Source organism: Rhinoderma darwinii, chromosome 1 (assembly GCF_050947455.1).
Source record: "Rhinoderma darwinii isolate aRhiDar2 chromosome 1, aRhiDar2.hap1, whole genome shotgun sequence".
Taxonomy (NCBI): Eukaryota; Metazoa; Chordata; class Amphibia; order Anura; family Rhinodermatidae; genus Rhinoderma; species Rhinoderma darwinii.
The window spans coordinates 568,369,948-568,658,305 of NC_134687.1; the positions used below are offsets into that span (position 1 = coordinate 568,369,948).

The window sequence follows — 288,358 nt, forward strand, 5'->3', positions numbered from 1 at the left end:
ACCGATAACTCCCGGCTTCTTCCTCCAGTCTGACCTCCCGGGATGACAATTCAGTCCAAGTGACAGCTGCAGCCAATCACAAGCCAAGCACAGGCTGCAGCGGTCACATGGACTGCTGCGTCATCCAGGGAGGTGGGGCCAGATGTCAAGAGAGGCGCGTCACCAAGGACGCGTCACCAAGGACGCGTCACCAAGGCAACGGCCGGGAAGTTCTCTGTAAGTACGAACCTCTTTTTTTTTTAACAGGTTACTCGATATGGTGATCGGAATTCACTGTCGAGGGTGCTGAAAGAGTTACTGCCGATCAGTTAACTCTTTCAGCACCCTGGACAGTGACTGACGTCGACTAGCCTCATCTCTATGATGGCGGCTGCGCGAAAATCACGCAGACGTGCATCATATACTGATGACACATGGAGCTGTCAAGTGCCTTTTGCTCACGCAAAACGCTGCGTTTTTTTGCGTGCGCAAAACGCACACGCTCGTGTAAATGAGGCCTAATAGTCACATGAACCCCGTCTGATGAATCGGTAACCTAGGTCTGATCACATGACAGAGGGGGATCACCAAAAACCTTGTGCATCCTCAGCCCGTCCATCCAGCCCTTTCCTGGTTATATCTGCGTCTGGGAAAGCTGGGTGACCACCATTACCCCTCCTACTGGAGTGTTTGGGGATGTGACTAATGAACCTCTCACACTCCAGTGGGAGGGGTAATGGTGGTCACCCAGCTTTCCCAGACCCCTGAACGGTAAATCTCTCTAGTTGTGCTGAGACTGTTTGGGAATGTGACTAATGAACCTCTCAGTCTCAGCACAACTAGAGAGATTTATCGTTCAGGGGTCTGGGAAAACTGGGTGACCACCATTACTCCTACTGGAGTGTGTTTGGGGATGTGACTAATGAACCTCTCACACTCCAGTGGGAGGGGTAATGGTGGTCACCCAGCTTTCCCAGACCCCTGAACGGTAAATCTCTCTAGTTGTGCTGAGACTGTTTGGGAATGTGACTAATGAACCTCTCAGTCTCAGCACAACTAGAGAGATTTATCGTTCAGGGGTCTGGGAAAACTGGGTGACCACCATTACTCCTACTGGATTGTGTTTGGGGATGTGACTAATGAACCTCTCACACTCCAGTGGGAGGGGTAATGGTGGTCACCCAGCTTTCCCAGACCCCTGAACGGTAAATCTCTCTAGTTGTGCTGAGACTGTTTGGGAATGTGACTAATGAACCTCTCAGTCTCAGCACAACTAGAGAGATTTATCATTCAGGGGTCTGGGAAAGCTGGGTGACCACCATTACCCCTCCTACTGGAGTGTGTTTGGGGATGTGACTAATGAACCTCTCACACTCCAGTAGGAGGGGCAATGGTGGTCACCCAGCTTTCCCAGACCCCTGAACGTAAAATCTCTCTAGTTGTGCTGAGACTGAGAGGCTCATTAGTCACATTCCCAAACAGTCTCAGCACAACTAGAGATTTATCGTTCAGGGCTTTCCCAGTACAGTTGCATCATGTGTCCTTCATACAAGGGGGGAGGGCGTTAGGGGGGGGGGCGTTACGGGGGGGGGCCATGGGGGGGCCGTCGGGTGGGGGGCCCGTCGGGGGTCACGAGAGCGGGGGTCTGTGAGATAGAGAGTGGGACATGCAGAGACACAGACCTTACCTGCAGTGCAGCTGGTCCTCAGTATGGCGCCTGCTTTCTCCCTGCAAACAGCTGCTCTGCTCTGTGTGACTCTGACCTGCGTCTGCGCAGTACAGAGTCAGAGAGCAAAGTCAATGGAACGGCTCCCGTTCATTGACTCCTATGCACTGTAGCTGCCGTATTCCATGTTAATCGACACATACAGAGATTAAAAACAAAATGGCAGCCCCCATAGTGAAGTAAAAGTTAGAAAAAAGAAAAACACAAACACACAAATAAATAAATGTATTTTAATAACATACTAAAAGCAATATTATATAAAAAAAAAAATTTCCGCGACACCCGTCCTTTAACGTTAATACAGGCTTCCTTAAACATGGTCACTCTCGGCATTGTGCCTCTGCACATAACCGACCATTTGAGACAATTAACATCACTCCCATTGAACATATTCAATCTGATGTTCCCAATAGATTCAACAAACTAAGGCCTCATGCACACGACCGTGCTCGTAATTACGACTCGTAATTACGAGCATGCGCGGGCACGGCCGGCCACGGGCAGCCGGACGCTTTTGCGAGCCGTGCTCCCATTATAAAGTATAGGAGCACGGCCCGTAAAATGAAAAAATAGAACATGTTCTATTTTTTTAACGGCACGGTCACCTTCCCATGAGAAAACGAAAAGGTACCCGTGACTAACAGAAGTCTATGGGCCCGTTATTGCGGGTCGTAATTACGACCCGCAATAACGGGTGTTTTTACGGTCGTGTGCATGAGGCCTTAAACAAAGGGAGAATTACTGGATCTTTAAGCTGCAAACATTAAATCCAGGAGGTCTCAATGAGATTTCAGAATCATCATTGGACTGATGTTTATTTATACACTCTCTATCCATTTTTGCGTACGGGTGATCCACTCTATTTGACAGTAATATAAAAGCTTTCAATTTTCATAAACACTGTTTAACTATAAGTATATCTGTAAACTTCTCATTGAAGAAAATAGATAAGCTTTGAAACTTTGATTACACTAATACATGAAAACTTTAATGTAAATACAGTCCTATTACACTTTATTTGATCATTTGAGTCAGTTAATTTGTCTGAACTACAATATGTACTGTCAAACAATACCATCGTACAATATGTGATGCTATAAATAGATTCATACACATACAACTTCTAACTAACATTTTTTTTTATGGCTTACCGATCCGCAGCTTTCTGTGCCAGTGTGGATGTCTTTTTGACTCCTCTCGGCTTCCATAGCCACTGTGGTTGCCTAGACTACAGAGACGCTTATCAGCGTCCTCCAAATAGCCCGGCAACCAGCAGCACCTCGCCTCTCCTTTGGAAACATCCATTCGTATGTTTCCATTATATAGTAAGTTATTTAATATTATTCATATTCAATTTTACATTTTTATTACATTTTCTTCATTAACTAAACATGCTTTATAGATATAGTGTATTCCTTTTTATTGATCTCTCAGCTGGTCATTTTTCTAACCATTGTACAATTGATGTTTGTTATTATAACCCAGATTTCTTTTATATAATATTTTATAAGGTATTGTAATGACTGTCATCCCTTCTTTTAGCTTTCACGAAAACTAACTTGTTTTAAATTTTTCATCGTAAATGCTGTTTATGACGTCACGGTCACACTTTGACCTTTTCTCCTCTTGGCGGCTTTTTCTCCCTTTGAACCCAAATACCCGACGATATATAAGAAGCTGTATTGTATGTAATGTTTAACGGCCTGAGGAAGACGCTGGTACAGCGTTGAAACGCGTAGCCACCATTGTTTACAATAAATAGATATTTTTCTTATCATTTCCTATACCATTGCCAGTATTTTCCAACAGCCACGTAGCAGCGCCTTACAAGATCCTCCCTTTTTCACTTTTCTTCAATTATCTTACCAAGCGGTGACCATATGGTTAACCGATTTGGATCTTGGCAGCAGCACTTGTGGATTATCTTAAAGATCATCTTTCCAATACTATATTCAAGTATTACCTGGGTGAGCATGGTATATAACTACCGGCAGCTTACTTAACCCAATTGACCTCACTATGTGGCGCCGTGCTTTTTGTTCTTCATTGTTCCTTTAAGACAAGTTTTCATGTTATTAAAGTTAGTTGGTTCCCATACGAAGCTTGCAGAGAAAGCACAGGGAGTGAGATGGGAGGTTGGCAAATATGCATGTGGGAATGCCTCCCCCATCTTACAGGAATATTCTTACCAAGAGAGATAAGGCACCTATGAACCTAATGTGTGAAAAATTATAATGATGTATCTGGTGTTGTATGTCTGTAATTGGCTGAATAAGAAATAAGTTTATCCCATGTATAAAAACCATGATGCGCAAGTTAGCAGGAGACAGAGGCTGAAAGATGACTTAATCTGATTTTGCTTTGTCTCCTCGTTAACGAGAATAAAAGGCCGCAATACTTCAATTTGTTCCGGTGACTCCTTGAATCTCATTGATAGATACATAAATTCCTCTAACAATATTGCTTAGGCTCTATTCCCACGGCAGGGCCCCCCTTGTAGGTAGGGCCACACAGCCTACCTATAGGTAGTGCCACACAGCCCCCCTGTAGGTAGTGCCACACAGCTCCCTTTGTAGGTGGTGCCACACAGCCTCCTTGTAGGTAGTGCCACACAGCCTCCCTGTAGGTAGTGCCACGCAGCCCCCTGTAGGTAATACCACATAGCCCCCTGTAGGTAATACCTCACAGCCCCCTGTAGGTAGTGCCACACAGCCCACCTTGTAGGTAGTGCCACACAGCGCACCTTGCAGGTAGTGCCACACAGCCACCCTGTAGGTAGTACCACACATCCGCCTTGTAGGTAGTGCCACACAACCCCTTTTTAGGTAGTGCCACACAGACCCCCCATGTGGGTAGTGCCCATATATGGAGAGTGAAGTCAGGGTCTTCTCTTGGAGCAGAAACACTGGCCACAGCATCGGGAATTCCGTTTCAGGAGTAGGCGACCGCGCCAGGAGAAATCCCTGACGTGACTGTCCATATATAGACCGTGAAATTAGGGACTTCTCCTCGAGTGGAATCCACGGCAACAGCTTCGGCAGTGCTGTAGCCGGTGATTGGGGATTACACTCCTAGAGGGAGCAAAAAAATACCCTCCTCCTCCTCCTCACATGTAATTCGCACTGTGACTAGAAGAGAGCGAATGAGCGGCAGAAAGCACATCCGAGTGAAAGCTGTGCTTTACACGGCCCCATAGACTTCTATGGGAGCCGTACGGCCGGGAGAATGGCCGAAAATAGGGCATGCTCCATTTTTTGGACGGCCATCAAAAAATCGGCCATGTGAATAGCTCCACTTGGGGGTCTATTGTTCCTACTGCCGTTCAAAAAACGGCCGTCACACGGCCGGGAATTCCTGTCGTGTGAATAGGGCCTTACTCTACCAGCTATGCACAACACTTCTATTGTGCTCCCTTTTAAAGTGTACCTGTCATCAATTTTTGAGGGTGTAATTAGTATTAGTTAATGATATATCCTGTTCTGGACAATCAAGTAAATTATATATTTAACTTTTTTTTACGTCTCTTTTTCAGTAAGTGAGGAGTGAGCGTTCTGACCAATCAGATTCATCTGATGTACATGACATGATAAACGAATGAGCTGTTTAAAAAGAGGCCTAAAGAGGGGTAAAACCCCCTTATGAAAATTCATTAGCAGCCATTTTCTTAAGATACATACAGTTAGGTCCAGAATTATTTGGACAGTGACACAATCTTCATGATTTGGGCTCTTCATGCCACCACATTGGATTTGAAATGAAACACTTGAGATGCAATTGAAGTGTAGACTTTCAGGTTTAATTGAAGGGGTTGAACAAAAATATCCTGTGAAACATTTAGAAATTGCAACCATTTTTCTACACAGCCTCCTCATTTCAGGGGCTCAAACGTAATTGGAAAAATTAACATTATCATAAATAAAATGTTTTTTTTTAATACTTTGTAGCGAATCCTTTGCAGGCAATGACTGCCTGAAGTCTGGAACCCATTGACATCACCAAACGCTGGGTTTCCTCCTTTGTGATGCTTTGCCAGGCTTTTACTGCAGCTGTCTTCAGTTGTTGCTTGTTTGTGGGTCTTTCTGCCTTAAGTTTTGTCTTAAGCAAGTGAAATTCATGCTCGATCGTGTTGAGATCTGGTGATTGACATGGCCATTGCAGAATATTCCTCTCCTTTGCCTTAAAATTAACCTTGCTGTATTTGGTTGAATCTGAGCAGAAAGTATATCCCTGAACACTTCAGAATTCATCTTGCTGCTTCTGTCTTCAGTCACATCATCAATAAACACTAGTGTCCCAGTGCCTTTGGCAGCCATGCATGCCCATGCCATCATACTGACTCCACCATATTTTACAGAGGATCTGGTGTGCTTTGGATCATGAGCCGTTCCAAGCCTTCTCCCTACTTTCTTCCTCCCATCATTCTGGTACAGGTTGATCTTAGTTTCATCTGTCCAAAGAATGCGGTTCCAGAACTTGGCTGGCTTCTTTAGATGTTGTTTGGCAAAGTCTAATCCGGCCTTTCTATTTTTGAGTTTGACTAATGGTTTGCACCTTGTGGTGAACCCTCTGTATTTGCTCTCATGAAGTCTTCTCTTTATGGTAGACTTAGATACTGATTCACCAACTTCCAGGAGAGTGTTCTTCACTTGGGTAGATGTTGTGAAGGGGGTTTTCTTCACCATGGAAAGGATTCTGCGATCATCCACCACTGTTGTCTTCCATGGACGTCCAGGACTTTTGGAGTTCACAAGATCTTTTTTTTCAAGCATGTACCTGCTTAATTGATGATGGATTAATGAGGGAATAGCCCATGCAGCCCATTAAATAGCTTTTGAGATAATTGGGCAATTACCCAATTTGGTCCCTTGAAAAAGAGGCAGCTACATATTAAAGAGCTGTAATTCCTAAACCCTTCCTTAAATTAGGATGTGAAGCCCTAAAATTAAAGCTGAGAGTCTGCGCTTTAAGCCGATATTGATTATATAACTAAATATTCAATATGTTTTGGTAAACGGCTAAAATGGCAAAACTTGTGTCACTGTCCAAATAATTCTGGACCTAACTGTAGATAAAATTCAGGACACCTGTAGTGTAAGTTACTGGAAGGAAATTACAGTCATGTACTGTAGGAGATATTTATCATATGGTTCTATCATACCTCCCAACTTTCAAGTAATGCAAAGAGGGACAACCGATGCAGCGCGCTACGTGTGCTGTGGCAAGTTTTTACCCTTTCAATCCTCGTTTCGAATCCTGCCGAATTCTTGCCAAATCACAGCCGGTTCAGCCCACACAGTATCATGCTCCCATAGTGCTTTCCACACAGTAGAACTCCAAATACCTGCCCCCATACAGTATAATGCTCACATAAATGCACCCATACAGTATAAAGCCAACACAGATGCCCCCATACAGTATAATCCCCACAGATGCCCCCATACAGTATAATGCCCAAACAAATTCCCCCATACAGCATAATGCCCCATAACTGGCCCATACAGCATAATGCCCATGCAGATGCCCCCATGTAGTATAATGCCCAAATTCCCTCATACAGCATTATGCCCCATAGCTGCCCCATACAGCATAATGCCCACACAGATGCCCCCATATGGTACGATGCACCCATAGCTGCCCGATACAGTATAATGCCCCATAGCTGCCCTCATACACTATAATGCCCCCATAGCTGCCCTCATACAGTATAATGCCCCCATACAGTATAATGCGCCCATAGCTGCCCCCATACAGTATAGTGCCTTATTAGCTGCCACCATACACTATAAAGCCCCCACAGCTGCCTATACAGTATAATGTCCCCATAGCTGCCTCCATACAGTATAATTCCATTTTAGCTGCCACCATACAGTATATTGCCCCTTTAGTTGCCCTCATACAGTATAATGCCCCATAGCTGCCCCCATACAGTATAAAGTTGCTCCTAGTGCCAGTGCCCACTATAAAGTTCCACTGCCCACTTAGTGCCACAGTGCCCATGTAGATAGTGCCAAACCCCCTTAAAAGATAGTGTCACCCGTCTATAAATAGCTACAGGGGGATGGAAGCGCTATCGGGACTCCCTCTAGGGGCGGAATCCCCAGCCAGAGTATCGGCCACGCTGTAACCGGGGATTCCACTCCGGGAGGAGCCCCTGACATCATTGTCCATATATGGACAGTGGTACTTTCTTGATCCCGCAGCACTCCGTGTTTCAAGGGTGCGTGAGTAGGCTTCCACGCCAACGTATAAAAAATGGGAACACAGCATTCCAAGGTATTATGAAATAAGTGATATTTTATTTCACATATAGTAATCCATTACCTAACAGCAACCGAGGTCGCAAGGTCGCAAGCGCCGCATATCCATATCCCCGGACGTAATCCGTGTCTGAAGAAGGTCGAATGTATAGACCGAAACGTTAAACCTATTTTTGGATTACTACTTTTCGCTATTTGTGAAATAAAATATCACTTATTGCATAATACCGCAGTGCTGAGTTCCCATTTTTTATATGGACAGTGATGTCAGTGGCTCCTCCTGATCGTCGGCAATGCTCTGGCAAATGATTCTGCTCCAGGAATCCCCTACCATGTCGTTTTAGCTCAACATTTAAAATTTTCACAAGGAATACAGGAGAAAAGACACTCCAAAATTTGTCACGCAATTTCTCCCGAGTAAGGCAATACCACATATGTGGTTGAAAACGGCTATTTGGATACACAACAAGACTCTAAACGGAAGGAACGCAATTTGGTTTTTGGAGCGGAGATTTTACAAGATTAGTTTTCTGACACCATGTTGCATTGAGCTTAGGTACCAGTACGGTGGAAAGCCCGGAAAAATTACCCCATTTTGGAAACTACATCCCTCAAGGAATTCATCTAGAAGTGTAGTGAGAATTTTGACCCCACAAGTGTTTTGCAAAAATTAGTACACAATAGATGTTGCAGATTGAATTTTTTTCTTCCACAGATATGCCATTTCAGTGCCCAATGTGTTGTGCCCAGCTTGTACCAATTAAAACACACCCCATAAATTGTTAAGTGGGTTCTCCAGAGTAAAGGAATACCCCATATGTGGTCATAATTCGCTGTTTTGGGCACACTGCCAGGCTCAGAAGGTCCACCATCTGGCTTTTGGAGCGCAGATTTTGCTTGGTAGTAGTTTGTTTGGGGGTTTACTGGTATATCAGATTATAATGTGGGGCATATGTAATCTGTTCAGAGTACATCAGGATACATGCAAGCTGGGCGGAGTACATCAGAGCATAATAGTTTGTGGTGTAGTATGCAGGATCTGTCAGCTCTCCAGTGTGGCATAGTATAGAGGAGCTGTCAGCTGTCCTGAGTGGTGTAGTATAGAGCAGGGGTGGGCAAACTTTTTGACTCGCGGGCCACAATGGGTTCTAAAATTTGACAGAGGGGCCGGGCCAGGAGCATTTGGAGGGAGTGTTTGGGCCGGATATACTAAAGCATTAAATGTAGTGTGTGCAAACCTCATAGCACAGTAAGAACACTACAACCCAATTTATTAACTGTCTTTCAAATGTGAAAAATAGCCCTTATCAGTTAATAAATTTGTCTCAAGGAATATGCAAGATATGGCATTTACATACTATTTCGCAGATACTGGGAGGAGGAAATGTAAATAGATTAAAATAACATACGCACTGTGATTTATCAAGAAAAAAGTTCTGTTGACTCTGTAAATTAGCTGCCAACCTCTGAGCAGTAGCCGCCCGTTCTTGTGTTGACTGCTTGCTAGCATAGTTTGCATGCTTCGTGGCAAAGTGACGGCTGATATTGTACTCTTTGAAAACCGAAGGGCTTAATGGTGACGTGAAACGAAGTGAAAATTAAAGTGAAATAAAGAGAAATACGCGCCACATTAACCCCTTAATGACCGGGCCATTTTGCACGTTAATGACCAAGGATTATTTTTTGTTTTTTCATGGTCGCATTCCAAGAGTCGTAACTTTTTTTTTATTACGTCGACATAGCCGTATAAGGGCTTGTTTTTTGCGGGACGAGTTGTATTTTGTAATTGCATATATTGATTAACTTTTATTAACTTTATTTTAGGAGAGAATTGAAAATAAGCAGCTATTCCAGCATTAATTTTCACGTTATAAATTTATGCCCTTTACTATGCAGCATAAATAACATGTTACCTTTATTCTACGGGTCGGCACGATTACGAGGATACCAAATATGTAAAGGTTTTATATGTTTTCCTATGTTTGCACAATAAAAACCCTTTTAGAAAAAAATTACTTGTTTTTGCATCGCCGCGTTCCAAGAGCCGTCATTTTTTTATTTTTCCGTCGATGTGACCGTATGTGGGCTTGATTTTTGCGGGCCAATGCGTAGTTTTCATTAGTACTATTTTGGGGTACATAGGACTTATAGATTAACTTTTATTTTATTTTTTATGGGGGGAATGGGAGAAAAGAGAGAATTTTGCCGTTGTTTTTTGCGGGTTTTTTGGACGCCGTACATCCGGCGGTTTCATTAATGTGTTCATTTTATTGGTCAAGTTGTTATGATCGCGGGGATACCATATATGTGTATGTGTGATTTTGTTTTGACACTTTTACTGAATAAAACCACTTTTTGGGCAAAAAAAGTAGTTTTATTTGATTTTGACTGTAATTATTTTATTTTTTTTCAACAAACTTTATTTAACTGATTGACATTTTTTTTTTAAGTCCCACCAGGGGACTTCACTATGCGATGTGCCGATCGCATATATAATGCTTTGGTATACTTAGTATACCAAAGCATTATTGCCTGTCAGTGTAAAACTGACAGGCAACCTGTTAGGTCATGCCTCCGGCATCGCCAAACAGGCAGTTGCGGAAGACAGACCTGGGGGTCTTTGTTAGACCCCCGGCTGTCATGGAAACCCGACGGCGACCCGCGATTTGTTTGCGGGGGCGCCGATCGGGTGACAGAGGGAGCTCCCTCCCTCTGTCAAACACATTAGATGCCGCTGTCACTATTGACAGCGGCATTTAATGGGTTAAACTGCCGGAATCGGAGCGCGCTTCGATTCCGGCAGTTGCAGCAGGAGCCAGGCTGTGTATAACAGCCGTGCTCCTGCCGCTGATCGCGTGGGTACACTGGCAGTACCCGCGCCATCACAGGACGGATATATCCGTCCTCCTGCGCGAACTAGCAGCTGCTGAGGACGGATATATCCGTCCTTCGGCGTTAAGGAGTTAACAACGGTCAATGTGTTTTGAGTGCGCCATCTATTGGGAAAACGTGGGCATTGCAGGGAAAGGGGAAAAAAAAGGAGGTTTTTACTATGATTTGGACAAGTTCGGCGGGCCGGATTAAAAAGCCTAACGGGCCGTATGTGGCCCGCGGGCCGTAGTTTGCCCATGTCTGGTATAGAGGATCAGTCAGCTCTCATGTGTGGTTTAGTATATATGACCTGTCAGCGCTCCTGTGTGGTGTGATATAGAGGATCTGTCAGCTCTCTCTTGTGTAGTATAGAGGAGCTGCCAGCTCATCTGCGTGGTGTAGTATAGGGGATCTGTCAACTCTCTAGTGTGGTGTAGTATAGAAGACCTGTCCGCACCACACTGTGGTGTAGTATCGAGGATGCCCAATGCGCCACGAACAGGTTTGATGCGGTTTCTTGAAGAAAGCAGCAATGTTTTTCTAGTTCTGTACAACCCCTTTATGATCCCACATGGCTTTTTTTTCTCCATGTCGGCAATCTGGAACGTATAGTTTGAGGTCTTGATTTTTTTATGGAACGTTGTACTTTCCGTATCTACTATTTTGGGGTATGTATACGTTAGGATTTGTTACAAAAATGTAAACGCCAGAATCTCTGTTTTTTGGTCACCCCATCTCCTACAAAAACATTTTTTTTTTAAAAAACTGATCAAAAATTTGCATGTACCTCAAAATGGTACCATTAAAAACTACAACTCATCCCGCAAAAATTCAGCGCGCTGAATTGACGAGAAAAATAAAAAACGAATTTTATTCTTAACAATTAGTTTTTTTTGTTTTAGTACAACATAAAAAAAAAATATCAATTCGGTATCGCTGTAATCGGACTAACTCGCAGAATAAAGTTAACATGTCATTTTTATTGCATGGTGAATGCCGTATAAACTAAACCAAAAAACAATGGAGGAATCTCTTTTTTTTCTATTCCACCCCACAAATGATTTTTTTCCAGTTTCCTAGTACATAATATGGTACAATTAATGGTGCCATGAAAAATTACAACTCGTCCTGCAAAAATCAAGCCCTCATACAGCTTTATCAACGTAAAAACTTAAAAAGTTATGGCTTTTGAAAGTTGGATAGGAAAGAATGAAAATGAAAATCAAAAAAATGGTTGCGGCGATAAGAGGTTAAATCCATTGTCATTTCAATAAAGTCCCGCCCCGTCGTTACGTAGGATCAATTGGTGACCTGCGCGTCGAGGACTCGGGTGTACTGGAGAAAGAAAGCTGACCGCCCTTACATCAGTTAAAGAGACTCTGTCACCACATTATAAGTGCCCTATCTCCTATATAAGGAGATGGGCGCTGTAATGTAGGTGACAGTAATGCTTTTTATTTAAAAAAACGATCTTTTTTCACAACGTCAGGAGCGATTTTGGATTATGCTATGGAGCTTTCTTAATGCCCAAGTGGGCGTACTTTTACTTTCGACCAAGTGGGCGTTGTACAGAGGTGTGCATGACGCTGACCAATCGGCACTCCATTTACACTGCACTAGCGATATAGTTATATCACTATGTGCAGCTACATACACAAGCCCTAACATTACTACAGTGTCCTGATAATGAATACACATGACCATCCAGCCTGGACGTCATGTGTACTCAGAATCCTGACACTTCTGAATCTTTTTTTGTGAGATTCCGGCAAGTGAAACCAAATCTCGTTTAGCTCCGTGATCTCGTGAGATTTGGTTTCACTTGCCGGAATCTCACAAAAAAAGAGTCAGAAGTGTCAGGATTCTGAGTACACATGACGTCCAGGCTGCATTTCATGTGTATTCATTATCAGGACACTGTAGTAATGTTACAGATTGTGTATGAGGCTGCACATAACGATATAGCTATATCGCTAGTGCAGTGTAAATGAATGGAGAGGAGTGCATGATGCCGATTGGTCAGCGTCATGCACTCCTCTGTACAACACCCACTTGGTCGAAAGTAAAAGCACGCCCACTTGGGCATTAAAAAAGCTCATTAGCATAAACCAAAATCGCTCCTAACGTTGTGAAAAAAGATCTTTTTTTAAATAAAAAGCATTACTGTCACCTACATTACAGCGCCGATCTCCTTATGTAGGAGACAGGGCACTTATAATGTGGTGACAGAGTCTCTTTAAGTGTGTCTTGTGCATGGTATTCATTTTTGTTTTTATTATTGTTATTTTTTTGTAATAATTTTCATCTTTTAAAAGTGCAGAGAAATTAAAAATATAGGGGGGCACTAACATTTTCTAGCCTGCCCAATTTATTTAACAAAGTAAAGAAGAAGTATTTATAACTAAACTCCCCGATGTTGACCTTTCCTTCAATATGTTGCCGCTATTGGGCTTCACACGGTCTAAATTTCATGCATGGGGTAAACTGCCTTTATCAGTATCTGGCCGTATAAACTGGTTAAAATGATATTGTTGCCTACATTTTTATATGCCCTTTAGCACAGTCCGGTTGTCGTACCTAAATCCTTTTTTAAACAGCTCAACTCCTTGTTATCACCGTTTATATGGGGAAATTCTAGACATAAACTCAGGTTGTCCACGCTCCAAAGGCCTAAGGCACAGGCAGGGACGGCTCTGCCAGATTTCTTTTTATATTATTTAGCAGGTCAACTGAAAACTTTAAGCTCCTGGATGCCTGAATTAAGATCTTCCCAACTCAGAGCACCATTTGGCTCATGTACTTGGGAGTCAATGTTTGCTCGGCTCCCTTGAAGTAAACTCCCTCCCTGCCCATATTAAACCCCTGCCCTTACACAAGCTGGCTCATGTGGTTTCGAGACAAGCGAAAAAGCAATTGGGTTACAGTGATATTGTGGCTGAAATGCCTTTATGGAACAATGCTTCTTACTTTCCTTTAATGCCGCCAAGGTTATCTCCAGCCATTGGAACTATAGGGGACCTATAAGAGGATAATGTCCCTACTTTCATTCACTCAGTTGCAGACTAAATATGACATACCACGCACCCATTTTCATAGGTATCTACAGATTCGTCATATTGTACAAACCCAATTCCATCACTTGAGAAGTAACCTAACAATCTCTTCCTTTCCACTGATAGGGATTCTTAACTCCCAGGGTCCACGAGGCCTGATATCCGCTCTATATACCCATTTGTTATCCGTCACGGTGAATTCCACACCACTTGCTATAGAGAATAGATGGAAACGGTGGATTCCTACTATTCAGACAGATGAGTGGGATGATATTTTGGAGTCTCATCTTCAGGTTTCCCCATCCGCAAACAATAAAATGATCCAGTTATATATAATACACCAGGCATATTTGACCCCGGTTAGGATATTCAAAATGGGACGATTGCCTTCTTCAGACTGTCTGAGATGCCATGTTCCGGAGGCAGATTTTTGGCATATGATATTGTCATGCACTGTCATTAGGGACTTTTGGAACGATATACTATCCCTGTTATCATCCTTATTACATGTAGGCATTCCTTTATGTCCTAAGATATGTTTGTTTGGTATATTGGATGGGGAGACATGGAATCACCATACTAGAATTTCTTTGAGAGAAACTCTGTTTCTAGCACGGAAAACCATAGCACAGCATTGGATGAATGATCGACTTCCATCAATTGGTCATTGGAAGGGATTGGTAAATTCAGTCATACCTTTCGAGAAAGTTGTATTTCTGAATCGTGGTTGTAGTACTACGTTTTCTAAGGTCTGGGATATTTGGAATAACTCCCCTCTGACAGTCAACCCCTCCGTTGGTTCACCAGATAATGTGAGATAGGAATATAGGTGGCCCAAATTTTAGTATGTATCTCCAAGAACTTGCTGTGCTGGATTTATCAGATGCTCATGGGTGACATGGGTCCTAGGCTGTTTTGTGTTCTTTTATATCTGTTCTGGTTTTTGTCTCTTTATTACCATTGTCATACATATGTCCAAGCAAACCCGTCTACTCGCTATTGTTTATGACATATCATCATATTGGAATGCTCTATGTATACTTATTACTTGATTTGCTGTATGTACATTTTCTTGATCCAATGTGCCATGTTTTGTAATTAGAGATGTATGATTGATTTTATACTTGTTATTGTAACAGCTCTTAATAAAACGAGTTTAAAGTTCGTATAGATGCTGTAAATATATTAGAATACATATAAGGTGGTAAGCTTTTAAACAAGAACTGTGTGGTTTACATACAGAAGTTCAATTTCTTCATAGCCTATATTTATCACAGCTTTTGTTTGTTGCTGGTTGAAAGCTGCCCACGTTGTTTACTGTAGAATAGTGCTCTGTCTGTCTGCATTTGCGGTTACACACATTCCAAGACATAGAACAGATTGCTTCGTAGGGACTCAAACAAACAGATGCGTTGTCCTCAACAAATGAATCCAAGCCAAAGCATATTTAATGGACAGCACTACCCACTTCTCTCACTGAATGCTTTTAGCAGCCCTTGTGAATAATTGACTTCTATGTAAAGAACAACACAATGTAATTTATTTGATGATCCTCCACATGACATTTATCTCTTGGAAGGAACCCACCGCCCCCCTCATCTGCCATTATTTTTATAGCTACAATTTATAGAAAAGGAATGTCTCTATGGCGCGAGTCACTGGTAAACTACAATTTTATCTAGGATACACAGGTCAGAAAACACTATTCAGCGTCCACATAATCCCTTCATCTCCTCTCATTTTGTTGTATAGTTAGGGAAGGATAAGGGTATGTTCACACGCAGTGTTTTCAGGCGTAATTCGGGCGTTTTATGCCTCGAATTACGCCTGAAAAAACGCCCCTAATACGCCTACAAACATCTGCCCATTGCTTTCAATGGGAATTACGATGTTCTGTTCCCACGAGCATTTATTTTACGCGTCGCTGTCAAAATACGGCACGTAAAATGATGGCTCGTCAAAAAGTGCAGGACACTTCTTGGGACGTTTTTGGAGGCATTTTTCATTGACTCCATTGAAAAACAGCTCCAAAAACAGACGTAAAAAACAAAGCGAAAAACGTGAGTTGTTAAAAAAAGCCTGAAAACAGCTCTGTATTTTCAGACGTTTTTGGTCACTGTGTGTGAACTTACCCTGAGAGAGAATCACAAGTTTAGGAACACAGGGGTTTTGGTCTTTTTACACGGGCCGATGATTGGGCAAACGAGTTGAGGGGACAGGGTTTAACAATCTGCATGTCCTACTTGCAGACAGGGCAGAAGCTCTTGGTGCAGCAAGTGCTCTTAAGCTGCTCACACACTTTTGTTTGGCTGACAGCTATTCCTCCCAACTCCCGCAAACAACGTGCATGTACAGTATATTAAAAAATGAAGGGGGAATAAGCCGTTCACCTGGCAGAAGTTTATCCCCTGCGGGAAGAAAGGATCTTGCATGTTGACATGCAACATTCCCAATCCTTCTTTTCCCTGATATCTGCCATCATAGGAAAGTCAGGACACCACTATACACATTAGTCATCCAGTCCCGCTTAAATCAGCTGGTTCGGACAACTATAAGGGTATGTTCACACGGCCCATTTTCGGACGTTTTTCGGGCCGTAAACGAACGAAAAACGGCCGACAAATCGGAATCAGAACGCCTCCAAATATCTGCCCATTGATTGCAATGGTAAAAGCGGCGTTCTATTCCGACGGGCCGTTTTTTCGCACGGCCGTTTTGAAAAACGGCCACGTAAAAAAACGCCCGCGAAAAAGAAGTCAGCTCACTTCTTGGTACGTTTTTGGAGCCATTTTTCATAGACTATTGAAAACCGCTCCAAAAACGGCTGTAAAAAACTCTGCGAAAAACATGAGTTGATCAAAAAACGTCTGAAAATCAGGAGCGGTTTTCCCTTCAAAACAGCTCCGTATTTTCAGATGTTTTTGACTCAGCGTGTGAACATACCCTAATCGGATGTGTATGGGAACCTAACAGCCAGACACAGGATTGTGAGGAAAAGGAAGGAGGGTTAAATGGCTGATCACCTGGAACACAGAATCATTATTTAAATATTTCTCATTATTAATTGTAATATAAATCAAATAGGAGAAAAGTAGATTAATGGAGGAATTGATATTTTTTTTATTGTTTTGTGCATTTTCTTTGTTTAGTGTTTCCTTAATAGAGGAGGATCCCCTGTTCAGTATTATCATCTGTTAGTCAGAGCGAAGAGCAGCTACAAAGAGCGTGACCCACTTTGGAGGACCCAGCGTGTCTGTGCAGTACACAGTTCGCTCATTAATTTCAATGAGCACTGTGTAAAGCTGCTTTTCTTCTTTTGTGGAGCTATAGGAAAATTGAACACTTGCTGCCAGGTTTGGCTTTCAGCAGTGGTATTCTTTCTGATCAACTACTCATCGAGAAAACTTAAGAACCCATTTAAAGAGGCTCTGTCACCAGATTATATGTGCCCTATCTTGTACATAATGTGATCGGCGCTGTAATGTAGACAGTGGTTTATATTTTGAAAAACTATAATTTGTGAGCAAGTTATGAGCAATTTTAGATTTATGCTAATTAGTTTCTTAATAGACAACTGGGCGTGTTTTTACTTTTTACCAACTGGGTGTTGTACAGAGAAGTGTCTGACACTGACCAATCAGTGACCAATCAGCATCATCCACTTCTCATTGTTCCAGCCCAGCTTCTTTCACTGCACAATCACACTGTGCACAATCACTGGCTTCGCGAAGACACTGTAATAAATTGAAAAACGCAAAAATATAAAAAAAAACACAGTTTGTAAGAGCATTAGTTTATTTTCTAATTTTCATGTGTTACTTGAGAAACAATTTACTTATATACAAAAATTGGAATGTTGAATAAATGCTGATCATTAAAACATTACACAGCTGTTGACAAGAAGATTCCATGAAAAATAAAACAGCACAGCATACCTAACCATGAAAGCTGAATTTCATTGCTTTATTGCTAAGTTTTGCAAGTCCATACAAGGCCTAAAATGTATGTACATAATCTTTAAAACACAATGCCAAAAAAAAAAAAAGAATAGGCTATTTACACAATAAATAGTGGGCGATCTGCAATTGGATTGAATCGACCTCAAATGACGAGACAATGAGGCGGCATAATGTGCATCTCATGTAAGTATAGTATATTTCAGTGTGTGCATCTCTGCATAGTTGAGATTCATATAAACCAGGCAAACGCCTGAACAGCACAATATATTTTTTACAAGGTTGCAGTATTTATCAGTATACAGGGACACCCCAAGCTGTGTATTGTTGGACACCTGACTCCTTTACAATGGAGTTAATTTAAAAACACAGGTGGGAATCAAAAGGGTTAAAAAATTCATCAAAACCGTTGCATTGTTTTGTGTAAGGTGCGTGAATCCTTCTAGTACCTGGAAAATAATGTATGCTAATTCATATGATAAAGCAGTATACAGCAGTTTTGAAATGTTATCCTCCAGATGACCAAAATCAAGAGGTTAATAAATATCAAAGATAGGCTTTAGGGATCCCACCAGACATAAAATGTGTTGCCCACCTCTCTAGTATATCTCAATGGAATATAAAATATCACTAATATAGCAAACACTGCATTCCAGACATAGTAATTCAAATGCTGCTGCAACAGTGAACCGTATTGTTAGTTCAGGAACATATCTAAAATTTATTGCCACGAGGCATTTCATCCATTTGTATGCATAGGTTATTTGGATTCACAACCATAACCTTAAATTGCTATGAATTGTGCTCTCACACAAATAATTAAAAGGCTAAAAGAAAATGTCCTAAAAAATAATTTTGATGTCAATTCATGTAATAAAAATTTGAAAAAAAAACACAACAAGTTGCCGGGAGATTGTTTTCTCTTCTCCACATGAAATGTTGTTTGCCAAGAAAAAAGAAAAAAAAAATTTCCCGTCTGCTTAAAAAGATGAAATCCTGAAGATCTCTGTTACCGTTTGCTCATATTTATACACTATATCATATATATAGATTTCATATTGTAACAAAATACAGCAAATGTCTGCGGTTATATTCCAAAATAGTTACTTCCCATGTAAAGATAACAGAATGTTAAGTTAAGGAATATAAAGAGCTGTTAAAGGGTTTCTTACAGAACATTACATTCTATATTACCACTGCAGAAATAATGCAGATGACTAGTCTTTAAAAACCAAATGCAGCATAATGTTGACTATTCTGTATGAAGAATACAGGGCCTCACACAGAAATACTAGGGCAGACAAAAACTGAGCTCTGGAAAACCTCAGAGTTGTGGGGAGCCATAATAGGGCACCCATAGACTCAGGGGTAAATCCTGGGACCAATGCAAAATATTTATCGGGGTCCTCAACTATGATGCATTATTTATAGTACTGGTCAGTTAAATAGGGCATATGGACGTTTTGGGAGCCCCCCTTAGGCTGGGTTCACACGACCTATTTTCAGACAAACGAGGCGTATTATGCCTCGTTTTACGTCTGAAAATAGGGCTACAATACGTCGGCAAACATCTGCCCATTCATTTGTATGTACTGTGCAGACGACCTGTAATTTACGCGTCGTCGTTTGACAGCTGTCAAAAGACGACGCGTAAATTTACAGCCTCGTCAAAGGAAGTGCAGGACACTTCTTGGGACGTTTTTGGAGCCGTTTTCTCATAGACTATTGAAAACAGCTCCAAAAACGGCCGAAAAAACGGTGCAAAAACGGTGCGAAAAACGCCGCTGCTCAAAAAACATATGAAAATCAGGTGCCGTTTTCTCTTGAAAACAGCTCCGTATTTTCAGACGTTTTTGGCTCAGCGTGTGAACATACCCTTATACCCCCATAGGCAGCCCCAGCCCATGCATAGGGACGTACTGTACCACTGTATGACTAATTTTATATAAAGTTTTACTGGCAGATGGAAAGATAAATTGTAGCTTGTTCCATCAGATGCAGAAGCTGCAGATGTAGAAGCATTGCCGTGATCTGATTCATCAGCATAGACAGCTCCTCCACTTTTGGACGCCACTAGTTTGTTCTTCTACGAGTCCCACATAGTAAAACTCATGCTTTGTTAGTATCCAACTGGAGCACATCAGTCAATGCTACGGGTAGATCTGCTATAGAGTAAAAAATAAATGAAATGCTTGTGTTTAAATGTGCAGACATTGGACAGCGACCCCCAGGGCGGTGGTATTGGCCCATAAATATATGTATTTGCAAGTAATTAAAACAAGCGTCTTAATATAGATCTCATCAAAGACTTAGCCCTAAAATAAACAGATATTAGTAATCTATGGCACTTTATCTCTGGTCTTTAATAGCTAAAGAAGTCAAGAAGCGCTGCAGTCCCTACCCATTTAAATCAGACCCATAAATGAAAAAAAAAATGTATATATATATGTATGAACAATGTTCCTTTGTGAAGAAAATCATAAGTAATTGGAAATCTTTACACTACTAAGGAACAAAGGCAGCTTGTGGTAAATCACTTAACAGTATATCGTTAGAAACCCTTTAATGACTCTAGCACATGTAATTCACAGTTCAGTGTTCCCTGTAGAAAGAGCCCTTTTAGTCTCTGACTTTACAAACCGATGCCAGGTCCACGGGACCCTTCAGGACTGTAGCTACTGCCAAGAATACTTCATGATTCTGCTGCATTTCCATGCACTTGCTTTGGTTACCTAGCACCAAACACTACGACATTTAGCAAGGCAAAAGGCCATTCTGTCCCATGTAGAAAGTGAGGAGATGCAGGTGTTGTGTCACCATTTCTACCAAAGCTGTGCCCTATAGTTCATCATTTGAACCAGGTTTCCATCCCCAAAAACTGTATAGACTTGTTAGTTCTAATCTTACTAATGAAACTGGCTCACAGCCTATTTGGGACAGCCTGGGGTACTCATAAAAAAAAATTAAGGTGATTTGAAAGAGGAGAGAGAAAACTTTGGAAATCTATGTCTAAATTAACTTCAGGCACTATGAATAGATGCTGCGAGTCCAGGCTAATTCCACCACTTTTTCTAGTACGACCCAGACCAAGCCCAGCATCTTTAATATTGCATGTGAACAGATGTCAACAAAAATTCTAAAAATATGTAAACACACTTCCTCATAAATTTATCATTACAAGTAAAAAAAAAAAAAAAAAAATGTAAAACATTTTAAACATAAAAAAATAAAATAACAGAAACGCATAAAAAAAACATTAAACAGCTACTGTCACTGATATCGAGGCTATTAAAAAAGCATGCTGTCCGTGCTTTCGGCATTGAGGCCCCATAATCAAAAAAAGAGCACTTATTTCCTGCATATTCAATGAAATCAGATAGGACAGGTGGCTCCATTACCTGGCTACCCACATGAACATTCACAATTTGCTAAACCATTTACACATAGCAAAGCCAACGTCAATATCAACCGGCCCAACTCTACACAAGTGGTTTTTGATTCAGAAAAGGATATTAAAAAACAAAAAAGTGTGATACCAGGTGTGAAGAGAGAAAAGCTTACACATATGGAAGAGACCGCTCTGCCACTCACCTGCTCATCACTACAGTTTTTTTTCTATGGTACAGAGTTTAGTAAAACACGTTATCCAAAAATAAACCTACATTCTGTACAAAGACAACACAGGTTTGTTCTTGTAAGCGAAACTTAGCAAACATCCAAACACCCAGACGGCGGGCATCTGTACCTGGCTGTTTTATCCACAGTGGTTTACAACCCACATATTCGACAATTCATCTCTGTATAAATTGTTTCTCTTTTTATCAAAATCCAAGTGCATGTTCAGATTAGTTTTTTTTATTCTCTATGTTGCTTTTACTTATATACATAGAAAAATAGTTTTGATACTAATAAGTCTCTTGACACATTGCTGGCTTTCCGTTCATTTTTGTTTTTCTTTACACAGCTCCATCCCGTAAAACAATCAGCTCAACTGCACTCTGAAACTTCTTGAGCAGCAACACCGCTTGTCCATGGTCAATGTTCAGGAAATTGTATCTATTTGCCTGAGGAAAGAAAGATAAGTTAGTTATATATAGCCGTGAACCAACACAAATCGATTTCTCAGTATTGTGGGCTTAAATGTGCAACCATTAAACCATAAAAAGGAAAAAAAGACATGTAAAGAGCATAGACTTGAATAAATGATTATAGGTCTTTACTGCAACAAGTGCGTATTTTCCTTTAAAGGGACGGTCACCAGTTTATCAATTCCCTATCTCCTAACTAATCTAATAGGCGCTGTGATGCTGATAACTACAGTGTGATTGGTTTTAAAAAAAAGATTATTTGCAAAGTTATGAGCATTTTTCTAAATATGGTAATGTGGCTCTAATAGCCAAATAGGAAGTGACTCTTTATTTTCACTCGGTGCGGTGTAATGTTTTCTGTATGACGCTGTCCAATCAGCTTACAGCTTCCCTCCCTTCCCTGCCCAGCAACACAGTGTGATCATATAGTACACTGCTTCCATTCCCGACTGTGTTTTCAACTGGTGATATCTCCGATCCTGGTGTCATATGAAAGATTAGAATCTCCTCTTTCATATGCCATCAGAATTGCTATTCTAGGTGGCCCACAGCCCGAGATATGGCTGTTTGAAGTGATCCCCCTTCTCTCCAGCTTTAGGCCTCATGCACACGACCGTATTTTTTCCCACCCGTAAATACTGGCGTAAATACGGTGTCACACGTATTCGACCCGTTTTGCACCAGTATTTACGAACCCGTGCCCGTAAATATGGGTCCGGTGTCACCCGTATTCCACCCGTATTTACGGGCACGTTTTTGGCGGCAAAATAGCACTGCACTAATCGGCAGCCCCTTCTCTCTATCAGTGCAGGATAGAGAGAAGGGACAGCCCTTTCTGTAATCAAAGTTAAAGAAATTCATACTTACCCGGCCGTTGTCTTGGTGACGCATCCCTCTATTCACATCCAGCCCGACATCCCTGGATGACGCGGCAGTCCATGTGACCGCTGCAGCCTGTGATTGACCTGTGATTGGCTGCAGCGGTCACGTGGCCTGAAACGTCATCCAGGACGTCGGGCCGGATGTCGAGAGGGACGCGTCACCAAGGCAACGGGCGGGAGACCGGACTGGAGGAAGCAGGAAGTTCTCGGTAAGTATGAACGTCTTTTATTTTTATTTTTTACAGGTTTATTCTGATCGGTAGTCACTGTCCAGGGTGCTGAAAGAGTTACTGCCGATCAGTTAACTCTTTCAGCTCCCTGGACAGTGACTATTTACTGACGTCGCTTAGCAACGCTGCCGTAATGACGGGTGCACACATGTAGTCACCCGTCATTACGAGAGCTCCATAGACTTCTATGGACTGTCCGTGCCGTTATTACGGCCTGAAATAGGACATGTTCCATCTTTTTCAACGGCACGGGCACCTTCCCGTGAGAAAACGGGAAGGCACCCGTCGCCAATAGAAGTCTATGAGCCCGTTATTACGGGTCGAAATTACGACCCCTAATAACGGGAGTTTTTACGGTCGTGTGCATGAGGTCTTAGTTTCACATTGTGTGAAGCAGCTTCATGCTGATAGGACAGCGTCAGAGGCTGTGAGGTAGCTCCACCTCAGGAGAATCACTGCTATTACCTGCCACTTGTCTAATAAAGGCTCATTTACCTATTTAGAAACATGCTCCTAACTTTGCAAATATTAAACGTTTTGTTTTTTTAAATAAATCACACTGTAGTTATCAGCGGCAAACTGCCTATTAGATTAGTTAGGAGATAGGGAATTGATAAACTGGTGACAGAGTCTCTTTAAAGAGGCTCTGTCACCACATTATAAGTGCCGTATCTCCTACATAAGGAGATCAGCGCTATTATGTAGGTGACAGCAGTGCTTTTTATTTAATAAAACTATCTGTTTTCAACACTTTATTAGCGATTTTAGATTTATGCTAATGAGTGGCTTAATGCCCAAGTGGGCATATTTTTACTTTAGACCAAGTGGGCGTTGTACAGAGGAGTGTATGACGCTGACCCATCAGCGTCATGCACTCCTCTCCATTTAGGCAGCGCATAGGGATCCTTTTAGATCGCTATGTGCTGTCTTATACGAACACATTAACAATACTGAAGTGTTTAGACAGTGAATAGACATTCCACGGGATGTCTATTCACAATCTCTGGACTTCGTTACTCTGTCTGTGGTAGTTACAGCAGAGGAAGCATAATCTCGCGAGATTACGCGGTAAATGACAGGTTACAGCGAGATTACGCTTTGCTCTGCTGTAACTACCACAGAGTAATGAAGTGCAGAGATTGTGAATAGACATCCCGTGGAATGTCTATTCACTGTCTAAACACTTCAGTATCGTTAATGTGTTCGTATAAGACAGCACATAGTGATCTAAAAGGATCCCTATGTGCTGAGTAAATGAATGGAGAGGAGTGCATGATGCCGATTGGTCAGCGTCATACACTCCCCTGTACAACGCCCACTTGGGCATTAAGCAACTCATTAGCATAAATCTAAAATCGCTAATAAAGTGGTGAAAACAGATTGTTTTATTAAATAAAAAGCACTGCTGTCACCTACATTATAGCGCCGATCTCCTTATGTAGGAGATACGGCACTTATAATGTGGTGACGGAGCCTCTTTAAGGCTTCGTTCTCATCTGCGCTAGGGCTCCGTTCCGACTGAGCTTTCCATCAGAGCAGAGCCCTGACAGACACAAACGGAAACCATAGGTTTCCATCACCATTGATTTCAACAGTGATTGATCCGGTGCCAATGGTTTCCGTTTGTCTCCGTTGTGCAAGGGCTCCATCGTTTTGACGGAATCAATAGCGTAGTCGACTACGCTATTGATTCTGTCAAAACGACGGAAGCCTTGCACAACGGAGACAAACGGAAACCATTGGCACCGGATCCGTCACCGTTGAAATCAATGGTGATGGAAACGGAAACCTATGGTTTCCTTTTGTGTCGGTCAGGGCTCCGTTCTGACAGAAAGCTCAGATGAAACGTCGGAACGGAACATTAGCGCAGATGTGAACAAAGCCTGAGGAACTCTCTTCGTCAGAAACTCATTGTCTTAGGTGTTGACATACATAATGGAGAGATATACTGAATACTAGAATCTAAACGAGTGTGTGAAGACGTCATCAGTACCTAGAAAGCAACCATGAACCCTGGGCAATATCCTTAAGAGGAAGGGGGTTGAAGTAGTAGTCCTGGCTTGTTTTTTTCTAAATGTGAGGTGCAGTTTATAACCATTTCCTTGCTCATAGGTTGAAGTTACAGACTTCATGTAGAAGAGATACTGTGCATATCTCCCCATGATAACACTTGCTTCCATTGCTCTGACCACTCAGTGTTATCATTGGAATACTGCTTATCCTAGCAAACAGAATCATGCTATTATTTTTCTAGTGAATAAAAATTAAACAGGAGGCCGGTATGAAGCCCTATTCTGCAATTTCAAAGTTGCCAAAGCAAAAGGAAAGTAAAGTTCTGCTGTCATCTGTGTTGTGGCTTCCATTTCTAACAGAAGCCACGATCCAGTGCCTGGGACTGTTGTACAATGAATACCGGTGGCGCCCAATGGACCTCACTGACCTGTAATGGGGTCTGTTGGATTTCGTCATGGTGCTCATAATTTTAACAGGAAAAAAAAGTGCTACGTGCAGCGCTATTTTTCCCATCAGATCTAAAGGAAATTGTGACGGAACCTCCAACGCAGATGTGAAAATAGCCAAATTAGAGTCATGGGGACAGAGACCCATAAGTCCATCTCACAGTAGCCTTCCAACTTCAACCTATCATTAGTCTTAACATGGCATAGCAAAGGGCTGGGCAATTATTACCTAAATGTAACCTCGATGATTAATGAACGATTGTTTAGACCACACCCCTTTTTGCTTGCCACACCCCCTATCTGCATGCTACGCCACTGAATTATTATTTATCCCCTAAGCTTGCTGTATACTACTGTATATAACGCACCCCGACACTGCCCCACACAGTATATTATCGCAATAGTACTCCCCACACAGTATAATGCCCCATAGCTGCCCCCACATATTATAACGCCCCTATAACTGCCTCCACACAGTAGAATGCCCTATAGCTGCCCCCACAGTAAAATGCCCCATAGCTGCTCCCACAGAGTATAATGCCCCCCATAGCTGCCACCACACAGTATAATGCCCCCATAACTGTCCTCCACACGAGATATGGCTGTTTGAAGTGATCCCCCTTCTCTCCAGCTTTAGTTTCACACTGTGTGAAGAAGCTTCATGCTGATAGGACAGTGTCAGAAGCTGTCAGGTAGCTCCACCTGAGGAGAATCACTGCTATTACCTGCCACTTGTCTAATAAAGGCTCATTTACATATTTAGAAAAATGCTCATAACACAGGAGTATAATGCCCCCCATAGCTGCCACCACACAGTATAATGCCCCCATAACTGTCCTCCACCCAGTATAATGCCCCTTATTACTGCCCTCCACACAGTATAATGCCCCCCATAACTGCCCTCAACATGGTATAATGCCCTATAACTGCCCTCCCACAGTAGAAAGCCCCCATAGCTGCTTTTACATAGTATAATGCCCCATAACGGACTTCCATGTAGTATAATGCCCCCATAACTGCCCCATAGCTGCACCACACACAGTATAAAGTCCCCCATAGCAGCCCCCACGCTGTGTAATGCCCTAATAGCTGCCCCCAATCGTGCCTGCTAAAAAAATAATACATACTCACCTAACCTGTTCCAACAACGAGTGGAGGAGATCCCTCTGGTCTGTGCGGCATGGCGCAGACAGGCGCGATGAAGTCACTTCCTCGCGTCTGGCGATAAATACTGAATGGTAGAGCAGGGACCTTATGGTTCCCTGTTCTACCATTGGATTCAACTGTATCTGCATCCTGAAGGCGCAGATAGTTTAAACCGGGTAAAAATAATTGATAAAACTGAAATTCGTAAGATGACGTCAATTAATAGCGCTGAATTTAGATTTCGCTTATTTCTCGATTAATTGCCCAGCCCTAGCATAGCATATTTTATTATTTTCGATAGTTAAAAAATATAAAAAAATACACATTAAATATACATTAACAGATATTTGTGGTCTCTGTTTTTGGAATCGATCAGACCTCCACGGAATAGCTAACGATGGCATAGCCAGCAATATGCCATCGCTTACTATGTTTGGAAACCCCCTTTTAATAGCTTTCTATAAAAAATGTTGCCCCGTTGTCTCCTGTTGTGCCCGTCCATTAATAAATGGCATGTAAACATTGCAACAGTAAGGCCTCATGCACACAACCGTAGCCATGTGCACGGCCGTGATTTTCAGGTCGGCCGGGGGCGGTGTGTCACCCACAAGCCGCCCACAAATCCCGGGCAGTGCATATGGCCGCGGCCATTATTTGCTATGAGCAGAACACGGCCGTAATAAGACATGCCAGTTCTTTCTGCGGTCCGGGCTCCTGGGCCATGCACGAACCGTGGAAACCACGGTCGTGTGCATGGCCCCATAGGAATGAAAGGGGCCGCAATTCTCCCATGGATTTTAGGGGGAATTGCGGCCGCAAAAGAAGTGACTTCACTACAAGTCTGTACATGTACAGTGCTAAAGCCATTAGCAGTATTATGGTATGGTTGGGTCACTCCAAACATATCATACACAGCCATATTGACTATATGCGCCCAGGAGATTTATGGAAGGACAGAGCAGAAGTCAATGGAACAAAATACTGGATAGCTGTTTTCAGAACTCCTACAGTATAGTCTATAATGGAGAAAGCCATACTTGGCTGTCCCCTGCTTCGTCTACACTTTGTGGCCGTTTCTGGTAAAACCCAACTGACACTTTTTTTTCTAATCCTAGTCAACTTTTTAACTGTAGCAGGGGTATATAAATGCGCATGGGTGAATTAAATGGCAAACTATTAGAATTACTCCTCCATATGCCATTATAATCTACTTACAGCCAGCATAGTTTTGTATGTTCCTAGAATAAATTATATGTATGTATTGAAAGATGGGGCACAAGTGAAGGGTTTGTACTTGCCTGGAACTTGCCACTAGCCAGAAGATAAGATGCATGAAACAAGGGGAGAGTATGAATGTTAATGGATTGATGGCAAATGTGATAAGGAGGTAACTAATGTCAGGGGAAAAGTATGGCAAGCGATCAACACATTTGGCATTGACTCATCTTTACCTGTATAATTTTGTCTCCGGGCTGCAACAATTTGGATGCTGGTCCTTCAGGCTGTACTCTTGTCACAAATATGCCCTGGACAAATGAAGATGGTTATTTCCCAAATCTTGATTTAACAGATTAATCTTGCAATGAATGTTGGATTAAAGAAAACTTTGCTATATTTACTCTCCCCCATTCGGTCACAAATATTAAAGTAGGATAAGGGACCATGCACATGGGCATATCAGGGCTCAGTATAACCTCAAAGTTGTACAGAGACGTAACACAGCACCCATAGCAGTCTATGGGGACCTACTGTACCTCAGTATGCCTCCAACTTCATACTTGGCATGCTCCATTAGACACAGTTTGATGGACATATTCTACCTTAGCAGTATTGCTTCTATAAGAAAATATTTCCATAAAATGGTGTCATATGGATACGCAATGTTGTAGTACACAAAGTGCCTATAGTTCCATAGTAGAGAGCCAAAGTGAATCTGTAGGCCACAGCACAGACTTCGCCCACACAGAAGTGCCAAATTCTTTGCCTATCAGTACAGATAAATAGTTCATTACTATTTCATGCCTAGACAAAGACAGTGCTACTGATAGTAATGTGAGGTGGGACAAGGCAGAGAAATACTCACATCATCACCAGGTCTGAAGGGGTTACCTCTACCACCAACACCGCCTGATATACTAAAGCCAAGCTCAGGATCCTTCACCAGCCGTACTCTGACCTTCAATTGGAAAAGATAACAAGGTCAGGATACCAAGGCTCGACTGCACAGACACCCGCTCAGCTGCCCTAAATGCCGTGCACATAGATCGGCACGGCCTTGTGGCAGATGGAGGGGTGCCCCCTTCCCTCCCTGTGCACTTTTGGCAACTCACAGATCGGGCCCCCTTCCTTCAAATATGTTATTGATGCCATCAATAACATATGTTAAGGAAGTGGGGCCTGATCTGTGAGTTGCCGAAAGTGCACATTGTGAGAAGGGGGCCCCCTCCGTCAGCTGCGCGGCCACGCCGATATATTACTTAGAAAACGTACTAGGAGGGGAGGGGCTTGGCAAGGCTTGCTCTGTCTGGTGGTCTTCGTCACCTAGTAACCAGCGTCACTGTCAGATGCAGATGCACTAAGTGACAAAGCCCACCTGATAGAGCGCGCCGCACCTAGCAAGCAGCATCGCTATCTTCGGACCAGTTATTGATCCAGGATAGCAGCACTGCTGAAATTAAGCCTAATACTGGTTGGCTGTACCTCTCAGCCAATCAGTGTTCTGGTTCTTCTTGCTTCGCCACCTGAGCCTGCCGGTGCTTTTACGGTGTGGTGTGTGCGTGCTGAGCATCGTGAAGGGGACTGACTGAAAATAAAAAGGACTAGGAGATAGTGGTTGCTACCCGCTCTGTGTAAAATATTTGGAGTGGAGTGGTGCTCAGTGGACAGTTAAAGGGGTTTGCCTTTCTTTAACATTTATGGCATATCCACAGGATATGCCTTAAGTGTCCGATAGATGCGGGTCCCACCTCTGGGACCTGCACCTATGTCTAGAACGAGGCCCCCTAAACCCTGTTCTCGGCTCCCGCTGCTTTCTGGCCACTTCCTGATTAGATGGTCGGGAGTTACGAAAACAGCAAAGCTTGCTGAGCTACACTGTTTTCGTAACTCCCATAGAAGTGAATGGCATCCTGTGGATATGCCATAAATATCCAAGATGGGCAAACCCCTTTAAAGATTTTACTCACTGTGTGGTCAGTCACCACACTGTGGTGGCCTCCTCAAGCACTGTATGGGGTGCCATCCCCACTTCACCACCGCAAATACGATTTTATTATTGGCTTACTACTTTGGTTATAGTATTTTGTTGTATAGAGTAAGTTTACTTATACTAGTGTATTGGCTATTAGAATTGCAAGTATTTTGATCTGGGCATGCCCCAGAATTTTTTCCTTTTGGACTGACGTGATAGCACTGGTATCTGATATACAGCTGATGCCGGTACCCTTTGAACCATTGGTATGCTTATTTGGAATTGTATCCGAAGAGCACTGGACTCCTCATACTAGAATATTTTTGAGGGAAGTGTTGTTCCTTGCACGAAAGGCAATAGCGCTTAGATGGATGGATCCGAGACCGCCTTCCATTCCACAATGGAAAGCTTTGGTGAACTCCATGCTACCATATGCAAAAATTGTATACAAGAATAGAGGGTGTGAAAATAAGTTTATTAAGGTTTGGGGACCCTGGTGCGACTCTCCACAAACATTATATGAACAACAAAGGTTTATTGACATCAGAAACATAATGTTGACGCATGATACTGTTTAACTTGTTTCAGATCTCAGTGAATGTATGCATTACAGTTACTGTAGGAGTTACTGCGATCTGTAACCCAAGCAGTATGATGTGCATTTTCTTGTACTTATGTATTTGAACTGTGCATGGTTTGTATATTGTTCAATAAAACGAGTTTAAAAAAAAAAAGAATTGCAAGTATTTATTTAAAAAAATAAAAATAAATCTTAACTTTTCTGTCATCACGTCCTCGGTTAAGCACTATTGCAAGTGAAGTATCGCAAGTTAGGTGAAGTATCGCAAGTTAGTGCTGCTTGATAAATGACGATAAGTGCAAGATAAGGTCATTATAAGTGTTAGTTACAGGTGTGCTTTGTGTTATACTCCACTGTTAAATACGGAAATTATTTTCATTATTTATGTTTGTTATTTGTGTTCTAAACTAGTAATAAAATGTGCAATATAGATTTGTATAGTCTTATATGCGTGACGGCGTAGTTAGGTTATGAGGGGTCCAGGCACATTCTTTGCACAGGTGCCCTCTGCAGTCTGTGTCCTCCTCTGGTACTGTGTTATGTTCTCACTCTACTGATAAAAACTAATTAAACGCTCAGGGATCACAAAGAGACAGGTATTTTGTCAAAAAGTGTTTATGTCTATAGGAATCGCATTTAAAAGAGTATACATGTGCACCAATGCAAAACGAGTGTTCTGATCTTCAATCAAGACCTTCTAACATTTTAAAATGCACTCTCCATGTATTCCATATTTTAATCTGATATACTTTTTTTTTTTCATTCCCCTTGTATTAGCTTATTTTCCAGGTCAGTTATTGTGGGTACCTTAGAGGAAATCCACCGTTGCATTAATGGGATTCTAGCAATTAATAACACTCCCAGAATTGCCATTAAGTCACACGGTAATGATTTAAAGGCTATGTAAACCGTAGATAGGGATTTTTATTTAATAAACAGGTCAATCAGTGTGATTAAGTAACTTTATAATTAGTTATTAAAAATTAGTTTTACTTTTTGAGATACAGACGCTCTGCATTCTCTATACACAGCAGCTGTATTGTTCGCTAAATCCTGCTCCAGTCAGGTCCGCAGGAACCACCTGTTATCTATCACATCTAAGTTATGAACTTCGATGTGATCGATTAAAGGTGGATCCTGCGTGTCAGAGACACGCGTGACCCGCTGACACTGAACCCGTCAGGTCCGCAGGACTGACTGATTCAGGTCATAGTGAATGATACAGCGGTTCTGTATGCAGAATACAGAGCAACTGTATCTCAAAGTAAAACTAATTTTTAATAAAAACTTATTATAAAATTACGCCAATCACAATGATTGACTTGTTTAATAAAAAAATACAAAAATACCTTTCAAAAGTGTACATAGCCTTAAATCTGTGCTAGAATAGTCACTTATTTTTACTTTTACTAATAGAACAATTTAAAGACATCTAATAATATCATGAGATAACACGTGACTTCAAACTCTTGTGAAGAAGGTTCACTAACGGTCTTACAAGTCTTGACTTGATATTTAGGAATGAAGCTTACCATAGCTGGCTGGGGATGGTGAGGATGTAGCTGGCTGTAGTTGCTCTGTGACCGCGATGGCTGGCTCATCTGGCCATTGCTCAATAGCATCTGTAAGTCAGTTTTACAAAAGATCAAATATATAAACTTTTAAAAAATAATCTACTTTTCAGGCTCTTCCCTTTAGAAGCAAAGTCAATTAATAAAATGTTATTGAAAAAGCATGGTTGGTTTTATAGAAAACTAGTACTGGGCAACAAGCAAAGTAGGATCTTCCACCACTTGCCATTGTAAAACCATTTTTCTTGCAATTTCAGCCCACATAACACTGCCATATAGTGCCAAGAGAATACGGTCAAATGCAGCCTATATAATAAGAGGTAATAATAATAAGCAGTAATAATAATACTCCATTAAAGAGCCAACATAATACTATCATGTACAGTGCATTCAGAAAGTCTTCAGACCCTTTGACTTTTTTCACATTTTATGTTGAGGCCTTGTGCTGAAATTAAAAAACAAATTAAAAAACAAAAGCAAGTTTTCCCCATCATTCTGCACTCAATAATGACAAATTTTAGACATTTTTGCAAATTTATTAAAATTAATAACTCAAATATCGTATTGACATAAGTATTTAGAACCTCTGCTATGACACTTTAAATTTAGCTCTGGGGACCTCCCATTTCTCTAGCTCATCTTTGAAAAGTTTCTAAACCTTTATTGGAGTCTACTTGTGGTAAATTCATTTGATTAGACATGATTTTGAACGACACACACCCCTGTCTATATAAGGTCTCACAGCTGACAATGTATATCAGAGCGAAAACCAAGCCATGAGGAGGAAAGATCTGCCTGCAGAGCTCAGAGACCAGATTGTGTAGAAGCACAGATCTGGAAAAGGGCACAAAAAAAGTTTGGAACAACCAGGACTCTTCCGAGAGCTGGCCACCCCACTAAAACGAAGTGATCAGGAGAGAAGGCCTGTGGTAAGAGTGGTGACCAATAAGCCAATGGTCAATCTGGCTGAGCTCCAAAGATCCGGTGTGTAGATGGGAGAAACTTCGAGAAGGTCAACCATCACTGCAGCACTCCACCAATGGGAGCTTTATGGCAGCCTCTCCACAGTAAGAGACACATGAAAGTCCGCCTGGAGTTTGCAAAAAAGCACTAAAAGGACAAAACAAGATTCTGTGGTCTGACGACACAAAGATTAAACTTTTTGGCCTCAATTCTGAGGGTCATGTGTGCAGGAAACCAGGCACTGCTCATCACCTGCCCAATACCATCCCTACAGTGAAGCACGGTGGTGGCAGCATCATGCTGTGGGGGTATTTTACAGTGGCTGGGACAAGGAGACTGGTCAGGGTTGAAGGAAAGATGAATGGAGCAAAGTACAAAGATATTTTTTATTGAAAACCTGATCTAGAGTGCTCTGGACCTCAGGCTGGGCCGAAGGTTCACCTTCCAACAAGGCAATAACACTAAGCACACAGCCAAGACAACATAGGAGTGGCTTAGGGACAACTCTGTGAATGTCCTTGAGTGGCCCAGTCAGAACCCTGACTTGAACCAAATCGAACATCTCTAGAGAGACCTGAAAATGGCTGTCCACCGGTCCCCATCCAACCTGACAGAGCTTAAGAGGATCTGCAGAGAAGTGGCAGAAAATCCCCAAATCCAGGTGTGCAAACCTTGTGGCATTCTACCCAAGAAGAGTGGAGACTGTTATCGCTGCCAAAGGTACTTCAATAAAGTACTGAGTAAAGGGTCTGAATATTTAGGTCAATGCAATATTTTAACTTTTGCTTTTCAATAAATTAGCAAAGATTACTAACATTCTGTTTTCAATTTGTTATTATGGGGAATCGAGTGCAGAATTAAGGGGAAAAATGTTTTTTTTTTACATTTTAGCACAAGGTCTCAACATAACAAAATGTGAAGAAATTGAAAGTGTCTCAAGACTTTCCGAATGCATTGTAGATCCCATATAAATACCACCATGCATCAGGACTATAGAAAATGTAAGAAAATCCACACTGGAAAGTTCCAAGTTATAAAATCAGACCTACCTTCTTTCCACTATCAGAAGCGCTATCCTTGTGGACCAGTGTTGCGTAGTTTTGCTCCCCAAGTCCAAACACATCATCTTGGGCAGGTTCACCAGTGCTCCCAGCAGTCGGGTGCTATCAGTAAGTGGTAGAGCAAACATTTAATAACGCTGCACACAAACTATGTACAATAATTTATTCATTTTCCGGCTTGTGGCACAAGATTCAGTAAGCATAACAATACAGAAAATACAGTCATTGAATATTTAAGCCCGATTAGCAGGAAGACATTAATTATTAATCTAGAAATTAATGTTATTAAATTCATTCCATTAAGTGGAATCAGTACACCTCAGCATTATAATGATCTGATTTATTATGGCACAACAGGTATAATGGACACGATCAGGATGTAACCCAGGTCTAGTAGGTGTCATTAAAAGTCTACTTTTTAATATTGTATTCTTTCATTTTGTAGATATCTTAGGCCCTGTTCACATCATTTGTTTACGTGTGTTTACGGGAAAGTTGCCCTTATCAAAATCGCTCAGATCCTTACGCTACTCATTTTTCCTGCTTCCAATACTTCATCTTCAAGAACGAACTGTTCACTTTCTGCCTTATATATCCCACCCTTTGACAGGCGCCATTATAACCAGATAGTCAATGTTATTCCCATCACCTGTCAGTGGTTTTGATGTCATGGCTGAACAGTGTATTATCCTGCATTTATTACTATATTGTTTGGTTTAAATATGCAATAATAATTTGCACTGATTCTAGTCAATGTCTAATACCACAGTGGTCTACAAGTCTGCTAGAACCCCACCATGAATGATCCTACAAGTAGTTATTGGACTTTGGTCACATAACATACATGCTTTCCTCATGTTAGCAGCTAATGTACATTGTGCAAAAGTGATGAACTCTTTGAACTCATGCATGCACATATACATTCAATACAGGAACGTTGGCTTTTCACCATCTAAAAATTTAAATACTGATTTGAAAATGCAGAACACAATCTGAGACGTAATATAAAGTCGTATGGACAGGTATATAGGAAACAGCTTGAACTAGGTGTTAACAGAGGAATAACTGTAATTGGGGAAGATTATAAGAGTTTACATGTTACACCATGGAGTACTGTGAACAGCAAGAAATTTACAAAAAACTAATTATGCTAGTGCATAAAAAAAGTCCCTTTATACCAAAAATAGGAGCCATCATTTTCAACATTCCACCATTAAAATCTGATAAAACTGTGAAACTTCTTTGATTCACTTCTCTTCCATGATTGTGTTTTATTATATTTTCTACTTCATTCAAAAAATAAATTCAGAATTCCGCTGGGCAGTGCATCGTGGGAGCTCAGAGGACTGCGAGACAGACAGAACTAAGCAGTTAGGTCACATGTCCGACAGCGGAGTAAATAAGTCGCTGTCTGTTTCTAAGGGCAACCAAAATAATTTTGAAAGCAATTATGTATATGAATGGAGACAACTTGAAAATTAAAGTAGAAATCTGATTGGTTGCCATTTAACACTTCTCCACTTTTTCTTTGCATCATTTCTGATACATCTCCCCCATTCTCTATGCTACTGATATCACTTAGGCCTCATGCACACAAACTTATTTTTTTCCTCCCGTAAATATGGGTCCTTTGTCACACGTATTCGACTCGTATTCCACCAGTATTTACGGACACGTGCCCGTAAATACGAGTCCGGTGTCACCAGTATTCCACCCGTATTTACTGACCCGTTTTCTCTGCACTAATCGGCAGCCCCTTTTCTCTATCAGTGGTGGAAAGAGAGATGGGGCAGCCCTTTCAGGCAGAGTTTCCGCAGCGATTGAAAGTAAAAGAAGTTCATACGTACCGTTGTCTTGGTGACGCGTCCCTCTTTTGACATCCAGTCCAAGCTCCCTGGATGACGCGGCAGTCCATGTGACCGCTGCAGCCTGTGTTTGGCCTGTGATTGGCTGCAGCGGTCACATGGGATGAAACGTCATCCCGGGAGGCCGAACTGGAGGAAGAAGCACGTAAGTTAACCTTTAATACTATTAACTCCAGCGGTAGTCACTGTCCCGGGTGCTGAAAGAGCTACTGCCGATCAGTTAACTCTTTCAGCACCCTGGACAGTGACTGTCCCCTGATGTCGCCTAGCAATGCTCCCGTAATTACGGGTGCACACACGTAGCGACCCAGTAATTTACGGGAGCCCCAAAGATTTCTATGGGCCTGCCTGTACCGTAATTACGGCCTGAAATAGGATATGTTCCATATTTTTCAACGGCACGGGCACCTTCCCGTAAGCATACGGGGAGGTACCCGTGGCCAATAGAAGTCTATGTGCCCAGTAATTACGGCTCGTAATTACGGACGTTTTTACGTTCGTGTGCATGAGGCCTTAGGCCCCATGCACACGACCGTAAAAAACCTCCGTTTTTGCGGACCGAAATTGCGGTCCATAAAAACTGACCCATTCACTTCCATTGAACGCGGACACCTTTCCGTATCGCTACGGATGAGTGTCCGTGTCGTAAAACTGTGCCGGGAATTATGGAGCATGTCCGTTCTTGGTTCGCAATTGCGGCACGGACTCCCCGATAGAAGTCTATGGGGGAAGCCAAAATTGCGGATGGCTATGGAGGTGCGTCCGCAAATACAGAAGTGTTGCTAAGCAACACAAAGGGGATTTCCCATCAACCAGGCCTCTTTTTTTGCGGATCCATATATACGGATGTAATACGGATGTACTACGAACCGTATTTGCGGATACCATTCAGCAGAAATGGGTACGTTGCTGATGATTTGCTGATGACTATAAAGCAATACGGACCCGTATTTGCGGTCAGTATTTGCGGATACGGTCGTGTGCATGAGGCCTAAAGGCCCCGTGCACACGACTGTGCCCGCAATCACGGCCCGCCGTCTGCCATCCATATTTTCGGGCCGTGCTCCCATACAAAGTATGGGAGCACGGCCCGCAAAATGCAAAAAAACGGACATGTTCCATAATTTTCGGAACATTTCTATGGCACGGACACCCACCCGTAGCGCTACGGAAAGGTGTCCTCGTTCAATAAAAGTGAATGGGTCCATTTTTTGCGGACCGCAAGTGCGGTCCGCAAAAATGGAGGTTTTTTACGGTCGTGTGCATGGGGCCTTACAGAGGATAAAATCTTAGCTTCCTATACTTGCAAGTTGGCGCTTTCCTTTTGAAGTCTATGAGAATTTCAGAAATGAAAGAGCAGCCCGATCACCTCTCTATTCAGTCTCCACCTACAGTAGATGTGGCTGGCAGCTGCCTTAGCTTGAAGAACAGGGGTAAGGGGACCCCATATCTCCCAATAAGTGGGCTCCCTACCTATATAGACATTTATGGCATATCCTGTGAATATGCCATAAATGTTAAAGTAGCCATACCCTTTCAAGCTTGAGATCACACTAGACATCCTATTAAACTTCTACAACAATACATATGTTCTGACTTTGTACCCCAGGGGTGACAGACAAGCAACATCACAAAGGATTCACATAAATAGCAAAAGTGATGAGGAGTTCACACATAAAGGGCATGTAAAAGTGTAGGAAGCATAAACAAGTGAAACCCCAAATCATGGTCTATTATGGGACTTTGTATTGCTAAAAAGTAAACTGGAAGCAAGAAGAACAAAATTACCCTTTAATGCGACAGTAATGTCTGTTTTATACATTTGCATAATGCAGTAATCGAGGGTCCCTTCTGAGCGCTTCATGAGTTAGACCTATATACATTTTCTTTACATTTACTGAATATTTCTCTTTTTTCCACTAGCAATGTATCATTTAATCAATAGTGACCGCTTCTATGTCCCGTTATGTAAAGCTGGCCATAGACATTAGATTGTTGTTGACTGATCATGGGATTTTTTTGGGATCCAATGGTAATCTGGTGTCTCTGGGCATTGTCAAACACCACTGGGTATCTATTCTTGAGTGCTTGCTCCCTCGTGTCTTTACACACATTAACATGCAAAGAAAGATGCATGTGTAACAAATATCTCCCACCATTTGAATCTCAAATTGTGGGCCCTGCAGAGGAGCGCCCACAAAAACCAGTCCAAAAAGGACTTTTTACGCAAATCTGCATGAGGCCCACTCTTCTGCGGTCCAGGAGGTGGGATAGTTCCACGAAAAAAGGGACAGTTGGCCGGCAACATGCTTGCTAGGAGATCCTATGACTTAGGCCTTATTTACACAAGCGTTGCGCACCTCGGACTTTCACGGCCGAGGTGCATCCGTGCTCGGCGCTGCGGGACGCGATGTCTCGCATCCCCCATAGAAGAGTCTATGGAGGGATGCGTGATGTGTGAAAAGATAAGACATGTCCTATTTTCCCACAGACCCTTCAACGACTGTGTGAACGGCCACATTGAATTACATAGGTCCGTGTGACGGCCGCTGTTTCAACAGCCGTCCCACGGACGTTTAACACGCTCGTGTAAACAAGGCCTTAGGCTGACAGCAGCATTTCTTGGTAGCCCTTTGCATCAGAGGACACCCACTAAAAACTGCTTGATGCAAATATGATTTCTGTGCTCAGAATCCAAAAACTTTATTAATATGTCAGTTCATTATTACACTTTAGTAGAAGGTTTTATCGCGTTTTACACAAATTTAACACAATCAAACCCATTTTCATTGGATGACCCTAAAGATTTATGCACATACGGCAATTTTCAATAATCATATAAAAAACTACATAATCCAGAATGCTGGCATTGTATGATTATTATTATTATCATCATCCTAAAACAGCTACTATAAGTACTCACACGAAATATGTGAACACCAGAACCTCTTCTGTCAGCTACACTCATGGAAACACTGCCATGGCTGCCATGCAGATCTCTAGAGCTGCCATACAGAGAACTGCTAGCTGCAGTGTAAGTGGAATTAAAGGACCGTGACAGCATGCTCTGAATAAAGAGGGACAGATGTAACAACACAGATTAGTAAAGCATGCATATACAACTCAATGGGTTATTCAGACAACCACTCACCACATGGACACACATTTCATGCACTTACTGTACAAACAGAGTCATGCAGCTTTGTGAGATGTACCTTGAACCCAGGAGGTGAACATGGAAACAGTTGTCTACCCATAACCAGTACTGAGCGAGTTCCGAAACATCCAGTACATGTTCACACAACAAACAACATAGAGGTACACTGTAGATATCTTCCGTGAGAAATTGGCACTAGGAGCCAAATTCAAGTTAAGATTTGATCATTTATCCCAGTTTTACCCTAAAATCGAAGTAACTACCCTGTACTGATCATGAGGAACAGATTGTATTGTAGTCTGGAGCTGCAATCAGAATTCTGCTGGTCTCAGATGCCACTGTAATGACTATTAGTATATATAGGGAAAAACCTGTCAATCATGCTGAGCTGGATAGGGGGAAGCAGGAGGAAAGCCAGCCAGTGGGCACTTCTCGGGGTCATATGACAAGAAAAACAAGCCTGCTTTCCTCCAAAAATAGTGCCACACCTGTCCAATTTGTGCGTAGGAATTGCAGCTTAGACAAATTCACTTCAATTGAGCTAAGCGGCAATACCAGATACAACCCATGAACAAGCGTGGCGCTGTTTCTGGAAGAATGCTTTTCTAATCCTGGCCATGAGCCAGTGTTAAAACTAGTTTCTCTCTAAAACTACGAGTAAAATATAGTTTAATAGAATCGTGGCACCTATCACTAAATCATGTTGCCTGCTGTTAGGTTCCCTTTAAGGACAAACATTCCAGTATAGGTTCAATCTTCTCATCGTGGCTGTGTCTACGGTAGGATTTACTCAAAGCTTCCTTTGTGCTGCAAAGACATTCTCAGGTGCTCAGCTATTATGTATTCAGACTTAAATGAACACATTCACTGTAAGACTGACACAATGGGCAGTGCACAAGTTTCTACGCCTAAGGGTACGTTCACACGGCTTATTTTCGGCCGTTTTTCAGGCTGTAAATGGCACAAAAATGGCCAAGAAATCGGAAGCAGAACGCCACCAAACATCTGCCCATTGATTTCAATGGGAAAAACTGCGTTCTGTCCTTACGGGGCGTTTTTTTTTACGCGGCCATTTTGAAAAACAGCCGTGTTAAAAAACGCCTGCGAAAAAAGTGCATGTGACTTCTTGAGCCGTGTTTGGATCTGTTTTTCATTGACAATAGAAAAACAGCTCCAAAAACAGCCGTAAAAAACGCTGCGAACAATGCTAATTAAAAAATGGCTGAAAATCAGGAGCTGTTTTCGCTTGAAAACAGCTCTGTATTTTCAGACATTTTTTGCTAAGCGTGAACATACCCTTAGGCTTCGTTCACATCTGCGCTGATTGACACAAACGGAAACCAAAGGTTTCTCAGTTGGGGAGGGGTTCCGTCGTTTTGACGGAATCATTCACGTAGTCTACTACACTATTCCGTCAAAATGACGGAACCCTTGCACAACTGATACAAACGGAAACCATTGGCACCGGTTCCGTCACCATTGAAATCAATGGTGAAGGAAACGGAAAACTTTGGGTTTCTGTTTGTGTCAGTGAGGGTCCCATTCCAAAGGAAAGCTCCAACGGAACGCGACCCCAGTGCAACTGTGAGCGAAGCCTTATTCTCATCAACACCGCACATATCGTGATGATGAATTTGCTGTAGACATGAGACAGCCTTTCCTGTCCTACAACAGGGTTTACCAGTCAAAGCTCTCCGACAATTTCCAGAGCAGCAAAGTAGTAGTATTTCTATTTAAATAAGTCGCACTGCATGTGACTATAAAGCCAGGTTCACTTTTTTCCCGGCACTTCGCAAGCGTTGGAAAAAAATTATTTGTGGCTTAGTAGATATGACGTTCAGCTGGAAAGCCATACTTTTCAATGCAATTGCAGCAGGAAACTGCCTGGTGCGGGGCCTGAGGGAAAGGAGCATGACTCACAGATTCAAAGAACACTAAAAAGTACTTGTGTCATGATGACCCCTGTCTTAGGCATTACACAGTGAATATGTTTAGTCTGGAGTAAATAAATCATTGATCACGGTTGGAATAATCATACTATTTAATAAATTGAGTTTTTAGTACAGGTCTACTCATTTCTAGTGCTGAAATGTTACGGTAGTGCATTGGAGTCTTGAAAGCGGTCACTAGGGGGCAGAAGTGGATGATGTAAATGCTACAAAACCTTCCTGCAGCTAGAGATAAAGAAATGAGAACGTCATGCTCCAATGAAAGCCATTTGATTATATAAAAGTTGAGAATCGTTCATTCTAACATTCATACACAAGAAACACATTAAAAACCTTGTAATAGATCATTGAGCAGACATGCAAATGTACCAAAACAATAGTCATTTCCCCTGCAGTTATAACTCGATATATAGGCGTGCCAGAGCTCAGTATGGGCTATGAGGATGTAGAGCAGGCTTATAATCAACTGAACAACAAGAGCCAGCATGCCGTATAAGCTCAATAAATAAAACCTTATAATGCTAAATGACTTAACATGATTTAAAATGAGAGAATAGCAGAATAGCTTGGATAATAAAAAAAATATCCAACATAATCCGCTGCAATTAATAACATTTCCAAACCCTCTGAGAAAAATCCAAAGACATAAAGAAAATTACATTTTTGCTGCCACTCATCCCAGTTTTGTACTTTCACACAGCATTAACCTCAGATTATTCACTAGAGGACGGTTGGCTTGCCTCTGGCAACAAACCGTTTTTTGGCACGAGAACACTCATGAAAAATAATAGACCTGGGAATGAAAGTCGACAATTACTAGTACAGGACTATACAAAGCCAAGAAAGGACTGCACTGGGAAACGGTCAGCAACCAGCATCCATTACGGATGGATTCACGCATGCAGGTTTTGGTGAAGTTTTTGATGCAGCTTTGAATCAAGCACAGGTGTAGATCCAACAGAAAAGAGAAGTAGAAGTCTATCTTGTGTATTTCTTGCCTCGTGTTTCTACTACTATGCTTGGTTAACAAAAAAATAGAAGAAGAACAGATTAAATTACTATCAGAATATTCAAGTGTATGCCAGAGAAAAATATCACAACGATTTGTACTACAATAGCCTTGTAAAGACATTACGCAAGGAGTCCTATATAAAGTGAAGTAGAAGTTTTCATGGGTTTGCCAATGCAAAATATACTGGATAATCATAAAGAGAACAATTTCAAAAGTTGTGTTTGTACTGCTGCCAACTGTGTCATAACTCATTCTGGAAGTCGTCCCTTGAGAGGAGCTTTCTTTTTGATGACCTACTTAAAACAGTGCCCGTGGAAGCTACTGTACCCACTGGACAGCCCCCTCAAATTCTCATTTGTCAAAGCGTTTAAAGGCATACGAGTCCCTCTCAGTTAAATGGTCGAGAGGTTCACAAAGTTAGAATTCCTAGAGGCATGTACTGATCAGCATACAGCTGACACCTTCAACTGGCCACCAGAACTTCTATGCCCACAGGAACCGGGCATATAATCCTAGTACAACAAAGACTGTCCCATCACAGAAACAACTCAAACAACAAAATATCTTTGTGTACCATGCTTTTCCATTGTGACAACAAACCAACTTTTTTTTTTTCAATACTAGAAAATCTTTCACGGCTCTAAATTTATCGCTGTCCAAATATAATACATTGTACATGGCATGAAGCAAAATCATGCTTACCTTTTCAAGTTTTTTTGCTTCTATGTGCCGTAAGACCTGATCCCGCCAATCATGAGGAACTTTACCCCTGCCTTGTGGGTCCAATAAAGAATGTTCAGAATTAACTCTAGCACTTGGTTTTTTGGAGGGACTAGTCCGAGAGTAGCTAAAATCACTGACAGACATTGTTCTCTCGGGAATATCGTTAACAGAAGGACGTGCACTTTGTGGTCTTGGTACATTAGGGCCATCAATGCTGTATGTCCTAGCTGACATGGGTCTCTGTGGACCTGCCATCATTTGCGAAGGTCTTCCCATTGAATGTAATTCTCTGTATGTCATATAGTCCCCATCTGGTACAACAACCCTCCTGACAGGTCCTGGATCACCCATAGTCATAGACACATTAGAGGACACACTGCCTTGTCGTTGAAGTGTGTTACGACTAGATCCTTGAAGGACTCGTTCATTTGGTGACATGGCCAATGCTTCCACTTGCCTTGGTCCAATCCTTTGAGGCACACTGTACATGTTGCTTGACCTCACATTATTATGATTAGAGAAATTCATGTTGGCAGGGTGTTTGGCATAACTGGGGCTATCGATGCTATCTGAAATATGGTAATGTGGAGGCGGTACACTTCCTTGGTCCATAGGAGTGCTCTGTTTTTGAGGCCAAAGACTGTCCTTGGCTGGAGCACTGCTGTTACTGTACTGAACATTATACTGAGGCACAGTAGGCATCTGAGATGCTGCAGGGGCTCTCATGGTGTATGCCCCCTCAGGGTTGTGGTTTGAATCAAATTTGAAAACGTTTTTTTTTCCAGATGATACCAGATCCGAAGAGGAAGACGAAGTACTGAAGACCTGCAATGGCTGATCATAAAGAAGAGTGGCTGACTTGCTCCTAACAATATTTTGTCCATCAGCACCTGCTGCTGCAGATTTAATAACATATGAGGGCTGTGGAGAGCCACTGTCACCGAGGATGTCATAGATCCTCAGACCACCAGTCTCAATGTTGGTTACACTATGAGATTTCATCACAGAGATCATTGAATCGTCGAGCTGAGGAGACAAATCGTCGGTGCTTTTTGAAACACACATCTCAAATGAAGGCACTGAATCCTCTGATGCACTCCTCAATGGGCCACTCGTATCAGGAGACATCTGTTCATCTTGGGAATGTCCATTAACTTTGTTCATTGGACACAAATCAGGGTATGTTATTCTGTTCTCCAAAACTTCAGCCTTCTGTTTCTCATTGTTGTTTAAAAATCCCTTCCCTGATACGACCTCTTGTGAGATAAATGACCTCTCCAGATTATCGGAGTACGTGCCATCTTCAGTTGTCAGATTATTGTTTATGTTGATCTGGTTAAAATTTTGTGCCATTTCACTGGTGCACTTTATTCTTTTCTCTTGAACTAAATCCTCTTCGCTGTTTGGTGATAGAATTTCAGTCATCTCTCTTTCATCAACAGGGTTTAATTTGCTCCCATTATGTAAAATATTGTATAAATTTTCATCTTCTTGCCTGGAAATAGAAAATAGGAATGAAAGGCAAAGAAGAAACCCAACAATTGTAAACATGTGAAATGGAACCAGAGCAGCAACGAACATAAGTCACCATGTACACAGTCTACACATCGGAGAATATACAAGGTTTGAGATGAACAGAGGGTTACATTACCCTTTGCAAGTTGTCATACTGACCTGGTCATGGACGGACAAATGCATGCATTACTACTGTAGCTTCAGGCCGTGAGGGAACATCTTTACCCTTGTACTAGGTATAAGTATTTTTTAAATTTCTCGAAGAGGACCCGTTCGCTCTTTATGTACAAGTGAATAATTGAAAACTGGTTGTTACTATTCCACTTATCAATGACGTCCCGACACACTGACATTGTTCCATCAGTGTGGACAGTGTCAGACTTATAAAGACACACCATTTACAAGGGGAATGGTAAGGCTATGTTGTCGATTCATTTTTACATTTCCCCACTTATACATTTCTCCACAGGATAGGTGATAATTGTCTGCTACGGTCTCAAGAACAGGGGTCTCAAACGTCCTGTTCCTCCTCACTGCTGGACCTCAGTAAGGAGGACATTGAATGGAGCGGCGGTCGAGCATGCCCGCTGCTGCTCTATTTAAAGTCTATGGGAATGACGGCAACAGTGGAGTACAGCGCTCGGCTGTTTTCGTAAGTCTCATAGACATTGAATGGAGCGGTGGTAGGGGGTGCATGCTCAAATGCAGCTCTATTCAAGCTCCTCCTCACTGCAGGGGGTGGGGTGTTTGGGATCCTGATTCTCACAATCAGTGGGGCCCCCAGTCATTAGACTAAGATCAACTGTCCTGTGGATAGGTCATAATTGGCAATTCTGGGACAGCCCCTTTAAGTTTAGATATCTTGGTTGAGGTAACTTTCTGCCGTCAGTGATAGCCCATGGTATGAAAAGGCTTGAAAACACAACTAATGGATACAGAGGAGACGCTATGTCTTTTAAAGTGGTGAAGGCAACCGGTCGACATTAACAAACAGGATTTACATTTTCCTGTTTATATTATACAGTAATACGTTATGTGTTTGTAATAGGAAGAGAAATTTGCAGACAATATAAGCAGAAAACACTAACCTTAATTTCAAGCTTATGGCAAGGCTGGACTCTTTTTCAGGTGAGCACAGGGAAGTATCATGACTGCTCTCAGTGTTTAGGGAGACGGAGTCGGACATACGGGATGGTGAAGAACAATTGCTGTTATTCTGATTACTGTTGTGGGTCACTTCATCTGACAAAGAGTCTGCATCTTTATTATCATCTGAAATACAATACATCAAAACAATTACTCTCAGGCACATTTCCAAGACCAGCGCCGGAAGATTAGTGCACTCCATCCAAATTCAGTGCATAAAGCAGAAAGATTAAGATGTAACAGAGCCAAGAAATACATTGTAATTATTTATGTTAATGATAAGAGCTAAATCTACGTTAGAAATTATCAACAATATGATGAGGGCCCTGAAGTTCATATATCCCTAGGGAAGCTAAAATAGAGATTCATATACAATATAAACACGGGGAGAACATACATCTTTATGCAGTGTTGTACTTGGTTGTATTTGAAACCAGGACCCCAGTGTTGCAAGAGAACAGCACTAACCACTGAGCTACCATGTTGTCAGACACATTATTACACAAGATCAGTAGTTTTCGGAAGTGCGTAGCATTTGGTCATATGACGATAAGGTGGTAGAGGAGCTGGAGAAACCTATATTAAGACATTCTTCTGTGGCAGGTTCTTAGATAGACCAAGGGAGACTTATTCTATTGAACTATACACATGTGGTAGGTGTATCGCATTATGGTCCTGTTTTGTACAATGGCCCAATCAATGTTGGTGAAGATCGACCTTTCCTTTAATGCTAAAGAATTCAGAGGACATCGTAACTATGAGTCGAATTTTCACCTTTCTTGTTGTTACTTAGGGCTACGACTTTAGGTTGATTCATGGATGTTTCTATAAGCGGCGGCCGCATTTCTGCCATCTTCATTTCTTCATCATAAGAGAGGTCTTCTGACTCCTGCAGCACAGAAATTTTGCCACATGTTAAAGGGACAATCATCAAAAGTGAGCGCATGCTATATTTAAAGTTATTTTCTCACTAAAGCAAGTGACAGAATATCGCTAGGATATACCGTTGATAATTCGGTTGGGGTCTGTATGCTGGGACAATCATTGCAAGAATCTCAAAGCCTTTATTTTATTTTTTTACAGGTAAGGGGCATCAAAGGTGTCTAGCAGGCATTTTTGATGCCCCTCCTCTCTCGAAATAAAAGGAGCTTTCGGTCATACAAAGTGTGCATGTTAATGGGGGTGATCGTTGTCCGCTTTCTTGATATGTCTGTTTTAGTGAATACTTGCATTCCCTATAAAAGTAACAATTCTGGAGTATTTTTTCTTAGAACTCTGCATTGTGCAAGGTTATTCCTCTTGGAATTTTTTTTAATAAAGGCATAGGCATAAATTGACAACGGGGTGTTACCATTCCCCTTCTCAATGGGGTATGTCCTTACCATGTCATGTTACCTTTAAGCCTTTGTAGCCTGTAAGCCGGGACGTTAGGGACCTGGGCACGGTTCTCACTAGGGGTGTGTTCACCTCACATATGAACGTTATCACCATATGCACTGGGACAGCTCCTGGGGAATACACTGAATGTATACATAGGGCCCCATTGCCCTGACGTAAACCAAGAGAGTGTCCTTGTGGCATACATCGGTATACCTTTTTTTTTTACTCTGTGTCGATTAGCGCAGTCTACTATGCTATTTCATAGAGACATCCAGTAAATAAAGGTATACCAAGCAGTATACATTTAGATAATGTATGTCACAGTATGACTGTACAGCGGCATATGTCAGAGCCTTCCGTCAGAATTATACTTCAGGAAATACTCCAGATATATACCTCCGAGGAAAGGCTCTAACGTGATGTGAATGGAGCCAAAAGCCAGGCAATACAGAATAACATTAAATAATTAATGTACGGCTCTATAATAATTAGCTGATCTGGGGCAGTAAAAGGGTTAATATCAGTATACCTGCGGCCTAGGGCAGTTAAGGGAATAATGTCAGAATCCCTGGTAATGGGTGAGATCAGGGAGTCTGTGCGGGAACAGACTTTCCCTGAGTGGGGATAGTTTCTAAGCTGCGTGGCCGTTTAGCTTAGGGGGTACAGTAGTTCTTACACAGTCTGCCACTGTTAAATCAGTGTTGCAAGTCAGACTACTGGTAACACCCAGTTGTCAATTTATTCATACATTTACAGGAGGAACAACAGAGGAATGACAACGCAGTTCTAAGAAAAGGTGCTCCAGAATGGTTATTTCTTGGGGGTATAACATTTCCTAAGAAATAATAATTCAGGTAAGATACATAGTGGTCCTACCCACACAAAAGTACCACATTTTGTTTTTGAAGGTATCACAACATCGCCAGCATTGTAATGAGCGCGCTTTGACATACATTAAGCTGTCCATAGTCGGTTAACCACTGGAATTTACCATTTAACATCTTAGAAGACCGTTTTTAAAAATCAATTAAAACAATTATTTCCTCCTTTGATGAGAACTTGTTATAATATGACAACATAGCCATCAGGCATGCTGTGCGCGCATATATACAGGATGAAAGGCAGGATCAGAGACCATTACAATGAGCTTGTGTTAAGTAATGAAATATTTCATTATTTTCCAGTAATATAGGTAAAGTAGGCGACTCATAGCTGAGCGATCATCCTGTGAACAACACAGGGAGAACTTTCAAACTACTAGTTACAATAAGTAGATGTTTTCAGGAGAACCGACACTAAATCACTGATGAATACAACGTTATTCTTGATGAATGACTCAATGTGCTTGATCTACAGAAAAAAATTACTTATTGCTCTCAAATCACAGTTGCGGCCTTAGGTTAGTTATCGGAGAGAACAATAATTTCCAGGCAGGTCTTTTCTATACAACACACTAAGTACTATATGGTCATATATATGGTGAAATAATGGTGTAAGAGACATTATCTCTATTCCTAATGTATTGAGCATTCATTGTTATGCATTTGTTAGACCTGCATACTCATTACGACAGTAGGGCACATGACAATAGACATACCTCAAGTGTCTCGTCATGGTTGACAACAGTTTTTGAATTCCAGAGGTTTTTAGGAAGATTACTTGGTTGTGAGTTTCCTATGGTGTTCTGAGGTTCTGGCTCATAAGGTTTCTGAATACAATTCCCCACAATATTATTTTCCTTTTCTTCTTTATCACTTTTAGCTGAGACAGGTTCCGTAACCTAGGCACGACCAAAATTAAAATAAAACCATTTCCATTAGGACTATTAAAATTATTGGAAGAGCAATCAGTCCTTATGTTGTGGTCAGTTAGGATCTAAGAACATGGCCATATTACCAATTCTGGTTATGGTGCCACAAACAATAAGCCACTGCTGTGGGCCATTCTGTACCTCGGTGTGCCTGTGAATTTATACATAATCTATAAGAAAAAAATAAATCATAGCATGCTCCAAAACATGCAATATTACAAAGATATTTCCACCTAGAAGCATTACTTTTAGGGGAATATATGGTGCCTTGTGTAGGCTACATAAGGTGGCACACGGAGATCTCATGAGTCCATAATACAGACTTGTAGGGACTGCCATAAAGGCACTGCCGTGTGCATAGATCCTTACACATTGGGGCAGATTTATTAATGCGGTCTAAGTTTTGGACAGCGTAAACTTAGACAAGAAAGTCAGAAAATGTACCAAAGTGGTGCACGATGTCTGACAAATTTGGCACATCTAGCTAGATTTGCTAAAAACTTCTCTCTTCCTTATACCACTTATTAGTTGGCTTAGTGTATGCCAGTTTTTTGTGCCAACATTTTGGTGCATTTTTGCGCACTGCGTCACATTTTAAGCCACACCCATTTCCGCAAGATCACACCCCTTTCCCACCAGACCACGCCCCTTGTTGAGCATATCTAAAACCTTTAACAAACGTGGCGCACATCATGTATGACAGAATTCTGGCTCAATTGGAATAGTAAATCTCCCCCAATAATTATTCATCCGCCTGAAAAGGCAACACATCCATTAGCAGTATTTACTCCTGAATATCAATTCATTTATCATAAGGTCAGCTAGTTTTGAAGCATAAACATGAAGTGGGAACATGCCAGGTACTGGCAGGACTGTGCCAACTGTGCTCCTGAGACAAACTGACAAAAAGTCCATCTTTTGACATCAACCCATGTTTCAAGGTAGATTACTAATTGACTCTAAATAAACATTTTTAATCAATTATTCTAAGAACCCCAGGACAATCCAACAGGTAATTGACATAATAATAAACCATGGCACACGTGGTAGGGTCAACGCATTATTAATGCTAAAGAGGTGGTATACTTTGTTTTCTTCTAAGTGAACTGAAGTGAAGACATGTACCGCTCTATCATAGAGATTTATCAAAAACTGGTGCAAAGGGAAAAGTAGGGGAATTGCCCATTACAAACAACCAGATAGTTTTTGTTATTTTTAATTTGGAAAGGGCCTCTAAATAAATAGTTCTATAAAGATCTTCCCCAGCTTTCATAATGTGCTCAACCTTTATTCCGGTGTCCTTCATGTGCTGCTGTTGGGCTTCATTTTGCTTCATTTCTTTATTGGCTTCCTCAGCCTTCTCTTCATCTTTTAACCGGTGCACAATGGTCTGTACGGTCTTCACCATGTTTTTCAACTCATCAGGGTATGGTGTAGGATATCTCTTCAAATTACCTTCCTGAATTGAAAAAACAAACATGCAATTGAGAAGTTCCGTTTGCTATCACAATTAAGCCAACAAATTCTTCCATCTTTAACATAGGCTACACAAAGTCGGCCACAGTAAAGGCCCTATTACACTGGCCCATTTCGGCTGGTGCAACGAGTGACCATCAACGAGACAACTCGTTACTCCGATCGCTCGTCCCCATACATTATCATCATTTCGGCAGCACACCTCCCAACAAATCCACCGTCCAACAGCACCAGTGTACGACAACAGATGAGGGTGCACGCCCCAGGGACCCGATTCATGTCCCTTCTGGATAGAAAAATAGAAAGCACTCCAAAACGTAGTGAAGAAAAGGGAGCTTTATTAGCCCTGGTGCTACATTTCGACTCAAAACACTAGAGCCTTTCTCAAGCCTGGCTTAAGAAAGGCTCTAGTGTTTTGAGACTAAACGTACTATCACGGTTCTCACCGGTTCGTTTGTGGATCCTGTGTGTCGTCCGGAAGATGGTGCTAGTAACCCAGGGCAACGCTTGGCACAGCAGGTTTAGAGGCAGTCGGATGTATAGGCCAGAAGTCAGGACAGGCAGCAGACGTCGTTACGGGTATCGATAGCAATAGGTCAAGGCAGGCGGCAGGCAATGTTAGTCAAGTTCAGGCAGAAGTCAAAAACGGGAAATTCAGACAAAGGCAAAAGGCAAGAAAACAGGGAACCAGGGTACAGGGAAGCTCACGGGGAACTTGGTTGAACAAGCAAGGATTGAGAGGAAGGAGGATCCTTAAATAGGAAGTCTAGGAATTTTGGCACACGTTGGCCCTTTAAGAAGAAAAGATTCAGCGCACCCGCTAGTGGCTTCAGCCACACATAGTGGATGACGCCCGTGGAGGGAGGTGAGAGATGCAGTTACCGGACGACGCCCAGAGCCTGCAGAGCATCTGGATCGGGTAAGTGGAGCTCGGGATGAGCATGAGGAAATGGGAGGGTGCAGGAACCAGAGCAGAGACCGTGGAAGAGGCGGGGAACGGCGCGGCAGCCGTTACACGTAGCACCAGGGCTAATAAAGCTCCCCTTTCTTTATTAAGTTTTGGAGTGCTGCCTATTTTGAATTCCTGTTTACACAGGGAGATGTGCTGCCGACAACGATAATACTTTAGCTTTTTTAAAACGATATGATCAGCAGATGAACGTTTGCTCATTCATCTGCTGATCGCTGCCCTGTTTACACAGGGCAATTTTAGGCAGCGAGCGTTCTATGAACGCTTGTCTGCCCAATAATTGGCCAGTGTCAAAGGGCCTTAAGACAACTTGCACACATGACCATATTTTTGCGGCTGCAATTTATCCGCATTTTTGTGGATAAATTGCAGACCCATTATTTTCTGTGGCCCCATGCACACGTGCCGTGATTTACACAGATGGGGACCGAAAATCCGGATTGCAAAAACTCAGGACAACTCATTTTACAGTCCGGACTTCCGGTTTCACCAATACTGGTGAAATATTGTGGATCAGTGATTCCGGATGACACAACGATGCACAACAAAGGTTATTTGTAGTCTGACGGACCCATTGTTTTGCGGACATCAAAACCAATACGGTTGTGTTCATGAGGCCTTACTGGTAAAATCTTGGTAAATCCGCAAAAAGTGACATTTTTTGTCATGGTTGCAAATTTTTTTCCTTATATGGATACAATGAAGATGTGTCAGAGTCCCTTAATGTTAGAGATGGTGTTTTCCATTTTCCACTATGCCTCTCTGATAATTATTTTAGCACACCCAGGATAGGTCAACATTGTAAAAATGATCGAACTCATCCACCCTGCAAGAATTATTTAATAGTGACCACAGACTTTAAATCCAGATGTAATTCTACCCGGACAATAGTGTCCTTTATCTTATGCAATCTAAAGTGCTGTACTCAAGATGTGACCATGATGTTAAGAATATCCAGATGGCACCATGTATGTCAAGGTTTCGACACACCTGAGTTTTTAACTTTTGCTTATGAGAGTAGAATATTTGGTGTAAATATTAGATGTTACCACTTGCTTTAAGAGTAAACATCATAGAGGTCAAGTGTGAGGTAGCTGTGCAAAATCGATGTCCGTACCCGTATCTTATTTGTATTAAATGCAATTAGATGGACACAATATGGCTGCTTCAACAAGTTCAAGTAAGTGAATACTGACCCGGGCTGGAACTTCCCGCTCATCCTTGTCATCATCGCACTCAAAGGCAACCTGTGCACGCTGCTTCCTCTGCTCCTCCCACAACGACGGGTTAAAGCTCTCATTATCAGAAGAGAAGATGACTGTGCAACAAACACAAAATAAGTCGCCATTACAACACTGCTCAACTCATGCTTCCTCCAAGACCGTTAAGCTGCCAGCTTTAGAAGAATAATGTTGTCATTGTTTAATATCGATAATGGATGACATTATACCTCAATAGAAAATGAAGGATGAGATTTCATTAAAATAAAACCAAACTGCTAATATATGCTCCCCATAGCTAGCGGCCCGGGGAAGTGGCATGACTTTTTTAAGGGATTCTCAGACATTTTGAAAAGTATTAAACCAGCAATTTCAAACATTCTCATCTTATATTCCGCTGTAATTTGGCTCCCAAGCTACATCTCTACAAACATGCGCACTTGGATCAGCCATGGGTACGGATTTATTTCAATATGACAAGTTGGCAAGCCAATACCAGACATCTATGGCGGTGCTCATCTTCCAGTGAAACATTTCAACCCCTGACAGCAAACATTTTGGGACAGTCTGGCTTCCCCATACATATTAGATTTCTGGCCATTCCCACCTAAATCAGCAGGTTCAGCTCCCATTTATTTTTAATGTGTATGGCATATATAGTGACCCTTTACCCTACCAAAAATATACATTTGCATGTGAAGTTTAAAACCATAAGTACAGTCACAAAGGGCACATTATATCAATGTAATAACAGTACATTCCCTACATTCTTGTTAAGGAGGAAATACAAAAATAATGACCAGACTTAAATATACAGAATTGCAGTGTTAGTGGAAAGTGTGCACCTGTTATGTGAAGAAGACAAAATACAGATTATAAAAGAGGGGGCTGCTCTCAATTGCCTTTTGTCCATCTGGTAGCGAATGATTAATCTGCAAGGTAAACATCTAACATTCCTTTGTGTGGTGGCAGGGAGATCAAATGCAGCAGATTGTTATCACAGAACAAAGCACAATTCTACGCCTGCTTGAGCATGAACTATACCCAGTAGCCTGCGAGAACAACAAGTCCAGCCACGGAACAATAGCCACAAAAGTCCAACTCTCGTAATGAATCTGTACATTAACAATCATTGACATCTAAGCAGGTTCAATAATGTACTGATGCCAGTTTTCTGGCATAAACACATTGTAAAGTATGGTGTCAGGGCCAATCTTATTAGAAAAAAGTAGGCAAGGCTTCAGAGCTGTGCTGAGATCGACTCATTTCTTAAATGTTTTCAGACACCAGATCCGATCTGTCATTGCATGCACCCTGTTGGATACGGTGCTCCCCCATTAGAGTAAAGTGAAACTTCAGTTTAGTGCCATATTAAAAGGGGTTGTCTATTTTATACAAAACATTTTTAAATATTTTTTATTAGGGAGATCTTGAGTTCCCCTGTTTAAGATGCTTTAGGTAGCCTTGTGCTTTCAATAGCGGTCAACCAAATGATCGTTCGGCCAACAGCTATTCCTAACAAAGAGAGTAAGCCACTACCAGACAACTCTGGCGGCCAGGATATCTCCCTTAAGTAGCAAAGGATCAGACGTTGCAGTTCAACAGGTGAGCGTTGAAAGGCCCCCAAACACATTGGAGGGTTCTGGCAACATTTCTAGTACTACAAGGAGCTTCTCTCACTCTGGGGGGACCCGGTATGGTCCAGTATTACACAGACAGTACATTGACTGCAATGTGAATTATGTAATGCTTCATTTCCCCAATGGTGGCGCTGCAGGGAAATTGAACACTTGCTGCTGGGTTACCCATTAGTTTATATTTGATCGCTGGGGATCTCGAAAGCGGGTCACCCTGACATTAGCTTTTCATCAGTCGACCTCACAAAAAAGAATTGTCCAAAGTAAATTACCAATTTTAGAAGGAATTCTGTAAATATCAACACACTAACATAAAGGTATTAACAGTATAACGCCTAAAATGATAATTATGGGATTGTTGATGATTGTAAATGGAGTGATTGAGTTAATGACCTAATATAAAGAAAAAACAAAATACTCCTTACTGTCATCAGTCCTTGGTTGTTGTGGGAACATATAGTTAGTTAAGACTGTCTTCTGTGTGTCCGGGTCAGTCTCCTTCTGCAGTGGGATAAGTGGCTTGGACTGAAAATGAACACACTTGGTGAATGCAAGACAGCAAGACTGAGGAGGTCAAAAGAGACAATGGTAAAGGACCATGTCCTATTTTCTCTCAAAGGGCTTATATAGTGGATTAATTTAGAACATTAATTGCATGATGAGGACAAAATTTATAGACATTTGACCTTCTATTCATTAAAATATTTTTCTAAAACCAAAATACAGATGCAGATAATTCAGCTTGTATGGCTTTTTCAGCTTTATACAGTACATCTGTAGCAGACATCTTGATCGCCCCAATGCTCATTAGGAATCATATAGGCTGTGACCTGGATGTGTATGGTCAGCTTTACATTTCATATAGGATTAACTCTACCTTTTATGGGATTTTATGGACGGTTACTGTAAGGTAGCAATATATCTATGATATGTAATAACATATACATTTATTTAACTATCACGTGTGATTATTATCGATCGTTGTAGAGTCCTATCGTTGGAAAATTGCTCATGCCAAATGAATCTGCATCCCATCAATAGAAGACTAGACTAGGCCACAGATCAAAATAGAGATCGATCAGCGATTTGTTATTTTAATTTATGGTGTTTTCCAGAACGACAACCTTCACAGACCGACCGTCTGAAATCACTAATGAATGGCCAACTAAGAAGCCATACAAAACCACACTTGCCATTTTTTTTAAAGGGCTATTCCAGCCGTTACTATTCCATTTACCGAAACGGCTTCTGGTCAAACCTATATTTTGCTCAGTGTGTATATATTCTATGGGGAGAGGGGTGTGAACCGCTACCATACAAGGCTGGGCTGCGGGTTATTTCCCCTGAGAACAAAAGGATCGTGCGTGCTGAAATCAAACTACTTGATCCTGTTATCCCGCAACATCGACCGTCGGGGGAGAGTCGGGAGACCCTCAAACACATTAGATGGTTGGCTGGTCCTGGACTAGTCTGAAATATGTACTAATTTGGAAGGTGTGAAGGAAATAATAAATCTTTCATTGCATTGTTAAAGTGATTCTTATAGTTTTGAATGAATGCACTTAGAGAAAAGGTTTCAGCATGATGATAGAACACAATGTATCGAGGACAAACACGATTCAGTTTTCGTGTGCATAAGTGCATAACCTCCTACTGTCTCTGCACACAATGCATTCCAAGTAAACGACTTCTACAGACACACACACACACAGCTCTCCCTCCCTCGGAGAGTCCTGTCATTTAGATGTGACGCTCTATATTTCATAAGACACTGGGGACACAGAGAAAGCATAGTGGGAAAAGGTCGCTTCCAGGGAAAGTGTAACCCCCACCTGATTATCTGACAGCCACATTGCTGTGAGTTGCTGCAGTCTTGTGAAGCTAAAGGGCAAATTCTTCAGTCTGTGGATAAAAAAAAACCAAATAAAGTTGACAAAGGGAATTATTTTTGAGTATTTGTAATAAAAGTTACAACAACATAATACGTTTTGCAGTTAACAGATCAGGGTTCAAGCAATTACTGGACTTCCAATGCATTTGTATGTATGTTTTTGGCTGACTATGGCAGATGTATGAATTCACCAGCAATGATCCTAGACTAGTATGGGAAATGATAAAACGGTGACCACAGAGATGCTGTGAAAGCATGGTTGAAAAAGGCTGGGTTATAGCCGAAACGACGCATGTTGGAATAACTACACCTGTTTTTTCACTATCTTCTGTATGGACTGTGTGCCGTTACCATTTTTGACTTTGCTTGTTGATATTGTATGGGTGAGTCAGACCAAGCTTATCAGGCGACGTGCATCAGAATGTCTTCACAAAGTTCTGCTGAAGCTTCATGCACAGGACCGTGCCTGTAATTACGACCCATAACTACGGGCCATGCTTCCATTAAAAAAGTATAGGAGCACGGTCCGTAAAATAAAAAAAATAGGATGTGTCCTATTTTTTTTCGGCAGGTTTCTATGGCACGGACACCCTCCCGTAGACATACGGGAAGGTGTCCATCGGACATAGGAATGAATGGGCCCGTAATTATGGGCGATTTTACGGTCATGTGCATGGGACCTAATACTTGCTTTACTGTGGGGTTGTTTCGATGAGACATCTTTATATGTTTTCAGCTACTTACATACATCGTACAGCATGTAAGATAGGAATGAGGATGGAGCAGGGAAACTAAACTTGAGGGAACAGGGCAACTGACTGCGGTATGATAAATATGTAAGGTACTATATGTCTGTAACCCTGGCGTGTATATAACTGCACGTGTGTGATATATTTGTGTTATAGGATGTGCCACAGATTCTGCAGAAATTACAATGCTCAGCAGTAAAGTTCATGTACGTCAACCACAATCCCAGTTGAGTAATATATTATGAGACTCACTGAACAACATAGATTCTGCATTTACTATACTAATAAAGTGCATCACTCACTTGTTGTCACTCAGGTTAATGACCTTTAGTTTCTGCATATCTCCCATTTCCGCTGGGAGAGATTCCAATTTGTTAGAATGTAGGAACATCACAGTGGCGTTTCTCCAGTTTCCAATCTATTCAAGTGGCAAAAAAATACTTGATATATAAAACCACTGCAAATGTAAGTATTAAGTGACAGAATTTAACAGTCTCATTTCCAAGTTACTCCAGTAAATGATTGTATGGTTAGTACGCATGTCGGACATCTGTACTTATTTGCAGCCTGTTGCCAGCAGCACTCTTACGGACTCTGACTTTGCCGTTTGGTTGAGTTAATCAGACCGTCTGGTATAAATCTCACGATGAAACGGTTTTCATTGTAATCTTAGTAAGGTGAATTTAAAATGGACTGATCAGCTTTCCAGTCTATTTTAGTAAATGCCTGCATTCCCCATAAAATAATAATTCTGTAGAATTTTTTTCTTAGAAATGCTTTGTGCCGTTGCTCTGATTATTCCTCCTGGAAAGCTATGAAGAAATTTACACCTGGGCGTAACCATTCTCCTTTGGCAATAGGATGGTGTGTCCCTTCAGAATGTGACCCAGTAAGCGCTGATTGGACAGTATCACATGGTGTAGGGACACATCCCATTGACAAGGGTAAAGGGAACACCCAGTTACCAATTTATTAATTTCCAGAAGGAATAACAGAGGAGGGTTCTAAGAAAAGATGCTCCAGAAAAGTTATTTTATGGGGAACGCAAGTATTTACTAAAAAAGACATGTCAGGGGAACTGACCGTTCCTCTTTAACAAATCTCTTTTGTGAATAATGCATTTAATTTAGAAGGATGGACACAAGTAAAAATAAGGTCATGATGTAGCCCCTTTATAACCCTCAGAGGTTTACACAAGTATCTGTGTGAGGAGAACCACGGACTGATAGAAATAAAGATGTTAAACAGTTCAGTATGCACTTGAAATAAGGTCTGGTTCTGCTTAGCAAGGTCAGGAATTAGAGGTTGGCAGCCAGAACACAATTGAAGGCTTTTAAATATACAGTCTTATTGGCACAAGATGTACCATCACTTACATTCACATGCCCAGACTCCCCTACATAGGAAACTGTACAAACCATGTCAAGAAGGATAAAAGTAAGCAGTAAGCGCCCACCGGATTTACATCTCAGCGCAGTATTTAGGCACAGATTGCTTAAGGCCTTAGACTAAAGGGGTTGTCCAGGATCAGAAAAATGGGTCTGCTTTTTTCCAGAAACAGCGTCACGCTGATCTATGGGCTATGACTGGTATTGCAACCCAGCCCATATTGACTTGAATGGTAATGAGCTGCAATACCAGACACTGCCCATGGACAAGATTGCAGCAGTTTCCAAAAAACAAAAGCAGACACACTTTTCAATCCTGTAAAACCCCCATGCACGCAACGTGTGAACTGACCCTTAAAGTCTGGCTTTCATAGGTGCGAAACGCGTGTTGTGGCAGTAAAATATGGCTCATGGTGGGTGAAGTATGTGGTATCATAAGGTCTTTTTTGGTGTGATGCTATATAATACTATTGATGCGATTGCGGTTTGACCATGGTCCTAGGATGTGTAATTTTGGCATACATGTGGTGATGCATATATAAATTTGATCGATATCTATTGATCTTTATTTATTGATATCTGTATGCATAGTACCACCATTGTTGCCCTGCCTTATGATTAAACACTGTCATTTCATGTACTGTTTGTACATTTTGTTTTTATGGGTGTAATTTTTAAATAGTCTTGATCAACTGTGGTGTTTGTCTCTAATAAAAGATTTTTGTATTTCTCTATCAAATGATTGATGTGGTCTTACTGTAGCATTCAAGGGAAGTTTTTTGGTGTTCGTGCTTTTGCGGCCGCAATTCCCCCGAAAATCCATGGGAGAATTACGGCCCCATTAATTTCTTTGGGCCCATGCACACGACCGTAGTTTCCATGGTCCGTGCATGGCCCAGGAGCCTGGACCGCAGAAAGAACAGACATGTCTTATTAAGGCTCATAGAAAATAATGGACGCGGCCACGTGCACGGCCCACGATTTGCTGGTGACACTCTGCGGCCGGCCGACCCAAAAATCAAGGCCGTGCACATGGCTACGGTCGTGGGCATGAGGCCTTAGATTGGAGCTCACACAGGGTGGATACGTTGCATGAAAGCATGCAGCGTATCCACCCTGTGTGCTGCAGGGTATTCCGGGCAAACTGCTATTTGTTGCAGGATTTACCTCCCCATTGAATTCAATGGGGAAAAACCGCAACAAATAAACAGCATTTACTCAAATTCAAATGACATGCTGTGGAATAAAATGCTGCACCGTAAGTTCTGAGCGTTTTTTCCACTCAGTATTTATGCAGCGTGTGGATGAGATTTGTTTTATCTCATCCACTTTGCTGCTACTGTATTTGCTGCGGATTTTCCGCTACTTATTCCATTGCGGAAAAAACGCAGTATTTACGCAACCTGTGAACTGACCCTTAACCCCTTAGTGTCTAAGCCTGTTTTGGCCTTCAGGACCAGCCCCATTTTTGCAAATCTGACATGTGTCACTTTATGTGGTAATAACTCCAGAATGCTTTTACCTATCCAAGCGATTCTGGGATTGTTTTCTCGTGACATGTTGTACTTTATGATACTGAAAAAATTTTGTCATTAAATTCAATATTTATTTGTAAGAAACGCCAAGATTTAGAGAAAATTAGCAAAAATTAGCATTTTTCTAAATTTTAATGTATTTACTTGTAAAACAGATAGTAATACCACACAAAATACATACTAGTTTATATTTCCCATATGTCTACTTTATGTTTGCGTCGTTTTTTGAACATTCTTTTATTTTTCTAGGACGTTACAAGGCTTAGAACTTTAGCAGCAATTTCTCATATTTTCAAGAAAATTTCAAAAGGCTATTTTTTCAGGGACCAGTTCAGTTCTGAAATGGCTTTGAGGGCCTTATATATTAGAAAGTCCCCATAAATCACCCCATTTTGAAAACTGCACCCATCAAAGTATTCAAAACAGCATTCACAAAGTATTTTAGCCCTTTAGGCGTTTCACAGGAATTAAAGCAATGTAGAGGTGAAATTTACAAATTTCATTTTTTTTCTTCAAAAATTCATTTGTAATACATTTTTTCTGTACCACAGAAGGTTTTACCCAAGAAATGCAACTCAATATTTATTGCCCAGATTCTGCAGTTTTTAGAAATACCCCACATGTGGCCCTAGCGCAGTCATGGACTGAAACACAGGCCTCAGAAGCAAAGGAGCACCTAGTGGATTTTGGGCCTCCTTTTTTTAGAATATATTTTAGGTACCATGTCAGGTGTGAGGAGGCCTTGTGCTGCCAAAACAGTGGAAACACCCCAAAAGTGACCCCATTTTGGAAACTATACCCCTCAAGGAATTTATCTATGGGTATAGTTAGCATTTTGAACCCACAGTTTTTTTGCTAAATTTATTTGAATTAGTATGTGAAGGTGAAAATCTACTTTTTTTGTGAAAAAATTAGGAAATTTTAAATTTTTACAAGGAATAAAGTAGAAAAAACACCCCAACATATGTAAAGCAATGTCTTCCGATTATAGCAATACCCCATATGTGGTAATAAATTGCTGTTTGGACCCACAGCAGGCCTCAGAAGAGAAGGAGCACCATTTGGATTTTGGATTTCTGATTTTGCTGGAATAGTTTTCAGTGCCGTGTCGCGTTTGCAATGCACTGGAGGGATGAAAACCGTGGAAACCCCCCCAATAGTGACCCCATTTTGGAAACTATACCCCTCAAGGAATTTATCTATGGGTATAGTTAGCATTTTGAACCCACAGTTTTTTTGCTAAATTTATTTGAATTAGTATGTGAAGATGAAAATCTACTTTTTTTCTGAAAAAAGGTAGCCATTTTTAATTTTTACAAGGAATAAAGGAGAAAAAGCGCCCCAACATTTGTAAAACAATTTCTCCTGATTACGTAAATACCCCATATGTGGTAATAAACTACTGTTTGGACCCACAGCAAGGCTCAGAACGGAAGGAGCGCTATTTGGCTTTTGGAGCTCAAATTTAGCTGGAATGTTTTTGGGTGTCATGTCGAATTTGCAAAGCCCCTGAGAGAGCGAAACAGTGGAAGCCCCCCAAAAGTAACCCCATTTGGGAAACTACACCACTTAAGGAATCTATCTAGGGGTATAGTGAGCATTTAGGCCCCACACGTCTTTTGCAGAATTTATTAGAATTAGGCCGTGAAATTAATATCAACATTATTTCCACTAAATTGTTGAATTTTTTCAATTTCACAAAGGATAAACGAGAAAAAGCACCCCAACATTTGTAAAGCAATTTCTCCCGAGTACGGCAATACCCCACGTGGTCATAAATGTTTTTTCATTAGAAAGTAATTAAGCCTTTACGAACTGATTCATGTTTTGCTTTTTCGTTTTTCCTCCCCGCTTTCCAAGAGCCACTACTTTTTTATTTTTCTGTCAATAGAGCGGTGTGGGGGCTTATTTTTTGCGGGACGAGCTGTCGTTTTTATTGGTACCATTTTTTGGTACGATGCCATATCGGTGGACATAAACGGCTGTTTGGGCACGCTGTAGGGCTCAGAAGGGAGGGACGCCATTTGGATTTTGGAGCGTATATTTTGCTTGGTAGTAGCTCTGGCGTTTTGCTGGTATTTCAGTTTATAATGTTGGGGCACATGTAGGCTGGGCAGAGTACATCAGGGGCATAATAAGAGGGTATAATAATGGTTGTAAATAAATAATAACCCACAGATATGTGTCCGGTGTCGCACTGATAAATGGCGCCCGATCTTATCCACTTTTGGAACACTCTGCACATTTTGCATCGCCATAATCTGGGAGCCTGAACTTTTTTTATTTTTTCACCACCGGAGCCGTGTGAGGGCTTATTTGTTGCGGGACAATCTGTAATTTTCATTGGTACCATTTTGGGGTACATGCGATTTTGTTGATCACTTTTTATTCAATTTTTCGGCAAGCCAGGTGACCAAAAACCATCAATTCTGACAATGATTTTTATTTATTTTTGACGGCGTTTACCCTGGGCTATAAATGACCATTATACTTTATTCTGCGGGTCGGTACGATTACGGTGATACCATATGTATATACGTTTTTTTATGTTTTGCAGCGTTTGAGCAATAAAATAACTTATTTAGAAAATAATGTATTTTCTGTGTCACCATATTCTGAGAGCCATAACTTTTTTATTTTTCAGTCAAAAAAGCTGTGTAAGGGCTTGTTTTTTGCGGGACGGGTTGTAGTTTGTATCGGTACTATTTTGGCGTACATGCGACTTTTTGATCACTTTTTATTACATATTTTGTGAGGGGTGGTGACCAAAAAATAGTGATTTTGGCATTGTTTTTCGTTTATTTTTTTTGCGGCGTTCACCGTGCGGGAAAAATAATATTATAGTTTTATAGTTGGGGTCGTTACGAACGCGGTGATACCCAATATGTGTACTTTTTTTTTACGTGTTCATTTTTTTTCCTATAATGAAAGACTTATTATAGGAAAAAAAGCATTTCATGTTTATGTCACTTATAACTTTTATTTTTACACTTTTTTAAAACATTTTTATTCTTTTTTTTACTTTTTTCACTTGTCCCACTAGGGGACACTTAGACTTGCAGCTCTGATCGCTGCTGGAATACATTACACTACACACGTAGTGTAATGCATTTCAACTGTCATTGTGACGTGGCAGTCACACTGACAGGAAGCCTACGACGACCACCCTCGGGGTGGTCCTCATAGGCTTCTGTACATGGCAACCCGGAAGCCATTGTCTGGCGTCCGGTTGCCATGGGTACCATCGCCAGCCCCCGTGATTTCACATGGGGGCTGCCGATCGGCGCTAAAGACCTTAATTGTGGCGTTCAAAATCGAGCGCCGCAATTAAGGGGTTAACTGCCGATATCAGCGGCGACAGGCCGCTGATCGGCAACGGGGAGAGCAGGGCTGACACACTGCACAGTTAACCGCCGCTGCGGTGTAGCGCCGCGCGGCGGTTAACTGTCAAAGCACTGACGTAACTGTACGTCAAGGTGCGCGAACTTACTGCTCACCATGACGTACAGTTACGTCATGGTGCGTTAAGGGGTTAAAGTATGGCTTTCATAGGTTTGTCAGCTCTTTAAAAATAAAGCAGAACACAGGTGCACGGCTCGTTACAGTATAGTTATCGGAGCTCTGTCCTCGAACGAGTCATGAACTTGTGTTTCCATCACATGACCAGGACAGATTTACAGATTTAAATGACAGCAAGAAGAGATCTTGATAGCAGTGAGGAAAACCGTTCTACCCCTTTAAGATAGAAAGAGAGGGGAATGAAATGAAAACAGGAAATTAAAACAAATTAAGTCCAAGTTAGCCATAGATTTATTCTGATTCTGTAGTACTAAGAGAAAAAGGGGCTACTGAACTTTCCGCACAGAGATTTTCTAAGGCCCAGTTCACAGAGTATTTTGGCGCTTTTTTTTGATGCGGAAACCTTACCAAAAAATGCCCGAAAACGCAAGCGGACAAAAACGCTCGCAGGAAAAAAAAAGCGACATGCTCTTTCTTCAGGCGTTTCCGTTTCTAAACTTCCCATTGACATCAATAGGAGGAATAGAAAGTGCTTTTCAAAAACGCAGCGAAAAAAGCTGCAAAAAACGCTGCAAAGAGGGCAGGCAGGTCAAAATGTGCCTCAAAATTCCTAGAAGAAATTTTGAGACACATTTTTCTGGATGCAAAAAAACTCTATGTGAACATACCCTTACACTCTGGGAAATCATGTGCTGTATGTGATGGACACCAAAACGATGGTCGTAGTCATCAGAGAATCAATGAGACATCAGAAGTGGCACAGATAAGACCAGAAGGAAGTCTTCGGACTCGCCAAATGTTCACCAAAATCCTCCTCACCGTTCACCCGCCCTCCTTAAAACAGTGCAGACGAACATATTATACCCATTCCATACTGTATATTGGGCCAGCGCACACCCAGTGGAGTCTATAAATTCTTTCTCGTAGGACTTGCCCACAACAGATAAAACCGAGAGGGCACATTATGCCAATACCCATCTCCTTTGAATAAAGCCATGAGATAAACCACAGTTCTGCTACAGCCAATCATGTTAGGTAGAATTACATCTCTCCTTTTCACTGCAGTACATAGATGAACTGACGGGTCATGTTGTTAGTCAATTAACAATCATTGAGAATTATGGAAGCAGTGATGGTAGACTAGGATGCCTGACAGACAGAAGTGATTCATCTGGGAGAAACGCGAAGAAGAGCTGCAAGCTAAAAACCTTTAGAAAGTCAGTATTTACTCGCTTACACTTCTACTGAAATTGATTCTAAAGCAATTCACACATTGCATGATGAATTAAACAGTCATTGCACCTCTGGGGGAAGTTGTGTTAAGAAGTTATGATCAGCAGCAAACGTCCGTATCTGAGAAAATTGCCCGATAGAGGAAGGTAAAGCTTCAATCTCATTGAAACTGCAATCCAGCTCTTCAAGGGAAACCAGCCTGGAGGGAGAAGATGTCGCCATTTAAATAACAAAGTATCCAAGTTTTAGAGCGCTTATATATAAAACTACACAGTACTGTTCAATTATATATTTAATAGTGTTAGAAGACCAGAAGCTCGCTGATAAAAATCATGAAATCATCGGGGGAGACGAGCTTTGTTCAGCTCTCCAATTCTCTAGAAGGAATAAAGTATTGTGATTAAAGAGACACTGAACCCAGAAATGAATGAAGGGGGTAAAAACCCAATCTGCATGATCCTTTTGTAGAAAACTGGGTCTTGTAAACAGAGATCTATTTACTCTTGGCCCTCGTTATCTTTCGCTTGGCAATTTTCGCAGTCTATCAAATCTGTATGAATGTTCCTGACTCTCCCAGGACGGCAATTGTCAAAGTATTGGGCATGTTGGATTTCAACGTGCCGTATCCTTTGTTTCTGGCAGTGGCGCATTGCCTTCTCTACCCATTGAAATAAATATGTACACTCGGCTATGCATGTTTATGGTGGAATCGGGTGAAATAGCTGTTCGCTTATTTCTTGGGTATTTCTTATTTGTCCAGGTCTTGTTACCAAATTCAAGGCAGTTTGGAACAGGAACATCTTAGGCTAAAGGGACATTGAACCTGCCAGCTGTCCTGACATGTCTGTAATACATTAAATTCCCCATTAAGTAACATTGCTGGAACATCTTTTCTTAGATCTCTGCATCGTGGCGTGCCTCTGTTATTACTCCTGTTGACAATTGGGTAATACCATTCTCCTTGTCAAAGTGGTGTGTCCATACACACGAACACTTTCCAATCAGTGCTGACAATGTTAGGCCTCGTTTACACGAGCGTGATATACGTGCGTGTGACGCGTGTGCTTTTCACGCGTGTCGTACGCACCTATATTAGTCTATGGGGGCATGCAGACAGTCCGTGAGTTTTGCACAGCGTGAGTCCGCTGAAAAAAAACTCACGACATGTCCTATCTTTGTGCGCTGTTCGCGCATCATGCACCCATTGAAGTCAATGGGTGCGTGAAAACCACGCATGCCGCAAAGAAGCACTTCCGTGCGAACTGCGTGATTCGCGCAACAGCTGTCAAACTCTGAATGCAAACAGAAAACCACCACGTACTTTTCTGTTTACAAACATCCAAACGGAATGTCATAATGATGGCGGCTGCGCGAAAATCATGCAGCCACGCATCATACGCTGATGACACACGGAGCGGTTATGTGCCTTTTGCGCACGCAAAACGCAGCGTTTTTTGCGAACGCACACGCTCGTGTAAATCAGGCCTTAGACTGTGCAGGTTCACACCCTATTGAAAGGGGAACGATTACACCCAGTTGTCAATTAATTCATATATTTCCAGTAGCTACAACAGAGGAATGGCAGAATGCAAATAGCACAAAGGTGCTCCACTATCATTATTTCATGTGCAATATAAATATCAACTATAACAGACATATCTCAAAGAGCTGGTAGGTCCTCTTTAAATTGCGTGGTCTCCATTGCAAAGTAAATATTGGAGCATCTTTATTTGGCATCTTTAAAACTGTATTGTCACTTATGCTTTGTTCACACTTGATGCCATGGCCTCCGTTTTTAAAAGATCCATGACAAATCTGTTTGGATCGGTTTTGTTTTTAATCCTAAAGGAACCCATTGACTAAAATTTTTAATAGTGCAGCAGACTAAACTATTCCACCTGTAAAAAGCAATGGAAACCTAATGGAACGGAAGTGTGAACAGAGCTTTATTTGTCCATGTCTTGGTACCAAATTCAAGGCAGTTTGGAACAGGAATATTAAACCACATCTTCCCTTGAAATACACTTTCCAATCTCCAGATGTGTTGTACATGTGTTACATAGCTCAAACCAGTGTGAAGCCAGGCTCAGTGATGGAGGTAACCAGCCCTACGCCCATAGACACAAAGGTGAATTGTAAAATAGAAACTGGAGTAATTTGGGAACATAAGTAATTTTGAGCAAATTATTCAATTTTAACGGTGCCATCATACATCATGCCATTTGCAAACATCCCAGGGAAGCTGTCCTGCCAAATCATTTATCAGCCATGGCTATAGAGGAGACCTCAGGGGCATTAAATAAGGAGTTATTAGGGTACACGCTACACTTACCCCCCAATAGTGTCTGGTAAATACATGAGCTGGTTTTCATCTATTTTCATAGTCGTCAATTTCTTCAGTGCACCTGGAATAAAAAGACCAGATTCATGTAAAGTAAACTTATACTTGCATCTTTTTATAATTCCAAATAACATAATTTTTTTTTATGTTTTCCAATTTGAAATAAAAATAAACCTCCAATCCCAAAACATTTTTTTCTGCTCCATTATAGTAATGAATTGTTTTTGTTTTGTTCATTTTTTTTACAAGTATGACTTCCTTGTGACGCACTTTTTGCTATATTAAACCGGTATTGCTTCTACAGGAGAATACCAAACAACTGCACATGGAGCGCTTACGTGTCCGTAATAAATAATTGCGGACTGAATGAACAAATGTCCATCTTTTTCAGTCCGTCTGTACCAGTCGTAAAGCTCGCCCTTAAGACTAAAAAATACTGCAAACAGGCCACAGCACGTCCCAGGTACTATTTTGCATTTGTTTCTGGATCTGTTTTTAGCAAATGTTATTAATAATTATCTATGTGCTAAGAGATTTCATACTGGTTTCTTGATATTTGTGACATGCACAAGGATCGTCCGTACAATCAGAAAATAAAAGACAGATGACAAATTAAATTTTCTGGCGGTCCTTCCAGTCCTTGTATATGTTGTCCATGCTGAAGGATTCCATTAGCAATAGTGATTTGACTGCTGACGGCACTCTTCACCGACTTAGCGGTGCGCCAGACCGATAACACATAAAGGCGTGTGCATTAACCATTGATAAGCGTGTGGCACACACCGCTGCTGATCGATCACAAATATTACCCTTAAAGGCGCAGTGTTTTTTTATCTAGTCACATTGCATCTGCTTTCTAGATACCAACCAATAGATTCTGGTAACTGTTGTATGGCGTTGCTTGACAGCAGCAGGTCTTGTAAATTTTCACACCCAGAAATTCCATCTTCCACCATTTCTATGTTGTTTTTTGACAGATCTAAATATGTTAGTTGCTTCAGACTTCCAAGAAACTGCAGGAAAGAAAGGAAAGTCTGTATAAGCCAGCGTATGACCAGGGTTCATAAATATATCACATGCAAACCATCTCCACATTCTTAACAAAGATATGCTGTTTGGTTTACTGGGAACAAAAGTAGATCTTCTAAAGGTTTTACATTTCTGAAATGTTCCTTCATCTTGGTTCAGAGGAATGTAGAAGACATTGTAATGGGGCTCAAGAAACCTAGAAACGATATTCTGCTGAGGTTACATGTGTATACATCACATATTCTAGGTTATATACATACCCCTGGAATAAAGGTTAGTCTATTGCCATCCATCCAGAATTCCTTCAAACCACTTAATTGTTCAAGTACTTCAGGCTAGAAGAAAAGCAAATCAAATACAAATCAAATATACATATATATTACATGGTTATAGGTAAACTCAAAAACATATACACACAAATCGGAAGTGCACTCAAGTTCATAATTGTTAAATAAAGGGGGACAGATATTTGACGAATGCCGGAGAGTCATGTGACGCCATTTATTCTCTCTCTTACTGGAAAATCAGCCAGTGACGACATACTGTAAGTCTGAAATCTACGCCTTCAGATTTTCAATACATAGAGGAGTCATAAACGACAGCGAAGCCTCTAATGGGTCGAGCTAAGCGAATAGAGTGGACCCTCAATAAGGAGAAGTCCTGGTATAGACCTTTAAAATCAATGGTCATTCACATAAAACTTCGACAGTACCCCATAATATAAAAAAAAAAATGGTGGTCTAAAATGGACCTCTCCTTTAAAATAAACTGCAGAAAGCAAAAGGGTAAAACTAAAAAGTGCATTCATCTCGACGGCAGTAAGAAACGTTTGCATTTGTTGATAAAACTTTGACGCCAGTGCTTGACAGCGTTGAGTCAATGTGGATCAGATTGGCCACACAAACAGGATTACACTGTGACGTCTGCCACTTGAAACTCACTCCAAGGACACGTTTATATACTGCAGCATGTTACTATAGTGGGAGAGCAACCGGAAAGATAAAACATCACACATCCTCAGAATCCATTTTCCACCCTATCCAGTTTTAAATTTTTTAGACATTAATATTGCTGTTAGTTTATGCGGCAAAAGAATCAGTCAAAAATCTCAGCAATAGACTGGATAGAATGAACACTCTGTGGTCTTTCTGTAGTGATCAACTTATTTCATAGCGTTTTAAAAGACAGCACAACAGATAAACACTGTCACGTTGAACATGCGGTCTGATCTGCGGTTCATCTCCCCCTACTCTATTATAGAGTAGGGGGAGATAAACAGATTAATTTATAGTTTTGTGAAAAAGGTTCAGGATATCTGGTCATTTATTGAGTTACATCCCCGAGTCCATCCTCCCCTGCATACAGAAATATAACAGGCAATCATTGAGATGGACCACCCTCTGGACTCCTAAACCCAGAATGTATGAATCAGCAGAAATGTTACAAGACAATGTTAGTAGGTTGAGGCTTTACTTACTATTGCAACCAATAATGCGCTCTCTGTTTTCTTATGAAACACTAAAACTGAAGTACAGTACAAGATACTATATGGGTTTAAGGTCTTTTCATGACTATGTTTTTCTCATATATATATTCGCTATTGATTTGGGGTTTAATCCATATGGATATACAGCTTTAATCTGGATTGCATGTCTTGAATTGATCATCTCGGTCTAGTCCATACTGCGCCCTTCGTTACCCTAGTGGAACATTATGAAGAGTATTGGAATTGATCAGGGGGAATAAAGTATTCTAATATTTTAAGTAGTCTATGTTAAGCTTTTGGGAGATACATTTGTTTGGCGATATTTTATGATGATTGAGAATATATTTATTATGGAATACTATATTGTATATTTTGTACATGGATTTATGTATATTTATATGTATGTCTTGTCTAAAAGGTCACCAATATTTGTCCATATTTTATTGTATAGATACGGTTAATGGTTCAGAAAGATCTGGGCAGACTGAAAAGTCTGATATAGAATAACATGGTATTACCTCTAAATTATTCTTGTATCAGATTAGTCTATGTGACTAATGGGAAGTGTGTTCTTACGTATTCATCATGTGTCTTATCTGAATAAAATGCCTTTTGACAGAATATCAGCGGCGGACATGGTTACTGGATGTTTCTTGGACCTCATTGGGTCTCTCACGGGCACCTATCAACAATTAACAGAGTGCCGACTACAGCCTGTAGTTAGCAACTAGACTGATCGTATAAAATAAACTATTCTAGTCAAACAGCTTGGACTACACAGACAGATAGATAATAATCTTAAATAATAAGAAAATGAAATCATAAGCCAGCAGAGTGAGCAGGGACTTTTACATTGCTTACCACTTCTGTGAATTCATTACTTCCGAGATCCAGTCTCTCAAGCTGTGTAAGTCTATTCATAGTTCTGAAAGAGGAAGGCGTCAAAGAAACAAGTTATATATTTTTTAAGGCAAAGCAGTACATAAATTATAATGAAATTTCATATCCTCATGACACAAAGTACCGTAACTCATTAGAGCCAGCAGTGGTCACCTCTGGCACCTGCCTGAAGAATAACAACGGGAATCTTCATTTTTCACCTGAATTTCCCTTATAGGTCATAATTATACTGGAAATCAAGCATGTTGGGTATTGTAGTTAAAACATGTTTTTCAAAACCCTAGAAACTTTGCTTAAAAATGTACCAAGCACTGGAAAACAGTGCATTACAGTCTAGTAAATGGTAGCGAAGGACTGGATGGGATTTATCAACGCTTCTACACCAGTTTTCCATCGAAGAAAACTTGCAAATGGCCTAAATGTCGGAAAAATTACAACTTTTGGTCTATTTCTGCCACTTGAATAAAAATAAAAAAGTGGGCAGATCTTAGTAGAAGGGAGTGTGGCCACCCGAGGCCCGCTGTATTTACTATAATTTATGTCCAAAATTCTACACTGTTTTCCTTCAGTGGTGCAAGGATAGCCGATGATGCGACTAAGTTATTAAGAGGCGTTGACCTCTTAACTTTGTAGCATCTTACCCCTGCTTGTTTTCTCATTAAGGTTAGCGTATGAAACGCCAGTCTTAATAGATCTACCCGTGTGTTTTGTTGCAATAAAGGGGCAAAAGGAGGAGTTGGAGGACTTTTACACCTGTTCTTGGAAACTAGGACCCAACTCAATCACGAGATTTTAAGGATTTTGGGAAAGGGAACCTACCAATCTACTATGGAATTCCCTGTTTATTTTCAGCTTCAAGGGGTTTTCTGGTTTTATCTGAATAATGTTGTGTAAGTTTCAAATATACTTTGTTTTTCAGTTTCTCACCCCTTTGAATATTTATTTTTGCTGCCAGTGAATAGGAACATACTTTTTTAGATCCAGGGATTGAAAATCCGTACAGACCTTGTCCTGCTCAAAGCTGAGAGGTGGATACAATTTTGTCCAGACTAAACATACAGTAGCAAACTTTCAATTGTGAGAAGTAATAGGTCTGCACAGGTTTTCAGCCTCTGGATGTAAACAATATTTTTTTTTATCCACTAACAGAAAGCAGAGATCTTAAAAATGGTGAGAAACTGAAACAAAGTATATTAGAATGTTTCAGAACTTTTTCATATCGGACAAACCTTTTTTGTTAGAAAAAAAGCTGATCGCAGCGTATTCCGGCTGCTGGGGCCCTTAACGATCAGCTAGAATCTGGCAGCAAGTCTTCAATTCCTGTACAGCGCCACCACAGGAAAAATGAAGCATTACACAGTTCCCACTGAAATCAAGGAGCACGGCTGAACGGTGTATTGCACGTGCCTAGTCCATCAGAGAGATTTATACTTCCTTTACTCTCTGGCTCATAGATAAGGGTCTTGAATGGTGGACTCCCTCTATTAATGTAGAATTCCCTAATATAGATGACCCCTTTAAGCTTTATTTACATAAAACAAGAACATTAATTTAATGGGGTTGTCCAGGATTAGATAAACATGGCGGATTTCTTCCAGAAACAGCGCCACACCTGTCCATGGGTTGTGATTAGTATTGCAGCTCAGGTTCACTGAAGTGAATAAGGATGAGCCGCAATACAACACACAACCTGTGGACAGGTGTGGCACTGTTTTTAAAAGAAAGCAGTCATGTTTTTCTAATTCCGGAAACCTCTTTAAAGCGTAGGTTCGTCTTTAAAGACACAAAGTTGCATATTAGCAAACTGTATACATATCAGTTCCCTAATACATATCTATTATCTGGATCTATTCATTTATGAACTGGAATATTTCTCATCATAGAGCAGGGAAACCCACAGATTTTCATTTCAGCCTGCGTTTGCTGTGCGATAGAAAGCATACAGGCTGCCATAAAGGGAGCTGTTTTTTTCCAACAAGCAATTTCTTTGTTTTGATAGACAAACCTCCATGTCTCTCAAATGGAGTTCATTAACCAAAACAAAAACAACAAAAAAAAAGTTTGTTAAAAACACAAAACAAAAAAACAAAAAAGAAAACCACTTGTGTCAACCCAGACTAAAGGAAGCGATTCGGATTTGTTTTATGTACACACACACACATACATATAAAACTATGTTCAGTTTGTGAATTGCGACCTAGATCATCACCCTATTACAGATCACATTCACAGCAGCAGAGATAAAACGAGGAAAAATTCCTGCTGACAAGTTCTCAGCTTTTTTTATTTTTTTCTCTTCTTTCTGGTCAACCGCTGAATTCTTTATTTTTTAAAACATCATGAACAGACCCAGAATTGTTGTGTGGCTGGTCCAATAATAATCACTGGCTAGTACTGAATGAACCGAACCGGAAAACATACAAAGTGCGTTATTTTGTGGAACGCAAGTTCAATAAACATCCTTATCCCAGCACTGTCCGTATAATAAAGGGTGTGCCCTAATGAGACGGACTCAGTCAGGCAACTACTGCAGACAAGACCCCTCTCGCTGCAGCTACCTGGCACTGCACCAATAATTAGTGTATGTATGTCATAGTACCAAATAACATGACCTAATGAAATTTAGCCAGAAAACCAAGCTCTGCTATATTAGAAGCCTGGTGGTCTGGTGTATATGAGAGGTCTGGTGTGTATATATATATATATATATATATATATATATATATATATATATATATATATACACACACACATACATACACACACACACTATATAGATGTGATATATTTGTCGAAAATATTTTTTTAATCTATTGTTGTTTCAGGCAAGCTACAAATCAAACTTTGCTGCCTGGTAACCCTGTTATATGGTGGCACATAAGAAAAAACCAGTAAGCTTCAGCCACATCTCAAGATATCAGTATTGCAGAAACAATACTGCTTCCATGGCTACATCCCGCAAACACTGGCACGTAGCCCTAGGCTAATATTGATCATGCTTTGGTTTTATTTTGCCACATACTATTTTACAAACGCTCCAAAAGCACAAATCAAATCATTCTTAAAAAAGTGATTAAGATTTTCCTGGAAAACAGATCCTTGCCCACTAAATACCAGAGGTATTTTGAGACTTAAAGGAATTGTCTCATCAAAGAGATCAACTGATCATTGTTGGTCCAGCTTCCCTGAGAACCCAGCAACGAATTGGTTTTGCCACGGAGGATTCAGCCAGCTATGCATTTGCCCAGTAGAGGTTGCCAGAGGTAATACATTGTGACCAAGTTCACCAGAGTGAGAGATGCTGCTTTTCATTGGTTCACTGTTCTGGCTCATAAAGGGAGCACCTGAGTGAGGCGTTCTCTATGATTTTTAGATGCTCTAATAGAAAATATTGATCGGGTTGTCCGAAATGACATAGGTCCATTTTTTTTTTTTGTGGTGGTTCGCATTCACTATTAGGGCTTATTCAGACGAACGTGATATACGTCCGTGCAACGCGCGTGATTTTCACACGCCTCGCACGGACCTTTATTAGTCTATGGGGCCGTGCAGACAGTCTGTGATTTTTACGCAGTGTGAGTCCGCTGCGTAAAACTCACGACATGTCCTATATTTGTGCGTTTTTCGCGCATCACGCACCCATTGAAGTCAATAGGTGCGTGAAAATCACGCGCACCACACGGAAGCACTTCTGTGGGACGCGCGTGATTCGCGCAACAGCAGTCAAAAGTATGAATTAAAACAGAAAAGCACCACGTGCTTTTCTGTTTACAAACATACAGAGTGTCATAATGATGGCGGCTGCGCGAAAAGCACGCAGCCGCGCACCATATGATCATTACACACAGAGCTGTTAAGTGCCTTTTGCGCACGCAAAACGCTGCGTTTTTTGCATGCGCAAAACGCACACGCTCGTGTGAATCCGGCCTTAGGGTATGTTCACACGCTTAACAAAAAACGTCTGAAAATACGGAGCTGATTTAAGAGAAAACAGCTTATGATCTTCAGGCGTTTTTGAAGCTGAAAATGAAATTTGGAGCTTCTTTTGAGGCAATTTTTGAGGCGTTTTTCATAGTGTTAAATGGAAAATCAGCGCCAAAAAATGCCTCAAGAAGTGACATGCTACTACTTTTTACGGAGCGTCTTTTTACACTCCGTTTTTTGAAACAGAGACGTAAAAAGACGCCCCGTATGAACTAAATGCTGCTTTTTCCATTGATTTCAATGGGCAGATGTTTGTAGGCGTTCAGCTTCCATTTTTTCAGGCGTTTTTCGAGGCGTGAACGCCCCAAAATACGCCTGAAAACACTGCGTGTGAACATACCCTTAGGAGAGCTTACTAAGGACAGATTTATACGCCTCCTATAAAATTTACATGGTGAATAGGATTTAAAGAAATACTTACTTTGGTAACATTTTCAACTGGTTCTCCCGAAGCTCCAAAATTTGAAGTTTAATTAGCCTATGGAAATAATTTACATAGATAATTAAAATAAGAACGATTGGAAAAAAAAAAAAAAAAAAAGGGCAATAGCCAGTAATAACCCAATAAAGATTGAGAGTATATTTAACAGAAGCGTTGGTAATTTTACTGAATATATCTCTCAACGGTATCTAGATTCAACCAAATCTCACCATTTATGTTAGAGGCTAGAAGACCAGGACACCATTTTACATTTAAGGTTTGCTATAATATGGGCAACCAACCAGCCGTAAGACACCTATTTACCCTAAAACCACTGGAATAGCAGAAAACACAGGAATAACCAGGCCACCAGTTAGATCTGGTCAATATAAAGTTGCATTAATGAGCTCTACTGACATGATGCTTTATACTCTGGCCATGCATGATAAGCCTTAATGAAGTTTTTTTTTTTTTATACGGTAGAGATTTTTTACATCGCTTAAAGCAGAACTAAGGGCTCATGCACACTACCGTAGTGGTGTGCACGGGCTGTGATTTGTGGCTCAGGCGGCCGTGGAGTGTCACCCACGGCCGCCTGCAAATCACGGGCCGTGCACTTTGCCGTGTGCATTCATTTCAACGAGCCTGGACCACAAAATGTGTCCGTAATAAGACATGTCCTATCTGTTTGCGGTCCAGGCTCCCGGGCAATGCACGGAATGTGGAAACCACGGTCGTGTGCATGGGCCCATTGAAATGAATGGGACCGCAATTCCCCCGCAGATTTGCGGGTGAATTGCAGCCGCAAAAATACGTTCGTGTGCATGGGGCCTAAAATTAACACCTGCAAATTCTCGTGCGACTGTGTTAACCCCACTACTCCAACCAGCCAACCCCAAAGCTTAGAAATTGGGATTTCATTGGTCCTCACAACTGAAAGCTAAAAATAGTTAGTTAGAAGGGTGAACAAAAAATAATAAATTGTTCACTTCTTAGGGGGCATGAACCCCATTCTGAAAAACGAGGTGGCCAAAAAACTTGAAACTGGATGTGACCACTCATCTGGTGGAAGAGGGGACAGGGGACAGGGGACCACTGTTGCGCCAGTAAGTAGGGCTTCTATGCAATATATGTCTCAAATGGAAATGGAAAAAAAAAAAACATCAGGGAAAATGACGACCACCTGCTCTCTAGTATAGGATCCTGTCAAATAAACTCTGAATAAAAAACTATTTCTGTTCCACGGCTCTAAAATCCGTTTTAATATGGTAATAGGTATTATAAAATCCTTAAATATAGTAGACTAGATTGAACTCTAATACTATAAAGACCTCATCACCAAAAGCTGTGTCCTGGTGTGGACTTTCCATGGCCTGTATGAGAACAAGTTTTCCCTGCCTGCATTACATCATTTTTAAACACAGCAAGCATGTAGGTCTGAGTCAACTGGTTCCTCTCCCCCCCCCCCCCCCCCATTCACACAACTGAACAAGAACAATGAGTTTTAGGTAATTAATTTAGGCTTATACAACCATTTTACAAACCCCACAAGAATTGTACAATGCAAAAGTCAGACAAATGGTAATCTTTAAATGCATCTATAATCAATGCGTGGCAAGAAAATAAAAATTCAGAGACCATAGATCTCACCCTTTAAATTATAAAGCCAGAGCAACTTCTAAGGGGATTTCCCACATGGGTTAACAAGAAGAAAACATGGCACCGAGTTTATTTGCTGACTTAGGAGTTCAACAGTGCAAAGACATGGTATTTTCAGTGTGAACTTGGCTGGAGACTTCAGTAAATGCTGGCTACAAACTACAAAGAGCAACAAGTAGAAATGTCGTACTCGTGTCTTGAAGAAATCAAAATATTGGGTAGAAGAAGAGTGAGGAGTCATCGGAAGTACAAAACAAGAGACAACAAACACAAAACAATCTAATAGTTTAGTAAAGCCAATTACCGTACATATATCTGTACATAGTTCATTGCAATATAAACCACTGCAAGATACACAAGACCTGAACAGTTATAGTGTAAACTGGTCAAGCTGCCTGGAGTATGGTACAGATATATACAAAAACACATGCATAAAGGGGTTAGCCCATGAATAATTTTCATAACAAAACTCCTGAAACGCTGTTAATAGTCGTTTTAAAGTAATGCGATGTGTTTTTAGAACAAAAACAAATACTTTTTCATCATTTTTTTACTTCAATGTGTCCCCCTGGGGGATGGACTTTTTCCCCTCTGGCAGTTGACCATCTTACTTCCCCTGCAGAAAGAGTCTTCCCCGCTATATTGCCATGCTACTGCAGAGGCTCTGCTCCTTCCCTGACAAGCAAGGCAGAAAACTATTTCTATTGGCTGTCCTGCAGTAAACAGAAGATGTAGAGTACTGGCGATGGGGAGAGTGACTGAGTATGCCGATTCACCATCACTTAGCTCAGTAGGCGGACGTGCACATTGCTATACACTTTGACCATCAGATAATGACATTTCTATGTAAGCAAATGTCATAGCTCTTCACTGGATAATTTTTAACAGCATGTAAATGGCAAAGATAGTTCATTTTTTATAAGCTATACAATGAATATGATATTTAATGGTGGACAACTTATTTTAGGGTTCGAGGATATGAACTTACACACAGATATTGGAAAAAGATACATCATTTTTAAGGATCGTTAATTTTGTAAAGTTTACAGACAATATCCCTGCTTTAGGGTTTATATATAGATAAAGTTAGTTGAATTGAGGACTGTAGTTGTTGAAAGGGATATATCTCCTTCAGTAATTCAGTCCCAAAAGTGGCTAACAATAGAGACTGTGTGTATACAGTGTGTCCTAGAAGGTGTATACATAAATATAGTTCTATGAATACATATTGTAGCTCTTCTGCACAGTATATGAATGGAACAGTCTGGGCAGCTGTGGCCTCCAAGATTTTTTTGTGGAGACTAAAATACTGCAGTAAATATACTTTTGAGTATAAGCACATACGGTGCTCATTTTCATCTTCATCTATAAAGCCAAGAGAATGACTTGGGTACAGTTTTAAAGTTGTAAGGAACCATCTGTTCTACACAAATACGCTAAAATCAGGAATCAACAAATATATATGAAGAACCTTGTGGAAACATAAGGAAAATGCATACAAATGTGCAACAAACATGAAATAAATAACATCCTAACATGTTACTTATTTATTATTGGGAGCAACACATGTTCGGATGGAGCAGAGTCGAGTTTGTGTTCTCTGTGGATTTACATAGGATTGCAGACAAACCTATTGCAGTATCTTAAAGGGGTTGTTCAGGTTTTTTTTTTTTTTTTTTATATATTTGTAGAATAGGAAATCATACATGAATTAGAAATTCTGCTCACATACATTTCTTATAGTGCGTGAGGCCCCTGTCACAGTAGAAGGGATAGCCCACAGATTAGTCGTGTGTAATGCATCCACAGGCTAACTGAATATGACCAGACATGGCGTCCGTCATGTGACCACACACACACACACACACACACACACACACGTTGCCCTAACACGTGTATGTGAATAGGACGAACGGTGGAATAATGAGAATTTATTCCCTGTGCCTGTATTCACGGTCCCTAGAGGATTTATAAAATAACTCCTGTCTCTAGGTGATGTTGTCTTGCTGTCCATAAAGTTACATTAAAAACACACACACACACACACACACACACACACACACGCACGAAGGACTGGGCCCCATAGCAAACATTTGACTGGGGGACCCCCCCTCCCCTGGGTATCACACAACCCCCCCTTGTAGATAGTGCCTCCCTATAGATTCCACCACTCAGCTCCCCCTATAGATAGCACCATACATCCCTCTGTAGAAAGCGCCATACACATCCCCCTGTAGATAACGCCATACAGCCCCCCTGAAGATAATGCCATACAGCCCCCCCTGTAAATAACGCCATACAGACCCCCCGCCCCCCAAATAAACGGCCTATAGTTTGTCCTACAAAAGAGATGTATCCCCTAGCCACAGGATAGGGGATACATGTGTGATCGCTGGCAGCAATAAGGAGAACGGGGAACCGAAAGTCCCCCAATGTTCTCCATGACTAACCTCTGACTTCCGGGGTCTGCGCAGTTCAATAAAAATGAAAAGAGCGCTGGTTACGAGTCATTTCAATGGAGCTGCAGACAGAACCCGGAAGTACGAGGTTTGTCATGGAGAACTTCGGGGGATTTTCGGTCCCCCCGTGTCCTTATCGCTGGGCATCCCTCATGTATCCCCTATCCCGTGGATAGGGGATGCATGTCTTTTGTAGGAACAACCCCTTCAGTGGCGTCGCGCTGTAGCAGCCATAGTGGTGCTAGCAGAGCCTCCGGCCATGGGGGGGGGGGCCGTGCCGGCGGGTGGCACGGGCCCCCTCATGCTGCGGGCCCCGTAGCAGCCGCTACGGCTGCTATAGCGGTAGTTACGCCACTGCTCACAGACATGATGATGAGACGCTGCTGTATGTAGAAATACTTCATAACTTCTGCTCCTCAATAACCTACTATTTACCTGTTACATACCTGGACAGTGTTACCTGAATTCCAGGGGTCACATGACTGTCCATTCAGTTATCCTATGGGTGCTTTTTTGGCGGATGTCCAGGCTGTATCACAGCGCACATCCACTTATTCAATTTTGTTTTTCACTGTGTGTTTTGTCACAAGGATTTTTGGGATGCGGCACCCTTTTGGGACCCTCCCGAGGTCTAGAGGGAAAACGTGTGGCCTTCTGGTTCAGTTTTTCCCTGCAACCCGGCCTACCTTCTTCGGAGGGGAGCTGCAACCTTGATGCCGGCTCCTAGGTGGACACTGGGGTGGCAGCTCAGGTAGAAGTCTTGGAGTGTGTTTGGGTCTCGCTCTTCTTCGGTAAGGGGGGGGGGGGGGATCATCGATCCTTTGGGCCTACGGTTCAGAGGGTTGGGGAATGGTTATGCAGGGCCTCGCTCCTTTAGGAGTAGGGCTGCGATAGACTGCATCCTTGTGCACTTTTTGTGTGGCACTCCCGCACTTTTTATGCGCTTGGGTGATTGTAAGCCCGAGTCGTGCTTTCTATTATAATAAAAAGAGATATATGGGTGCTTTCAAATGGACAAATCTGTGGGCTATACCATTTTTTATGTTTAGACAGAGACATCTGAACTGATATAAGAAAGGTATGTGAGCAGAATTTTAAATATAAAATATGTATATTAGAAATCTGTATGATTTCCTATTCTATAAATAAATATAAACATTAAAAAAAAAGTGGACAACTCCTTTAAAGACTACCTCTAGTAATACACGTAAATGTAATAAGATATTGAGATCTCGCAGCTAAAAGCGAAATGGGCACACTAGCAATCTCATAGGTTCGAGCTCATGGACCCTCAGCAATGCTATCTTCAGATATGTGTCTATTACTTATCAAAAGATAGGTTGGGACACATTGGTGGTAACTATCGGTTACACAGTTATTGGACATTCTGCAGTACTTGTGGTTTAAAGGCTATGTACCCCATTGAAATATTTTTATAAAAAAACAAAAAAAAACAACGGTCTATCAGTGTGTTTGTTGCAACTTTCAAATGCTTTTCAATAAAAATTATTTTTACTTTTTGAGATACAGCTGCTTATTATCCTGTATACAGAGCAGCTGTATCTCACACTGAGTCCTAAATCCGTTAGGGCACCGGCACTGATCTTGGACACGCAGGATCCACCCATTATCAATCACATCTAAGTTATGAACTTCTATACGATCGGTAACAGCTCGATACTGCGTGTCAGAGACATGCAGGACCCGCCATCACTGAACCTGTCAGTGCCGCTGACCTGACAGATACAGATTTCAGCGCTAGATACAGCTGCTCTGTATACAGAATACAAAGCAACTGTATCTCAAATAGTAAAAATCATTTTTAATAAAAAGTATTTAGAAAGTTGCACCAAGTTCGACACCTGGTAAACGCGGCTAGGGCATGTGTTCCTGCACTGTGGAGACAGTCCTGTCCTCCGACGGTGGGCATGTGGTTCGGCAAGATCCAGGAAATCATGAGAATGGAGGACCTCACGGCATCAATGAAGGGGACTCATGCCTCCTTCCTAAAAACATGGCGTGAATGGATCCGATTCCAAACAACCGAGGAATATAAAATCATCATGGTCTCGTGAATTTCTGTCTAGATCCGGTATGTCAGGTCAGCTCCCCCCCCCCCCCCTTTCTGGTTTTCTCCCTCCCTATTTTTCTCTTCTTTCTTTCCTTACAAATTTGCCTCTCCTTCTCTCTGTCTCCGTTTCTCTCTTTAATGCTCTTATGCACACTTAGGACATACCATGCACGGCTGCGGGTTCAGGGTGCATATCGGAGTTTCCTTAAATAAGTGTTTTCAGCGACATGGTACTCTCAGGTGACCTCACGTGTTGATGTGAGGCTGATAACTGACCTGTGATCTGTTGCATGTTTTTCACTGCCATTTTTGCACTATGTTGTGTATATTATTTGTATGATTTGTGATATAAAATGACAAATAAAAGAAAAGAATTTAAAAAAAATAAATAAAAAAAAGAAAGTTGCACCAAACACACGAATGGACATTTTTATAAAAATAAAAAAATAAAATAAAAAAGTGTACAGACTTTAAGCAACTGCCACTCTTCTATTTTGCCTTATATGTAATATGGCTGTTCGACATCCTATATCACATTAATATTTTTGTAGTAGATGATAATTATTCAGTTATACTTATATTTATAAATCGTCCCCCCCCAAAAAAAAATATAATATAAAAAATAAAATAAAAAAGATAAAACCAGAGGGTTAAATCAAGTCATTCAAACAATGCAATCTGATAGCGCTACTAAACATGTTCAGTTCTGCTATATTCGTTTATGGTTGCAAATTTTAAAAGAAAAATTTCAAAAACGTCTAACATTGTTATGGCTATTTCACCCTACTACATTTTGTTCAACTGACGTGATCATAGTAGTACCGCTATATGTGAATCACAGGCTACTGAACAAGACATTATCATTATTGCTCTCTAGATCCGGCCTTAATAGCACTTGCATTTCAGAGACATCTGTGGTATAGGATTCTGTTTTTGACCAATAAAAATTCTAAAATGAAAAATTGCATCCCATTAAATCAGGACAGCTGCAAATAAAACATATGATATTCCCAACTCACCTGCCAAAATTAGCCGGCAAGAAATCAAGAAAAGCATCATTTAGGTATAACTGAGTCAAGTTTAACAGCTGTGAAAACCCATCTGGGAGCCTACGGAGAGAGAAAAAAATATTAACAAAAAATTAGAGATAAATCAGTGTCAACTAAAATATTGGTATATAGGAAATATTTTGATGTTAATAAAATGTAAGCGGTATGTAATTTGGAGGAAGAGATCTCGAAACAATCACGACAAAATTATTAATGGAATATATAAAATGGTCACATCAAGCAGCTCAGGATAATTAACACCGTAAATTACTTCTGAGTCCATCAAGAGCAATTTATTTAAAGTGTTTTATAAAGATTTGACTTAATAAATGCAATGTAACACAAGGGGATTACAGGCAGGCTACACAAAGGAGCACCAGAGTTAGTCACTGTGTAAGTAACGGTAACCCAATTTTTTACAAATGATTACACTTTAGATGCTGGGATTGTTATTTCTCTTTAATAAGTTAAGCATCGATCCAAGTACGGCAGAAACAACCACTGGGGTTGCTGTCTCACATAACCAGGTTGCAACAGATCCCACCAAGATCACTTGTGACAACTGGTCTTAAGCGGATACTTTATTGCCCACAGCCACCAAGAAGTGACATCACTGTGCACATGATGATATCACGAATATCACCTCCCTGTGAAATATAGGTGCCATGTTCAAGGACAAACCACTGGACTACCAGAAATGACAGGGTCACTGGACAGGGCCACTAAATAAGTATTTTTTTTTGTTAGAAAAAGAGTGCTGACTTTTAGAGTTACTGAATGTAGCACTGCCTACTAGGTTAGTAGGAGAGTGACTCTACAACTGGTAACCATGTATCAGGCTGAATGTATCAACCACCACCAGGTATCACATGATATTGGTATTAAACTAAATGGTATTTCTAACAACTCCAGGAACCCGCCAGAGACTGCTCCACTGACCACCAGGTAGGAATATGCTACTGTAGTAGTGAACAACAGGAAATAGACTCCCAGTGACCACCATGTACTGACATGTTTATTATACCCCCAACACTCGGGATCCAGACACAGACAGACCGCTGCAATGCAGCCTGTGCCACTGCCTGATATGTATGGTTGCTATCTTTCTATTTATGTAGCGGCCTTATTACTACAGATCAACCCACTGGCAGGAGGGCCCCATTCCAAGCTTTGCTATGATATAAGGCTTTGTGAATTACTGTAACCACTATGGCCATCTGTTGCCTTTCACCCAGGCCTGTGTAATCAGAGTTTTAGAACAACTCCATCTTTCTGGTGGTCATGTTGATCTAAAATTTTGAAAAGAAAGAAGTGTGTTCAAATCCAACCCATTATATGACAAACCTAGTCAGACATTGCATAATTGGACACATCTGTTCCAGTAGTCCGATGGTATAATCCGACAAGAACAGAACCGGTGATACGAGGAGTCACTAGCCAACTAATTTTCATACAATTAACGAACTTGTGAAAGGTACTGATTCTCCTGGTGGAGATCCAGCTTGTAGAGAGTCTTTAACCCCTTCGAGACGAAGACATTTTTTGATTTTTGTTTTTCACTCCCTGCATTCCAAGAGCCATAAGTTTTTAACTTTTCTGTCAATAGAGTGGTGTGAGGGCTTATTTTTGGCGGGAGGCGTTGGTTTCTTTTGATACCATTTATGGTTCCATATAATGTACTGGGAAACAAGAAAAATTCTTTGCGGGCTGAAGTTGGAAAAAACTGAGATTTTTTGGGTTTCGTTTTTACGGCTTTCACCCTGCGGTAAAAATGACAACTTATCTTTATTCTGTGGCTCAATTAGATTACGGTGATACCAAATTTATATCGTTTTTTTAATATATTTTACTACTTTTATTGATAATAAATGCATTGTTAAAAAAAAAAAAAAATAGATTTGTGTCGCCACAATCTAAGAGCCATAATTTATTTATTTTTTTCACCGATGGAGCGGTGTGAGGGACAAGCTGTAGTTTTTATCGGTACCATTTTTTGGTGCGTAGAACTTTTTGATCACTTTTTTTATTTATTTTTTAGCTAAGTGGACCAAAAAACAGCAATTTTGGTGGTTTACATTTTTTATAGCATTCACTGTGCACGTTAAATAACGCTATATTGTATAATAGGTCAGACTTTTACGGACTTTTTTTTTTTTAACTTTTAATATTTTTTTTCACTACTAAACTTTTCACACACTTTATTAGCCCCCCCTAGGGGACTTGAACCAGCGATCATTAGACTTCATCAGATCACAGCGTGATCTCTCTGTGAATGACAGCACAGCGTGATCTCGCTGTGCTGTGTAAGTCCCACACAAACTTTACCGAAGTGTCGGGAGTGTGAATAGACATAGAGTCCTGGCTGGAGGTGATGTCTATTCACTCTCAAGACACTTCAGTAAAGTTAATGTGGGTGTATGTGACAGCACAGCGTGATCTCGCAAGATCACGCTATGCTGAGTACAAATGGACATGAATGGAGAGAAGTGTATGACGCCAATTAGTCAGCGTCATACACTTCTCTTTACCAAGCCCACTTGGTCAAAAGTTTAAAAACGCCCAGTTGGGCATTAAGAAACTAATTAACATATATCTAAAATTGCTCATAACTTGCTCAAAAATTATCGTTTTTCAAAATAAAAAACTCTGTTGTTATCTACATTACAGCCCCATTCAGATTATGTATGAGATAGGACACTTATAATCTGGTGACAGAGCCTCTTTAAGCCTTGCCACTGATACCAGAACCGTGCTGTTAGAAGAAAAGCTGTAGCAGACACAGGGCGGACAGACAATATTGCACGAGAAACTTATGTGCTAATCTGCCCTGTTTCACTACATGCCTCTGAAGAAACATTCTATACAAACTAAGGCCTCATTTACACGAGCGTGTGCGTTTTGCGCGCGCAAAAAATGCAGCGTTTTGCGTGCGCAAAAGGCACTTGACAGCTCCGTGTGTCATCCGTGTATGATGCGCGGCTGCGTGATTTTCGCGCAGCCGCCATCATAGAGATGAGGCTAGTCGACGTCAGTCACTGTCCATGGTGCTGAAAGAGTTAACTGATCGGCAGTAACTCTTTCAGCACCCTCGACAGTACATTCCGATCACCATATCGAGTAACCTGTTTAAAAAAAAAAAAAAAGAGGTTCGTACTTACCGAGAACTTCCCGGCCGTTGCCTTGGTGACGCGTCCTTGGTGACGCGTCCTTGGTGACGCGCCTCTCTTGACATCTGGCCCCACCTCCCTGAATGACGCGGCAGTCCATGTGACCGCTGCAGCCTGTGCTTGGCTTGTGATTGGCTGCAGCGGTCACTTGGACTGAATTGTCATCCCGGGAGGTCAGACTGGAGGAAGAAGCCGGGAGTTATCGGTAAGTCAGAACTTTTTTTTTTTTTTACACGTTCACGTATATTGGAATCGGAAAGTCACTGTCCAGGGTGCTGAACCAGTTTAACTCTTTCAGCACCCTGCACAGTGACTGTCTCCTGCCGGGTTCGTTCAAAACGAGTTCGGCCGAACCCGGTAAAGTTCGGTTCGCTCATGTCTAAGACACTCCGTTCGGATGTTTGTAAACAGAAAAGCACGCGGTGCTTTTCTGTTTACATTCAGTTTGACAGCTCTTGCGCGAATCACGCAGTTCGCACGGAAGTGCTTCCGTGCGACCTTTGTGGTTTTCACGCACCCATTGACTTCAATGGGTGCGTGATGCGCAAAAAACGCAGAATTATAGAACATGTCGTGAGTTTTTTTCAGCGCACTCACGCTGAGCAAAACTCACGGACCGTCTGCATGCCCCCATAGACTTGTATAGGTCCGTGCGACCCGCGTGAAAAGCACGCGAGTCTCACGGACGTATATCACGTTCGTGTAAATGAGGCCTAAGGACGTGGAAACGCGTTAGGCGTTCAATTTTGTTTAGTGTGAGTGCATACTCTTATTTTCGGGTGTACAATATTCATCAGGTGTGAATGCACAATACTACTATAGGTGTTACGCTGCTATCGAGGAGTGTGAATGCACACTACCTGTATGTAGTGGTGCTCATTTCAGCGATAATGCACACTGAGTCGTAGGTCTTGCTAATTAGTGTGAATGCACACTTTGTATACCATATCAATCTAGTGTGAATGCACACTTTTGTCTAAATGTACAGTCCTTTGTAAGTGTGAATGCACACTACTGCTCTAGGTGCCGCGCTGCTATCTATGGATGCTAATGCATAAGAAATTTGTGTGCGGTGTCTCATTTCAGTGTGAATGCACACTGTGTTAGGTATCAGATCTTTACTCAGTGTGAACGCACACTTTGCTATTTAGTCCAGGTAGGGACAGATGTTATAGGTTTCAACTAGATATCTGGAGTAGTTCCATAACAATTTAACCTAAGTGTATTGGCATCCCTATCTAGTCTTACCTACCTGGTTAGCCTGGTACCTATAGGAAATATTGGCTTGATTAGCCCATTTTAAAGATATAATAAAAATAAAATATTTTTTAAGCGTTCTTGTCCGGGCGATATTATCTCCTTTTTATTAGGAACCATGTCCGGTTTTAATACGTCTTTTGGTGCCAAAACAGTGGAAACCCCCCAAAAGAGACCCTATTTTGCAAATTACACCCCTCAAGGAACTTCTATAATGGACATTTAGACCCCACAGATTTTTTGCTGCTTTTTGTGGAATTAGGCTGTGCAATTTAAAACCAAATTTTTCCGATAAAGGGTACAAATTTTTAATTTTGACAAGGAATAAAGGAGAAAAAGCACCCCAAAATTAGTAAAGCTGTTTCTCCCGAATACAGCAATATCCCATATGTGCTCATAAACTGCTGGTTGGACACACGGCAGGGTTTAGAAAGCCAGGAGTGCTATTTGGCATGTAGATTTTGCTGGATTGGTTTCTGGGCGCCATATCGCATTTGCAGAGCTTCTGAGGTACCAGTACAGGGAAAACCCCTTAAAAGTGACCCCATTTTGGAAACTACATCCCTTCAAGAATTCATTGTAATTTTCATGGGGTGAATGCGACTTTTTGATCAGTTTTTATTCTATATTTTAAGAGGCGTGGTAACTAAAAAGCAGGAATTCTACTATTGTTTTATATGAATTTTTTTTTACTGTGTTCACCGTGCGCTATAAATGACATTCACTTTATTCTGCGGGGCGATACGATTACGGTGATACCATATGTTTATAGTTTTTTTTATATGTCTTATGGCGTTTGCACAATAAACTATTTTTTATAACAAATCATTTACTTATTGTGTTGCCATATTCTAAGAGCCAGAATTTTTTGCTTGTTTTTTGCGTAACGAACTGTAGTTTCGATCAGTACCATTAGTACACGCGACTTTTTGATCTTTTTTTATTCCATTTTTTGGGAGATGAAATGACCAAAAAAATTATGATTCTGGTACGGTTTATTATTATTTTCTTTTAAGGCATTCACCGCGCGGGATAAATTAAATACTTTTGTCGTTCAGACCGTTCGGCGATACCAATTATGTATAGTTTGTTTATTTTTTTTTAATAATAAAGGACTGATAAGGGAAAAGGGGGGATTTTTACTTTTAAACTTTTATTTTTATTTTGTCCCACTAGGGGACTTGAAGGCAGGAGGCCCTGATCGCATGTAGTGCAGTGTATTAGAATTGCATAGTGGAGTGTATTAGAGCTGTCAGCTACTCGCTAACAGCAAGCATAGTGGGTCCTGACTCACTAGGCTTTCGTCGATGGCATAGCCGAGGGCCATTGTTAGGCCTCTGGTTTCCATAGCAGCCATCGCCGACCGCTATCATGTAGCAGGCCGTCGATGGTGGTTTAACCCCTAAGAAGCCGCAATCGCTATTGAACGTGGCTTCTAAGGGGTTAATTGGCGGGGACCACCACGATCGGTCCCTGCACACTGAGCTGTGATAGCCTGCTGTCGGAAACAGCAGCTATCACAGCTCATGAACGCAGGACATACTATTATGTCATGGAGTGCGAACGATGAACTTATGACATAATAGTATCTCCAGGAGCGGGAAGTGGTTAATAAATTCTGCTCCTCAATAATCTATTTTTCACCTGTTAGATACCTGGACAGTATTACCTGAATGCCAGTGGTCACATGATGTGGGTCACATGACTGTCCATTCAGTTATCCTATGGGTGCTTTTTTATGGACAAATCTGCGCGCTATATAGTTTTATTTTATTTTTAGACAGAGAGAGAACTGCACTGGTATAAGAAAGGTATGTGAGCAGAAATTTTACATACATGTATATTAGAATTCTGTATGATTTCCCATTCTATAAATAAATGAATATAAAAAATAAAAAGTGGACAACCCCTTTAATGTCCAACCCTTTAAAAAGAGCCCAGAAACATGACTCAAAGATGGGTGTCTCTGGAGTCATGTTTTGAAGCCCTTTAAAGGGTCAGACACTGACCAGGCACAGTTTTTTTTCCTTCTCCTATTTGCAGACAATTAATTGAAAAGCAAAACTGAGCCTAACTTTCAAATAAGAGAAATTTTTTTTTATCTGTCAGCTTAATATGCAGTGAGGGCAGCATATTACAGCTTCAGGTCCGTAACTCCTAGTAGCCAAAACGGCGCAACAAATTTTGGTCCGGTGTATTCTATCAGCTCTTCTAATAGCCAAAAAATAATAATAAATTGTGCCGTTTTGGCAATTAGGAGTACGGACTTGCTCTAATATGCTGCCCTTACATAGTGAAGCACATTCAGCTGATAGATCCGCTTTAACGGTTTATATACCAGGATCATACCCAGCCTTTCACTATAATCCTCTTCTAGACTGTAGACTATACTAGTGTATATTTGCTAATGTGACACGAATAGTGATTTAGGGCACATTACAAACTAAAGACAATTAGCACGGCCTATTTGTATAATAGAGAGGTTTGATATACTGTTGAATTCCTGCCGTTTCTCAAGAACGAGTCAATGAGGTCACGCATTCTGCTTCGAGTTCTTGATTGGATGGCAAAAAACGCACAACTGCAAACTGTTCAATAATCCATTTGCCATTAAAGAAAGAAAGCCCTTGAAGAATGCAGAGAAGCGGAGACTGAGAAAAGGGCACAAGGGGTTTGAGTCTTGATTTCCGAGCTCTCGTCGCTAAGCAGTTTTTAGTAAAAATAATCATTTATTCCCCTGGGTTGCATGTAACATGTCACAAACCTCTTAATTATCTCCTCCTACATTTACCAATTTGAAACCTTCACAGTCTCAGCAAATAATACATTTTCTGCCATCATCTTCATGGATGAAGGAATCAGCCAGAAGCATTTGCAAAATGTATATACAACTGGATTAATACCACAACTAATTATTACGTACTAGTTTAACCAATTATTAATATTTTTCCAGCCGAAGAAAATAGCAATAAAGGCAACTAGATCTAATTCTCAAAGAAATTTAGGTGAACAATTAAGAACTTCAGGATACCTACTTGGAAATTGGATTGACACTTGCTTCGACGATTGTCAAAACTTTACAATTCTTAATATTTTCTGGAAACTCCTGTATACCTATGAATAACAAAAGGGTTCTTTAAGCACTTACATAAACATTCAAGTTAATTCAGAACGTCAAAGGAATAATCAGTAAGAACGGATCATATATGACCAATTGAAAAACATAATATCGAGAGGATATGTCAGAAATGTCAGATAGATGCGGGTCCCACCTCTGGGACCCGCACCTATCTCTAGAACGAGGCCCCCTAAACCCCGTTCTACTGCTATGTGTTGTAGCTAAAAAGTGTGATTTCCGACTACGAATTATAGAAACAGCATAACTCGCTGACTTACGCTGTTTCCGTAAGTCCCATATAGTTGAATGGTAGGAACGTAAACAGCGTAGCTCGCATGCTACGCTGCTTCCGTAAACTGCCATTCACTTCTATGGCAGTTACGGTAACAGCATAGCTTAGCGAGCTATGTGGTTCCCGTAATTCATGGTCGGAAATCACACTTTTCAGCTACAACACATAGCAGTAGAACGGGGTTTAGGGGGCCCCGTTCTAGAGATCGGTGCAAGTCTCAGAGGTGGGACCCGCATCTATCTGACATCCTGTGGATATGTCAAAATGTCTCTAATGGGAAAACTCCTTTAAAATATTAAAAGCTAGAAAGGGGATTTCCCCTAAAACCCTAACTGACCAATTACATTTTACCCTAACTGGTGTTGTTGCTGATAAAGTTTCGGTATAGATTTGGATGCGTCAAACCACGTCTGTAAAGAACTGTCTGATATGACAATTATTCATTGTTTGCCCACACTGTATATGATTAAAATATCTATAAAAGGACAAAAAACACGTATAATTGTGTAAGAGAAATTGCTGGAGTTATTCACATGCCATAAGGTTCTTCTTTCTGCCGATACTGAAAGTCGATCACCGCTCCTTTAGATCCATTTACATGGAAAAATCATTTTACTGTATGGGGACGGACGAGATCGTTCATACCCATACATGTCCTGTTTACATATGGAGATGTGCTGCCGACAACGCTGATTTCTACTGTGGCATAAAAGAGGTTTTCAGCCGGCAAACGAGCATTCCGTTTCACCAATCATCGGCCTGTGTAGAAGGTGCTAAAGACTATACAGTTCAGCTACAGCTCCACGTCAACATGGCATAGCAGCAAAATCGTGGGATTACAATAACCACGATGCCACTTCTACATTATCAAAATGGGTAAAAAGTTACAAGTAGCCTTGTAACTATTGTCAAAAAAAGTCTAATATAGCCAGATTTTTATGTGATGGTCTTAAAGGGAACCGGTCACCAGCATTTCACCTATTAAGCCAGCAATACCTGGTGGTAGAGGGTGAAAAATCATTTCTATATAACCTATAATTGTCTTCTTAGTCGGCTCTGTAGCTTTAGTATTCAGTTTTTTTGTGTTCCCACACCATATACTAATGAGCATAAAAGAGTCATATCTTCGTTTGAAAAGAGTCATATCTTCATTCCTCAAGTCTTTCCGAGTTTACCCTGCCTCCTTACTTTTGATTGACAGCTCCTCGCCTCCCCCCAGTACACAAAATCCCACCCTTGTGCATTGATGTCCTCTTCTGGTGTGTGCGCACAAAGGGACACCGGATTATTAAGATAAAAAGCACAAAGTTTGCAGACCGTTATTTACAGTCGGAGGAAAAGTTTAGGAGAGGGGATAACGGCAATGAACTTTTGATAGCAGTGGCCAGTGAGGGATAAGTTCAATAGGTGAAATGCTGGTGACAGGTTCCCTTTAAGGTTGCTTGTGACTGAGGAAGAAGTCAGACCGGGTTCGAAACGCATTGTACGTTTTATGGATATTGTGGATTGGTTCTTGAAGGTCTCCTGCATGACGTCTGCAGACGGGGCAGAAGCCATGCTAACGAGAGGAAAAGTTTGGTTCCCCCCGTGAATCCCAGAGTTGTGTCTACCGTTGCACTACTCGATCTGGTGAGCACGGTTCTTAACCCTTCTGGCCAGAGAATTATTTTATCGATATATTACGCTATGAAGCTCTTTCTGTGTTGCTTACTTTACTTCAGGGAACACCAGAGGCATTTTGAGGTAATCATAAAACTTGCAGATGCCATAGACACCTAGCCTTACTCAATACTGCACCCCTGATGGATTATTTAGAAGAGAGGAGGAGGACCCATAGCAAAGATCTAAATGGGTTGATGGAGCGATGTTTCTTTTTTAACAAGTACAGATGGGCCTAATGTTTGCTTCCCCCTTTAGACATTTTACATCACCTTTGGGCCAATTCCCCAGCACTTGTTTGCCAACAATGCCGTTTTTCAAAAGAGAGGTTCTCAATACCAAATAGGGAAGGGAATAGGACCATCCAGGACTGGGTCACTTTGTATTGCTCAGGTATTTTCAAGATATTTGTTTTGGCCCTTGGGGCCTCATTAGTACTGGGCAAAATACTGCGGTCAGGAATATGAAAGCCATATGTGTGTAAATTCACTCCTTATGAAAACTCACAAGAAAACGGAGTGTGACTTAGCAGCAAATCCCTCGGTCTATAGACAGGATGCAGGAGACCCTAGAAAGTCACCAAAGGAAAGGAGGATTTCCTCTCCCATTATCATATCACAATGGGTTATCTAAATGTCACCCCGATACTAACTTAGGTTAAATTGTGTGAACACTATTAGGCTGGGTTCACACGACCTATTTTCAGGCATAAACGAGGCGTATTATGCCTCGATTTACGCCTGAAAATACGGCTCCAATACGTCGGCAAACATCTGCCCATTCATTTGAATGGGTTTGCCGACGTCCTGTAATTTACGCGTTGTCGTTTGACAGCTGTCAAACGACGACGAGTAAAATGACTGCCTCGTCAAAGAAGTGCAGGACACTTCTTTGGACGTAATTTGAGCCGTTTTTCATTGAATTCAATGAAGAACAGCTCTAAATTACGGGCGTCAATGACGCCACGCAAAATGCGAGGACGAGCAATTACGTCTGAAATTATGGAGCTGTTTTCTCCTGAAAACAGCTCCGTAATTTCAGCCGTATCGGACGCTGTCGTGTGCACATACCCTTATAGTTAGGATTTGTATCTTGTTCACAGAACTGTATAAACATACAAAAATATTTTGTGTTATTCTTTAATAACAATCTGTGCTGTGGCTTCCGGACAAAATTTAACTGTAAATAAAGCTAATTTCCAAGAGTATAGACGCCCATCCACACCTACATGATTCCTGCTAGTCAGGTGTCTTTTGGCAGGGCTCTCCTGCAGTCTGCCTGTACACTTAGGTACAGGCAGTGGTTGTCATAATATATAATTGGTCGGGGGCTTATGAGCTTTAACCTGTTAGTGACCGCCAATACGCCTTTTCACGGCGGCCACTAATGGGCTTTATTCTGATGCATACGCCTTTTTACGGCGCTGCATCAGAATAAATACATCTCCCTGCTCTCAGCTACCAGATGTAGCGGAGGGCAGGGGGCATGACCTAGCAGATGCCTGTCTGTTTTAAACGGACAGGCAGTAATACACTGCAATACAAAAGTGTATTATAATAAAGATCGGAGGATCGCATATTAAAATCCCCTAGTGGAACTAGTAAAAAAAAAAAGGAGATTCATAAAGTTAATTAAACAAAAATGTGAAAAAAAACTATAAAAGTAAAACAGTTACACATATTTGGTATCGCCGCAGCTGTAACGACCTGGACTATAAAGCTATTACATTATTTAACCCGCACGGTGAACAATGTAAAAAATGTATTAAAAAACTATGGAAGAATTGCTGTTTTCTGTGAATCAAAAAGTCGCATCTACTCCAAAATGGTACCAATAAGAACTACAAGTCTTCCCGCAAAACAATAGCCCTCCTACAACTGCATCGGCGGAACAATAAAAAAAAGTTATGGCTCTTCAAATATAAAGACACAAAAACAAATAATTTTGAAAAAAAAGCGTTTTTACTGTGTAAAAGTAGTAAAACATACAAAAGCTACACAAATTTGGTATCGTTGCAATCGTAATGACCCGCTGAATAAAGTTATTGTGTTATTTATACCAGACGGTAAACGGCGTAGATTTAGGACGCAAAAAAGTGTGGCAAAATTTCTGGGTTTTTTCTGTCCCCCCCGGCCCCAATAAAAAAGTTAATAAAAGTTAAATCAATAAATTATATGTACCTCAAAATGGTGCTATTAAAAAATACAACTTGTCCCGCAAAAAACAAGACCTTATACAGCTATGTCGACGCAAAAATCAAGAAGTTATAGCTCTTGGAATGCGACGATGGAAAAACGTAAAAAATACCTTGGCCATTAAGGCTTAACCCCTTAGTGACCGGCCCATCGTGTTTCTACGTCGGTCACTAACGGGCCTTAGGGCTTATTCAGACGAACGTAAACTACGCGCGTGCCACGCGCGTGATTTTCACGTGCGTTGGCCGTAGCTATATTTGTCAATGGGGCCGTGCAGACATGGCAGCGTTTTTTGCGCAGCGTTGCTCCGTTGCAAAAAACTCACGACATGTCCGTTGATTCAGCGTTTTCAACGCATCACACACCCATTGAAGTCAATGGGTGCGTGAAAACCACGCATGTCGCACGGAAGCACTTCCGTGCGAACTGCGTGTTTGCGCAACAGCTGTCAGAAGGATGAATGGAAACAGAAAAGCACCACGTTCTTTTCTGTTGCCGAACATCCAAACGGAGTGTCTTTGCGATTAGCGAACCCCGACAACCGAAGCTAAATTCACCGAGTTCGGCCAAACTCGTTTTGGCCGAACCCGGCAAAAAAAATTCCGGTCCGCGACGCCGGGAGACATTCACTGTGCATGGTGCTGAAAGAGTTAAACTGTTTCAGCACCATGGACAGTGACTTGCGATCCCAAAATACATGAACCTGTAAAAAAAACCGAAGTTCTAACTTACCGATTACTCCTGTCTCCTTCCTGCAGTCCGACCACCCGGGATGACACTTCAGTTCAAGTGACAGCTCCAGCCAATCACAGGCCAAGCACAGGCTGCAGCCAATCACAGGCTGCAGCGGTCACTTGGACTGTCGCGTCATCCAGGGAGGTGGGGCCCGATGTCGAGAGGCGCGTCACCAAGGACGCGTCACCAAGGCAACGGCCGGGAAGTTCTCGGTAAGTACGAACTTTTTCTTTTTTTCACGGCATTCACTGTCGAGGGTGCTGAAAGAGTTAGCTCTTTCAGCACCTAGGACAGTGACGGGCGTCGACTAGACTCATCTCTATGATGGCGGCTGCGCGAAAATCACGCAGCCGCGCATCAGACACGGATGACACACGCAGCTGTCAAATGGTGTTTGCGCGCGCAAAACGCAGCGTTGTTTGCGCGCGCAAAAACGCAACGCTCGTGTGAATCCGGCCTTATTCCGATGCCATAGACTTTTTACGTTGCGGCATCGGAATAAGTAAACAGAGCAGGGAGCTGTCAAATCTCCCTGCTCTCAGCTGCCAGAGGCAGCTGAGGGCTAGGAGCGTCCCTGCTCTGCCGGGTGAGATCGATATTAGTATCGATCTCACCCATTTAACCCCTCAGATGCGGTGCTCAATAGCGAGCACCGCATCGGAGTGGTTTTGGAGCTCCCTCTCATCCCACCGACACCCGGCGATACGATCGCCGAGTGTCTGTGTCTCCAATGGCAGCCGGGGGCCTAATAAAGGCCCCCAGGTCTGCCTGGAGCGAATGCCTGCTAGATCATGCCGGAGGCATGACCTAGCAGATGCCTGTCCGTTTTAAACGGACAGGCATAATACACTGCAATACAGAAGTATTGCAGTGTATTATAATAGCGATCGCAGAATCGCATATTAAAGTCCCCTAGTGGGACTAGTAAAAAAGTAAAAAAAAAAGTTTAATAAAGTTAATAAAAAAAAAAGTATGAAAAAAAAATGAAAAACCCACTTTTTCCCCTTACAAACTGCTTTACTATTAAAAAACCAAAATAAAGTAAAAAAGTTACGCATATTTGGTATCGCCCCGTCCGTAACAACCCAGACTATAAAGCTATTACATTACTTAACCTGCACGGTGAACGCTGCAAAAAATTAAATAAAAAACGACAGAAAAGTTGCTGTTTTCTGTGAATCCTGACTTTAAAAAAATGTGATTAAAAAGTGATCAAAAAGTCGCATCTACTCCAAAATGGTACCAATAAAAACTACAAGTCGTCCCGCAAAAAAAAAAAAGCCCTCATACAACCGCATCGGCGAAAAAATAAAAACGTTACGGCTCTTCAAATATGGAGACACAAAAACAAATAATTTAGAAAAAAAAGCATTTTTACTGTGTAAAAGTAGTAAAACATACAAAAACTATACAAATTTGGTATCGTTGCAATCGTAACAACCCGCTGAATAAAGTTATTGTGTTATTTATACCACACGGTAAACGGCATAGATTTAGGACGCAAAAAAGAGTGGCAAAATTTCAGATTTTTTTCTATTCCCCCCCAAAAAAAGTTAAGAAAAGTTAATCAATAAATAATATGTACCTCAAAATGGTGCTATTAAAAAATACAACTTGTCCCGCAAAAAACAAGACCTTATACAGCTATGTCGACGCAAAAATAAAAAGGTTATAGCTCTTGGAATGCGACGATTGAAAAACGTAAAAAATAGCTTGGTCATTAAGGTCCAAAATAGGCTGGTCATTAAGGGGTTAAAATCGGCTGGTCATTAAGGGGTTAAAGCTCAGGGGCATAGATCATTCTGTCTGTCCTGTTTGTAATAATTTCTTCCATCATGGAATTTCTGCAGTAAAAACACTGACCAACTGGAAAATAAAACTTCTGTATTATAGATCCATAGCAAGGACACTGATCAGGTCTATGGCTAGCATCACGTTTGACATCTTATACATAACATTTGTGCTTATTTTGAAAAGTAGCAGAGTGGAAACACTTTTAAGGATCCATAACAGATCTAAACTTGTGCAGATCTCTATTATGTGTTGCTCGTAGTTTAAGTTAATCATTCTGTCCTGTAAATGCAAGGTTCCAGGCATCCAAATAAGGACATCAACACAAGTCCAGCTCACGATGCCAAAACGCAACCGGTCATGACTAGAAAATCAGTTTATCCAGTGGCTACTAGTATTTCAGATATTTTTTGGCATCTGACATGCATCTGTGTATGACAAAATGTATCTTAATATCTGAGATATTATACCTGGAAAATTATATATATATTTCTTGTGTGATATATCTCTATTTATCACATCAAGAAAATGGCGACAGCACACTGTGAACACTAATGCCACCTAAGAAAATAAATAAATATGCATTACTGCTGAATCTACTTACAATAGGGAGGTTCTTAGCGCACATTTTGATCAAATTGCGTGAGCCCACCTGCCACGACAAGGCACCCTCTATAAAGGTGGGTCCCTACGCTGCACATAGTTCCAGTTCTGGGTGTAAACCTACATATATCTGGGGATGGTAGGAACCAGCAGGAAGATTTTGTTTCGTTTTGCTGGAATGTGCTGTTCAAACTTTTGTGTTTCTTACGTATTGCATATATGTAGGGACTGCCTCCATTTTTGGTCTTGCACTCCTCCCATTTTGCCCTCGGTGATTTTAATTAGTTTAATGCTGGTAATGCATATTTATTTATATTTCGTGGCTTAGGTGGCATTATTGTTCACAGTGTGCGGTCTCCATTTTCTTGTGTGCAGTATAAATTTGCAGGTCACAGGCATTCTTGCATCTGTATACACGTTTTGTTTCATTTTGCTGGAATGTGCAGCTCAAACTATTGAGATAGATAGATATATATACATATACACACACACACATATATATATATATATATATATATACATACATACACAGTGAAGGAAATAAGTATTTGATCCCTTGCTGATTTTGTAAGTTTGCCCACTGTCAAAGACATGAACAGTCTAGAATTTTTAGGCTAGGTTAATTTTACCAGTGAGAGATAGATTATATTTAAAAAAAAACAGAAAATCACATAGTCAAAATTATATATATTTATTTGCATTGTGCACAGGGCAATAAGTATTTGATCCCCTACCAACCATTAAGAGTTCAGCCTCCTCCAGACCAGTTACATGCTCCAAATCAACTTGGTGCCTGCATTATAGACAGCTCTTACATGGTCACCTGTATAAAAGACTCCTGTCCACAGACTCAATGAATCAGTCTGACTCTAACCTCTACAACATGGGCAAGACCAAAGAGCTTTGTAAGGATGTCAGGGACAAGATCATAGACCTGCACAAGGCTGGAATGGGCTACAAAACCATAAGTAAGACGCTGGGTGAGAAGGAGACAACTGTTGGTGCAATAGTAAGAAAATGGAAGACATGCAAAATGACTGTCAATCGACATCGATCTGGGGCTCCATGCAAAATCTCACCTCGTGGGGTATCCTTGATCCTGAGGAAGGTGAGAGCTCAGCCGAAAACTACACGGGGGGAACTTGTTAATGATCTCAAGGCAGCTGGGACCAGTGTCACCAAGAAAACCATTGGTAACACATTACGCCGTAATGGATTAAAATCCTGCAGTGCCCGCAAGGTCCCCCTGCTCAAGAAGGCACATGTAAAGGCCCATCTGAAGTTTGCAAATGAACATCTGGATGATTCTGAGAGTGATTGGGAGAAGGTGCTGTGGTCAGATGAGACTAAAATTGAGCTCTTTGGCATTAACTCAACTCGCCGTGTTTGGAGGAAGAGAAATGCTGCCTATGACCCAAAGAACACCATCCCCACTGTCAAGCATGGAGGTGGAAACATTATGTTTTGGGGGTGTTTCTCTGCTAAGGGCACAGGACTACTTCACCGCATCAATGGGAGAATGGATGGAGCCATGTACCGTCAAAGCCTGAGTGACAACCTCCTTCCCTCCACCAGGACATTAAAAATGGCTCGTGGCTGGGTCTTCCAGCACGACAATGACCAGAAACATACAGCCAAGGCAACAAAGGAGTGGCTCAAAAAGAAGCACATTAAGGTCATGGAGTGGCCTAGCCAGTCTCCAGACCTTAATCCCATCGAAAACTTATGGAGGGAGCTGAAGATCAGAGTTGCCAAGCGACAACCTCGAAATCTTAATGATTTACAGATGATCTGCAAAGAGAAGTGGGCCCAAATTCCATCTAGCATGTGTGCAAACATCATCATCAACTACAAAAAACGTCTGACTGCTGTGCTTGCCAACAAGGGTTTTGCCGCCAAGTATTAAGTCTTGTTTGCCAAAGGGATCAAATACTTATTTCTCTGTGCACAATGCAAATAAATATATATAATTTTGACAATGTGATTTTCTGTTTTTTTTTTTTAATATAATCTATCTCTCACTGGTAAAATTAACCTAGCCTAAAAATTCTAGACTGTTAATGTCTTCGACAGTGGGCAAACTTACAAAATCAGCAAGGGATCAAATACTTATTTCCTTCACTGTGTATATATATATATATATATATATATATATATATATATATATATATATATATATATATACATACACATACACACACACACACACACACACACACACACACGCACACACTACCGTTCAAAAGTTTGGGGTCAGCCAGACAATTGTGTTTTCCATGAAAACTCACACTTCTATTTATCAAATGATTTGCAAAATGACTAGAAAATATAGTCAAGACATTAACAAGGTTAGAAATAATGATTTTTATTTGAAATAATAATTTTCTCCTTCAAACTTTGCTTTCGTCAAAGAATGCTCCATTTGCAGCAATTACAGCATTGCAGACCTTTGGCATTCTAGCTGTTAATTTGCTCAGGTAATCGGGAGAAATTTCATCCCATGCTTCCAGAAGGCCCTCCCACAAGTTGGATTGGCTTTATGGGCACTTGAGTACCATACAGTCAAGCTGCTCCCACAACAGCTCTATGGGGTTGAGATCTGGTGACTGCGCTGGCCACTCCATTACAGATAGAATACCAGCTGCCTGCTTCTTCCCTAAATAGTTCTTGCATAATTTGGAGGTGTGCTTTGGGTCATTGTCCTGTTGTAGGATGAAATTGGCTCCAATCAAGCGCTGTCCACACTGGCGTTTTGCGTGTACTATTTAATGAAGCTGCCAGTTAAGGACCTGTGAGGCGTCTATTTCTCAAACTAGAGACTAATGTACTTGTCTTGTTGCTCAGTTGTGCAGTGGGGCCTCCCACTTCTCTTTCTACTCTGTTTAGAGCCTGTGTGCGCTGTCCTCTGAAGGGAGTAGTACACACCGTTGTAGGAAATCTTCCATTTCTTGGCAATTTCTCTCATGGAATAGCCTTCATTTCTAAGAACAAGAATAGACTGTCGAGTTTCACATAAAAGCTCCCTTTTTCTAGCCATTTTGAGAGTTTAATCGAACCCACAAATGTAATGCTCCAGATTCTCAACTAGCTCAAAGGAAGGTCAGTTTTATAGCTCCTCTAAACAGCAAAACTGTTTACAGCAGTGCTAACATAATTGCACAAGGGTTTTCAAGTGTTTTCTAATCATCCATTAGCCTTCTAACACAGTTAGCAAACACAATGCACCATTAGAACACTGGAGTGATGGTTGCTGGAAATGGGCCTCTATACACCTATGTAGATATTGCATTAAAAACCAGACGTTTGCAGCTAGAATAGTCATTTAGCACATTAATGTATAGTGTGTATTTCTGATTAACCCCTTAACGCACCATGACGTAACTGTACGTCATGGTGAGCAGTAAGTTCGCGCACCGTGACGTACAGTTACGTCAGTGCTTTGACAGTTAACCGCCGCGCGGCGCTACACCGCAGCGACGGTTAACTGTGCAGGGTGTCAGCCCTGCTCTCCCCGTTGCCGATCAGCGGCCTGTCGCCGCTGATATCGGCAGTTAACCCCTTAATTGCGGCGCTCGATTTTGAACGCCACAATTAAGGTCTTTAGCGCCGATCGGCAGCCCCCATGTGAAATCACGGGGGCTGGCGATGGTACCCATGGCAACCGGACGCCAGACAATGGCTTCCGGGTTGCCATGTACAGAAGCCTATGAGGACCACCCCGAGGTCACAATGACAGTTGAAATGCATTACACTACGTGTGTAGTGTAATGTATTCCAGCAGCGATCAGAGCTGCAAGTCTAAGTGTCCCCTAGTAGGACAAGTGAAAAAAGTAAAAAAAAGGATAAAAATGTTTTAAAAAAAGTGTAAAAATAAAAGTTATAAGTGATATAAACAAGAACTGCTTTTTTTCCTATAATAAGTCTTTCATTATAGGAAAAAAAATGAACACGTAAAAAAAAAGTACACATATTTGGTATCACCGCGTTCGTAACGACCCCAACTATAAAACTATAATATTATTTTTCCCGCACAGTGAACGCCGCAAAAAAAATAAACGAAAAACAATGCCAGAATCACCATTTTTTGGTCACCACCCCTCCCAAAATGGAGAATAAAAAGTGATCAAAAAGTCGCATGTACGCCAAAATAGTACCGATACAAACTACAACCCATCCCGCAAAAAACAAGCCCTTACACAACTTTTTTGACTGAAAAATAAAAAAGTTATGGCTCTCAGAATATGGTGACACAAAAAATACATTATTTTCTAAATAAGTTATTTTATTGCTCAAACGCTGCAAAACATAAAAAAACGTATATACAAATGGTATCGCCGTAATCGTACCGACCCGCAGAATAAAGTATAATAGTCATTTATAGCCCAGTGTAAACGCCGTCAAAAATAAATAAAAATCATTGTCAGAATTGATGGTTTTTGGTCACCTGGCTTGCTGAAAAATTGAATAAAAAGTGATCAACAAAATCGCATGTACCCCAAAATGGTACCAATGAAAATTACAGATTGTCCCGCAACAAATAAGCCCTCACACGGCTGCGGTGGTGAAAAAATAAAAAAAGTTCCGGCTCCCAGATTATGGCGATGCAAAATGTGCAGAGTGTTCCAAAAGTGGTTAAGATCGGGCACCATTTATCAGTGCGACACCGGCCACACATCTGCGGATTATTATTTATTTACCCCATTATTATACCCTCTTATTATGCCCTGATGTACTCTGCCCAGCCTACATGTGCCCCAACATTATAAACTGAAATACCAGCAAAACGCCAGAGCTACTACCAAGCAAAATATGCGCTCCAAAAGCCAAATGGCGTCCCTCCCTTCTGAGCCCTACAGCGTGCCCAAACAGCCGTTTATGTCCACCGATATGGCATCGTACCAAAAAATGGTACCAATAAAAACGACAGCTCGTCCCGCAAAAAATAAGCCCCCACACCGCTCTATTGACAGAAAAATAAAAAAGTAGTGGCTCTTGGAAAGCGGCGAGGAAAAACGAAAAAGCAAAACATGAATCAGTTCGTAAAGGGTTAATTACTTTCTAATGAAAAAACATTTATGACCACATGTGGGGTATAGCCGTACTCGGGAGAAATTGCTTCACAAATGTTGGGCGGCATTTTCCCCTTTATCCTTTGTGAAATTGAAAAAATTGAACATTTTAGTGGAAATAATGTTGGTATTAATTTTCACGGCCTAATTCTAATAAATTCTGCAAAAGACGTGTGGAGCCTAAATGCTCACTATACCCCTAGATAGATTCCTTAAGTGGTGTAGTTTCCCAAATGGGGTTACTTTTGGGGGGCTTCCACTGTTTCGGTCTCTCAGGGGCTTTGCAAATTCGACATGACACCCAAAAACATTCCAGCTAAATTTGAGCTCCAAAAGCCAAATAGCGCTCCTTCCCTTCTAAGCCCCGGTGTGGGTCCAAACAGTAGTTTATTACCACATATGGGGTATTTACGTAATCAGGAGAAATTGTTTTACAAATGTTGGGGCGCTTTTTCTCCTTTATTCCTTGTAAAAATTAAAAATGGCTACCTTTTTTCAGAAAAAAAGTAGATTTTCATCTTCACATACTAATTCAAATAAATTTAGCAAAAAAACTGTGGGTTCAAAATGCTAACTATACCCATAGATAAATTCCTTGAGGGGTATAGTTTCCAAAATGGGGTCACTATTGGGGGGTTTCCACGGTTTTCTTCCCTCCAGTGCATTGCAAACGCGACACGGCACTGAAAACTATTCCAGCAAAATCAGAAATCCAAAATCCAAATGGTGCTCCTTCTCTTCTGAGGCCTGCTGTGGGTCCAAACAGCAATTTATTACCACATATGGGGTATTGCTATAATCGGAAGACATTGCTTTACATATGTTGGGGTGTTTTTTCTACTTTATTCCTTGTAAAAATTTAAAATTTCCTAATTTTTTCACAAAAAAAGTAGATTTTCACCTTCACATACTAATTCAAATAAATTTAGCAAAAAAACTGTGGGTTCAAAATGCTAACTATACCCATAGATAAATTCCTTGAGGGGTATAGTTTCCAAAATGGGGTCACTTTTGGGGTGTTTCCACTGTTTTGGCAGCACAAGGCCTCCTCACACCTGACATGGTACCTAAAATATATTCTAAAAAAAGGAGGCCCAAAATCCACTAGGTGCTCCTTTGCTTCTGAGGCCTGTGTTTCAGTCCATGACCGCGCTAGGGCCACATGTGGGGTATTTCTAAAAACTGCAGAATCTGGGCAATAAATATTGAGTTGCATTTCTTGGGTAAAACCTTCTGTGGTACAGAAAAAAATTATTACAAATGAATTTTTGAAGAAAAAAAATGAAATTTGTAAATTTCACCTCTACTTTGCTTTAATTCCTGTGAAACCCCTAAAGGGCTAAAATACTTTGTGAATGCTGTTTTGAATACTTTGATGGGTGCAGTTTTCAAAATGGGGTGATTTATGGTGACTTTCTAATATATAAGGCACTCAAAGCCATTTCAGAACTGAACTGGTCCCTGAAAAAATAGCCTTTTGAAATTTTTTTGAAAATATGAGAAATTGCTGCTAAAGTTCTAAGCCTTGTAACGTCCTAGAAAAATAAAAGAATGTTCAAAAAACGACGCAAACATAAAGTAGACATATGGGAAATATAAACTAGTATGTATTTTGTGTGGTATTACTATCTGTTTTACAAGTAAATACATTAAAATTTCGAAAAATGCTAATTTTTGCTAATTTTCTCTAAATCTTGGCGTTTCTTACAAATAAATATTGAATTTAATGACAACATTTTTTCAGTATCATAAAGTACAACATGTCACGAGAAAACAATCCCAGAATCGCTTGGATAGGTAAAAGCATTCTGGAGTTATTACCACATAAAGTGACACGTCAGATTTGCAAAAATGGGGCTGGTCCTGAAGGCCAAAACAGGCTTAGACTCTAAGGGGTTAATTTAATGTTATCTTCATTGAAAAAAACTGTGCTTTTCTTTCAAAAATAAGGAAATTTCTAAGTGACCCTAAACTTTTGAACGGTAGTGTGTATGTATATATATATATATTTATATTATACACACACACACACTTGTCAACCCCTCTCTTCTTGGTCCCTTTTAAATCAGGCACTAGCCTGAGGTGTGAGAATTACCTTAACCCCTTAAAGGAACAGTGTCATCACAAATTATTTTTTTATATGTTAAAGATGTTAGTGCTTTATTAAAAACGTTTATATTCATTTGTGTGTTTGTGTTTTACTTTTTCTTATTTTTACACTTTTTCTTCCCTATGGGGCTGCCATTTTTTTTCCATTTCTGTCTGTGTCGATTAACGACACATACAGACATGGAATACGGCAGCCACAGTCCCATAGGGACTGCGAACGGCTCCCGTCCCATTGACTTCCGTGTACGGCGTCTGTGTGGGAACTGCGCATGCGCCGCTCCCACACAGTCCAATTCGAAATTGGCGCCGTCCGGCGCCATTTTCCTGTGGACCGGAAGTCGCGGTCGGACAGTAATATTACTACTTCCGGTCGCGGCTTCCGGATTTGTGCACTTGGACCAGCGGCAGCAAACGGAGCGGACGGGCCGGAGGGAGCCGCGGCGGCAGGAGCAGGTAAGAGATTTCAATGTATGTTCGTGTTTGTGTGTGTTTACTACTGTATGTAAACCTACTACACTGTGTGTTAGCTCAAAAAATGGCGACACACAGTGTAGGAGGTTACACCGTTCAAACCCCTCGTTTATCCCGGCACTAGCCAGGATAAAGGAGGGGGGGATGCTGAGAGCTCACTAGAGCGAGGGCTTTTAACCCAATGTTGCAATGCTGCAATTTTGGGAATAGCTCCATCTAGTGACCAAAAATGGGTAGTATTATAAATTTAGAATTAATTTATAATATTTCCTGACTCGTGAAAAAAATAAAAAAAATTTGAACAATGTTTAATCACCCACACACTAAATGTTTAATTTAAAAAAAAACAACTTGTTTTTCTGGCAACACAATGCCTTTAAGGACACAGCCTGTTTTGGCCTTTAGGACACAGCCGATTTTTTCAAATCTGACATGTGTTACTTTATGTGGTAATAACTTCTGAATGCTTTTACCTATCCAAGCGATTCTGAGATTGTTTTCTCATGACATATTGTACTTTGTTAGTGAAAAAATTTGGTCGATAAACTCAAGATTTGTGAAAAACACCAAAATTTAGATAAAATTGGCAAAAATTTGCATTTTTCTAAATATAAACGTATCTGCTTGCAAAACCGATAGTAATACCACACAAAATAGTTACTAGTTAACATTTCCCATATGTCTACTTTATGTTGCCATTATTTTTTTGAACGTCCTTTTATTTTTCTAGGATGTTACACGGCTCAGAACTTTATCAGCAATTTCTCACATTTTCAAGAAAATTTCAAAAGCCTATTTTTTTATGGACCAGTTCAGTTCTGAAGTGGCTTTGAGGGGCCTATAAATTAGAAAGTCACCATAAATCACCCCATTTAAAAAATTGCACCCCTCAAAGTATTCAAAACAGCATTTAGAAAGTTTCTTAACCCTTTCAGGACCAAGGGTCATCAATGCCTCAAAGACCAGCCCCATGTTTTAAAATCTGACATGTGTCATTTTATATGGTAATAACTCTAGAATGCTTTTGCCTGTCCAAGCGATTCAGAGACTGTTTTCTCGTGACATATTGTACTTTATGTTAGTGAAAAAATTTGTTAAATAAATTCATAGCTTATTTGTGAAAAACACCAAAATTTTAAGAAAATTTGCAAAAATTATAATTTTTGTAAGTTTAAATGTAATCTACTTGTAAAACAGATAGTAATACCACACAAAATTGTTGCTAATTAACATCCCCTATATGTCTACTTTATATTTGCATTCTTTTTTTAAAATTATTTTATTTTTCTAGGAAGTTACAAGGCTTAGAACTTTAGAAGCAATTTCTCACATTTTCAAGAAAATTTCAAAAGGCTATATTTGGTCAAGAGCCTTATGTACTAGATAGACCCCATAAATCACCCCATTTTAAAAACTGCACCCCTGAAAATATTCAAAACAGCATTCAGAATGTTTATTAACCCTTTAGGCGTTTCACAGGAATTAAAGCAAAGTAGAGGTGAAATTTACAAATTTCATTTTTTTTGCCGAAATTCATTTGTAATACATTTTTTTCTGTAACACAGAAGTTTTTACCAGATAAATGCAACTCAATATTTATTGCCCAGATTCTGCAATTTTTAGAAATATCCCACATGTGGCTCTAGTGTGATAATGGACTGAAGCACCGGCCTCAGAAGCACCTAGAGGATTTTAGGGTCTGCTTTTTTTAGAATATATTTTAGGCACCATGTCAGGTTTGAAGAGGTCTTGTGGTGCTAAAACAGTGGAATCTCTTCAAAAGTGGTTTTGGAAACTACACACCTCAAGGAATTTATCTAGGGGTATAGTTAGCATCTTGACCCCACAGGTCTTTTGCCATATTTATTGGAATAGGTCTGTGAAAATGAAAATCTACTTTTTTTTCTGAAAAAATATTTAAAAAAAACGTAATTTCTACAAGGAATAAAGAATAAAAAGCATCCCAAAACTTGTAAAGCTATTTCTCACGATTACGGCAATATCCCATATGTGGTAATAAACTGCTGTTTGGACCCACGGCAGAGCTCAGAAAGGAGGAAGCGCCATTTGGCTTTTGGAGCACAGATTTTGCTTGGTAATAGTTCAGTTTGTGGTTTTGCTGGTATTTCAGTTTATAACGTGGTGGCATATGTAAGCTGTGCGGGGTACATCAGGGCATAATAAGAGGGTATAATAATGGGGTAAATAAATAATTCATAGATGTGTGGCCGGTGTCGCACTGATAAATGGTGCCCAATTTTATCCGCTTTTGGACACTCTGCACAACTTCCGTCGCTATATTCTGAGCGGCAGAATAATTATTTTTTTTCTCCATCAGAGCCGTGCGAGGGCTTATTTGTTACGTTACAATCTGTAGTTTTCATTGGTACCATTTTAGGGTACATGTGATTTTTTGATCACTTTTTATTCAATTTTTTGGCAAGCAAAGTGACAAAAAAAAATACATTTTGACAATGTTTTTGTCCTTTTTTTTTACAGTAATCACAGGTCGGTACGATTACGGTGATACCATATGTATATAATTTTTTTATGTTTTGTGGTGTTTGCGCATTAAAATCACTTTTCTATAATTACTTTTCTTTTTTCTGTCACCATATTCTGAGAGCCATAATTTTTTTATTTTTTCAGTCAAAAAAATTGTGTAAGGGCTTGTTTTTTGCGGGACAGGTTGTATTTTTTTATTGGTATTATTTTAAGGTACATGCAAATTTTTGATCACTTTTTATTCTATATTTTGGGAGGGGCGATGACCAAAAAAATAGTGATGCTAGTATTGTTTTTTCATTATTTTTTGCGGTGTTCACTGTGCGGGAAAAATAATATTATAGTTTTATAGTTGGGGTCGTTACGAACGCGGTGATACCAAATAGGTATACTTTTTTTTAACAGTTTATTTCCCTATAATAGACTAATTTTTTGTTTTCGGAACTTAAAGAGGCTCTGTCACCACATTATAAGTGCCCCATCTCCTACATAAGGTGATGGGCGCTATAATGTAGGTGAAAGCAATGCTTTTTATTTTAAAAAAAAAACCGATCTATTTTTACCACTTTATTAGCGTTTTTAGATTTATGCTAATGAATGCTTAATGCCCAACTGGGCGTATTTTTACTTTAGACCAAGTGGGCGTTGTACAGGGGAGTGTATGACGCTGACCAATCAGCATCATGCACTCCTCTCCATTCATTTACACAGCGCATAGGGATCCTGTTAGTATAAGACCGCACATAAGGATCTAACACATTAACAATACTGAAGTGTTTAGACAGTGAATAGACATTCCACGGGATGTCTATTCACAATCTCTGCACTTCGTTACAGTTTCTATCTGATTGGTCAGCGTCATACACTCCTCTGTACAACGCCCACTTGGTCTAAAGTAAAAATACGCCCACTTGGGCATTAAGCAACTCATTAGCATAAATCTAAAAACACTAATAAAGTGGTAAAAATAGATAGTTTTTTTTAAATAAAAAGCATTATGGTCACCTACATTATAGCGACCATCTCCTTATGTAGGAGCAAATTCTCCAGATTACAGGAATACCCCATATGTGGTAATAAATTGCTGTTTGGACCCACAGCAGGAATTCGAATGGGAGGAGTGCCATTTGGATTTTGCACAGATGGTTTTTGAGTGCTGTCACATTTGCAGAGACCCTGATGTACCAGTACAGTGGAAACCCCAAAGTAGTGACCCCATTTTAGAAACTACACCCTCAAGGAATTTATTCATGGTTGGAGTTGGTAGTTTGAGCCTACATTTTGTTGGAGGAATTAATGCATAGCCGCTGTAAAAATAAAATGTATATATTTTTTTTCCTCACAAATGTGTAATTTATAGGACATTTTTCTTTGTATCCAGTACATGAAACTAAGGAAATGTACCCCAATGTTTATTTAGCGGTTTCTCTTGTTCAAAATGACCCCCACATAGGCTGAAATCTGATCTTTGTCAACATGGTAGGGTCTAAAAGCAAAGGAATACCCTGTAGTTTTCAGAATATAGCTTGCACTTAGAGGATTTAAGCTGGCAGAACAATGTAACACCTCTAGAAGTGACCCCATTTTTAGAATCAGATCCTGAAAGTATTAATTTAGGGGTATAGTGATTATGTTGACCATATATTTTTAGCTGGAATTATGGGAGAGCATAAAACTGCAGTGCCTTGTGTCTTTTTGGGCCTAGTGAGATAATTCCAGGCACAATTTGTTTGCAGATGTTCTGAAGTGACTGAGCAGAAAACACCGTCCTCCAGTATTCATCTAGGGGTATAATGAAATGGTTTGTTTTATTTGAGGTATAATTCCAATTTTTAAATGGGCACTACTGTAATGGAAATAGGGATAAAATATCTGTACGTCTATATGAAAAGAGCAAAAGGGGTTAAAACAAAATTAGAGAATTAAACGAATATTTTAGAGAAGAATGAAAACATTCTTTGATGCACAACCCCGGCTTATCGGGACAAGTGTCACAATAATAACCCATGTCTTTTCTAAGTCCATTTTTGAATAAACGCAACATTTTTTTAGGGCCGTCTCTTTTTTTCAGTGGGGGGAATTTCGGATGGGAAGTGCTGTCCCGATACAACTCTGCTGTCCTGACATCCATGGGATGTGCTTGCACCCTCTCCTGCTCGGTCTTGGAACAGTAATTGCTTTATTACCTGTTCTTGATATTCAAGATTCCGGGCATTTTTTCCTGTCTTGCGGTATAATATAAAGGAATTACACAGTGCTGTTTAAATTAAGTGCACTGCAACCTTTTTATACCAGACGCGTGACTTCCGCATCGCGTTGTATGGCTGAAATAATTGGTCAGCCAGGTCCACCCCTCCCATGTGTTGGTTGTACTCTTGTATGCACACAGACTTGAGGACAGTGGTGTTACTACCGCTTACAGGAACAGGGGTGCTTCTGTCCGTATGAATAGACGTGGGGATGAAGACGTCTTTTTTGTCCCTAAACTTAGTCAGCATAATGTTTGTATTACACAGGGACCTGCTTTCGCCGGGTCTCAATTTTTCATCCACCAGATTTTTGGGGAGACCTCTTTGATTCCTCCTTACTATACCACAGGCCACTGTCCCTTTTTAAAACAAACACTTGAAAAGAGGGACGCTGGTATAAAAATTGTCTATGTAAAGGGGATACCCTTTACCTAGCAGGGCGTATAAAAGGTCCCAGACAATTTTGGCACTTATGTTGAGGATGGTGGGGCATTCTGGTGGACAGATGTGGGAATCTTTTCCCTTGTAGATATGGAATCTGTGAGTGTACCCACTTTCACTCTCACAGAGCTTATACATTTTGATTCCGTATCTTGCACGTTTACTTGGTAAATATTGACAGGGCACTGGCTGTTATCTGTGTAATGCAGAAATTCAAACAGCGCTTAAAACAGCACAAAATAAAACAGCGCTTCAAACAGTGTTCTCATCATTACAGCCCTGTACATTGGCGTATCATATAATACGTCAGTGGACCAATAGGACTGTACAGTGTTTTTTTTTATTAAGCCACATATTCAGAAAAAGCCCCCAAAACTTTTGCATTTCTGCGGCATCAGTGGAATGCCACATCTGGCTTCTTGCATAGTAAGAGGTGGGCTGACTTGCCAGAAATTGTGATGCGTACAGATTGGTTTGTGTAACCATCGGGTTCACTAACTCTTCTGTGAAAAAGATTTTTAAAAAATCCAGTTCTCATATTTGGGGGCACTCAATTGGAGTCACTTGACTGACTGTCACTCTGCCTTGGTGGGGGTTCTTCATGGTCACTTGATGAGGACATTATTATGAAATGTTCCTCATCATCACTGGCTGTATCTGTGTCTGACCATAACTCCTCCTCCACGGTGTACATCTGTTTAGCCATACTAGAGCAGACAAATTTTATTTTTCTGACTAGAAAAACGCCTGAAAACTCAGCACAAAAAAACCTACCTAAATTATTATACTAAATGTATATAACTTGCAATACAACTACCTATATATATTTTTTAAACTTTTTATGGCAAAACAAAAACGACGCCTGAAATGTCAGCGCACGGCGGGTGATTACAGACCTGACCTAACCTAAATCTACTGTACTAGACCTAACCTACTGTACTATATAGATATATGTGTACACACCTCTATGTAATATATTTTTTTTTACATGATATATATATATATATATATATATAAATATTTTTATTTTTATTTAATTTTTAACAGGACAAACGAACTGACAGCTCCTACACAGCTCCCCAAAGGTCAAGGAGCAGTTCAGTGGGATTATAGAGGCCTCTAGGGGGTTTATTTCTGATTTTGACACTGGGACACACTAAATTACAGCTGTTCTCTCCGATCTCCTCACAACTGTGACAGGAATGCGGAGATCGGAGCTGGGGAAGGCCGTTTTTTCCCATTTTGGCTGTGATTGGTCAGTCTGGATTGACTGACCAGTCACAGCCATCTCCGGGCGGAAACAGCTGCGATCAGTCCCGCCACTAACATATGTGACTATCAGTTGTCACTAACATATATGACAGCTGAAGTCACTGTTCTGTCACAGCGTGTTTACATGCTTTGATAGTTTAACTGCAGGACGAGAATGCTCGTCCTAATGCGGCAAGCACCCGCCGCTCAGGACGAGTTTTCTCGTCCTGTGTTGGCAAGAGGTTAAGGAGATGGAGTACCATGACTGGTTACCTTAACAGACAGAGCAGTGAGGGGGATCTCTGTTGCAGCAAGCTGCCTCCCAGACAGAGCAGCCTAGTACTGCTAGGATTCTTTATATTAGTAGGCTCTTCATAAGTACTAGTTAAACTAATAAAACGCTTGTCGCCACTTTATGTAGGGAGTAGAATAGTGCTGCTATTCTAGACGCAAAAATAGATTTTTTTTTCTCATAAAGAAAATAGTTTCTAGTTATGTTTTATAAAGCTAGACCAAAAACCACATGAAAAATGAAGCAATTTGTTAATATTCTTGCATGCAGACTTTACATGTAAACCGCAAGATATTCATTTGGAAGAAAGAGAGAAAACATGACAATGTAATGGTTTATGAATATTGCCTTCAACTTTCATCAAGCGGAGAAAAGCATAAAACACAGCAATCCCAAGGTGTCAAACCTGTAAATGACTGACACGCAAAAGTCACTAACCCTCAGCAGTGCAATCATCTAATGTCTATTACAATTCATTCTCTATTTCTACAATACCAGCTGTTGAGTAAAGAGCTCAGCAATTTCCTTACATTTATTACACCAATTGGTAAAGTGCAAGGTATGATTTTTTTTTTTTATTAAGTCATTTAACCACCTGTGACACTGCCCATAATATATTCAAGATGTCAACCCTGCTGACAAGTAAATAGTCTCACTAACACATTATAGCTGAGAAGGCATAATGCACATCTTCAGAATATAATCCCTGGAAAAGGGAAAGTCTACTTTAACCCCTTAGTGACCAGCCCATTTTAGGCCCTAATGACCAAGCTATTTTATTCGTTTTTCTATAGTCGCATTCAAAGAGCTATAGCTTTTTTATTTTTTCGTCTACATAGCTGTATGAGGACTTGTTTTTTGCGGGATTAGTTGTGCTTTTTAATGGCACCATTTTTGGGTACATATAATTTTTATATTAACTTTTATTAACTTTTTTGGGGGGGATTATAAAAAAAACCTGAAATTCCGCCATTGTTCTATGCGTTTTTAAATTGACGCCGTTCACTATGCGACGTAAATAACATCTTACCTTTATTCTATGGGTCGGTACGATTACGGCGATACCACATATGTAGAGGTTTTTTTATGTTTTACGACTTTTGCACAATAAAAACACTTTTGAACTAAAATTATTTGTTTTTGCATCGTCGCTTTCCAAGAGCTGTAATTTTTTTATTTTTCCATCAATGTAGTGATTTTTTGGGCTTGTTTTCTGCGGGACAAGACGTAGTTTTGAATGGTACTGTTTTGGGGTGCATGGGACTTATTGATTCATTTTTATTATGACTTTTTTGGGGGGCAATGAAAAAAATTGCAATTTCGCCATGGTTTTTTGCGTTTTTTTTTTACGGTGTTCACTTTGCGGTTTAAATTACATATTAACTTTATTAATGGAGTCATTACGGTCGCGGCGATACCACATATGTGTACTTTTTTTTTTTTTTTTTTACACTTTTACTAATTAAAACCACGTTTTATGGAAAAAAATGGTTTTATTTTTTTACTGTACTTTTTATTAATAATCTTTATTTCACTTTGATGACTTATTTTATTAGTCCCACTAGGGGACTTTACTGTGCGATTTTCCGATCGCTGCTATAATGCTCTGGTATACTTCGTATACCAGAGCATTATTGCTTGTCAGTGTAAATCTGACAGGCAATCTGTTAGGACGTGCCTCTGGCGCGTCCTAACAGGCATATGTCCAGGGCAGACCTGGGGGCTTTTATCAGGCCCCTGGCTGCCATGACACCCCATCGGAGACCCGCGATTGCATTTGCGGGCCGCCGATGGGTGACAGAGGGAGCGCACTCCTTCTGTAAACAAAGTTAAATGCCGCGGTCGCTATTGACGGCGGCATTTAACGGGTTAAACGGCCGCGATCGAAGTAAACTTCGATCGCGGGCGTTGGAGCAGGAGCTTAGCTGTCATCAGACAGCAGAGCCCCGGCTCCTGCCTGCACGGGAGACCCGTGCAGGACTTAGACTAGGCTGACGTGAAAAGGCGTCAGCCTAGCCTAAAGCCCATTAGTGACTCACGTGAAAAGGCGTATTGGTGGTCACTAAGGGGTTAATGGTATTCCAGGCTGACTTGTGTCTATCTTTTGCTCTGTAATGTAGATAAAAAGGAAGTGAAATCCTAAAAAATGCTGCACATATTGAGCAGCTGGATAGACTCAGGTGTCACCGCAAACTTCAGCCAACATGTGCAGTAGTGTTCAAAAAAATAGCAGCGCGTTTAAAAAAGCAAATAAAGCACAAAATCATAACTTTTATTTGCCTAATTGAAGGTGCACGGAAATACTACAAATTCAATTCCAAATCAAAACAATAACGAAATGTATCCAGTTTGTGTTAATCCTTTACATAAAGTAAAGAAAAAGGAATATTAGACTGTTAAAAAAAAACAACAAACAGCACCAGCATTTTTCTTTAAAAACCCAAAAATATAATGTATAAACTGAAAAAATATTTCAGATTTCGCTTTACTGAACTAATATTTAGTGGCATAACCAATGTTTCTGAGAACTGCTTGACATCTGTGTGCCATGGAGTTGGCCAACTTCTTGCACCTCTGAATGGGTATTCCAGTCCAGGAAGGTTGGACGACATTCCACAGTTCTTCTGCATTTCTTGCAGTTCTTGCCTCATAAACCAAATTTTTTATGTCACCCCACAAGTTCTCTATGGGATTGACGTCTTGTTTGTCTGCAACAAAGATGTTGTTCGCTGGTGTGTTTTGAGTCATTGTCGTGTTGAAACATTTCAAGGGCTCATTTCAAGGGCATTTGTTCTTCGGCATAAGGCAACATGATCTCCTCAAGTAGTTTGATATATTCAAACTCAATGATCCCTTGTATGTGATAAATAGGTCCAACACCATGGTATAAGAAACATACCCATATCATGATTTTTTTCACCACCATCTTTAGTGTCTTCACAGTGTACAGTGGCTTGAATTCAGTGCTCGGGGGTCGTCTGACATACGGTCTGTGGCAACTGGACCCAAAAAGAACAATTTTGCTTTCATCAGTCTACAAAATGTTGCGCCATTTCTCTTTGGGCCAGTCAATGTGTACCTTGGCAAATTTTAACTTATTCAGGACTATGCGGGGAGTCTTGCAGGTAACTTGGCTGGTCTTAATCGCCTTCTGATTGTAGCAGTACTTGCTTCTTCAAATCTTCTTTGATCTTTTGATCATGGGCTGAGCCTTTGCCATTTTGGCTATTCTTCAATCCACTCCAACAGTGGTTCCCCGCTTCCAGGTTTTGGTTGCCCCTTCAAGGCATTTGAGATCATTTTAGCGGAGCAGCCTATAATTTGCTACACTTCTCTATATATTTTCCCTCTCCAATAAACTTTTAATCAATGTACGTTTTTCATCAGAACAATGTCTGGAACGACCCATTTCCCCCAGTATTTCAGAAGGAAATGCACTATAACCAACATGTGCAACATTTGCCACCCTCCGCCGGAGGCATGGCCTAGCAGATGCATGTCCGTTTTAAACAGACAGGCAGTAATACACTTCAAAAAGTATTACTACTCTACTGCACTTACAAGTAAATTATTTGCTATGTAGAAATATCACTTCTACCAAAAACATAGATCAGGTTAACGATGCTAGACTGCAATTTTTTTTTTTAACATTACTGCATACTTTCCAATCATTCCGAATTCAGAGGGACAGTCCCGGAATCCTGGCAGTGTCCCGCTGTCCCGGGTGGCCGGGGGTACGTCCCGCTGTCAAACTAAGGGTATGTTCACACGGCTTCGCAAAATAAGTCTGAAAATACGGAGCTGTCTTCAGGTGAAAACAGCTCCTGATTTTCAGACATTTTTGTAGCAACTCGCGTTTTTCACAGGGTATCTTACGGACGTTATTGGAGCTGCTTTTCAAAGGAGTCAATGAAAAACGGCTCCAAAAACGTCGCTGGAGTCTTTTTTTAAGCGCCGTATTTTGACAGCCTCGTGGGAACAGAACACCGTAAAACTCATTGCAAGCAATGGGCGGATGTTTATAGGCGTATTAGGGGCGCTTTTTCAGGCATAATTCGAGGCGTAAAATGCCCGAATTACGTCTGAAAACAGTGCATGTGAACAAACCCTAATTCTGAAGCAGGGAACCATCAGCTCACTGATTCAGAATTAGTTCAGAGCATGGGAGCAGAGGGAGCTCCTCTGCTCGCCGAGGACTCCGTCAGGGGCTACTCTTGGAGCTGAATCCCCGGCCAGAGTTGGCAACGGGGATTCCGCTCAAGGAGTAGCCACTGACGACACTGTTCATATATGAACAGTACCGTCAAGGGCTTCCCCGAGCTTCCCCGAGCACAGCGCTTACAGTAGGAGTCTTGGGCGAGCGGAGGAGCTCCTCCGCTCTGAAGTAATTATGAAGCAGGGAGCTGATGGTTCCCGGCTTCAGAATTAGTGGCTACTCCTTGAGCGGAATCCCCATTGCCGATGATCTGGCCGGGGATTCTGCTCTTGGAGGAAACCCCTGAGGTTACTATCCATATATGAACATTCACGTCAGTGGCTCCTCCTGGAGTGGAATCCCAGCCAGAGTCGGCAACGGGGATTCCACTCAAGGAGTAACCACTGACGTCACTGTCCATATTTGGACAGTACCGTCGTGCATAGCGCTTACAGTAGCGATGTGCCCGGGGAGTTCTCGGTGAGCGGAGGAGCTCCCTCTGCTCCTCCGCTCTGAACTAATTCTGAAGCAGGGAGCTGATGGTTCCCTACTTCAGAATTAGTGGCTACTCCTTGAGCGGAATTCCTGTTGCCGATGATCTGGCTGGGGATTCCGCTTCTAGAGGAAACCCCTGAGGTCACTGTCTATATATGGACATTGACGTCAGTGGCTTCTCCTGGAACAGAATCCCCGGCCAGAGTCCGCAACGGGGATTCCGCTAAAGGAGTAGCCACTGACGTCACTGTCCATATATGGACAGTGACATCAGGGCTTCCCTCTCGGAGCAGAATCCTAGGCCTATGCTCTGGCTGGGGATTCCGCTCCTAGAGGGAGTCCCAATGGCGCTATCTACAGGAGGGGGCTGGCGCTATCTTCATGGGGGTGTGGCACTATCTACATGGACATTGTGGCACTATATAGTGGCACTATCTACAGGGGATACTGTGGTGCTAGGTACATGGACACTATATACATGGACACTGTCACTATCTGCAATGGCACTGGCACTAGGGGCAGCTAAGGAGGCATTATACTGTATTGGGCAGCTAGGGGGGGCACTATGCTGTATGGGGGAATTTGGGCATTATACCGCATGGGGGCATCTGTATGGGCATTATACTGCATGGGAGAATGTGTGTGGGCATTATACTGTATGGGGGGATCTGTGTCGGCTTTATAATGTTTGGTGGCAGCTATGGTACCATTAAACTGTGTGGGGGCAGCTATTTGGTATTATACTGTGTGGGAGGCACTATGGTAGCATGATACTGTGTGGGCTGAATCAGATGTGTATGGGCGGGGTTTGGGTGAGATTAGAGGCGTGGTTTAAAAAAAATTGTCGCAACGCAGTGTCCCTCTTTGTGATTATTGAAAGTTGGGAAGTATGCTACTGTATATCTAAGTAAAGATACTTTTGTCAATTTACTAGCTGCATTTGACATCCCCCCCTCATTTTTCATCCTACCTCCTAAATGTTCTTTTAGCCTGTCACTTTACTGAATACGCCCAACACATTCACACAGGGCCGGCCTTAGGGGTGTGCGACCTGTGCCATTGCACAGGGTGCATCACACCAGCAGGTGGAAGAGCACGCTGCGCTGGCTCCCTTCCCCTGCTTGTTTCAGAAGCGCCCAGGCCAGGACATGGGCATCAAGCGGAGCACTCCAGGAGCGGAATCCCTGGCCATAGGGGGATTCCGCTCCTTCAGGGAGCTACAGTGGTGCTATATACAGGAAGGGGGGGGGGGGGGAGTGGTACCAACAAGGGGGCTGTGTGGCGCTACCAACAAGGGGGCTGTGTGGCGCTACCTACAAGGGGGCTGTGTGGCGCTACCTACAAGGGGGCTGTGTGGCGCTACCTACAAGGGGGCTGTGTGGCGCTACCTACAAGGGGGCTGTGTGCCGCTGCCTACAAGGGGGCTGTGTGCCGCTGCCTACAAGGGGGCTGTGTGGCGCTACCTACAAGGGGGCTGTGTGGCGCTACCTACAAGGGGGCTGTGTGGCGCTACCTACAAGGGGGCTGTGTGGCGCTACCTACAAGGGGGCTGTGTGGCGCTACCTACAAGGGGGCTGTGTGGCGCTACCTACAAGGGGGCTGTGTGGCGCTACCTACAAGGGGGCTGTGTGGCGCTACCTACAAGGGGGCTGTGTGGCGCTACCTACAAGGAGAATCTGTGAGTGGTGGGCTGACGGTCATTTTACTATGAGTGGCGGTCTGATTGTTATTTTACTGTGGGTGTGGGGCTGATATTCTTCAAGTAGTTTCCACCTCTGAGCTCCAATTGAAATTAATAGGAGGCAGAAAATACCTGCCGCACTCATTTGGAGCTTTTTTGCCTGCGTCTTTTGCATTAGCGTCAACGGCTTAAAAAAAACGCAAAAAAAAAAAAAAAGGTCAAACAACGCTGTCCATTCAAAATATGCTTCAAAATTACTGAAGAAAAGATGCTTTGTGAACATACCCTAAGAGAGTAGTGCTTGTTTTTAGCCGTTTTCGGTCTTTCTCGAAACTATTTTTGGTAGGGGTGCCCTGAGGAAATTTTATTTTTCGAGTCCGAAAAGGTTGGGAAACACTGTACTAGGCTACAGGATCACGCTGGCCTACGCAAGGATCCCGTCGTGGAGCAGCTCAGTTAGTCATGGGAACGGGGCCTAGGTGAGTACATTTTTTTTATTTGGGGGCATGGTCTACAAGAAGGTGGGGGTCTGTATGGCACAATCTACAAGGGGGAGGTCGGGGGATGTAAGGCACGGTCTACAGGGGGGCACTATCTACAAGGGGGGGGCTGTGTGTGTCAGCCAGGGGAGGAGGGCATTATATTGTGTGGAGGCCACTAAGCGGACATTATACTGTGTAGGGGTACTACAGGGGCAATATAGTGTGTGTGGCACTTAGGGAGCAAAATACAGTGTGGGCACAATTATAGGACAAAATACTGTGTTCTTGAAGGGGTTATATTATATTAAATATTATTATACTGTATGGGGGGCACTAAAGTGGCATACTGTGTGGGGCAATATATAGGGCATTATACTGTGGGGGGCATTATACTTTTTTTATGGGGCATTTTTTTTATGATGGGGTGGGACGCCGAAAGATAATTTCGCACAGGGCGCCATCTATCCTAAGGCCGGTCCTGCATTCACAGACAATAAGAACCCCAAGTAAGTAATTTCCTTGGGGGTAAGATATGACATAGTAGTGTTTTGAAAAGACAAGTCCATCTAGTTTGACTACCAGATTTTGGTGTTGATCCAGAGGAAGGCATGCTCCAGGTCATGTATAAAGATTGATATACCGGCTGAGCAAGCAAATAATACAAACATCATTAGGTCACCTGAAACTGTGTTTTGTTTTTTCAAATTTAAAAATTCCAATTTTGATATTTTTTGGGGGTATTTTCCCATCTCCGACATTTATGGCATATCTACAGGACATACCATAAACGTCTGATAGATGCAGGTTCCAGCTCTGTGACCCGCACCTATATCAAAAACGGAGGATGATCGCCTCCCATCCCACCTAAGAAAGCGGCTGCTAGTCTCCGATGAGAAACGGGGACTATGTGGATATGCCATAAGTGTCTGAGATGGGAACATCCCTTTAATTGAACAAACTCTTGTTGAAGGATATCGTTCTTAGGCTTTGTTGACAATCCCATCACAGATTCCATTCTTAACAGAGCCATGAACGGTGTGGCTGATTTGCTTTCAAATGTTTAACAAATCCTAAAAGATACCATTGGGATTCCGCTGTTTTTGAGGGCAAGAATAGCGCTACTATTTTTGCTATCAAAAACACAGTGAGCCCTGATGCCAGGAACATAACACCAATGTGACCAGAGCCTTATACACAAGTGCCAAATCTGTACACAATATCCTGCGAGTAGTCTGACTAGTTATGGATGCATATTCATCACATAATAAACTCTTACTTCATACATAAATAGTACATATGTTATATGTCACCATCTCAAATGTAAAAAATGTCAAGCCACATTGCAAAACAGAATAAAAAAAACTACATCCCATTTAAGTAACTTAAATATATATATTTTTTACCAAGCCTTTCTAAATAGATGCTGGATTTCGAAAAGTGATAACCACTAATGAAAGACATTACAAGGGCTGTCACCAACAGACCTGGCGCATAAATATGCACAAATATAAAGTAAAACTCTGCATAACAATAGAGATTTATGTTATTCAGGGTATGTGACAAACCCTATGGCCACTGTGATAGTCACATAACTGTCACCAAGCGTGAAGATGATCAAAATAGCCAAGAAAAAGCTAAAAGAAAATTTTAAAGACTTATTATAGGAAGAAACTATCTGATCACATGCAAATACTATACTGACTGCAGTACTTAGAAGCTTGTTGATACACAATTCAATTAACTTGTGAAAGTACTTACCATTCTTGCTGACATCTAGTTCCCTGAGATTAATGAGATTTGCTATAGATGCTGGCAATATTGTTAGGTCATTGTCTGGCAAACTCAGTTTGTGCAGAGACTGGCAGTTGAATAGTTGCTATTTGAAAAGAAAAACAGAGAAAAAAATGGCAGTCAGCTTCCATTTTCTACTTCACAGCTAATGGTGGGAAAACAGAGGAGAAAACAATATGCAAAGAAACAATAAGAGGTTTAGAGTTGCAGCACTTATAATGATATGAAACTGCCGCATTGTAAGCGACTACGTATCTTACAGACCACAGGTTCTTAACCCCGTATTCTTGCTTAAGACCAAGAATGACTCAAGGTTCCACTTTGATCAACACACATTTCCTTTTGCTTAAATATAAGCCCAAAAAGTAATAAATCAATCATAGCATGTCTGACTATAAGGGAAAGGGGGGGGGGGGGGAGTAGAATTAAAAAACAAACTTTTTTCTGACTTTCTAATGTAATGAGGTGCGTAAATATAGGACATATAAATGGTTAAGGTTGAAGCCCTGACGCCTGACGGGGCCTAATTGCCCCTTTGCCCCAGAAAGGCACTTGTTCAGCCAATAGCCATTTCTGTCAACTGTACTATAAACATTCATGCTCGGTTCAGACAAGCTTGAAGGTTCATTTCAATTGGTAGAGGTGAATAAGCCACTGCCGGGGAACGCTCTGGAAGTGGCTTATCTCCTTCAGGAACAAAGAGTCACGCATTGGGAAACAAACATGCCTGATCCCGTTTTCCTCCAATGGCAGGGGAACAATTGGCAGACCCCCAATTACACGAGATCGTAGTCTGATCACTTTGATATTAGTGGGTTCAGCTGACTTTCCTCATCTATGGCCAGCAGTGTCACTAACATGTCATAGTTGGGGTGGGCCCCGTTACAGATTTTTGCATTGTGTGTTCATTCCCACTGTATAATTTTTTTCAGATGATCCAAAGGAATTTTAATAGGTTGCTTAACGGGTTAAATATTATCAAGCTAACATGCACTCAGTGAGGCGGACGGAGACCTTCTTAGCAAATTTTGAAGATGGCGGGAAAGCCTACTTGTTTCACACATGGACAAATTCCGAACTAATAATTTCTGCAATACTCTGGGTGGGAAACCGAACCGTGATCATTCTGGGCTTCCTAGTTCATGAACAGAACGTTACTAGTATTAAACTGCTTTGACTACAGTAATAAGTTAGACAGGCAGGGCAGAAAGACGTTGGGGGCGAGTTAAAAATCTAGGCATTATAATGGCTGCTATCGGTCTAGGCCACACAGCATCTGTATCCTGTGAAGGTGACTGACCGAAGTTGGGAAGGTAGCTACAATATGACTGAAATCATAGCAGCAACTATGTAAAATATAAAAAGTATGCTCATAGGATAATGTTCATAAGATTTGCTAACAAAAGCATAAAAACGATAGCATGTACTATTTCTACAAAATAAATTAGGTTAGTGCAGCTGTGAGCTCACCTGCGAATGTCGTACAGTAAACGGTGTGGGCATCCGGACATCAATGCAGAAATATAGAATACGGGTAAAGCAGAGCTTCAAAACATGCTCAGCAAAGGGGGTTTCTGGTAGCACGTAAATAAAGTATATTCATTGTAGAATGAAAAGTATAACAATTTTCTAATATACTTTCGGTTTTAAATTTCTTCACATTTTCCAAGATATCTACATACTATCCTTAAATTGCAACACAAAGTATATTAGTAAATTGCATAACGTTAGATTATACAATGCATAAGCTCTATTACAGAAGTGGAAAAAGTATACAGTATACTGCCGTGACTAATGATTACCAAATAGTTCTGCAATACTTTGTGGATGTAAAGGGGTTTGCCTTTGATTTTTTTTTCTGTAAATATAACGTTTTTTTTCTTGATTTTACATTGATGGTGAATTCTTAACATAGGCCATTAATGTGTGATTGGTGGGAGTGCCACCTATGGGTCCAGGACTGCCACCAATCAACAGATGAAGCGGCTTGTGGCACTCACCGGAGTACTGCAGTACCGCCCCAGCACATTATAGTGACTAGGGCTGAGCTACAGTACCAGACACAAGGGCATGGACCCGTGTCCCTCTGTACTGTAACTGTAATGAAGAGGGTGTTGATACTCTTTCGTTCTGCTGCTCGATGGCGATCCTGTGACTGTAAACCCCACCAATCATGCATTGATGATCAATCCAAAAAATAGGCCATTAATGAAAAATCCCATTAAAACTTTAATTGTTTATATTAATGAGCACCTGTGGGACACATTATAATATTCCCTGACATGGCCTAGAAGCTCCATATCCCACCACTAGTAAAATCTAGATGTTAGAACCCCTGTACCCATCGGTCTTTTAAAGGGTTGGTTGTTTGCTTTATTGCATCCGTTAAAGGTTTTACTCAACATTAAGATAGAACACTGGGTCGGGCAGTGTAAATCCATTCACACACTGTATATATGACAGCAATGGCCTTCTACGTGTAAATATGTAAACAGTTACACATGACGCGATATCTGCATGTAATACCATGTGATATTTTGTTCATAAAATCTGAATTTGGCCATCACATAAGAACAGAACACCGCGCACTGCCTGTATATTTGCTGCCATTAATACATGGAATGTGCTGCGTCGCATGATCACATTGTTTCCATAAATCACATTATGCTCCAAAGCATATGCCTAGCTGTCAGCACCTAACCCTGACAGTGATGATCTCATATTACGTTATCTTCATTAGCGTGGCCAAAATATTTGTGAAAGAACACTCCGTAACTTTCACAAGAAAATACAAACATGCGTGTGTGAGCTGCACAGATTTTATCTTCGGCTCTGTTCACATCTGCGCCGGAGGCTCTATCAGGCGCTATTTTGTCCAGCAAAACAGAAACCATGATAGAACCCATTAAAATCAATAGGTTCCATCGGGTTCCTTTGTAATATACAGAGATGATGGGGTAATATACAGGGATGATGGGGGCAATATACAGGGATGATGGGGGCAATATACAGGGATGATGGGGGCAATATACAGGGATGATGGGGGCAATATACAGGGATGATGGGGGCAATATACAGGGATGATGGGGGCAATATACAGGGATGATGGGGGCAATATACAGGGATGATGGGGGCAATATACAGGGATGATGGGGGCAATATACAGGGATGATGGGGGCAATATACAGGGATGATGGGGGCAATATACAGGGATGATGGGGATAATATACCGGGACCCCCATCGTCCCTGTATATACCAGCCCATCATCATCCCTGTATATAACCCCTATCATCCGTGTATATAGCTTTAGGGCGGGCCCTGTCCGCTCACCATGGCACGTGGGAATTGAGGATAAACAATAAGTAAATGGGGTGGGCATTGAGGAGACCGTGGACCAATGAGCTGCCTGAAACGCCGATATATGGCAGAATTTCAGCGGACCCTGAAAATATGCGTTGAGCCGCTCATGCCTCAGCACAGACAGGCGCGAGGCAGTGACATCAATGCGCCTGTCTGTGCTGAGCCGTGAGCGGCCGATGTTACACAATGAACAGTAGAGTAGGGAACGGTCAGTTCCTATAATAGGATTCACCTGTATCTGCGTTCTGAGGATGCAGATACAGTTGAAAATGGAAAAAAAAAAAACGACCTGCAGTGAATTTCGGTTTACATTTTTTTCCAACTAATTGCCAAGCCCTATAGCACGGTATGATTTTTAAAGGGAACCTGTCACCAGCATTCAACCTATTAAACCAGCAATACCTGGTGGAATTGGGTGAAAAACTCATTTTTATGTAACCTATAATTATCTTCTCAGTAAGTCTTTACCTTCATTCCGAACCATTATTTATGGTCAGAGGAGTTTAGGAGCGGGGATAATGGCAATGAACTTTTGGCATCAGCGGCCAGCGAGGTACGAGTAGAGTTCAATAGGTGAAATGCTGGTGACAGGTTCCCTTTAACATGGGAGCCCATAGGTGACATATGCCATTGTATGGTGTACGTCATGGGCTTTTTAATAACTTTCATGAGGTTTATGTAAAACGTATACCATTGTAGTCGATGGGTGACGGCTATGTTAAACTAATGCCTAATAGTGGCATCTGTCACTCACTCATAGACTATAATGGTATCCATTTCACGGATCCGTCACAAACTACCATGAACCCCCCCGACCATGACGTACAGTCTATGGTGACGCATGACACTCTTAGGGCATCTGCCAAAGCCAACGTTTGATGTGTATGTCAGGATCTTTTCTCAGCATATATGTCAAATATAGGCCATTTAAAGAGATTTAAACAAGGCCTATATTTGATAGATTGCGAGACATTATTGCATAGGCAAAGTAGGATTTGAAAAAAGTTATATGGGATTTATGTATTTTTGTTGGATTAACACCTTGACCGCTCATTTCAGTAGACAAAAGAAGTTCAACGAAGGATGACAAATCTGCGATACATCCGAGATAACAATTACAGGTCAGTTTCCCATACCAATATGCATTATTCTGGACGTAACATTCCAATAATGATGGGATGGTTTATGATGATACGTTTACGCACAGGTAGGATATGAACCTCTATACTCTCAGAGACACAGCCGCACTTGTCTAGTCAGGATGGTGTCTCCACCCACTGAGCAGAGCTCTACATTTATGTTTATGAACTGTAACATGGTGTGACATAGTAAGTGTGACACGTTTATTCCCAAAGTCAAACGACATAATAAATACTGCATGACTGGTTTTTTTATATCCCTTGTGATATTTATGAGTCTTTCTGCCTACAATTTATGACCAAGATAAAAATAAGAATCAGGTTTCAAGATGAGTCAATTAACTTTCTGCCTGCCTCGGACAAGCTTGACAACAGTCAAAATTAAAGGGGTTGTCCAGTTTAGAAAACCTATTCTCATATGTCTTATTAGAGAATTTTGAGTTAACGGAAGGAGGGGGGTCCTATGTTCAAGATGCTCATCTGTTTGTGAGTGGAGAGATATTACAAAGAGCGTCTCTCACCCTGGAGGACTTGTATGGTCATGCATTACACAGACAACGCATTTATTTGAATGACCATTGTGTAATGCTTTATTTCCCCGACAATGGCACTGCAGGAAAATTGAACACTTACTGCCAGGTTTCCCTACAGATAACAGTTGATCGCTTGGGGTCACAGGAGGGGGAAAATTTGTGATCTACTTTTTGTAAAGAATCCTTTCTGAGGGTATGTACACACACAAAATAAAAGAACGTCTCAAAATACAGAGCTGTTTTCAAGGGAAAACAGCTCCTGATTTTCAGACGTTTTTTTGATCAAAGTCTCGTTTTTAACGGATGTTTTTGGAGCTGTTTTTCTATAGCGTCTATTAAAAACGGCTCCAAAAACGTCTGAAGAAGTGACATGAAAAACGGCAGTGTAAAAAACACCCCGTCGGAACAGAACGCCGTTTTTCCAATTTAAATCAATGGGCAGATGTTTGGAGGCATTCTGCTTCCGATTTTTCAGCCATTTTTCGGGATGTTTACGGCCAGAAAAATGTCTGAAAACACTCTGTGTGAACATACCCTAAGAAGTAGGGATTGTCCGTAGCGGTCAACCCCTTTAAGCAATACAAAGAAACTTCATAGAGATGACCAAATTATGGCCCAATATTGTGCGCCATTGTTTCTTACAATCCAACTCCTTTTCAGGGATAGTAATAGAATGAGCACAATAGATACTTGCAACCATGCCATATTCTATTGCACTATGTTTTTTTTTAGAAGGTTAATGCAGGCTTGGTTATTATTTGGAACTTATCAAAAGTCAGGTTCCAACAGGGCAGTTTTTGTTGCATCTTTTTTTTTTTTTAAGCCAAAACAAGGAGTCAATGCACATAGGAAGAGAAGTGTAAGTCTTTACTTCATACGTTTCTCTTATTTCGGAACCTTTCATGGTTTTGACTACAAAAAAAGCTACAACAGACTACCCTGTGTGAATCTAGCCTAGTGACCAAATACAAAAATGGCAGTCAGCTGCTCATTAGGAATCAGAAATCGAGATTGCCATTAAAGTGCAACAGAGAACTATATCCCTAGAATCGACATTTACAAAAATATAAACTCAAGACCCCATTCATCAGGAGGCACTGAGTGGAAGAATGCAAAGAATTTATCTTTCTATAAATATTAGATCTATTTACTGTTGACATGTTTGTTCTATGACACATTTCCCATTAATGTCACCGGTCACACGACAGAATGAGTGAGTCAGAGGGACTTTTCTATCGGAAGGCCAGAGGCTTTAATGTGCATTCATTTACAACAATGACTGACAAGCATCATGTGGAAGCAAAACAAAAAAAATACAGTCATTACCGAATGACAAATGTAACATTTTTTACACATAGTCACACCGCAAAATAAAAAAGTGGAATGAGAACACTGAGAAAAGAAAATGGTGAAAGCAGCAGTAACGTGTCTCTTCTCATTGATTTTCTCAATTTCAGAAGACTCCTTGTCTAATCCAAATTGAAGTTTACATTTCTTTTACAAATCTTTGTACATTCAAATAATGGAGAAGTGGGTGGCTATCTGTACAACTCATAAAATACATCTATTATATAGAATTGATCTAATTTATTAGTATAATTTCTTCCATTTGTAGAGGCAATTTGCTTGGGTGCTATCAACAAATAAAGCCACGTCAATGGAAGGTTCCAATGGTAGATAGCAGTGGGTATAGCAATGCAATAAAAGTTGGTTATCCAGCCTTCCAAAAAACCCACCAACTTAATATCCGGTAAAGATAGCCCTTTAGAAAATGTCTACAAGGGCGCTTGGTAGCACAGTAGATCAATGGTTAGCACTTTTGCTTTGCAGAGCTGGGGTCTTGTGTTTGTTTACTCCCAAACGACAAAAACATATTAATAGTGCTTCTGTAGACTTCCTCCCACACCACAAAAATGTTCTTATAGGTCATTTGACTTTCTATAAAAAATGGCCCATCTCGTGTGGTTATAACGCTAATAGAGTTTCTAAAAAAAAAGAGGGTACATAAAAGTATGGCGGATTATAGGATATACTGAAGTGGTGTGCACTGTAATAGAAGAGCGGACGCGCAGTGGAAACATGCAATGCTACGGTTCTAGATGACATTTCTTTACATTTAAAGGGGTTGTTCACCATCTATTAATTTGTGTTATGAGAGCCTAGAATGGAAAATTATGTAACTTACTAATAATTTTTTTTTTTTTTAACCTGGGGTCGTTTCAGTTATTGAAGAAGCGCTACCCCACATATAAATAACGGAGACATGCGATATTCTCGTCCATGTGATGTCCACGGTCTCCAGCTGTGATTCTATCTGTACAGATACTGAATTATAGCTTACTGCCTGTAGAGTATGAGCATATACAGGGGTCATGACGCCAGATCACAAGGTCACACAACATGTAGCATTACGTGTAAGCCATTTAAATGCATGTTCAATGCATGGGTGGGGCAGGTCAGTCCGAGCGCCAGAATAAATGACAAATTCACATTTTAGGCTAATAATTGAAAGTGGACAACCCTTTTAAATTAAATATCCAAACACAAAACCTAGCAAGGGCAGGTCCGTACATTACTTTATAGTGTGCATAAATTTTATGTATCCAAAAAAATACGTTCACACGGGCATATATTCTATGAAGAAATAGTAGGACTTGTCTCTAAATGGATAGTAACAAGCTTTTGTTTCCAACAATGTCATACTGGGACATAAATAAAATTAATTTAAAATTATTTTGCGACATTCAGTTCACTGATGGGGATCTGCTTCAAATATATTTAGATTTCCTAAAAAGGATACTGCAAAAACAAGCCATTATTTTCTGGACTTTGTAATATGGTGTCCATTTATACATCTCTGGCAAATAAAATATAACGGAGAAACAAAAAAATAATAGGTCACCTGTGCTCCTGACAGTAATTCAGGAGCACTGCGCTATTGATTCCGTCAGAAAAACAGAAACCTGCCGGAATGGTGACGAACGGAATCCATTAGCAACGTTTCCGTCACCATTGATATCAATGGTGACTCAAACGGAAGCTGTGGTTTCAGTTTGACTTTCCGTTGCGGGGTTCACCCGACGGAAACCTCCGACGGAACCCTGGAACGGAAAGCCAACGCTGATGTGAACAGGCCCTGAGTTGTGCATGTGTGTGTGCGGCCATTTGTAAACTCGAAATGAGGATCGAGTGAGAAATAACATCAGATTTTGAGAGCCAGGATGGTAGGAAAACATTAACATCTGCTGGAGAACAGATGTAACAAAGTGCCAACTAGATGAAAACTTTGGAAGTGTAAGGAACTCCCTGGCTGGAGCTTGTGCTCATGAGATGGAGTCGGAGTTAAGTGAATGGTTGGCACAGGATTCTGCCAGAAAGCTAGAGCAGCGACGTGAGCTAATGCCCATAAAAACACAGCTGGAAGAGACCCAGGAGAAAGGGCTGCTTGTCATCAGTGTCATGGAAAATATGAATCCTATACAGAAAAGTGGTACCTTGGGAAGCTCTTCAATCTGGTTGGCATCCAAATAAAGCTCCTCCAAGGTTTTTTCGAATGTGAAAATCTCTTTCGGCACCTGTTCCAGGCTGCAGTGAGAATAGTCAAGTGAGGTCACAGTTTCTTCCTCTCCCCGCAAACACCGGCACGGCACCAACCGCACAAACAGGTTCCTCTTTGCAGTCATTTTCAGGCACTAAAAAGAAAGCGAGATACAAGATAAAATGTCATGTATAAATCCCATTCTCGGCAGGTCTTGTGCATGGCACTCTGTATCCTGAGCGTATAGACGTCCCAGCACATCTCCCTCCTGCCTACACATTTCTAATGCACATTGAGACACAGTAAAAACCACAAGACGCTTCTCCATGAAAATCCAGCTTGACAAGTTTGGATGTGGCAGAATCTTCAGGAGGATGTGTCCTATAGTAGGAACAACAACGTTGTACTTGTCGGATCACTTTAACCACTCAGAGGCCGGAGAAATATTAATATTATTTAACTTTTAAAGCTGGCTTACCAGAAATAGACAATTATACAGAGGTAATGTAGCCGGAAGAGGTCAGGATCGACAATTATATCATAATGATGAAAACTCAGGTCAGTCTGATACAATAATAAATCATTACCGCTGAATCTATGAAGCAGAACGTCTCAAGGGGAAAGTTGATGATGAAGACAGGAAGGAAGTCAATAGTATACCGTGCCTCCAGCAAAGTAAATATATGTATACAGAACACACAATCTGGAGAAATACTAGTAAAGGGCAAAATGTTACAAGTCTTCTTGTGTCATCTTAATAAAATGGAGTTGTTCTCCTGTGTAGAGTTCTTAAAAATTCTATAAGAACTTCACCAGGGTTGTAACCCAGCTTTCCCAGGCTCCCGGTATGCAGTGAAACATGCTTTGTTCTGCATAACTTGGCAGATTTACCAACCAGGACTCTAAGAGGGCTGGGTAATAACCCCTTGGGGAGCTGTATAGATTATAGGATTAGGTTCATATTTATGGTGACTCAGCTTTCCCAAAACCCAGACAGTAATAAAAGAAGAAATGGATTAATATAATGTTTAAAGAGGACCTGTCACTAGGTCATATAAGTTGGACTGGTTTACGGACCTGAATAGTGCTGTCTCCCTGTTTTTCCTGGACCCCAACGTTCCAGAGATATGGCCCACTGTTTTGTTGGCTCCCTATATGCTAATTTATTGTAGCCAACAGGGTGTGAACTGCCCTCGAGCTGTCTCCCTATGATTGGTCAGTATCAGAAGCAGGGAAGCTAGCTCCACCCCATTGGCGAACTACAGCAAATTCGCATATAGGGAGCCAACACAACAGTCTGCCATATCACTGGAACGGGGGTCTAGGAAAGAAACAAAACAAGAAAAAAAAGCTGGAATCAGGGAGACTGCGCTATTTAGGTCAATTAACCAGTTTATCTTATATGACCTAGTGTCAGGTCTTCTTTAATAACTTAGCAGCAGGAGCCAAAATTATTTAACTTCACGGTTATTTCATATGAAAGTCACCAGCTAATGTAGAACAAGTCCCAAAGTGACAAAGGACTAGGTCACATCAGGACAAACAGCTTTATAACAAGACACACCTTTATATTAAAACATAGGACAGGAAAGCTCACATTTTGTTGGCTCCCTGTTTCCCATCCCTTAAAGAAGAGGAAAGCAATAGGATGCTCGGGCTTGTTCTTGGATTGCCAATGTTGTGTATCCTGTAGAGAGAGGGCTCTCTGGGTAGGTTCACAGTCCACGAGGAAGAGGGCAACCCAAGATGGACCACCCACCAGCCCAATTGCACCTACAGGGACTGCCATTATGGTAGGTAAAGTATAGTTCTCAGTTGTCACTACCTTTGGTTTAAAGTCCCACTTTGCTGCAGAAAGGTCCCTATTTTGGAACTACATTTACTATATCTAACTTTACATTAACCCCCACCCTGTACTTTATACCAGGTTTCATTGTGCATAGAAGTTTGAATATTCATGTAACAGTAAAGGGCTTTTTCAGTTGTTTGTACATACTGAAAAACCAGAAACCTGTCCTGACCTGGTCCTTCTTACACAGTTGAGGATTTTCTACAACTATATGAAGGAAATCCTCTGTGAGCTAAATAGATTAACAGAAAAAATGTTGATCATTTTCCCTTTGGCCGCCTGACACGTCGGGAGATATGCATACAACCTTGTCCTCCTACTATAGGAAACGTCAGTTTCTTGAAGCTTAAATATGTCAGCATAGACAAAACAAGCCGTACACCGCTTACCGACATCATCCGACTGTCAATCCTATCTGTGCTGCGCTCAGAGGACTAAATCTGCAAAGCTAATAAAGATCATGATCCACTATGAGGCAGCCAGTTAAAACGTACAAGGATTTATTGTACCGTAACAGACCATGTAAAATGACTCCCCAAGTCTCCTGCGTTGGATCAGAACATTATCACAATAAATTAGTAGTCATGGAGATGGAAATGTAATAACAGAGTTATAACAGACACCATAGCACCTTAGATATATAGTTATAACCCCCACAACGGAGTCACTGGCTGGAAATGGCGAGTTCTGTTAGCCATGAATACAATACGTGCAGATCTCAGGGTCTTCTAGTATGATTGGATGGTAATATAATAGAATGGCTTTATAGTATTTATCAACACACGTGCATACAGTATTATTATTATCATGGACAGGCCATCATTTTCTAGTGTAAGGTCTTTTAATTCATAAGTATGTAAGTTATCTTAGTCTTGCTGGGTGAGTGCATTGGAACTCAAGTTTGCACATACCCTCATGGGCATAATATACATTCTTATCAGCAAAACTCTTCCTCTGCTCGGTCTAAGGTCAGCCTTCTCTGCAGTCCTGGTATTCTATTCTTAAACCAAGAAAATCAGGTTTAGCCACGCTGTGGGTCCCTCAGAGATAGTGCAGTGCATTGAATTGTGGGTAAACAGACAATGTAGCGGTCACCGTTATGGAGGGGCCTATTGTGGTCTCATTGTGGGGTATGTGGCTGTTTAGGAGTCCTGTCGATGTCACGGTTATGGAGGTCTTGTGGCAGGTGCTTCATATTATCATTTTTTTGGGGTTCAGATTTTATGGTACCGTGGCACTTGAAAAAATTTCCCAGAAAGCAAATAGTGAATTTGCACACACCCTGTAAAAAGACATTTGCCACCCATGTTCCTAGAGCCAGCAGGGGTACACATAGCCAAATAATTGCTAGGTACAGAATTCATTCATTTCAGTTTTACCGGTGTTCCCCATTCAGTTTAAATTAGGATTTCTGGTTTCATGTAAATAAAACGTACGTTATATAGTGAAACCAATTTTCAAATATATATTTGGTTTTTCGATTCATAACATCTTTTTAAAATCTCTGCATGCGGTCAGTAAATGGGAACAATAATAAATTAGTAGTAAGTTAATAGGCTTTATTTACATAAACCAAAAAAAGCTTAAATTACATTGTTGTTTGGTAGCTTGATCTCCTCTAGGAAAACCAGTTGCAAAGACAAAAAAGTTACAATTGAGGTCTTAAGCTTTAGATAATATAGACTTTTTACATAACATCTACACATACAATATAACATCATCAATTGTACATGAAGGCCTGAATGAACAATTGTCAGGTTATACCGTTGATAATTTTGGGATGTGACCCAACAATCACTAAACAAGTTTGTATAGAATTAGAAAACATGGCTGCTTTCTTTCAGAACCACCACCACTCTTGTCTATGGATTGTGCTTGGTATTACAACTCACTTACCTATTCACTTGGCAGAGCTGCAATACCACACACATCCTCTGTAAAAGAGTGGCACTGTTCCTGGAAGAAAGCAGCCATGTTTTTCTAATCTCATACAATCCCTTTGATGAGCTAACCAGATAATCTTGTGTCACAACAGGACCTGAAGATGAACTGGGTGTAAGGTATGAATGCCAAAAGCAAATATTTTCACAGACTCATGAACAGGCATTGTAAAGAATAGTCTGAGAAAGCTGCTTTTCCACTTCGTGAAACAAATAGACATAATGTATAGCAATTCAACGATTCCCAACAAACAACTTTTCCTTTTAGACAAAGTACCATCTGTTTGTTCTGAAAGAATGCTTCGTAGGAGCTAAAAAAAAAACACAATAGCGACTGGAAAAAAACAAAACTTGACAAATAGGCTAATGCTGTTACATAGTGGTGTGGCGTCTGGAGAAGGGGAGTCCTAAACAGGTTCACACAACATAACTCGGATGGGGCTCCCTGCTCCACCAAAACAGTCTACGCACAGAATGTTGCCCATGAGTAAGGAATTATATCAACATAACTCTCTCTGCAATAGGCTTAGACCACGAAAGTGGCATCCACGCTATATAGCCTTTGAATCTAAAACAATTTAGTCAACCCTCTCTTAAAGAGGACATTTTTAGCTGTCCTGATTCCTCTGTTAGTCCTCCTGGAAATGTCAATGGGCGTGTACCTACAGTATCTGACAATGTCCAATCAGTGCCAGACTGTAGGTATTCATAAATTTTCAACATATAGGTGATTATCCTGAATATATATAGAATATATTTTTATTTGTTTACTTATTACTGTAAGTGTCAATGCACATGATGCGTATTACGCGCAATTTTGCCGCGCGTATTTGCGTGTGGCAAAAAACACAGGGTAATACAGTACCAGTATAGACAATGAGATTCCAGGTAATCTCATTTCCACACTGCTGTATTTTTCCGGGATGTAAATTGACCCTCTGTGCGTATTTCCAAAACTGCGGAATGTTAATTTATCTTGCAATTCCGCTGGTGAATTCTATCCCTGTAGTTCTACAGAAATACACAGAAAAAACCCGCAGCACGAAAACGCTGCGATTTATGCAAAATTAAAAAACTGCACCAAAAAAAGCATCAAAGAGCATACCTTCAGGTGCGTTTTTTTTCCAGTGGCTTCCTGCGGTTTTGCTACGTATTTTCTGCAGCAAAATACGCAACGTGTGCATGTAGAATGAGGGTGTTTTCACACATAGCATTTTTTGTCATTGGTGTATTTCCTGGAATTTTTTTGGCCAAAAACACTGCGGCCAGATGTTAATTGAAAGTCTGTAGCGCATTTGATATTTCACTATAAACAATCCTTTTTAGTTTGTGGCATTTTTCTGGCCTTTTGGTGCATTTTTTTGGGTTGTTCTTTTCAAAACGCAGCACGCTCTGGGTATGGAATTCTTTTTTTGCCTTATTTTTCATAGGCTTCTCTATAGGACTGGAGAAGCGCAAGAAAAAACGCATAGTACAAATGGAATGAATAGAGTAAAAAATGCTTGCAAATCATGGTGTTTTTTTTACAAGCAAAAATAAAATGTAGTGCGTGCGTGTGAGTGTGTTTAGAGGAGTTTACACACAATACTGGCAGGTCAGCTTTACACTCGACCCTGAAATAATAATGGAAGGTATACCTTTTGCTTCTTTTACAGATTAGTTTACATAACACGAATGACATTTAAAGGTTCAACATGTACAACTTGAGAATAGTTGAAACTTGGCCAACATCAGTTTTTCAATCCTTTCCCATTGTCTCTAATATAAGTACAAAAAGTTTGTTTTAAAGAAAAAAAAAAAGAAGGAGATAGAGATAAAACATTTGGAGAATCCACGGTTCAACGTGTTTAGATATGTAGTTAATATGCACTTTATATGTGGGCACTGGCACTAGGGGCAGCTAAGGAGGCATACTGTATGGAGGGCACTATGGGGCATTATACTGTATGGAGGGCACTATGGGGGCATTATACTGTATGGGCAGCTATGGGGGCGTTATATTGTATGGGCAGATATGGGGGCCATTATACTATATTTGGCAGCTATGGGGCCATTATACTATATTGGGCAGCTATGGGGCCATTATATTATATTGGGCAGCTATGGGGCCATTATACTATATGGGGCAGCTATGGGGCCATTATACTATATGGGGCATCTGTTTGGCCATTATACTGTATGGGGCATCTGTTTGGCCATTATACTGTATGGGGCATCTGTTTGGCCATTATACTGTATGGGGCATCTGTGTGGCCAGTATACTGTATGGGGCAGCTATAGGGGCATTATGCTGTATGGTGGAATATGTTTGGGCATTATATTGTATGGTGGCAGCTATGGGGGCTTTATACTCTATGGTGGCAGAAAGAGCATTATATTGTGTGGGAGGCACTATGGCACCATCATAAAGTGTGGGCTGAAACGGGTGTGTATGGCCGGAGATTAGGCGGAATAAGAGGCGTGGCTTAAAAGGAATCAGTTGTCCCTCTGTGCAATACTTGAAAATTGGGAGGTATGCCAACTGTTTACATATATATGTTTGAAATTTATGAAGGTTTATGAAAATTAAATTCAAAGAAATTGTATAAAAAAAAATTAAAAATGAAAGTCCTCGCCAAATTAGAACACACAAATATAATAAACTAAATGCTGCATGAAGGACACAGGACAAGTTTTTTTTATGGTTGGCCATATACACAAAGATTTGCCATGAAGTTATAAAACATTTCACATACATTGGGGAGATCAAAAATGGTGCAAGAAAAACATGAAGAAGTTACTCATAGCAACCAATCAGGCATAGCTCCCAAACATCCCGGATCCGGCGGGACAGTCACGGTTTCTCACCGCTGTCTCGCTGTCCCGGGCGTTCTGCAAAATATCCTGCTGGGCCCTGCAGCTGTATCAAAACAGCTGATCACTGCTGACAGGCGGCCTGCATGCCAGACGACTGCAGCAGCGATCAGCATCAGAAGAAGGCAGGAGTCTTGCGGCGGTGTTCTGACTGGGATTGATGCTGGCCCAGGAGTGGACCAGTCCAGTCATTTGATCTGTCATCTGACCTCACCGAGCAGGTGACAGGTCAGGTGACTGGATTGGTCCACCCCCGGGCCGGCATCGACACAAGACTCCTGCCTTCTTCTGACGGGGAGTGACGTCATAGCAGAGAGGAGAGTGGCAGCAGTAGGCTACCTCTACCGCTCTGTGCTCTGGCGGCATTGTGGCACAAAGTATAAGGGGGTTGTGTGGCACTATGTACAAGGGGGAGGGGGGTTATGTGGCACTATGTACAAAGGGGAAGGGTGGTTGTGTGGCGCTATGTACAAGGGGGAAGGGTGGTTGTGTGGCGCTATGTACAAGGGGGGCTGGGGTTGTGTGGCGCTATGTACAAAAGGGGGGCTGGGGTTGTGTGGCGCTATGTACAAAAGGGGGGCTGTGCGTGGCGCTATCTACAAAAGGGGGGCTGTGCGTGGCGCTATCTACAAAAGGGGGCTGTGCGTGACGCTATCTACAAAAGGGGGGCTGTACGTGGCGCTATCTACAAAAGGGGGGCTGTACGTGGCGCTATCTACAAAAGGGGGGCTGTACGTGGCGCTATCTACAAAAGGGGGGCTGTACGTGGCGCTATCTACAAAAGGGGGGCTGTGCGTGGCGCTATCTACAAAAGGGGGGCTGTGCGTGGTGCTATCTACCGGGGGGCCGTGTTTGGAGCCATCTACCGGGGGGCCGTGTTTGGAGCCATCTACCGGGGGGCCGTGTTTGGAGCCATCTACCGGGGGGCCGTGTTTGGAGCCATCTACCGGGGGGCCGTGTTTGGAGCCATCTACCGGGGGGCCGTGTTTGGAGCCATCTACCGGGGGGCCGTGTTGGGAGCCATCTACCGGGGGGGCCGTGTTTGGAGCCATCTACCGGGGGGCCGTGTTTGGCGCCATCTACCGGGGGGCCGTGTTTGGCGCCATCTACCGGGGGGCCGTGTTTGGAGCCATCTACCGGGGGGCCGTGTTTGGAGCCATCTACCGGGGGGCCGTGTTTGGAGCCATCTACCGGGGGGCCGTGTTTGGAGCCATCTACCGGGGGGCCGTGTTTGGAGCCATCTACCGGGGGGCCGTGTTTGGAGCCATCTACCGGGGGGCCGTGTTTGGAGCCATCTACAGGGGGGCCGTGTTTGGAGCCATCTACAGGGGGGCCGTGTTTGGAGCCATCTACCGGGGGGCCGTGTTTGGAGCCATCTACCGGGGGGCCGTGTTTGGCGCCATCTACCGGGGGGCCGTGTTTGGCGCCATCTACCGGGGGGCCGTGTTTGGCGCCATCTACCGGGGGGCCGTGTTTGGCGCCATCTACCGGGGGGCCGTGTTTGGAGCCATCTACCGGGGGGCCGTGTTTGGAGCCATCTACCGGGGGGCCGTGTTTGAAGCCATCTACCGGGGGGCCGTGTTTGGAGCCATCTACCGGGGGGCCGTGTTTGGAGCCATCTACAGGGGGGCCGTGTTTGGAGCCATCTACAGGGGGGCCGTGTTTGGAGCCATCTACAGGGGGGCCGTGTTTGGAGCCATCTACAGGGGGGCCGTGTTTGGAGCCATCTACAGGGGGGCCGTGTTTGGAGCCATCTACAGGGGGGCCGTGTTTGGAGCCATCTACAGGGGGGCCGTGTTTGGAGCCATCTACAGGGGGGCCGTGTTTGGAGCCATCTACAGGGGGGCCGTGTTTGGAGCCATCTACAGGGGGGCCGTGTTTGGAGCCATCTACAGGGGGGCCGTGTTTGGAGCCATCTACAGGGGGGCCGTGTTTGGAGCCATCTACAGGGGGGCCGTGTTTGGAGCCATCTACAGGGGGCCGTGTTTGGAGCCATCTACAGGGGGCCGTGTTTGGAGCCATCTACAGGGGGCCGTGTTTGGAGCTATCTACAGGCGGCTGTGTGTGGAGCCATCTACAGGCGGCTGTGTGTGGAGCCATCTACAGGCGGCTGTGTGTGGAGCCATCTACAGGCGGCTGTGTGTGGAGCCATCTACAGGCGGCTGTGTGTGGAGCCATCTACAGGCGGCTGTGTGTGGAGCAATCTACAAGGGGGTTCTGGTGGATGATTTTTCCATTGACCGGTAGCAGAAATACACAACTGGAAAAAAAAAATCCCCATCATGTAACTCTGCTACCTGTCAACTGAAAAGTCATCAACCACAGGGTCTCCCTCTTGACTTTCATTGTTCTCAGCCTTTTGGTTTGTCCTGCAGCTACTGCTGCCGTGATAAGCAAATGTTATACCCAAGATAGGAAAAGTAACATAAAGATGATATAACCTGAAATATAATATTGGTGATATCCATAGTTTTTTTTTGTAAGTCTAGGGATCCGCAGTGAGAATATCATCTTGTTATTTGAAGAAGGATCTGGCCGTGATTTGATGTGTTTATGTGGGATATTTGTCGTGGTTAGTGGGCGTGGCTCTAAAAATGTCCCTCTTTTCCGAATTCAAAAGTTGGGAGATATGAATCAGGTTGAGGCTTTAATTTTCAAAGGGTCTCTGTAAAATGATAGGATACAGCAGATTGTTTGCTATAGGCAGCTACTCCAGTTTTTCCTTGCACCAGTATATATAAATCTCCCCTATTACGTTCACCACATACTAGTCCTTCTCAGTGAATTAGAATATAATCAAAAAGTTAAATTTATTAAGGTAACTCAATTCAAAAAGTGAAACTCCTATATTATATAGATTCATTACACAGAGTGATCTATTTCCAGCAGTTTTTTCTTTTAATGTTGTTGATTATGGTAACAGTTAATGAAAACTCAAAATTTAGTTCTCAGAAAATTAGATTAAATAAGACCAATTTCAAAAGTGATTTTTAATACCAAAATGTTGGCCTATTGAAAAGTATGTACAGCATATGCACTCAATACTCGGTCGGGGATCCTTTTGCATGAATTACTGCATCAATGCGGCGTGGCATGGAGGCGATCAGCCTGTATCCCTGCTGAGGTATTATGGAAGCCCAGGTTGCTGTGATAGCGGCCTTCAGCTCGTCTGCATTGTTGGGTCTGGTGTCCCTCATCTTCCTCTTGACAATACCCTATATATTCTCTATGGGGTTTAGGTCAGGCGAGTTTGCTGGCCAATCAAGCGCAGTGATACTGTGTTTATTAAACCAGGTATTGGTACTTTTGGCAGTGTGGGCAGGTGCCAAGTCCTGCTGGAAAACGAAATCAGCATCTCCAAAAATCTTGTCAGCAGAGGGAAGCATGAAATGCTCGAAAATTTATCCTGGTAGACGACTGCGCTGACTCCAGAATTAATTTTACTACGTATTTGGTTTCACCGCGTCCGTAACGGCCTGAACTATAAAAATATGCTATTTCTTCCACGCGGTGAACGGCGTAGAAAAAACAATGCCAGAATGTCTTATTTTTGGTCACCTTGCCCTGCAAAAATTGGAATAAAAAGGTGATCAAAAAGTCGAATGTATCCAAAAATGGTACCCATAAAATCTATAGCTCGTCTCGCAAAAAACAAGCCCTCATACAGCTCAGTCAACGAAAAAATGAAAACGTTGGTGTCGGAAAACACATTTTTTTTTTAGAAAAGTAATTTTATTGTGCAAAAACTTCTAAAACATAAAAAAGTCCTATAAATTAGGTATCGCCGGAATCTGACTGACACGCAGAGTAAAGTTAACATGTAATTTATTATGCGTGGTGAACGCTGTGTGTGTGTGTGTATGTGTGTATGTGTATATGTATATATATATATATATATATATATATATATATATATATATATATATATATATATAAAAAAGCTAAAACACTGACAGAATTTCTGTTTTTTGGTCACCTTTCCTCCCAAAGAATAAGCAGCAAATGTAATCAAAAAGCCACATGTACCCCAAAATGATATCAATAATAACTACAGCTCATCCCGCAAAAAAACAACCCTCATACTACTACGTCTATGAAAAAATAAAATTAGTTAAGGCTCCAATAAGTCAGGAAATAAAAAATATGCAGTTGTGCAGGTCCGAGGGGAACATTTCTTCTGTTTCAAGAGGCGATTTATCAAGGCCCTAAAATTAGGGAACCTGGAAGGGTAGGGCCCAAGCATACCTGCAGGAAGTGAGGGTGCCCATATTATACCAGGACAACACTTTCCCAACAAAATTCCCCAAACTGCAAAGGTGCGGAGTGTGGACCAATACCTGTGCAGAAAGTATTGCTTCACAGCGTAACACACATCTATGGATTATTTTATTGTTTTTTTTACCCCATTATTATACTACCTGACTATGCCCCTGATGTACTATGTACAGCTTACATGTACCCCCACATTATAAACTGAAATACCAGTAAAACTCCAAACAAAATACTACCAAGCAAAATCCACGCTCCAAATGGCGCTCCCTCCCTTCTGAACCCTACAGTGTGCCCAAATAGCAGTTTACTTCAACATATATGGCATCGCCATATCCGGGAGAACCCTCTTAACAATTTTTGGGGTGTGTGTCTCCAGTTGCACAAGCTGGGCACAACATCTTTGCCACTGAAATGGCATATCTAGGGAAAAATTGTCATTTTTACTTTGCACCATCCGCAGCGCAATCATTTATGGAAAAGTCCTGTAAGGTGAAAATGCGCACTACACGCCTTAATAAATGCCTTGAGGGGTGTAGTTTCCTAAATGGGGTCACTTCTCAAGGGTTTCTTTTATTATTTCACATCAGAGCCTCTGCAATTGTGAACCAATACTTTGTAAATCGCCAAGTTAAGCCTCAATTTTGCATGGTGCTCTTTCACTCCTGAGCCTGGTCGAATGTCCAGGCAAAAGATTAGGGCCACATGTAGTGTGATTCTAAAACAGGGAAACATCGCATAATAATTAGAGAGCTGTCTTGTTATGGTGGCACAAGCTGGGCACCACAAATTGGCATATCTATGGAAAAATCCCATTTTCACTCTGCAACATAGAGTGCACACTAATTTCTGAAAAAAACACCTGCAGGGTTAACATGCTCGCTGCACACCTAGGTGAATACCTTGAGGGGTGTAGTTTCCAAAATGTGGTCACTTCTGGGGAGGTTTCCAGTGTTTTGGTTCCACAGGGGGTTTGCAAACGCGACAAAGCGACCAGAAACCAATCCAGCAAAATCTGCACTCCAAAAGCCAAATGTCGCTCCTTCCCTTCTGAGCCCTACCGTGTGCCCAAACAGCAGTTTATGACCACATATGGGGTATTGCCGTACTCCGGAGAACTTGTCTTACAAAAGTTGGGGTTCTTTTTTTTTTTCTTTATTTGTTGAGAAAATGAAAACTTTTGAGCTAAAGCGAAGTCTTATTGAAGAAAACGGATTGTTTTTATTTGCACTGCCCAATTCTAATAAAATCTATGAAACACCTGTGGGGTCAAAATGCTTACTACACCCGTAGATTAATTCCTCAAGGGGTGTAGTTTCCTAAATGGAGTAACTTTTAGGGCATTTTCACTGTTTTGGTCCCTCAGGAGCTTTGCAAAAGCGACATGGCCTCAGCAAACCATTCCTGCTAAATTTGAGCTCCAAAAGCCAAATGGCGCTCTTTCCCTTCTGAGCCCTGCTGTGTGTCCAAACAGCCGTTTATGACCACATGTGGGAAATAGTTTACTTGGGAGAAATTGCTTTACAAATGTTGCAGTGCTTTGTCTTCTTTAACCATGTGGAAATTAGAAAAAATTAGCTAAACATACATTTTCTTTGAAAAAATTTAGATTTTCATTTTCACAGCCTATTTCCAATAATTTCTGCAAAAAACCTGGGGTGTCAAAATGCTCACTATACCTCTAGATAATTTCCTTAGGGGCTCTAGTTTCCAAAATGGGGTTACTTGTGGGGTGTTTCCACTGTTTTGGCACCGCAAGAGCTCTTTAAACCTGACATGGTGCCTAAAATATATCCTAATAAAAAGGAGGCCCCAAAATGCTCTAGGTGCTCCTTTGCTTCTGAGGCCCGTTCTTCAGTCCATAAGCACACTAGGGCCACATGTGGGATATTTCCTAAAACTGCAGAACTTGGGCCAAAAATCTTGAGTTGCGTTTCCCTGGTAAAACCTTCTGTGTTACAAAAAAAAATTATTAAAAATGAATTTCTGCAAAAAACAAACAAACAATGTCTGTAAATAATTCCTGTGAAACGTCTAAAGGGTTAAGAAACTTTCTAAATGCTGTTTTAAATACTTTGGAGGGGTGAACTTTTTAACATTTTATTGGGGGTTTCTAATATATATAAGGCCTTGAGAGCCACTTCACAACTGAACTGGCCCCTGTAAAAATAGCCTTTTGAAATTTTCTTGAAATTATGAGAAATTGCTGCTAAAGTTCTAAGCCTTGTAACGTCCTAGAAAAATAAAAGGATATTAAAAAAAAACTATGCCAATCTAAAGTAGACAAATGGGGAAGTTAATTAGCAACACTTTTGTGTGGTATAACTGCCTGTCTTACAAGCAGATACATATAAATTTAGAAAAAATAAAATTTTTGCAATTTTTCACAATTAAATACTGAATATATCAAGCAAGTTTGCCAGTAAATAAAGTCCAGTGTGTCACGATAAAACAGTCTCAGAATCGCTTGGATAGGTAAAAGCATTCCAAAGTGATTAGCACATAAATTGAAACATGTCAGATTTGAAAAATGAGGCTCTGTCAGGAAGGTCAAAAGTGGCCAAAGCGGGAAGGGGTTAATGTCTGTATTCAAAATTTTCACTTGTAAAATTCATTCTCTACTGCCAGACCAGCTTCAGATTCAACATACAGCAGTGGTAAGTCTTAAGAAAAAAACCAACAAAACTATTTTATTAACCTGCATGCTGTGAGGCCATTGAGTAAGGTGATGGATATACGGTAGCCAAGGTCATGGAGGTCCGAATATTATAAACCCAGTGTGATCACCTGAGACACTAATGCACACGACCGTAAAAACACCCGTTATTGCGGGTCGTAATTACGACCCGCAATAACGGGCCCATAGACTTGTTAGTCACGGGTACCTTCCCGTTTTCTCACGGGAAGGTGCCCGTGCCGTTAAAAAAATAGAACATGTTCTATTTTTTCATTTTACGGGCCGTGCTGCTATACTTTATAATGGCAGCACGGCTCGCAAAAGCGGCCGGCTGCCCGTGGCCGCCCGTGCTCGTAATTACGAGTCGTATTACTCTGTATTATACTTCATAAACAGCTGTGAGAACAGACGGTACACTTACAGAGCTCTACTTCTGTTAACCCCGTAGGGGGTCACATCAGACGTGTCCTTTATATGACATTTGTTTTTGTTGCAATGTTAACAAACGTGGCGGTGTCTGCATGACCTTTTATACATCTCTAGCAACTAGAGACTATACAACTTACCTAGTCGGTCATAAATGTGGACATTTGTGGAAATATTGGTCATTGAATAATGGCTTAAAGGGATTCTCTCGGGATCAATATTCGATAGTGGGGTCGAAACTCTGGAACCTCCTGCCGGAGTTCTGATTGGTTATTATGAGCAACAAGCCAATTTTAGACAGTTTTGATAAATGAGCCCATATGTATTTATAGGAAATGTGCTACATTTGACTGATCTGAGAATAGGGAATGAGAATCCATTGTAATAAATGAGTTTTTAAAGAAACATTTTAATTAAATATTTCTTACTAAATTTATATCTGAAAATGTCACAACTGCTGTTTTTAATCGAAAATTTGCTCTGAATGTTGCATATTGCATATCTTTCCTACATCCTTATTACAGTCTTTGAATGTACATGAGGCATTACTGATGACTTTCATTGAATACACAGAACTTCGCCTACATTTCCATGGTCATGGAGGAAAAACAAAAATTATTATTAGTGGGTATAAAAGGACCCACTCATCGTCTTTTATACATCTTATGACAATAGAATGGCTTATTTGAGGATTTAATATAACGAAAAGATGCAAGGCGAAAAACGACAATACATGAACATAGACCTGTGTAAGGATAAAGATAAGACTCTTGTGAACTAGGAGGGGAAGTGTTATAAAATATGAAGGAGAGAAGCATTCCAGGAATAACACATTCCTCAGAAACGACTTCTGTTTCGAGGAGGGTGAAATTATGAGAGGAGACGGAAGTAGACGAATAATAAACAAAAGACAAGAAAGGGAGTAACTTCCTTCTGAGGGTCTAAATTCATAGATCAAGACTTCCAAGACGTATGCAGTGGTGCTGCCCCGTAACAAGGCAAGGAAATGCCTGAATATATTAATTAATACAATTGGTCTAGCCAAGGACAAAAGTCTGCAAATCACTAGTAAGGAATACATCCACCCGCTTTCTGCTCTCTATTGTAAAAATGACACCAGATAGTACGGTACAAAAAAATCTACATCTGATAAAAAGCTTCAAAAGAAAATAATGAAAATCTGAAAAACTACAGCATATACAGATTTTTAGATTTCACAAGAATAGGGTTAACTGGTAAATATCGATTAAAGTTTAGTGTTTTTGGTTTCGAAAACTCATTTTTAAATACCCATTTAGGGAATTCTGAGTTAAAGGGAGTTAAAGGGAACGTGTTAAATATGCTGTCCAATGTTCAGGCAGCATGTTATAGAGCAGGAGGAGTTAATCAGATAGATGTATCGTTTTTTGCGAATTGGTTTGGAAAAACTGTAATTTATTTAAATCCCTGCTCACTGTGGACTAAAGAGTCCAGTGGGCCGTCTCAACTATTGATTGACAGCCCACGCTGAATTAGTGTGAAGAGGAATAGGATAGTATATGGCCGCAAAACTACGGTCGTGTGCATGAGGCCTAAATGCCATACACATTAAAGAGGCTCTGTCACCAGATTTTGCAACCCCTATCTGCTATTGCAGCAGATCGGCGCTGCAATGTAGATTACAGTAAAGTTTTTATTTTTTTAAAAACGAGCATTTTTGGCCAAGTTATGACCATTTTTGTAGTTATGCAAATGAGGCTTGCAAAAGTCCAAGTGGGTGTGTTTAAAAGTAAAAGTCCAAGTGGGCGTGTATTATGTGCGTACATCGGGGCGTTTTTAATACTTTTACTAGCTGGGCGTTCTGACGAGAAGTATCATCCACTTCTCTTCAGAACGCCCAGCTTCTGGCAGTGCAGATCTGTGACGTCACTCACAGGTCCTGCATCGTGTTGGACACATCGGCACCAGAGGCTACAGTTGATTCTGCAGCAGCATCAGCGTTTGCAGGCAAGTAGCTACATCGACTTACCTGCTAACGCCGATGCTGCTGCAGAATCAACTGAAGCCTCTGGTGCCGATGTGTCTTCGCTCGTCTGACACGATGCAGGACCTGTGAGTGACGTCACAGCGTGATCTGGCAGAAGCTGGGCGTTCTGAAGAGAAGTGGATGATACTTCTCGCCAAGAGCGCCCAGCTAGTAAAAGTATAAAAAACGCCCCGATGTACGCACATAATACACGCCCACTTGGACTTTTACTTTTAAACACACCCACTTGGACTTTTGCTAGCCTCATTTGCATAACTACAAAAATGGTCATAACTTGGCCAAAAATGCTCGTTTTTTAAAAATAAAAACGTTACTGTAATCTACATTGCAGCGCCTATCTGCTGCAATAGCAGATAGGGGTTGCAAAATCTGGTGACAGAGCCTCTTTAACTATCTCAATAGCTCGATCTGCTGACCGTTATTTCTCCCAACTCCCTCGTAAACACGCAAGCTCAGCTATCTCTGGCAGCAGCTTATCTCCCATGGGAACAAATCATGAGGAATGTTGAAATTTAACAACCCTGATACTTCTTTCCCGACATCTGCCGTTGAGCGAGAGTCAGGTGGCACCCAGGGGCAAACACAGGATTTTTAAAGGGGGGTTTCCAAACGCATACTTTTTAAACTAAGTTAATTTTCACCACGCTCCTGCTACCCTCTAATTTTTACACTATGAGTATGGGGCTGCACATATACACCAGCTTAGCCCCTTATATTACAAGCTGTAATATAAAGAGCTAGGCTAGTGAATATGCGATGACCACTGCTCATAGCGTAAAAAACAGCCTAGATAGTGCCACAGTCAGTGCCCCCTGTAGATAGTGACACAGAGCTTCCTGTAGATAGTGCCCCAGTGCTCCCTGTATATAGTGTCAGTGCCCTTGTAGATAATGCTAGAGTTCACCCTTTAGATAGTGCCAGAGTACCCATGTAGCCAGGGTACCCCGTAGACAGTGCCACAGTTCCCGCTGAAGATAGTGCCACACACTGCTCTCTGTAGATAGTGTCATACACTGTAGAGAATGCCACAGATGTAGATAGAGCCACAGTGCCCTTGTAGATGTTGTGGCATGGCGCACTAAGCACTCATCTGTAACTGTTCCCAAGCTGTCCTCCAGCGATGCAGGCCTGGTCTCTTCTGACCAGGTTTACTCTAGTACAATGACACATGAATCACAAGAAAAGCACCAAATGGTGGGGAAGAGTACTGATAGTCCTCTTGCCTCGCCAGAGCTGAAAAGTGTATCCGCATCCTATGCACTCGGATACAATTGAGCGCAATTGTATGTGAGGGCCTCTTGAGAAAGCAGAGACCCTCCTGAGCCAGAGGGATACCGGGGCCTGTAGCTGAAGCTCCAATGATAATCTGGCCCTGATCACAGGGGGGGGGGGGTCCGAGCAACTGGAAACCCCCCTGCGTTTGTCCATCGCATCTATAGGCATCAGATAAGCTGGTTCAGCCAAGCTTTGTCTAATGTGTATGGCCACATTTATGGGTTCAGTTGTTATCACTGCTGTCTTGCAGTACTGGGGCCTTTTACACCTGCCGATATTCTGCCGGTGCAGTGAGCTCCGATCAACGAGACATCGTTGATCGGCGCTCGTTTGCTCCTGTCACACGGAGCTACGGACGGGGACGAGCGTTACTCAGATTGCTCGTCCCCATACATTATCATCATGTCGGCAGCGTGTCTCCCTATTTACACGTTTTTAAAACGATACGATCAGCAGACGATCGAGCGTTTGCTCGTTCATCTCCTAATCGCTGCTCTGTTTACACAGGACAATTATCGTTCTATGAACACTCGTCTGTCCCATAATCGTCCTGTGTAAAAGGGCCTTTAGAAGACAACCATGGCAATATTTACATGGAGTTTGTCAGTTCTCTCATGTTTGTGTTTGCTTTGAGTACCCTGGTCTCCTTCTTTATGCATACTTGATATAGAGATATTAGATATATGATTGGCACTACTGAGTGCATTCATCATTATGGAATATGTTGGCACTACAAATAAAAAAAGTTTATTGGGAAAAAAAAAAGAAAAAACTGATTTGGTCACAGAAACGAACCGATAAAAATCCAACGACACTATACAAAAACCTCTCAGCATCTTGCTCTTTTGTTCTTGCCTTTATAATCAGTGTAAATGTTTCAAAACACTTAAAACGTGAGAGCATATAGATGTACAAACCAATCAAAAGAATTCCAGTGAGATTACCCGTCCACCCTCAGATCCTGAAAACGATCACATTTTCTGGCAAGCGTCAGCAGCACTGCTGGAAAACCAAAAGTATGTAGGAATCCTGTGGAATATGGCTTGGAGCCAGCAAACAAATCATCAAGCAGGAAAGGCTTTTTCTCCCTTCTAGAGCCGCCTGTGGATATCAGGCTGAGTATGGTGTGTGTCATTGTGCGCTTGCTGCGTACACAAAGTGACTGAGGACAAGGCTGGAGACTGGGCACAAGCACGCTAAGAAAAGGCTCAAGGAGCCAAACATCTCTGGGCTCTTGAATGCGTTCCAGGTCAGAGGTGTTAAAATCATTATTCTAAAAACGAACATCAATTCGGTGTCCAATGGACTCTGCTATGGAAAACAAGAGCAGAGATTATTTTCTCTGAAGTAGTATAATATTTTCTGTGCACCGCAGATTATTATAACATAACTATTGAAGGGCAAATCATTAAAATGAAGCAAAAAGTTGTGAATGGGATGCTTGAAAGTTTTTATTTCCCTTTTGCAATTGAAAATGTTGTGGGTTTTAGGGTACACTGTGCTTTTGTATATTTTTTGTAGTTTTTCTCCATCGACTTCCATGGGGAAAAAACATGTAAATAATATTCTCTTGTGCGCCACTTACAGTACACATGAACATCCCCCGATGACTGTTATTCCAGATCTCGCATGCCTTCACATCCCTGTACAAATCGTGAACAAGTATTAATGAGACGGATGGACGCATTCGTTTTAACCGCCTACTAAAAACGTAATTAAAATGAAATGTCACACACCTACTTCATTAAAATCCATGAATAGTATATCTTGTCTAGAGACTTGACTTCTTATAACCTATGCATAATTAAAAGGTTAATGCCAACTAAACTTATTTCACAGTTTTTGGAGAGGCCTTGAATAAAAGGGTGAAAAACGGATGGAGAAGTAAATAATATTTGATCTTTATATTAGGCCTCATGCACACAAGGATATTACAGCTCCATACAACCTCCAAGTGGTAAGAAGCCGCGATATGGCACACTAACTATTATCGGCCCTTTAATTTAAATACAGAGATTATGTCTGTTGGATTCTGTATGAATCTGACAAAAAAAAATAAATTGTGGCATGTTTTTACTAGATGTTATATTATTACCAAGCTTTACTCCCCTACAAGCGTTACTTCTAGGGCAGAATATCTCAGTAATAATGTGCTGTATCGAGGTACTATATGGCGGCACATGGAATGCCTATGACTTCGTAGTATGGATTCTATGCCTGCATACAGCCTCCACTGCGTGATGAATCAGAGCCAACTGCGTCTTAAGCCGTGCTTTCATTGACCTGCGAAAACTCTTGGAGCAGTTGACTTTATTTCACACAAAACAGAGCCTACCCAGTCTTAAGTAAAAGTGAAAGGCAAAGCTTTGCCAAATAACTTGGAAAACCCCCTTAGAAAACTGTTAAATCCCACATTTAATGTGCAAATAAAACTTGTCTAAATTTCTGCCAAAATATTTTAGAAAAGTTTATTCGGAAGTTCAAAAAATACTGCTGCAGCTACAATTCTCTTAGCAGGAGAAGAAAACGTCACGGAGGTAGACTCTTCTTAGCCCAGAATGAGGTTCTAGACATATTGAAATCAGACCTGCCTGATCATGGTTTCCCCCGATACCAGACATTGGGTGACAATTTGCCAGTCACTATAGACATGAGATTGACCACAGACTGTGGACAATTCAACTGAAATAGAATATCTATTATTAGTACTGATGGAAACAACAAAAAAACTGTCCCTTTCTAATAAAGAAGCTCTAAATTAAAACTAGAAAGTGTATAGAAAGCAAGAGCGGTTTATATCATTCACACCTATGTATGTAAATGTTTTCTGGATGTTAACGGAATTTGAAATATTTATACATTTTATTAGGCATTGTCTCAGTGTAGTGCTGCTGCAGAATCAACTGTAGCCTCTAGTGTCGATGTGTCCTCGCTCGTCCGACACGATGCAGGACCTGTGAGTGACGACACAGCATGATCTCTCGAGAACACGCTGTGTCTGCACTGCCAGAAGCTTGGCGTTCTGAAGAGAAGTGGATGATACTTCTCGTCAGAACGCCCAGCTAGTAAAAGTAGTAAACAAAAATAGATATTGGGATGCACTCCTCAATCAATTGGCGTGGTGCTAGTAAGGTAGGGACGAGAATCCCACAATATTGAAAATATATAACCCCAGCACTCACAGAGGTACGCAAAAGATCCAGATGCAAACAAATTTAAGTTTTATTGCAACAAAAGATGGTAAAGTTGAGGTGGAAAGCGACTTGGTAAAGACGTTTCGGCCGAACCTCGGCCTTTGTCACGGTCGCTGTAAGACGATATCACTGGTATGGGTTGTCCGCCGGATATTCCCTGTGTCATACAGGGAATATCCGGCGGACAACCCATACCAGTGATATCGTCTTACAGCGACCGTGACAAAGGCCGAGGTTCGGCCGAAACGTCTTTACCAAGTCGCTTTCCACCTCAACTTTACCATCTTTTGTTGCAATAAAACTTAAATTTGTTTGCATCTGGATCTTTTGCGTACCTCTGTGAGTGCTGGGGTTATATATTTTCAGTAAAAGTAGTAAAAACGCCCCGATGTACGCACACAATACACGCCCAGTTGGACTTTTACTTTAAACACGCCCACTTGGACTTTTGCAAGCCTCATTTGCATAAATACAAAAATGGTCATAACTTGGCCAAAAATTCTCGTTTTTTAAAAATAAAAACGTTACTGTAATCTACATTGCAGCGCCTATCTGCTGCAATAGCAGATAGGGGTTGCAAAATCTGGTGACAGAGCCTCTTTAAGTGTCCTTTTAAAAAATATTTAAGGTATTCTCGACACAGAGACTATACACATGAGTATATTAGAAAGCAGGTACTCCTCTTCCCTCGCATGCATCTTCAGTGTTAGATGAGATAATACCCAGTACAACTGTGGGCATTTAGAAAAGGAAGATTTAGTGGCAGCAAAGTTTCCAAAGTCCAGTAAGAAGGCTCAATATTATAGAGTCGGAGCTTTAGTTCATGGAGGAATCCTTGTTAAATTGCTTAATTCATCATTCTCGTATCACACAAGAGACAGGCACATTAAAAACACTACAATAAATCTCAATGATAACGGAACTGAACAATATTTTAGAGTGCGCCAGCGAAGCCAACCTGCAATTCGAAACATGAACAGGCCTGTGCAGCCTCATACCGCCACAGGAAATGAGATGTTCATTCTCAGCAAGCAATCAAAGCAATAAACCAGATGAAGCAGAAATGAAAAGTTATCTATAGATTGTGTGCATAACCTGTGTTCTCAAACTTTTACATTGGGTTCCTCATCTACATACAGTGCCCTGCAGAGGCAAATGCATCGTCATATTTAATCTCCATACAGCTTGTATGCCCTACTAGTAAAGAAAGGGCAGCAGCAGAATCATTTGCACTGTAAAAAACAATATAGGATAATAATAAGATTATATGGTTTTATTCTCAAAAGCTCTTATAGGCATATTTAGCTAAAAGAGGAGAGTTCCCCAATTGGTACACCCTCTATTAGCTAAATCCGAGTGGCTCCATCCAGGCTAGCGATTTACAATGGAAAACTGCGGCTTTGTCCATCATAAACAAGAGACATGGGGCAGATTTACTATTGGTGTTGCACCAGAATTGTGGCCTAAATTGAACCTTCTTTTTGGCGCAAATCATTTTAGACCAATTTATTCAATGAAATGCAGCAAAAAGCCCAGATATTTGCGACTTTCTCAACAAGGGCTGTGGCTTGGCAGAAGAGAGACAATTTGGTGCATCTAAAGTAACGTAACAAAATTTTCCGCAAATAAAATAGTTTAAAGTAAACCAACCAAGGGGTGGTACCAAGTTAGACTCAAGTGTCTAAAGTTGCACCAAATTTACATAATCCAGCATGGGCCACTGTGATAAGGTTGCCACTAGTCTAATTTGAAGATGTCTGAATTGGAGACCATATTAGTAAATCTGCCCTTTTGTATTTCATTTCAGCGGTCAATATGTTTTTGGAAAATGCATAGGATAAATGAAGACTAGCCAGGCACATTATTTTTTTATATTATATATATATATATATATATATATATATATATATATATATATACACATATCTCAAAAGAAAATGCATTTTACTAATTTCTTATGCCGCTTGCTTTCACTGCAGAAACATGTTCTTTCCACAGTTATTAACGTCTTAATTTTCGCCAACTGAAATATGCAGTCAAGTCCAGGCAGTGCAGCCGTCCAGGGAGTGGCTGTTTTGTACTTTCACAACTCTGTTTCCTGTGATCTGGCAGGTGCCTGTAAGCCACTGACACACGGTATGTAACAATGCAGTAAACTTCCGCTAGTCTGGCACAGCTTTGACCAGCAACGTGCTTACAGGAGTTGTACATGAACACAAAAAGATGGTTGCTTTCTTTCGGAAACCGCACCACACTTGTCCATGGGTTTGGTCTGGCATAGCAGCTTAGCTCCTTTAATGTAAATAGGGCTGAGCTGCAATACCACACACAACCTATGGACAGGTGTGCCACTGTTTTTAAAAGAAAGTATCCTTGTTTTTCTTATCCTTTAACAAGATCTTAAAAAAAGCACTCCAGCGTTTATTTATTTTTGCCTATATAGTACAGCATAGGCTATTATTAAAGAATAATATAGAGGCTCTTGTGTATACCTATTTTAGTTAATGTGCCATTTACTGAATTTGTGCCAACTTGGTTCCTTCTTTTCCTCGGATATATGGTACCCCTAATGCATTTCTTATCATGCATCTGGCTTTGCAGTGACTCATCACACTGCATTTGCTCTATGTCTTATTTAAATGCAGCAAGTAATAGATCAGTGAAAAGAACGGATGTCCCCTAACTGCAGAGTCTCAGTGTATCCTATGTGATGCAGCATCAGCCTGTCTTCTCTGCCTGCTGCTTGTGATAGATTTCTTCAGGTCAATTTTTACACAGGAGACACTAGCAGCATCTTCTAGAAATACACTAGACACTCTGCGCACAGCACTCACAGATAATATATAGTCAGTGTGAATTAGAGGAGTTTTATAACTCTGCAGCTAATCATTGTAGGGACTCACCCATTATAATCACAGCACTTCTGCTCCCTTAGATAGGGAAGAAATAATCTCTACAGCAGCACTATATGAATGAAGGACAGACAGAGGAAAAAGGAGGGTGGAGCTGGGTGGAGAGAGGAGGGGTCTCGATGCTGCCAGGAGGGATTTGATAGGTGATGGTCTGACTTCCTGTCAACTACAGGATTACAACAACAGGGCAGACTGACTTCCAGTCTACACATAAAAGCAGATCTATTTTAGTGGTCCGACTGAGATGACATGACACAGCTGGCCATAGTCAAAGGGTTCAAAATGCAACTGAGCTGGGAACAATTAACACTGCAATTATATTACTGGTGAGTTAGCATTATATGTGCAAAAAACAAAACAGAACCTGCCTTTAAAGCATACCCGAGTTTTCACAGCAATCTGTAAGAAATGCATAGGAAGTTTTGCCTACGTTTCCTTTTTTTGTTAGAACAATATAATAATTTTCAATTTTCTTTTTGGCCTATAATGACACACGTTTCGCCTGCACCGCTATTTTCTGTAGTCTCCATAGCAGTAAGAGTGTCCCTCCTCTGCCAGACAATATAATGCTTTGCGACTCACTTGGGAGCGCGCTCTATGAGGAACCAATAGCCTTGCAGGCACACAATGAATGCCTGTTCCGTTCTGCCCGTACTTTCAGAGCAGACTGGCATTCAAAATAGTAGCTGAACACATAATAGGGAGTGAAAAAATGTTTGATCACATAATAATGCTCACAAACAAATATTTTACGGGTACAATCAACCACATACAGCTATTCACAACCCTAATACCAGTCTATTATGTTTGTCTTTTCTCCAACCATCCAGTTACATACCCAATTATATTCCTTACTTACTTGGGTCATAGTGGCAGTGATCTGCCTGTTAGCAGAGGCTGACTGGCACTGGATTCACATAAGCGTGCTTCAGCTCCCACACTTCCGTATTTCCACCTCGGCAACTTTGTTACGAGAGACAAAATTTTCCTGACAACTGAGGGTGGCCGGCACACTAGATAAAAGGGCGACACCTGGTGTCTGGCACTTTGAGCGTTTTTAACTATATAACTGCGAAATTTCGAAATAGATGGATTTTCAAATTGACTAGTAATTGCTTATGCGATTAGATTAGCATAAGTCGCTTGAAAGGTTAGTGCCCATTTCAGTGTAAATTCCAGGGTTCTGGATTTGTGACCACCCAATAATGTCCCTACTGGTTAGGCATGACCGAATAAACTACTAAATTGGAAATCCAAAACACATTAATTCACAAACTTTTCACTATTTGGGGCGTACATTTCCTTTAGGCCTTATTCACACGAACGTGTTATACGTCCGTGATAAGCACGTGATTTTCACGCGCGTCGCACGGACCTATGTAAGTGAATGGGGCCGTTCAGATTGTCAGTGATTTTCATGCAGCGTATGTGCGCTGCGTAAAACTCACGACATGTCCTATACTTGCCTGTGTTTCGCGCAGCACGCACCCATTGAAGTCAATGGGTGCGTGCAAATCGCGCACGGCACACAGAAACACTTCCGGGTGCCGCGCATGATTCGCGCAACAGTAGTAAAGAGAATGAATGAAAATTGAAAAGCACTTTCTGCTTTGATGTTTGTAAACATAAAAAAACAGAGTGTAATAATGATGCAGGCTGCGCGAAAATCACACAGCCACGCACCATATACAGATGCCACACAGAGCTTTTGCGCGAGCAAAATGCAGCGTTTTTTTGCGCGTGTGAATAAGGCCTTAAGAACATAAACAAGGCCATACCCAATTTCTTTCTTCATACTCTGAAAAAATAATCTTGCCAGATCTCGAAGAGCCTTGGAATTTGGTGGGAAGTGCAGCCTGCAGCTCCTTCATTACGTAACTCATAATTTCACATAAAACGGGAAGTGGAGTTTATAATCTGCACTAAAAGTTTGACAAATCTATGGACACGCCGGCTTTCAAAATCATGAATTTTTTTTTATCCTGTAGTTCAATTGTACGGGTCATTTAAATTCAGATGTCAGGCTTTATTCACACAGCTCCATATATTTTGTGACAAAAAAGGATCAGATCCGGACTTGGAAGAGATGGGAAAACCTTTCCCATGACAGAGACCAATATGGTTTTTCCAAGGGAACCAGCGCCTGCCCACCCATACAGAGCAGCTCTTAACTCTGGCTTGTAGAAAGGGGTCCAAAGAGTGGGGGACCTCCACTTCCAATGCCATCAATATGCCCTAATAGGGCAATGTGAACAATGGTTCCTTCTATGACACAACCCTTTAATATACAGCTCTCACATAGAACTACAATAAAGCCCAAGGTGTTGATCACACACCTATTTTGCTGACCTTCACACACAGACATATTCTATGCACTTTCAGACAGATGCAGCAAAGCCAAGTTAGTCATTTAGCCCTAGTCAGTGATATCATGATTTCTAATCTATGCTAAAAGATACTAGAGGTCAACCTACTGCATTACAGGGTACCATTAAATAGGTCTGCCCGGCCCTAAAACAAAATATCATCAGACATGACTGTTCTTTAAATCAATTCCTTTTCCAAATGGGCAAAATATATGAACGAAGGAATTCAAAGGGATTGTACAGTATTAGAAAAACATGGGTGATTTCTTCCAACAGTGCCACAGGTTGTGTGTGGTATTGCAGCTCAGCCCTGTTCACTTCAATGGCGATTAGCTGCAATACCAATTTTTATACATTTGCCAGAAGGCAAGAAAAAAAAAAAAAGAAGCCTTTGTACCCATGCTCTGTGTCAATATTTAAAGATGGTGGTAGTTGCCCAATGTCTTGAAATGTTCTCCTGCAATTTGTTAGGTACATCTGAAAGTACAGTAATCCACTTTCCTATCTTGGTTCAACCTTTTATAACTAGAGTTAATCCTACCAATCTGTTTAGTAGGACAATGCACCAAGTCATGGAAAGGACCTAGGAACAAGACCATGAGTTTACTTTCCATCTTTACCAAGATCAGTAAGATTTGGTAATCGTCATGTCTCTATAGCAGCTGTAGCACAACTACAGATGTGTCCCGTCTTACCTTTTCTCAACATATTCTGAGATGTGTGGTGCAAGATGACCAGCTTTGAAGAAAAAATGCATAATTTGGCGATACTCGGTCACGAAAATCTATGCTATAGTTGTCTATGTTTGGCTGCCCGATTGTTTTGCTAGCATGTCGCGATACTGTATTGGATTTGTTCCATGAAAAGATTGTAGCCCAAATTCAGGCAAAGCTAAGGGTGGACACATCTGTAAGTGTACCTTTAAACACAGAAGGCTGTCCAATCCACTACTAGGTAGATAGACTAAGATTCTTTTTTTTTAGGGTTACTATATGTGCCACATCTAAAATGTTGGAGTGAGTGTTTGTTTTCTATTAAAATGTTTTAGCAATGGTGTTTACATTGGTCTGCTATATATTCTTATTACAGATACAGGTAATTTGAAATACATAAATCGCTTCTATTAGATGGACATGCTCATTCGCATTTAAATGAGTGAAGAATAGACTAACCGCATTCTCGAAAAACGCCATGGGAAATGTCTTCCATATAATATTCAAGCAACTTGAATTGCATACTCCGATAAACGAAGAATAGGCTCTTCACTACAAGGTCAAGAGTGCTGGTAAGGATCAGTGAAGAACACCGAAAAAGCATCTGTATTCACACTACGGAGATGATTCACTGCGGCGTAATGAGCCAAGGGTGATGGGAGCCACAGAGAGCAGGCGGACCTCTATCCTTCTTCTACAGATAACGAAATGTGCAGAAGGTGTTTGGTAATACATCACATTCCTCCCTGACACGCAGAGATTATACAAGCTTGCAAATATGTAGGGGGTTATCTAACAAAAAAAACGGATGTTTGAGCACGCTAAGTCATTTACTGACTCCTATAATCCAATATTTATTCTGGATTTCAGATTCTACTAGGCTTACCTCTATTGTGTACAAAAAAAAATTAACAGATGGCTTAGGCTAAATTCACGCTACCGTTACTGTCCATTTACCGCTCTTCCATCAGAGGGAGAGAGAATCGATACATTAAACGGAAAGCACCGGTTCAGTTAGAATTACCATGGATTTCAATGGTGATTCTTTTGTATCCGTTGCTTCCCGTTTGTATACGTTTGTCTCCGTATGCGCTTTTTGAATGGAAACAAAAAAAGTTCTGCAGACTGAACTTTTGTTTCTGTTCAAAATAAAAAACTTAAACCTAGCGAACTGAGACAAACGGAAAGCAACCGAAACAAAAGAATTACCATTGAAATCAATGGTACTTCTAACGGAACCGTTGCTTTCCGTTTAATGTACCGATCCTCTCTTCTTCTGATGGGTATATATATATAGTAACGCTAGTGGGAAAGAAGCCTTAGACGTCTGACATCCCGGAGACTATGTAGTGCTTAGTTAAGGGCAGTTTTTCTTGATCTGTGATAGGCCTCACTTTGGCAAGTTCTTTGTGAAATGTATTTAATTATCTGATATTTAAGTCATCTGCTAAAAACAGGTTAACTACAGAATTACCCGGAATACCTTTCCAAAATGCAAGAATCTTGTAGAACGACATACTTAAAATACAGTCAAGGAAAAGATTACACATTTGGAGAACATTCCCCATTTAGCAGGTTCTTCACCTCATGTACACGGCCGTATTACAGCTCCGTGCAAACTGCGATTTGTACAGAGATGTATGTGACAATTTCATACAGAGTCAGTGTATTTTTTTTTCATTCTGTATGAAGAAGACTAAAAAATAAATAAAAATGGAAGCATGTTCGATTGGATACAGAGGTATTCTCCTCAAATACCATTGCTTCTAGGGGAGAATACCTCTGAAATACGATGCTGTACGGTGTCAGAGACTCTGATTTGGTACAGGGTTTTTACACATTGCTCTGCTATATACATGACACCTTATTTTGTAAGGTGGCAATTCGTAAATCTGTCAATACTTTTCATGGAGCGTACTATGAAAACTTCATTCCTATAAAATTGACAGACTCCAGACTGATCCTTATACTGTGTATGATGAATGTAAAGCATAGCTCCATTTAGCAGGGAATGACCACATACCATTTGCAGTTCAGTTCCGTCAATCTGACCACTTTCACTGATGTGTTGTAATAAAGTGCCAGCTTCTCATCAGTTGGAAAGGAGCAACTGACAAAAAATGCGGAGCTGCCCTTTAGATCATTAATAAAATCTGAAAAAGCTCACATTTTGCAAGTTGCTCATCAGATCTTCCTTAGTAAACCGATTTCTAAGGAGCAGTAAATGCTGACTGCAGCCGGTTCTATGTAGTCAGAATACTACGGTATTCATCCGGTTAAAACGACGGAACCCTTGCACAACGGAGACAAACTGAAACCATTGGCACCGGATCCGTCACCATTTAAATCAACGGCGATGGAAACGGAAAGCTATGGTTTCAGTTTGTGTCGGTCAGGGCTCCGTTCCGACGGAAAGCTCAGATGGAACGTCGGAATGGAGCCCTGACACAGATGTGAACATAGCCTCATTTGGATCTCAGAGGACATGGTTTACATCTCCTGAAGCAGCCTATGGTTACTGTATTAATTTAAATGGGTTGTCCGGTTTCACCAAATTATTGTAAAATTGTATAACTTAATTATACAATAAATAACATTAAACCTTTTGTATTAATTCTTCAAGTTCTCAAAATCTCTGCTTGTTGTTATTCAGTAGGGACATTCATTGTTTACTTCCAAACATTTTGTCCATGGTCATGTGATGGACACACAGGTGCTGGGATCGTTAGAAGACACGTACTGTAACGATCCCAGCACCTGTGTGTACATCACATGACCATGGATAGAATTTTATCCACTGGAAATAAAAAATGAATGTTCCTACTGAACATCAACAAGCAGAGACCTTGAAAACCGTGAAGAATTAATACAGAAAGTATATTAGAAAATTGTATCATTTTTAGTTATATAAAAGATTACACTAATTTGCTAAAGCAGGACAACCCCTTTAACCCCTTCCCTCTTTGGCCACTTTTGACCTTCCTGACAGAGCCTAATTTTTCAAATCTGACATGTTTCACTTTATGTGGTAATAACTCCGGAATGCTTTTACCTATCCAAGCGATTCTGAGATTGTTTTCTCGTGACACATTGTACTTTATGTTACTGGCAAAATTTGCCCGATACATTCAGTATTTAATTGTGAAAAACACCAAAATTGAGCGAAAAATTGCAAAAATTAGCATTTTTCTCAATTTAAATGTATCTGCTTGTAAGACAGGCAGTTTTAGGAAATATCCCACATGTGGCCCTAGTGTGCTACTGGACTGAAGCACCGGCCTCAGAAGCAAAGGAGCACCTGGTGGATTTTGGGCCTCCTTTTTATTAGAATATATTTTAGGCACCATGTCAGCTTTGAACAGGTCTTGTGAAGCTAAAACAGGGGAAATCCCCCAAAAGTGACCACATTTGGGAAACTACACCCCTCGAGGAATTTATTTAGGGGTGTAGCAAGCATTTTGACCGGTCAGTTTTTTTGCAAAAAATTTTGGAACTAGGCCATGAAAATGAAAATCTACATTTTTTCAAATAAAATGTAGGTTTAGCTAATTTTTTTTCATTTCCAAAAGGACTAAAGTAGAAAAAGCACCACAACATTTGTAGAGCAATTTCTCCCGAATAAAACAATACCCCACATGTGGTAATAAACGGTTGTTTGGACACACGGCAGGGCTTAGAATGGAAAGAGCGCCATTTGGCTCTTGGAGCTCAAATTTGGCAGGAATGGTTTGCGGAGGCCATGTCACATTTGCAAAGCCCTCGAGGGTACAAAACAGTGGAAACCCCCAACAAGTGACCCCATTTTGGAAACTATACCCCTTGAGGAAATTATCTAGGGGTACAGTGAGCATTTTGACGCCACAGGTTTCTTACAGAAATTTTTGGAAGTAGGATGTGAAAATGAAAAACGACATTTTTTCAAATAAAATGTAGGTTTAGCTAATTTTTTTTCATTTCCACAAGGACTAAAGGAGAAAAAGCACCATAAAATTTGTAAAGACATTTCTCCCGAGTAAAACAATATCCCACATGTGGTCATAAACGGCTGTTTGGACACACGGCGAGGCTGAGAAGGGAAAGAGCGCCATTTGGCTTTAGGAACTCAAATTTAGCAGGAATGTTTTGCGGAGGCCATGTCACATTTGCAAAGCCCCCGAGGGGACAAAACAGTGGAAACCCCCAACAAGTGACCCCATTTTGGAAACTACACCCCATGAGGAAATTATCTAGGGGTATAGTGAGCAGTTTGACCCCACAGGTGTTTTACAGAACTTATTGGAAGTAGGCCGTAAAAATGAAAATCTACATTTTTTCAAAGAAAATGTAGGTTTAGGTATTTTTTTTTCATTTCCACAAGGACTAAAGGAGAAAAAGCACCACAAAATTTGTAAAGCAACTTCTCCCGGGTAAAACAATACCCCACATGTGGTCACAAACATCTGTTTGGACACACAGTAGGGCTCAGAATGGAACTAGCAACATTTGGATTTTGGAATGGTTTGTGACATTTGCTGAGCCCCTGTAGTACTAGTACAGTGGAAACACCCCAAAAGTGACTCCATTTGGGAAACTGCACCCCCTGAGGAATCATCTAGGGGTATAGTGAAAATTTTGATCCCAAAGGTTTTTTGCTGAATTAATTAGAATTAAGCCATGAAAATGAATAATTTTTTTTTTCCAACAAGATGTAGTTTTAGATCAACATTTTTACAAGAAATAGAGAAGAAAAAGCATGCCAACATTTGTAAAGTAATTTCTCCCGAGTATGGTAACACCCCATATGTGGTTATAATCAGCTGTTTACGTATATGGGAGCATTCAGAAGAAAAGAAGCGGTATGTATCTTTTGGAGCGTAGATTTTGCTGGAATGGTTTGCGGACGCCATGTTGCATTTGCAAAACCACTGATGTACCAAAAAAAAAGTGACCCAGTTTTAGAAACTACACCCCTAAAGGCATTTATCAAGGGGTGTAGTGAGAATTTAGACTCCACAGGTGTTTTTCAGAAATGAATACGCAGTGGATGGTGCAAAGTGAAAATTGCAATTTTTCCACTGATCTGCCCATTCACCGCACAATATGTTGTGCCCCTAGAGAATCTTACCCCATAAATTGTTAAGCGGGTTCTCCCGGGTATGGTAATGCCTTACTTGTGGCCATAAATTGCTGTTTGGGCACACTGTAGGGCTAAGAAGGAAAAGACCTCTATTTTGAGCATGGATTTTGCTTGGTAATAGTTCTGTTTGGGGTTTTGCTGGTATTTCAGTTTATAATGTGGTGGCATATGTAATCTGTGCGGAGTACATCAGGGTATATGTAATCTGTGCGGAGAACATCAGGGCATAATGAGAGGGTATAATAATGGGGTAAATAATACAATTATCCATAGATGTGTGTTACGCTGTGGAGCGATCCGTTATGCACAGGCCGGTGTCACACTGATAAACGGTTTTCTTTCTTATCCCCCTTCTGTAACGCTCTGCACCTTTTGGGGACTTTTTCTCCTTCGTAGTTTGGGAAATATTACATATACTAAATATTACTGGGAAAGTTTTGCGCTGGTATAATACGGGCACCGTCGCTTCCAGCGGATGTGCTATGTCCATTCCCTTTCCTAGTTCCTAAATACTAAGGCCCTGAAACTGAAGGAATGTTCCCCTCCGGCCTGCGCAGAGATGTTTTTTCATCACCGCATTACTAGTGCCATAACTTTTTTGTTTTTCAGTTGATTGAGCGGTGTGCGGGCTTGTTTTTTGCGAGACGGGCTGTAGATTTTATTGGTACCATTTTAGAACACATACGACTTTTTGATCACTTTTTATTAAATTTTTTGGTAAAGGAAATTACCAAAAACCAAGCAATTCTGGAATAGTTTTTTATTGGTTTTTTTTTTCGGCATCCACAGTGCTCCCTAAATTACATGTTAGCTTTATTCTGCGGGTCGATACGATTACAGCGATACCAAATTTATATAGTTTTTTTAATGTATTGCGGCTTTTGCACAATAAAATCACTTTTTTTTATAAAATCATTTGTTTTCTGTGTCGCCATATTCTAAGACCCATAACTTTTTTATTTTTGCGTGCACAAAGCGGTGTCAGGGATTATTTTTTGCGGGACGGATTGTCGTTTTTATTAGTACTATTTTGGAGTAAATGTGACTTTTTATAGCATTTTTTGGAAGGAAATGTGACCTAAAAACAAAGATTCTGGCATTGTTTTTCATGTTTTTTTTTTTACGGCGTTCACTGTGCGGGATAAATTACATAATAGTTTTGTAGTTTGGGTCGTTACGGACGCGGCGATACCAATTATGTATAGTTTTTTTTAATTTTTACGGTTTTCCCATAATAAAAGACTTACTATGGGAAAAAGTCAGTTTAGCTTTATTTTTATTTGAAATTTGTGAGTTTTTACTGTTTTACCACATTTTTATTAACTTTTTTTTTTTAACTTTTTTGACTTGTCCCACTAGGGGACATGAGGGCCTGATGCCCCGATCGCTACTCTAATACACTGCACTACATACGTAGTGCAGTGTATTAGCGCTGTCAGTTATTCACTGACAGCAAGCCTATGAGGACGCGCCGCAGGTGGGTCCTCATCGGCTCCCGTACAAGGCAGACTCGGACGCCATTTTCTGGCGTCCGATTGCCACAGCAACCCAGCGATTGCATCACTGGGTTGCCGGTCGGGTGAAAAACCTATCAGATGCTGCGCTCTATTGAGCGCAGCATCTGAGGGGTTAATCAGCCGGATCGGAGAATAGCTCCGGTCCTGGCAGTTACAGGAGGGTGCCAGCTGTATAATACAGCTGTCACCCCGCGGTGATGGTGCCCGCTCTGCTTCGGAGCCCGCACCATCACTGCGACGTAACTGTACTGCGCTTTGCCGGAAGCACCTCCCGACAGCGCCGTACATGTACGGCGGATGTCGGGAAGGGGTTAAGGACTGTATTAATTTAAGTCCCTATAAGGACTGTGCTGTTTGTTTACATCGACTGCAACCAAAATAAGGTCTGTATATGTAGCACCCCCATTATGCAGTTTATACAGAGGTGATCAGCGCAGTTACCTACAGTAAAAAAAAAAAAAAAATGCAGGTTCGATTTTATATCTTTTTGAAGTTAGTTGGTTTTCATTTTAGCAATAAAACTATTTTAATCGAAATGAAGCAGCTTTCCCCGACCCTTACAGTATTTAATATTCAGACAAGAAGGGGGTCAATCAGTGGCTCATTCATCATCTGTGACGCACGTGTTGCAGAAACGACTGAAAATGCTGAAGTTGCGGTTTCTAAAGCTGTAATCACAACGCTTCCCAGTGCTAAAGTCAGAAACATTTCCTACAGTTAACTGGAATATTGCTTTTTCCTATTTTCAACTTTATATTTGTGCTCTTTGCCTGTTACTATTTGCTATGGCAGTGGTTGTAAGTCTTCACTCTTTATCCTTGTGTCACGCTTCCTTTTTTTTTTTTTTTTTTTTTTTTAATCAAAACATATCCATTTCTACATGAATAAATCCCAGGTTTCTTTTACTTACTGGGCAAAATAGCGTAGCAGGTTATGCTATTCTGGCTGTTAATGCAAATGTTGTACTAAATTTTTCTGTAAGAACATCAGAACAGAAAAAAAAAAATCTTTAATAAATGCGAGGCATAAAGCTGGCCATAGACAATTTTACTTTTTGGGCAGACCCTGTTTATTTCAGCAGAATTCTCTGAAAAACTCCTGTGTATGGCAGCAGACTCAGCAGGCCAATTGTTCTGAAGCAAAAAAAAAAAGTATCAGCCACACGGAGATTTTTAGCCCAATCTTCTATGATTTAAGATAAACTGCAAGTTTAACTGGGACAGGGACCCCCCACTGTATGAAAAGTCAGGACTCTGACCCTATTGAAACGTTTAAAAAGGGTTGTCCACACCTCCTACTTCCTATCAAAAGGACAGGACTCCTCTAGAGGACCTTTGTACTGGTTCTGAATTGGCTAGACACATTGTCCACAATCTACAAACTTCTCATAGACCCCCCCCCCCCCTGATCTACTCCTCCCTACCTACCTTTCTAAATGGGAGGCGGACCTGGGGATCTCCCTCTCTCCCACACAAAGCCAGCGTATACTCACCATGGCCCACAAGACCTCGATTAGTTCACGATATCAAGAAGCAGGCTTTAAACTGTTGTTTCGCTGGTATAGGACTCCAGCCCGTTTGCACCACAGCTTTCCTACAGCATCCCCTTTATGCTGGAGATGTGGGCAGGAAAATGGTACCCTCCTCCACACCTTCTGGTCATGCACCCTTCTTACTCCATTTTGGGAATGCATCAAACGGGTGATAAATGAGGTCACAGGCACAGATATAACCTTGGACCCTCTTCCTTCTTCATCACTGCGACGTTCCGGTGAACATATATAAGCGCTCCCTGCTTCACTTTTTAGTGATGGGGGCACGTCATTGTATCCCACTACGGTGGAAGGATTCTTCTCCTCCTACATTGTCCCTCTGGGTTTCACAGGTGAACGACATTATGCACATGGAGGATTTGACCTCCGTCATCTACGACTCAAACACCAAGTTCTGCCAAACATGGTCTTCATGTATTATTTTTCCAGGACTCAGACTCCTACAAAGACATTATAAGAGAGCCGTATTCCTCTAGGCAACCTGACTAGCGCTCTTGGCCGGAGGGATGTAATGGAGCACCCCCCCCCCTTACATACCCTCCTCTGTATGGCTCTCCTCTTTTTATCTGCTCTTCCTCTCTTCGTCCCTCAGTATGGACCTCAGATCCAGACCTCCATGGTGGAGGCCTGCTTTCATTCAGAATACTTCCCTATATGGGAATGATAGCTTATACTATATCAGTTCATATGTATATGTATGCTGATTTCACTTCTTATGTTGGATTCTGTACTTTGTTATTTGTACCCCATATGTTGTAAAATGGAGCTCTTGGGTCATCAAAATAAAGAATTTAAAAAAAAAAAGGGTTGTCCAGAATTTATAGTCACTATATAAAAACGCTATTGTGGGCCGTCTGTATGGACATGCTTCACTACAGTCCTCAATATAAGCATTCAGGCAGAGAACATACATTAGTAAATATGAGCACTAGTAGCGCAAAGTATGTCAGCAGACACTGTTTGTTTTGCTCCCCACAGAAGGAATACTGCCTGCAGTAAACAGCAACCAGTAGTCTGCTGACAGATCCACAGTTCAAGTGCAGAAAAGTTTAACTTCCTGCAGCCCTAATACTGGACACCACCCGTTAAAATAGGAGAGATGCACATAATACCATTATACTAGGAATAATACATAAATTAAATTAGCAAAATACAAGTAAAGCAACATAAGAAAGGTTAATAAGTCGGTGAAAGAGACATCACATTATCATTTCACATGCACAGCAGCACAGTAGGGAGGGCTTTTGACTGCAGGCTTTGGCTGTTCTCCCTGATGGAACATATTGAGGAGCACAAACTTCCATGTTGTGGAAGTCACTGAGAAAAAAACATTTCAGATAATGGTGCAAAGCAGAAAAAGTGGCAACAAGTCCACGCAGAATCAGTTATTTATGCACTTACCTCTCTGTTCTTTGCTCCCTGCTGTTTCCTCCCTGAGCTTGCAAAGCCAACATCCTGTGGAGACAAGCAAAGACAGTTGTGACGTTACTGTGAGCATCTGCCATCAGCTTCACAATGCTATGGAAGGAGGAAAAACACTGATCTGAGAACTTCCGTTTCAGAGTTAAGAGCGCAGCTCTAGCTGCTTTTTTTTATACAAGTCAAGGGGAAAAAAAAAAAAGACATGTAACATTCTCCTAAACCGAACCCTTGTTTTATAATGGTAGATCATAGCAAGATTAGAACTTCCAACATAGCGCACATCTTGGCAGAATGACAAGATCGCCTAGTGATAAGTCACCTGCTTTTAACCATTTGTGTAAACAGTAAAGTATAACAAACATTAAAGTACCAGTCAGCTTTCCTGTGTGGTGTAGTAAAAAGGAGCGGTCAGCTCTCCTGTGTGGTGTAGTAAATAGGACCTGTCAGTTGTCCCGTCTGTTTTAGTAAATACTTGTATTCCTCACAAAACAACAGTGGTGGAGCTTTTTTTTTTCTTCAGAACTCTGCGTCATTCTCTTCCTCTGTTACGGTTCCTGGAAACGTAGGAATTAATTGACATCTGGGTGTCACCATTCCCCTTGTCAATGGGGCATGTCACTACACACTAGAACTGTTCAGCCAGTGCTGACAGTATCAGACTGTACATGGACATACCATATTGACGTTGGAATAGCAACGCCTAGTTGACAATTTATTTGTACATTTCTTGGGGGGAGAACAGAGGAATGAGACACCACAATGCAGAATTCTAAGAAAAGATGGTCTAAAATTGTTATTTCATGGTGAATACACGTATTGGTTATCAGTGGAGAAGAGAACATCTACTAATTCCTGGTCCTATGGAAATGCGATAACATAGTTGCCGACATTAGATTTTTTTACAGGGTGTTGCCTGGTGGGTGTGTCTTCTGGGGGCATGGTTTATCTGGTGGGTTATGGCTAATGGAGCGTGGCTTTCTTCCCAGAATTTCTGCATACAAATAAACAAAAATTTCTACACCAGTTTGGCTGACAGCTACTATGGTGGCCAGTATATCGCTCTGGTTATCTGGTTGTATACTGGCAGGTAATATCTTACTTTGTCACTAGGGCTAGGCGATACGTGCTGACCAATACAGGTAGTGTAAAAACCAGCGTAGATAGAGCCACACACATGTACCCCTGTTGATGGTGAGCCACACGCATGTACCCCTGTAGATGGTGCGACATACACGGACCCCTATAGATGGTGCCACGCACACACACGCACAGACTCCTGAAGATGGCGCTACACATACACAAACCCACCCAGACTTCTGAAGATGGCGCTACACACACACACAAACCCACCCAGACCCCTGTAGATGGTGCCACACACAGACCCCTGTAGATGGTGCCACACACAGACAGACCCCTGTAGATGGTGCCACACACACACACACAGACCCATGTAGATGGTGCCACACACACACACACAGACCCTTGTAGATGGTGCCACACACACACAGACCCCCTGTAGATGGTGCCACACAGACCCCCTGTGGATGGTGCCACACAAACACACAGACCCCCTGTGGATGGTGCCACACAAACACACAGACCCCCTGTGGATGGTGCCACACAAACACAGACCCCCTGTGGATGGTGCCACACACACACACCCCCAGTGGATGGTGCCACACACCTACAGACCCCTGTGGATGGTGCCACACACACACAGACCCCTGTGGATGGTGCCACACACACACACACACACACACACACACACAGACCCCCTGTGGATGGTGCCACACACCTACAGGCCCCTGTGGATGGTGCCACACACACACACACACACACACACACACACACACAGTCCCCCTGTGGATGGTGCCACACACACACAGCAGACTCCTTTAGATGGTGCCACACACACACAGCAGACCCTGTAGATGTGGCACTGGCATCATCTATGTGGGCACTCTACAGAGGAATTGCAGCACTACGGGGCAGCTATGAGGGCATTATACTGTGTGGGGGCAGCTATAGTGGCATTATACTGTGTGGGGGTTCTATTGGGGCATTATATGGTGGGGAGGCACTATGGGAGCATGATACTGTGAGGGCTAAACCAGGTGTGTATGGGCGGGGGTAGAGGCATAGTTTAAAAAGAGAAAAAATTGCTGCGCCGCGCTACATCAGTTATCCCTCTTTGCGATTCTTGAAAGTTGGGAGGTATGCTGGATAGCAAATATGCCTAGCTACACGAGTAAGGGGCCCATATACACTGATCAGTTATTCTTAGGATTTGCTCATTTTGAGCCATCGTAAACGATAATTCAGTGGTCAGTGAGACAAATTGTTTGTTGATTTGTAACGCCGTAAAAATAATCGTTATCAGCATGTAGAAATAGTGATCAACGTAGCGACATTTAGATAAGCCAATACTGCCTGGCGCACACGAGAGTATTTAAAAGTATTTGAGAATACTACAAGGACAAATGAACATTGACTACTAAGTTTAAAGATTAATGGATGACTATTGTAAAAAGAGAGAAATCAAAATCTATTAGCCGTTCATTACCAATAAGTCACTAAAAATGGCATATTATGGGTTTGCTTTAAAGACAATAAGATTATAAAAATTTAGAATTACAGATGTGAGTACAAACATTGTGATTACCCATTAGAGCTATAATACTGAACTAGGCAGGTCTAAGATAAACCCAACAGGGACATATTTTACTGTATAAACATTCAAGGTCATACAATTCCAGTGTGTCAAACAGAGGCGGGGAGTGAGGAAAGAGATCCTGGAAAATCTTCAGATGCCAGGCCAGTGCCACATTGGGGAATTACAGCAAAAGCAGGGTACTGGAAGAATGCCCATTTATATGCAGAGGCCAAAGGTAAATCTGTATGAAAAAGTGTTGATGAAAAAAAAGTGGAAGGGGTTTTATATTAGATTGATCGCCAATAAGCAGTATAAAATAAGGTCCGACAATATGCACTAAGTGAGTTTTCAAAACAACATGTGGCAAGGAGTTCAAAGGTCCAGTGTAATTCACTTTTTCCGTATGTGAAACAGAACGATGGCTGTCAATTGTAAGAGGCAGGGAGAGACAAACCGTTACCAGTATAGCGACTAAACACAAACTGAGGCCTCAAAACCACAAGATCTAGCCACCTATGTGAACAAGTTTGTTGGCCATTCATTTCCCTACATCCCGACATGTTCATGTTTGGAGAAAAGTCATCACTGCCGACATCTGATGTCAATTCGTAAACATTCAGGTGGATTCATAATGGTATGAGAGGCCTCCGACAGGACTTATTAGGTGAAATGACTTCATGGCTGTATAATGGCCAAGAAATATGAGGACCTTTACAGGACCAGGTGCAAACACTTACCTCATAAGCTCTATTCCTTGTTTTCATATTATTAATGCCCTTCATCACAAGAGTAAACAAAGTGCAGGGCCGATATAATGTTCAACACACAAATATTTGTACTGTTCATGTCTTTTATTGAACACATTGAGTAAACATATACAGTGCAGGGAGAAAAAGTAAGTGAATCTCGGTTATGGACTTCAAGAGGGAATTGGCAAAAGGTGTTTCAATAAAGAAAATAAGATTAGAAGTGTGGGTTTCACAGGCGATTTGCCCATTAAAAAAAGGCACACAATCCCTGGTTACTGACAAATCTGGTCTTCTTAAGAAAGTTTGCTTAGTGTGAACCATGGCTCGATGCAAACAACTTTCAGAAGACCTTCGGCTACATTCACACGACAGTGGAATAAAACGGCAATTAAAAACTGATCAAATGTTTTTCATGGCCATTTTGAATCCATGTCTGTCCAAATTTTTATCCACTTCTAGTCGGTTTGTCATCCGATTTTCATGGGCGTTAAAAAAAAAAAAAAAAAAAAAAAAAAAAAGGGATTTCATTTGTCAGGGTTTATTTGTCCCAACCCCCTGAAAACACCAGTGCCCGTATAGATAGTGACACAATGTCCCTGTAGATCGTGCCACAGTGGCCACTGTAGATGGTGCCCATATTGGGCCAGGGCCGACATAGTACCACAGTGCCAACTGCAGAAAGTGCTCACATATAAATTGTCAGTGCCCACATACAAAGTGCCACACCCCTATATAGTGCCACAGTGCCCATGTAGATAGCGCCACAGAGTCCCCTGTAGATAACACCACTGTAGCTCACTGTAGGAACGGAATCCCTTTAGCCAGGGATTCCACTCAGACGCAGCCCCTGAATTTATGGACCGTGACGTCAGGAGAGTGGAATCCCCTGCCAGAGCTGTCCAGGTATTTCGCTCCAGAAGTAACCCCTTGACATCACTGTCCATATATGGATAGTGACGCCGGGGGCTTCTCCAGGAGCAGAATCCCTGGCCAGAGTGGAGTCTTGTCGCCGGGGATTCTGCTGTTACAGGGAGCTGCAGTGGCGCCATCTACGGGAGGATGGGGGGTTGCTATCTACAGGCAGGGGGTGCTATCTAAATGGAGGGGTGCTAGATACAAGACAGGAGTCCCCGGCCAGAGATATTGCGATGCTCTGGCCGGGAATTCCATCGTTGAAAGCCCTGACTTCACTGTCCTCTAGTCTTATTCCTGTCAGTTTTTGACGGAATAGTCTCTGCCATTTCACTCATTTAGTGACGTCACTGTCCTTATATGGATAGTGTCGCTGGAGGCTTCTCCAGGAGTGGAATCCCCTGCCAGAGCAGGGTCTGGCCGCCAGGGATTCCGCTCCTACAGGGAGCTACGGTGGTGCTATCTACAGGGGAAGGGGGGGTTTCAATCTTCAGGCTGGGGGGGTGCTATCTACATGGAGATATGCTATCTACAAGACTAGAGTCCCCGGCCAGAGATCTTGTGATGCTCTAGCCGAGGATTCCATTGTTGAAAGCCCTGACTTCACTGCCCTTATATGGACAGTAATGTCAAGGGCTTCCCCAGGCTAAGTGCTCAAAGTAGGGCTGGATCAGTTTTTACTAGCTGTTACAAGGATTGTTTCCTGGAAAACGGCCGATAAAAAATGATCCATTGACTTCTATTGGAGCCGTCTGGCCGTAAAAACTGTCAAAAATAGGACACGTCCAATTTCTGATGGATAATATTCACGGACCAATAAAAAAATGGCCATGTGAATACACCCATAGAACTTCATTGCTCTGAAAATGACCGTGACCGTGCGATGGCCATTAAAAAAAAGGTTGTTTTTCACTGTCGTGTGAATGTAGCCTTAGGGTTTTTTTGTCCAAGCCCCCTGAAACCACCACAGTGCCCATGCATTTAGTGCCCACATAGTGCCACAGTGCCCACTGTAGATAGTGCCCACATAGTATCACAGTCCCGTTTTATTTTTAACAAACAAAAGTGCAGTCTGCTGAACTTTTGCTTCTGTGAAAAAAAATGGAAAACTAGCGAATGGAGACAAACAGAAATCAACTGAAACAAAAGAATTAACATTGAAATCAATGGTAATTCTAACGGAACCGTTGCTTTTCGTTTAACGTATCGATCCTCTCTTCCTCTGACGGAAAAGAGGTAAACATATACTAACGCTAGTGTGAACTTAGCCTAAGGGCAGCAATCCATGACCTTAAAGAGGCTCTGTCACCAGATTTTGCAACCCCTATCTGCTATTGCAGCAGATCGGCGCTGCAATGTAGATTACAGTAACGTTTTTATTTTTAAAAAACGAGCATTTTTGGCCAAGTTATGACCATTTTTGTATTTATGCAAAGGAGGCTTGCAAAAGTACAACTGGGCGTGTATTATGTGCGTACATCGGGGCGTTTTTACTACTTTTACTAGCTGGGCGTTCTGATGAGAAGTATCATCCACTTCTCTTCAGAACGCCCAGCTTCTGGCAGTTCAGATCTGTGACGTCACTCACAGGTCCTGCATCGTGTCGGCACCAGAGGCTACAGTTGATTCTGCAGCAGCATCAGCATTTGCAGGTAAGTAGCTACATTGACTTACCTGCAAACGCCGATGCTGCTGCAGAATCATCTGTAGCCTCTGGTGCCGATGTGTCCTCGCTCGTCTGACACGATGCAGGACCTGTGAGTGACGACACAGCGTGATCTCTGGAGAACACGGCTGTGTCTGCACTGCCAGAAGCTGGGCGTTGTGAAGAGAAGTGGATGATACTTCTCATCAGAACGCCCAGCTAGTAAAAGTAGTAAACACGCCCCGATGTACGCACATAATACACGCCCAGTTGTACTTTTACTTTTCAACACGCCCAGTTGTACTTTTGCAAGCCTCATTTGCATAAATACGAAAATGGTCATAACTTGGCCAAAAATGCTCGTTTTTTAAAAATAAAAACGTTACTGTAATCTACATTGCAGCGCCGATCTGCTGCAATAGCAGATAGGGGTTGCAAAATCTGGTGACAGAGCCTCTTTAAGGTGAAAAGACATTGGTTGATGCAACAAGGCAATGACCCAAAGCACACAAGTAAAATCAACTAAAGAATGGTTGAAATGAAGGATTTGTGTTTTGGAATGGCCAAGTCAGAGTCCTGACCTTAAAGAACTCCACTTTTTTTTTTTTTGCACCCTCCATTTGTACATTGGTGTTTCAGTGGGGTGCTGTGTGCAGAAATACTTACCAATCCCCGTATTTTGTCTTTTTCGGGTCCAGCGCCGCTCACATCATCTTCTTTCTGACTTCTGTTTTTTTTAGTTTTTTTTTTTAGGTAAACCGAAACTCAGGCTCTCTATGCATTACTATGGGAGCCAGAAAGAGGCTCCATAGGAGTGCATTCAGAGCCTTACTTCCGGTTTTCTGAAAAGCAGCGATTTCAGACCAGGTCAGAATGAAAATCACGTGAGCAGTGCTGGACACGAAAAACAATAAGAAGCGGGGATCGGTAAGTATTTCTGCACATAGCACCCCACTGAAACACCAATGTACAAATGGAGGGTGCAATTAAAAAAAAAAAGTGGCGTATTTCTCTAACCCTATCGAGATCATATGGCATGACCTGAAGAAAGCTGTGCATGCCAGGCCATCCTAGAAAAATTGGTGAACTGAAACACATTTGCAGGAGACCTGGTCCAAAATGTCTCCTCAACACTATGCAAATCTTATTTGCAGCGACAGGAAACATTTAGTGGAGGCGATTGCTGCTAAAGGGGAATCTACAGGTTATTAAATTCAAGGGTTCACTTACTTTTTCTCTTTGCACTGTGGATCTTTACACAATGTGCTCAATAAAATACAAGAACAGTACAACAGTTTGATTGTTATTAGTTTAGTTAGATGTGTTTTTCTAGAATTGAGACTTCGATAACAGCCAGAACACATTTTATTAGCAATCAATGCAGAAATACAGGTAATTACAAAGGGTTCACTAACTTTTTCTTGCAACTGTAGGCAGGGCCGGCCTTCGAGGTGTGCGAGCGCACAGGGCGCTGCCTCCTCCAAGCATGTAGGGAGCGCCCCTAAGCTCTGCCTCTACTCTGTGCTCTGTTCTTAGTTACACACACGCACACACACACACACACACACACACACACACACACACACACACACAGTAAATAAGAGCCGAGAAGCAGAGGAGGAAGCTCCGCCCACAGCCTGTGTGTGATCTGTGGTGTTACATAGGACTGCACATGAAATTATTATCTGTACTGGGTATATATGTGCCTGTGTGGGTATATATGGGTCTGTTTTTGAATGGGTCTTTGTGCTTGTATATATATGTGCCTTTTATGCATTTGTCCCGGTCTGTGTATTTATCTGACTGTGCATGCGTGTGCGTACGTACGTCTATATATTTACCTGTATATATATATATATTCCAGATGTGTGTATATGTATATTTGCCTGTATGTCTAAATGTCTGTCTTTATGTATGTTCAGTATATATGTTCCAGCGTGTCTATATATGTGGTTAATTTTTGGTTTGTGTAGGGGGCGGCAATAGAGGGTCCCGCACAGGATGCCATCCAACCGAAGGCCGGCCCTGACTGTAGGATACTTGATATGACCATTACTAAAACTTGTATGCCTCATGAACATTGCTATATTCCGGCTCCATAGAAGGTCTGAGTGAGTCACAGTAGTATATGGGGAGCTACTGTACGTTCTTTCATATTTATACGGAATCCGTCATGCAACGTATCCGGCACTTCCGTTTTTTCGTTGTTCTACTCCTTTCATGGAGCAGAAAAATGGAACCCAGGTGTGAATGGAGTCTTAAATCCATGGGGACCATAGGGCAAGACATAAAGAGTCAACGGCTCTGCAGTACAATGCCCTATACGGGATCCGCAAACAAAAAGTTTAGCCTTGTGTATGGGGCCTAAATGTGGAATCGGACATGGCTTTCTAACAGAATAATTCTACACAAAACATGGAGTTTATTGTAATCCATGTCTATATTCTCAGTAGTAAAGGTGTTATGAGGAATACTTGATATCAACACAAAGTATTGTTTGGTCTTTTCATTATTCGGTGTCCAAAAAACAGAAACCCCATATTTGATAGCTTACTAATCAAATCAAGTGAGAAACATAAATGTCCATTGCAATAAAGGGATTATAATCCTTCTTTCCCACAAAACCAAACCTGCCAGAAGTGAAAAAAGATCAGGATTAGGACTGCAGCACTGCATGTTGCGTTACCGAGTAATTTTTTGAGTAGTTTATGAACACAAGTGTAAGTGATGTATTACAGTATGCAGGTGAATTAGAAAAAGATTTTATGTGGCAGTATTCTGCTTTTTTCTTTAAAGGAACAGTGTCACGAAAAACATTTTTTTTTTACAGCAGTTTGATTTTAGTGTTTTATTAAAAACTTTTATATTTGTGTGTTTGTGTTTTACAGTTTTTTATTTTTGAACTTTTTCTTCCCTATGGGAGCTGCCATTTTTTTTTCCATTTCTGTATGTGTCGATTAACGACACATACAGATATGGAGTACGGCAGCTACAGTCCCATAGTGAATGCGAACGGGGCCCGTTCCATTCACTATGCTGCACGCCGTCTGTGTGGGAACGGCGCTTGCGCCGCTCCCACACAGTCCAAGTTGAACTGTGCGCCGTCCGGCGCCATTTTCCTGTAGACCGGAAGTCGCGGCCGGACAGTAAGATTACTACTTCCGGTCGCGGCTTCCGGACTTGTGCACTTGGAGCGGCGGTAGCAGACGGAGCGGACGGACCGGAGGGAGCGGCGGCGACTGGAGCAGGTAAGTTATTTCTATGTATGTTCGTGTTTTACTGTGTGTTTACTAGTGTATGTAAACCTACTACACTGTGTGTTAGCTCAAAAAAATGGCGACACACAGTGTAGGTGGTTTGACCGTTCAAACCCCTCGTTTCTCCCGGGACACTAGCCAGGATAAAGGAGGGGGGGATTCTGAGAGCTCACTAGAGCGAGTGAGTTTTCCCAAATTTTGCAGCATAAAGCAATGTGGTTTCTTTACCACATGCAATGCTGCAATTTTGGGAATTGCTCCATCTGGTGACCAGCACTGGGAAATATTATAAATTAGAATCTAATTTATAATATTTCCTGACTCGTGAAAAAAAAATAAAAAAATTAGAACAATGTTTAATCACCTATACACTAATTGTTTAACTAAAAAAAAAAAAAAAAAAAAAAATTTTTCTAGCGTCACATTCCCTTTAAAGGCTATGTACAGCTTGAAAAAAAAATTTATTAGGTTTTTGGGGGATGTCTATCAGTGTGTTTTATGCAACTTTCTAAATACTTTTTATTACAAATTATTTTTACTTTTTTAGATATACCTGTTTTGTATCCTGTGTACAGAGCAACTGTATCCAGCATCTTATAAACTCCATACAAAGATCACTTTGGTGTCTTTTTTTTTTATTAGTGGCAATGTAATATACTAACCCAAAACTATTTGGAAGCCTTCCTGACTTTTTCCAGGTCTATATTTTATATATATACATATATATATTTATTTATTTTTTGTAAATTTAGGATGTGCCATATTACAGTTTAATATACACTGAGAAAATGTGAAGTTCATTAGTAGTCTGGAAATATTAAGGGATATATATATATATATATATATATTTCTTTAATTAATAGAATCTTTTCAGCCTTATGCGCTGTGGTCTTGCGTCAGTGGTTATAAGTATAATGTAATTGTGGACACCGCGAGGAACATCAGCGATCTTCAACATGAATAATATAGCATAGAAGAGACAGACCCAATCTCAAGTTTCCTCAAAGACTGAGCAGAGTGCTCAGCATCCCATGTAAAATTCTCTCTATCTTCTTTCTCCAGAATAAACTTTAATGACATGTCCGATCATTGATCAACAAGAGTCATATTGGTAAGCTGGGACCTCTGCCAATTGAGACAACAAAATGATGGACCCTATGGTTTTTAACACCTGTGGGGATCTCTGCTGCCTGAATGTGACTCTTATGATACGTCTGACATATTATCTACTTTATACACTTGAAGGAACAAATATTTTTGAGGATGTTGTCCCCTTCATGTACCGGTAGGATATAGATGTAGGGGGAAACCACAATATTAAGAGCAAGACCAAACAAGATGAAAACAGGGACGCATCAGAAAACAAGGCCACTAACAAACCCAAAGATGCTACTGAACATTGCTAAGCGCTATACAAACGGGACGACATTCAGAATAAGGAAGATTCAACACAGATAAATACACTTAATAAATGGCGACTTAGTTGAATGTGTACAAGATTGGAAGTTTAACCCATATAACACCAGCTATATCCGCAAATCACTACCCAAGAGCCTGCAATGCAGTAACAACCTTCAGAAACAAATTGGTTAAGAAATTACTGCTATCTCCGCGGCCTTCTGGTATTTCCTGCATTTTCCATTAGCTCCATCTTATTCGCTCTGTGCTTTCCAACATAACTACCAGCCAGAGTAGTTTCTGCCAGACCGTCCCCACTCTACGGTGGGGGGGGGGGGGGGGTTAACATGACGTCAGTTATTCAGCCTCCAACGTGCTGGATTCTTTCGTTAGTTCGTATTGTGCCATTGCCCTCCAGGATAAAGAGGCCATCGCTGGTTCTGAGCAGATGAAACAATACGGACAGGGTAAAGGCTGAGGGGGCAGAATTGTAGGTGACAACAATGTAGTGTAAGCCAAAAGGCATTTCATTTCTGAGAATGTTCTATTTACTTTGTTTCACCAGTAACATTCTCTGTGTAAACTAGTAACTTATCTCTTCCACATATTGTGCAATGGTTTGCATATTTCTTCATTTGTATTTAGATGGTTTTAAGTGATCTTAAAATGTAAATGTGACAGAAATAAATAGAATTACTATTAGGATTATCACATTTTAAAAAGCCTTAAAGGGGTTATCCAGTCGCTAAAAATTGAAGGCCTATCCCCAGGCTGATGACTCGGGGTCCTGTGGTACCCCACAAAGTGGAGTCTTCAGAAAGCAGGAATACACTGTATTTTGTATATGTGATGTGTTTTACTACTGTAATCTGGGTAAAGTGATTGCAGGCAGTGCTCAAAGGGTTACCTTCTTTACAAGGTTTGTTAATAATTAAACCTGCTCAGGGTACAATTCTCTGGAAGCATTATAAGTCTTTTGGAGAAGCAAATAGCCAATCACAGAGCTCCTAACTAATGAGCCTATGAGGGAGGAGTTAAATAGTGGAGTGGGAAAGGAAAATGCATGCTGAGCTAGTCTCTGCAGAGGGAGACATCTAATTCCTAAAGAACCCTGTGTACAGAGACACAGTGGCGTAACTACCGCGGTAGCAGCAGTAGCGGCTGCTACGGGGCCCGGGGCTTGAGGGGGCCCGTGCCGCCAGCCGACACGCCCTCCCAAATACCCGGTGGCGCCGCTAGCAGCCGTTATGGCTGCTACAGGGGTAGCACCGCTACTGTGGGGCCCGCGCCACCGAGCCTTACACAGGCACTCTCATGCCTGTAGGTGTCGCTAGCACCGGAGGGGGCCCCGGTGCTAGCGGCAGCCAAATACATGTATTAGCACTGAATGGCCGGGCATGTTCCGTGATTGACCATCCAGTGCCTTACAATGACACTGATTGGCTAGCGGCGCGATGACATCATCGCGCCGCTTCCATGCTTGGAAGGTGCTGATTGGCGGGGCAAGTCACTCTGCCCCGCCAATCAGCGTCATTGAAGGACGCTCATTCAGCTCCTGCAGACATGCTCAGAAGAGAGCATGTCTGCATCGCCAGTGAACAGCGTGGGAACCGGAGAATGTGAGTATGTCAACTTTATATATTTTTTTCCTCATAAAAATGTGAATGGCATTATCTATAGTGGGGGGGTCTATCTACAGGGGGGGGGGTCATCTTTATGTGGGCTATTATATATAGGGGGGTCTATATGTGGGGCAGTAGCTACAGGGGGGTCTATATGTGGGGCAGTAGCTACAGGGGGGGTCTATATGTGGGGGTGTGGGCCACTATATACAGGGGGGTCTATATGTGGGGCACTAGCTACAGGGGAGGTCTGTATGTGGGGATGTGGGCCACTATCTACAGGGGGGTCTATATGTAGAGCACTATCTATAGGGGAGCTATTTTTTAGGGTACTTCCTATAGGGGTGGGCTATGTGTGGGACACTATATACAGGGGTGGGTTACCTGTGGGGCACTAGCAACAGGGTGGCTATATGTAGTGCACAGGGGTGGGCTATATGTGGGACAATATCTACAGAGGTGGGCTATACGTGGAGCACTAACTATAGGGGAAGCTATATGTAGGGCAGCACGGTGGCTCAGTGGTTAGCACTATTGCCTTGCAGCTCTGGAGTCCATATGTGGGCACTATCTACAGGGGCTTCTATGTAGGTCACTATCTACAGGGGGCACGGTGTGTGTGACAGTTATATTTAGAGGTGTTGAGAATTTTAACTTTGTTTACAGGTGCAGAAATGTTATAAAAGTGAGAAGCTGAAGACATTTAAACGGAAAACTGCAGAAATGGGTCATGGCCGGGAGAAATCCATCATAGATGTCTGAACCGGAGGGAGAAGAAAAGAACTAGAATCTGAGACGTCACCGGTGAGTCACTTAATGTAAATGTTTATTCTGCCTCTAATCAGTATTGTAGTCACTGTATGATCTGCAGCGAGATGATGGTGGTATGATTTTTTTTTTGTGAAACCGCATCTCCCAGCATATCCTTATCATTGTTTCGGCCATGCTGGGAGCTGTAGTTTTACGCCGTACAAACCTATGCGCAGTGGTGTAACTACCGCTATAGCAGCCGTAGCGACTTCTACGGGGCCTGCAGCATGAGGGGGCCCGTGCCACCCGCCGGCGCGGCCCCTCCCATGGCCGCAGGCTCCGCTAGCAGCCGCTATGGCTGCTACAGCGCGACGCCACTGAAGGGGTTGTTCCTACAAAAGACATGCATCCCCTATCCACAGGATAGGGGATACATGTGGGATCGCTGGGACGCCCAGCGATGAGGAGAACGGGGGACCGAAAGTCCCCCCTAAGTTCTCCATGACAAACCTCGGACTTCCGTAGTCTGTCTGCAGCTCCATGGAAATGACTTGCGCACCGGTCGTGCTTGTGCGCATGCATGACCAGCGCTCCTTTCATTTTTATTGAGCTGCGCAGACGCCGGAAGTGCGAGGTTAGTCATGGAGAACTTCGGGGGACTTTCGGTCCCCCGTTCTCCTTATCGCTGCCAGTGATCACACATGTATCCCCTATCCTGTGGATAGGGGATGCATGTCTTTTGTAGGACAAACTATAGGCAGTTTTTTTTTTTGGGGGGGGTCTGTATGGCGTAATCTACAGAGGGGGTCTGTATGGCGTTATCTACAGGGGGGCTGTATGGCGTTATCTACAGGGGGGCTGTATGGCGTTATCTACAGGGGGGGCTGTATGGCGTTATCTACAGGGGGGGCTGTATGGCGTTATCTACAGGGGGCTGTGCATGGTGCTATCTATAGGGGGGCGCTGTGTGGTGGAATCTATAGGGAGGCACTATCTACAAGGGGGGGGTTGTGTGATACCCAGCAGAGGGGGGGGGCCCCAGTCAAAAGTTTGCTATGGGGCCCGGTCTTTCCTAGTTACGCCCCTGCAGAGACATATTGTCCAGGGAGTAAAGAAATCTAACAGAGAGAAAGAGATGAAGAGTTACAGCTGAACTCCATGCTGCTGCTACATCCAGCCTGCCTGTACAATACTTTCACTGCAAGTTCATCTAAGTAAAGTAAGTTGGATTTTGTAAATTACACCCCTGTTTCTCTGGATTTATTTACTGGGGAGGGAAGAGATCAGCTTCAGTACATCCACCCCTACACCTCTCCATATCTGTGGACTTTGTTATATTCTGTCCTGGGTTATCATCACAGCCCTGCATCCACACAGGAGCTCATCCCCAGATTACATATATATAACTGGCGCCACAACAAATCTATCCAAGTTCTATTTCCCTTTGACTTCCTTACCCTGCACCAGACTGGTGATCAGTATCTGAAGTGGCCACCGTGGAGGGGTAGTTACACCCGCCAGCCCATCACGTGACAAGTGTGGGGCTGATCCTCACTCCTTTCTCCCAGTTCTGGGATACTGCAGTCCTACACCTGGGACCCCTGCCAATCAGCTGTTTGGAAGGGGCCACAGCGCTCATACGAGCGCTGCTTCCCCTTAATTTCTACTTGCTCACGGTGAATAGTCAACACGGATGTAGTGGCGATTCACAGGTATTGCAGCCTATTCTCCCATTCACTTCAATAGGGGAAAAGGCTGCAATACCTTTGTATCGCCGCTACATCCGTGTTGACTATTCACAGCGTGCAAGAATAAATGAGGGGAAGCAGCGCTCGTACAAGCGATGTAGCCCCTTCAAAACAGCCGATTGGCAGGTGTCCTGGGAGTCTGACCCCGGCCCATCAGTTATTGATGGCCCACCCGGAGGATAGGCTATCAATTTTTAGTGACTGGATAACCCCTTTAAAGTGAATGTAAATTTTATCGTGATGTCACTTTTAGATCCATCATTCTGTGTTGAACAATTTCTTAATGTATCTTTATAGTGGTCAGAGCTGTTTTTAAGATACAAAGTTCCCTCCCCTGTATGGGCATAGAGTTAAATCATAAAATTCTGTCTTCCTGTTGCCACCACTATGGGGAGCATTTCACATACTATTTTATTACTGAGCTCAAGGTATGAATCATATGCAGTAAGCCTCCCTAACCAACATTTAATGCTATGCAGGGGATTTGGAGCAGAACTCTGGTCCTTGTTAAAAGGGGTTTTCACAGACTTTTATATTGATGGCCTATACCCTACCAATCAGCTGACTGAAGGGAACGCGGTGACGAAGTGGTCTCTTCATAGTTTACCAGGCACAGTGCCGTACACATCTGTAGCTCCTGTGCCTGCGATTGCAGTTCCGGTCTTAGCCCTTATTCACACGACAGGGTTTCCCGGCCGGGTGACGGCCGTTCATAAAACGGCTGTCACCCCGGCTGCAGTAGGAACAATAGACCCCTAATGGGGCTATTCACACGACCGATTTTTTGACGGGCCGAGAAAACCGGCCGTCAAAAAATGGGACATGCCCTATTTTCGGCCGTTCACCCGGCTCCCATAGAAGTCTATGGGGCCGGGTAATACACGGCCATCACCGGAATGTGTCCCGAGTGACGGCCGTGTCTATCTTCGCTTGCTCTCTCCTCACAGCGCAGAGTGCATGTGAGGAGGAGGAGTTTATGCCATTCGAACGAATCGCTGTACGCTGGAGGTAAGTTTCTACAATGTGGGGGTGCTGTATACAGGGGTACTGTGTGGCAGGGCCCGGGTGTACAGCAGGTGGAAGGGAGCAGTGCGCTGGCTCCCTTCCCCTGCTTGTTTTAAAAGCGCCCTGGCCCGGCGACACCTCCCATGGCCGATGGCGCCGCTAGCAGATGCTGCGTCTGCTACTGGTGTAGCGACGCCACTATAGCAGAGCAGGGAGGTATCTCCCTGCTCTGCTATGTGCTAGCCCCACTTTAGCTCCCTGAAGGAGCGGAATCCCCATGTGTTCGGGGATTCTGCTCCTGGACAGAGCGCTTGATGTCTCTGCCCATATATGGACAGAGACATCAGGGGAAACTACTGAAGCGGAATCCCCGAACACACTGTAACCGGGGATTCCACACCAGACAAAACCAGTAACGTTCAGTGTCCATAAATGGACACAGACGACAGGGGCTTTTCCTGAATCACCGGCCATATGGGGATCCCTCTTCAGGAGTTGCCCCGGATGTCACTGTCCAGATATGCCAGGCCCGGAACGGATGCAGAACGGATGCAAACCGGCCGGGAAAAACGGCCGATTTTATCGGCCGACACTCAGACTCTGTCGGGTCCCTGTCGTGTGAATAAGGCCTTATTCAAGCGAACAGGACAGGGCTGCAGAGAACTGCAATCCCACCCATCTGATAATGATGACAGAATACGTAGAACTTTATAGAGAAATAAAGAAGTGTGAAAGGATAGACATTCACTTTAAAATGCTGCTTCCTTGTTTTTTTCTGTAAGGGTATGTTCACATGCTGAGTCAAAAACATCTGAAAATACGGAGCTGTTTTCAAGGGAAAACAGCTCCTGATTTTTAGTCATTTTTTATGCCAATCACATCTCACTGCGTTTTTCGCTGCGTTTTTTGGAGTGGTTTTCAATAGTCTATGAAAAACAGCTCCAAAAATGTCCCAAGAAGTGACCTGCATTTCATTTTTGCGGCCGTTTTTCCGAAACGGCCGCGTAAAAAAGCGGCCCGTCGGAACAGAATGCCGTTTTTCCCATTGAAATAAATGGGCAGATGTTTGGAGGCGTTCTGCTTCCGATTTTTCAGCCCGAAAAACGTCAGAAAATAGGCCGTGTGAACATAACCTTAGGTTATGTTCACACGGTATAGGTTTGAGGCAGAAAAATACGAGGCTGATTTAAAGAAAAAACAGCCTCAGAATCCAGTCGTTTTTTGGAGCGGATTTTCAAAAGCATTTTTGGTGTTTGCAAGTGTATTGTGAAGAATAATTTGTGGCGTCCGCTCCAAAAACGCCTCAAGAAGTGACATGTCACATTTTTACTATTTTCACAGTGTATTTTCCATTGAAATCAATGGGAAACTGTCTGCAGCTGTATTTTAAGTGTATTTTGGAGTGTAATACGAGCCTTAAAGAGGCTCTGTCACCAGATTTTGCAACCCCTATCTGCTATTGCAGCAGATCGGCGCTGCAATGTAGATTACAGTAACGTTTTTATTTTAAAAAAACGAGCATTTTTGGCCAAGTTATGACCATTTTTGTAGTTATGCAAATGAGGCTTGCAAAAGTCCAAGTGGGTGTGTTTAAAAGTAAAAGTCCAAGTGGGTGTGTATTATGTGCGTACATCGGGGCGTTTTTAATACTTTCACTAGCTGGGCGCTCTGATGAGAAGTAACATCCTCTTCTCTTCAGAACGCCCAGCTTCTGACAGTGCAGATCTGTGACGTCACTCACAGGTCCTGCATCGTGACGGCCACATCGGCACCAGAGGCTACAGTTGATTCTGCAGCAGCATCAGCGTTTGCAGGTAAGTCGATCTTAAAAGTATTAAAAACGCCCCGATGTACGCACATAATACACGCCCACTTGGACTTTTACTTTTAAACACACCCACTTGGACTTTTGCAAGCCTCATTTGCATAATTACAAAAATGGTCATAACTTGGCCAAAAATGCTCGTTTTTTTAAAATAAAAACGTTACTGTAATCTACATTGCAGCGCCTATCTGCTGCAATAGCAGATAGGGGTTGCAAAATCTGGTGACAGAGCCTCTTTAAGGCTATGTTCACACGGAGTATTTTGGGGGAGGAATATCTGCCTCAAAGCTCCAAACGGAATTTTGAGGCAGATATTCCTCCCCCAAAATACTCCGTGTGAATAGCAATTATCGCGCCGTTTTTCGCCCGCGGCCATTGAGCGCCGCGGGCATAAAACACGCTTTCTCCTGCCTCCCATTGAAGTCAATGGGAGGTCGGACGCGGAAGCGCCCGAAGATAGGGCATGTCGCTTCTTTTTCCCGCGAGGCAGTTTTACTGCTCGCGGGAAAAAGACGCCGACGCCTCCCATTGAAATCAATGGGAGGCGTTCTCGGGCCGTTTCTGCCGAGTTTTGCGACGCGGTTTCCGCGTCAAAAAACTCGGCAAAAGACCCCGTGTGAACATAGCCTTAACTCTCCAAAATGCGCCTGAAAATAAGATGTGTTAACATACTCTTAAAGGGAATGTGTAGCTAGAATATTTTTTTTTTCCAGTTAATCAATTAGTATTTGAGTGATTACACATTGTTTTAATTTTTTCACAAGTGAGGAAATATTATAAATTAGAATCTAATTTAGAACATTTCCATGTGCTGGTCACTAGAGAGAGCAGTTCCCAAAATTGCAGCATTGTCACTGTGGTAAAGTAACCTCATTGATTTATGCTCCAAATTTGGGGTGGACACACTCTCCTCTAGTGTCCTCACACAATCCCCCCTCCCTTCTTCTGGCTAGCGTCATGAGAAGGAAGGGTTTGAATCTTCAAAACTCCTACACTGTGTGCCACCTTTTTCTGAGCGACTACACAGTGTAGGAGGATTAGATACAGGGCTCAGCAGACAGTATCACACGAACATCAATTACCTGCTCCTGCCGCTGCCGCCTCCCCTGGTCTACGCTCCTTGCACCTTCGCTTTGTTGAACATATGGCCGGAAGCTGCTTCCGGTCCACATGAAATTGGTGCCGGATTTCGCTCTACGAACGAGCTTCGTTTTGGTCTGTAAGGGAGCGGCACATGCACCGTTCCCACACAGACGGCGTATGCTTCTGTGAATGGAACGGCTCCCATTCGCATTCTCTATGGGGTTGTATGTGCCGTATTCCATCTCTGTATGTGTCGTTAATCGACACATACAGGGATGAAAAATAAATGGCAGCCCCCACAGAGAAGTAAAAAGTAAGAACACAGTAAAAAGTTTAAAGTCACAACACTAATAAATAAAATTTTTGTTTATATTTTATTAAAAGCTATATAATAACAAAAAAAATAATTCATGACACCTTCCCTTTAAGGAAACAAGTGTTAGGCTTTATTCACACGACAGGATGACAAATTGTGCGTGTAAAACGGCTGTTTTTCACAGCAGATTTTCACCCGTGTGGGATCCGATTTCACAGATCATCCCCCATAGATTTGAGTCTATCGATAGGAATGGGTTCTAGGAAATATGGGATATGGGTTCTAGGAAAACTGACAAAAATAGGACAAGTTAAGAAAACGGCCGTGTGAGTAACCCCATAGACATTGATTGATATTAATGCAGCCGTGTGACGGGTGTTAAAGAAATGGCCGTCACCCGGCCGACTATCCCGGTCATGTGAATAAGGCCTTAAAGTAATATTTCACTCGAAGGATGACCATTTTAAATTGAAGACAAATGACCTGGTAATACTGTAAATAAGTCATTGAACAATTGTAGAAAACCAGTATTTAACTCCAGAGAGAGCAATTTGCTGTAATCTGTTTATACTAAGCTTAGCACAGCATCCTCCTTTCTAATTTTAGAGACTGGAAATTAAATTAAAACCCAGGATATAAGACAAATCTGGAAGAAAAAAAAAAGTATATAAAACAGGCCTGATGTCAATTTAAACAAATCCTTGGAAACAATCAGTACTCTATTATCATAGCCGACAAGGTTTCACTTTTTTCAGCTTTATTTGTGATGTTTTAAGGTCCGTGAAATGAACTCGGTCAATATTCACTATGTATTATCATATATATTTTTTGTTTCCAAGTCCAAGCCTGGACTTTACATTGTGCATTTTTGTTGCGTTTTTGAAATGTTGGAAATAAAGTGCATTTTAAAAAGGTATGCGTTTTTACATAGTGTCTTAGTGGTAGCGTGGTTTTTAATTTACTGGTCATAGGCTTACAACGAAACACTTTGTAAAACGCGTAGGCATTTAAAAACGCATGCGTTTTTTTCTCTCCAGCATTTCTGAACGCAAAATAAAACAAAAACATACTATGTGAATCCCATAGGGGAATTTGATTGCCTAATGTCGCTCTATTACTGGAACTGCTCGTGAATGGAGTGAGGCCTCATGCACACGGCCGTGCCCGTAATCACGGCCCGCGATTGTGGGCACGGCCAACCGCCGCATTTTTGGGCCGTGCTCCCATACAAAGTATGGGAGCACGGCCCGTAAGAAACGAAAAGTAGGACATGCTCCATAATTCCCGGCATGGTTCTACGGCACGGACACCTATCCGTAGCGATACGGAAAGGTGTCCGCTGCCAATAGAACCGAGTGGGTCCGTAATTGCGGGCCGTGTTATGGCCCGCAATTAGAGATTTTTTACGGTCGTGTACATGGGGCCTTAACTCAGACACTAAGTATGTATTAGGCAACTGGTTATAATATGGTGGCCAAATATAATAGGTAAAGCAGCTGAAAAAGGGGACTTGACTTGAGCTAAAATAATAATTTGGTGTTTTACTAGTTTACAACAAATAAACACCTCATGAGAGACTAATCAGAGATAGATCGGAGGTACATTTTAGGAAGTTCGAGATTGCATACTTCTATATAAAATCAATGATTCTGTGATATTGTAATAATATAAAAGTGTTTGTTTGTAATGTCAAACATCACATCAATGACACGAATACATTAAATATGGGGTAGGAAAGGCACCCGTGATCACTGTTAGACAGAATGTGACAAAGTGGTCACTTTTCCAATGCAAAGGCTGAGAGGGTCATCAGACACATACTTTCAAGCAATAAAATTGATCTTGCACACAAAGGGGATAAGGACAGAAAAAAATTTGGCCTAGTTTCAAGCATTGACTACCGGAGAACTAGTGCTAATCGGGCCATAAAAGGGTTGTCTCACGACAAGAACCCCGGTCTATTACATGACCCAAAACAAAGAGCCACTCTGTGACACACATGCAGCTTTGATATTTGTATTTTACTACATAGACTGAAAAACCTAAAAAAAAAAACACAACACCCATAGATTATATATGTGCCTTCACTACCATCCTATATGACCCAGAAAAATGGTGCACAAGTTACCTCATGTGCCCTTTGTCTGGTCTAGAACACTCCACTTCCACTATACTAACCAGAGTTCATTCAAGTCTGAGCTGCAACACCAGACAAGAGTGGCACTATTTCTGGGGGAAAAAAATAAAATAAGTAGCCATCTTATACAATAATGATACTACTCCATGTGGAGTTGTATTGGTGCATTATTTATATAATAATTTGCTAACGAACATATTCTTTGAGGAGGGGTTTATCTGTTTAATTCGCCCCATTGGATACACTCAGCGTTACATGTACTGCTAGAACAAAATTGTGCTAAAGTTATTATGAATGTGCACCAATTTTTGGCACAAAACATTAGTGTGCATTTACGTAGAAAAGTATACCATACAAGAAAAGCGGAGTACAGAGCCATATTTATAAAAGTATAACGAATTTATTGACACAGAGGTAAGACAAACATTTAAAATAGGTATATTCAAAAAGAGAAGACTCTATAAAGGTTTACACTGCATGACAGGGAAATAGACCATCCATATAGTATAACATGTAAGCTGTAGTCCCTATATTAGAGATGTAAAGAGTGGGTAGTGCAGTAACCTGAGAGTGGAAAACCCCTATTTAACATGCAAGTGCCTATGATCAGGACAGTATAATCCATATAAAGATAGGAGAAGCCAAGGTATCAGGAAATAGACAGCACCTTACCCATCTCAATGGTCCTAGAAACCTGCATGCCATGTGCAGAACCTCAACACGCGTTTCACGGTAAGTGCTTCCTCAGGGGGTGCATAGTGTCCTGTTCCAGCGATTGCCTTTAAATAGGGTATGTCACAGGTCTGTTGATTAACGCAGCGCCAGTGAGTACTCGGCACATATCCACTCGCGCAACCTGAGCGAGGCATGCCCCACTTCCGTCCTCCAGTGCTGTAGCGCACATTCGGGTTCCCGACGCCAAGAAAATTATTCGCCATGCTTCTTTATTTTATTATTGTATGACATAAATATTACTTTCAGGCATTCTGTGATCTCATAACGCAGAGTCCCTATAAAGGACACAGATAAAGCCTCGTCCACAACAGAAGGCCGTCCTTCATATACTTCTGAATAGAATTCGGAATAGAATTCTGTGCTGCTCATGAATAAGAGGAATCCTCTGGACTTGATCACAGTGCGCAGAATATTCACACAGACTTCTCTATCTCTACAGAATGACTGAACTCCAAATGAACCCAGGCTTAAAATACCGCTAGTTATCTCTTATTTTACAAGAATCTTTATAGTTCTGTTGCCTGGCTATATGACTATCCATTTCTCTAGAACATCACAGCATATGTATGGGATCGGTGCGAGCCTTACCTTGAATGGTGCCTTGTGCAGTACCTTCTGTTGGCGCACCCCCCCCCCCCACCCCCATAATGTGTGCTGTCATACAGTGCATAAATAACCATCCGATGTCTTATTATAGGCACCATACAGTATGGGGTCAACAAAATGCCATAAATGGCCAAATAATGTCCATACTTTCATACAGTTGCCTAAATAACAGTGCTGTATAGTGACACCACCATCATAAACTGCAAAGATACTCTACTGTGCCTACGCAGTAGTGCCACACAATACAAATACCGCCATGAAGTGCTCAAATAATACTAACATACAGTGACCACATTATACCTGCACAGTATTAAGACCCAAGCCATCTGAGTTCCCCCTACAGCAGTGTCTATTGGACCCGACCTGTGCGACCCCACTGGTTGTTCACCATTACAGCAATCCCCGTATGGGTCTAGTAGAATAGTACTCACTTTACCTCCTTCTAACGTACCCATCAGATTAATTATTTACACATTAACAGACAGCAGCAGAAAACAACCCAAAAAGTTACAGGCCAGCAGTAAATGTCTAGGTCAATTGGCTACCTGAGTGGGAGCCCCTATTCCCATTGGTTCTCCATGCTGACTAATGGGGCTGACAAGCAGGAGACACCCCATGTCTGGATGTGGCAACCGCTTTAAAGGTAATTACCATTACAATGATCGCACATACTATGAACAATTTAATTTGCATAATCAAAGGGAAACTCTGCTGTTTATTTCTCAAGTTTTTTCCCTTAAAATATATTGGTTTATAAGGTTTTGTTCGCATTTGCATTGGATTCGGTGCAGTCTGGGATAAGTGTGTTTTTGATAGGTAAGAAGAGTATAGACTCCAGTGGTGTTCTTGCCATCAACCCAGCGAAAAACTAGACCCATTTATAAGCCAAAACCTGTCATGGCTTCCTTAAAGAACGTAAACCATGACAAAATCTTAGAAAGCTTCATCTGTTCCTCAAAAAAAGGGTTAAAGGATGGGTACATTTTAAGCAAAATAATACGCACAATGCAAGACAGATTTTAGCTGGTAAAGAATCAGACAACAGAAAGTCTGATGTAACTGGTGCTACTTGCAGTAAAACATGCCAAGGGATGTTTGGCTGCAACCTACATACACACGCCCGCAGCAAGTGTCATGTCAGGCAAAATGAAGGCAGCCCCACAGCTGCAGAACTACAGTGGGAGGGGGGGGGGGGGACTGCGCATATGTAAAATGGAAAAGTATACAAGACAGAACAAGGTCATCCAGATGATACATTTGGTTTTATTTTATTTAGGTAGCATTTGTTTATGTTTTATCAATGTGCTTTGAACGTAGTGTTACATCGGAGTCTAAATTATACCTCTAGTTTTCTAGAAGTGGTTTTTTTTACTGCACCGCCGCCAAGCTTGAACATGGCCTTAGGCTACCGCTGCATGACCTTCGTCTCATGTAACCCTAATCCACAGCAGCTACAGTATTTAAGTAACCCATCCTGAATAGATAAAAAACACAAAAACAATTTTTCCCCAGAAAAACACAAAAACATTGATGACCAATCCTTAGGATAGGTGGAGCCTCTCCCATCCCAATCAGCAGAATGAAGGGGCCGTGTCGCGTTAATAGTTTATCCGGGCCCAGCTCATAACGGGCCTGAACTGTGGCACCAGGTACAGCCATACGTACAGATGAGCCGCTGTGCCTAGATATACATTAAAGGTGCCCCTTCATGTTACGGATCGTAAGTTAGACCCCAACTAAATCACACAGAGGACCTATCCTAAAAACAGGCCATCAATATTTAGATGTTTTTTTTCCTGGAAAACCCCTTTAAACAACTGCATCTTCATTGGGTTAAGCTAGGAAAGGTTTCCCTACAGATCTAGATCATAAAATCATCACTAGCTATGTCATCAGATCAAGACAAAATTTGCATTGTTTAATATTTCAATGAACTTGGATAAAACATACAGGTGCTTAATATAAGAAATACCAATAAACAACCAGGACTGTTTGGCAAGTATACTGGCCCTTTCCTCTGCAAACCCTAATATAGTCATGACAGAGGGGAATGATTAATGATGATGCTGACCATGATTTAGCAAAATAAATACCTCAGCTAGGAGTCATCCTTGTAAAGTGCGGTGTACTGCATGACTACACAGAAGATCCTACAGAGGTGGAGCAGCAACTTTATACACCCCAGTCAGGACTTTGACCCTCTGCCTTAAATATTTGTACACTGTATACTACATGACTATGCAGTCTAAAACACTGGTACAGATAGGCCATTAAACACAAAGCAAAGTTTAACTGGACTCTGATAACTTGCTGCAGCATGGTATCACCCCATTGAAAAGTCAAGTTCAAGTTTTTTGCCATAGTGTATTTAAAGGGGTTTTCCAGGGGCACACGAGCACTAAGGAATAGCAGGAACGCGACAAAAATGGTGCAGGCGTTGAAGCATAAGCAAAGGATGAATGGGACGAGCATTGAGGAGGCTGTGGACCAATAGGATGCTTAAAACCCGAAACTTCTGATGTATACCTGGGTTTGAGGCATCCTATTGGTCCACAGCCTCCTCAATGCCCGTCCCGTTCATTCTTTGCTTATGCTTCAATGCCAGCAGCATTTTCTTTGCATTCCTGCTATTCCTCAGTGCCCGCGAGCTGCCCGTCCCGATGGTATCTACAGGGATGATGGGGATCACATTACATATCTGAGGTGCGGTCACGTGATTCTGTGACCGCACGCAGAGAAAGCTGGTGGTTGGGATAAATTAAAGGGGAAGGAAGAACTAGTGGGGAGGGCCGATAGACAGATAGAGGGTGTGGAATAATTACTAAAGAACAGCCCTGTGTCGTTACGAAAGTGAGTGAGGTATCGACACGAGCCTGGGTCAAAAGAAAAACACATATGAAAAGCAGAACTTCTGGCCGGGCAGAGGTGGGGTGAATAGGAACAAATGTGTTTTGATTTCATACAGAATGTATATTAAGAACTTTATTCTATATTTACATAGAGTATTAGTTAAAAAATTGTGTGTCCCTGGAAAACCCCTTTAACGCGTTCAGAGTTAAGATAATGATGGCTACACCTATATGAGAATATAGTAAACAGCTATAATTTTGTAATTTCATTTCAATTGGATTGAGTTGCAGTACCAGGAACGTGTACTGACAAGGAGCTGTGTAAACAATGTAGGGGATGGGATGCTCACTTGCATGCCGAGGCCCTTCATTTTGATCGGCAAGGGTCCCGGGTGTCAAAACCCCACCGATGACACTCCCCCAAGGAGAGGCCATCATGTTTAAATCCTAGAAACCCCCTTTAAAAAGGGGTTGTTCTTTTTAGAAAAAGACCCTGTTAAAAGGGTCCCCTGAAAATAAGAGGACCACAGGATGTCCTACTGCTGCGATCCCCAGAGATCAGTTGTAACCTGGCAGCAAGTGTTCAATTTCGTTGCAGCACCGCTACAGGGGAAATTAAGCATTACATGATGCCCACGGAATTCAATAGGCTGTCCGTGTAATACATGGATATGCTAGGGTTTCCAAAAACAGGGATGCTCTTTAATGCCGCTTACCGCTCTGGCTACTAGATGTGGGGTCTTGAATGAGGGTCTCCCCTCCATTAAAGCAGAATGCCATAAAAGCTGCTTTGTAAAGAGGGTTTCTAAACCACAAATCCTTTAAGAATAGAATGAGAAGTCTAAACTACTGGCCGACAACCATACATAAAATGGAATCAATCTGTATTGTTTGGGTGGCGTAGTTGTCCTTTACTCTGGCACCCAGGTTTTTATAAACCAAGTACCCTTTCACATGGTCAGCAATGATGCCAATGGAGGCAAGGAAATAAGGGGCATACTCGAGCATGAAACAGAAACATGAATGAGTACATAATAGAATATTTAGGAGCCATATAAAATACCACTAGGTTCTAAGGGGTAGAGTGCAAGGCAAATACAAGTGGTTGAACTCATGGGCAAAGAAATATACAGATATTGCAAAATAAAGACTTTTGGTAAGCAATAAATGAAGCTGCTAGAAATTGGAAAAAGTCACGGATTTACTTCTAGCCAGGTTGTGATGGGTTGGGTCTGACGCCTCGTCCCACTATTTTCTTGATCTACTGATATAGAACAGAACAAAATAAGATTTGATGGGTAGATCTGGATTAACTCCGCTTTCATGAAAAAGCTAGTTCAAGATATCAACATCTCGGTGGTCAGACATGGATCAATATTTCATGATGCCTATAACCACCCAAGATTCAATACAAAGGTACAATTTATTACAATGGCAAAATAAAATGAAAAATTGCATAGTAGCTGAACTAAAATAAAATGTTTATTTAAAGCATACTGTCAGAATATATATATATATATATATATATATATATATATATATACACACACACACACATACACTCTCTCTCATGTGTATATGTATGTATCTATATATGTATCTACACTATATGGACAAAAGTATTGGGAAACTCCTCTTAAATCATTGAATTCAGGTGTTTCATTCAGTCCCATTGCCACAAGGGTATAAAATCTGGTACCCAGTCATGCAGTCTGCCTTTAAAAACATTTGTGAAAGAATGAGCCGTTCTAAAGAGCTCCCTGTATTTGAGCGTGGTACTGTAATAGGCACCATTGTAACAAGTCAGTTTGTGAAATTTCTTCCCCTTCCAATATTCCACGTTCACCTGTGAGTGGTATTACTGCAAAGGGAAAGTGTTTAGGAACGACAGGAACTCAGCCACAAAGTGGCAGATCACGTAAAGTTACGGAGCGTGTCGCCGCATGCTGAGGCGCATAGTGCAGAGCTCCAAACTGTAGCACTCCAAACCTCCTCCGGGATTAACATCCACAAAAAAAACTGTGAGCTGGGAGCTTCATACTTTGGGTTTCCATGGCTGAGCAGCTGCATGTATGCCTTACATCACCAAGCACAATACCAAGCGTCGGATGTAGTGGTATAAAGTACCCCGCCACTGGACTTTATAGCAGTGGAAACGTGTTGTGTTGAGTGACAAATTACTTTTTTCTATCTTGCAGTCTGATGGACAAGTCTGAGTTTGGCCAATGCCAGGAGAACGTTACCTGCCTGACTGCATTGTGCCAACTGTAAAGTTTGGTAGAGGAGGAAAAATGCTATGGGGTTGTTTTTCAAGAATTAGCCTAGACCCCTTAGTTCCAGTTAAGGGAAATCTCAATGTTTAAGAATACCAAGACTTTTTGGACAATTGTATGCTTCCAACTCTGTGGGAACAGTTTAGGGGAAGGCCCTTTCCTTCTCCAGCATGACTGTGTTCCAGGTCCATAAAGACATGGTTGGGTGAGTTTGGTGTGGAAGAACTTGACTGACCCACACAGAGCCCTGACCTCAACCCTATCCAACCCCTTTGGGATGAACTAGTACGGAGATTCGAGCCAGGCCCTCTCATCCAACATCAGTGTCTAACCTCACAAATGCTCTTCTGGATGTATGGGCAAAAATTCCCACAGACACACTCCAAAATCTTGTAGAAAGTCTTCCCAGAAGCATGAAAGCAGTTTTAGATGCAAAGGGAGGACCAACTCCCTATTAATGCCTCTGGATTTAGAATGGAAGGTCATAAAAGCTCCTGTACAGTAGGTGTAATGTCCAGGTGCCCAATACCTTTGTCTCTATAGTGTATGTACACTACAAGTACTATAGCCAGTGGAAGGCATACTTGTGCTGGGCTACACATTTTTACTTAACACAGTAACAATGCCATAACACAACTATTACAAAAATGTGTTCCTTGGGGTAAAATGCTGAGCGTGCTTAAAAGGGGTTATCCAGGTTCCAATTTTTTTTCCCTGAAGATTAAAATGACATGAATTGACCAAAAAAGCAGTACTCCCCAATCCTTTCCCCCGGCGATACAGCACTCACTCTCTGGCGGCGCTCCCGGTGATAGTTTACATGTAGGCAGTATGTGACTACTGCAGCCAGACGGCTCAATGGTCATGTGTTGTATTTTGATTCTTCACCGCTGAGCCCTCCGATTGGCTGCAGTTGTCACATGCTGCCTGCATGTAAAACAATTAGAGTGCCACCAGAGCTCAGCGCTAGATCGTCGGAAGAAAGTGTAGGAGAGTACTGCTTCGTCCTTTTTAGCCGGAACCCGGATCATAACCCAATTACACACGTGAACCAAAATTTACAACTAGTTGTGACACAGAGTTAAGGAATTTCCCTACATCATCAGAACAGTAACTTAATTCCAATACAAAAATAAAGAAGACAAAAACAGGTGGTTAATAACATACCCTGCATTTGAAGGGCAATATATGTAGACCTCAATAGTCACTATAGAAAATACGATGTTTTATAATAGGCGGTTCCACAAGGATAACCTTTAATCAGTGGGGAACACCAACCAGTACCAGCATGAAAAGGACATGGCAACTTTGGCTTTCTTTTGAAACAATGTCATTCCCAACTCCCCAAAACTATCCCTGCAGAGACCCTCTGCACACCGATTAAACACCTCTTCACCAAAGTTTTAGCAGATTACCCGAACGAGATGAATATTGAAAAGACCCATAGGGTGCAGATTGCGAAACATAAGGATTCTCTTACACGGCAAGACATGGGCCATGTAAACGAGCGACCGTCAACGAGACAGCTCGTTGATCGGCGCTTGTTTGTTCCTTTCACAAGGAACAGTGTTTGGTGGCGAACAATCATTACTACGATCGCTCATCCTACATTTTTATCATGCCAGCAGCACATTTACCTGTTTTCACAGGGAGATGTGCTGCGGACAACTATAATAGTTCTGGCAGTATAAATTATACAATCAGCCGATGAACGAGAATTTGCTCATTCATTGGCTGATCGTTGCCCTGTTTACACAGGTCAATGATCGGGAACGAGGGATCTGTGAATACTCGTTTTCCTGATAATTGGCCCATGTAAAAAGGCCTCAAGGATCTGCCCTATATGGGGATCACCTAATTCTCCTTCCTCCCCTTTGGTTTCTGCAAAATCTTCCTTTATGTAATATGATTATTATGACATATTCAGCTAAGAGATGACGGATTCCACTCCTGTGACTTTATTCTAGTATCGAAAACCAACAGCCATGTTCTAGCGCAGATCTTTTGCCAATAATTGGCCCATGTGAAAGGGCCCTAAACCACTGTTATCTGCCACTTATTCAGTTCAAGTAAAAGAGCGGTGTGGCAATTTAAACAGTCCTGATTGTAGTATTCTTCAATAGCATTATTGACAAAAACTGAAGACAAAAAAAAAGTCTGCCCCCGAGATAACAACTTTATGAACATATCTCCAGTTCTGAACATCCGCACATAGGTTTATATATCTATCTATGAATATAATTAATACCTCTTCTTGCAAGCTACACTTTTCTACGTTTTTTTATGTCAGGTTTTGTGTTCCTTTAATTCCATGCAGAGAAATCGAGATTGAAGCTCAGTGTATAGAGGGAATTGAACATCAACATATAAACTCAGCTGTTTTCCCAGATAGTAAAAACGTAAAATGGTTGCAGACATCATTGTGACAGTTTAATGCCAGCACTCGGCAATTTCTCCAGTCCTACTGAACCTTTGACTTGGGCTCATGATCTCCTGTCAGTCAATCAGCCCATCCTCCACAAATAAATATATAATGGCTTTCAGTCTTATTATGTTACATACAGACATGTACCATCTGCCGGCAGACATGATCTGTTTCACTGGCATTATCTCATTACACTTCACGGGACTAATGTTGCTGTTTAAATCTCATTGCTTCAGCCAATTTATAAACATTAAACCTTGGCATAGTTTCAGGCTTTCCAACTATCTGGTTCAGAAAACAGCAGAATGGGAAAAAATGCAATAACAATGACAACGCCACAGGGATCAGGGAGGCCTACTGTAAAGGCATGTCTGCCAAAGCGTAAGTAATACATAGGAGCGGAGTAGGAACTCACTACTGCACCTGTCGCCAATACAAAGAGAGCCTGGGGTGAGAGAATATGTCTACACAGTAAGCATCATACAATATGTAGGGAGAAACTGACAATAGAAACTGAGTCTAGAAAAACATAAGGAACCTGCAAACCAGAAGAATTTTTTTTTAATATGTTCATACAAACAGGAAAAAACACAAAAAAAAAACACACACACTATAGTGGTTTTTCAAAACACGGTGAGCATATCCGGTTATTAGTGGCGCTGTTGGTAGGAGACAGGCTTGTAATGTAATAGAAAATTACCTGCGCGCACAATTTGTTTCTTCCTTGTGAAGAATTTTACTAAACAAAAGTGCAAGTTGTACTCCAGTCGTTGACAGTGCGCTCTTATTTAACAGCTATCATTCAGATATATAGCATACAAAAGAACTCCATGAGGGGGGAATTTATGAACCTCTTTTCTGGCATAGAAAATTAGCATTTTGAGCAAAAAAAAAACTTGAATTTGTGCAACTTTTCGATTTTTACGCCACCTCTGCGACTTTCAAAAAGAGTGAGATTGGTGCTTAGTGGGAAGGGCCCAGATAAATTGACTATAAACTATAGCGCATATTTACAAGCACATTTGTGACTTCTGATTGTATGTACATCCATCTCTATAGTATCAGAATTTTGTAATCAGGCAGCTTTTGGCCTATGTCGGGATATACAGAAAGGCAAAATCAGCAGGAAAATTGAAGTCCTCTTTTGCATAGATTACCATTTTTAAGGGGGTTGTACCAGTATCAACAATTATCACCTATCCAAAGGATAGGTGATAAGTGTCTGATCGCGGGGGGCTCCACTGATCACAAGAGCGGGGTCCCGACCCCACCGTTACTACTAACTACAGCCGCCCCGCAGTGAGGAGGATCTTGAATGGACTAGTGGTTGAACATACGCCCGCCACTCTATTCAATATTTATGGGACTGACAGAAACAGTCGAGCGCTGTACTCTGGTATTTCAGGACAATCCCATACACTTTGAATGGAGCAGCAGTGTGCATGCTGAACCGCTGCTCAATGTCCTTCTCACTACGGTGGAGTGGGAAGTTCGGTATCCCTGTTTTTGCGATCGGTGACGGTCCCAGCGGTGGGGCCTCCAGCGACCAGACACTTATCAGCTATCCTATGCTTGGTTGATAATTGTCGATTCTATGAATACCCCTTTAAGCCCTTCCCAACATCCGCCGTATATATACGGCGCTGTCGGGCAGGGCTTCCCGCAAAACACAGTATCATTACATTGCGGTCATAGTACGGTCTCAGGAGCTGAGCCCGCACCATCACCGCCGGGTGCCAGTTGTATGTTACAGCTGGCACCCTGATGTAACAGCCAGGACCGGAGCTAGCCTCCAATCCGGCTGATTAACCCCTCAGATGCTGCATTCAATAGAGATCGCAGCACGTGAGGGGTTTTTAGCCATCGGCACCCCAGCAACCTGATCGCTGGCCTCCCGGTCTACCAGCGACAGAAGCCTCCTATGCCCCGCACGGAGGCAGGGCCTAAAAGGCTTCTGGTATCATCAGCAGTGGGCATCTGCTGTATGTTACTCCGCTGTAAAGTCAGGAACCGGCGCTAGCTCAGATTCCTGCCATTAACCCCTTACATCTTAGTGGTTTGTAGCAAATCGGCAGCCCAGCCATGCGATGGCAGGGCTGCCGACTGCTACTATGGCAACAGGAGGACTAACAATGGTTTCCTGTCTGCCATTACGGAAGCCGATTAGGTCCTGACCGGAGGCGGATAGTATTGCTGTCAGTTAACAACGGACAGTTCTAATACATTGCACTACATAGCTAGTGAAATGTATTAGAACATCAATCAAACAGTTGGACCTTCAAGTCCCCTAGTGGGACTAACGAAAAGTGTAAAGAAAAAAGTTTCAAGTAATAAAATAAAACACAAATCGCCCTTTTTCACTTATCAAGTCATTCATTGAAAAAAATAAAATAAATACATATGTGGTATCGCTGCATCTGTAACGACCAGAACTATAAAAATATTATGTTTTTTGTCCCTCGCAGTAAACGCCGTAAAAAAACAACAACTTCAAAAAAACAGCAATTCTGGCAGTATTTTTATCACTTTGTCTTACAAAAATTTAAATAAAAAGTGATCAAAAAGTCGCACTTATCCAAATATGGTACCTATAAAAACTATAGCTCATCTCGAAAAAAACAAGCCCTCATACAGCTCCGTCGACAAAAAAAAATAAAGTTATGGCTCTTACAACATGGCGACAGAAACATAAAGTGGTATAAATTTGGTATCGCCGGAATCATACTGACCCGCAGAATAAAGTTAACATGAAATTTATGACACGTGGTGAACGCTATATAAACAAAAAACCTAAAAAACTATGCCAGAAGTACTATTTTTTGGTCACTTTGCCTCCCAAAAAAAAAAAAAGGATAAAAAGTGATCAAAAAGTCGCATGTAGCCCAAAATGGTACCAACAACAACTATAGCTTGTGCCATAAAAGAAACAGCCCTCATACCACTACGTCTATTAAAAAGTTTAATAAGTTAAGGCTCCAATAAGTCAGGAAATAAAAAATATGCAGTTGTGCAGCCCGAGGGGAACATTTCTTCTGTTTCAAGAGGCGATTTATCAAGACCCTAAAATTAGGGAACCAGGAAGGTGAGGGCCCAAACATATCTCCTGGAAGCGAGGGCGCCCGTATTATACCAGGACAACACTTTCCCCGTAAAATTCCCCAAACCGCGAAGGTGCGGAGTGTGAACCAAAAGGGGGATAAAAAAAGGTCACCATTTACCAGTGAGACACTGTCCTGTGTGGAAAGGATTACTTCACAGCGTAACACACATCTATGGATTATTTTATTCTTTTTTTTACCCCATTATTATACCACCTATGCCCCTGATGTTCTTTGCCCAGCTTACATATACCCCCCACATTATAAACTGAAATACCAGTAATACTCAAACAAATCTACTACCAAGCAATATCCACGCTCCAAAAGTCAAATGGTGCTCCCTCCCTTCTGAACCCTAATGTGTGCCCAAACAACAGTTTACTTCCACATATATGGCATCCCCATACCCGGGAGAACCCTGTTAACAATTTTTGGGGTGTCTGTCTCCAGTGGCACAAGCTGGGCACTACTTTTTTGCCACTGAAATGGTATATCTAGGGAAAAATTTAAATTTTTACTTTTCCATAAATGATTGCACTGCGGATGGTGCAAAGACCTGTGTGGTGAAAATTCTCACTACACCCCTTAATAAATGCCTTGATGGGTGCAGTTTTCAAAATAGGGTCACTTGTCTGGGGTTTCTTTTCATTATTTCACATCAGAGCCTCTGCAATTGTGAACCAATACTTTGTAAGCTGCCAAATTTGGCCTCAACTTCGCATGGTACTCTTTCACTCCTGAGCCTGGTCGAATGTCCAGGCAAAAGATTAGGGCCACATCTAGGGTGTTTCTAAAACCGGGAAACACAGCATAATAATTACAGAGCTGTCTTTTTATGGTGGCACAAGCTGGGCACCACATATTGGCATATCCCATTTTCACTCTGCAACATCGAGTGCACATTAATTTCTGTGAAACACCTGCGGAGTTAACATCCTCACTACACCCCTAGGTGAATACCTTGAAGGGTGTAGTTTCCAAAATGTGGTCACTTCTGGGGGGTTTCCACTGTTTTGTTCCCACAGGGGCTTTGCAAATGAGACATAGTGCCCAGAAACCAATCCAGCAAAATCTGTACTCCAAAAGCCAACTAACGCGCTTTCCCCTTCTGAGTCCTGCTGTGTGTCCAAACAGCAGTTTATGACCACATATGGGGTATTGCCGTACTCTGGAGAACTTGCTTTACAAATGTTGGGGTTCTGTTTTTCCTTTATTTGTTGAGAAAATGAAAAATTCAGCTAAATCTACGTCTTATTTAAGAAAAAGATTTTTTTATTTTTTTTTTCACTGCCCAATTCTAATAAAATCTATGAAACACCCGTGGGGGTCAAAATGCTTACTACACCTATAGATAAATTCTTCAAGGGATGTAGTTTCATGAATGGAGTCACTTTTGGGGAGTTTCCACTGTACTGGTACCTTAGGGGCTTTGCAATACCAACACAGTGCCAAGAAATCAATTCAGCAAAATCTGTACTCCAAAAGCCAAATAGCGCTCCTCCTCTTCTGATCCTTGCCGTGTGCCCAAACAGCAGTTTATATAGGGTATTTCTGTACTCCAAACAAGTTGCTTTACAAATGTTTTTTTTTTCCTTTATTTGATGAGAAAAAGAAACATTTTGAGCTAAAGCGGTGTCTTACTGAAGAAAAAAATAGTTTTTTTTATTTTCACTGCCCAATTCTAAGTCAGCGACAGCTGACCTCCCGGTTCCCGGTGCACACTGTCGCCGACAGTGTGCACCGGAAAAAAAAACTCAGTAACTGTATGTCCTTGTGCAGGAAGTAACCTCCCGCAACGACGTACAGTTACCTACTCGTGCGGATAAGGGTTAAATTGAGAAAAATGCTAATGTTTGCAATTTTTCACAAAATGTTGGTGTTTTTCACAAATACTGAATGTATCGAGCAAATTTTGCCATTAACATAAAGTCCAATGTGTCACGAGAAAACAATCTCTGAATCGCTAGGATAGGTAAAAGAATTCTGAAGTTATTACCACATAAACTGAAACATGTCAGATTTAATAAAGGAGGCTCTGTAAGGAAAGTTAAAAGTGGCCAAAGCGGGAAGGGGTTAAAGGAGTTTTAAAGGCATATCGCAAAGCAACTGCTGGGACCCCCAGCGATCCACAGAACGAAGGAGCAGCAGCAGGTTGAAAACTGCTGCTCCTATATAGATTTTCCCAGTACATCAATGCTGCCAGCATTCTAGTGACATGCCATAACTTAAAAGGGTTGTCCACTTTTGAAAAACAATACAGAAATACCTAAAGTATTTTTTAAATATACTTACCGTCTCAAAGTTGCAGATTTCTTCTAATTCTGTCCAGTGTCACTTGACTCCACCACTGTCGTAACTTTCCTCATCCGCTGACGTCTCGTTCGGTCTTCTTCAATCCGGACTTCTGGACGGGCTCCTCTTCCGGTCTTCTTGCTTCTATTCTGAATGACGTCTTCCCCATGCGCATAAACAGTAAGTTCATTGCGCCTGTGTTCGATGCATCCTAAGCCTCCTCAATACTCGCCCCGTTCTTCCTTAGATTACGTCTCAATGCGAGCTCTATTATTTTCATCCATGTTATCCCTCAGTGCCCGCGCACCCCGGAAAGATGGTATCTACAGTGATAATGACACAGAGGAATAACGTTCATGTTTTTCCTCAGTGCTATTATCACTGTAAATACCATCTTTGCGGGGCGCGCAGGCACTGAGGGATAACGTGGATGAAAATAATAGAGCTCGCATTGAGACGTAATCTAAGAAAGAACGGGGCGGGTATTGAGGAGGCAGCAGCAGCATTGCAAGAATTTAAAAAAAAAAAAGAAGTTGTGGAAAACCCCTTTAAAAACAGTTCATGTTGGTATGACTACAAATCAGGACATAAGAGAATAAGTTAATAAATAAAAGTTCTATAGTTTAATATATAGATTTAATTTTTTAAATAAATATAGCTAGACCAAATGTAGTGTTGCAATTCTGAAATGTAGTATCAGTAACAATCAGATCCACAGAGCTGGGTTAAGGTTTAGCGTTCATTGAGCTCCAATAGTTTACAGATATAGATAATGAAAAAAATATACACCCCCCCCCCCCCATGTTATTTTCAATGCATGTAATATTTGTGTTTAAAGCCCAGAGGCATAACTTGACGTTGCTGGGCCCCAAAGCAAAATAGTTTCCCTCAGGCACCAGTGCCCGGGTGCAACTTCTATCTCTGCACCTCCTATAGCTACGCCGCTGAAGCCTATTTTCAATGACTCCAATGCAAATTAGTTAAAAATGGCCGATTACATCTGTGTGCCACAAACCTGATGCTTAACAGCAGGAGATCAACTAAGGGATGGAATAGTGTTACTGAGTTAGTGACTGGAAGGATGATGAATGCACAAAATGAAAGCTGCACACACAGCAGAGCGAAGAAAACACTGGCTGTAGAAATCAATGCTTATTTCTTTTGTCTCCTCACTATACAACAACCAGAGATGGCATTCAAAAGAGAAAAAGGAAAAACACCTGAACGAGAACATAAAACCTGATATGCACTCTGATCATAATGGTACATACAAGCTACCACCTGTCTTTTCCCATAAAACTTCTCATCCAATAAATTAGGATGACTTAAAACAAGGCTAAAAAGTCAAACAATGATGAACCTAGTCAATAAATGCAGATTTCTCATTGGTGATCATACCTTGTCCTGAACCATCTACAATCATTTCGATGATTATGGTTCTCTTACCAATGGAAGATAAAGCATTTTATGATCGCAACTCAGTCTGTAAATATTTAAAGGTTTAAGTTATTACGTATTAATTTGTTTTCTACGAACAAGACTTGTGTAGCTCCACCAGCCTCGTAAATTATACATAAACCTCCTCGAATGGAGATTTCATTACAGCAGTATGTGCCCTAAGAGACAACTAGAGGCGTTTTAAATTGTCATTTCAACAGAAACCTGCACTATATAAACTACTGCAAGTCTTATTCAAAGAGGAAACTCTTCCCCTGGTCTACAAACCATAGCAGTATCCTACATACGGCAATTCATTAACCTGGCAGAACAGAAGATAATAGAATAAACTGTAGGAGAGGTAAACGTTGCTTCTAAATGGACAGCAACGCTTCCAAGGGGTTAACAACAGGTTTCTCAGCAAGCATTAGAAATTCAGTAAGGCTTGATTACTGCTACATCTTTGTCAGATACGCTTTACATGGCACCTGACAGACTTCAAGAAGCTAAAAACCTGGAGAAGTCAACCATGGAAATGTAGGACAAGTAGATGAAACACAGAACTAACCATTTATATAATGCATAACTGGAAAGTACAAATCTAAGCACGAAATACCAAGTGTTGTGAACCGCAGAAATAAAAATATCTAAAATCAATATGGCCTAAGGCCATTCCTATAAAACGACTAGAGCCGCCTCTACCACAGGCCTATAGCATTGCTGCTGGGTGAGTTTATTCAGGTTGTTCAACTTACAAATTCTAAAATGAAGGTTTACGTAAATGGACAGTTTCATGAAGACAAACACTATATGAGCATATGGACGCAGATGGGGTTCCCCCATTCGGGACTCACCATTATGGGCCGTAACGGAGATCACTTAAAAGAGTAGCTCCTAGACCCGTCCGTGATGTACTATACTAATCTTGGGGAACAAAAAAAAAAAAACACAGCAGAAACCTGAAGGAAAAGAAACAGACAGGTCGGAACAGAGAAGACGGGTTAGAATAGTTGTAATGGCTGCGGCCCGTCGCCGTTCCCCTCCGTCGGACGACCGCAGCCTCCTGCCAGCATCTCCCTCCGAGCAGGCGCGGCCGTCCTGGACTGATTGTCAGACTAGGTGCGTGCGCTCATCCCTAGCTTTAAAGGGCCAGTGCATGCGCACGTTAAAATTTCCCTATCCAATCCGTAGATCATCCTAGACTATAAAAAGGGCTCCGCCCTTCCATTTTTTGCCAGAGTATTCTTGTCCACCCATGTTCTTATTGCAAACGGTCCCTTAGTGGTTTCCTGTTCCCAATATTCCCGTATCCTGCTCACTGTATCCTGTATCCTATTGATGTATGGTTTCCTATACCTAAGAATTTAGTCAGAGTCGTGTGTATCATCTGCCACGCCTACTGTCATCCGCCACGTCAAGCTCCATCCATGCCAAAGCCTCTGCTACTGTCTGAACTCTTACAGGTAATATTGTAAAAAAAGTATGATGGATACAGTAACTTTTGCAGGGGTTAAAACTAGAATGGACCAGATGTTTGTGAACGAAAAACTCACAGGAATCTTACTAGATAGGGTTGCCGGGTTTGAGTCGCTTTGGTCGCCCTGGATTAGCTACGCATACCCTCACTTACCTGCCAATATGATCACTGCTTATTAAGTCCAGTGACTTTTCTTTTCATTCTAGATTTCTGACCGGCTCCTCCCCCCTTACCAATCCCAGTTTTCCGCTATATTCTTCCCAACCCTTCTATTCCCCCCTTCTCTGTCTCTTGTTGTATAGGATGTTTCCTTTTCATATATTGATCCTGCATTTACTGTCATTGCATTCACGAATGCTTGTCATTTTGTTTTTTATAACATTATAATTCATTGAGTGAAATGGTTTATATTTAATTTTATTTCAATCTGTTTTTGATATATGTCTTTTACCTAAATGTAAAAATGTTCAATAAAATTTGTTGAAAAGAAAAAAAGTATGATGCCAGACAGAAACCTGATAGACCCATGACAAGTCAATGGAGGTTAAAAAAAAAAAAAAAAAAAAAGAAGGAGGATCTAATCATTCAAGAACTATCCATCAAATGGATCATGACAGATCATTTATCATGGATTCTGTGAAAAGGGAAATCATGACGCCAGTGTAAAAAGAGCCTTGGGCTGGTATGGTTTTTTTCTCCTCTGACAAAATTCATTCAGTTTGCAACATTTTTTTTTTTTCAATCCATCACCCATGGACCTCAAAAGATAGAAAAAATATGATGAATCCTGTAAAAAAAGAAATCTCATGACAGAACTCATTTTGAGTCACATAAAAATGGATGGATTCCATTGACTGATCGGTTTCTCTAATATAAAAAAAATAAATAAATAAATAAGAACACGGGCAAGGCATCCTAAGGACAGTTTCCCTTCTGTCGGACGACCACAGCCTCCTGCCAGCATCTCCCTCCGAGCAGGCGCCAGCTCGCGCGGTCATCCTGGACTGACTGTCAGACTAGGTGCGCGCGCTCGTCCCCAGCTTTAAAGGGCCAGTGAATGCACGCGTTAAAATTTCCCTACCCAGTTTAAACGAGAAATGTTTATGTTAGGCCTCATTTACACGAACGTGATATACGTCCGTGCGACTCGCGTGCTATACAAGTCTATGGGGGCATGCAGACAGTCCGTGAGTTTTGCTCAGCGTGAGTGCGCTGAAAAAAACTCACAACATGTTTTAAAATTCTGCGTTTTTCGCGCATCACGCACCCATTGAAGTCAATAGGTGCGTGAAAACCACGAAGGTCGCACGGAAGCACTTCCGTGCGAACTGCGTGATTCGCGCAAGAGCTGTCAAACTGAATGTAAACAGAAAAGCACCACGTGCTTTTCTGTTTACAAACATCCGAACGGAGTGTCTTAGAGATGAGCGAACCCGGACAACCGAACCGAACTTCACCGGGTTCGGCCGAAATCGTTTTGACCGAACCCGGCAGGAGACAGTCACTGTCCAGGGTGCTGAAAGAGTTAAACTGGTTCAGCACCCTGGACAGTGACTTCCGATCCCAATATACGTGAACGTGTAAAAAAAAAAAAAAAAAAAAAAAAAAAAGTTCTGACTTACCGATAACTCCCGGCTTCTTCCTCCAGTCTGACCTCCCGGGATGACAATTCAGTCCAAGTGACAGCTGCAGCCAATCACAAGCCAAGCACAGGCTGCAGCGGTCACATGGACTGCCGCGTCATCCAGTGAGGTGGGGCCAGATGTCGAGAGGCGCGTCACCAAGGACGTGTCACCAAGGCAACGGCCGGGAAGTTCTCGGTAAGTACGAACCTCTTTCTTTTTTTAAACAGGTTACTCGATATGGTGATCGGAATTCACGGTCGAGGGTGCTGAAAGAGTTACTGCCGATCAGTTAACTCTTTCAGCACCCTGGACAGTGACTGACGTCGACTAGCCTCATCTCTATGATGGCGGCTGCGCGAAAATCATGCAGCCGCGCATCATACACGGATGACACACGGAACGGTCAAGTGCCTTTTGCGCACGCAAAACGCTGCGGTTTTTTGCGTGCGCAAAACGCACACGCTCGTGTAAATTAGGCCTAAAGATGTACTCAGGTAAGTAATTAGAAGGGGTTGTCTAATGAAGAAAAACCATTTGCATATGACCTATTAGAACATGTTGATGTCATAGAGACACTAAGTAAGAACCGCTCTCGCTCCGGCGGACCTGAAACTTCCATGTAAAAAAACACTTCATCTGAAGACCAAGGCTTTCCCTGACGAGAACAGCGGATACCTGGGGATTTCTGAAGCTAGACCTGTGACCATCAGACAATCATGGTGCCAGCTTCTACTTAAAAAGGGGGTGTCTTTATGAGACAATCCATTTAATGACATGCCAATGAGATATTCCGCAAGGGCCACATATATGGAAATCTGGATGTGGGGCATCCCACCAATGTCCAATACAGACAGCCTTGGGACAATTTTAAAGGAAAGATAAGTATGCATGGGCAGACAACTCAGCAATTCAATAAAGGGTTCACTATATTCCAGTTTAACCCCTCAAGGACATGGCCAATTTTGGCCTGGAGCACAGAACAATTTTTTTATATTTCCCTCTTTGCATCCCGACGCTCATAAGTTTTTGAATTTTTTGTACGATGTAGTTGTATGAGACACTGTTTTTTGCGGAACGAGTTGTACTTTATGTAGGTACCATTTTTTGGTACAAATACATTATCGTTTCATTTATATACATTTTAATTTGGCGAAAATGCTGCAAAAAAAAAAGAAAAAGCAGTTCCGCTGCAGTTTTATTATTACACCATACACCGATCATCATAAATAATTTCATAGATTTGTTGTACAGGTTGTTACAGTCAAGGCGATACCAAATATGTCTATTATTTCAAATTTTGGGACTTATATTTGTAAAAGTTTATTTATTGTAATTCTGTATTTCTGTGTATTTTTTTAACAATTTTTTTTATTCATACCTTATTTTTTTAACTTTTCTTTTTAATCCCATAGAGGGATTTTTCATTTAGATTTTTAATTTTTTTAACTGTAATGTACTGGCATATATCTATATGCCAGTACATTAGCCTGTGTAGTGATTGTACACAGGCAGTTAGGGCATACCTCAGTATGCCCTAACAACAAGAAATATCGTCAGACAGCCCTGGGGTCCTTCAATGGACCCTGAGCTGTCTGGCCATGCAAGTTATGGGCTTTTATCGCGTCACAGAGATTTTCTGTGACACGAACAAAGGGCAGTCCCCCCTTCTCTCATTTACTTTGAATGCCGCGATCAGCTTTGATCGTGGCATTCAAGGGGTTAACAGCGGAGAGAAGAGGTTTATCTGCTCTCCGTCGTTAGAGTGGGGCTGCGTATTAAAACAGTTAGCCCGCTCCTGATCGCGCGTGGACACGGCTGTCACACCAGACGAGAATACTTATCCTAATGCGCGAAGTACCCGCCGCTCAGGACGAGTATTCTCGTCCTGTGTCGACCCGCTGCTCAGGACGCGTATTCTCGTCCTCTGTCGGCAAGTGTTTAAGAAGGGTTCAGGTTGACCTGCAAATATGTAAACTCCAATATTCACAGAAGAGCAAAAACAAAAAAAATTAAAATGTTAAAAAATTATAAAATATTATATATTGACTTAGCAGAGTCATCTATTAGATGCATTCTGCAAGAAAACAAATGTTTTCACCCTTACAGACCTTTATGTTAATAGTTCTGTACTACATTAGACTTCACAAAGAACAGATTGTGCTGTAATTACACACACAATGAATGTGTAATCGAAGTAAAAAAATATATGCTGAGTTAATGTTTTCAGAAAAGGGTTAGGCTGAACATAAAAACGGCTTTGCCCGACCAGCTGATACATGCTTTTGGAAACTACTAAACGGTTTACAATGTACTATTCACCTACTTTTTTTTATTTGCTTAGCTAAATCTAGGTTTTGTTAAATGGGTTCTCCACTTTGGACAAGCCCTACTTGTTAGAAGGGTCCCTTGACAATAAGCGGATCCTCTGCTGGGACCCCCAGCGATCAGTTGATCTGTGGGGAAACCTGTCAATAACGTTACATTTTCCTGCAGCGCCACCGCAGAAGAAAAGAAGCATTACACAGTGCTCATTCACACCAATGGGTTGTCTGTTTAATGCAGTACAAGACAGGTCCTCAAGGGTATATACATGGGATTTCTAAACTGGACAACCCCTTAAAAGAGTTGAACCTTATATAGTAAAGCACTGTATATTGAGTAGTACAGCATACACACAGCATGGCACACACAGAAAATACTATATAGAATGGCACAGGAAAAGTCTAGAACAGGCTGGTCATGGGAAAACCTAATATCTAAGGATGGACAGCCTATTTTGGCATTAGTGCAACGAGGGTGCCCACTGCCGCTAGCAAATTTTAAAGTACACGTGATTCCTCAAATGCAGTTTATTAGCATATGATGGCTATAGCGGTTGGTAAGTGGTCCTTGAGTTTTAATGCCCGAGGGCTCAGATCACTCTTAGTCCGCCCCTGCCAGTAACACTGCAAGAACACTTTGACTTGGTCTCTTATATCAAGTTTTTAAAGATGTCGTTAAATCTGTTCCCGAGAAAGCTGGATAACAATAAATATGTTCACGATTACAGCTCACACATGTGTTGTCATCCAGCTTCCTAAACCCTACCTTGTTATGCAGTGATACTATACAAGTCCCACTGCCATATCACAGAATAAATGGGTAATTTGCTATTCAGGACTAGGTAAGATGGTGACCACCCGTGTATTACTTGTAATCGCAATATCGGATATTGATTGTCACTCCGCTTCCCCACAAGCTGATGGTTTTTTTGCCTAGGTTTAGGGGAAAATTTCTATATATCTATTCTACGCAAAAGGTCAAACTCATGTCCAAACTGTAATAAACTGGAAACTGTGTTTTTATTTTAATTCTACAGGTCAGACTACAATCTCTAACAATATTTTACACTTTTTGTTGATGGTTGTGGTCAGAAAAAAACAGTGCCATAAATGACAGAACAGCAAAGAACATATTTGTTAAACACATAAATGAAAACTGTAGCAACAAGTTTAGGTACAACAAGCAAACTCTAAACAAAAAGTCAATGGCGAGATACGGAGAGTATTGTGAGATGGGCAAAGGCTTTGACAGAGTAGTTAGTTTTCCATCATGACAGCCGTGAAGAAGCAGATGCTTAAAGTAACGCATGTCAAAAATATTTGCTCTAATAATCCATATAAATTTATATTGCCAACAACTCCAGTTGAATAACAAAGTGGCAATACATTAGAGAAATACAAGGTCAGATGGAATGATCACCATATTGTTTAGAATGGCACACTCACCACAAACTTAGAAGAAAAAAAAAACACAATGTGTACCCCTACCATTCAATCCCTTATTCTGTAGTATATCGTTTATTGACTAAAATCAGTCATACCAGAGCGAATTCTATATTCAACATACACACAAAATCAGTGCCAGTCTTAGGGGTGTGCAGTGGCAATACTAAAAGGCACTATATAGGACACTATTAGTGGGAGGGAATAGAAGGTACTGCACAGGGTACCAGCCAACATGCAAAAAACACAATTATACAAATTACAAATATACCTTTGATGGAAAAGATGATAAAACCGAATTTTCTAAGTAAAAATAATCACATATTGAGGAGTCTCTCACATATCATATATAAGGCCTGTCTGTGTTCAGTTCTGACCTAGGCACCTCTTCAAGCAAATAACCTCTGGATCTTCTGCGGCCTTTTATTTAATTTAATGTCCCTTAATATAATGTAATTACGGTGTTATTATACAATAGATCAGTATATTGAAAAAAATAAAAAGTTTCATAAAAGAAGTTTCTAAGTGTTTTAATTAATAAGGTGCCAATTTAATATATTGCACAAAAAGTTCCAGGGATTATATTTCTGAACTACTGCCTGTAGATAAGTTGGAGGGAAGGTAAAGAGTCACAGGCAGACAGGTTCTTACGGTAAAGAGATTCTCTTTAAATTCCAGAAGTAGGTTAGACAACAACTGCGTAGCTCATGGATTCTAAAAATAAGACTTACAGGAATAGTCTTAGGACAGATAAACTATATTTAGGAAACAAGGAAAGCAGAGATCTAGCTTTAATGGCTGGAAATCAAGCACCCTAATGGGTTGACAAGAAAGCAAAACATACACTAAATATGTGGCTTAATGTGCTCAATAGCGAGTAGCAGGGACTCCAAATTATACAATTTCTGATCTTAAAACTATAGAAATCTACCAGTTTTAATCAGAAAGTTATAAGCGGTTAGTAAAACATATACTATTAAGTATTTCAGTATTGTGTCATCATCTACCTGTATCGAGACTAGAGCTAAACAATAATATTTGATGTTGAATTGTTGCATTGCATCCCAAGTGATCTTGGTTGTCTATTATGGATAGACGCATCATAAAAGTCATGGTCAAATTGGCCTACTTCACTCAATATTGGGAGATAAAACACATTCATTTTTATCTTTTTTAAAATATACCTTTTTTTTCTTAGTCAGACTATGCGACTTGACTGTGCGTTCTCCTGATCGCTCATATAATATACTGGTCCTGTATTCAGTTAGTGTTTTACTGAAGGGCAACTTATTAGGTCCTGCCTTAGACAGCACCTAATAGGCACATAGAAATGGCAACTATGGGGGCCTTTGTTAGGCTCAAAGCGGTCATGTCAACCTATCGGCACACAATGATCGCTTCACGAAGGGTGCCAATGGGGTAACAGAGGGAGCCCCCTTCCTCTAACCCTTAGATCCCACGATCTCTATTGACTGTGGCATTTAAGGTGTTAAATGGGCGGGATCAGAGTTCGCTCTGATCCTGGTCATGGCAGCAGGGTGTCAGCTGTATGTTACAGCAGAAGGGGGGAGGGCGGAAAGGGCTTTTAAGCCAAAGAACAGGAAAAAAAAAAAAAGCTTCGGACCAAGACTGAGATCTGTACTACAATTTGTCTAAACTTCATGCCTTTTCACAGGATACAGTCACAAGTCTCATACTGCAATTATATCATAGTCTGAAGTACACACCTGTTTTACATATCAGTATATATTACATGTGTTATAAGTGGCATGCCGTCAACAGCTCTCTGTATTCGGAGGCTCCATGAAGCAATCACTTTGACAGTTCTTACATATCAATAAATAATCATTGCTGGCTTGAAACAATCACCACTCACCCGATAACACGGCCCTTGCTGGCTTCTTTTATCCAGTTCACAGTGTGACAGAAAGGATCTCCGAAAACGTAGGCATCTGTTTTCAAGTCAGTTATTAAGCCAGTAGACCCCTAATAAATACAAGAACGGGTGTAAATTAACAGTGCTTAAAATTAAGTCTATGTACTATGTATACTACTTACTAAAGTTGGCTGGGTGCACACCATAAATGATCAAAGGATGAACCATAAGATATTGATTGTGGGGATCGGACTGCTGGGACACCTCATAATTCCGAAAATAGGGCAGTCCCATTCACTGGGAAAATGCAGGGAAAGTAAGTACAATCTCTCCTCATTTAAATGAATAGAATACACACAAAATGCAGAGGGAAAGCACTTAGCGTCAGTATTATGGCTGCAAGTGCTAGCCTGACAGTGAATGTAATGGAACTAACAATATCATAGGGAACAGTGTCCCCTCGTTCTCAGGATCGGTTCATACTCATTCCTACTGTAATATGTGTACCATCTCATAGGAGGCAGAAATGTGAATATATAAGACTAAAAATAAAATTGTAAGATCACTGCAGAGACACTACTTTGATATTCAGGGAGAGAGAAAAAAAAACAAAACTACTGATGACTACCAGCTCCGCATTGTAAGGTAATGTCCTACACAAGTCCTAAGCTCTTCACAATGAGGGTACCACATTTTCAGAGAGGTGAACTTGATACAAAGAGGAGTTTTCCTTCGCGGACTAAGGGTATGTTCACATGGCTTATTTTCGGCCGTGTAAAAAAACTCCCTCAAAAAATAAGTGCCGTTTTTCATTGACTCTATAGAAAAACAGCTCCAAAACTAGCCGTAAAAACGCGAGTTGCTAAAAAAAAAAAAGGTCTGAAATTAAGGAGCTATTTTCCCTTAAAAACCGCTCTATTTTCAAACTTTTTTTTGCGAAGCATGTGAACATACCCTAATCATGTAAATTTACAATTTTTTACTCTTATTTTTTAACCAAAAAATACATTGAGCATCTGCAGTTCATTAGCTACACTTCAGTGATAACAACAGTACCAAAACCTATTTCTAGATTTGTTTCGCTGAGTTGTATTCTCTGCGAGAAAATTCTACTTGAAGGAACAACATTTTTTGAACACACAGGTTCTGATAAACAAAAACTTCACTGACAACTTTTAACATGTAGAAAATGATACATGATATGTATAAATATTGTGGATTGTTATTTGTATACTCTGATGCTTCAATAAAAAGAATGTTAAAAAAAATCAAAAACAAAAAACAACTGTCACTGTAATTTATAAACCAAGATAAGTATGTCAAAATAATGCCTCAGTTTACCGATAGCCTTGCAACAATGAATGGGCAATTATAAGGGTTGTTAGATTTTTAGCAAATTATAGTAATTTTTTTTGTATACTTAAAAGTTAAACGATTTTCCAATATACTACGCTTGTGTTTCCGCGGAAAAACACAGAAACTTTACCCAACGGAAACAAACATAAACCAACTGCAATGGAAGCATTACCATTGAAATCAATGGTAATGCAAACAGAAGCTATAGTTTCCGTCCATTGGTTCCTCCGACGGAAAGGTCGAACGGAACCCATGAACAGAAGCCCGACACTGATGTGAACTGGCCCTAATTTCTCATGGTTTTCATGATGTTCCTACTGAACAACAACAAGCAGAGAACTGAATACAGAAAGTATATTGAAAAATTTAATAACATTTCATTATACAAAAAATAATATTTGCCGAATCTGGACAACCCTTTAAATTAAAACAGATTGCTCAGAGTGTTTGTAGCACAGTGTGTACGCATTTATAAAAAGGTAGGTCAGTGCAAAGGACCAAAACCTCTATGGTCTTAGGTCACTATTCGTCCCATGTTCTCGAATAGGGTATTTAGATTAAAACCCATCTCTGCAAAGAGGAGATCTTGCTCTGGAGGATCTGGTGTGTCCATGCATTTTAAATGTGTACTTGGCATCAAGTTTACTAGTTGTTCAGATGTCCACCAGGGGACCTGCCGCATGAGCATGGGTTGTACTAAGTCAGGAGTGCACAACCCACAGCCTGGGGTCCACAATGCCCTTCTGTGTGGTCCTCCGGCCATCTCTTGTACCCCATATTTTGGGACTCCTCTTTTCAGCACAGAGAAAGAGGAGATGGAGAGGTGGCTGCACAAGAGTGCTACTCTCTTCATTGTAGTTTATGAAAGTTGTGAAACTCTGGAGTGCCAAATGGGGGAGCAGGGCTTTCCATTCTGTTGATAAGTGGAAGTTCCAGAAATAAAAGCACCACTTAACAGACATTTATGGCATCGATAATATGCCATAAATGTATCAGATGTGAATAGCTTTTGGAGTGGTACAATTTACATTAAGGAAAAACATATACATAAACTTCTTCAGGAGAAGATATGATTTCTAATATTTTATTATGGAGTGTAGCTATGAGAAATAAAAGTTTAATTTTCAGTGGAGAACAAACAACAGTAATCCCATCATCAAGATGTATAATAATACATTAGACATGCCATAGGAATAAGAGACAATTAGTTCCAACTTATCTACACACACCCCCACCAAGAATGGAAGTAGATGACTTTATAGACTAAGTTTTGGTATGTAAAAAACATTGTATTGCTTACAGGTAGCTAAAGAGTTAGTGCCAGTTTGCACAGTTTTTTTACACGTTTTTTGATGCGGAAACCGCGTCGGAAAATGCGCCAAAAAACGGCTGAAAATGCCTCCCATTGATTTCAATGGGAGGCGGAGGCGTTTTTTTTGCGCGAGCAGAAAAACCCTCTGGCGGAAAAAAGAAGCGACATGCTCTATCTTCAGATGTTTACGTCTCGGACATCCCATTGACATCAATGAGAGGCAGAGAAAGCGTATTTCGGACGGAACTTGGAGGCAGAGTTTTCTGCCTGCAAAAAACTCAGTGTGAACATAGCATTAAGGTGCCGATAGATCTGATGATAGTTTGACCAATTCACCTACATTTTAGTTGCCAGAGAGACTTTTTTTAATCCAATAAAAAGGTCTTCCAAAAACGTATTGAACCTACTTAAAAACACATTTTAGTCTCTGAACTCTGAACAAGCTAGTCATTATCAGATTATTTATTTGTTTTAAGAAACTCATAATTATTGTATTTCAGAGTGGTACCGAGAAGCATAAAGTTATATGCAAACCCAGTTTGGTTTTCTCTTTACTAATAGCTGCAGATAATAAACATACTATAAAAATAAAATAAAGTAAAGCTAGGAAAGCTTCACGTGCAGTGTTTGGTTGTAAAACGGCTGGGGTAGTTACTGTAATGAACTCTGACAATAATGGATATGGAGGAAAAGAGAGGCTACAATGGGATTATATTAGAGTTTTCGCTTGAGTATATAACATTAAATGATGCATAGGGTTTCCAGCATCACATTAGTTTCAAACACAATTCTAAGACCAATATTTTTAAATTCATTATGTATCAGCTAGGAGGCATAACATTCTTCTGAGATTATACACAACATGTCTAGAGCCCAAAACGTAACTTTTAATATAACACATAAACAAAAAACATCTTGTGTGATGCCATAGTCTAAAGAAAAGGAACGAATAATCTAGGACTATGTTCTACAATACAGCAGTATGGAGGTCTCTAATGATTTATGGGACAGACTACAGCTAAAAATAATTATTCAGATAGAAAATGGGCTAACATAAACCAAACATGGCGGTTGATAAATGGGTCTTAGGACGTCAGTTGTCGGGGAGGGAGGAGACAAGAACCAAGCACGTTAGGTTTTAACAACCCTGATCCTTTGTTCTCCATCAGATAAGCCGGCAGTGGCTTATGTCTCCCTCTCTCTAGGCCTATACTGCATATTAATGAGAAAGTCAAGAGACGGAACGCATCTTATATGCACAGGCAGCATTACAGCTCTTGCACACGACCCTATTATGGCTCCATTCAACATTCAGGTTGTATTAAGCCGTAATGATGAACCCATGAAGCCCTTCTGTACCTCCTAAATTTTTTTGTTGGAAAATTTAATAAAAATGTCGATTTATAGTTAACGTGATAACTATACAATGGATTTATGTGGTTCTCTGGTCAATCAAATACCATCTGCCTGAAAGAAATGCCAATAGATTTATTTACTTTATATGGAATAGAAAATGCAATAATTCATATCAGTCCCTGACCAAGTGAAGCCTAAAATTCTGGTTATTTCCCCATTCATCGCACAAACACAAACGGCAATTTCATGGGAATTCAGGATGTTTTTACACTGTGGGAGAATGGAACTATAACATATGCAGAGTTTAATACCTATGCACACACATATATATATATATATATATATATATATATATATATATATATATATATACACACACACACACTTTATTTTTAATATAGCGGTGGGCAGCAATGTCGCTGAGTCTTGCATTTACCGGCTTGCTCTGACCCCCCCCCCCCCAGCAAATCCCTGTTGCTTTGCTGTAAACATTCATCTTCTAATAAATGCTGCCTCCAGACAGTAATTACTAAGATCCCGCTTTAGCTCCACTACACTCCCTAATAACCGTGTTTCATCAAGTGCTCCAGCTGCCTTCCTATGCTCACGTGCCTTAATCTTCCTGGTCTGCTTAAACCTTACAATAATCAGGACCCCCACCCTTTTGTCACTTGAATGTTCTAAAGAGTTGTTAGCCGGTATTATCACTCCAGAGAATAAACCATACTCATGAGCGATGGCAGAAAAAATATGAAAGTGGTCAATTGTAGGGTGAAAATACCAAGGCTATTATAGACATGATAAAAAAAGTAAATAAAATTAGAAACAAAAAAAAAATGTTCAGAAATAAATGCTTCTGCTATAGGAATATTCTGACTTCTGTAAAAGTTCATTTACAGTGTATTTTTAGCAAATGCAACCAATAAAGATTTGTCTTAATGAAAAAAAACAGATCTCTTAGGACATAATGGTCTAACACGTCCTCTACCAATTAAAAAATCATTGTCCATGCAAAATAAATGTTAATGGTTGGCAAACGCTATCAATTAACGGTCGCTGCCAGGTTTTCTGAGACGGAAAAGATCTTGTGAAATGGCACCGAGTCCCAAACGGCTACGTACTACCACCGCTGCACAATGTTCCGTCGATGGGTACTCTAGTAAGAAGGCCGTGTGCAATAGGCAGCAGCTTTTTCTCCACTCCCCTTTGAAAACACATGTATGCTCGGCAGAGAACCATCTTAGGGCTCATTCAGACGTGTTGCGCGGCCGTGTGCTGTCCGTTGAAATAACTGACAGCACACTGACCCATGCAAGTCAATAGGGCTATTCAGACGTGCATGATTTTTCACACAGCGAGTGTCCGTTGCATGAAACTCACTTCATGTCCTATATTGGTCCATTTTTGCCGACCTTGTCTCCCATTGAAGTCTATGGGTGCTTGGAAAACACGGACAGCACACGGACGACACATCAGTTGCTAAGTAAACGCAAAGAAATTAAAAAAAAAAAAAAAAAAAAAAAGAAGGAAGTGCTTGCAGAGGAGAATCACGGCTGTGAAAAACGGATGCCGCATGCAAAGCACACTGACGCGGAACTGAAAGCACACGGACATGAAATGCAGGAAATATGGTCCACTTTCTGTGTACGCAATTCGGACACACTTGTGTGAATAAAGCCTAAGTGTATGGCCAGCTTTACCTTGGAGGCTCACAACAGAGGTAACCAGTTTATCTAGAGCGGACTTGCAATCTAAAAAAAAAAGTTTCTAATTAAAACAAACAATTTCTTTAAAAAAAAATGTTGTCATATAAAAGTAAATAAAATAAATGAAACATTCAAAAAGAGGTTTGATATTTTTATAGGTTACAGTTTATCAGTTGTCCAAGTGAGGCTGATCATAGTAAAATAAGTAAGAAAGGGTTACTGGTATATATGGGAAAAAGTATTGCTCTTTAAAACAAGAAACTCTGATGGAATACACCTGTCATACAGCTATAAGCCAAGCATGACCAAGTACCAAGCATCCCTGAAAGACTATCCTCCAAGAAGAAGTGGAAGGTAACTCATCACTCCTGCTGAGGATGTCAGCCCCGCTCACAAAGCAGCAGTGTAGCTTAAATGTTACTAATGAATGTACAACATATAACACATCCAGTAGAGGCTTATTGTGCCACCTTTCTTCTAGGATCATATTCTGATTGATCTCAACGAGAAGCTCCATTTTGTATCTTACATCGAGACACTTTGCACGTAAGCTTTCTAATATGTTTTATCAAAGTGTTAACGGATTACAGCAGGTCATAATTGAAACAAAGCTGTTTCTTGATACAATGGACAATTTTGTGCTTCCATGCCTTATTACAGAAATATATGTAGTATTGATTCCAGGGGAGAGTATATTGACTCATGGAGGCATCATATATGGGCGCACAGGGTCTACACGGCCATAGAGATTAGCTCAAACTAAATAAAATCCATCTATCTCTGAAGATTTATCAGATGTGCAGGTGTTTTTAAGGAGAGCGGACTATGTTGAAATGTTGCACCAGTTTCCATGGTCTTAGATTTTAAAAACATTTTTGAAAAAAACCTAAAGAAAACTATTAAATCTAATGAATACTTTATTCAAGAGCTGTATTTGAAAGGTAACGTTCATATGTGTTTGGACCACTACTAGACCCAGGCCAGCCCATTCTATATTAGGCTTCATTTTTTACCAAGCACTTTTGCGTGGCCCAAAATGCTGTCAGATGTTTAGAATTCATGTTTGGTTCCTACCCAAGTTACTTCAGTTATTTTGCATATGATTCAAATCAACTCCAAAAACGGTAAAAATAGAAAGATGTAAAGATTACGATAATATAATTAAAAGGGGTTATCCAGGATTCAAAAATTGCAGTGCAATATTATATTTATATGAAACGAAGTAACTTACAAATATAATTTTAATTTAAAATTCTGTACTAAATGCTGCAGTTCAAACCTCGTGAATTGTTCCCGGAAGTGCTGGAGCTTTTCTAAAAATGATGACGCTCCGACACGGCCCCACGTGAGTGAGGGCTTGCTTCATGTGCCGTTCGTGAACATGACCGCAAGAGGCTGTCACATTGCCTATTGCTTGAGTCCTGAGCAGAGCATCAGCTAGCGCTTTGCTCGGAACTCCAGCCCTGCTCCTGACGCCCATATTTGGTTAATTCAGGGGTTTCCTATTTCTGGCGTTCCCGAGAAAAGCATCAGCTGATGCTCTGCCCAGGCACTCCAGCACTTCTGCCCACATTACTGTCCATATATGGACAGTGACGACGGGAGCAGCTCTGGAGTCCCCGGGCAGAGCATCAGCTGATTCTCTGTTCGGGAACTCCAGTACTGCTGCCAACGTCACTGTCCATATATGGACAGTGATGTTGGCATTAGTAGTGGAGTTCCTGAGAAGAGCATCAGCTGATGCTCTGCTTGGGGACTCCAGCATTTCTGTCCCCGTCACTGTCCATGTATGTCCATGTCTCGGGAACTCCAGCGATACGAAACCCCTGAATTGACAAAAATATGGGCATCGGGAGTAGGGCTGGGGTCCCAAGCAAAGCGCTAGCTGATGCTCTGCTCGGGACTCAAGCAATAGGCAATGTGACAGCCCCTTGCCATCATGTTCACGAACAGCACATGAAGCAAGCCCTCAGTCATGTGGGGAGCGTCATTGTTTTTAGAAAAGCTCCAGCACGTCCGGGAACAATTCACCAGGTTTGAACTTCACCATTTAGTACAGAATTTTAAATTAAAAGTATATTAGTAAGTTACTTCGTTTCACATAAATATATTATCGCAATACAATTTTTGGATCCCAGATAACCCCTTTAAGCGTGAAGTAGGGAGGACATGGCGTTACAAAGGGAGTGGTGCCGTCATAGGTGTGAACAGCGTCATACAGCTATGCTCTGTAATAAAGTTGGGATTAAATGACTTGATGATTCATAGGAATCTCTGCCACAAAAGATTGACCTTAGGCCAGATTCACACGAACGAGTGCAAACGGAACAAGATAGGACATGTTCTATTTTTCAACGGACCCGTCACATGGTCCATTGAAACATCAGCCGTGTGAATGGCCCCATTGAAATACATGCGTCTGTGTGACGGGTATTGTTTTAACGGCCGTCACACAGACGTATACCACGTTAGTCTGAATTTGGCCATAGGGATACACTGCCATAATGGAAAAGCTTGTTGGTGAAGACCTAAAATAACTTTTGCCTCCTTGAATACATTTTTAACCACAAAGAACCTAGCATTTAACTACAAGTCTGGAACTTGGAAGAATAAGTTTGAGAGACCTCGAAAAAGATTTTTTAACTGTTACAACTAAAACATTCATGGAACATCCATGGGATCAGAATTGTCCTTGCTTTGGGGGTTTCTGTTGCCCTATAGGAATATAAAAGCTGGAAATTATGAAGTAGCATACAAGAGTACTGTTGACAATCATCTTTAATATTGGTAACATTCTTGGGTAAGTCCCAAGAAAACACACAAGTGGATCCTTGACAAAATCAGGTTTGTTCTTTTACTTCAATGGCAAAATGACTGGTAAGTTATTATGGGAATACTCAACTTATTACGGGATAAAAATTCTAGAAAGTAAAACAGGAGGAGGATAACCAGCAACAAGATGGACATAAGTACACTATTGAGAATCGGGAAGACCAAAACAAAAATCTGAAGTCAGAACAAACTTGGTAATATTTAAAAGGGAACCGGTCACCAGCATGTTACCTGTTAAACTAGCCAGAATTATCTTTTAAGTAGGCTCTGTACCTTTAGTATTCCATTTTTTAGCGTTCATGTGCCGTATGTTAATGAGCATAAAAGAGTCATATCTTCGTTCGAAAAGTCATATCTTTCCAAGGTAACCTCACCTCATTACTTTTGATTGACAGCTCCTCGATTCCCCCTCTCAGCACATGCAAAATTACGCGCTTGCACATCGTTGTCTTGTTCTGGTGCGTGCGCACAATGGGACACCATAGTGGCGCATGCGCAGTAACGAAGAAGGGAAGTATGTCGGACCATAAATAAAGGACGCATACGCGCTCTCACAGACGAGATTTTGTCATTTAGGGCGGGCCAGTTTTCGGCGGTGGACGGGCACAAGAAGAGGACCGAACGAGACTGATGGCTTATTACCGTAAAAAGCCCAAAATGTTTGCAGACCGTTATTTACAGTCGGAGAAGTTTAGGAGAGGGGATAACTGCAATGAACTTTTGACAGCAGCGGCCAGCGAGCGGTGAGTAGAGTTCAATAGGTGAAATGCTGGTGACAGGTTCCCTTTAAATTACTAATAAAGAAATACATTATATTGGACTAAATCTTTTAAAATGTAATTTCCATCTAAAATGGCCATTTAAAGGCGTTCTCCAGGACTAGAAAATTGTTGGTCTATACCAAGGATAGGCCACCAATAACTAGATAGGCGGGTGTCCGACTCTCGACTGATTGAAGGCGCTGCGGTGCTCCAGCACTGGGTCCCCTTCATGGATTACCAGGCACAAATCCATAATCCAGAGGCTGTGTCAGATATTGCAGTTTTGTCCTATTCACTTGAATGGGACGGAGCTACTCTTAGTTGTAATACCAGGCACAGCCACTAATAAAAGTACAGAGCTGTGCCTTGTAAACTATTAGAGGAAGAAGTGGTGCTTGTTAAAGTGCCACGACCTCTTCAATCAGCTGATAGTCGGGTTGTCAAAATTCAGACCCCTACTGATATGATATGGATGGGCTATGCTAAAGGCCTTTTTACAAAGGCCAATGATCGGGAAAATAAGCATTCATATGAATGCTCGTTCCGATCATTTCCCTGTGTAATAAGCGCAATGATCAGCCGATGAACAAGCAAATGCTCATTCATTGGATGATCTGCTCTTTTATGGAGAATTAAAAATCATCGGTGATGGCAGCACATGTTCCTGTGTAATCAGGGAGATACGCTGCCGACATGTGAAAATGTACAGGGACGAGCAATTGTAGTAACGAGCGCTCGTCCCTATACATATCCAATCATTGCTCCATGTGTCTAGTTTTTCAGCACTCATTTGGATGGCCCATGTCAAGCGGTGTAACAGTATGTTTCGGATAGGCAAACAATTTTCTAGTCCTGGAGAACCCTTTCAACAGATTGTTTTTTTAGGAAATAAATGAAAGCCATTTTGTAAGTGAGCCTACTCCACAACTTGTTAAACTGCATGTACAGCAAAGAATCCTTACTTTGAGGAGTATTGGAGGTCATTATTTTAACAGCCCCCTGGTAAAAAAAAATATTAGGAAGAAATGTATTTTTATAACTTGTATGTCAGCAAGTACTGGGAAGGTGTTAGTTTGAGTCCATCAGTACCAAAAGTGTTCTTTTATATTTCGGTCTACAAAAGTTCTTATGGTCAACTGGCTAAGAAAGTCAAACCGGCTCCTGGATATGCCAAATTGGCTAATGCTCACTACCGTACTATGGTTCCCTACAATATCCGGATGCTCCTGTTAAAAGGGAAGGTGTCATGAATTTTTTTTTTTTTTTTTTATCATATTGCTTTTAATATAATATTTTCAAAAATGTTATTTAATTGTGTTCTCATGTTTTAATTTTTAATGTTTTTTGACTTTTACTTCTCTAAGGGGGCTGCCATTTTTTTCATCTCTGTATGTAATCGATTAAACGACACATACAGAGATGGAATATGGCACATACAACCCCATAGAGAATGTGAACGGGAGCCGTTCCATTCTCAGTTGCGTGCGCCGCCTGTGTGGGAACGGTGCATGCGCCGCTCCCACACAGACCAAAACAAAGCTCGTTCGTAGAGCGAAATCCAACGCCATTTTCATGTGGACCGGAAGCCGCTGCCGGACAGTAAGATGATGACTTCCGGCCGCAGCTTCCGGCCATATGTTCAACAAAGCAAAGGCGCAAGGAAGAGGAGCGTAGACCAGCGGAGGCAGCGGCAGGAGCAGGTAATTTATTTTCGTGTATGATATGTGTATTATGTTAGTGTATGTTCGTGTGATACTGTCTGCTGAGCCCTGTATCTAATCATCCTACACTGTGCAGTCGCTCAGAAAATGGCGGCACATAGTGTAGGAGGTTTGAAGACATTCAAACCCTTCCTTCTCCTGGCACTAGCCAGAAGAAGGGAGGGGGGATTGTGTGAGGACACTAGAGGAGTGTGTGTCCACCCCAAATTTGCAGCATACATCAATGAGGTTGCTTTACCACAGTGACAATGCTGCAATTTTGGGAACTGCTCACTCTAGTGGCCAGCACATGGAAAGGTTATAAATTAGAATCTAAATTTATAATATTTCCTGACTTGTGAAAAAAATTAAAACAATGTGTAATCACTTAAATAATAATTGTTTAACTGAAAAAAATAAAACATTTTTAGCGACACATTCCCTTTAAGTCTGTTGTCCCTTCTGTACCTCCATATGCATGAAGTCTTAAGTATTTTCTTCATCTCACCACTTAAATTAGGTAAGCGTTACCAAAAAGTTAAGTCTCACTTATAGGTAAATTAAAAAAAAATTATACTTTTTATTTGGTTGCATAAATATATTTAGAATCACAGATAATTATGTTTTACGTTCGGTCACTATTAATCTAGAGTTTCACAATCCTTTTAAAGCAAATCCACATACTTAATGCATTTACAGCAAGAAATGTCTTCTGATTCTTGGCTCCTTTATATTATTTTCCAATTAGGCCTGTGAAGGATTAGGGGCTTAAATATGTTATAATATGGAGGTGAAACCTGTCAGAAATAATGTGCACGTGAAATTTCCATTGCCTGTCTTTTATGTAATTTTCCATTTTTTCCTCCATCTATGAAATTCCTTATATTTTATGTGTAACCTTTGCAATATAACATTTACGTTGAAACACATTCTTTTAAGATTGCATAATTCTTTCCTCCCTTTGGGCGAAACTGCACTTTATCAAATACCACAAAAGACCCAGAAATACTTTACTAATGTTCAAATAAAATAGTGAACATATTTACATTTCACCTTTTAATGAAAAATAATGACACTGCATGTAAGCCCCATCACAAAAGGAAATGAAAAAGAACCTGACATGGAAACAGGACTGTAGCGTTAAAGGGATTGTCTAATCACAAACAACCCCTTTAAATCCGAGAGCCACCATAATGACCAGCTGTTCTCCTCAGGTCCATCTCTGAGACCCCGTTAAAACCATCCATTTGAAGATTCAGACCGCTATGTAACACATCGACATCTCAAGTCTACCAGACCAAGAGCTGCAGCTTGTCACTGGCTCTCTGCTATGGCTCACAGAGATTGGGGGGGGGGGGGTTGATTTGGGAACCCAACTCTAATGTATATGGACAAGGACACCCCTTTAAGTTTCAGCTCCCTAATACACTTTGAAATCTTTATGGGCATCCCAAAAATTATCTTAGAGGGCTCATATTGTTCAATATAAAATAAAAAGATTGAATAAGCCTTCCCAACATCAAACATTCAGTATTGTCGACCTTGGCTGCAGTAGAGAAGGGGGATATTCACTTGCCATCCATACAAGAGACTCTTTAGTTGGAATACATTCTAAGCTCTCCATGCTATGAAGCTACTACACATATCTTGTCCATGGAGGCCATCTACACGGGTGAACAGCAGGTTAATAAACAATTCCTCCTGTAATAAAATTCCCTAACTGCTGCTTTGCACCATGTAAGCCTATCTTCAACCGAACGAGGAGCGCCGATCAAACCGAAGATGCAGAACGCTTCTTCACCCGAGGCCTCCACCGATCAAAAATACTGATAGGTCTCTACAACATAGCAAAAAAGTGCAGTCACTTTTTAAAGCCCAACAACTGCAATCAAACCTGAAATAGATTGGAGATGGGGTTGTACATGATTAGAAAAACATTGCTGTCTTTGGTATTGCAGCTCAAACCCTTTTAAGTAAATAGGGCTGAGATGCAATACCCGACACAACCAGATGACAGGTGTGGCAGTGTTTTTGGAAAAAAGCAGCCATGTTTTTCTAATCCTTAAATCCGAATGTCCCTTTACTAATTTAGTCATATTTGCAGGAGTTTAGAAAGTGGGCTGCTGTATTGAAGGGCCTCACGCTGGAAAGCTATTGTAGTAATATGGGGGAGGGAGGTAGTCACCAGTGAATTTATTTACCTAACTAACAAAATAGTAAGAGATTATTATTATAATAACAACATTTTAAGTGTTAGGTCAAGGGAAAGTCTGTGCAAAAAGAAATGTGGTGAATTTTGTTTTTCAAGCAGAGGGACAGAAGAAGTCAACATTAGTATTGTACAATGGATATTTTCCTTGACCTTTACAGAATTTGCACAAGATGTAAATGAAGACATAGCAATTAACTAACATGTATTTCACTACCCTATAAAACCTAACCACAATCTCACAGTTTTGGAGAAAAAATAAAAAAAATCTTCAATTAGCAAAATTTGACAACACTATTGCTGCAAAATTGTTCTGCTGTTAATAAGAGCCAAACTTTAACAAACAGGAAATTACATGAAAGCGAGTGCTGCTGAAGAAAAACCACAAAAGCTAAGAAGTAAACCCACCCGATACCACAACCACCCCAGTTATATTACATTTAAGACAATAATTTAAAGAGGCTCTGTCACCAGATTATAAATGCCCTATCTCCTACATAATCTGATCGGCCCTGTAATGTAGAGAACAGTGGGTTTTATTTTGAAAAACGATAATTTTTGAGCAAGTTATGAGCAATTTTAGATTTATGCTAATTCGTTTCTTAAAGACCAACTGGGCGTGTTTTTACTTTTGACCAAGTGGGCGTTGTAAAGAAGTGTAGGACGCTGACCAATCAGTGACAAATCAGGTTCATACACTTCTCATTATTCCAGCCCAGCTTCTTTCACTGCACAATCACACTGTAACAATGGGCTGGAACAATGAGAAGTGTATGACGCTGATTGGACACTGATTGGTCAGTGTCATACACTCCCCTGTACAACGCCCAGTTGGTCTTTAAGAAACGAATTAGCATAAATCTAAAATTGCTCATAACTTGCTAAAAAATTATCGTTTTTCAAAATAAAAACCACTGCTGTTATCTACATTACAGCGCCGATCAGGTTATGTAGGAGATAGAGCACTTATAATCTGGTGACAGAGCTTCTTTGAAGAGGCTCTGTCACCAGATTTTGCAACCCCTATCTGCTATTGCAGCAGATCGGCGCTGCAATGTAGATTACAGTAACGTTTTTATTTTTAAAAAACGAGCATTTTTGGCCAAGTTATGACCATTTTCGTATTTATGCAAATGAGGCTTGCCAAAGTACAACTGGGCGTGTTGAAAAGTAAAAGTACAACTGGGCGTGTATTATGTGCGTACATCGGGGCGCGTTTACTACTTTTACTAGCTGGGCTTTCTGACGAGAAGTATCATCCACTTCTCTTCAGAACGCCCAGCTTCTGGCAGTGCAGATCTGTGACGTCACTCACAGGTCCTGCATCGTGTCGGCACCAGAGGCTACAGTTGATTCTGCAGCAGCATCAGCGTTTGCAAGTAAGTAGCTACATCGACTTACCTGCAAACGCCGACGATGCATCTGCAGAATCATCTGTAGCCTCTGGTGTCGATGTGTCCTCGCTCGTCTGACACGATGCAGGACCTGTGAGTGACGTCACAGCGTGATCTCTGGAGAACACGGCTGTGTCTGCACTGCCAGAAGCTGGGCGTTGTGAAGAGAAGTGGATGATACTTCTATGCACAACGCCCAGCTAGTAAAAGTAGTAAACAAGCCCCGATGTACGCACATAATACACGCCCAGTTGTACTTTTACTGTAAACACGCCCAGTTGTACTTTTGCAAGCCTCATTTGCATAAATACGAAAATGGTCATAACTTGGCCAAAAATGCTCGTTTTTTAAAAATAAAAACGTTACTGTAATCTACATTGCAGCGCCGATCTGCTGCAATAGCAGATAGGGGTTGCAAAATCTGGTGACAGAGCCTCTTTAAGTGCTTTTGGCATTATTCTAATATGACAGGTGGTCGTACTCACATTCAGTAATTCAAATACCCATAGTTTAAGGGGTTGTCTAGTTTAGAAAACTCATGTTCACATATCCATCAAGGAATTCTGAGTTATTAGAGGGGTGTGGTGCCCTGTTCTGGATCCTCATATATTGGCCAGTGGAGAGTGGTTGGCAAGTGTGTCTGCCCTGGAGGATCTGTCCTGTATAACAGACAATTCATTGATTTGAATGAGCACGGTATAATGTGTACCTATGATGTTAGAAAAGACAAATGGAAAAAAAAAAAAAAAAAAAAAAAAAAAAAGATAGCGGGATCCTACTAAAACAATTAAAATGATGTATAAATTGCTTTGGTACCTTAAGGCCCTCTTACACCAGCCAATAAGCGGCCGGTGCAGCAAGCGTCAATCAACGAGGCATCGTTCATCGGCACTCGTTTGCTCCTGTCACACGGAGCTATGGATGGGGACGAGCGGTCGTTACTCCGATCACTCTTCCCCATACATTATCATCATGTCGGCAGCGTGTCTCACTGTTTACACAGTCGACAACAATAATATTTCCCTTTTTAAAAACGATACGATCAGCAGATGATTGAGCGTTTGCGCGTTCATCTGCTGATCGTTCCCCTGTTTACACAGGGCAATTATAGGCAACGAGTTTTATATGAACGCTCGTCTGCCCGATAATCGTCCTGTGTAAAACCCCCTTTACTCCTGAAAATTTTATACAGCAGGGTCCTGTAGCAGCCATAGATGTTAATTTTATGGCTGGCTCTGCAAATGGGCTGGCGCTTCCTAGTTTTGACATGAACGAATGCAACCATGCCATCCAGCGTGTCTGCCCGTCAACATGCTGGGCAGCTCAGCCAATCAGTGTTCATAAGAATTGACCTTTACATATTTTCTATAAAATTACTCACAATGGCAGTGGGCGCTATGCGAATATTATACAAAGTCTCCCACGATCCATATTTATAACCTAAAATGTGTAGCTGGCATCTGTTAAGAGTGTGGTACAGTTTCCCCTTGACATGGTGCGCTTCGCAAGTAAAATCAGCAAAACCATAAGACGGCACGGAGGAAGAAGGGATAGCAGGAGAAAAGTTATAGAATATCAGTAAGGAATATATATATATATATATATATATATATACACACACATATACAGTATATATAGTGTGTGACTATACTTATATTCTCAATTAGAACACATCAATACAAACTTTAACTTTACAGGTACACTTTAATTTCCCCTGTGGTGGCGCTGCCAGAAGATTAAACACTTGCTGCCAGGTTTCCCCACAGATTACAGCTGATCGTGTAGAGTCTGAGCCGGGGCACACATTGTGATCAGCTTATTGTCAAGGGACCCTTGTTACAAGTAGTAATTGTCAAGCGGAAAACCCCTTCAAGTAGGTATTACAGTAATTTCAATAATAAATATATTACGGCAGGATTTTGTAATGCAACTTCCTTCGTAACAGCATAAAACTTAAAGGGGATTTCCCACTGAAGACATGCATATTGACCCCCTCTGACTCCTGTTCCGCCTCAAGAGGTGGTTTCTATAACCCCCATAGACTAGAAAGGAGAGCGCCATAGACATGCGTGATTATCCCTCTATTCAATCTTCATCTAAAGGCAGGGGCCATTGGGATAGAGTCTTTGGAGGTAAGTGTCTTCTTAACAAATCTCCTTGTTTCCAGTAACCTAATGCTTTATTTTTAAATTACATAGGAGGATATTTCTCATTTACTGCTCTTACTTCAAAGAACCCTTTCCGGATAGAGAAAATACAAATCTTAAAAATAAGACAGGTCCCTAAAAGAACACTCAAATAAAATGTTTATCTTTGCCCCAGTTTGGAAAAAAGTACACTTGGTAAAAGGTAAGATATTGATGAATTATCTTCTCCAATCCCGGCAGCCGAAATTTCAGTTTGCTAAATTGAAATATACTACCACTGTTTTGAACCAGAATTAAAAATTTTCAATATCGTTATGGTCGTGCCCAAAATATATATTTTATGGTTACCTATGGGAACCCATCAATCCAGTTCCCCAGTTGTGGTGTTACCAATGTAATCTCAGCTGGAAATGTACTAGCAAGTTATACTTGCAACATTTGTAGAAATCTTCTAGGAGACATGGTCACTAAGCAATACCAAGAAGGAGGTAAAACAACACAATGTCATTCTTGGCAAGAACACTTGGTGAACATCTCCATGGCAGCATTGTATGGTCAGTGAGAGGGAAAGCAGAAAAGAAGAACAAGTTCAGGAGAAATACTATGAACAATGATGCAGATTATTCAGCCATTTCCAGGGAGCGACATTACAGCGTTACTGATTAGCTTCTAGTTAGTGGAATGGAAACTGATTCAATCTATAGAACTAAATGGTAAGGCTTCGTTCACATCTGCATCAGGGTTTCTTTCTGGCGTTCCGTCTGAGCTTTCCGTCAGAACGGAACCCTGACTGAAACAAACAGAAACCAAAAGGTTTCCGTTTGCATCACCATTGATTTCAATGGTGACGGATCAGGTGCAAATTGTTACGGTTTGTCTCAGTTGTGCAAGTGTTCCGTCGTTTTCACGGAATGGATAGCGCGGAATGAATAGTGCAGCCGATTATGGTATTGATTCCGTCAAAACGACAGAACCCTTGCACGATGGAGACAAATGGAAACCATTTGCACCAGGTCCGTCACCATTGAAATCAGTGGTGATGCAAATGGAAACCTATGGTTTCAGTCTGTTTCAGTCAGAGTTCCGTTCTGAGGGAAAGCTCTGATGGAATGCCTGAAAGGAGCCCTGACGCAGATGTGAACGAAGCCCTGCACAGAAAAAAAAAAACTACTTTTCACACATAAAAGATAGATAAATGAAAGATAGATAAATCAAATTCTCCTTGGAATCAATAGAAACTCTATCCAGCAGTTTCTTGGTTATGAGTTTCTAGGAAAGTTTGAGGACAAATGAAATGCCCACCAATATACTTTATCTCCCATAAGACAATGGAGTCTAGTTACCTGGTTTGCTATTGGGGAGTCTGACAAAGCTGGGTAACAAACACTGTGATAGCAGCCACATTGGAAGTCACTCCGTTTTCTCAGAAATACACTGCGTAACGAAGAAACTAAGCAGGACTTTAAAAATTTGACAGTAGACGACTCGAAAATTTATACATACTGTCAATTTTTTATGTACTTATATCTAAATGGGTTGGCCCACAAAAAACATTCATCTACCTACAGGATAGTTGATAAAGGTATAAATCGCTGGGGATCCCGCCAATCACAAGAACAAGGGTCCTATACACATTACTTAGTCAGAGGATCCCACCAAATCGACAGATTTAATTCCATGGATTCCAGATAAAAGGAATTTTACAAAATGACCATAAACCATGCACTCTAAACACTAACCTTATCTACAGATATATTACAGCCGCCCAGATCTAAAAAGCAAGCCTAGCGTTAAATATCATTTGTTTATGCGAGCGATCATTGCGGATATGGGGGGGATGACTGCATTTCTGATAGGGCTGATGGATGCGCTGGAAATGAATTTATGATGTAGCATCCAGGGATGTGATAAACCTGCTCATTCCTCGAGGACTACTATCCTGTCAAGATCATTCCCCTAATGCACATATCATCCATTTGCTAAGCTTTAATTATAACGAAGAACAACTCACAAATCCCGTGAACCTAAGCACCACTGCCAGAGCCATGCAAAGTCAACAAGCCGCATGACCATCCTTTTTAATCAAACAAAGCTGTATACATTTATAAATAGCGTGCTTGGCGTCTTCCAGGTAAATATCACAATGGCTCCTCCTGCAGCAAACAACGGTGTGTCCAGCACGAAGCAACGATCAAACAGCGTTCATGATATAAAATTAAAACGGCAACATCTTAGTAATGTATACATGTACTGATCTTTGCATTTGCTGCGCTACTATGAGAAGGTTTTATTTCCTTACTGTAGAATGGTTATAATAGAGCATATGGATTGGTCTTATTACCTGCCTCTAAATAAATAGATGTATGTAAAAAAGAAATTAAAATATTCCAGGCTTGGCTCTGTTCACACTAGAGAACACCAATAGACCTTATTGACTTAGGACGTATTCACACGAACGTGTTTAACGTCCGTGATACGCGCGGGACAATTACACGCGTCGCACGGACCTATGTTAGTCAATGGGGCCATTCAGCCATTCCGTGATTTTCACACCACGTGTGTCCACTGCGTAAAACTCACGACATGTCCTATACTTGGCTGTTTTCTCGCACATCACGCACCCATTGAAGTCAATGGGTGTGGAAAAAATCACACGCAGCACACGGAAGCACTTCCGTGTGTCGCGCGTGATTCGTGCAACAGTAGATCATACTGCAACAGTAGAACAACTTTGCATGTTATTATATTCTTGTATATTCGTAATGGAGACCCCTACAGAGGTGCTGAATGCAGATTTTCTGATTGAAATAAACAACTGTAATGCTGGTACTTGTGAGGGCATTGTAGTTGGCAATTGCAGGGGAACTACTGTTGACACTTAGGCACGCGGGAAAAAGAAGCGACATGCCCTATCTTTGGGCGTTTCCGTCTCTGACCTCCAACTGACATCAATGGGAGGCAGAGAATGCATTTTTTGCACATGGCGCTCAATGGCCGCGGCCGAAAAACGCAGCGAAGAACGCCGCAAAGTGTGCAGGCAAGTCAAAATCCGCCTCAAAATTCCTGAAGGAGTTGAGGCAGATTTTTCTGCCTCCAAAAAAACTCAGTGTGAACAGGGCCTAATGAGGAATAGTGGATGAAACCTTTATGGTCCCTGGCTGGCACCTATTGGCATGGCCTCTATTATGAGAGCACTATGGCTTCTTTTCTTATGGGGGCAAGTAAAAAATTACCCAAAGCCTGCAGTGTATGCTACTGGTAACCATACCCCAAGATACCTATGTGGGTATCACCAGCTCTTTTTATGGGCCACAATTTCATAAAATGTATAGTTTAAGTTTTTTGCTCCTTTAATAGACAACTAAATAAAGTTAAAAGAAACTATAGTATGTCAATAGCTTCAACCATATACAGAACCACAAACGCAAAGTTATTCAGTGGATAAGGCAAGGCATTTTAGAAAGCAATGTCACTGGCCAAGAAAAAATTGACTTTGTGGAGTACACATCATGCAGACACAGCATCAGATAGCATAGCCACTAATAAACTCCTGACCGTAACTGACAACGAGAAAACGGGTCACCCAGACAGATCCGTTGTAAAGCTTTTCTTGTCTCCTGCTAATATGTTGTCGTGAGAATACTTCAGCGCATGAGGACAGACAGTCAACTTATCAATTCAGCATAGACCACTGCTAGATATAGGACAGCGAAAGCACTGGTGGAAGGAGGGATCAGGTTCTGTGTACGCCACTTTTGGTTAATAAACTTTTATATAGGACCACGTGTATCCTTTTAGCGGCATGATATGCCATTTGGAACTACAATAAAACTTTTTGCAACACTCCTGACTTTGCACATTCTGATTTTGGCTTTTTGCTATATATATATATATATATATATATATATATATATATAATGTGAACAAAGCCTTGGATTACGCTTTAGTTGACATCGGTTCCTAATGCTCCTTCTTGCTTGCCATAAAAAGAGGCCTCATGAATATTTTGTACCGAGCTGAATAGGGCTCCCATTCTATTGCTTGGGACCTTTGCTGTACAGAGTTTTAGTCTGTTGAATTCCGTACAGAAACTGTGGCATGTTCCATCTGATGCTGTATGCATGGAAGTAGTCTCTCCGGAAATAATAACTTCTAGGGAAGATTAACCCCTTACATACAGCACCAGCTGGGGCTAGGGATTATGAGGGAACTGTATTGCTTTGGTGCATTGCTGTACCGGCTCCGTGCACTTCACTCTACCGTGTCCATGAGGCCTAAAGCAGTTGGGTGAATGGATTACCATTAATGGTGTTTCCAAGATTTTAAATTGATGGTCCTTAGTATAGGCCATCAATTGTATCATTTCTATCAATGTGGAGACCCCTCACTGATCGTAGAATGAAGTGGGGTGCGGTTGCCCCTTCGGATCCAGTCGTCTTCTCTCAGCATCAAGAGCTGGGACATAGACTGCAAGTCTCGGTTACTGCGATACCTTAAGTTGATACTGGAAAAAGTAAAATTGGTCGAGTATTAGTCAGCCAAATTCAGCCCATGTGATCTGTGGAGGAGATTGTGAATCGGAAAGAACCAATTATTTTTCCCTAACTTCTCAAACAACTTAGAATATACCTTATATAGAACAACTCTGTCATTTACGTTAATGTTAAAATGTAGCGGTTTTATCCATGCAAATTCTGTATGAACTTACTAACACTAGGTGTCTCTCTTCCTGTAATCTGCGGTCAACCTCCTGTTAAAGCAAAGTCCGTCCCTGGTTACAGATGGGCTGCGTCTCTTCACTGCCTGCCTATACAAGTCTATGGAGAGGGGAGCAGGGGGAGGGAGCAGAGAGAGAGTGAACCAGCAAGAAAGCTGCATGTAAGTCTATGGAGGAGGAGGGGTGAGCAGGAGGATGAAGCAGGAGCAGAGAGAGACACACAAAAATGATGGCAAGATGTACATTTCACCCCTGTGCTGGATTCTCAGCTACACTGGTTTATAGCCTTCATGATGCAGCTTCTATATATGTGATAGCTAGAGATAGGATTCTCCTCTTCTCTGTGTGCAGTGTATAGAAGAAATGATAGCAGTTAGACTCCGCTCACTAGCTCAGAAACAACGGAGAATTAGAGAGAGAGCCTGCAGAGGGGAAAACTGCTAAGTAATGCAGACTACAAGTCATATAATGGCCAGAAATAGTGTTATTCGTCATGTACACACATATGACAGCTTTTTCTGAAAAGTCCCCTGAGAGGTGAAGTATGCTTTAAATTACTTCCTTATAAACGTAGAAAGCGGAAACTGAGAAATACATACTTTATCTGCACATATAAGGCCTTGTTCACATCTGCGTTGGAGGCTCCATCACGGACACCCCGACAGAACCCATTAAAGTCAATGGGTTCCCTCAGCCGCCGGCCTCCTCTGATGGAGCACAACAACGGAACACACCGATGCAGGTGTTAACGAAGCCTATGTGGCCAGTGTGAAACCATTTTATTGCGAAATACATGACAAGGATAAAGTTTATTCTGGCTGACCACTCTATATCTCCACCACTTCTCTCCTCTCTCGGTCCACACAGATAGACCCTCTGAAGGAATTGGTCCCATAGCTCTGTTCTAGTTACACTAACAGCTTCGCCATAAATTTAGACAGACTCTTCTTCCTCCTTACAAACTTCCTGTTTGTATTTACGGAAAACTTGGGGGGGGGGGTGATCAGGGAAAATTCTCAACCAGTTGTTTCCGCATCCCACACTTTTTGGAATTTGTAAGGGATCCTAGTAGTTGGAATTCAAATCGACATGTCATAAATATTTGTAATGAGATACAATGGGGGGGGGGGATGTAATAACATTTCTACGCCGATTTCTGGCATAGAATTCTTGCAATCAGATCAAAAGTTGCAAAAAATTTAACTTTTGGTTTGTTTCCAGCGCTTTTTCCGCTTTAAAAAGTGTGTGGATCTTAGTGGTAGGGCGTAGCCTAATGCATTATAATTTACACCAGAAACAGATAATAGTGGAAATCTACACCAGCTCCTCGGACAGCCGAATATGCGACAAAATTATGTTAAAGTGTGTGCCTCTTAATAAATGTGTTTCATCTGACTGCAGTCTTAATAAATCTCCCCCAATGTGTGTAATGAAGCTGAATGGGACAAGTACCTTAATCAAGGCAAGCGGTAACATTAGATATACAATTCAATTCCACTAAATTAGTTAAGGGGGCAGTACAGGATTAATTAAAACAAAAACTGGCTGCTTTTTTCCAGAAACACGCCTGATAACAGATTAGGTCTGGTATTGAAAATCAGCCCCATTTACTTCAATGGGGCTGCAATACCAGACAACCCATGGACAGGTGTGGCGCAGTTTCTGGGAGAAAGCAGTCAAGGTTTCTCTATTCCTGTAGTGTCCTTTTAATGCTCATTTAATACATATGTGAAGATACTGTATTAGGAACCAATTATTAAACAAGGGTTAAAACCCAAACACGCACTATTTGTTTACACAGCCCAGCATCAAAAACTACATAAAATAAAACATGTTACAAAAATTATTAGAAAAAATTAAGTGGAACTATACGCTTCACAATGTACTCAGTATAAGACGCTTTGTGCTAGTGCGCAAGGAAACCAGTCATCACATAGGTTACCAGATGTGTTGAGTTACAAACCACAGCAATATGTCACATAAGGGTGTTCAGATTCGAGTGCAGAGCCACAAATTAGCAAATCCTGTCCTAGCAACAGGGTACTGTGAGATGCAAATAGTTTTGCACTCTAGTGCTGCAGATCGCCACAACCTTACATCGTATTCTAGTCTGAAGCATTAAAATAAAGATATTCAATTTACTAACATGCATTGCACTTTTAATATATTATATTTCAGAGATGACATCATCGGACCAATGCCCTCACACTGTAGATGGCAAATTCAAGTCTACATGAACACCCATTATTCTCAGTCAGTTACGGAATTTAGACTTTTACTACGGTATAATGCCAGATAGAATGGCATGACTCCTCACTGAGGTTAAATGACTGATAAGTAGCGCCACTTTCATGAAGGTTTCTAGCTCTTCACGTAGAGAATTATTGCCCAAGCAGTGGCATCGGAGTCAAACATGGCACTCAGAACCCCTGTATGGGTCTTCCCAGCCACCAGATACTATTATGCACTAGTCGCACCAATAACGTCACAGCATTAGAGCCAAAATCATATCACAGGCAGTTAACATTTGGGCAAAAGCCATATTACTCGGTCATGTCTTTTAATAGTTTTTTTTCCTTTTTGATACTAAATGTGGCTCATCACCACGTATTGCATTTCAAAGTGGCCACGACCTACAAAAGATAGGGAACTTGTAGAGAATGTAGGCATGAAGAAGACGAGAGATGTAGTTAACTATGCAGCACTGGTCTGGTTACTGCAGAACTATGATCCCGCCAACATCAACATGACACCAACTAAAAAAAGGGGAACTCAGAAATAGAAACACAAAAAAACTGAGTAAATTGTATGTATAACAGCTATTCCTTTTCTCATATAAACTGGTTTGCCAAAGTTGTCATCAGTTTATTGAGGTCCAGGAGACCACCTTTAAGCTGGCTATAGACATTAGATACAAGTCATCCGAGCCTGCCAATTTCGTCAGGATCTGCAAAAAAAACACGGAGCTGTATGGAGGCCCCCCAATGGCAGACATAAGGGTAAATACGGCCGGCTGAGTGTGAATGTTAATGGTGGGGTTAGGTGGAATAGTGATTGATTCGCCCGACTCAACCAATTTAGGGCTTTACAATGGCCACAGACTAGGAGATCTACCTTCAATCTGGCAAGCATACCGAGGGGCTAACATGTAAACATACACCGATATCTGAAATCATGGGTATTGATGGTTTAGTGTTCACAGACATAACTATTAATTGATTGTTGGTATTGGTTTGTTTATTACTATCAAAGACGTTTTCTGGAGGAGAAAAAAAAAAAAAAAAAAAAGGACAAACCATGACGAAACCCAATAGAAGCCATTAAAGTCGAAGGGTATAGTCAGGCGTTGCTGGTTTCCGTCATGACAGAGCAGAACAACGGAAAACAACACAGGTGTGAATATAGCCTTAAGTCCAGGATCACATACACATTATTATACGCCGTTTTTGGCGCCGTTGTTTTTAGCACCTGCATCTCCTTCCTTTTGTGTCTACCCCTATGTTTTTCTCAAAAAAACTGAGGCATACACTGCCTCAAAACAGTGTGTGATCCTACCCTAAAGAGGTTTTCCGGAGAGATAAAATGAATGGCTTATACTCAGGATAGGCCATCAATATTTGATTGGTGGGGGAACAACTCTTGTCACCTGCGCTGATGAGCGGTTTCATTGCTCACGATGCTTAATACTGTGAAATGCCGACACACTTGTAGCGGCGGTTTACAGTATTACAGCCTTTTTCCATTCACTTGAATGTAAGAAGGCTGTAATACAGTTAAAAGCCATTGCAAGTTTGTCGGTGTTTGCCATTATTGAGCAATAAAGGGAATAAAGGGGAAACAGAGCTCACATGAGCATTGCGGCCTCTTCAAAATAGCTGATCGGTGGGGGTACCAAGAGTTGGATCCCCACCCATCAGATATTGGTGGCCTATCCTGAAGATAAGCCATCAAATCTCTCTCTGGAAAAACCTTTTAATTATTAGGTTTAAGGCCCCCTTTACCAACAGAGTGGGTATCCCATGTATTTGGTGCAAGGGGGGGGGGGGGGGTTAGCTTGGCATTCCTATGTCACAGCAGCTCTATGCCCTGAGATCATAGTAACCAGAGATCTTTTTGTCATGTGTTAATGGTTACATGAATGCTGCACAGATCAGACGTGTAGAGGTTAAAGAGGGAACATGTGACAGAGATATTCCGGTGCCATAGCCACAAAGATTAACTGCCCCACCGATCACTCCAACCAGGTACCCAATACACGTAAGGCGGCATTCACAAGGCTATATCATTAGTCCATATACTTTTTTTTATTTCCAAAAGAATAAGAGGGAATTCCATTAGAGAAAATTAGGAAACCCTTTGGTTTCCTACATCTTTGGCAATAGTCCAAAGTATGATTTAGGCTAGGGCTACATGGCGACCTGGGATGTGTGACATCAAATCACACAACACAAAAAAGTGTGTGTGTCTAGAATGTGTATGAAAAAGCACCAAACATCCTGCCATTTGGCACATTTTATATTAGACTAATTTAAGAACAGATGTTTGCGCTAAAACTTGGTATAAGAAAGATAAGATTGTCTAGCAAAATCCGCAAATTTTATCATACAGATATATTTGGCGCATCTTCAGACTGTCTGGTCTTAGTTTACATTGTGTAAATCTCAGACAACTTAGTATATCTGCCCAGTATATACAATACCATGTACTCTTCACCTGCTTACATTCATGTATACGGAGTCCAATGGCACATGCCACAATTTTCTCCAGTCAAAATCGTACGGAATACAACAGAAAAAACCTTTTCATGAAATCAAAGGAATATGAAGATACAGTAGAAGGTTGCATACAGAAATCACCTTTATGGAAGCAAAACGGAGCCGTAATATGGCCGTGTGCATGAGCTATAAGGAATAGATTTAATACCTTTTCTCAGAAAGTTAGCAGGAACTGAACAGTAAAGAGTTGAATCATGAGAACGGTATTTTTATTACGTCTGATTTCGTAAGATTATCATAGTCAAACTGCTAAATGGAAAATTCTAGCCAGCATATTGGTTAACTCCCAGAGAAAAGTATAATTCAATATTCACAAACTAGAAAGATTAAATAAGATAGATTATATCTGTTCACATACGCATGGTCTACATGAAATCGACAAAGTAATGATCCACATTATAAATCATAGCACTTCAGCAAATGATCATTTAAAGGGGTTATGTGGGGAGTGAAAACGTATTAGTCGTGTACTCACTGCGATATGTGCGTACACTTGCTAATATACATTCTGGTCCCCCGTCGCAGTGATTGAGATTTTATTAGATTTTTATAGTGCTGGCGGTGGACCGGAAGTGTAGTCGCACAGTCTTCCTTCATGACAACACGACTCTTTGTCATGTGACTGGCCCCGCTGTACTCTATGTACAAGCAAAATCAAATACAGGGTTTTCCAGGAAATAGAAGTGGTGGACAACCAAAAGGATAGGCCATTAAGGTGCGGTCATAAAAGTTTACTATTAGACACCAAATAACTTCCATCTATTAATATACTTGATAAATAGTTGTAAATTCATTTTGGCGTTCATGTTTTTTAGGACAGCACACTGGTTAGCACTGTCGCCCTATAGCACTGGGGTCCTGGATTCGAATTCAACCAAAGAGAAGATCTACATTGAGTTTGTATGTTCTTCTCGTGTATGTGTGGGTTTCCTTTGGTTACTCAGATTTCCTCCCACACTCCAAAAAACATAGTGATAGAATAATTTAAAACTTAGGATTGTGAGCCCCAATGGGCACAGGGAGTAATGACCATCTTTGTACAGCTTTGCGTAATATTAAAATGAATAAAATAATAATTTGTTATTTATAAGAGACTGACATTCAGTGGCTATGCAAAAAGCCTGCCTACTCAGATTGGTCTGGTAAATGTAAACAATGTACAATACCCATGTAGCCAAATTTGTATGTTCTTGGAGCATTGGAAGAAACAAATAAGCACAAAGAAAACGTGAGCAAACAAATAGGCTACATACAAAACACACACATATATATATATATATATAACCAGGAAGGGGTAACCTTTAGCAACCACATACAGAATAAAGTAACTATAAATCACGCAGATTAAAAAGAGGACCACTGCAAATAGTGACCGGAGCCTGGAGAATAGGCTCTCAAAGTTTTCCCCACACAAAATGCAAATGACCGACAACGTATGTGGTCTTGTAAGGTGTTGGTCATTTGAAATACTGCGCCTGCGCACATTCACGTGACATATTACATGATGTTGGGCTTTTGCAAACTGTGCTGTAGAGGTCTGGAAATGCTGAAATCTCTGGACCTCATCGTCCATGGTGGAAGTATATGTCCCGCTGTGACAGATTCCTTTTAAAAGCTTCAATACAGTTGAGTGTCATAGGGCAGGTACATGTTTACTTGCTGTATAAAAGATACATACATTTTAAATACATGGTTACCACTGCATTACGTAGAGACTAACAGGACTGCAATGCTGAGCACTGACAGTGTTCATATTGATGGCCGAGCCTAGAGAATATCTTTTGATCACAGCAGCTGTCCCTATAGACACCAAAAGTGACCTGACTTCATGGCCAGAGGGCCTAACAACAGGTTCTCCAGTCACATTTCCATGTCAATAGTTTATGGCCTATAATAAAAAAAAATAAAAAAAAAAAAATGCACGTTTGACCTTGTTACAAGGATCACTAAAACTGGCAGAATTTCCCAGATGATACACACTGGTGCATGGTGCGACCGGTTCATAACATAGAAGTAATAACCAGATAGAGAAATGTAGTCATGATCTAAAGATCCACTGCGTCTGAAATGAGGATTAGGCAATTTGGCGCTGTCAGTGGGACATAATGTTGTCTGATTAGGACCAGACTAGATGTGCATGTCTTGGAATGAACAAAGAGCTCCACTGTGTGTAAGGACAAGGCAGAGGGATTAAAACCCGGGGACTACTACCCCCTACTGCTCCTGCAGATAGATAAAGTTGATCAAAACTGCCTTTTTACAACACAAAAAGATAAAGAAGCGAGAACAAAAAAGGGGCATAAATCATCATAAAGACCCTTCCAGACTTATCTTCTATGAGGTCACGTCCGACAGGCCTCTATATGGACAATAAACGAATAAGAGAAAAAAAAAAGAAAAAAAAGGGAGAAAAAAAAAAAAGTTTGCATGGATTCAGATTACCTCTGACAGCATAACACCACGTCTTCCAACATTGCAGAACAAAAGCGTACCCTATACCAATCATGCAATGTAATAAAAAAGTATCAGAATTTTTTCTCATAGGTGAATTATTATTTTTTTTGCACATTTTTCGATTTGGTAAATTTTCATTCCTGATAACATCCTGCCAGACGTTGCGGAGCTGCACAGCTACTGGTGCATGTGTAGACACAGACAACAAGCGCACCAATCTGCAACCACACATTTTCCTTAGTGACACCAGCACCCGTATTACAACCAATACAATTTTGCAGCATGACAGCAGCGGCAAAAGCAGCTCACTAGAAACTGCAGCAGCATTGATACCATATGTGAACACCAGTCGATATATACAGCCAAGGCCTTTGAAAGGTAGAAACCTGCAACAAAGCAATGCACAGGCAACTATGATCTCATACCCAGATCTGGTTTTGCAATGGAAACAAATAAAATGGACTTAAATTTAAACCATTCTCCAATCCATTGTGCTCAAATCAAATAGAGTACACCAAAATTATAACAGACCATGTGGACTGTAATAACACGAAGAAACACTAATGAAATTGTAATATAGGTAACATACACAAACCCATTACTACTGCCTCTATAACCAGATTATAAACTGCACCATTGTTTTGTGTAAACTGGAAAAATATCAGTTGCTTCGGGACAAACATCATCATTAAACCAGCGACAACTCATTCCCAAAAACTGAAGGTATTTAATTGAAATGTAATAAGAAGGCTGCAACAGGAGGTCGACGGAGGCAGGAGGCTTCATCAGAATCATAACTATGACATTTCAGCTAGTACCGATATACCTTGTACCCACATGTATGTAAATACGGTAATATTTCTATATTATTTACAAATACACATGTTCTGTTTATAAAACACAACATAAATCTATAAACAAACAAATAACAGAAGTAGTCAGCAGCCTGGCAGCACTTACCTTATTCTGTTCTGACTTGATCGCTTCTTCCTTTAAAAAAAACAACTTCTTTTTCTAAAAATATATCCAATAGTTTATAGTCTGCCTTTAAAATCCTCCTCAGCGCCTTTTCCCAGAAAAATAATCCAGATTAATTTCCACTTTAAAATCATCCAAACAAAAGCAAATGTAGAACTTCCAGATGAAATAACAGATGAAGTTTCCCTCCGCTCATGCAGGTTATTCTGTTCTTTCTTTTCCTGGAGGAGGAGGAGCAGTTAAAGAATTTAAAAAAAATAAAAAAATGCCTAGGGGGGGAGAATTAAAAGTGCTGGGGGGAGGAGATGAGAAGTGTGGAGTGTGGTGGGGGGCACATAGCTGGGAGGGGATGGGGTGGTCTGGAGGATTCTCAGTACTAAGATCCTTGGATGGCCCTTGAGTCCTTGGATGTGAGTCGGGGGGTCACTAGGGTGCTAATTGGGGGGTACAGTGTCGCACTACAGAGCCGCACCCTGTATACAGAGACACACAGGCAGCACTCTCTCTCTGTGTCTCTCCTCCCCTATACTGCTGCCAGCAGCGCACACACACACTCCCCTCTGTCTCTGGTTTCCCCTCCTCTCAGGAGGCTGTCTCTCTCTCTCTCTCTGCTACTCTCACTTCCTCAGGCGTCACATTTCTCCTCTATCTGTCTCTTCCCTTTCCTCTATTTCCTCTTTTTGCAACATTTGTTTTGCATATTGTAACATTATATTCACCTTCCCTCAGAAAATCCACTGATCTCTGCAACCCCCCAGCCTTTCTCACCTGCCTGTTTTTGCACAACTGTTGGGAGTTTGCGCCTAGGTTTGACCATATGCCAAGCTGCTTAAAATGGTTGGGCACAATAGAGGAGATGCCTGGGGGGTGGGGGGATATGAATTAGAAGTGAGAGGTCACATAGCTGGCCATGACCCTGTCTCACCCTTTCTTTAACCCTCGCATAGTTTGTGTAAACATGCAGTAAATAGCTGTCTCCTCTGCATCTTGTGCTGATGTACTAAGGTGCAGGATGAGTGGTGGGATGCATAGCCCTGTAACTAGCAACACAAAATGCAGTGATAACCTGTGAATGGTAGTGGGCACATCTACGATGACAAGGAGACTGTTGTCCACTACTAAAGTTTTTGCATTGTTATTGCCAAAGGGAAAGTGGGATAAGCGGCTGGCAGAAATATATATCATCGCTTATCTAAAGGAACAAAAAACACACCAGATGCTTCTTTCCTCTGGCAGCAGATGTCTAGTAAGGGTATGTTCACACGGCAGCGTCCGTAACGGCTGAAATTACCATGGAAAACGGCTCCATTTACGTCTGAAGTGACAGGCACTTCTTTGACGCAGGCGTCTTTTTTACGCCCCGCCTTTTGACAGCGGGGCGTAAAAAAAAAGCCTGTGTGCACAGAACATCGTAAGACCCATTCAAATGAATGGGTAGATGTTTGCCAACGCTATCGAGGCGCATTTTCGGACGTAAATCGAGGCGTAAAACGCCCGAATTATGTCCGTAAATAAGCCGTGTGAGCATACCCTAAGGCTGGGTTCACACGACCTATTTTCAGCCATAAACGAGCCGTATTATGCCTCGATTTACGCCTGAAAATATGGCTCCAATACGTCAGCAAACATCTGCCTATTCATTTGAATGGGTTTGCCGACGTACTGTGCCCACGACCTGTCATTTATGCGTCGTCGTTTGACAGCTGATTTACTGCCTCGGCAAAGAAGTGCAGGACACTTCTTTGAAACGTAATTTGAGCCGTTCTTCATTGAAGTCAATGAAGAGCAGCTCAAGATTACGGGCGTCAAAGACACCTCGCAAAATGCGAGGAGGAGCTTTTACGTCTGAAATGACGCAGCTGTTTTCTCCTGAAAGCAGTCTGTCTTTTCAGACGTAAAAGACAGTTCTCGTGTGCACATACAGGTTATCCGGTGTAGGAAAATTGTCTGATTGCCTAAAATGAGCTCACTTATGCTAGTTCTTTTTTTTTTTTTAGGCCGCCGATTCCCCATTTCACAAGACTGTCACGTGGCCCGAGAAATTCAGTAGATATTTTCTGTTTGATGATGCTATGACACAGGCTCACGTGACCGACAGCGGTTAACCCCCAGCTTGTGTCGCGCATGCACATTGTACCAGCTCGCGCAATGTGGATTACAGGAGCTGAGGGAAAAGAAGAGGATGATGAGATTTGTAGTATTCAGAGCGTGCCGAAACTGCAATTCCCGCCCCTATACCCGTAAGTTTTTTTGTGGTCCCCGGATAATCACTTTTTCAGGCAAGGATCACACACACACTTCGTCTTTGAGCCAAACACAGGAGTGGGGACATAAGAAAGGAGACACATCAGTCTTTTCTTTATACCTTTACTTCCTTTTGGATTCGCTTTGGCTTAAAAAACTGCATCAAAACTGTGTGTGTGATCCTGGCTTGAGGAGAAATTTTCCTGGATCAGAAAAAATATGTCTGCTTTCTTCGAAAAACAGCGCCACACCTGTGCTCCGGTTGTGTCTGGTATTGCAGCTCAGTCTATTGAAGTAAGTGGGGCTGAGTTGCAATACCAAAAACAACCCATGGACAGGCGTGGCGCTGTTTTTGCAAGGAAGCAGTGCGTTTTTTCTCATCCTGGAAAACCAAGTGGGGCTAGGCAGGTGTGCCAATGAATACAGTATTAGGTTAGGGTCACATCATGTTCGGCAGTATTGTTTGAAACGTGTTGAATGTATGCCGATACAGTTGCATACATCTGCCATAAAAAAGTGTATATGTAGTGGCATATGTAGACGTATACGTGGGGAGAATTTATCCTGCTGCCATTTATCTCCTGTCTATAATGACCTGCAGACCTGTGACGTCTATTGCAGGGGAAAACAGAGATTAGACAGGTTGGGTTTCACGCTGTGTGATTCTTATTTTTCCCATGAGATAAGCGGAAACGGAGGTGTCTGGTGGCCACTAATCCCTGTGCCCACTGTGGAAATCACATGACCCAAATGGGCATATTTATGGTGGAGTCTGGGAGATTGTAGGTTAGCCTATTCATCTCATCTCTATGACTAACTCAGGAACAAACCTAACACAGGGGAGAAAGAGGATTTCCATTGTCCCTAGTTTTGGGTCCATACACTTTTTTGACTATTAATGGCGGTAAGAAGAACGGATCTTTCCAATGTTGTCGTGAAGGTGGCCTGTTTGTATGATTTGGGATAAATGCTTGCACCAACTTTACAAAGATAGATGTCATATAATGCAAGTTTTTGTAAAATGGGGCACCTGTGCAATAAAAACCCTGAAGCGTGAGGATTTTATACCGTATATATCTGGTCGACCTACTAAAGAAGAACAGAAAGAAGCAGAAATCTAGTGATGACATAACGTGGCGTGGACATCACCCCTTGTGAACAATGAAGAGAATGACATGAACCATCATTTTTTGGATGATTGTATAGATTTGGTTGGGCCAATCATTTCTTTAGGTTCACTAATTATTATCAGTTAGATGGTAGAATTCTGATATTAAAGTGTAGCTAAACGTTTGACAAACTTCTGACAAGTTTGGATTGGTGGGTACGAGCACTGAGACCCCCACCAATCTCTAGAATGAAGCCGCTGAAGCCCTCGTGTGAGCGCTCAGCCGCTTCGTGTCTGTTCGGCTTTTTCCGGAAATAAATGTATCTGTGTACGGACTCAATAGAAAGTCTATGAGCCCGTACACGATACATCGGCTTTCCGGAAATAGCCGAACAGACACAAAGCGGCTGAGCGTTCACACGAGCGCTTCAGCGGCTTCGTTCTAGCGATTGGTGGGCGTCTCCGTGCTCGGACCCACCAATCCAAACTTCTGACGTGTCACTGACATGTCCGAAGTTTGTCAAACGTTTAGCTACACTTTAAGCAAATATAAGGAAGTCGTGTGATAAATGAAATATTGTACAAGACCCACGTATCTGTTTAATCAGATGGGGAAGATAATATCAGTGATACAATCGATTCCAATTGGCTTTATCTCGGCGCAGACAATCGGATAGGATCAGTAAAAAAGAACACATCCACCATAGGATTCTATAGGGTAGTGATCTGCAATCTGTCAAACTAAAACTCGCTGATAATTGATTTCTTAGCTTCTTAACACGCCATGTTTATTAAACTGCAAGTCTCTGTGATGAGTTTCCGTGCACGGGTTAATGTATTGACAACCCTTTATCTCCCGTGACGTAAAAATTGTGCGCCCGCAGCCAGACCTTCTCTACCGGGATGGTTTCAGAAGGGAGAAGTCTGTTTGGAGTCACAGCCAATCAGAGGATCAGGGTTGAGAACTATGCTTGCCTATCAGAGACAGGATAGAGAACTCTACCAGCCAATCACGGCCGAGCTTTAGTTAGAGATGGGCGGGGATTGTGTACTTTGTCTGCAGGCTGCTGAGACGGGGCTGCGCGCGTTATAGCGTATCTCGGGTAGGAGTGCAGCTCGGAGTAGTCGTAAAAAATGTCACTGATGTCTTTATTATCAGGGCGAATATTATAATATCCACTATGCAAAACATAATATAATGCACCAGAAAATTGGTGCATCTATTTCAAGTAGTGTCATGTTTTGGCTGCGTTAACAGAGCCGTAAAGCGTCACGTTTTAGCGTCCATATTATGGCCGCAGATTTAGAGGTCACTTGAATGGGGACTAGCTGCAATATCAGACAGGCTGTCTATGGACATGGGTGGCGCTGTTCTTTGGAAATAAAGCAGACCCTTTTTTTAAATCAGATATAACCCCCTTAAGGCTATGTTCACACGGAGTATTTTGGGGGAGGAATATCTGCCTCAAAATTCCGTTTGGAACTTTGAGGCAGATATTCCTCTCCCTGCACGCCGATTTTCACGGCGATTAAATCAAACAGCAATCAAACAGCGAGAAATACGCTTTCTCCTGCCTCCCATTGAAGTCAATGGGAGATCAGAGGCGGAAGCGCCCGAAGATAGGGCATGTCGCTTCTTTTTCCCACGAGGCAGTTTTACTGCTCGCGGGAAAAAGACGCCGACGCCTCCCATTGAAATCAATGGGAGGCGTTCTCGGGCCGTTTTTGGCGAGTTTTGCGACGCGGTTTCCGCGTCAAAAAACTCGGCAAAATACCCCGTGTGAACATAGCCTAAAGTTGTTTTCTCCATATTGGGCGTTTATGGTATATATGCTGGATATGTCATAAATGTCCAATAGGTGCAGGTTCCACCGCTGGGGGCCACACCTATCTCTAGAACGGGGCCCCTAATGTCACTGGGCTTCAGCCATTGAGTTACAAGGTGGCCGGGTTTCCCGGAAATAGCCTGGCACGTAACAAAGCTAACTCAGTGGCCGGAGAGCAGCAGTAGGTAGGACGGGGGTCAGGGGGCCCCATTCAAGATATTGATGTAGGTTTTACCTTTGGGACACGCACCTATCGTACATTTATGGCATATCCTGTGGATATCCTTTAACTTTTCAGTTGATTATCTGTCAGGGTCAGCAATTGGGACAAATAAACTTGACCAAAAATGCCCATCCCTAATTACATTTTACAAAAACAGCTAAATATACATTTCCCATTACTCATATAGTGCCATCATAGTCCGCATTTCTGTTCACATTTTCCATTGCATGCCATATTACACAGGTGAAAATACCTCCAAACTATCCAACTATCCAAAGATGGATAATGCATGTGATCTGCTCAGTACGGAAAAATGTTTTCATGTTAAGCTACGCCTCTAACCCTGCCCAATTCCTGTCTATACACCCAATTCCCTTTGTGCCCCCACACAGTAATAGTGCCCTGCTTTGGGTAACAAACAGAGTTTAATAACCCTATAGTGCCCTCCAACAGTATAATGCCCCCATAGTGCCCTCCCACAGTATTATGTTCCCATAGTGCACCCCCACACAGTATAATGCCCCCATAGTGCACCCCCACACAGTATTATGTCCCCATAGTGCACCCCCACACAGTATAACGCCCCCATAGTGAACCCCCACACAGTATAATGCCCCCATGGTGCACCCCACACATAGTATAATGCTCACATAGTGCCCTCCACACATAATAATGCCACAAAAGTGCCTCCCCACACAATATAATGCCCCCATAGTGCCCTCCATACAGTATAATGCCCCCATAGTCCCCCCTCACAGTATCATGCACCCATAGTGACACCACACAGTAACATGCCCCCATAGTTCCGACACAAAATATCATGGCTCTATAGTGTTCCCCACACATTATGATGCCCCTATATTGCATTACACAGAGTTTAATTCCCCCATCGTGCCCCCAAACTGTATCATGCTTCCATAGCGGCCCCCACAGAGTTTAATACCCCCATTGTGCCCTCCAACAGTAGAATGCCCTCATACTGTCTCCCACACCGTATTGCTTCCCACAGTATAATGCCCCCATAGTGCACCCCACGCAGTATAATGCCCTCATAATGCCTCCCCACATAGTATAATTCCTTCCTCCATAGTGCCTCCCACAGTTTAATGCCCCCATAGTGCCCTCCCACAGTATTATGCCCCCATAGTGCATCCCCACAATATAATGCCCCCATAGTGCACCCCACGCACAATATAATGCTCACATAGTGCCCTCGACACATGCTCACATAGTGCCCTCCACACATAACCATGCCACAAAAGTGCCTCCCCACACACAGTATAATGCCCCAATAGTGCCTTTCCAAACAGTATAATGCCCCCATAGTGCCCCCACACAAAGCATAATGCCTCCATAGTGCCCCACACACACAGTTTAATGCCCCGAGAGTGCCTCCCGACACGATATAATGCCCCCAAAGTGCCTCCCAACAGAAAGTATAATGCCCTTTATAGTGTTTCCTAAAAAAATTCCCATGACGAATGGATGAGATCCCCCTCCAGGCCTCCTTCAGTCTGTGCTGTGTGTGACTTGACGCAGACTTTACTGCATCACGGACGGCTCCCTGCTCCACCCTTGCATTCAAACTATCTGCGTCCTAAGGACGCAAAAACAGTTGAAACCGGGACATACCATCGGCCTCCCAGGACAGTGGCACAACGCCCGGAATCTGGGCTGGTTGGGAGGCATGGGTAACCTCTAGGGAAGAATACAGTGCCTCACGGAGACACCATACGGCAGGCAGCATGTGAAGAGGCTAAGGGTCCCTAATATAGATGCAAATTAACTGTCCCAAAATATTTTTTTTAATTTTAAACATTAATATAATGCCCCGGAGCATGGATTAAGTGAGCAGCAGAGGATTTCAGTCATTGGGATCAATCAGTATTTCCCATGGCGCACTGACACAGGATTTCGTCAGGAGCACGGCATCATACGTTGCCTTTCCAGGAGGCAGACATGCTTGTCCCAATAGAGATCTACATGAAAGAAGTAGCCACTCTACAATACTGCATGCCTATCCCATTCACATGTTTTAAAAGGGTCCAGCAATCTCTGCATGAGTTGAATAGAGAAGAGCAGATGTTATTGAACCATTTTCAATGCAAAACAGAAAAAATGGAAGTGACAACCGTGACACATTCTCTTAACATTTGCATTTTCATCTATCCCAAATCTTTGGGGCATAGACTAAAAGTTGGTCCACAGATAGATTTGTATTCATGCCAATTATGTGACTTTATACATGCTTGCAGAACTAAAGCCTTTAAATGAAGTTACTTTTTGCAATGAACATGTCCCATAAGAACTCACTCTAAATATTTAGCAAAATACCCGAATATGGCCATTATAAACAACTCTTTCTTTTTTCTACTCTTTGTATCGTATTCAGTATCTTTTTTTTTAATGTTAGCTGCTTGGGCTGTTGCACAGGTAATATGATCTATGAAGATGAGTTCTGAACTCTTAAAGGGTACTTTGGCGCCTATTTTGTATGTTTGTACTTAGGCCAGACTATAGTTAGTTGTGATTGTGTGACAACACAAGCCAATGGACCGTAGTCTGTGGGTCTTATAGGTGACCTCAGGTAAGGGGCAATCGCACTGTTCCTGGCTGCTCAACCCTTCAAATGCTGTAGTCAATCGGGACCACATCATCTAAGGTGTTGAAAAGAGGGGGGCAGCCCCCTCCAACCACTCCCCCCCCCCCCGCAGGGAGATTGTGTGGTGACGATGGTTGTCATGGCATGGCTCCCAGGACTCTCTTCACTCTGTGGCATTTTTATACAGTTTATTAGCCCCTCTAGGGGATTTGAACCAGCGATAGTTTTTTTCAGTTTCCCAGTACATTATATGGTACTTTAAATGCTACCAAGACAAACTACAACTCTTCCCGCAAAAAATAAGCCCTCACACCACTATTTTAACGTAAAAATCAAAAAGTTATTGTTCTTGGAAGGCAAAGAGTAAAAACAAAAATAAAAAAAATGGCTCGGGTGCTGAAGGGGTTAAGGCATGCTATTTGTGGGTGCCCACCACACTACTGTTTGGTGTGACGTATTGTTACTGCACAGGCACCTGCAGGGCTCCTCAATTAGGGCATTATTTTCTGTGCGTATTTTTAGACTGAAAATTTGCATCAAAAATATTTTCGGCCATGAGCTATACAAATGCTATGAAAAAAATCTGCAGAAATGTTGAAATCCAAGCAATAATTTATGTTTTTTGGCACATTTCTCCGATCTGGTTTCCATAAAACAGAAGGGACAGAAGGAACCATAATTTCCTAAGAACTGTCCCAGTTACTCCTGTCGTCCCTGTACGCCTTCCTATTCCTCCAATACCGATGCTATGTTGGAAATTGCATGACTCTAATCTCTATTGAAATAAACATGCACGTTTGGCTGAGCTGAGGTCCAGGAGATTGTTATCTTATTTATATGATCACCTTAAGACAATATATTACACATTTTTTATCTGACATCTTCATAAACAGACAGAATAAAGACAGAAAAACGTTCTTCAACTACACAGAAGTGTCCAACAAACCAGTGGACATCACTATCGTAGAAATAACTAAGTAATAAATGCAAATACAATATAGATAGCTGAATTATTAATATACATTACAAATTTCCAGGGACCATGCTCTGATTTCCTAATATAGTGTTGATTACAATTTGGACCATATTTCTTATCACAGCTGTGCACAGAGATGGTATGCTTGTTTACATGTGGAGGCACCCGTCTCCACCAGTTCCTGCATCAAATGCTATGCCTGAAGAAGGGTGTCATCACACCCGAAATGTTGCGTAAAAATAATTTTTTGCTGTGCACTTCTGCGTGCTGTCTCTTGCTTTTAACCTCTTCCCGACATATGACATACAGTTAAAGAGGCACTGTTACCAGATTTTCAAACCCCTATCTCGTATTTCAGCAGATCTGCGCTGCAATGTAGATTACAGTAACGTTTTGTTTTTTTCAAAAACGAGCATTTTTGGCCAAGTTATGAGCATTTTTATATTTATGCAAATGAGCCTTTCTTAAGTACAACTGGGCGTGTTTAAAGTTAAGTACAAGTGGGCGTGTATTGTGTATGTACATCTGGGCGTTTTTACTTGTTTTACTATCTGGGCGTTGTGAATGGAAGTGTATGATGCTGACGAATCAGCATCATCCACTTCTCTTCGTCAACACCCAGCTTCTGGCAGTGCACAGACACACAGCGTGTTCTCCAGAGATCACGCTGTGACGTCACTTCCTGCCCCAGGTCCTGCATCGTGTCGGACGAGCGAGGACACATCGGCACCAGGCGACAGAGGCTACATTGACTTACCTGCAAACGCCGATGCTGCTGCAGAATCAACTGTAGCCTCTGTCGCCTGGTGCCGATGTGTCCTCGCTCGTCCGACACGATGCAGGACCAGGGGCAGAAGCTGGGTGTTGACGAAGAGAAGTGGATGATGCTGATTCGTCAGCATCATACACTTCCATTCACAACGCCCAGCTAGTAAAAGAAGTAAAAACGCCCAGATGTAACACACACAATACACGCATACTTGTACTTAACTTTAAACACGCCCAGTTGTACTTAAGAAAGGCTCATTTGCATAAATATAAAAATGCTCATAACTTGGCCAAAAATGATCGTTTTTGAAAAAAAAAAAAACTGTTACTGTTATCTACATTGCAGCGCCGATCTGCTTCAATACGAGATAGGGGTTTGAAAATCTGGTGACAGAGCCTCTTTAAGTCATACCCGGGTAGGGGAAGTATGGCCTCTGGCAGGGCTTAATAGATGCCTGTCAGAATCACGATATACTGCAATACATTAGTATTGCAGGCAGTATATCGTGCAAGCGCTCTAACGATCGCTGGTTGAAGCCCCCTGGGGGACTAATAAAAAAAGTAAAAATGAGTTAAATAATGTTGTTTTTTTTTGTGTAAAAAAAAAAAAAAAATATTAAAAGTTTAAAAAAAAAACCTTTTCCCATTTTCCCCCTAGAGCATAGTAAAAAAATAAAATAAATAAACATATTTGGTATCGCCGCGTCCGTAAAAGTCTGAACTATTACAATATATCATTATTTAACCCGCACGGTGAACGCCATAAAAACAAAAAAATTGTAAACGCCAGAATGTCTATTTTTTCATCACCTAACCACAAAAAATAAAATAAAAAATGATCAAACCGTCGCATGTACACCAAAATGGTATTATTAAAAAATTCAGCTTATCCCGCAAAAAATAAGCCCTCATACCACTTAATCGACGGAAAAATAAAAAACTTATGGCTCTCGGATAATGGAGACACAAAATAAATTTTCTTTTTTACACTTAGGTTTTTACTTGTAAAGGTAGTAAAATATAGAAAAAACTATATATATTTGGTATCGCCGTAATCGTATTGACCCACAGAATAAAGTTAACATGTTGTTTTAATTGCACAGTGAATTCCGTAAAAACGGCGTGCAAAAAATCATGGAGGAATCGCTGTTTTTTTCATTTTCTACCCCACAAATAATTATTTTCCCGTTTCCTAGTACATTATATTGCAAAATAAATGGTGCTACGAAAAACTACAACTCGTCCCGCAAAAATCAAGCACTTATAGTACTATATCGACGGAAAAATAAAGACGTCATGGCTTCTGGAATGTGGGGAGGAAAAAACGAAAATCTGAAAGTTGTTTACGACGGGAAGGGGTTAATGTTGAACTTTTTAAAAGATTGCTGTCAGCTTCGGAAAATGGAAAAAGGTTGACAATTTTTACACAAATATGGTGTGCACCATAATTTTCAACTTTATAACACCGGAAAACTGGCATAAATAAATTCTCCACAAAGTAAGTCTATTCACAGGGTTAAGTTTATGCTGGCAGCACGTGGCTTCTGCAAAGTCATGAGCTGTGGAAGACTTGTCCATACACACAACCCAGATGTCGATGATAAGATTTAGTTATGACAAGTACTGACAAAATAACTTGAACGTATATTTTATACATATACATATATATATATATATATATATATATATATATATATATATATAATAATATATATATATATATATATATATATATATATATTGTAAACAGTCAGTAGGAAGACTGGTAGAGGGTAGGTATGTGCCACTGAGATTTCTTATCTCAGTGGTGTAAATCTCTGGGAAGTTCGTTGCTCAGCAAGTTTAGTTGGTGAGCAGGAGTTTTTTAGGCTGGATTTCAGGGTCCGGGATTTAGGAATGGCTGCAGAGATTCTGGGTGGGATGGCCATTCCCATACCTCCACTCCAGGTTTTGGTTTCTAGAGGTTCTAAGTCTCAGCTGGCCCTGATTAAAAGGGAAGCTGACAGTGTGAAGAGGAAGAGAGAGTGAGGAGGAAGGAGATTGTTGTTCCTCCAGGGAGACTGCTATGAACGAAACACCTAACAAAGGGCACTTGCATGCTCAGGTGGTGGCTGCTACAGGGTGAGAACTTTAAAGGTTGTATTGTTTGTTGCTTTACCCAGTGGACGCAAGCTCTGTACAAAAAGGATCTGTTTGTTTGGTGCAAAATAGAAAGTACCCGCTGTTTGTGTTTACCCTGTTTCCGTGTGCGTGACTGCCCAATACAGCAGCCCTAGTGGGACGCCAGCTCACATATGGTGGAGAATGCAGGCATCGCGCTAAGGGTAAACGCACAGTTCCTTAATTTGATTGGACTTCCCGTATATGTCCTGGGTAAAAGCAGCAACAGGATTGAAAAAAGAGACTGTTATGGAAGAGCTCGTAAAACAGATGAGGGGGATGAGTGGAAGACTGCGTTTAACACGCCCGAAGGTCATTTTGAATACCTCGTCATGCCCTTTGGGTTGTGTAATGCTCCCGCGGTCTTCCAGAATTTCATAAATTATATATTAAGAGACTACCTGGGGGTATTTCTTGTAGTGTACCTTGATGACATACTTGTGTTTTCCAAGGACTGGTCCTCCCACATTGAGCATGTCATGAAGGTGCTCCAGGCCCTTCGTTAAAACAAACTGTTTGCTAAAACCGAAAAATGTGTGTTTGGGGTGCAGGAGATACCATTTTTGGGTCAAATCCTCACTCCTCATGAATTCCGCATGGACATGTACAAAAAAAAGGGGTAGCCAGGTTAGAGAGGGGTCAGACTATATTGGTGGGGGGAGAAACAGAATGTCGGGAGAGGACTAGACAACAGGATAAGGAGATCCTTTTGTTACAAAACAGCAGTGCAAATAAAAATGCCCAAATAATGTCAAATCACATTTCTGATAATAAAAGTGAAAAACTGAAAGCGAAGTTAAAGTGTATGTTCACAAATTCCAGAAGTCTAGCAAGCAAAATGGGGGAGCTGGAGGCCTTGGTACTGGAAGAAAATATAGATATAGTTGGTGTTGCTGAAACATGGCTGGACTCTTCACATGATTGGGCTGTAAATCTAGAGGGTTTTACACTGTTTCGGAAAGACAGGACAAATAGGAAAGGCGGTGGTGTATGTCTGTATGTGAGAAATGATATGAAGGCAAGTGTGAAAGAGACAATAGTGGGTGAATACTGTGAGGAGGTTGAAACCTTGTGGGTGGAACTAGAAAGGGAGGTAAACACTGAAAAAATTACTTTTGGTGTAATCTATAGACCCCCCAATATAACTGAGGAGATGGAAGGTCAGCTATATAAACAGATGGAGCGTGCTGCACAGGCGGGTACTGTAGTGATAATGGGAGATTTTAATTTCCGGGATATTAATTGGTGTCATGGTTCGGCTTCAACTGCAAAGGGGAGACATTTCCTCAACCTGTTGCAGGAAAATTTTATGGGCCAGTTTGTGGAAGACCCAACTAGAGGTGAAGCTCTGTTGGATCTGGTCATTTCTAATAATGCAGAGCTTGTTGGGAACGTCAATGTTCGTGAAAACCTCGATAACAGTGATCACAATATAGTTATATTTTACCTATACTGTAAAAAACAAACGCAGGCTGGGAGGGCAAAAACATTTAATTTTAAGAAAGCCAATTTCCCCAAGATGAAGGCTGCAATTCAGGATATAGATTGGGAAGAACTAATGTCAAATAATGGGACAAATGATAAATGGGAGATTTTCAAATCTACTTCGGGTTATTATAGTGCAAAATTTATTCCTATAGGTAACAAGTATAAACGACTAAAATTAAATCCCACATGGCTTACACCTTCTGTGAAAGGGGCAATACATGACAAAAAAAGGGCATTTAAAAAATACAAATCTGAGGGTATATCTGCAGCCTTTGTAAAATATAAAGAGCTTAATAAAATAAATAAAAATGTAATAAATTTTAGCAAAAATACAAAATGAAAGGCAGGTGGCCAAGGATAGTAAAACAAATCCCAAAAAATTCTTCAAGTATATAAATGCTAAAAAGCCAAGGTCTAAACATATAGGACCCCTAGATAATGGTAATGGGGAGTTGGTCACAGGGGATCAAGAGAAGGCAGAGTTACTAAATGGGTTCTTTAGCTTTGTATATACAACAGAAGAAAGAGCAGCTGATGTAGCCGGTGCCAGTGCTGTTAATATATCAGTTGATATACTGAATTGGATGAATGTAGATATGGTCTAATCTAAATTAAATAAAATAAATGTGCACGAGGCCCCGGGACCAGATGGGTTACACCCTAGAATTCTTAAAGAGCTTAGTTCAGTTATTTCTGTCCCCCTTTTCATAATATTCAGAGAATCTCTAGTGACTGGAATAGTGCCAAGGCTCTGGCGCAGGTCAAATGTGGTGCCTATTTTCAAAAAGGGCTCTAGGTCTTCCCCGGGTAATTATAGACCAGTAAGCTTAACATCCATCGTGGGGAAAATGTTTGAGGGGCTATTGAGGGACTATATACAGGATTATGTGATAAAAAATAGTATTACAAGTGACAGCCAGCACGGCTTTACTAAGGACAGAAGTTGTCAAACTAACCTAATCTGTTTTTTATGAAGAGGTGAGCAGAAGCCTAGACAGAGGGGCCGCTGTGGATTTAGTGTTTTTGGACTTTGCAAAGGCATTTGACACTGTCTCCCATAGGCGCCTAATGGGTAAATTAAGGACTATAGGTTTAGAAAATATAGTTTGTAATTGGATTGAGAATTGGCTCAAGGACCGTATCCAGAGAGTTGTGGTCAATGATTCATACTCTGAATGGTTCCCGGTAATAAGTGGTGTACCCCAGGGTTCAGTGCTGGGACCACTATTATTCAACTTATTTATTAATGATATAGAGGATGGGAATAATAGCACTATTTCTATTTTTGCAGATGACACCAAGCTATGTAATATAGTTCAGTCTATGGAAGATGTTCATGAATTGCAAGCAGATTTAAACAAACTATGTGTTTGGGCATCCACTTGGCAGATGAAGTTTAATGTAGATAAATGTAAAGTTATGCATCTGGGTACCAACAACCTGCATGCATCATATGTCCTAGGGGGAGCTACAGTGGCGGATTTACTTGTTGAGAAGGATCTGGGTGTACTTGTAAATCATAAACTAAATAACAGCATGCAGTGTCAATCAGCTGCTTCAAAGGCCAGCAGGATATTGTCGTGTATTAAAAGAGGCATGGACTCGCGGGACAGGGATGTAATATTGCCACTTTACAAAGTATTAGTGAGGCCTCATCTAGAATATGCAGTTCAGTTCTGGGCTCCAGTTCATAGAAAGGATGCCCTGGAGTTGGAAAAAATACAAAGAAGAGCAACGAAGCTAATTAGGGGCATGGAGAATTTAAGTTATGAGGAAAGATTAAAAGAATTAAACGTATTTAGCCTTGAAAAAAGACGACTAAGGGGGGACATGATTAATTTATATAAATATATTAATGGCACATACAAAAAATATGGTGAAATCCTGTTCCATGTAAAACCCCCTCAAAAAACAAGGGGGCACTCTCTCCGTCTGGAGAAAAAAAGGTTCAACCTGCAGAGGCGACAAGCCTTCTTTACTGTGAGAACTGTGAATCTATGGAATAGCCTACCACAGGAGCTGGTCACAGCAGGGACAGTAGATGGCTTTAAAAAAGGGTTAGATAATTTCCTAGAACAAAAAAGTATTAGCTCCTATGTGTAGGAATTTTTTCCTTCCCTTTTCCCGTTCCTTGGTTGAACTTGATGGACATGTGTCTTTTTTCAGCCGTACTAACTATGTAACTATGTAACCCTGCCAAGGTTCAGGCTGTGGCTGAATGGGTCCAACCTGCCTCCCTGAAGGCGTTACAGTGCTTCCTGGGGTTTGCTAATTATTACAGGAGATTTATTGCTAACTTCTCGGTCATCGCTAAGCCTCTTACGGATCTTACTCGCAAAGGTGCTGACCTCCTCCACTGGCCTCCAGAGGCGGTCCAGGCTTTTGAGGTCCTTAAGAAGTGCTTTATCTCGGCCCCTGTGCTGATTCAGCCTAACCAAATGGAGCCATTCATCGTGGAGGTTGACGCCTCCGAGGTGGGAGTGGGTGCTGTCTTGTCCCAGGGTACCAGGTCCCTCACCCATCTCCGTCCCTGTGCCTACTTCTCCAGGAAGTTCTCGCCCACTGAGAGTAACTATGATATTGGCAACCGCGAACTCTTAGCCATTACATGGGCATTTGAAGAGTCGCGCCACTTCCTGGAGGGGGCTAGGCACCAGGTAACGGTCCTTACCGACCACAAGAATCTGGTTTTCTTAGAATCTGCCCGGAGGCTAAACCCGAGACAAGCTCGATGGGCATTATTTTTTACTAGATTCAACTTTTTGGTCACCTATAGGGCTGGGTCTAAAAATATTAAGGCTGATGCACTGTCGCGTAACTTCATGGCAAGTCCTCCTTTGGAGGAAGATCCTGCATGTGATTTGCCTCCAGGTATAATCATTTCCTCTGTTGATTCTGACTTAGTCTCCGAAATTGCGGCTGATCAAGGTTCAGCTCCCGGGAACCTTCCTGAGAACAAGCTGTTTGTTCCCCTGCAACTCCGGCTAAGGGTACTCAGGGAAAATCATGACTCTGCACTATCTGGCCATCCAGGCATCCTGGGTACGAAGCATCTCATTGCCAGAAACTATTGGTGGCTTGGGTTGCTTAAAGACGTTAAGGCCTACGTCGCCGCTTGTGAAATTTGTGCTAGGTCCAAGACTCCCAGGTCCCGACCAGCGGGCTTACTATGTTCTTTGCCCATTCCCCAGAGACCTTGGACCCATATCTCCATGGATTATATCACCGATTTGCCTCCATCTCAAGGCAAGTCGGTGGTGTGGGTTGTAGTAGACCGTTTCAGTAAGATGTGCCACTTTGTGCCCCTCAAGAAACTACCCAATGCTAAGACGTTAGCTACCTTGTTTGTCAAACACATCCTGCGTCTCCATGGGGTTCCTGTCAATATTGTTTCTGACAGAGAGGTACAATTTGTTTCATTGTTCTGGAGAGCCTTCTGTAAAAAGTTGGAGATTGATCTGTCCTTCTCCTCGGCCTTCCATCCTGACACTAATGGCCAAACTGAGAGGACTAATCAGTCTCTAGAACAATATTTAAGGTATTTTATCTCTGACTGTCAATATGATTGGGTCTCCTTCATTCCCCTCGCCGGATTTTCCCTTAATAACCGGGTCAGTAACTCGTCAGGGGTCTCCCCCTTTTTCTGTAATTTTGGGTTTAATCCACGGTTCTCCTCCGTTTCACCTGGTAGTTCCAATAATCCCGAGGTAGATGTCGTTCATCAGGAACTGTGCACAGTCTGGGCCCAGGTTCAGAAGAACCTAGAGGCGTCCCAGAGCATACAAAAGACTCAGGCAGATAGAAGACGTTCTGCTAACCCCTTGTTTGTGGTCGGGGATCTGGTGTGGCTATCTTCTAAAAATTTGCACCTTAAAGTCCCGTCCAAAAAATTTGCTCCCCGATATATAGGGCCGTACAAGGTAATTGAAGTCCTTAACCCTGTCTCCTTCCGACTGGAGTTACCCCCGTCTTTTCGAGTACACAACGTGTTTCATGCCTCCCTCCTTAAACGCTGCTCCCCGTCCTTGGCTCCCTCGAGGAAACCTCCGGTCCCTGTTCTCACCCCTGAAGGGGTAGAATTCGAGGTGGCCAAGATTGTGGACAGCAGGATGGTCCAAGGCTCCCTCCAGTACCTGGTCCATTGGAGAGGATACGGGCCTGAGGAGAGGACTTGGATACCCGCCCGGGATATTCACGCTGGAGTATTGCTCAGGAGGTTCCATCTTGCTTCCCCAATAAGCCAGATCCACCTAGAAAGGGTCCAGTGGCCCCTCTTCAGAGGTAAAGGATCTGCCAGACACAGCTTCTGTGTCGACGCCCGTGGGTAATCAGTCTGCACCTGCTCCTAAGTCTGAGAGAGTGACACGATCTTCTACCAGTCAGGCTGGGAGGCTGAGGAGTGGGAGAGCCTATCACAGCCTGGCCAGACGGAGCTAGCTTCCGCCCTCTGTCTATTAATACCTGCATTTCCTGCTCCTCCTTTGCCTGTGATTCTTTTCTGTTTCCTGGCTCTGCTGCTCCTGCTATGATTATTGACCTTGCTTCATTTTTTACCCTGGCTTTACTGACTATGCTCCAGCTCTGCGATTTGTACCTCGTGCACTCCTGGTTTGACTCGGCTCGTTCACTACTCTTGTTGCCCACTTTGTTGCCGTGGGCAACTGCCCCATTTCCCTTAGCTTCTGTGTACCCTTGTCTGTTTGTCTGTCGTGCCCTTATTGAGCGTAGGGACCGTCGCCCAGTTGTACGCCGTCGCCTAGGACGGGCCGTTGCAAATAGGCAGGGACTGAGTGGCGGGTAGATTAGGGCTCACCTGTCTGTCTCCCTACCCCGTCATTACAGTATTCGTTCCAAAATCTGACGGGACATGGAGGTTCGGCAATGACTTTCGTAAGCTGAACAAAGTTTCCAAATTTGATGCCTACCCTATGCCTAGGGTAGATGAGTTAGTTGAGCAATTGGGACCAGCCAGATATATTACAACCCTAGATCTCACAAAAGGGTACTGGTAAATTCCGTTGTCAAAGGAAGCCAGGGAGAAAACTGCCTTCTCCACCCCAGAGGGGCTGTTTCAGTATGTAACCATGCCCTTTGGGTTACAGGTTGCACCGGCCACCTTTCAAAGGGCGGTGGATCGGGTTTTGAGTCCGCACAAAATATACGCGGCAGCCTACCTAGATGATATAGTCATCTTCAGCACTTACTGGGAGACCCATTTGAATAAAGTTCAGTCTGTGTTAGATTCCCTCAGAAAAGCAGGGTTTACTGCTAACCCAGAAAAGTGTGCCATTAGGTTAGAGGAGGCCAGGTATTTGGGCTATTTGGTAGGAAGGTGTGAAAAAACCTCAAGTGAACAAAATTGGGGCAATACAAAATTGGCCACAGCCCCTTACAAAAAAACAGGTGAGGGCATTCTTAGGTATTGTGGGATACTATCGAAGGGTCGTCCCAAACTTTGCCTCCATTGCAGCACCCTTAACAGATCTAACGAAAGGGAAGAAGTCCGTCATGGTTCAGTGGTCCCCAGAAGCAGAAAGGGCATTTCAGGGGCTTAAGAAAGCCTTGTGCAGTCAGCCGGTGTTGATAGCACCACACTTTTCGAAAGAATTTGTTGTACAAACCGATGCCTCCAATGTTGGTTTAGGGGCAGTCCTGTCGCAAGAAGTGAATGGGGAGGAGCATCCCATAGTGTACCTAAGTAGGAAACTCACTTCTTGTGAGAGGAATTATTCAATAGTGGAAAAGGAATGTTTGGCCATAAAGTGGGCACTAGAGACGCTGCGATACTATCTACTAGGCAGAAAATTCCGGCTAGTTTCAGATCATGCCCCCTTGAGGTGGATGTGCCACAACAAAGAAAATAATGCAAGGGCAACTAGATGGTTTCTAGCATTGCAAAATGTTAATTATAGTGTGGAACACAGACAGGGGAAACTACATGTCAATGCCGATGCCCTTTCACGTCTCCATTGCTTATCGGCTACAAGTGCCCAGTCCCCTGGCCTTGGGCAGAGGGGGGGATATGTAAACAGTCAGTAGGAAGACTGGTAGAGGGTAGGTATGTGCCACTGAGATTTCTTATCTCAGTGGTGTAAATCTCTGGGAAGTTCGTTGCTCAGCAAGGTTAGTTGGTGAGCAGGAGTTTTTTAGGCAGGATTTCAGGGTCCAGGATTTAGGAATGGCTGTAGAGATTCTGGGTGGGATGGCCATTCCCATACCTCCACTCCAGGTTTTGGTTTCTAGAGGTTCTGAGTCTCAGCTGGCCCTGATTAAAAGGGAAGCTGACAGTGTGAAGAGGAAGAGTGAGTGAGGAGGAAGGAGATTGTTGTTCTTCCAGGGAGACTGCTATGAACTAAACACTTAACAAAGGGCACTTGCATGCTCAGGTGGTGGCTGCTACAGGGTGAGAACTTTAAAGATTGTTTTTCCACAAGTTATATTGTTTTGTTTGTTGCTTTACCCAGTGGACGCAAGCTCTGTACAAAAAGGATCTGTTTGTTTGGTGCAAATAAAAAGTACCCGCTGTGTAATGACAGGGTAGGGAGACCTAATCTCCCCGCCACTCAGTCCCTGCCTACTTGCAACGACCCGTCCTAAGTGACTGGGTACAACTGGGCGACGGTCCCCACGCTCAGTAAGTGCAAGACAGACAAACAGACAAGGGTACACAGAAGCTAGGGAAACGGGGCAGCTGCCCACGGAGACACCGTGAGCAACAAGAGTAGTGAACGAGCCGAGTAAACCAGGAGAGAACGAGGTACAAAACGCTGAGCAGGAGAGTGGTCAGATAGCCAAGGTCAATAACAAGCAGAGGATGAGTAGTACAAGCAGCAGCAGCAAGCCAGGAAACAAGCATAGAAGAATCACAGGCAAAGGAGGAACAGGAAAGGCAGGTATAAATAGACAGTGGGCGGGAGCTCGCTCCGTCTGGCCAGGCTGTGATAGGCTCTCCCACTCCTAAGCCTGCCATCCTGAGTGGTGGAAGATGGAGTCAGTCTCACAGACATAGGAGCAGGTGCAGACTGATTGCCCATGGGCGTCGACACAGAAGCTGTGTCTGGCAAATCCTTTACACGCTGTTTGTGTTTACCCCGTTTCCGTGTGCGTGACTGCCCAATACAGCAGCCCAAGTGGGACGCCAGCTCACTATATATATATATATATATATATATATATATATATATATATATATACAAAACCTGTTTTTGTATGAGGGGACAGATGCTTGAGCTCACCCCATCAGAGCCACGATGTTTATCCTTGTTTCCTCTGCGATGCCATTGCTTCAGCCATAAACTTTATTAACCCCCTTAATAAAGTCCTAATCAACATCTTCGGTCAGAAAGACTGAATGCCTCAAAAGTATGGGAGAGGGAGTATTCTTCAATATTTCACCTCCAACAATGGTTTGACTTTTAGCTTGACAGAATATTAAATTGGGTTAATAGTGACAACATTCCCCTTCATCACTAAACTAAACCTAAATCCAGCAATGTAGAGGGAGAACAGGTGTGCACATTTTCTCTTTTTACTTCTCTAATATGGCAATTATTTCTGTATACAACCAACCATATAAACATCTACATTTTCTACCTACAAAAGTATTATAATTTCATGGGTGAAAAATGAAGCCCAATAAACCAATCTGAGATAATGTAATACTTGTTGCCCTCGCTGACTGATGATACCATTCTCCAACAGGCAGAATCACCTTTCACATATCATATTTTGTTTCCAGGCAACAATTGACTCCCTGGGGGTCGGTATGAAAAGAAAATAAGATTATATACAGATTTGTGTGGCACAGGAAGAAAGGGAGACTAATGAATATTTTAATGAATGTGCTGCTTTCTCTTTTGTTTTTCTTACCTTAAAAGAAACAGTTGAAATTATTTCATTAGAAGGTTTTATGATCATTATTAAAAAGTTAGTACATTTCTATTTTTTTAAAACTTCTAATGGGAAACCACTGGCTGCATAGTGCATTAAAAGGCTTTTAGATTTTGTGCAAAGACTGAAATATAATTTATAACACGCACATTGTAAACTATCCAAATATTTGGTACATTTTTGTTTACATGTTGGTTTACATATATATATATATATATATATATATATATTCATCACAGAAATAGGGTAATATAATTCATTAAGACCCTTAGTAATTAACCAGTATATCTGACAGGTACTAAATCGCTCACTGATGCCTTAAAGGGGTTGTCCAGTTGTTGTAAAAAATAAAAGAACCGCAAATGTTCTAAAATAATAATTAAAGACTAGACTGGGTCTGCTGGAGCCTCTGCGCTGGATCGACACGGCAATTTTTTTTTTTTGACAACCGGACAACCCTTTTGAGGTGTCTATACATATTAGGTGATAGTCGGCCGAACCTGACGATTTTAGTGGGACCGGCCGTCAATCTAATGTGTATGTGGGTGTTGGATTTCAACATTCCCAATATTTTGTTTACGCGGAAGATAGGCCGCTGCCAGAGGAGCTTGCAGCTGCTTTTCCCCCATCTACCCACTGAAAACAAAGACACGAGCCGAGGGTGCATGTATATGCTATCTAAAGCGTATGGCCAGTTTTTGTGAAACAATAAGCACAAAGGTCATAACAGTGGAGTGGAACATGGCTTGCTGAAGTAAAGAACCAGTAAGGCAGAGTTTACATAGTTCCAGACGACCTTGCAAGCATTGGAAAAAGCTCAACCATGTCAGCTTGTTTTTGTAACAATCGCAATTTCGTATATATGCCACCAAATAATGCCGTATAACTCCAATATAATTGCTACTACCATATTCCATTGGGTGGCGCTGTTTCATTTTCCTTACATTATTCCCTCCGTGGCTCCAATGAAGAAGTTCTGTGATATAAAGATATGAATATGCTGGCCACTCCAAGGGTCATTTTTTTTCCAGGTATTCACCCACATTGGCAGCTCTATGTGGGTGGGCATTATCATCAATAAACAAATCTGTTCCCATGTCACCGCTCAGCAGAACATAATATTTAAGGTTGACAGCTCTGTATGCCTAGGCTGTTAGGATTCCCTGTTCAAAGACATGGAGGGCTGTAGGTGAACCCAACATGATGCCCTATGAAGAATAAATCTGGACTTATTTGTAAACAGTGCATAGCCCCATTTTTCCTGTGTTCAAGCAGGCTACTCTTGTGAAGGCATCGCTCAACAAGATGCACATTGCAGGCATTTAGGCATATAACTTCTCATGTAATCTGTAGGTGGTATGCATGAAACAGTCAAGGTCCTAGAAAATTCCGGACCATTGCTAAAATGTTGACTGACACCAGTGAACTTTTTTAATTAAAGAAGACCATAGAGACTGATGCAGCCTGATATCAGTTGTCCAACCAATATATATGAGTTGTAATGCTAAAAAAAATGCACCCACAAAAGTGTGACTTGGTATTAATTGTAGGGAAAATTTTCCAAAAATAAATGACATATTCCAAAAATAGATTCACAACTGAACACAGACTAGACATTTCTTTGTAACTTGATGAGAGTCTAGTCCAAGATCTCAATCTAATAAAGGAAAACATATGACTACTCCCAAAGCTTGTCAATGTTTATTCAGGTGCTTTATTTTTGGAATATTTTAACATTCAGACTTTTTCGTATGTGATATTATATCTGACGTGTTTCTATTATTTATTCACTGATTCAGAGGATTTAATTAATATATAATTTACACTGGAGATAGCTTATTTAACATGGGAACTGTAAAGCAAAGTGCAAATGTGTTCACATATTTCGGTCAAGCAGGTTTGGGAGCTCCATAAATGAAAGAAAAATAGAAAAAATATGCAAGGGTTTACTCACCGCGTTTGCACTGCGTTAATCCATGCGTTTATCCAGAACACGTTGTGAATGATGATGGTGCTCGAAGATATCCCAAGAGAAGTCCTGAGTCGACAGCAAGTATATAAGGCAATGAAAAGGGAAAGGCGGCATATCCAGCACTCTTGTAAAAAAATTGTTTTATCCGGTTATATTTAAAAACAGGACAATTAAAATGATAATCCCGGGACCACGCTTACGCGTTTCAAACCTCTAGTGCTCTTAATCATAGCTTTGATTAAGAACCCTAGAGGTTTGAAACGCGTAAGCGTGGTCCCGGGATTATCATTTTAATTGTCCTGTTTTTAAATATGACCGAATAAAACGACATTTTTTTACAAGAGTGCTGGATATAACATATACGTCCGAGCCGTACGTTAGGCATATGTACTGTATGTGGGGAGATTTTCAGTGTCACTAGAGCCTCCTTAACTTGCTAATATTCATTCTTGACCGATTTCACTTCAGTCCCTCCACTGCAGTTCCTTGTAGTTTACCTCTGCTACTTGTTTTGGTTGCTCCGCCATGGAAACACAATATGTCTCTTGTCAAAAAACAAGTGGATTTACTCATACTGCCTTAAATTGACGCTAAGCAGAAGCATGGCGCAGACTTTAATGTGTCCTCCATTTTTTGACAGGGACTCCAGAATGGAAGTGTTGGTACAGAGGACTATGCTGCGGCCCTTAGAAAAGTCTTCTTAGGTAGTAACTGTCAGCGCTTGCTATGGGAGACAGTAACAGTAAACCAAAATTGGGGACCAGGAGTACTTTAGAACTTTAGAGATTGAAATAAGCGACAGACAAAAGTATACTCAGGAGATGTTCCAGGTCAAGGAGAGGGGCCTTTTCAAGACCAGCTAGGTGCTAGAGAGATAAGTTGAGCCAGTGGCAGTCACAGCTTCAAGTACAATCCAGCTCCCAATGCACAGTTCTTTTACCAACTTTGCTCCTGGAGACAGTTTGCAACTTAGTGAGTGTTGCAGGAAGTGCTTCCAGCCTTTATGCTGCCTGATACTGCCTGAGATAGAAAATTAAATGGCCTCCTCGCAAATTGGAGGTAGAAAGGAGATATGGTATGCTCAACCTAGTCATACTTTCAGGACATTACTGACAAGACTCACAATGGTGCCCTTAGTACCCACCTAACCCACAATCCCACACATGAAGTTACATGTGAACAGCCTGGCAGATATATTATTGATCAATCTCGATTGAGACAACTTAGTATAAGAATTCCAAAGTGGTGAACCGAAAATGATGAAGTCACACATAATAAAGAAGGATTTTCCTGCAGCAGGGCGTAGTTATAGGAGGTAAAGAGGCATGAACTCCTCCCATCCTGTCGACGCCCTTCTCTCCAGAGATGTCTGCACATGCGGCCGTCCTTTTCCGCAGCCACCACTAGGGTGCGCTCGCGAGCTCAGTCCAGCCTTAAGGAGCCAGAGCGCACACATGTGTGAGATTGTGCTGATTGCTCCCAGATCACCGTGGACTATAAGAAGGGCTTTACCCCTCCCTGCATTGCCTGAGCTTTGTTGTTGTTACCCTAGTCTGTCTTTGCAAATCGTTTCCTAAGTGTTTTCCAGTTCCCAGTATTTCCCGTTCCTGCTACCTGTAGCCTGTATCCCGTGCTATCCTGGTCCAAGTGTCGTATTGAGTTGGAGTCGTGCTGCACTGAGTACCATGCCTGTCCTGCTACACCACGCCTGGTGCCTGCCTGCTGCCTAGTCCCAGCAGAGCCATTCTTGCTACTGTCTGAGCTACCACAGGTGCACCTATACGAACTATAGACTGTGACCTGTGTCCTGTTGGCCAGCTGCCATACCGTTAAGGCGGCCCAGTAGGTCCACGTACCCAACGTGACAGTAAGCTCAGGCCATGGACCCCACTGGTTAATCCACGACACTGATGACATCACAAGAGATGCGGGCGGATATGCTAGACCTCCGGTCTCGACAGGACCAACTCCTCCAGGCATTGAACCTTATTGCACGTCGCTCCTACTACACCTCCTGGCAGTACAGATCCTCTGACCAGCTCCTGGCAGTGCTGATCCCCGATTTTTCTTTGCCGCTACCTCACCGCTATGATGGAGATGCGAAGACCTGCCGTGGATTTTTGAACCAGTGCCAGATCCACTTTAGCCTGTATGCAAGTGCATTTTCAACTGATGGCGCAAGGGTCGCTTTCATCGTCTCTCTCCTCACTGACAGGGCCCTTGCATGGGCGAACCCTATCTGGGAAAGACAAGGACCAGAGACTTCCAGGGGTTCCTATGGATATTTCTCACTGTGTTTGAGGAGCCTGGACGAGTCTCGTCTGCAGCCACCTCGTTGCTGAACCTACGCCAGGGAGACCCTTACATGGGCGTGTACGCCATCCACTTCCGCACCCTGGCGGGAGAATTGTTATGGAACAATGAGGCCCTGGTGGCTACATTCTGGCAGGGACTGTCTCCTGAAATTAAGGACGAACTTGCCGCCCGAGATCTGCCGTCTACCCTGGATGACCTAATCTTTCTGGCCGCCCAGATTGATATAAGGATCCAAAAACGGTTCCAAGGGAGGACTCCCTAGCCCGGTTCCTACTTTGCAGCAACCCCTGGTGTCCTCATAAGCTGTTCCTCCAAAGGAGTTTTTGAAGATGGACCATCTCAAGCTGTCTACCCTGGAGAGACATCCCAGACGCACTTCGGCACTCTGTCTGTATTGCTGCCTCGGAGGCCATCTTGTGCGTCTGTGACCCCAAAAGCCCCAGAGCCTAGGGTTGGTTGGAGAGTCGACCCTGGGTGAAGAGGGTCTTTTTTATAAATTGTTTATTCCCGTGACCATAATGTTCGGCGAGAGAACGCACCGGGTCGCTGCTTATCTGGACTCTGGATCCGCAGCTAACTTCGGAGAGACCTGGTGGCTCTTCTCCAGTTGCCCACAACTCCTCTGGAGGCCTTTGATGGTTGCATCTGTGAATGGACTACCTCTGCCGGACCCGGTTGTAGCTGTGACCAAGCCACTGAGGCTCCCAGTGGGACCCCTCCAATCCGAGCTCCTCTTGTTCTTTGTCCTGGCTAAGGCCATCAACCCTGTGCTGCAGGGCCTACCCTGGCTCTGACTACATGCCCCAGTCCTGGACTGGAATTCTGGAGAGGTTCTCCAGTGGGGTCCCGAGTGTCTCAACCGCTGCCTGGTACATATTCATCCAGCTCAGCCTCCTCTGCCTCAGTCCTTGGCAGGATTGCCTTGTCATTATTTTGCGTTCTCTGATGTCTTCAGCAAGAAAGAGGCGGAGATACTGCCCCGACACCGGGCGTATGACTGTCCTATCGAGCTGATTCCTGGTGCATCCCTTCCCCGTGGTGGGGTATATCCTCTCTTCTTCCCAGAGACTCAGTCCATGTCCGCCTATGTTAAGGAGAACTTGGAGAGCGGCTTCATGAGGAAGTCTTCCTCCCCGTCAGGAGCTGGGTACTTCATTTTTGTCAAGAAAAAGGATGGTTCTCTGCGTCCCTGTATTGACTACCGGGGTCTCAACCAGATCACGGTAAAAAATAGATTTCCGTTGCCATTGATTTCTGAACTGTTTGATCGTATACGAGGAGCCAAGATTTTTTTGAAGCTAGACCTGCGTGGGGTTTACAACCTAATCCGGATTCCCCGGGGTGACGGATAGAAGACGACATTTAACACCCGTGATGGACACTATGAATATCTAGTAATGCCCTTCGGCCTGTGTAATGCTCCCGTGGTCTTCCAGGATGACATCTTCCATGACCTCCTCTATGTTTGTGTTGTGGTCTATCTTGATGACATCTTGATTTTTTTTCTCCAGATCCAATGACTCACCAGAGACATGTCCATCAAGTTATGCTGCGGTTAAGGGAGAATCGCCTGTACGCCAAGTTGGAGAAGTGCGTGTTTTAGAAAGATGCTCTACCCTTCCTGGGCTACATCATCTCGAATCAAGGCCTCAAGATGGATCCTGAGAAGGTAAAGGCCGTCCTGGATTGGCCACGCCCTCAAGGCTTGAGGTCCATACAGCGCTTCCTGGGATTCGCTCATTTCTACAGACAGTTCATTCCAAACTTCTCTTCACTGACATCTCCTATCTCTACCCTCACCAAGAAAGGCATGAACGCCAAGGTGTGGACTCCTGAGGCGGAATCCGCATTTAATAGCCTAAAGATTGCCTTCACGTCAGCCTCTATCCTCCATCATCCAGATGTATCTCGACAGTTCTCGTTGGAGGTGGACGACTCATCTGTCGGTGCTGGTGCACTCCTGTTTCAGAGAGGTTCCAAGGGCAAGACTATGGTATGTGGCTATTACTCTAAACTCTTCTCTTCCGCAGAACGCAACTACTCGATTGGGAATCATGAGTTACTGGCCATCAAATTGGCTCCGGAGGAGTGGAGCCATCTACTAGAGGGAGCAGTTCATTCCATCTTGATATTTACGGACCACAAGAACCTCACCTATCTCCAAACGGCCCAACGACTGAATCCTCGTCAGGCCAGGTGGTCGCTGTTCTTTGCCCGGTTCCAGTTTGAGCTCCACTACCGTCCGGCCGTCATGAATGTGAGGGCCAATGCCTTGTCCAGGTCGTTCAAGGATACTATGGAGTCTCCACAGAATATCATTAATCCATCCTGCATCATCCCTGTCAACCCTCTGCAAGTTAGAGACATTCCCCCGGGGAAGACTTTTGTTCGTCCGGCAGACAGAAGAAGAATCCTCCGCTGAGGACACAGTTCCAAACTGGCAGGTCACGCGGGTGCCCGTGAGACCCGAGACCTGATTGCTCGTCAGTTCTGGTGGCCCACGCTGCCCAAAGACATCACAGACTTTGTCTCCTCCTGTACGGTGTGCGGAGCAGATAAAGTTGCCCACTCCAAACCGGCTGGCCTGATCCAGCCGCTGCCTGTGCCCGATGCCCCCTGGCAACATATTGCTATGGACTTGCTATGGTCACGGACCTGCCTCTTTCTGCTGGTTGCAGTACGATCTGGGTGGTGGTGGACCGATTCTCCAAGATGGCTAATTTTGTTCCACTGACCGACCTACCTTCTGCTTCCCGACTTTCCAATCTCTTCATCCAACACATATTACGTCTGCACGGTTTGCCTCTGCATATTGTGTCGGATCGGTGGGTTCAGTTCACCTCAAAGTTCTGGAGAGCCGTCTGCGGACTCCTCGGTGTGAAGTTGGACTTTTCCTCAGCCTACCATCCCCAGTCCAATGGTCAAGTCGAGAGAATAAATCAGATAATGGAGAACTATCTACGACACTTTATCTCCAGGCAACATGATGACTGGGTGCAGTTGCTTCCTTGGGCTGAGTTCTCCTACAACAACCACACTAGTGAGTCTACCGCCTCCAGCCCATTCTTCATTGTCTACGGCTAACACCCACGAATACCACTCCCTGTTTCCACTATGTCCCAGGTACCTGCTGCTGACTCTACATTCAGGGACTTTCTACAAATCTGGCAGCAGACTCGATCTTCTATTCCGCTGGCGGTCAACCGCATGAAAAGAAAGGCAGACACAAGAAGACGAGAGCCTAACCAGTTTCTTCCAGGCACTTAGGTCTGGCTGTCCTCTAAGAATATCCGGCTGAGGGTGCCATCGTACAAGTTTGATCCCAGGTTCCTCGGACGCGTCGAGATTTTGCAACAAATCAATCCTGTGTCCTACAAGTTTCGGCTGCCTCCTACCCTCAAGATCCCCAACTCTTTCCATGTCTCCCTTCTGAAACCTGTGGTCCTGAACCGCTACCCCAAGATTCCTAGTCCTGCAGTGATTCCCAGCGGTTCATCAGATACTTTTGAGGTTAAGGAGATCCTGGATGCCAAAAAAGTAAGAGGAAGAACCTTTTATTTAGCAGATTGGAGGGGGTTTTGTCCAGAAGAGAGGTCCTGGGAGCCAGAGGAGAATCTCAATGCTCCTACCCTCATTAAGAAGTTTCTCTCTCGCTCTACTCCCAAGAGGAGGGTTGCTTTGCTAGCGGCCTTCAGCTTGTCTGCATTGTTGAGTCTGGTGTCTCTCATCTCCCTCTTGACAATACCGCATGGATTCTCTATGGGGTTTAGGTCAGGCGAGTTTGCTGGCCAATCAAGCACAGTAATATTGTGGTTATTAAACCAGGTATTGGTCATTTTGGCAGTGTGGGCAGGTGCCAAGTCCTGCTGGAAAATGAAATCAGCATCTCCATTAAGCTTGTCAGCTTCAGAGGGAAGCATGAAGTGCTCTAAAATTTCCTGCTAGATGGCTGCGTTACTCTGGACTCGATATAACACAGTGGACCAACACCAGCAGATGACATGGCTCTCCAAACCATCACTGACTGTGGAAACTTCACACTAGACCGCAAGCAACTTGGCGTAAGAGGGGGGATACTGTAACGTCCGTTGTCGCTGACCACAAACTCCTCCCATCCTGTCGACGGCCTTCTCTCCAGAGATGTCTGCACATGCGGCCGTCCTGTTCCGTAGCCACCACTAGGGGGTGCCCGCGAGCTCAGTCCAGCCTTAAGGAGCCAGAGTGCACACGTGTGAGATTGAGCTGATTGCTCCCAGATCACCCTGAACTATAAGAAGGGCTCTGCCCCTCCCTGCATTGCCTGAGCTTTGTTGTCGTTAGACTAGTCTGTCTTTGCAAATGGTCTCCTAAGTGTTTTCCAGTTCCCAGTGTTTCACGTTCATGCTACCTGTAACCTGTATCCCGTGCTATCCTGGTCCAAGTGCCATATTGAGTTGGAGTCGTGCTGTGCTGAGTACCACGCCTGTCCTGCTGCACAATGCTTGGTGCCTGCCTGCTGCCTAGTCCCAGCCGAGCCTGTCTTGCTACTGTCTGAGCTACCACTGGTACACCTATACGAACTATAGACTGTGTCCTGTTGGCCAGCTGCCATACCGTTAAGGCGGTACGGCCCAGTAGGTCTACTTACCCAACGTGACAAGTCAGCAGTCACTGCTGAGCCCTGGTGCCCATAAGTATTATAAATGGAGACATCAGTATTATAAATGGCACATGAGGCGAGTGCTCTGTTACAGATTTTGCATTAGGGCACAGGAGCTTCAAGTTACTTCTCTGCCCTACAGGCTCTGTCAGAAGAATACTATATATATGGTATTCTTTCGACAATATATATACTAGTTCGTGTGTGTGTATATATATATATATATATATATATATATATATATATATATATATATATATATATATATATACAGTAAAGGAAATAAGTATTTGATCCCTTTGCTGATTTTGTAAGTTTGCCCACTGTCAAAGACATGAGCAGTCTAGAATTTTTAGGCTAGGTTAATTTTACCAGTGAGAGATAGATTATATATATATATAAAAAAAAACAAAGAAAATCACATAGTCAAAATTATATATATTTATTTGCATTGTGCACAGAGAAATAAGTATTTGATCCCCTACCAACCATTAAGAGTTCAGCCTCCTCCAGACCAGTTACACGCTCCAAATCAACTCGGTGCCTGCATTAAAGACAGCTGTCTTAAATGGTCACCTGTATAAAAGACTCCTGTCCACAGACTCAATTAATCAGTCTGACGCTAACCTCTACAACATGGGCAAGACCAAAGAGCTTTCTAAGGATGTCAGGGACAAGATCATAGACCTGCACAAGGCTGGAATGGGCTACAAAACCATAAGTAAGACACTGGGTGAGAAGGAGACAACTGTTGGTGCAATAGTAAGAAAATGGAAGACATACAAAATGACTGTCAATCGACATCGATCTGGGGCTCCATGCAAAATCTCACCTTGTGGGGTATCCTTGATCCTGAGGAAGGTGAGAGCTCAGCCGAAAACTACACGGGGGGAACTTGTTAATGATCTCAAGGCAGCTGGGACCACAGTCACCAAGAAAACCATTGGTAACGCATTACACCGTAATGGATTAAAATCCTGCAGTGCCCGCAAGGCCCCCCTGCTCAAGAAGGCACATGTACAGGCCCGTCTGAAGTTTGCAAATGAACATCTGGATGATTCTGAGAGTGATTAGGAGAAGGTGCTGTGGTCAGATGAGACTAAAATTGAGCTTTTTGGCTTTAACTCAACTCGCCATGTTTGGAGGAAGAGAAATGCTGCCTATGACCCAAAGAACACCGTCCCCACTGTCAAGCATGGAGGTGGAAACATTATGTTTTGGGGGTGTTTCTCTGCTAAGGGCACAGGACTACTTCACCGCATCAATGGGAGAATGGATGGAGCCATGTACCGTCAAATCCCGAGTGACAACCTCCTTCCCTCCACCAGGACATTAAAAATGGCTCGTGGCTGGGTCTTCCAGCACGACAATGACCCGAAACATACAGCCAAGGCAACAAAGGAGTGGCTCAAAAAGAAGTACATTAAGGTCATGGAGTGGCCTAGCCAGTCTCCAGACCTTAATCCCATCGAAAACTTATGGAGGGAGCTGAAGATCCGAGTTGCCAAGCGACAGCCTCGAAATCGTAATGATTTACAGATGATCTGCAAAGAGGCGTGGGCCAAAATTCCATCTAACATGTGTGCAAACCTCATCATCAACTACAAAAAACGTCTGACTGCTGTGCTTGCCAACAAGGGTTTTGCCACCAAGTTTTAAGTCCTGTTTGCCAAAGGGATCAAATACTTATTTCTCTGTGCACAATGCAAATAAATATATATAATTTTGACTATGTGATTTTCTGTTTTTTTTTAAATATAATCTATCTCTCACTGGTAAAATTAACCTATCCTAAAAATTCTAGACTGTTCATGTCTTTGACAGTGGGCAAGCTAACAAAATCAGCAAGGGATCAAATACTTATTTCCTTCACTGTGTATATATATATATATATATATATATATATATATATATATATATATATATATATATATACATACATACATCCTTTTGACTAAAATTTAAATGCTAAAAGTGTAGTTATTAGCTAAGCACATCTATACACTGGGATTTTTGCAGATTCTTCCAGGGAAAATTGCTCCAACTACTATAAGTTAGATGAATTGCATTGGTGTATAGCCGTCTTCAAGTCATGCCACAGATTCTCAATTGGATTGAGGTCTGGTCTTTGACTCGTCCATTCCAAGACATGTAAATGTTTCCTCTTAAACCATCCAGTGTAGCTTCACCAGTATGTTTAGGTTCATTGTCCTGCTGGAAGGTGAACCTCTGTCTCAAATCTCTGGCACACTGAAACAGGTTTTCCTCAAGAGTTTACCTGTATTTACTGCCATCCATGTTTCCTTCAGTACTGACCAGTTTTGCAGTCCTGGATGATGAAAAGCATCTCCACAGCATGATGCTGCCACCCCCATGCTTCACTGTGGGAATGGTGTTATTAGGTCTTATTCACACGGCCGTGTCCGGTCCGTGAGATACGTATTTCCTGGACCGAACACTGTCCAGCAATCCGTACTCCTAGCATCATAGTTATGTATGATTCTAGGTGTCCCTGCCACCCCGTGGAAATACTGTCCCATACTGTAATCATGTTCTCAATACAGGAAAGTAGTCACGCAGGGAGGCAGTGGATGACTATGATGCTAGGAGTACAGCTCCCTGAACTGTGTTCAGTCCGGGAAATATGGCCAACATATGGTCCATATCTCACGGACCGAACACAGCTGGGTGAATAAGGCCTTAGGGTGATGGGAAGTGTTGGGTTGGCGCCAGACATAGCGTTTATCGTGATGGCCAAAAAGTTAAATTTTAGTCTCATCTGACCATAGAACCTTCTTCCATGTGTTTGGGGAGTCTGCCACATGTTGTTTGGCAATCTCAAAACGTGCTTCCTTATGTTTTCCTTTTAAGCGATGGCTTTTCCTGACCACTCTTTTTCATAAAGCCGCACTCTGGAAGGTACAGCCTCTAATGGTCCTATGGACAGATACTTCCATCTTCATTGTGGTTCTTTGGAGCTGTTTCAGAGTTATAGTTGGTGTCTTAGTTGAATTTTGGATTAGTGCCCTTTTTGGCTGGTCTGTGAGTTTTGGTGGGCGGCCTTCTCTTGTCAGGTTTGTAGTTGTGAGGTATTCTTTGCATTTTATTATAATGGATTTAATGGTGCTGCATGGGATGTTCGATGTTTGGGATATTTTTTATAATCCAACCCTGATCTATACTTCTCCACAACTTTGTCTCTGACCTGTTTGGAGAGCTCCTTGGTCTGTATGTTGCTTAGTTATGTTGTTTTTTTTTCATAATGTAACAATTTTGACCATTTTGTTGGGTTTATTACATAAATACAAATTTTAAAATACATTTTATTTACAGAGACTGTAATGTAATAAAACAGGAAAACCTTCAAGGAGGTGAACAGTTCTACAAAGCACTGTCATGCACGCCCTGAGGAAGCTCACACCGCGAAACATGCGTTGGGGTCCTATACATGTTATCCAGGCTTCCATGACTTTTGATATGGGTAAGGTCCATTTTATTCTTTCACTAACGTGGCTCTCAGTATATTTCTTCCCAGGACCATTGGTCCATAACTTGATGTTTTTTTTTACATGTGGGGATAGCCATCTGCTGAGCCATATACCACCCATTCCATATATCCTTATTTTAAGGACTATAATCTGTACTGTATTTTCATCAATACATGGAAAGTCTGATCTCATGCTATAATCTGTAACTTTAAAGAGTCTTCTAATTCATCATGTACTTCTTTTAAATGTTTGTCCCATTTCTGTGATTAATAAAAATGTTATATTTATATATATATATATATATATATATATATATATATATATATATATATATATATATATATATATATATATTGTGTGTATGTGTATATATATATATATATATATATATATATATATATATATTTATTTATTTACACATGGCTTTATACTCCGTTTTCTTCTCTGTAAAAAAAGCACTGCAAGGCTTTGTTCACATGAGCGTCTGGGAGCTCTATCTGGCTCAAGCTTTAAAGTCAATGGGGTCCTTCATTGCCCATCCGGATATGTTGAAAAAACGGTATGTCGCAGCGGTCATGGCTCCATTATAAATGGAAGCCATGACGTTAGTGTGAACATAACCTAACCTATCATGCTAAATTAGGAAAATATAAACACTCCTTCCTTTATCATATGAGTGTTCCTAACAATCAGTTAATGTGCAAATACAATCAGCCAGTGGTGTTGTCCGGCCAGGGAACAACCCTGGTACGTTTATAGCTACCAGGGAGCAGCCAGGACACAGCACTAAGGAAAGACAAAGAAACTCATATTTGTTGAGTTACTCCTTTGTCCATATACAATTAAAGCGGATCATTTAGATATTTATGCTGCCCTGTCTAATGGCAGCATAACAAAGTCACAGACAAGCTGATTTTAGCATGCTGTCACTTATTAGTTAATGTTAGGCTACGTTCACATCTCGTTTTGTGCACACATTTGTGGTATATGACGACGTATAAGTTTTTAAAGTTACAAAAACGTATGCATTTGTAACTCACGCTTACTTTCTTTGTAGTATACGTTTTTATACGTTTGTGTCCGTTCTTACTTCTAAAAACGTATACGTTTTTTGTTCTGGAACTAAATAAAACTTCAAGATCAAAGTCAAGATTTCCCATAAATGGTGACAAAAACATATACGTTTTACATATGCAAACTTAGTGGTTAATATTGCATACGTTGTCCATACGTTGCCATTGACTTCAATACAAATAAAAACATATATGTGTGGTATACGTTTTAGAAAAGTACTGAAAAGCGTAGTAGATTACGCTTTTCAGGAAATGGAAAAAAAGGATAGAACGTAAGCACACGAAACGTATGCACAAACTTCACCATTAGGGCATCCGTCCTGACCATAGAAATCAATACACACGCTGTGGTACACGTTTTGACACAGTTTTTTCATGTCAAAACGTGCACATCAGACGTACAGTAAAAACGAGATGTAAACCTAGCCTTAAATGGGTTTTCTAAGACGTTTATATTGATTGCCTATCCTTAGGATGGTTCATCAATATAAGATCAATGGGGATCCAACTCACGGCACCCCAGCCGCCCAGCTGATTGATGGGGCCATATCGTTCGTCACTGCAGCCTTCTCCTAATTTACAGGCACAGTGCCGTACACTTCCGTAGCGGCTGTGGCTGGGATTGCAGTTACTTTCCAAGTCAAGCTAATTTTGTTCTATATGCTTGGCTATGAGACATTGGCACATTTTTTCTATTTAACTTCATCTATAAAAATATATTTACAGTATACAGTGCCAATATACTGTACACTCCCAGTATCTTGAAAACGTTTTCAGACTAGTTCTTGGTAGAATCACCTTATTGCTGCAATAACAGTTGGGGTAAGTTTCTGCCATCTTTGCACACTGTGTGGGAGTGACTTTCCTCCATTTTTCCGGGCAGACTTGCTCCAGGTTGTTCAAGTTGGCTGGTTTCCCGTGATAGAATTGAGATCTGGACTTTAACATGGCCCTTTTAGCTGTTTGGACCTCTCCAGTTTGCCATTGGCCTTGTGCTTGGAATCATTGTCATGCTAAAATCATAAATTGTTCCCAAGCCTTATACTGAAACAAGTTGTTTTGCAGAATCTCCCCATAATTGCAGTATCTTCAAGAGGGGGATCTCGCTATAGTGTAGGAGAAAGAGTGCTGGGTCATACCAGAGTTTCCAAACCATGATCTGCTCAGTTACTCCTGGACTATATGTCAGAATTATTGAATGCGCAGAAGCAGATGTTCCCACAAGATGCAGATCAAAATACCCTCATCTGCTTTATAGTTGTAGTACTTCAAGGAGGTGCCTAGAAATACTTTTGCAACTGCATAGATACCCTCAACTACAGTTAGTAATTTACAATCTCTTTGTATTCCAACCACTCCCTTCCTCAGTGATCAAGCAGGCAAAGTTTGTATAATAGTAAAGGCATAAAATACAGCGGTTGCTAGCAGCACTCACCAATCATCCAAAATGGACTTTAGGATGCAAAATTCACGATGGCCAAAAAATCCCTAATTCGGACTAATGAAATTCAGATGATAGAAAACTTATTACGTGGATACTTTTGATAATGTCTAATGATGATTGCACTTGTTGCTGATTAATGATGTCACTTAATGGGTGGGGTCATGACAATCTAATGCTGTTGTTGGATATAATGTTATTAATAGCCCTATAAATACATGCACTTTACAGTTAACCACATGTTTAACAAAGACCCCTGCGTGAGTTGAAATAGTGCAGCTTGTTTTATAGGGATGTGTTAATGAACACTGGATATTTTCTCGCTATTGGATGTTGTCACAGTTTTCCATCATGATAGTAGCGATAACACCGCTAGACAGATGAAGAGGATATAAGTTTTATCATACCTACGTTGGTGATCATACTGCAAGCAAAACTAGAAAAATTAAATTTTAATCCTCACGTGCCACATGCTAATGCAGAGTTAAGTGTCCGTCTCCTCCACTGTAATCCCTCCCCCAACCTCTCCTCTTTGCTCTTGAGTGAAAGCTCCAGTGGATAGCACATTATGATGCTGGAGACTACTAGAGAGTCACTCAAAAACATAGGGGAGGGGTTGGGAAGGGTGTCCAGCGGAGAAGCTCGACACTTTGCATCTGATAAGCATACGACATGTGAGGGTAAAAACGAAATTTTCCTAGTGTTGCGTACAGTACGAGCACCAACATAGGTATGATCAAACTGGTGTCCTCTTCATCTATCTAGCGGTGTTAGCAGTTAAGCAGGTGGCAAAAGTGGTGACAGACTCCATTTAAAGGAACAGTGTTACCACAATTTTTTTTTTAATATGTTAAAGATGTTAGTTCTTTATTAAAAACGTTTGGATTAATTTGTGTGTTTGTGTGTTACTTTTTCTTATTTTTACACTTTTTCTTCCCTATGGGGGCTGCCATTTTTTTTTCCATTTCTGTATGTGTCGATTAACGACACATACAGACATGGAATACGGCAGCCACAGTCCCATAGGGACTGCGAACGGGGCCCCGTTCCATCCACTTCAATGTACGCCGTCTGTGTGGGAACGGCGCATGCGCCGCTCCCACACAGTCCAATTTGAAATGCGCGCCGTCCGGCGCCATTTTCCTGTGGACCGGAAGTCGCGGCCGGACAGTAAGATTACTACTTCCGGTCGCGGCTTCCGGACTTGTGCACTTGGACCAGCGGCAGCAGACGGAGCGGACGGGCCGGAGGGAGCCGCGGCGGCAGGAGCAGGTAAGAGATTTCTATGTATGTTCGTGTTTGTGTGTGTTTACTACTGTATGTAAACCTACTACACTGTGGGTTAGCTCAAAAAATGGCGACACACAGTGTAGGAGGTTAGACCGTTCAATCCCCTCGTTTATCCCGGCACTAGCCAGGATAAAGGAGGGGGGGGGGATGCTGAGAGCTCACTAGAGCGAGGGCTTTTTACCCAATTTTGCAGCATAAAGCAATGTGGTTGCTTTACCACATGCAATGCTGCAATTTTGGGAATGGCTCCATCTAGTGACCAGCAATGGGAAATATTATAAATTAGAATCCAATTGAATCCAATTTATAATATTTCCTGACTCGTGAAAAAAAAATAAAAAAATAGAACAATGTTTAATCACCTATACACTAATTGTTTAACTAAAAAAAAAAAAATCATGTTTTGCTGCCAACACAATCCCTTTAAAGTGAAAACAAATTCATTAACAGGGATGTATGTTAGGGAGTGCATAAAATGTCCCAACAAATAAAAGTTAATATTTGTTGATATACCACTAAATAATTTGGCAATCATCCAATTAGAGGAAACAAGTTTTGGTGTGCCATAATTTTAACCTTGGACAATCAGATGGGCTAAAAGGGCTCACGTGGTGGAAACTTTGACCTACATAGACTTTTTAAGAAAATAGTCTGCTGTCGTTCTCTATTTGACATGTTTATTTTTTTCTCTAGATAATCTCAAATAACTTCAATGACATTGTCATCAGTGCTCAACAGAGGCCATCCCATCTGCAGCATAAATCCTTGTTCTTATTACTTTGGCTGTGTGTTTGGAGTCAGGATCCTCTTACACAGCCTGACATGGGCGCCAATCAACAGGTGTAAACAGGGAGACGTGCTGCCAACATGATAGAAATTGGGGATGAGCGATCGTAGTAATGAGTGCTCGTCCCCATAGTAGCTCCTTGTGAAAGGAGCAAACGAGCCCCGATCAACGAGCTGACTCGTTGATCAGGGCTCGTTTATACGGCCCTTTACAATCACTCATCAGAGAACTTTCGAAAAAAGTATTCTCCTAGTTTAGTTCCAGATTTAATTTGGTTGGGTTGCTAACTGGCACACAGGAAAGCCGATGACAACATTAATAACATTACCAGTTAATTAAGGAAGAATACATTGTCTTTGATTGGCCTACTATAATACTAATGAAGGCTCCTAAATGAAGCATCTGTTATGGTCCGGATCTTCTTTGGTTCCAGATGTTTTTTTCTCGATGCAAGATACATAATGTGTTAGCGCACAGTCTAAATCACAGTCTTCTGTTTATCTGATCTTGTAATAGCCTAGATCCAAAAAAGATTATTTTTTATCCACATAGTAACCCAAGAGGCATAATAAATAATAGATACAGTGAGAAATAATAATGATACTTTGTAAACAATAGTCTGCATGATCTTATTTTATAGGTGTAAGAATTTTTGTAATTCGGACCATATTGAAGACTAGTATAAATATGCCCCAAAAAGGTATTTGTACAAGTTTAAATTCATAAAAAAAACAATTACATAAAACAATTACATAGCTTACAGATGCTACCATTTGTTTAAATACAACAAAATAATAAAACACTAGTTAGGGACCATCAAAGTGCATATCTAGAGTGATACACATACCCACACACTCTTCATCCTACAACATGCGTGAGATTGCTGTTGTATGACTGAGTGGTTGACTGACAGCTACCTCTCCCAACTCCATAAGCATACACCAGAGACGTAGCTGGGTTCTCCAGCACCCGGGGCAAAGATTCAGTTTGGCGCCCCCCTCCAAACCACTTTCCCGACTTTTTCTTCTCCCTCGCCACGTTTGCTTTCTCTACCAATCAATGAGATCCACACTCCCCCCCCATGTAGATAGTGCCACACCTCCGCTTGTAGATAGTGCCACACAGCCCCCTATAGTGCCAGACACCTCCCCTTGTAGATAGTGCCACACTACCCCCCTTGTAGGTAGTGCCACACACACCCCCTTGTAGGTAGTGCCACACATGCCCCCTTAGAGGTACTGCCAGCCCCCTTGTAGATAGTGCCACACAGCCCCACCTGGTAGATATTGCCACCCTCCCCCCTTGTAGATAGTGCCACTTACGCACAGCCCTGTAGATAGTTCCACACACACCCTCCTGTAGATAACACTACACCCCCCTCCCTGTACATAGCTTCATTGGGGCTTCCTCGAGGTGCCCCTGACGCCACTGTCCATATATGTATAATGTATAATGCCCTATAGCTGCCTCCATACGGTAGAATGCCCCTATAGCTGCCCCATACAGTATAATGCTCCTATAGCTGCCCCATACAGTATAATGCCCCTATAGCTTCCCAATACAGTATAATGACGCCATAGCTGCCCCACACAGTATAATGCTGCCTTAGATTCCCCCATGCCGTACAATGCACCCTTAGATGCCCCCAAGCCATACAATGCCCCCTTAGATGCCTCTTGTGCCAGTGCCCATGTAGATAGTGCCCACGGACAGTACCCATGTAGCTAGCACCAGTGTACTCTGTAGACAGTGCCCCTATATAGTGCCACTGTGCCCATGTAGATAGTGCCACACGCCCTTGTAGATAGCGCTAACGCTTCCCCCGTGTAGATTGCGTCATTGAGACTCCCTCTAGGAACGGAATGCTCAGCCAGAGCACAGGCCGGGGATTTCGCTCCTAGTTGATGTCAGGGGCTACTCCTGGAGCGGAATCCCCTGCCAGAGTGTCGGCAACGGGGATTCCGCTTCAGAGGAGCCACTGAAGTCACTGTCCTTATATAGACAGTGACGTCAAGGGCTTCCCTGGGCACAGCTCCCTCTGCTCCTCCACTCTTAACTAATGATGAAGCAGGAAGCTGATGGTTCCTTGCTTCAGCATTAAGTTCAATTGTATCTGTCTCCTGAGGACGAAGATACAGTTGACTGCGGAACATACCACCAGCCGTCCAGGACAGGGGGAAGTATGATTCCTCTCCTGCAGGAGGGGTCCCTGACGTCACTGCCGATATATGGATAGTGACAACAGGGGGACTCCGCTCCAGGAGGAGTATGCAATAGTATCTGCACCTGAGGGGCCAATTCAAGCTTTTTTGCCACCTGAGGCAAAAACTTAAATGGCGCCCCTGTTGAATTTCGGAAAACTTTGGTGTGCACATCCACGTATGCCATGACTACTGTGCGGTTTCACAATGTGCTGAGGTATATGTCTTTTTTAGGGGGTTTGCACTGGTTTTTGGGTGGCATAAAACTGTATACTACTGGATCATTTGTAACTTGTGTCCATTTAAGGTATGTACACATGGATCAAATTTGCTACAGAAAATTCAGCAGCAAATCCAACCCAGAATTTGCAGGGAAATCTACCAGAAAATCTGCACCAAATCGTGATGTGGAAACCAGTGGAGATGAAAAAAAACAAAAAACTATACTCTCCACCCTGGTGCTCCTGTGGCAACATGTCCCTGGTCCTCTGGATGGTCTCTGTACAGCTGGCATCCTGTGATTGGTTGCAGCGGTCAAATGTGATGAAACATCATTACAGTATCCCAGCTGTACAGAGACCATCAGGAGGACCAGGGATGCATTGCCACAAGAGCGCCACGGGAGGGGAGTATAGTCTTTTTATTTAAACTATGAAAAAATACTGGGATATTTTTTGGGGACTTGACATTTGTTGCATATTTAGACAGATAGATAGGATTTCAAAGAATGGGCAGCACGCCACGTCTTGGTTTCAAAAAAGTCAAAGTGCAATTTTTCAGTCCCATTCTGGACCTTTCTCAAGCAGTTCCAACAATGTGTAACATGAGGTTTAAATAGGGTGTTCCATAAGATCACATAATTACATTCGTTAAGTGAATAACATCATAAATAGACATTTATATAAAATATAAGAGACATGTAGCATACATCTCTACAGTGGAAAAAAAGTGCCAAGTGCATAGTGACAAACATTTAAGAACTAGTGCATACATTGACCCGTCAATTCAATGTACCATCTTTAATTGATCAATCAAATTTTATGCAAACATATGATATAATTTATATTTTAATTAATGACTCACTATCCGAAGATCCATGACAGTCATAGTTCCTATGTCTCGATGCCAAATCTCGGCGTCTGTCTATTCCTACTGCGCATGTGTAATGACGGGGGTGGGGAGACAGACAAATGAGCCCTAATCTACCCACCACTCAGTCCCTGCCTACTTGCAACGACCCGCCCTAGGCGACGGGGTACAACTGGGCGACGGTCCCTACGCTCAATAAGTGCACGACAGACAAACAGACAAGGGTACACAGAGCTAGGGGGAGAAAGGGGCAGTTGCCCACGGCAACACAGTGAGCAACAAGAGAAGTGAACAAGCCGAGTCAAACCAGGAGAGTACGAGGTGCCAAACGCAGAGCAGAAGAGTGGTAAACAAGCCGAGTCAAACCAGGAGTGTACGAGGTACCAAACGCAGAGCAGGAGAGTAGTCCGCAAGCCGGGGTCAATATGAAGCAAGGACAATGGTACAAGAAGCTGCAGCAGGGCCAGGAAACCAAACGAGAAGAATCACAAGCAAAGGAGGAACAGGAAAGGCAGGTATAAATAGACAGAGGGCGGGAGCTAGCTCCGTCTGGCCAGGCTGTGATAGGTTCTCCCACTCCTAAGCCTGCCACCCTGAGTGGTGGAAGATGGAGTCAGTCTCACAGACATAGAAGCAGGTGCAGACTGATTATCTATGTGCGTTAACCCCGAAGCTGTGCCTGGCAGATCCTTTACAGTACCCCCCCTTTTATGAGGGGCCACCGGACCCTTTCTAAGTGGACCTAGTTTACTGGGGAAACAAAGGTGAAACCTCCTGACCAATATCCCAGCGTGGACATACCGAGCGGGTACCCAAGTCCTCTCCTCAGGCCCGTATCCTCTCCAATGGACCAGGTACTGGAGGGAGCCTTGGACCATCCTGCTGTCCACAATCTTGGCCACCTCGAATTCTGCCCCCTCAGGGGTGAGAACAGGGACCGGAGGTTTTCTCGAGGGAGCCAAGGACGGGGAGCAGCGTTTAAGGAGGGAGGCATGAAACACGTTGTGTACTCGAAAAGATGGGGGCAACTCCAGTCGGAAGGAGACAGGATCGAGGACTTCAATGACCTTGTACGGCCCTATAAACCGGGGAGCAAACTTCTTGGACGGGACCTTAAGGCGCAAATTGTTAGACGATAGCCACACCAGATCCCCGACCATAAACAAGGGGTTAGCAGAACGTTTTCTATCTGCCTGAGTTTTTTGTATGCTCTGGGACGCCTCTAGGTTCTTCTGAACCTGAGCCCAGACTGTGCACAGTTCTCGATGAACGACCTCTACCTCAGGATTGTTGGAACTACCAGGTGAAACGGAAGAGAACCGTGGATTAAACCCAAAATTACAGAAAAAGGGGGAGACCCCTGACGAGTTACTGACCCGGTTATTAAGGGAAAATTCGGCGAGGGGAATGAATGAGACCCAATCATATTGACAGTCAGAGATAAAACACCTTAAATATTGTTCTAGAGACTGATTAGTCCTCTCAGTTTGGCCATTAGTTTCAGGATGGAAGGCAGAGGGGAAGGACAGATCAATCTCCAACTTTTTACAGAAGGCTCTCCAAAACAATGAAACAAATTGTACCCCTCTATCAGAAACAATATTGACAGGGACCCCATGGAGACGCAGGATGTGTTTGACAAACAAGGTAGCTAACATCTTAGCATTGGGTAGTTTTTTGAGGGGCACAAAGTGGCACATCTTACTGAAGCGGTCTACTACAACCCACACCACCGACTTGCCTTGAGATGGAGGCAAATCGGTGATAAAATCCATGGAGATATGTGTCCAAGGTCTCTGGGGAATGAGCAAAGAACATAGTAAGCCCGCTGGTCGGGACCTGGGAGTCTTGGGCCTAGCACAAACTTCACAAGCGGCGACGTAGGCCTTAATGTCTTTAGGCAACCCAGGCCACCAATAGTTTCTGGCAATGAGGTGCTTGGTACCCAGGATGCCTGGATGGCCAGATAGTGCAGAGTCATGATTTTCCCTAAGTACCCTTAGCCGGAATTGCAGGGGAACAAACAGCTTGTTCTCAGGAAGGCTCCCGGGAGCTGAACCTTGATCAGCCGCAATTTCAGAGACTAAATCAGAATCAATAGCGGAAATGATTATACCTGGAGGCAAAATAAAAGCAGGATCTTCCTCCGAAGGAGGGCTGGCCATGAAACTACGTGACAGTGCATCAGCCTTAACATTTTTAGACCCAGCCCTATAGGTAACCACAAAGTTGAATCTGGTAAAAAAATAACGCCCAACGAGCTTGTCTCGGGTTTAGCCTCCGGGCAGATTCTAGGAAAACCAGATTCTTGTGGTCGGTAAGGACCGTTACCTGGTGCCTAGCCCCCTCCAGAAAGTGGCGCCACTCTTCAAATGCCCATTTAATGGCTAAGAGTTCGCGGTTGCCAATATCATAGTTACTCTCAGTGGGTGAAAACTTCCTGGAGAAGTAGGCACAGGGACGTAGATGGGTGAGGGACCTGGTACCCTGGGACAAGACAGCCCCCACTCCCACCTCTGACGCGTCAACCTCCACGATAAATGGCTCCATTTGGTTGGGCTGAACCAGCACCGGGGCCGAGATAAAGCACTTCTTAAGGACCTCAAAAGCCTGGACAGCCTCAGGAGGCCAGTGGAGGAGATCAGCACCTTTGCGAGTGAGATCCGTAAGAGGCTTAGCGATGACCGAGAAGTTAGCAATAAACCTCCTGTAATAATTAGCCAACCCCAGGAAGCACTGTAACGCCTTCAGGGAGGCAGGTTGGACCCATTCCATCACAGCCTGGACCTTGGCGGGGTCCATGCGGAATTCATGAGGAGTGAGGATTTGGCCCAAAAATGGTATCTCCTGCACCCCAAACACACATTTTTCGGTCTTTGCAAACAGTTTGTTTTCTCGAAGGACCTGGAGCCCCTTCCTGACATGCTCAATGTGGGAGGACCAGTCCTTGGAAAACACAAGTATGTCATCAAGGTACACTACAAGAAATAACCCCAGGTAGTCTCTTAAAATCTCATTTATGAAATTCTGGAAAACCGCGGGAGCATTACACAACCCAAAGGGCATGACGAGGTATTCGAAATGACCTTCGGGCGTGTTAAACGCAGTCTTCCACTCATCCCCCTCTTTGATGCAGATAAGGTTATACGCCCCCCGTAGATCAAACTTAGAGAACCATTGGGCCCCCTGAACCTGATTAAAGAGATCAGGAATCAGAGGAAGGGGATACTGGTTCCTTACAGTGACCTTATTCAAGCTTCGGTAGTCAATGCATGGCCTAAGACCACCATCCTTCTTCCCTACGAAGAAGAAGCCAGCACCTACTGGAGAAGTAGAGGGGCGAATGTAACCCTTGGCCAGGCATTCCTGGATATACTCTCTCATGGCTTCACGTTCGGGACAAGAGAGATTAAATATCCTACCCTTAAGGAGCTTAGCTCCTGGTATCCAATTGATTGCGCAATCATATTCTCTATGAGGAGGTAACACTTGGGAGGCCTCCTTAGAGAAAACATCAGCGAAGTCCTGAACAAACTCGGGTAGTGTGTTCACCACCTCAGGGGGAGAAATAGAATTAACAGAAAAACATGACGTCAAGCATTCATTACCCCACTTGGTAAGGTCCCCAGAATTCCAGTCAAACGTGGGATTATGCAACTGCAACCAGGGAAGGCCTAAAACCAAATCGGACGATAATCCCTGCATTAACAGTACAGAGCACTGCTCCAAATGCATGGAGCCAACAAGGAGTTCAAAAACAGGGGTATGCTGTGTAAAATAACCATTAGCAAGAGGAGTGGAGTCGATACCCACTACCGGGACAGGTTTAGGCAAATCAATCAAAGGCATACCTAGAGACATAGCAAATTCCACAGACATGATATTAGCAGAAGACCCTTAATCCACGAAGGCACTGCCGGTAACAGACCTACCACCAAAAGAGACCTGAAAGGGAAGCAAGATTTTATTACGTTTCATATTTACGGGAAATACCTGTGCGCCCAAGTGACCGCCCCGATGATCACTTAGGCGCGGAAGTTCTCCGGCTGCATTCTTACGCTTAGGACAGTTGTTCACTTGATGCTTGTCATCCCCACAGTAGAAGCAGAGACCATTCTTCCTGCGGAAATCTCCCGAGTTGCATAGGTACCTCCGAGTCTTCCGGGGAGGAACGAAGCAACGGAACCTCGGGAGGCATCATGGGGGAGTCAGAGGAGAAAACATCAAGATGTTCAAGTCGTCGTTCCCTGAGACGTCGGTCAAGTCGTACCGCTAAAGCCATAACCTGGTCTAGGGAGTCAGAAGAGGGATAACTAACTAGCAGATCTTTCAGGGCGTTCGACAGACCCAACCTAAACTGGCACCTTAAGGCAGGGTCATTCCACCGAGAAGCTACGCACCACTTCCTAAAGTCAGAGCAATACTCCTCAACAGGTCTCTTACCCTGACGTAAGGTCACCAGCTGACTCTCGGCAAAAGCAGTCTTGTCAGTCTCGTCATAGATGAGTCCGAGAGCAGAAAAGAAAAGATCAACGGAGGAAAGTTCAGGGGCATCAGGAGCCAAGGAGAAGGCCCATTCTTGGGGCCCTTCCTGGAGCCGGGACATAATTATACCCATCCGCTGGCTCTCAGAACCTGAGGAGTGGGGCTTTAAACGAAAATACAGCCTACAACTCTCCCGAAAGGAGAGAAAAGTCTTCCGGTCCCCTGAGAACCGGTCGGGCAACTTGAGGTGGGGTTCAAGAGGTGAGGTGAGGGGCACTACCATGGTAGCATCAGGCTGGTTGACCCTCTGAGCCAGGGCCTGGACCTGTAGGGAGAGACCCTGCATTTGCTGAGCCAGGGTCTCAAGGGGGTCCATAGTGGTGTCAGGGACCAGGGTAGACTAGGTATGGGCTTGTGATTATGTAATGACGGGGGTGGGGAGACAGACAAGTGAGCCCTAATCTACCCACCACTCAGTCCCTGCCTACTTGCAACGACCCGCCCTAGGCGACGGGGTACAACTGGGCGACGGTCCCTCCGCTCAATAAGTGCACGACAGACAAACAGACAAGGGTACACAGAGCTAGGGGGAGAAAGGGGCAGTTGCCCACGGCAACACCGTGAGCAACAAGAGATGTGAACAAGCCGAGTCAAACCAGGAGAGTACGAGGTGCCAAACGCATAGCAGAAGAGCGGTAAACAAGCCGAGTCAAACCAGGAGTGTACGAGGTACCAAACGCAGAGCAGGAGAGTAGTCAGCAAGCCGGGGTCAATATGAAGCAAGGACAATGGTACAAGAAGCTGCTGCAGGGCCAGAAAACCAAACGAGAAGAATCACAAGCAAAGGAGGAACAGGAAAGGCAGGTATAAATAGACAGAGGGCGGGAGCTAGCTCAGTCTGGCCAGGCTGTGATAGGTTCTCCCACTCCTAAGCCTGCCACCCTGAGTGGTGGAAGATGGAGTCAGTTTCACAGACATAGAAGCAGGTGCAGACTGATTATCTATGGGCGTTAACCCCGAAGCTGTGCCTGGCAGATCCTATACAGCATGTTCAAACCCTGTGATCTAATCCGAGGATGAGGGCAAATATGCCCTTTACTCCATAAGAGAGAATACCGTATATTCAGTATATGTCTTATAATAACATAAAGGAGATTTTTGAGGGATACCTACTTGTATCTGTTTTTTATATATTTAAATATAGAGGTGTAGCTCAGATATCTATTGGTCGAACATCCTGTTACTCCCGTAATATATGTCCTCCCAAAAATACATAAGTCCCTGACTAATCCCTCGGGGCGACCGATAGTGTCTGGATGTGACTCGGTTTTGAGTCACATTGCCATTTTTTGGGATAAAGCATTAGGGAGATTTGCGACTCAGACAAAATCATATATACGTGACACAAGTGACTTTTTGACCAAATTTCACAACGTGGACTTAAAAAACAGGGGTGAAGTCTATCTAGTCTCTTTTGATGTTCTGAGTTTATATACATCGATTAACCATTACAGGGGCTTGTCAGCCATATCTAGGAAACTACAGACATCAGACTACACATTAGGGAGTCGTGAATTTATATTGAATTTGCTACAAATTGACCTTACCTGCAACTACTTTTTATTTGAAAATGACTAGTTTTTGCAATTGCGGGGAACCGCAATGGGTGCAAACGTTGCGCCTATGTACGCCAACATTTTCATGACCATCATGGAGGAGGAGTGCGTCTATTTGTCCCATCACTTCAGACTAGTTCTGGAGTGGTGCAGATATATAGACGATATCTTCTTGATTTGGCAGGGCAGTTTAGAGGAATTAAATGCCTTCCATGAATTCTTGAATACTATGGATCCTGACCTGACATTCACTGTTGTAAATTCTAAAAATAAAATACAGTTCTTGGATGTGGAAATTTATTTGTTTGAGAACATACTTTCCACTAACTTGTTTATCAAACCAACTGATAAAAACTATTTATTGAGGTTCAAGAGTAACAATCCACGCTCTATGGTTAGATCCCTTCCATTGAGCTAGTTCATTAGAGTCAAAAGAATAGTCAGTGAGGAGGGACTATTAGATGAGAAATTGAATATCCTTTCACATAAATTTAAGTAAAAGGGATACACTTCCACGAGTATACAGGAACATCGCCATAGGATTCAAAATATAACACGAGGGGATCTTCCTAAGGTCCACCCGAAAACAAGTGTCTCTACTGCAGATGACAATAAAAAAGGTCAATAAAGGGGGGCGTGGCTGGACGAGCTAGAGAGCAGACGTGTTTGAGTGAGCTCTCCTCAGGCCTGTGCTAGCAAGGGACAGATCAGGCAGCTAAACGGGGAAAACCCGCTCCAAAAAGGCTCTACGGGGTACCCAGTCACAAGGGGGTGCAGATACCCCGATTTCAATTTTTTTTTGCCACTGGCGGCCGGGGATTCGAGCTTGGAAGGAGCCGCGCCGCCGCCTTTGATGGAGCCGCCGGCTGGAAGCATGGTGTGCAGCCAGCCCAGTACGGCTGGCTCGCAACCTGGAGGAGCTGCAGTCCCCGGAGGTGGAGCGTGCAGAGTCGCGGGCCCCCGATTCCCTGACTGGGGGTGACGGCCGGGAGAGAAGTGGAGGTCGAGGACCCATACCCGAATCTGTGAGGGCCTCGGGGAAGAGCAAAGATGGCGGTGACCAGGACCGTGGTGAGACACCGCACGAGATGGCGGATGCCGAACCGTCCCTCGGTCGCGGGCAGGCCCAATCTGCGGTGAGGCAGAGGAGGAAGTTGGCACAGGAGATGGAGGAGCCAGACGAGAGGGGCCCGGGAGTGGGCAGCAACGGCAGGGGATGTCGCTCACCTGCATCGGCCGACGCCTCGTGGTGGAGCCAAGATGGCGGCCGGGACCGGAGCTGTGCAGTGGTGCCGGTGCATGGCGCGGGGG

The 288,358-nt window shown here is 42.0% G+C and overlaps 1 protein-coding gene across 3 annotated transcripts; it reads right to left on the bottom strand.

Moving 5' to 3' along the window:
* Positions 1 to 21,051: 21,051 nt before the first annotated feature.
* On the bottom strand, positions 21,052 to 239,883 carry ERBIN (erbb2 interacting protein). Of its 3 annotated transcripts, XM_075838990.1 has the most exons (28): positions 239,348 to 239,883; positions 209,669 to 209,778; positions 164,091 to 164,144; positions 127,961 to 128,158; positions 119,401 to 119,518; positions 89,045 to 89,123; positions 81,556 to 81,645; positions 74,348 to 74,404; positions 69,904 to 69,967; positions 67,817 to 67,891; positions 67,396 to 67,540; positions 66,519 to 66,591; positions 64,256 to 64,385; positions 56,814 to 56,929; positions 55,704 to 55,773; positions 54,297 to 54,396; positions 52,211 to 52,332; positions 49,854 to 50,027; positions 48,356 to 48,538; positions 46,153 to 46,267; positions 45,321 to 45,504; positions 42,697 to 44,212; positions 38,800 to 38,943; positions 34,000 to 34,113; positions 31,949 to 32,038; positions 28,730 to 28,822; positions 28,098 to 28,172; positions 21,052 to 21,906 (listed from the first exon to the last, which is right to left on the bottom strand). In XM_075838990.1, the coding sequence occupies exons 4-28, from the start codon at positions 128,147 to 128,149 to the stop codon at positions 21,799 to 21,801; spliced, it is 4,224 nt and encodes a 1,407-aa protein (XP_075695105.1). In that variant the 5' UTR covers positions 128,150 to 128,158; positions 164,091 to 164,144; positions 209,669 to 209,778; positions 239,348 to 239,883; the 3' UTR covers positions 21,052 to 21,798. The 3 variants fall into 3 exon arrangements, with proteins under 3 accessions (XP_075695105.1, XP_075695118.1, XP_075695112.1); XM_075839003.1 differs by lacking the exon at positions 38,800 to 38,943; XM_075838997.1 differs by lacking the exons at positions 209,669 to 209,778; positions 239,348 to 239,883 and adding an exon at positions 199,490 to 199,707.
* Positions 239,884 to 288,358: the final 48,475 nt, after the last annotated feature.

What these genes read in the sequence shown, in the direction of transcription:
- ERBIN (XM_075838990.1), bottom strand. Translation starts at nt 128,149, where the DNA reads ATGACTGCAAAGAGGAACCTGTTTGTGCGGTTGGTGCCGTGCCGGTGT. An exon ending in TAACACAACTTCCCCCAGAG is followed by an intron (nt 56,930 to 64,255) that starts GTGCAATGACTG and finishes CCACTTGAATAG; the next exon opens with ATTGGAAACTGGAGAAACGC. An exon ending in CCTAAGTAACAACAAGAAAG is followed by an intron (nt 45,505 to 46,152) that starts GTGAAAATTCGA and finishes ATTGTATTTCAG; the next exon opens with ATGATAATAAAGATGCAGAC.